The 275078-nt window shown below is 40.6% G+C and overlaps 6 protein-coding genes across 25 annotated transcripts; all 6 read right to left on the reverse strand.

Annotated features, from left to right (window-relative positions):
- Nucleotides 1-5287: 5287 nt before the first annotated feature.
- Nucleotides 5288-7373, reverse strand: fgfbp1a (fibroblast growth factor binding protein 1a). Its single transcript, XM_010897216.3, has 2 exons — nucleotides 7239-7373; nucleotides 5288-7061 (listed from the first exon to the last, which is right to left on the reverse strand). Exon 2 carries the CDS (start codon nucleotides 7053-7055, stop codon nucleotides 6384-6386), a length of 672 nt encoding a protein of 223 aa, XP_010895518.2. The 5' UTR covers nucleotides 7056-7061; nucleotides 7239-7373; the 3' UTR covers nucleotides 5288-6383.
- A 1303-nt stretch (nucleotides 7374-8676) lies between these two features.
- fgfbp2a (fibroblast growth factor binding protein 2a) lies at nucleotides 8677-10695 on the reverse strand. 2 transcript variants are annotated; one of them, XM_010897215.3, is made up of 2 exons: nucleotides 9727-10695; nucleotides 8677-9515 (listed from the first exon to the last, which is right to left on the reverse strand). In XM_010897215.3, the coding sequence occupies exon 1, from the start codon at nucleotides 10625-10627 to the stop codon at nucleotides 9734-9736; it is 894 nt and encodes a 297-aa protein (XP_010895517.2). In that variant the 5' UTR covers nucleotides 10628-10695; the 3' UTR covers nucleotides 8677-9515; nucleotides 9727-9733. The 2 variants fall into 2 exon arrangements, with proteins under 2 accessions (XP_010895517.2, XP_010895516.2); XM_010897214.3 differs by having other exon boundaries at nucleotides 8680-9521.
- A 978-nt stretch (nucleotides 10696-11673) lies between these two features.
- On the reverse strand, nucleotides 11674-114342 carry prom1a (prominin 1a). 12 transcript variants are annotated; one of them, XM_034291753.1, is made up of 31 exons: nucleotides 113744-114342; nucleotides 84028-84086; nucleotides 83398-83424; nucleotides 77283-77488; nucleotides 37059-37179; nucleotides 36556-36619; nucleotides 36210-36299; nucleotides 35939-35962; nucleotides 35165-35394; nucleotides 34491-34565; nucleotides 34335-34398; nucleotides 33405-33564; nucleotides 32533-32685; nucleotides 31717-31840; nucleotides 31521-31624; nucleotides 30910-30994; nucleotides 29777-29923; nucleotides 25265-25336; nucleotides 24088-24180; nucleotides 22267-22284; nucleotides 20569-20622; nucleotides 20359-20439; nucleotides 20208-20276; nucleotides 19634-19723; nucleotides 18273-18388; nucleotides 15899-15922; nucleotides 15362-15430; nucleotides 14266-14369; nucleotides 13968-14018; nucleotides 13640-13672; nucleotides 11674-13480 (listed from the first exon to the last, which is right to left on the reverse strand). In XM_034291753.1, the coding sequence occupies exons 1-28, from the start codon at nucleotides 113979-113981 to the stop codon at nucleotides 14300-14302; spliced, it is 2727 nt and encodes a 908-aa protein (XP_034147644.1). In that variant the 5' UTR covers nucleotides 113982-114342; the 3' UTR covers nucleotides 11674-13480; nucleotides 13640-13672; nucleotides 13968-14018; nucleotides 14266-14299. The 12 variants fall into 12 exon arrangements, with proteins under 12 accessions (XP_034147644.1, XP_034147646.1, XP_034147645.1 ...); XM_034291755.1 differs by lacking the exons at nucleotides 13968-14018; nucleotides 35939-35962; XM_034291754.1 differs by lacking the exons at nucleotides 13968-14018; nucleotides 22267-22284.
- Nucleotides 114343-120664: 6322 nt separating this feature from the next.
- tapt1a (transmembrane anterior posterior transformation 1a) lies at nucleotides 120665-146682 on the reverse strand. Of its 3 annotated transcripts, none has more exons than XM_020045226.2 (15): nucleotides 146414-146682; nucleotides 144857-144987; nucleotides 137942-138060; nucleotides 135207-135239; nucleotides 131612-131774; nucleotides 130973-131075; nucleotides 130467-130564; nucleotides 130103-130172; nucleotides 129423-129503; nucleotides 128671-128780; nucleotides 127913-127972; nucleotides 127729-127797; nucleotides 127418-127494; nucleotides 125748-125914; nucleotides 120665-123410 (listed from the first exon to the last, which is right to left on the reverse strand). In XM_020045226.2, the coding sequence occupies exons 1-15, from the start codon at nucleotides 146628-146630 to the stop codon at nucleotides 123109-123111; spliced, it is 1800 nt and encodes a 599-aa protein (XP_019900785.2). In that variant the 5' UTR covers nucleotides 146631-146682; the 3' UTR covers nucleotides 120665-123108. The 3 variants fall into 3 exon arrangements, with proteins under 3 accessions (XP_019900785.2, XP_019900784.2, XP_010895499.2); XM_020045225.2 differs by having other exon boundaries at nucleotides 130973-131108; nucleotides 146414-146680; XM_010897197.4 differs by lacking the exon at nucleotides 135207-135239 and having other exon boundaries at nucleotides 130973-131108; nucleotides 146414-146678.
- Nucleotides 146683-147435: 753 nt separating this feature from the next.
- ldb2a (LIM domain binding 2a) lies at nucleotides 147436-222740 on the reverse strand. Of its 5 annotated transcripts, none has more exons than XM_010897194.4 (9): nucleotides 222443-222740; nucleotides 198896-198998; nucleotides 175288-175460; nucleotides 168147-168269; nucleotides 166058-166141; nucleotides 162116-162239; nucleotides 159088-159141; nucleotides 156360-156493; nucleotides 147436-149545 (listed from the first exon to the last, which is right to left on the reverse strand). In XM_010897194.4, exons 1-9 carry the CDS (start codon nucleotides 222572-222574, stop codon nucleotides 149321-149323), a joined length of 1152 nt encoding a protein of 383 aa, XP_010895496.1. In that variant the 5' UTR covers nucleotides 222575-222740; the 3' UTR covers nucleotides 147436-149320. The 5 variants fall into 5 exon arrangements, with proteins under 5 accessions (XP_010895496.1, XP_019900788.1, XP_010895494.1 ...); XM_020045229.3 differs by having other exon boundaries at nucleotides 156360-156508; XM_010897192.4 differs by having other exon boundaries at nucleotides 156360-156505; nucleotides 222443-222739.
- Nucleotides 222741-248508: 25768 nt separating this feature from the next.
- Nucleotides 248509-259111, reverse strand: qdpra (quinoid dihydropteridine reductase a). Of its 2 annotated transcripts, none has more exons than XM_010897191.3 (7): nucleotides 258980-259111; nucleotides 258588-258680; nucleotides 257669-257765; nucleotides 257287-257427; nucleotides 253655-253763; nucleotides 252478-252561; nucleotides 248509-249311 (listed from the first exon to the last, which is right to left on the reverse strand). In XM_010897191.3, the coding sequence occupies exons 1-7, from the start codon at nucleotides 259061-259063 to the stop codon at nucleotides 249209-249211; spliced, it is 711 nt and encodes a 236-aa protein (XP_010895493.1). In that variant the 5' UTR covers nucleotides 259064-259111; the 3' UTR covers nucleotides 248509-249208. The 2 variants fall into 2 exon arrangements, with proteins under 2 accessions (XP_010895493.1, XP_019900762.1); XM_020045203.2 differs by lacking the exon at nucleotides 258980-259111 and adding an exon at nucleotides 258873-258935.
- Between the last annotated feature and the right edge of the window lie 15967 nt (nucleotides 259112-275078).

The following is a 275078-nucleotide window of genomic DNA, read 5'->3' on the forward strand; positions in this document are numbered from 1 at the left end:
AGCAACTGTTTGTAAGCTGAAAAACATCCTGGTAGTCATGAGCACAAGGGCCCCAGCCCTAAATCTCATGATTAACTAACCAAACCCCACTGGCTGGCGCACACACACACACACACACACACACACACACACACACACACACACACACACACACACACACACACACACACACCGTGTTCCAAATCTCCTGCTTAGGGTGTGTTATCTTTACATATGGGATTGATCGAGGCCTAGTTTTTCAGCCAATCAGTGGCCCTGTGGAATCAGGCCACATCGTTCCACACAAGAACAATACAACAGGCTCAGCCCATCCAACAGACCCAGCAGCAAGTAGACATGTCGTGGTTGGGCACGTGACATTAAGCAGGCTTCTTGGTAGTGTTCCCAAATTCCAAGGTGTGAAAAAAAGGAGGAAAAAATGTGTTTCTTAATCTCACTCTGGTGAATCGGGTGATGTGGGAGTGGCTCAATGTTTCAATGGTATTTCTGTGTGAAGGATAATCTATTTTAAAATATGAAATATAATACCCTGTGAACACATGCCAGATGTTATAACTATCATCTTAAAAATAGTGAGTAGTCGGTCATGGACACTTAGTTGATAGAAGAATGATGTTGCAAAATGGAAGCATACATCATGGAGAAAACAAGGTCACCATTTCTTTGTTGCCAGTTATGAAAAAATAAACCTGAAAAAATAACGGGATTCAATGTACAGTCGGAAAGTGAGCAAATCAAGTTTCAAAGTGAATCTCTAATCCTTGCTTAAGAAACTGCCAGGCAAGAGGTTATATCGATGATTAACATCCACAATGCACAGAATCAAAGTGCCGCGACGGCCAAGTCAGCAGACACGGCAAACGTTTGCCCGGCCAGGATTTAAAGAGATGGGTGGGTCAGGCGTAGTACCACTATGGCTACAAACATACTGTACTAAAGAAGTACTGGATGTATTTACAGCATATAATGTATGTAGCTTACGGCTCTGGTGGTTAAGCAGGCATGTGGCTCTTACTAGATCAAAGGCAAACGAGAAGGCACAAAGAGGCACTCATGTGTACATCTATAGATCCGAGGAGAGGCGAAAGGCATGTCTACTCATGTCAATGTTAAGTCATGGATGAAGGAATGTGTGTGCACCAGGTGGCTTTGGGACACTGAATGGAAGGTATGGCATGGGGGGGGGCCTCATCGTGCTTTCAAAATATTCCACACCTCAGAAAGAAAATATTCTCATTCCCTGGCTGCTGTAGAGTTGTGTTGCAACCTACAATCCAGAACTTCCTAAGATTGGATAATTTAAACATACATTCACACAACCCATTTAGTGATGAACTAGGCTAGGAATTGACTCCTGAGAGGGTAATGGTTTAGGACTGTCATGAATGTCATGTCAAATAACAAAGTAGTGTAGAGCAGTTGCGTTGCTAGGATCACAATACATTCAGGGCTAAGCCCCCCCCCCACCCCCTCCCCCCTTTATTGAACTTATCCAATAAAGGCCTTATCAGGAGTCGACTGCTGTCTTGATTGATTGACACATCATGAGGGTGGTAATACCATTTTCAACTGGATTGTAGTTTGATCCCAGGTTCTACATGTTTCCACTTCATTTTAGAGCCATATACTAAATCCTCCTGGATGTGGGTCGTTGGGCTTGATCCTTAAACATCAACAGAAACATTTTGGTGCAAATGTCAAATGGATAAAGGTCTTTTCACTTCTATCTGTATTCACAGTGAGGGTGTATCCTTCTAATGTCCTACACTGAGAGGGAGAGATGTGGTTAAACGACAGTGGGAATGTGCTTCCTGTGTTGTGTTAGGCTTCTAGTCCCTTCTTGCTAATGAAAGCATTGCAGCACAATGCAGTCCTGAGTTTAAAATCATTCACGTTTCCTCCTCAGCCTTTCATTGAATAACTGGCAGGTCAAACAAACAAGACCAGACAATGTTAAAAGGATTTGGGTGCATGGGTGTTATTTTACAACATACCTGTGATATATAAGTCATAATTTCTTTTTTAAAATAATATATATGTGTGTATATATATATATATATGTATCTATACAGCCCCGAAAAAAATTAAGAGACTTCAGCACCTTTTTCTTTTCCTTCTTTTCCTTTATTTAGCCAGAATCAAAGGCTTGGTGTCCCAAAAAGACCAAGAAGAATTGTTCGGGATACAAAGAAAAACCCACAGGTAACCTTAGGAGAAATACAGGCTGCTCTGGAAAAAGACGGTGTGGTTGTTTCAAGGAGCACAATACGATACTTGAACAAAAATGAGCTGCATGATTGAGTTGCCAGAAAGAAGCCTTCACTGCACCAATGCCACAAAAAAGCTTGGTTACAATATGCCCGACAGCACCTTGACACGCCTCACAGCTTCTGGCACACTGTAATTTGGAGTGACAAGACCAAAATAGAGTTTTATAGTCACAACCATAAGTGTGGAAAGAAAAAGGTGCTGAAGTCTCTTAATTTTTTTCCGGGGCTGTATATATGTATATAGAGTTCTTTGCCTTGAGGTGCCAAATGGTGGTCACACCAGATTCTGACTGGTTTTCAGACCCCCTGGACCTCCCCAATACAGTGAAAGTGCACATTTTAGAGTGGCCTTTTATTGTGGCCAGCCTAAGGCACACCTGTGCAATAATCATGCTGTCTAATCAGCATCTTGATCATGAACAATATCTGAGAGAAATAGGCCTTTTGTGTACATAGAGAAAGCCTTAGATCTCTGAGTTCAACTCGTAATAAATGGGAGCAAAAACAAAAGTGTTGCGTTTATACTTTTGTTCAGTGTATATTATATCTACCCATCTGAAAAGGAAACTACTGTATGTCTCATTGTAAAATGTTTTGGTTAATCGGTAACCTCAAGATGGTTTCAGAGAAACATTGATTTAAATGACTGTTAAAATGGATGAATCATATTGCAAATAGTGAAGTGATAAAGAAACAGGGGAATCTCATATAAGTAACTTAATTATCGTTTATTTTTCCATTAATTTCATCAGCTATTTGCCTTTTGTTTGAAATCTTGATGCACCCACCTCACATTTTTCAACAAACACTGATCCAACGGTTGACAGTTGGGGTTCAGAGTGGTGTTTATTTGAGTGACTTATTAAATGGAGTAAATAATATAAAGGTAAATACCAGATTATAAATAACTAAAACAACTAATAACTGAGTTGTGTCTTTCACTGGCCTGTAAGAACCGACCACTCTTACTTTTATTGTTGAAATCGTCTTGAGATTGTATAATATTACATTTTAAGCAATGATCACACAAACAAATGCAGATAACACATTCTAAACACATCATATTTTGTCATATGACCTTGTCCTAGAATTGATTAAATAGCCCCAATTTACTTCATTCCTAGAAATCCCTTTGAATCAAATGTAAACTTGTTAATAAAGTGTGATTAATTTTCACTAAACGCAGTATTGCCCAGTGCCAGAAGAAAATATTCAGTTCTGACAGTTCCTTCAGCATGTTGGATCCTGACTATACAATAAAATTAAAAAAGACTGCCAGAAGTGCAGCCTTATACCCTCTCGACTGGTCCATGTTGAGAATTTGTGTTCTTTCGATTGCTCCTTCAGGTGCTCTGCAGTTTGGTCTTGAACTGACTGATGTGTTGATGGATAGATAGAAGACCTGCTGGGTTCCTGTTTTTGAGTACACTTTTACAATGTTTTTGGAACAGTTCGGTTGGGTCAAACATGAGCAACGTGGAATGTTAGTAACGGTTGATGAGGCACTAAAACACTGTTCAGATATTCCTTAAGTACAGTTCAAGCTCGGGTTAACCTTGAAATTATAAACATAGTCTATACGACTATTAAGTGATTAACTGAATACCTAATAAATTGCTCTTGGTATGTACGGCCTAAGGCCGATGGACAAGATGACTTAGACAAGTTTCAACAGTTATGCATAGAGTTCATTTGAATCATTTAGCAGACACACATAACCAGTGCGATTTACAGTAATGAATGCAATAAATTTTCATATATGAAAAAAGACCAAGCTACAATAAGGTGTCAAACATTCTACAACAAAATAAAACATTTGGTGCAATTCAAGTGTCAGGTATCTACTTCATGGATGCACTAAAACTATTTCAGTGTGACTGATTACTTTAACTTCTAATAACCTTTCCTTCAAAGGGATGTATTGTCATGGAATCGTGTAAACTTGTTTTATTACAGTGGCAACAGAATCATAAACCTTTTAACAAGTCATTTCTACATGACATGACTTGAATAGTCCTTGTTGTTAAGTATACCATTCCCAGTAATCAGCCTTGGTGACAATTACCCATGTTGCAATGATGTGCCCTAAAGCACTGCAAGGAATACCATTATGACAAATCAAACAACTGAAGTGATATTATCTGTTTATTCTGACCTAATCTGAGAGACTAACTTGACAACTAATATTGATAGAATGTTCTATGCTTCTGTTCTCACTACTGTATCTGTAAAGTTCCAATGCTTTTGTCTGGTAATGTCTAAATATATTTGGTGGCATTTTTCTTTTGACATTATAGCAAAACCTTTGATCAAATGAACCCCAATTTCACATCGTCAATTTTACAGACTAAACCATTCTACACATAAAATACATAAAGTGAACTCTAAAAGTGTTTGCAGAATGACATTTTTGTAAATGTAAAAGCAATTGGACCATAGACATAAAATTTCAAGAGCTAATTATTTAATCAATAATGAAGATTGAGGTTAATTCCATTCAAGTTCTATACTTAGCTCAAATTATGATTGAAATTGAATTAATCAAGAAAATATTAATTTAAGAATTGCCTGTTAACAATACTTTAAGAGAAATCAGTCACATCATCCAACTGAAATCACCTTCAGTCTGAAAAGTCTCACCTTTACAAAATATTATTGGTTTAGATGACAAGAGGGATAAGAGTGAAAAACAATTCTAGCCTTTTGAAACAGAGAGCAGTACATTCCCTCCCCTCAATATGTACATGTCCTCATTATGGTTCGAATTGTGATTGGCGTTGATTAATCTAATAGATGAGGTCACTTTACAATTAACTGATATTACTTTTCAAGAGTTAATCTGGAGGAACTTGGCCATTTAAAGTAAATACCCAATGTTTTCAGTTTTCATTGAAAAATGAAACTGCTTTAATATGAGTGAACTCCATTTCTATCCAAACAATTGTAATTAACTAAGATGAAAGCACATTTTCCATGTAAGAATTGTGTGGGTTAGCAATAAGTTTGAGGTAGGGGTTTTGAAGTATTAATGTTCATATGAGTATAGGACAAATCAACAAGCTTATTTTCATGTGAGTGAACAGGGCATTTACTTTAATATCAAAGTCACACTGGTCAGTTTCACATCATTGTCTTTTATTTTAGTGTTCCATATAAAATGCCTAATATCTCTCATGAACTAGTGTTTAGAACTAGTGAATTGTGTATCCTGGGAGTCTCTAGATGTCTAAACCACTGCTTTCAGTGCACATATTCTGTTGCAGCATGGGTTCAAATCCAGCCCACTACTGTTATCTATATCTTATTGAATTGTCTCTATCTTGAATCTAATACATTCCTTAAAAAAGCTTATATTTAAATAAATCTTTGAAAGAGCCAATCATAAGTCAACAATCTGTGCCAAGGAATGCAGGATTGTTTTTTTCTCATAAAAAGCCCTCTTACTGACTTGGTATAGTAATTAAACAGTTTAATTACCCAACATTCTCAAACACAATCTTTGAACAAATTAATTTGAGCATGAACAGCAGGGTTAAGTGCGTGAGTGTGTATTATTGAGTGTACATAGGGTGGTATTGAATAATTCGCTCCCTAACAGGTACCTGTAAATTATAAAAATAGTATGCCTTATTAATTAAACAATTCTGATGAATAGGTACAAAGCTGTACATTATTTACAAGAATATAAGTCTCAGGGGTTCCCAAACTTCTCCAGCTCCAGTTTGTCACTACCTCACGATTTAACAAATGTGATGCTTTTAACAATGTTTACTTTTTAAATTAACTGTAGCTATGATAGTCTGTCAAACATAAAATAGATTTTAGAAATCCTGTTTTATAAATCAAGACACTTAGTTTGGGAAACACTGGCCTAACCCTATAGAAAGGCTAGAGCTGCAAATACTTGAAACGAGTTCAGCACACTAGATAGAACATAAAACATTTATTAATTAAGTACAGTGTATAGCTTTAAAACAAATACAACAAAATAGAAAAATATTTTAAAGGGAAAAGTAATAAAATAATATTAAAACTCCATCCATCGAAATACAAAAATCCCCCTCGAGAAGTACAAGGAAGGGGGAATACAAAAGTCACGTTATTTGTTTACTTTCAACATTCATCATTTTGTACCATAGAGAATAGGAAGGCACACACACTCGACCAGGAATCTGCACAATAATCTTCCGCCAGTTTCTTATTATGAACTGCGCAAGATTTGGCACGAGATGTTGTTTCTGAGGAAGAACGTGTCTGAACGGTAGTCCTTGGCAGTGGTATAACAATATCTTGGTTTTTTTTGTTCAATTTAAAATGTGCGTCTTGAGGAGCGTTTCTGCACATACCCGCTTTAATCAAAACGGTGGAATCCATGCATAATTTCTTCTGTTTTTTTAAAGAGCGTGAAATCTGTTTCCAATAGGCTTTGGCGTTGGATTCGTACCCAGGGCATGTGGCCGGTCTGGCCACATATTCGCAGTCGAAACTTTTTTCTCCTTTTTTGCAGTTTACGCCAAGCACAAAGGCATCAGCACCTGTTGCAACCCACGTGCACTGCGCCTTGTCTTTGGTGAATTTGCCCTTAAACACACCCTTTACATTTGGGCTGCTGTTTCTCTTATCTGTAGAAGGAACGGAGGGCTTTGGTTGTGATTCGTCCTTAGGTCCCACTTTTTCCTTCTTCTTCATTCCTCTCTTTTTGGGTCCTTGACAGTTTGCCACCATAAGCTGCTGAGATATGCAGGCAATAACTAGCAAGACGGCTAAGTTGGTAAGGTGCGTCATGTCCCCCTAAAATAAAACACAATGGCATAGATGTGTATCTTAGTACAGTTCCCTTATTCAAATAATTGGTACTTAAGAATGTGACAATACAGCAGCAGCATTGGCTGCATGCAGATGATGTGTGGAGGATAATAGCAGACAATAGGCTATTTAAAAAAATAACGGTTATTGTAGATGTCTCACCTGAGAATGATGATGGAAACGGTTCAATCCTGTTGTGGCACCTGTGGAACGCGCACGTGGAATTTATAGTGCACAGACACACCCACCACCCCCTTGCTTAACCGGCGCGCCCACTTGCATACATACAAAAACACACACACTCTCTCTCTCTCACACACACACACACACACACACACACACACACACACACACACACACACACACACACACACACACACACACACACACACACACACACACACACACACACGCTTGTGAGGATTATATCCGAAAGCGTAGTGTAACTCCTACCTTTAACCCTCAACGTCAAAAACCCTAACCCCAAGTCTAGCTCTCAAAAGCTCTCGTTTGTTTTTTGTAACCTTGGAATCGGACAAAAAACCTTATGGATGTTTCTTCTTAGTAGCCACCCTTTTGGCATTCTCTGAATGCCTCATGAAGTAATCACCCGGAATGATTTTCCAACAGTCTTGAAGGAGTTCCCACATAGGCTGAGCACTTGCTGGCTGCCTTTCTTTCAACTCCTTCCAAACCATCTCAATATATATATATATATATATAGAGATATTTTAGTAATATATAGTAAAATGTCAATAAATTACAGGATACAGTAATAAAAAATTGTAAAACAGTATAGATTGCAGACCACTCCATCGACAGTGTTAATAAAATAGGAAGCTGTAATTGCGTGTTAGAAAATTATAAGCTCTGGACATGTCTCGATCACATTTCAATAGGTTCAATAGGTCAATTCATATCATTGGTTTTATATGTAACACAAACAAACTGGATTTAATTTGTTATTAGATGTCACCGAAGCTAGAATGATACGGACGGTTAATTAAGCACATTCCTACCCCCCCAAAATATCTGCCCACGTTTCGCGGAGTAATTAACAAAACGTGACTTTGAAACACGTAGCCTAAGTAAAATTACAGAGTATTTTTTCCCGATTTCAGAGTTGTGTTATGTTTTTCTTAATCCATTTTGTGACTAAATTATGTATTGGTTTCAAATGATACTAGCTAGTATTGGGGTTCAGATGAGGAAAAGGTACAGTGGAGACAAGTGGGACAAAAGCAACACAAGGTTCTCTACTGACGTGTCACGTAACCTAGCAACGAAAGTGCCGTTCAGCTTCTCCTCCACCTCTATAGATACATATACATACAAATACTTATTGACACTTAAATGTAAATTTAACTTTTTGTCCATTTTCATTTTAGATGGGGTCTCCATTTGATTGGAAACACAACTGTTATCTTTGATTCTATTCATTTTTATAAACAGATATGGCAAACTCAAGCAAAAATTTTGCCACAACTAGCATAATCTTAAGCCATAAAAAATAAACCATGTTCAAACTTTCAATGTATTTATTATTTTTTTCCCTTTAGGTTATAGTACTGTAAATGAAACGCACCCATAAACTGCGATTAACACAGTGACGAAAGTCATTAATAATACATTGATCCAACAGTGCCACTTACTGGTGGGGAAACTTCACTGCACTTCTATAGCTGGAGTGTTTAAAATACAAAAAACTAGTCAACTTAATTATTTAACTATTGTCCGTTTGGACTTACTCTCTACTGGTATAAAAATAAATAAAGTGATTGGATGGAAACACTAAACCAAGGCAGTAAGAGAAACAGAAAACAAAAAAATTAAGAACAAACCTTTATTCAGCATGTCAACTTACATATGTTGAGGGTGACCTTTAGGTCCAGTGAACCAGTGGTGGAATGAAACAAAAACCTTTGTGTCTTTGCCCCAGTATATTCAATACCTGGTCTATGGTGAAAAAACGAATGAATAAACATAAATGCAAAAAAGGCAAAACCAATGGCATATCTTCCTTAGGTATCCATTAAAAGGTACCAAATATACACACTGCTTTCTGATACGTAAAAATGTAAAATACAAGCTAATAAAAATACAGAAACTGTCTCCAAGATCAAAACCATGTGAAAGACAACGCATCTAAATATGAACACGCTCAATTCACACATTCAGGTATGGATGCTTTTTAATTTTGATCCTTGGAATTATTATTTGACCAAATATTTGGGATTGGTATCGGTTTGATAGGAAATTCACAACTCAAACATAAGTCTTGGTCAAATGGCTAGCTGGATAGATGTTTAATTACTATTAATACATCCTGTGAAAAGGATGTTAGAACCCTCTCCTGCCATTTATCGACAAAGTCCTCTTCTGTACAACCATGCTGAGCACCTCTTTAGTTTGATTTTGGAAGCCATCTTTAAAAGGAATCTAAAACTGGGAAACAAAGCAACAGGTGAATATAATGAATAGGTTAACATTTCCTGTTTGGTAAAATAAACTTCAAACTGAACATTAGGCTATGTCTATTTTGTCAATTGTTTTTACAGAACTGAATTTCAGAGATATTCAACAGAAATGCTTTTCATACAATGTTATTGTTGTATTATACAATGAAGATATAACAACAGTTTCAACTCACCTTATTATTAGTTCTGAAACCAACTGATGACATAGGAACATATGCCTTGGAGTGACTGCCAACAGTACTCTTCGGCCATGTTTTTGGTATTGCTCTTCACAGTGGGCTTTATGGGTTTTGGAGTGGTTAGTTTTGGGATCAGAATCTTTTTGAGTACAGCTGGTTTGTTCAGTGCTGGCTTGACTGGTTTTGCTCCAGCTGGTTTTGTCTGCTCCGTTCTGGGTTGCACTGGCTTTGTCGGCGCTGGTCTTGCTTCTGGTTTCGCCGACTCTGGTTTTTCTGGCTCTGGTCTCACCTGTGCTGGTTTAGCATGTACGTGTTTTGCAGGTTTAGCCTCAGGCTTGGATGCTGCTGGCTTAGTCTGTTTGGCGATCGGTAACTTGGGGGTCTCTGGTTTAACCGGGGATCGCTCCTGGGCTTTGTCCGGCTTTTGGGGGGTTGCTGCTGGTGCTGCTTCTGGCGTGGAAGGAACTGAGAACACCATCTGGGTGTCTACTGGTGCTCTCCTGCACATCTGAGGCTTGAGTTCCTTAGGCGCCTGGCAGGCGTTCTGGTGTTTCCTCAGGTCCCACATGATCTGGATAAAATAGTGGCGAGGGTTGTTGTTGTAGGCTCGGCACATATGGGGCTTGCCCATATACTCGCACCAGTATGTTCTGTCGGCACCCTGGCACGATATCCTCAGCCTAGTGACATTTTCCAGGCCGCTGACACTCATGGTGCACAAGTCTTTTGCCTTGTTGCTGAACTGGATAGGGTCCCCCCATACACTCTTCCTGTTCTCTGCAGCGCCACCACCACCATTGCCTGCCCTCACATTGCTATTACTGTGCTCGCTCTGACTGTCTACTGTCCAGAGGCAGAAGATGAGGAAAAGCAGTGCTGTGGCCCAAGTCCACATGGTTATGCCAGATGCTTAAGTGTGAGGGAGGGAGTGAGAGAGAAACTGCAGAAGCTAAAGCTCCTTCCTTCTATTTATGGGCTCTGCACACAAAGAGGGCATTCAGGTAAAAAAAAAAACACACAAGAAAATGGCTAAAAAAGCCCTCCTTAAAATGGGAGGAGAGTAGTGACCTGCTCTGCAATATGACTATAATTTATGGTTGTTTGGGGACTGCCTATAAAAGCCAGGGCCAAATGTGAAACCAATTGAGAGGAAGATGAAGCAAATATTTTGAGAACAGTGAAGCCCTGATGCTTTCCTCAGTGTTACAGTCACCCACACACATTGGTTGTGTTTCATTGAGAAATACTGTAAGTCAAGCACACCTTTGAGCTATGGCTTGAGAACAATTCTCCAGATTTATATTAATTTTCAGAAGCTTGGGACACTGATACAAACATAAGATTTATGTAATTGTTCAATGAGCCACATTTCCTTTTTCAGTTTTAGGTAGATAGGTTTTTGTGTGAAGTACATTTCACCTAAACACCAAAATGTGTCTTAAAATTCTGCCCTGCAAGAACATGTTGAACTGTTCATGGGTCACAACGGTTTTCAAGGTATTTTGTTTTACAACCATACAGCAGAGCTTATTTTTTGTTCCAAACATAAACACCATGAAATTATGGCCATTGGAGAAACATAAGAAATCAGAGAATGTCCAAAGGAAAATGCACAGTGATTGCAGTATACCAGTGATTGCACTGTGGTTTTGGTTGCCAAATAACTGTGGAAACCACATCTCCTTGCCCATGGCAAATAATATTATACCATGTTAAAATACTGGGCACACTTCTAGTAATAAACTGCGACTGGTCCTCTGTCAAAGTCTAGATTACATAATTAGATATGTACCCAAGGACAGTGTCCAAAACAGTTGACACCTTGTTCTTGGAAAAAATTTCTGTAACCTGTTTAATATCAATTTGAGACGTTTTTTTCCCCGTGGCTGCTTGGTGATACACTGATGGCAATATTATAAAAAAAAAATTGTGTACAGGGTATAATTTAAATTGAAGGTTTAATTCACAATTTGTACAGTTTCAGATAATCATCACACAAGGACACTCATATCCAACGAGCACCACCCTTCATTTTACCCTGAAACAACCAATAAACTTTTCACCTAGTAACTTTTGAGATGGTGCATAAAAGGGTTAAGCCTTTAGAACTGTAAAATAGAATACGCATACTTTTGTCAAGGGAAGCAGTCTGCAGGCTGTAATTAATAGTTCTTGGGAAGTGAAGCTTCTGTTTGAGATTGAATGGGCAGGATGAGACACTATGTTAACCAGTAAACTCTGTCTGTTTTCATTTAAAAGCTTATTTTGGCTTCATGCCATATGATTGACAGTACATGGTAGCTGCAGTTCTAATATCTAATATCCCCTAAATTTTCAATGCAGACCTCAGGGAGCGCAGATGGGTAATATTATCGGGGTGGCATTTACAGTAGTGTACGCTTAAGTAGTTCAACATATTCCAGACCACTGTCATCTTTTACTTTAAGCAATAAATCTCTTATATACAAATAATTCTACAATACATTCACCCTTTTCATAGTTCCATAGGTACCAATAGCTACTGTGGGATAAAATGTATTTTTTTGTTATTTTTCAACTAAAGAGTAAGAGACCTGAGACCTACAGTAAAAATAGGATTTGGCTTCAAATAGCAGTTTTCCACATTAAGGTTTGACCACTACAATAGCCCCCCCCCCCCCCCCCTAATATCTTGGTTAACATACTTCGTTAGTATACTCAACATGATACTTTGCATTACTGTTAATAAACTAGTCAACTATGGAATGTTATAGTCGCCTGACATTTCTGTCCAATCTCATGTGATTTTCCACCTTTTACTTAGTGTCAGTATCAGTCTCTTTAGCTAATATTCCAATCCACGACACCCGTCAATGCCAAATTATGTATTTGCCATGGTGTACAAGGAATGTAATGTAAGCTAAAAAGACTGCACCTATGCTACGTGTTATGCACTAATATGAAATACAGAATTTCCTATCTTACAAAATGGCAGAAATGAGTCCTAATGCTATGGTAAAACAGGTCTAAAAGGCAACCATCAGTAGTTTGCCTTAACCCAGCATGGAACAGCCTCTGGCTTGTAATGTTGCAAACATACATAAGTCATGCTATATTGTCCTTACATTATTCAAGCATAAGCATACAGGCCTATGATCCAGGACCATTAAGTCACTTCCTAAATTAGGCTGTTTCACGTGATGCATCATACAACTCATCATACAACAAATCAGTTATTAAAATGTTATTACAACTCGACTATGAGCAGGAATGGCAACTTTCTTGCAGCAGCTCTACAATACCTTTCAAAGACCTTTTCAATCAATGTTTACAAAACACAAAGTAATGACAAAAGATTAAAGTACAAAGCCATCGAAACTGTTCTTGTGTCCTCAATTTGAACTCAGCCTGGGCTCCCATGTTGTAGCCAGGCTGATGTAAACACAGACACAACAGACAGCCGTGTGTGGTGAAGCGTGACAGTTGACCAGTGCCGGCTCAGATGTATGCCAGGTTCATAGTTCCACAGGGAAGATCAAAGGAAGGGTTGATGACAGCACCGTTAGTAGTGTCTGAAGGGGCTCCACAAGACAGTGGATATCCAGAACAGGCTGTGAAAGGGCTGAAGGATATGGACAGTAAATAGAGTTGTGGAAATAGAGAGGGCCAGGTGGACACATAAAAGACACCAGCTCTTTGTTACAGGCTTCTTCTGCAGGTAACAACTGTTTTTTGAGTCTTGTCCATGGGGTAAGAAATTGATGGGTTCCTGAAAATAGATTGAGAAACAAAATAAACAGAGCAATAAACATATGATACACTCATGTAAACTTGTATTGATGAATAGCCAGTATAGAAAATGTACCATATATGTGGTATTTCAAAGGTGAAAGTTATAATATAAAATGGAAAAATTGTGGAAACTTACATTCCAGTGTTGAAGTTCTAGTTTTCAATGGCACTGTAGAAGAGAAAACACTATCAAAAAAGATTGACATTAAAGTGTGCATATTCTATATTGCAGAAGTTTATTGCTTTTGCCATTGAGAGCCTCGAAGGGGAAAGCAATGAAATGTGAGTTTTGAAATGAGAGAAGCAAGACTAGTCTTAAATGTTACAAATCAATTGGTACAGCAAACACATTGCAGGACTGGTCTACAGCAAAGTGTACAGAGCAGTTACAAGTGATTAGACACAAATACCATCAAACCATTTACAGTATGGTTTATTAGTAATTCCAAAACAGCCATCCTCACCATGAAGACTTTTTGCAGTCAGTGAAGCAGACATGCTATTGCTAAAACAAGCTGTGAAGTAGGGCAAAAATGAGGGTTGCACCAGAAAACCAGAGAAGAAAAGATGAAAATGTGGTGGAGGATAGGATAAGAGAGAAGAGTTTGTGGTAGCTCTACAGGTTTTCAGCAAACAAACAGCAGGAGAACATGACATGAAGAGACAAAAATGGCATGAAGAGAAAACAAGGCAAGACAATGCTGAGAATGCTGAAGAGGAGAATGGAGAGACGTCATCCCAGTGGTCAATGGTTCTCAATACCTGTCTGAAGCCAGGCTGAATGTCAGGCCCTCTCTCACCAGTCGATATGCCTGGGGGGAGCTGAGGCCCTTGGGAACCTAGTCAGAGTGTCATAGGCAGGGATGCTAGTGGCATAGGAGTACAGAGAAGGGGACAACATCAATGCCAGGAAAAAGGAACATTCAGGCTCAACCATTTTGTTAGGCCCTGCCTTTCAGATCCTTCCCTTGATGGTATCAGCAGGGAAGCCATTTCCCCAGACACAGAGAGCAAAACCACTCCATCCCCATTTGCTGAAGACCAACAAATGGATGGAAAGATGTCATGATGAATGTATGTAACCCAGGTGCAGCATGTTCACTGAAATGAAGGAATAATAACCACTTGCCCATTTTCAAATAACTTTTAATAAAATAAAAAACATGGTGAATTGATAAAATTTTATAATATTGAATATTGAAATAACAAATGACTCGATGTCTAAGAAGGCTGGTTATTTTCCTTTTCCTGTTACTGTCATTCTGTGGTGATGCGCTCTGTGTCTGGACACTGTCACAGTTTAGAGTTGTCTGGTCCAAAGGCATGCCTGTCGCGCATTTAAATGAAAAACATGCTGTTAAGAGGTTGTTAAAAGTTAGTCACATGACCACGTCACATTACCACACGAAAGCTGACGCTTGACTCTCTTTTTGCCTCTCTTTGACCAAAATAGTCACGTGTACATTCACAGCAGTTTGCCCAATTCTTAACAAAAGCACACATGCATCAGTTGTATTTTACTTGATCAAGTTATTATTAACAGAGCATGCAGTGGGTTAGTAATGCTACAAAGATCAGGCAAAACCCACACCCATAAACCCAGAAGCTGTAAAAAGCAGTCTAGCTGGCTTGCTTGGAAACTCAGTGCTATAGCCGCCACTTGAGTTAACATGTACGACCTTAATTCGGTCATACTGCCCTGTTGTAATAAAAAGTTTAACCAATTGAAAAAGTATGTATTTGAGGTATAAAAAGACTCTGACTTTGCCTTGGACAACATGCGGCCGCTGTCTCCATCCCTCCCTTAACATGCCATGCAAATACATTCATTCCGTATTCAGCGTTATATTTAGTTTACCTTGACATTACAGGGTTTTGGATGCCGTGTAAACGCTCATTATGATAACCATTACTACCAATTTCCATACTGAAACAAAATATTGCATTAAAAAAAAATTGATAAAAAATATGATGTGTGACATGGCATATTAAACCGCAATAAACATAAATGGTTTTCTAAATAGGAAAACCTTGTAAAATGCTAGCTTTGATTCTACACGTAAACAAATTGATGTTTCTATACAGAAAGCAGTTTACACATAAACCACAGTATTTTATCTTATACCTTAATTTACAAAAACAGAGGTGGGCTTTTGCTTTTGTAAGAAAATTATGAGCCCTTAAAGATCAACAAGGGGCACTTTTTCAATATTGCACACAAAGTAAAGCCAAAAGATCCACTAAGAGATGCCTTTCAAAGCTATAAACGTAGGCTAAAACCAGCACCAAGAAACCAGCATGAAATTTATGTACACAATCCACAAAGAAGCACAGATGTATGATGATTTATACTGGAAGAAGAAGGGATAGGTAAAATGGGTAAAATGAATCTTACGTTTTCATGGGAATTGTCTCAATGCTACAAAGATAAATAAAACATTAACAATGTTAATGAAATGCTCAGGAAAAATGCTGCAAAATGTTTTGGGCACAATAGCACTGATCAGGTGACGTTGATGCACGCCGTTGATCAAGACACTTAGTGACTTGTCTATCGCATTCGTTCACTACTGTAAGTGAAAAGGGGAAGCAGAAGGACTGAAGGATGCATTAAACAATAGGCCCAGTATTCCCAAACTCCTAATACACATTTTTTCTTCTTAAAGTGCAAAGTGCTTGACAGAAAGAAATTAAATGAAAACTAAGGATGGAAGATGGAAATAGTCAGAATGGTTATCACAAAGTAAAGTGCCAAGTCCCAGAAACAGAGGAACTGCAAGAAAAGACAGAGAGAAAGATAATTAAGAAGAAAGAGTTAAGTTATGGTTGCTAGTTACTAAATATGCACAGCAATAGACAGAAGAGGAGAAAGTAAGGATGGGGTGGAAGGTAAGGCCCATAGACAGTACAGAAGCAATGCTTTAACTAACATTCTACTGAACTCGCCTGTGGTGGAGTAAGTTAATGTTGGGCTCATTAGCAGTTTTGTAATTGCGAAACTAATAATCTAATAAAACTCTGACCCAGCATCTTTACTGCATATAATAATAGTCTAATAAGGTGGTGTTAATCAAGTTGGTTTTCCAGGCAAAAGCCCGGAAAATTAATAATCTACAGTAGTAGTTTTCAAACCTCTCGAATGGGACCACCACACGTTTCACAATATTGTTGTAGCCCTGACCTAGTTTACCTGATTCACTTAGTCAAGTGCTTGAAAATAATTTAACCATTTCCTGGAACTAAACAAATATATGGAATAGATGTGGGTCCCCAAGAGAGATTTGCGAACCACTGATCCAATAAACCACCACTGTATGGTCTCTGGATGGGATCATGGTCCACTGGTTAGAAAACCCTGTAATAGGGATGATTCTACATCAAAAAATACTGGGTTGAGCTACAGTGGATATAAAAAGTCTACACACCCCTGTTAAAATGGCAGGTTTTTGTGATGTAAAAGAATGAGACAAAGATAAATCATTGCAGAACTTTTTCCACTTTTAATGTTACCTATAATGTGAACAATTCAATGGAAAACAAACAAATCTTCAAGGGGGAAAAATGAAAACTAAAAACCTTACAATAACCTGGTTTCATAAGTGTGCATACCCTTTCATAAGTGGGGATGTGGCTGTGTTCAGAATTAACCAATCACATTCAAACTCATGTTAAATAGAAGTCATTACACACCTGCCATTATTTAAAGTGACTCTTGTTAATTACAAATAAAGTTCAGCTGTTCTACAGCAACATTAAAGGAACTGCAGGAATTTCTGGCAAGTACTGGCTGTGTGCTACATGTGACAACAATCAGCCGTATTCTTCATATTGATGGGCGATGGGGTAGGATGGCAAGACGGAAGCCTTTTCTTACTAAGTCCCCCAAAAGCATGTGGGAAAATGTGTTATGGTCTGATGAAACCAAGGTTGAACTTTTTGGCCATAATTCCAAAAGGTATGTTTGGCACAAAAACAACACTGCACATCACACAAAGAACACCATACCCACAATGAAGCATGGTGGTGGCAGCATTATGCTTTGGGGCTGTTTTTCTTCAGCTGGAACTGGGGCCTTAGTTAGGGTGGAGGGAATTATGAACAGTTCCAAATACCAATCAATTTTGGCACAAAACCTTCAGGCGTCAGTTAGAAAGCTGAAGATGAAGTTCACCAGCATCACAACGACCCAAAGCACACATCCAAATCCACAAAAGCATGGCTTCACCAGAAGAAGATTAACGTTTTGGAATGGCCCAGCCAGAGCCCAGATCTGAATCCAATTGAACATCTGCATTACATGTTCTGACAGATTTGGAGCGCTTTTGCAAAGAAGAGTGGGCAAATATTGCCACTTCAAAATGTGCCATGCTAATAGACTCCTACCCCAAAAGAGTGCTGTAATATTGTTACGTTTCACAATAACAATATTGGTATTAGTTACAAAGTATTAGTTTAAGGGTGTGCACACTTGTGCAACCTGGTTATTTTGAGTTTTATATTTTTCAGTTTGTTTTTCAATTGAATTGTTCACTTTATAGGTCACATTAAAAGTGGAAAAAGTTCTGACATGATTTATCTTTGTCTCATTCTTTTACATCACAAAAACCTATAATTTTAACAGGAGTGTGTAGACTTTTTATATCCACTGTAGATATTCACAGGAGGCAACTCCCAAACTTTATCTATCCTTCACTTGAAAACAATGATCAAACAGTTCTTGTCAGCCAAACAGTTCATGACAACACTGTATTTAAAGTAGAGATACTTACTCATCGTAAACATCCTCTGTGTCCATTCTGCGGTAGAACTTAGCCAGTTTTACTGACAGAATGATGCTTGGGAGGAGGAATAGGGCACAGCACCCTAAGCCAAACCAGAATGTGTTCTGGGACAAGAGAAATTTTTAAGAATGTGGAGTCAGTGAACCTGAATTTCAGTCATGCTCAATTCTATATTCTATATCAATATTAAAGCTGATGTGGGTTTGCTTCAAGTTCTCTTTAAAGAATCCCCTACAATCAGTAGCTGGAAACCCTGCTGTGTAAATATACTTTGTGGTAGAAAAATAAAAGCAGTACAGAAGCACTAAAAGGAAGCATCCTGTGTTGCTACATTTGTGCTCTCCCTTCAGGACACCAGGAAAATTACCCCACTTGCTTTAACAAGTGCTTTGGCCTGTGCACTGTCCAGAAACATCCTGCTCCTAGTCAAAGTCAATTAGCTGGTGTTGGAACCTTTGGGAGGAACTAAGTGGTTGGGGGTTATTTGTTCCACTTCATTAGAGGAGGCCTATATGCTTCCTCCCATAAGAAACGTGTTGATAACAAGACCCGATGTTAGCCAGACAGGATTATTGAAGGCTTGCATTAATTTCCTTCTCGTTTCCTACCTCCCGCTTGTCTGTGTGCCTCTCTGATTTTCAACTTTTCGTCTCTGCAGCAGATGGGAAGGCGCCCCGCTGTGCTCCGCCTAGTCTAACTGGTACTCGCTCTGGTACTCAATCACGTGCAGAATTCCCAATGTCCACATGCGCATTCAAAGTCAGGAGTGGTTGAAGGGTGAGGTGTCTGCGTGTCTGATTGGAGGGGGTGATGGGAATGTGGACAGGGCCTCGTTTGTTGTCTGAAGGAGTTCTGTGGAGGGTCTCCCCCCACCCATTTCCTGTTCAAGCTCCTGAAACTACCAACACCCCACCACCCAAATCCGCTGAAGACACTTTACCTCAGACACACAACACACATAGACCCTGTACCTCGCCTCAGGCTTCACATATATCAAGCTAATAGCGGCTGCAAAATAATCTCCAGAAAGAACCCTGCCTTGTCATCCGGGCCTGGGGGGACCAGGGGGTTTCGAAGGTGAACACCGGGAAAGCTGTATGGACCTACACTAACAGAATCTAGCATGCGTGCCCACACACACCACCTCTTTTAACAGAGCGGGGTACCAAACTGCGTGAACATAATTGTGCTGGTAAAAATTACATGTGAACACTTTGTAATCCAAAGTTTCCAGAAACCAACTCCCAACCCCCTCAGATGCCTTTAAAGCTATGCCCTGCCTGTCTATCTGCCAACGGCCTAGCAGACGTTTCTGGCATAAGGAGCCCTTATACTGCAATTTTAGTTACCAAAGAGTCGACCAATACGCTGCAGGCTATTATCTCCACCGTGTCCACAATGTTGCTGAAGGGTTTGCAAGCTGCTACCTCCATCGCCAGCTGGGTAAAGAGCAAGTTACAGTTATATCATTGGTGAGCAATTATAAAAGGCTTTGTTGTTACTTAGGGTAAATTAATGATGTTAGGGTTAATTAAGAACAGCATAGCTTTATACGTGAACAATTAATGACTAACTTGTTTGCAAATAATTCATCAGACCTGTCACTTTTAGCACAATTCCATTCAGTGGCAAAAACCAGTCTGTTCAAATAGCAATTTACAAAATTATGCAATATTTCTATATTTGATTATGTTCTTATGCTTCTATGTCATGTTTTTTCTGTAATGGTTGGAAAACCAAGGTTCAAGTCTCACAAAAGATTCCAATGATTTCTATTTGTGACCTTTCTATATTTAGAAGTCTTAACATTCACAGAAAATGTATAGTTGATAAGCTTCATGTCAACTCTTTACCTGCTATGCCATAATTCACATAGCAGAGCTGTAACAGGCAGTAACAAGCTCGTAGGACACAGATACTTACAGAGGACCTGACCCACTCTATGTACTGCCTGAAGTAGCCAACAATGGTTTGCTTGTACTTTTGTGTTTCCTAATGGAGAGGGATAATATGTTAGCTAGTGAGTTTTATTTTTGCATTAAAATGTAAACAATGATTAGGAAGCCATATCAACCTGGTTGACGACTTGCGTTGCATTCTCAGAGATGAGGTACTGGGCTGCTTCGATGGTTGCCAGCACATCAGTGACTTTGTTCTGGACGGGACAGAAGAATGCTTAAGATATGAATGTTCAAAGGAACACGTACACAATCTATTTAGTGCTTATGGACTCATACTGAATGACGGATGTTGACTGAATACGTTCTGTAGGAGCTTTACTTACCGGCAGGTCTGAGGCTGTCCTCTCCAGTAATCTGATGCTCTGGTTCAGCGTACTCTTTGAAATGCACAAGTTAACAAACCAAAAGTCAGGAATTAAAAACAGGGGTTCGTTTATAAACCCTAAAACACATAACATTAACAGGGTAGACGAGAAAGTCACAATTGCCTCTGAGGCATAACAATATGTTTCTGCTCGAAGCACGCATTGAAGAAAAAAAAAGGAAGGCCTGGATTCCCACTGGGAATAACAAAAACAATGGATGTTTGGTGTGAATATGGTCTTGGACTTTTGTGATGCAAAATGCATCTCCACAAAATCACAATTACATCACAATAAAAATATTAAGACATTGCAATACATTGTAACACATTTTTCCAATTCTCAATGAATATGTCAAATGACTGATAGAATAAGTGAGAAACTCATGCTGGTCCTGGTATGTCTGCACATGGGCCCAACTGTTAAAGAACAATTGTAGGATTAACAATTACCCAGTCTACTGCTAAAGCCTGGTTTATTTTATTATGGCCTGTACCCAATCTTACACTAGGTATCTTTTGGTCATGTAAAGTAAATTTTATCCTAATCTAATAACTTTTTCAGGCATACAATACTGCTATAGTAGTTGACAGCGGCAACTGAAAAACTTTCAGACCATTAAAAATAATTGGCACATAAAACGTGGCTGTACCCTTTCAGGTAATTCTGCATAGAATGTTTTGAATTTCTTCCCTTGAAAGATTCATGTGCTACCTATTTTTTGTAATCTATTTGGTTATGAAAAGTGTAGCAAGATGCATTTTATTACAAACAGCATTATATTTCAAATATCTTGTTTAGTCAAGGTCTAACCAAACCTTAATGTGTAACGGTCCCAGCCGGACGGGACTGTTCTGCTTCGTGTTTTTTGTGTGTCCTTGGTTTGTCATGTCCTTGTTTGGTCTTTCCTGTTCTCATTTCAGTTAATCAGTTTATTTTCTTTCACCTGTGTTTAGCCCCCACCTGTTTCTGTTCTCCTTGTTAGTCTGTGTATTTAGTTTTCTCCCTGTCCTTGTTGCTGAACTAATGCAGCTTGAGATTGATTTACACTGACTTAACAAGAATTGACGTTCCCACTTCACACTCTGCATTACTTTACAGAATATGGAACAGTACAGTGGCTGTCCAGAGTCGGTTTTGTGCCGGCATTTGAAACGCGTGCCCATAACCAAAGTGCTTCCAAGGCACGATAGTTCATTTGCCTGAAAAGCAGTGCCGGCTTTTGCCTCTTGGGGGCCCTAAATTTGATTTGGGGCCACCTCTCTCCTAGCGTTCGGGGGCTCCCTAACTGACCAATTATGTCGCTTATGCCAAGAACCGGCCCCCCTGAAAAGGATATAATACCAATCTCATTAATAAGTCTACTTTCGTCTGAAACAGAATGTTAAAGGCAATGGTCAAGGCATGCCAGAGAACACCATTGGATTTGTGGTACAAGGAACATGTACAACTCATTGCTGTAGAAGGGAGCACCAATATCAACAATGATATGATCTTGATGTTATTTGATTACATGAGCATGCTAAGGCATATTATTATATACACACAAAACATGCTTATAAGAAATGCCCATATGTGCTTGAAATAATGGGTGAAGGGAGGACAACCCGTAACAGCACAGATACAAAAACATTTTGGAGACAGTAGTCTTATGCTTACCCTCGCTCTTACATATTTCTTGGCATCCATTAATTGAAGTAGAAACAGGGAAAGGGTTAAAGAGGAAATATAGAAAGAAACAGACAGACCTCTAAAATGAAAATTTCAGTACTAGGAATTACACTTTGAAGTAATTGGAATGTTTGTGTGGATATTGTGGTATTCTGTTTTGTGCAGGTAACTGTGATGTGTATATATTGGATTCTTTGACAATACACTTAGTTCTGAAAAGGAGCCAAACAAGAGAAATAAGTACAAGGATATGATTGACTGCACAATAACTGATACCCGGGGTGAATACAAATGTCAGATGTGCTGCGATTGGCCTGGTATTCCCAATACAAGGCAACCAGTGGAGTACACCAAAACGTATGATCCGATGTTATACTCACATACTCTGAAAAGTGCACAAATAATGAATCCGTATGACAGTGCATCCACCCGCATTTTGAACTATTTGAATTAGGGGGGTGACGCTACACGTATCCGTACCATTCGGTACAGGACGTTCGGTTCGGTACGCGTTGTGATACGAATGATTATGGTCAATAGTTTTAACCACACAGGTTACATTTTTGTGTGCGAAACTAACATTCTAAACTCAGAGAATCCCACCGGAAAGATGGATCTTGGAGACGTAACTTAGTAGCCAAGAACATGTAACGCAGCCTCGTAAATAAATATGGCCAACACAAACGACAAACCAGGGCTTGAGGACCATCACGTATCCTTCAGGTCTCCTGTGTGGGAAAATGACGGCTTTCCAGTTAAAGCTCCATTAGGTAAGATTTGTTCAGTAAAGAAAGTCAAGTTTTGTCCCCTATAAACATGTTGTGTAAGCTGATGAGGCCCTCTAATAGTTCTATAGCAACACAGACAGTTCAGTGCCAGTGGAATGTCAATTTATAATGTTTGGAGATTGCCGCTACTTTCTAGGCAATTTTCTTACAGCAATCCCATTACAGCTAATCGCCTTCTGGGAGGCTGTCTTTCCTCCTTGGTTTATTTTGTGAATGCGCATTTTACCTGGATGAGATATTTATGCAGGTATGCTGAAGTTCTACAATGGCAACTAGGGACCAGGTGACAAACTACCAATTCCTCCCTTGTCTACCACAGAATACGCTATGAAAACGGCAAAGAAGCGCAAGAAGACTTAGACTATCTCTCAATATCTAGCAACTAGGAACCCTAAGCTAACGTTATCAAGGCTAACAATAACATTGAACTCTGAGTTAGTGCTTTTTTTTGGAACAGGTAAATCTATTTTACATATTATTGGGAACTTCTTTCTCTATCTGGCGTTGGTGGGAACTGCTTTCTGACTGGTGAGTAATTTCAAAATCTTACCTAGTGCAGCTTTAACTACAGTGGCAATGAGCTTCTAACTTCATAATAAAAAGAAATGTTATGTTTGGCATGTCTTTTTCCACTGTACTGAAATCGTACCGAACCGTGACATAATTTGAATGTACTGTATCTGACCTATGTGTTTGAATCTAGTCTGATTCTTCTAGGTCAATAATACCCATGTTTCTCTGTTAAGCTTTAATGTTCCTTGTGCTGTAGAGTCAATACAAACATTGGAGTGAAAACTATCAAGTGATAAAAATGTCTGGCAATGACGTGTCAAATTCCTCACACATGTTGCGTTCTGAGAACACTGGAACGCACACGCATGAAAACAACAGACCCGGAAGCACGTATGTAAACACATAAACGCACCACCACACACACAGTAAAGCATGACTATGGGTAACTTTCTGTCAGTTATAGTTCTACATCTGAAAGGGAATGATTTAAGATATAGGTTAAAGTTACCATGGCTTGCTCCATAGGGATGACCTGCTGACTGTGAATCTGGCGAAGACTGTTGGCCTGGCCCTTTAGGGAGGTCTGAAGGGGCCCTTTAGGCTTTGGATACAAAAGTGTTATTCAGAGCAGACACATAGACACGCAAAGAAGTTGACATACACCAAATCACACATAGGCTCATGTACTTTCACAGGTTCAAATACACAAACTCTCACATGCATTTGCACAAATGTCATCTAGAAATCCCCTGTGGTAAACTAGTCCTACGTACAATACATGCATTTACAGCAAGTTTCATAAGTTAACTGTTAAAACAGTAATTGGGATTAGAAACTCACATCAGAAACATTCCAACTCTTATAGAGGAAAATCCTTCTATGGATTATATTGTGTGTGGTCACAATGCACTGCAAACTTCCCAACTGTGGGTTGCAGTAAAATACAAATATTTCGATTTGATTTAACTGTCTTGTACCCAAGAGGCCTTAGCACCACACTTGTTGAGCAGTCTTATGGGACCTAGAATGGAACAATTCTAGTGAGGGGGGGACCGAGCCCAGGTACTGGTTCAAAATGATATTGTCCAGTGACCGACACACCCAACTCAGTATAAGAGAATGTCTTAATCAAGTAACACAACTTAGAAATTAAGTATCAACCTATAGAATTATGAATAGAATCATGTCATAAACCTTAGGCTCTCTAAAAGCGAACCATTCTCAGCTTTCAGCTATACCAACAGTGCATTGGGCACCTGGACAGATGGGCAGTCAGTGGCACAGGCGTGAGAGCAGTATCTCCCCAGAGAAGATAACTTAAAATGGGCTTCACTGCCCGGAGCACATGGCAAGGGCTGGAATGCCCAGAGTCGGACCCATTACTTTTAGCCATGGGGAGCTTGTGTGAGAAACCAACCCCCAAAAAATAAATATAGAACAGTTTCTGTGTGTGTGTTTGCTGCACGTTTATGCAGATTGATAAAGACACGTGAAGCTTTCACAGATTTTGATCTGACCTCCGATTCCATTTGATACCTGTTTTGGATCATGGTGTAAGTTACGTCTAAATCTAATTTAGTACCTCGCAACTGGTACACAGAGGAAATACTATGCGGATGCCTGGAGCCATGCTTTTTTTTCAACAAACTATTTTTCTTAGAAGGAAAGCCATTTGTTCTTCTCACCATAAGGTCTGTCTGTGCCTCAAGCTCATTGGCGTAGGACAGTAAGTCCACCTGGGTCACTCCTTTGTTAACCTGGAAATTAACAGAAATAGGATTATGGATTATTGTACAATAATATTCATAATGTGCTATGACACTAATAGTGTACAAAAACAGTTGTTATAAGAACATAAGCATTATAATATCTATTCATCTTGTCATTGCAAAACAGCCATAGAGTACCTTTTTATTTTTTACATTTAATGCATTTAGCAGATACTCCTATCCGGAGCAACTTATGAGTGTAAACATTTTCGTACTTCCCCCTACATGGGAATCAAACCCACAACCCTGCCGTTCAAGCGACATGGACTATAAACTGAGCCAAAACTGACCCACTGATATACAGTTAGGTCCGGAAATAATTGGACACTGACAGAAGTTTTGTTATTTTGGCTGTTTACCAAAGTATATTCAAGTTACAGTTAAATAATGAATATGGGCTTAAAGTGCCGTCTTTCAGCTTTAATATGAGGGTATTCACCTCCAAATTGGAGGTTTAGGAATTACACCTCTTTAATATGTAGCACCCTCTTTTTCAAGGGATCAAAAGTAATTGGAGAATTGACTCAAAAACATTTTCATGGACAGATGTGGGCTATTCCTTTGTCATTTCTTGTGATTCCAGGTGTGGCATTCGCATTTGGAAGCTGTTGCTGTGAACCCACAACATGCGGTCAAAGGAGAAATGCAAGTGAAACAGGCCATCCTTAGGCTGCAAAACAAAATCCATCAGAGAGATAGCAGGAACCTTAAGAGTGGCCAAATCATCTGTTTGGTACATTCTGAGAAAAAAATAATGCACTGGTGAGCTTTGCAACACAAAAAGGCCTGGATGTCCACGTAAGACAGCAGTGGTGGATGACCGTACCCCTTCACAACATCCAGCCAAGTGAAGAACACTCTCCAGAAGGTAGGCATCATTATCCAAGTCTATCATAAAGAGAAGACTTCACGAGAGCAAATACAGAGGGTTTATCACAAGGTGCAAACTATTCATAAGCCTCAAGAACAGAAAGGCCAGAATAGACTTTGCCAAAAACATCTAAAAAAGCCAGCCCAGTTCTGGAACAGCATTCTTTGGACAGATGAAACTAAGATCAACCTGTACCAGAATGATGGGAAGAAAAAAGTATGGAGAAGGCTTGGAAAGGCTCATGATCTGAAGAATACCACATCATCTGTAAAACACAGTGGAGGCAGTGTGATGGCATGATTATGCATGGCTTCCAATGGCACTGGGTCACTAATGTTTATTGATGATGTGACAGAAAACAGAAGCAGCCGGATGAATTCTGAAGTGTATAGGGATATATTGTCTGCTCAGATTCAGCCAAATTCAGCGTAGTTGATTGGACGAAATTTCACTTAAGGCAAAGAAGTGGAATATTCTGCAATGGCCGAGTCAATCACCTGATCTCAACCCAATCAAGCATGCAGACAAAACTTAAGGCAGAAAGACCCACAAACAAACAACAACTGAAGACAGCTGCAGTAAAGGCCTGGCAAAGCACCACAAAGGAGGAAACCCAGCGTTTGGTGAGGTCCATGCATTCCAGACTTCAAGCAGTCATTGCCTGCAAAGGTTTCTTGACAAAGTATTACAATTTTTATTTTTATAGTGTTTATTTGTCCAATTACATTTGAGCCCCAGAAATAAGGGAACTGTGAATGAAAATGGCTGCACTAACTAAACATTTCATACAATATTTTTGTTCAACCCCTTGAATTAAAACTGAAAGTCTCCACTTCAATTTCATCTCAGTTGTTTTTATATTAGAGATATTAGGGTCTACATCCAATTGCGCTGTCCTTTTGTAAGATAAGCTATAAATGAGCCAAGGTCTGTCTGCTCTACCAAGTAAATGAAGCAATGAAAGACATTTTAAATGTGTACATCAGACCCCTTGACCATTTTGCTGACACCCTCAAGTTTCATCATAGTCTTTACATCTGTCTTATGTAGCCTTGGGAGATATTACCTTATCAAAATTTGGAATGTCATTCCCATCTTATATCGGAAGACTTCTATTAAGATAAAGGAGTCATGAAGAGACGAGAGGAGAACACTAGACTATTAAAGAGAAAATCAACCGCTAGACACTTTGGGGACTCCCTACATAATAATAAGTGATTGAAGGTATTTAAGACATAAGTCCAATATATTGGTAAATAGAGTTGCAGTGAAATGTCCCTTTTAGATAAAGGAGATGAACAGCGGAAGAGGAGGCCACTTTAAATGACAGACTTGAATGCTAAGAGACCAGGGGAGGCGAGCCTCTGTAGATTGTTAATGCCAGCCCTATACATTACATCCTCCAGATTGTTAATGCCAGCCCTATACATTACATCTTCCAGATTGTTAATGCCAGCCCTATACATTACATCCTCCAGATTGTTAATGCCAGCCCTATACATTACATCCTCCAGATTGTTAATGCCAGCCCTATACATTACATCTTCCAGATTGTTAATGCCAGCCCTATACATTACATCCTCCAGATTGTTAATGCCAGCCCTATACATTACATCCTCCAGATTGTTAATGCCAGCCCTATACATTACCTCCTCCAGATTGTTAATGCCAGCCCTATACATTACCTCCTCCAGATTGTTAATGCCAGCCCTATACATTACATCCTCCAGATTGTTAATGCCAGCCCTATACATTACATCCTCCAGATTGTTAATGCCAGCCCTATACATTACCTCCTCCAGATTGTTAATGCCAGCCCTATACATTACCTCCTCCAGATTGTTAATGCCAGCCCTATACATTACCTCCTCCAGATTGTTAATGCCAGCCCTATACATTACCTCCTCCAGATTGTTAATGCCAGCCCTATACATTACCTCCTCCAGATTGTTAATGCCAGCCCTATACATTACCTCCTCCAGATTGTTAATGCCAGCCCTATACATTACATCCTCCAGATTGTTAATGCCAGCCCTATACATTACATCCTCCAGATTGTTAATGCCAGCCCTATACATTACATCCTCCAGATTGTTAATGCCAGCCCTATACATTACATCCTCCAGATTGTTAATGCCAGCCCTATACATTACATCCTCCAGATTGTTAATGCCAGCCCTATACATTACATCCTCCAGATTGTTAATGCCAGCCCTATACATTACATCCTCCAGATTGTTAATGCCAGCCCTATACATTACATCCTCCAGATTGTTAATGCCAGCCCTATACATTACATCCTCCAGATTGTTAATGCCAGCCCTATACATTACATCATCCAGATTGTTAATGCCAGCCCTATACATTACATCCTCCAGATTGTTAATGCCAGCCCTATACATTACATCCTCCAGATTGTTAATACCAGCCCTATACATTACATCCTCCAGATTGTTAATGCCAGCCCTATACATTACATCCTCCAGATTGTTAATGCCAGCCCTATACATTACATCCTCCAGATTGTTAATGCCAGCCCTATACATTACATCCTCCAGATTGTTAATACCAGCCCTATACATTACATCCTCCAGATTGTTAATGCCAGCCCTATACATTACATCATCCAGATTGTTAATGCCAGCCCTATACATTACATCATCCAGATTGTTAATACCAGCCCTATACATTACATCCTCCAGATTGTTAATGCCAGCCCTATACATTACATCCTCCAGATTGTTAATGCCAGCCCTATACATTACATCATCCAGATTGTTAATGCCAGCCCTATACATTACATCCTCCAGATTGTTAATGCCAGCCCTATACATTACATCCTCCAGATTGTTAATGCCAGCCCTATACATTACATCCTCCAGATTGTTAATGCCAGCCCTATACATTACATCCTCCAGATTGTTAATGCCAGCCCTATACATTACATCCTCCAGATTGTTAATGCCAGCCCTATACATTACATCCTCCAGATTGTTAATGCCAGCCCTATACATTACATCCTCCAGATTGTTAATGCCAGCCCTATACATTACATCCTCCAGATTGTTAATGCCAGCCCTATACATTACATCATCCAGATTGTTAATGCCAGCCCTATACATTACATCCTCCAGATTGTTAATGCCAGCCCTATACATTACATCCTCCAGATTGTTAATACCAGCCCTATACATTACATCCTCCAGATTGTTAATGCCAGCCCTATACATTACATCCTCCAGATTGTTAATGCCAGCCCTATACATTACATCCTCCAGATTGTTAATGCCAGCCCTATACATTACATCCTCCAGATTGTTAATACCAGCCCTATACATTACATCCTCCAGATTGTTAATGCCAGCCCTATACATTACATCATCCAGATTGTTAATGCCAGCCCTATACATTACATCATCCAGATTGTTAATACCAGCCCTATACATTACATCCTCCAGATTGTTAATGCCAGCCCTATACATTACATCCTCCAGATTGTTAATGCCAGCCCTATACATTACATCATCCAGATTGTTAATGCCAGCCCTATACATTACCTCCTCCAGGTAGGCCGCGTAGTTGATCTCAGCGACGCCTGTCTCAGAGAAGTCCATGAGGTTCTGCTTCCCATCGGGCTCAAGCAGGACAATACCTCTCAGGTCAATGTTCACATTTTCAAACATCTTTCCCACCTCTTTGGTGTGCTGGAAAGCCAAGCGGGACAACAGGCAGATAACTTAAACTGACAAAGATAAGCAAAAGCTATGAATTTTATTGTTACTATTGTCTTATAAAGCCCTTTTGCCAATTTCACATTGTTAAAAAACCCTTACCAATTCCTCATTTTACTGGAAACAGATGGTTACATTTCATACATTATGTATGTATTATTAATCTGTTTCTTCCCTTAAGTGAAATGTTAAAGACTGTGGAACTGTTTGGTAACAGCAATCGTCACAGCATATAGTTCTTGTAACAGCAACATGTTTTGTTTCCAACGCTATTCCAAAAGCCTTAGCTATAGCAGTACTCATACGTCGTTGAGGTTTGGTACAGTGAGTCAAGACCACAGAAATGGAATTGGATTGTCAAGAATTTTGAAGTTCAACTTAGAACAAAATGTTGATAAAAACCAACATGGTCATTTCCATGGTTTATTTCCATGGTCATTCATTGTTATGTATTTTTCGTCCACGTCCATTGTGGGGTGATGTGGTGATAGAGAGGTGCCACAGACCAAGGGAAGGACTTTCTTACCCTTGAAACTTTACATTGAAGACCCTTCTAATTCACAGAGGGTCTTCCTTCTCCTAGGCAACCCCATTTAATGATAAAAAGTATACATTAGGACTAAATGCTTTCTTTGCATACACATAACGGGTAAATAACTTAAAAAAATATTTTTTAAAAAAGAGCCACATTGAAAAAAAAGAGCCACATTGAAAAATAAGCTGTATTTAAATTGACCAATATTGTATGAGTACAATAATACCTAATGACTCCTTGTGGTAGGTTGGGAGTCTACGGGCTCAATCATGGGTGTTGGTCATAAACATCTTAACTGCTTGAAATCAATTTATATTTGCATTTGACCATGGTGCGATTCAGCAATGTGCTTTACATCGTCTGCAGCCATCCACTTATCCTGCAATGAGTGAGTGCACACTGCACAATGCAAGTGACTACTGACCAGGCTGGAGTTTAGGAAGGCTGATACATTAAGGAGTTTGTCCAGGCGCATCGCTGAGTAGATACCTTGGTTGTCTTTGCAATTACTGAGAGAGGATATGAGTGAGAAAAGAGAAAGTGTGACAGAAAAACATTTCAATTAATGCCCATTCATCCATGTTCATCGGAAACTCTCTCTACTTCCCCCTAGTGAGGAGATTTGGAAGTTGACGTACTGTTATTCCATGAGTCACTGATAGATAGTGTACCCAAAGCAACAATTAATGTCAACATGACTTATTTTTCCCATTCAGGTTTGTCTTTTGTAGAGATACGTCGGGGGGAAATGAATCATTATGTCTGTTCAAAGACTATCTCATAGCTCACTGATTAGAAAGGAATAGCAGAAGGTCTTACAGAGGGAACTATCCAGTCTGCTCTAATTTAGACATGATGAAATTTGGTGCAATCTTTGGGCGAAAATATTACAAAGCATTATTGCATGATATCCCTCACCCTTTAAATGTTTTACTATAAGCAATTTAAAAAAGAACAGGTGATGGTAAGAATACTGACACATACATCATCCGGTGTTATCAGATATGAATCACTACCAAGTAGAGCCAGCATCACCTGTAAAAACTCTCCACTGTCAGATCCAGGTCTGAGTCGTTATACAGGTACCCCGGGATGAAGTTCCTCCAATCAGGGTTCACCAGGTGAGGAGTATCTAAAACCTGGGACACAACCCAACAATAAGACCATCTAATAGTTGCAGATTATTATTATGAACCAGACCAACATTGACTGTCATTTCAGCATAACCTGCCTTGAATAGCTGCTTAGTGTGAAAAGGCTCGCAGACCAGCTTCTCCATGTTGCCCCCAACAAGGAACATGGCAGTCACCACTCCCATCAGTATCCAGGAGAATAGGAAGCTGAATCCCACACCACTGTGGAGAGGACAACAACGTTCCAGTAATTTTCCACACGCACAAAACATTTTTGATGAAACGACATGATCGTTACACAGGTCCACCTCATGCTGAGGATAACAGAAGGCCTCTACTGTACAGTAAAATGGGCAGTTTGGTCCCACAACCAAATGTCACAGATGTCCCAAGTGTTGAGGGAGCGTGTCATTGTGATACTGACTGTAGGGATGTCCACCAGAGGTGTTGTCAGAGAAGTCAATGCGCATTTCTTTACCACAAGCCGCCTCCAAATTTGTTTTAGAGAACTTGACAGTGCGTCCCACCGAATCATGACCGCATATCACATGTAACCACGCCAGCTCAGGACATCCACGTGCAGATCTACACAAGCGCGATCACCTGAGAGCACCCATCGGGACAGCTGATGAAACCGTCCTCACCGAGGTCTTGACATGACCGCACTTTGCCGTTGTAACCTAACTCAGCGGGCGAACGCTCACGTTGGTTTGCCACAGGCACTCTGGAGAAGTGTGCTTATCATCGATAAATCCCAGTTTCGACTCTACCATAACTCAGTAAAATCGGTAACTCTGTAAAATCCCAGAAACTGCTGTCAAGTCGCATTCATATTTTGGTATACCACAGATGGATAAGGAGATAGTCAGAGAGCAGCAGACTGATACACAGTGTACAGACTGGCTGTTACTCACGCCATGAGCAGAGTGCCCCCTGTATTGGAGACGCAGCCACGCGTGGTGGGGGAGGCATGCTTGTCGTATCCCAGGTTGCCACACAGTATGGCCAGGAAGTTGAAGGCCAGGATGAGGACCACCATGCTGCACAGGCCGATACAGCTCACCCACCTGTGGGGGAACCCTGGAGTCAGAACCAGTAACAACTGACCACTACATTTGGAAAAAACCCGGATGGAGAATACACCCTACTAAGCCTACAGATTAATGTGTCCTGGCTCCATCAAAAGTGCTGTAATATTAAATGTGTCTGGTTGAACATGGAAGTATTGGGGATTATGTGTCTGATCCTGTTCGGTTTATACCTACTGACTGATTACATGCAGTTAAAATCTTTGCTTTTGTTTACAAAAGTCATATTTAAACATTTAAAAAATCACCTTGAAATATAGAGTGAAAATGTGCTGCCTAGTGTGTTGACACACAAGAGTTACTACTTGGTAGAAGCAGATTTTGGAGCCATTATAGATGTGAGTCATTTAGAATAATATTCTACCAACTTTGCACACCTCTAAGGGCCTCTAAGTGTTGAATGTTGGGATCTTAATAAATGTCCCTAACCCAACCTTGTGACTGGAAATCCCAGATTTTTAAGCAGAATTTAGTCAAAAAGGAGACCCTTCATGAAAACTCAGCACCTCTTGGACAGCCACTAGTCAAGGGTGCAAATGACCACAGTCCCGGGATTGCATTAACAAAAGACTGAAGCAGGTTGTCCTTCTATTTTTGTATGTGGACTCTGCTCCCTTCTCTTCAGAGGAATTACACATTCAAAGGGATCAGCAACCTCGTTTGCACTCCTTTTGGGATACCCAGTCCCCCAACAGTACCTGTAGAAGTCCATTTCGTCGATCTCAGGGTACAAGTCCTCTATCTTGGACTGTGTGTGACTGATGAAGTTGGTGAAGTTGGTCAGAGAGCTGTGCACGGGGAAGACCTTGGTGAAGCTGCTGATGTTGGTGCCGATGGTGTCCAACATGCTCCGGGCTCCTGGGAGACAGAGCGTATTGGTGAAGAGGGAATACATTGACTTTTTGGGTACAACATTTGTACCGAGCCCACATAATATTTTAAGGTTAGGGTCCAAAGAGGGTGAAACATCCTGAAAGTCATGTCCGGCTACAGAATGTTCCCACACACTCTGGGGAGTGCGCTGCTGCATGGTGAGGGAAGTCAGATTCAGCTTCAAATGAAGTAATGTATGTATTAGTTGGACTTATACACAGTAATATTAGAAAGACAGTTTTTGTCTTTCTATTTGGTCAAGCTGAGGTGTTTTTAAGTATAGTGTTTTCCAGCTCTTAAGATAAAACCCAGGCTAATTTCATTGTTTAATAAGCACCATGTACAGTATATCACAGAAGTGAGTACACCCCTCACATGTTTGTAAATATTTGGGTTTATCTTTTCATGTGACAACACTGAAGAAATGACACTTTGCTACACTGTAAAGTAGTGAGTGTACATCGTGTATAACAGTGTAAATTAGAAACCCTAACCCTTCCAATAATTGTAAAGTTATTAACTGAAATCAATTGATTACGTTGATTACATCTTCTTATCTTCTTTATAATAGCTAAAAGTATCCTAGAAGATATTTTAAATAGTGTTTAAAGAGATTCTGTTCTCAGCATTCTAACTGTCTAATTAATGAGACCCATAAAAAATAAATTAAGAATCAATGGGTGGAAATCCTTAACTGGAATATTGTCCATCTTCTAAAACAGATTTAGGAGTTATCTTAATGAAATCCCACTTACCGTCGATTACATTCCTCATCTGATCATTTACCATTCCTGGAGTGTCATTGAAGGAGGCATAGCCCTGTTTTGGAGAATGACAGAAAACCACGTTTGCATCTTTTATTTTTATCTCACAGTTATAATCCAAAGATGTTGCTACTTTTCTAGACTCACCCTTTGGACGATATTGCGGAGGTCTGTTTTGAGAACTTGGTTTACACTTTCCAGCTGATTGTAAACGTTGGGTAACTGCAACACATGACACGCACTTAGAAAATATTTTATCTCAAGCAGTGCAGTTCACAAGATAAATAAAAAAAAAAAACATTGTTAAAAGACCAAATGGGAGCAAATGGCTGCAAGGAGAACCGTAAAAAAAAGAATAAAGAAGGAAATATATGCAGAAAAATAGATTAATATAAGCATACAGCTCCAGAAGGAATTAAGAGACCACTGCACCTTTTTCTTTCCTTTCCAAAAAAGTTGAAAGGAAGGTTTTGAGTGAGGAACAGAAGAGTTCAAATTAAGAGACCACTGCAAATTGAACACTTCTGCTCCTCACTCAAAACCTTCCCTTTCGACTTTTTTGGAAAGGAAAGAAAAATGTGCAGTGGGGTCTTTTAGTTTTTTCCGGAACTGTATATCCTCATGTTAAAAAAAAGGAAAAGGAAACGATGCAATCATTTACATTGATGGAAGTTATGGGCTGTCTACAAAACTTTCCCCCAAAAAAAATTATTAAAAGAGGAAAACAAAAACAAATGGGACAGCGTCGCGAAATACAAAACAATATCAAACAATTGCAGTACAACTGTTATTATCGTCTGCACAAGAGCGTGCCAGCATACCCGGGTAAAGTTGCCGCTGACATGGAGCTGCGCCAGTGAGCTGCGAATGGAACGGCACAGCTGAGCACTGGTGGCGTCCGACTCCTCGTCACTGCAGCCAGGGTCATTGAGCGATCGGTTTAGGCCGGAGCGCACCAGGCTCAGGTTAAAGTGGAGCTTTCCTGTTGCCTCCTGAAGAACCTCCAAGGAGACACTTGCGTTCTCCAGGGCCTCCTTGGTCTCCCGCATGGCTGGGGTTTGGGGAATGAGGCAGGACAGACAGCATGGGTAAACACTCAGCTTATGGACACGCTTTCACACACACACACACACACAAAAACCAAAACACACAGACGTGCACATTAGTACTCACACACAAAAAAAAGAATAGTATTCAGACAGGGGATGGTGAACAACAATAGTTGCAGGTTCAGTCCGTGGCTGGAACAAGGTCAAAGGTCGGGAAGAGAGGCCATATGCTTAATTCATCCGTAATGACTCATAATTAAGATGGCAGAGGGGGGTAGGTTTGGACAGTTCCAAATGGAGGAGGGAAGAAGTAAGTACACACACAGGGATGTCGAGCGACTTAGACTTGTCCCAGATCTGTTTGCGCCGTGTCGTCATCGCCAACGGTCACAGCTATGCAAACGGAAAAAACAGATCTCGGACCAGGTTAAAATTGGCTTAGAGGCCAGGAGAAACACAAGGGTACCAACCACAAAAGTAACACCAGGGTAAGATCTCAAGTTCACAAGGTCAGGGGGTCATCGGTCAGGGTTCATAAACTGTTACCTTTAATGGCCCTCTGCACTTTGACTTTACGACAACAAGTGAAAAGGAAAAGAAAAGGATTGCTACTTAAGCTATTAACGTTCTACTATGCCTTGTTATGGGCTAATTAACAAGATCTTTCTAGAAGAACTACAATGCAACTGTTCTATGCTTTTAGCTGTTTTTAAAGATCCTCATGACTTGCATCAAATTTTTATCACAGTGTTAGAGAGTAATAGCAATACCAGTATCAACTCGAAAAAGGAAATTACATCACAAGGACAGGCCATACCTCCGGCCATATTGAGTGCCCCATCCAGTGCAGGACGCACCTCTTTGCCCAACTCGTGGTGAATCTTTCCTCCCAGCAAAGGACCCACATCTGAGAATGGAGAAGCAAGTAGCATATCCCGGTTAGGGTCATTCATCTAATTCAGTAAGCTCAGCTTTCAATTCTTCTCATAGAAAAGCAATAGAGAAGAATGGGAATGTTTGGTAACTTTCTGAATTAACTAAACTGAAATGCAGCCAAAATGTTTTTGTACAGTCTCCACATGTTAACTTGATATGTAAATAGAGTCAGTTATCTTCAACACATAACAGATTGACATGTATGGGGCTTCAGGCGCTGAACTTACTATCTAGGTCAGAAATTACTTTATTCTTGGCAGTGGCGTATTGGACTATTAGGTAATCAATTTGCTGTGAAAAGAAGAGCAGAATATAGTTACCAAAGTTGTCAGAAATTATTTGCCTGGGCAACAATATAGTATTGAAATTATTTAGTTCTACATTCCAGCAGTTTGGATTTGAAACAATACAAGGAGAGGGTTAAAGTGCAGACTTGTTTGAGGATATACTTTTAATGATAAAGGATTAGAAAAGCATTTAGAAGCATTTAGAAACTACACCATGTTTTGCACATAATCCCCCAATTTTAGCATGCCTAAAAATACTGAATCAAACAGGTGGAATGCAGAGGCAAAAATAAAAACACAGGAAAAAGTGTCACAATCCCAAAACTTTTGGGGTTCACAGTATATGAATGCACCCCAGCCATTTAATCCACAACATTTAATAATGTACAGGCATGTCTACCTACAGTAACAATGTCAATGGGGCTACAGTGAGAAGGCCCTACCATTGGTGTTTCATTTGAAAATGTATGCAGGTCCCTTAGGTTGCTACTGATCAATCTCCTCACGCTTTTGAACTGAGAGCTCAGGTTCTGGTTAGCCGCATATGAACACAGTACACCAGCCCTGCGGACAGAAAACACAAGCACAGAGTCTTAAAAGAGACAGGGCACCCAATAAACCAAGAGTTCTGCAAAAACAAAATGAGGCGTGGGGTGTTTCAGCTGCCGGTGCTCATGTGCAGTATGGGTTTGAATCGGGAACACAAGCTACAGCAGTGGAGTAAAAGCCTGTGTTTTAACACACTGTCTCTAGGAATAAAGCATCCACATGTCTGATAATATAGTCACTTTACCCAAAACCAAGAGGTGCAAAATGTATTGGTCCCCCTAAGGATTCGTTTACAATCAGTCTACAGTAACATTCTTTTTTTGTAAGTACAAACCCGATTCCAAAAAAGTTGGGACACTGTACAATTGTGAAGAAAAACAGAATGCAATGATGTGGAAGTTTCAAATTTCAATATTTTATTCAGAATACAACATAGATGAAATGTTTAAACTGAGAAAATGTATCACTTTAAGGGGAAAATAAGATTATTTTAAATTTCATGTCATCAACACATCTCAAAAAGGTTGGGACAAGGGCATGTGGCATTCCCTCTTCTTTTTATAACAGACTGCAAACGTCTGGGGACTGAGGAGACAAGTTGTTCAGGTTTATGAATAGGAATATTGTCCCATTCTTGTCTAATACAGGCTTCAAGTTGCTCAACTGTCTTAGGTCTTCTTTGTCGCACCTTCCTACTTATGATGCGCCAAATGTTTTCTATGGGTGAAAGATCTGGACTGCAGGCTGGCCATTTCAGTACCCGGATCCTTCTTCTATGCAGCCATGACATTGTAATTGATGCAGTATGTGGTCTGGCATTGTCATGTTGAAAAATGCAAGGTCTTCCCTGAAAGAGACGACGTCTGGATGGGAGCATATGTTGTTCTAGAACTTGGATATAACTGTCAGCATTGATGGTGCCTTTCCAGATGTGTAGGCTGCCCATGCCACACGCACTCATGCAACCCCATACCATCAGAGATGCATGCTTCTGAACTGAGCGCTGATAACAACTTGGGTTGTCCTCTTTAGTCCGGATGACATGGCATCCCAGTTTTCCAAAATTAACTTCAATTTTGATTTGTCTGACCACAGAACACTTTTCCACTTTTAAAATGATCCTTGGCCCAGAGAAAACGCCTGCGCTTCTGGATCCTGTTTAGATACGGCAAGTTTTTAGCCGGCAATGGCGAATGGCACGGTGGATTGTGTTCACCAACAATGTTTTCTGGAAGTATTCCTGAGCCCATGTTGTGATTACCATTACAGTATCATTCCTGTATGTGATGCAGTGCCGTCTGAGGGCCCGAAGATCACAGGCATCCAGTATGGTTTTCCGGCCTTGACCCTTACGCACAGAGAATGTTCCAGATTCTCTGAATCTTTGGATGATATTATGCACTGTGGATGATGATAACTTCAAACTCTTTGCAATTTTTTCGGATATTGCTCCAAAATGTTTTGCCGCAGCATTGTGGGAATATGTGATCCTCTGCCCATCTTGACTTCTGAGAGACACGGCCACTCTGAGAGGCTCTTTTTATACCCAATCATGTTGCCAATTGACATAATAAGTTGCAAATTGGTCCTCCAGCTGTTCCTAACCTGTACATTTAACTTTTCCGGCCTCTTATTGCTACCTGTCCCAACTTTTCTGGAATGTGTAGCTCTCATGAAATCAAAAATGAGCCAATATTTGGCATGACATTACAAAATGTCTCACTTTCAACATTCAATTGTGATTTAAAAATAATTTTATGAAATTTGTAAAATATTCCATTCCTTTTTTACTCACAATTTGTACAGTGTCCCAACGTTTTTGGAATTGGGTTTGTAAATGTCAGTCTCCATGAAGTGTACTGTAGAATTTCCTGGATTACTGTTGTATTGTTATTATTATTAGATTAATCAGACATTCATCCAGGAAATGTTGAGCCAAAAGGGAACCAATCAAAAGAGACAGAAGGTCTTTTGTGGACAAAGACTTAACCAATCAACCATCTCAACCTACATGTTGTTGTATTTGACTTCAATGTATTGTCTGTGTCATTAGGCTGTAATGTAATTTTAATTTTTTTTTAAATGCGTAATCTGCATGGTCATTGACTTTGTTATAAATACAGCTCAGTAATACCAAAGTACAATATTTTTTTTGCATATGTGACAAAGACTACATGGCGTTCTTTCATGTGCAAATGAATCAATGACATATAATTGCCAGCAGGTGGCAATAAAAGTCCATAGAGTATAACTGTCATATTTCAACAGAAAAAGGGTAAAGAATCCATTGACAACACATACAATTATTTGAGATTTTCGGCCTTACACATCTAATTATGTGACATGAATCATGAACCCCATAGTCTGTAGCCATTCAGGTTTTTCAAATATTGAAAAAATACTTACAAAGACATTACTGAACATTGTGTATAACTTACGCAAAATAAAAGTGTCACTTTCGTACTTCAAACAGCTTTTAAGGTGGCTCTGCTTCTAGTGTTAATTAGCTCCATAAAACATCAAGGGGAACTCTGTCCATATATTAAGCCTTTATATCAATGACTCATTCAATCCCTCCTGATTACCAAGCCCAGTTTCTAAAACAGTCTGAGTTGCTAGGTTCTACTGTGCAGAACCCAGGAACCCAAACTGGGGACCCAAACCGGGCAATGTATTTGATGTATACCAGAGCTAGCACACCTGAATCAACTTGTCAACAAATCATCAAGCCCTAAGATGCTTGAATCAAGTGAGTTACAAAAGTGCTAAAAGAGACATGTGTGGGGTCTCCAAAAGATGTTTGAGAACCAATACTATAGTAAGATGCCTTATAAGGGAAGGGTTCGAAAAAAGATGATGAAAGTACAGTATCTATGCTGGTTGTGGTACTATGTACTTTTTGACCATGTTGTATATTCTGAATGGACCTAAAGTGCAATGTAGTACGTGGAGAAGAGAATAGTCTGCCATCTGGCAGGCTTAGTCAAATTATGGTATGCAGAAAGGATTGTGCCATCATCTATAGAAAAATGAAACGTTTAGTTGACCTCACAGGGTCACTAAAAATATAAGCCCTAACACTTAGTCCAAAAAGGAGAGTGTTTCCCACATAGTCACAGCTGTGCCTATGCTCTATCTTTCGGGCTGCCGCTTTTCATTCTGAAAACTGGTACTGGAGTTGTGTGTGTGTGTGTGCAGGATTGGTTTGGGACTGCTTTGGGTGCTTAGGGTGTAAGCGCAATGAAATGATAAATCACGTGCACGCCATTGGTTCCGTTCTGATGTGGGATTTATATGAACTCTCTGGACTGAGAAGGTGAAATGGAGACAGTAACATCATGACAATGTCTAATACGTAGGCCGTTTTATGTAGTAGGCATGGAGGCTGTAACATCATGACAATGTCTAATACGTAGGCCGTTTTAAGTAGTAGGCATGGAGGCTGTAACATCATGACAATGTCTAATACGTAGGTCGTTTTTAGTAGTAGGCATGGAGACTGTAACATCATGACAATGTCTAATACGTAGGCCGTTTTAAGTAGTAGGCATGGAGACTGTAACATCATGACAATGACTAATACGTAGGCCGTTTTAAGTAGTAGGCATGGAGGCTGTAACATCATGACAATGACTAATACGTAGGCCGTATTAAGTAGTAGGCATGGAGGCTGTAACATCATGACAATGTCTAATACGTAGGCCATTTTAAGTAGTAGGCATGGAGGCTGTAACATCATGACAATGTCTAATACGTAGGCCGTTTTATGTAGTAGGCATGGAGGCTGTAACATCATGACAATGACTAATACGTAGGCCGTTTTAAGTAGTAGGCATGGAGGCTGTAACATCATGACAATGTCTAATACGTAGGTCGTTTTTAGTAGTAGGCATGGAGGCTGTAACATCATGACAATGTCTAATACGTAGGCCGTTTTAAGTAGTAGGCATGGAGACTGTAACATCATGACAATGACTAATACGTAGGCCGTTTTAAGTAGTAGGCATGGAGGCTGTAACATCATGACAATGTCTAATACGTAGGCCGTTTTAAGTAGTAGGCATGGAGACTGTAACATCATGACAATGACTAATACGTAGGCCGTTTTAAGTAGTAGGCATGGAGGCTGTAACATCATGACAATGTCTAATACGTAGGCCGTATTAAGTAGTAGGCATGGAGGCTGTAACATCATGACAATGTCTAATACGTAGGCCGTTTTAAGTAGTAGGCATGGAGGCTGTAACATCATGACAATGACTAATACGTAGGTCGTTTTAAGTAGTAGGCATGGAGGCTGTAACATCATGACAATATCTAATACGTAGGTCGTTTTTAGTAGTAGGCATGGAGGCTGTAACATCATGACAATGTCTAATACGTAGGCCGTTTTAAGTAGTAGGCATGGAGGCTGTAACATCATGACAATGTCTAATACGTAGGCCGTTTTTAGTTGTAGGCATGGAGACTGTAACATCATGACAATGTCTAATACGTAGGCTGTTTTATGTAGTAGGCATGGAGGCTGTAACATCATGACAATGTCTAATACGTAGGCCGTTTTAAGTAGTAGGCATGGAGGCTGTAACATCATGACAATGTCTAATACGTAGGCCGTTTTATGTAGTAGGCATGGAGACAGTAACATAATGACAATGTCTAATACGTAGGCCGTTTTATGTAGTAGGCATGGAGGCTGTAACATCGAGACAATGTCTAATACGTAGGCCGTTTTAAGTAGTAGGCATGGAGGCTGTAACATCATGACAATGACTAATACGTAGGCCGTTTTAAGTAGTAGGCATGGAGGCTGTAACATCATGACAATGTCTAATACGTAGGTCGTTTTTAGTAGTAGGCATGTAGGCTGTAACATCATGACAATGTCTAATACGTAGGCCGTTTTAAGTAGTAGGCATGGAGGCTGTAACATCATGACAATGTCTAATACGTAGGTCGTTTTTAGTAGTAGGCATGGAGGCTGTAACATCATGACAATGACTAATACGTAGGCCGTTTTAAGTAGTAGGCATGGAGACTGTAACATCATGACAATGACTAATACGTAGGCCGTTTTAAGTAGTAGGCATGGAGGCTGTAACATCATGACAATGTCTAATACGTAGGCCGTTTTAAGTAGTAGGCATGGAGGCTGTAACATCATGACAATGTCTAATACGTAGGCCGTTTTAAGTAGTAGGCATGGAGACTGTAACATCATGACAATGACTAATACGTAGGCCGTTTTAAGTAGTAGGCATGGAGGCTGTAACATCATGACAATGACTAATACGTAGGTCGTTTTAAGTAGTAGGCATGGAGGCTGTAACATCATGACAATATCTAATACGTAGGTCGTTTTAGTAGTAGGCATGGAGGCTGTAACATCATGACAATGTCTAATACGTAGGCCGTTTTAAGTAGTAGGCATGGAGGCTGTAACATCATGACAATGTCTAATACGTAGGCCGTTTTTAGTTGTAGGCATGGAGACTGTAACATCATGACAATGTCTAATACGTAGGCCGTTTTATGTAGTAGGCATGGAGGCTGTAACATCATGACAATGTCTAATACGTAGGCCGTTTTAAGTAGTAGGCATGGAGGCTGTAACATCATGACAATGTCTAATACGTAGGCCGTTTTATGTAAGTAGGCATGGAGACAGTAACATAATGACAATGTCTAATACGTATGCCGTTTTATGTAGTAGGCATGGAGGCTGTAACATCGAGACAATGTCTAATACGTAGGCCGTTTTAAGTAGTAGGCATGGAGGCTGTAACATCATGACAATGACTAATACGTAGGCCGTTTTAAGTAGTAGGCATGGAGGCTGTAACATCATGACAATGTCTAATACGTAGGTCGTTTTTAGTAGTAGGCATGGAGGCTGTAACATCATGACAATGTCTAATACGTAGGCCGTTTTAAGTAGTAGGCATGGAGACTGTAACATCATGACAATGACTAATACGTAGGCCGTTTTAAGTAGTAGGCATGGAGGCTGTAACATCATGACAATGTCTAATACGTAGGCCGTTTTAAGTAGTAAGGCATGGAGACTGTAACATCATGACAATGACTAATACGTAGGCCGTTTTAAGTAGTAGGCATGGAGGCTGTAACATCATGACAATGTCTAATACGTAGGCCGTTTTAAGTAGTAGGCATGGAGGCTGTAACATCATGACAATGTCTAATACGTAGGCCGTTTTAAGTAGTAGGCATGGAGGCTGTAACATCATGACAATGTCTAATACGTAGGCCGTTTTAAGTAGTAGGCATGGAGACTGTAACATCATGACAATGACTAATACGTAGGCCGTTTTGAGTAGTAGGCATGGAGGCTGTAACATCATGACAATGACTAATACGTAGGCCGTTTTAAGTAGTAGGCATGGAGACAGTAACATCATGACAATGTCTAATACGTAGGTCGTTTTTAGTAGTAGGCATGGAGGCTGTAACATCATGACAATGTCTAATACGTAGGCCGTATTAAGCAGTAGGCATGGAGGCTGTAACATCATGACAATGTCTAATACGTAGGCCGTTTTAAGTAGTAGGCATGGAGGCTGTAACATCATGACAATGACTAATACGTAGGTCGTTTTAAGTAGTAGGCATGGAGGCTGTAACATCATGACAATATCTAATACGTAGGTCGTTTTTAGTAGTAGGCATGGAGGCTGTAACATCATGACAATGTCTAATACGTAGGCCGTTTTAAGTAGTAGGCATGGAGGCTGTAACATCATGACAATGTCTAATACGTAGGGCCGTTTTTAGTTGTAGGCATGGAGACTGTAACATCATGACAATGTCTAATACGTAGGCCGTTTTAATGTAGTAGGCATGGAGGCTGTAACATCATGACAATGTCTATACGTAGGCGTTCTTAAGTAGTAGGCATGGAGGCTGTAACATCATGACAATGTCTAATACGTAGGCCGTTTTATGTAGTAGGCATGGAGACAGTAACATAATGACAATGTCTAATACGTAGGCCGTTTTATGTAGTAGGCATGGAGCTGTAACATCGAGACAATGTCTAATACGTAGGCCGTTTTAAGTAGTAGGCATGGAGGCTGTAACACATCATGACAATGACTAATACGTAGGCCGTTTTAAGTAGTGGGCATGGAGGCTGTAACATCATGACAATGTCTAATACGTAGGTCGTTTTTTAGTAGTAGGCATGGAGCTGTAACATCATGACAATGTCTAATACGTATGCCCGTTTTAAGTAGTAGGCATGGAGGCTGTAACATCATGACAATGACTAATACGTAGGCCGTTTTAAGTAGTAGGCATGGAGGCTGTAACATCATGACAATGTCTAATACGTAGGCCGTTTTAAGTAGTAGGCATGGAGACTGTAACATCATGACAATGACTAATACGTAGGCCGTTTTAAGTAGTAGGCATGGAGGCTGTAACATCATGACAATGTCTAATACGTAGGCCGTATTAAGTAGTAGGCATGGAGGCTGTAACATCATGACAATGTCTAATACGTAGGCCGTTTAAGTAGTAGGCATGGAGGCTGTAACATCATGACAATGACTAATACGTAGGTCGTTTTAAGTAGTAGGCATGGAGGCTGTAACATCATGACAATATCTAATACGTAGGTCGTTTTTAGTAGTAGGCATGGAGGCTGTAATATCATGACAATGTCTAATACGTAGGCCGTTTTAAGTAGTAGGCATGGAGGCTGTAACATCATGACAATGTCTAATACGTAGGCCGTTTTAAGTTGTAGGCATGGAGACTGTAACATCATGACAATGTCTAATACGTAGGCTGTTTTATGTAGTAGGCATGGAGGCTGTAACATCATGACAATGTCTAATACGTAGGCCGTTTTAAGTAGTAGGCATGGAGGCTGTAACATCATGACAATGTCTAATGCGTAGGCCGTTTTAAGTAGTAGGCATGGAGACTGTAACATCATGACAATGACTAATACGTAGGCCGTTTTAAGTAGTAGGCATGGAGGCTGTAACATCATGACAATGACTAATACGTAGGCCGTATTAAGTAGTAGGCATGGAGACAGTAACATCATGACAATGTCTAATACGTAGGCCATTTTTAGTTGTAGGCATGGAGGCTGTAACATCATGACAATGTCTAATACTTAGGCCGTTTTAAGTAGTAGGCATGGAGGCTGTAACATCATGACAATGTCTAATAAGTAGGCCGTATTAAGTAGTAGGCATGGAGGCTGTAACATCATGACAATGTCTAATACGTAGGGCCGTTTTAAGTAGTAGGCATGGAGGCTGTAACATCATGACAATGTCTAATACGTAGGCCGTTTTATGTAGTAGGCATGGAGACAGTAACATAATGACAATGTCTAATACGTAGGGCCGTTTTATGTAGTGAGGCATGGAGGCTGTAACATCGAGACAATGTCTAATACGTAGGCCGTTTTAAGTAGTAGGCATGGAGGCTGTAACATCATGACAATGACTAATACGTAGGCGTTTAAGTAGTAGGCATGGAGGCTGTAACATCATGACAATGTCTAATACGTAGGCCGTTTTTAGTAGTAGGCATGGAGGCTGTAACATCATGACAATGTCTAATACGTAGGCCGTTTTAAAGTAGTAGGCATGGAGGCTGTAACATCATGACAATGTCTAATACGTAGGCCGTTTTTAGTAGTAGGCATGGAGGCTGTAACATCATGACAATGACTAATACGTAGGCCGTTTTAAGTAGTAGGCATGGAGACTGTAACATCATGACAATGACTAATACGTAGGCCGTTTTAAGTAGTAGGCATGGAGGCTGTAACATCATGACAATGTCTAATACCGTAGGCCGTTTTATAGTAGTAGGCATGGAGGCCTGTAACATCATGACAATGTCTAATAGTAGGCCGTTTTTAAGTAGTAGGCATGGAGGCTGTAACATCATGACAATGATCTAATAGTAGGTCGTATTTTAGTAGTAGCATGGAGGACTGTAACATCATGACAATGGCTAATACGCTAGGCCGTTTTATAAGTAGTAGGCATGGAGGCTGTAACATCATGACAATGTCTAATACGTAGCGTCGTTTTCAGTAGTAGGCATGGAGGCTGTAACATCATGACAATGTCTAATACGTAAGGCCGTTCTTAAGTAGTAGCATGGAGACTGTAACATCATGACAATGACTAATACGTAGGCCCGTTTTAATAGTAGTAGGCATGGAGGCTGTAACATCATGACAATGACTAATACGTAGGCCGTTTTTAAGTAGTAGGCATGGAGGCTGTAACATCATGACAATATCTAATACGTAGGCCGTTTTAGTAGTAGGCATGGAGGCTGTAACATCATGACAATGTAATACGTAGGCCGTTTTAAGTAGTAGGCATGGAGGCTGTAACATCATGACAATGTCTAATACGTAGGCCGTTTTAGTAGTAGGCATGGAGGACTGTAACATCATGACAATGTCTAATACGTAGGCCGTTTTATGTAGTAGGCATGGAGGCTGTAACATCATGACAATGTCTAATACGTAGGCCGTTTTATGTAGTAGGCATGGAGGCTGTAACATCATGACAATGTCTAATACGTAGGCCGTTTTAGTAGTAGGCATGGAGGCTGTAACATCAGACAATGTCTAATACGTAGGCCGTTTTAGTAGTAGGCATGGAGGCTGTAACATCATGACAATGTCTAATACGTAGGCCGTTTTAAGTAGTAGGCATGGAGGCTGTAACATCATGACAATGTCTAATACGTAGGCCGTTTTAGTAGTAGGCATGGAGGCTGTAACATCATGACAATGTCTAATACGTAGGCCGTTTTAAGTAGTAGGCATGGAGGCTGTAACATCATGACAATGTCTAATACGTAGGCCGTTTTAGTAGTAGGCATGGAGGCTGTAACATCATGACAATGTCTAATACGTAGGCCGTTTTAAGTAGTAGGCATGGAGCTGTAACATCATGACAATGACTAATACGTAGGCCGTTTTAAGTAGTAGGCATGGAGGCTGTAACATCATGACAATGTCTAATACGTAGGCCGTTTTAAGTAGTAGGCATGGAGGCTGTAACATCATGACAATGTCTAATACGTAGGCCGTTTTAAGTAGTAGGCATGGAGGCTGTAACATCATGACAATGTCTAATACGTAGGCCGTTTTAAGTAGTAGGCATGGAGACTGTAACATCATGACAATGACTAATACGTAGGCCGTTTTAAGTAGTAGGCATGGAGGCTGTAACATCATGACAATGACTAATACGTAGGCCGTTTTAAGTAGTAGGCATGGAGGACTGTAACATCATGACAATGTCTAATACGTAGGCCGTTTTAAGTAGTAGGCATGGAGGCTGTAACATCATGACAATGTCTAATACGTAGGCCGTTTTAGTTGTAGGATGGACTGTAACATCATGACAATGTCTAATACGTAGGCCGTTTTGTAGTAGGCATGGAGCTGTAACATCATGACAATGTCTAATACGTAGGCCGTTTTAAGTAGTAGGCATGGAGGCTGTAACATCATGACAATGTCTAATACGTAGGCCGTTTTGTAGTAGGCATGGAGGCTGTAACATCATGACAATGTCTAATACGTAGGCCGTTTTATGTAGTAGGCATGGAGGCTGTAACATCGAGACAATGTCTAATACGTAGGCCGTTTTAAGTAGTAGGCATGGAGGCTGTAACATCATGACAATGTCTAATACGTAGGCCGTTTTAAGTAGTAGGCATGGAGGCTGTAACATCATGACAATGTCTAATACGTAGGCCGTTTTAAGTAGTAGGCATGGAGGCTGTAACATCATGACAATGTCTAATACGTAGGCCGTTTTAAGTAGTAGGCATGGAGACTGTAACATCATGACAATGTCTAATACGTAGGCCGTTTTAAGTAGTAGGCATGGAGGCTGTAACATCATGACAATGTCTAATACGTAGGCCGTTTTAAGTAGTAGGCATGGAGGCTGTAACATCATGACAATGACTAATACGTAGGCCGTTTTAAGTAGTAGGCATGGAGGCTGTAACATCATGACAATGTCTAATACGTAGGCCGTTTAAGTAGTAGGCATGGAGGCTGTAACATCATGACAATGTCTAATACGTAGGCCGTTTTAAGTAGTAGGCATGGAGGCTGTAACATCATGACAATATCTAATACGTAGGCCGTTTTAGTAGTAGGCATGGAGGCTGTAACATCATGACAATGTCTAATACGTAGGCCGTTTTAAGTAGTAGGCATGGAGGCTGTAACATCATGACAATGTCTAATACGTAGGCCGTTTTAGTTAGTAGGCATGGAGGCTGTAACATCATGACAATGTCTAATACGTAGGCCGTTTTAAGTAGTAGGCATGGAGGCTGTAACATCATGACAATGTCTAATACGTAGGCCGTTTTAAGTAGTAGGCATGGAGGCTGTAACATCATGACAATGACTAATACGTAGGCGTTTTAAGTAGTAGGCATGGAGGCTGTAACATCATGACAATGTCTAATACGTAGGCCGTTTTAGTAGTAGGCATGGAGGCTGTAACATCATGACAATGTCTAATACGTAGGCGTTTTATGTAGTAGGCATGGAGGCTGTAACATCATGACAATGTCTAATACGTAGGCCGTTTTAAGTAGTAGGCATGGAGGCTGTAACATCATGACAATGTCTAATACGTAGGCCGTTTTAAGTAGTAGGCATGGAGGCTGTAACATCATGACAATGACTAATACGTAGGCCGTTTTAAGTAGTAGGCATGGAGGCTGTAACATCATGACAATGACTAATACGTAGGCCGTTTAGTAGTAGGCATGGAGGCTGTAACATCATGACAATGTCTAATACGTAGGCCTTTTTAGTAGTAGGCATGGAGGCTGTAACATCATGACAATGTCTAATACGTAGGCCGTTTTAAGTAGTAGGCATGGAGGCTGTAACATCATGACAATGTCTAATACGTAGGCCGTTTAAGTAGTAGGCATGGAGGCTGTAACATCATGACAATGTCTAATACGTAGGCCGTTTTAAGTAGTAGGCATGGAGGCTGTAACATCATGACAATGTCTAATACGTAGGCCGTTTTAAGTAGTAGGCATGGAGGCTGTAACATCATGACAATGTCTAATACGTAGGCCGTTTTAGTAGTAGGCATGGAGCTGTAACATCATGACAATGTCTAATACGTAGGCCGTTTTAAGTAGTAGGCATGGAGGCTGTAACATCATGACAATGACTAATACGTAGGCCGTTTTAAGTAGTTCGGCATCGGAGGCTGTAACAATCATGACAATGTCTAATACGTAGGTCCGTTTTTAGTAGTAGGCATGTAGGCTGTAACATCATGACAAATGTACTAATACGCTAGGCCGTTTTTAAGTAGTAGGCCATGGAGGCTGCTAACATCACTGACAATGTCTAATACGTCTAGGTCAGTTTTTAGTATGTAGGCATGGAGGCTGTAACATCATGACAATGACTAAATACGTAGGCCGTTTTAAGTAGTAGGCATGGAGACTGTAACATCATGACAATGACTAATACGTAGGCCGTTTTAAGTAGTAGGCATGGAAGGCTGTAACATCATGACAATGTCTAATACGTAGGCCCGTTTTTAAGTAGTTAGGCATGGAGGCTGTAACATCATGACAATGTCCTAATACGTAGGCCGTTTTTAAGTAGTAGGCATGGAGACTGTAACATCATGACAATGACTAATACGTAGGCCGTTTTGAGTAGTAGGCATGGAGGCTGTAACATCATGCCAATGACTAATACGTAGGCCGTTTTAAGTAGTAGGCATGGAGGCTGTAACATCATGACAATGTCTAATACGTAGGTCGTTTTAAGTAGTAGGCATGGAGGCTGTAACATCATGACAATGTCTAATACGTAGGCCGTTAAGTAGTAGGCATGGAGGCTGTAACATCATGACAATGTCTAATACGTAGGCCGTTTTAGTAGTAGGCATGGAGGCTGTAACATCATGACAATGACTAATACGTAGGCCGTTTTAAGTAGTAGGCATGGAGGCTGTAACATCATGACAATATCTAATACGTAGGCCGTTTTAAGTAGTAGGCATGGAGGCTGTAACATCATGACAATGTCTAATACGTAGGCCGTTTTAAGTAGTAGGCATGGAGGCTGTAACATCATGACAATGTCTAATACGTAGGCCGTTTTAGTTGTAGGCATGGAGCTGTAACATCATGACAATGTCTAATACGTAGGCCGTTTTAGTAGTAGGCATGGAGGCTGTAACATCATGACAATGTCTAATACGTAGGCCGTTTTAAGTAGTAGGCATGGAGCTGTAACATCATGACAATGTCTAATACGTAGGCCGTTTTAGTAGTAGGCATGGAGCTGTAACATCATGACAATGACTAATACGTAGGCCGTTTTAAGTAGTAGGCATGGAGGCTGTAACATCATGACAATGACTATACGTAGGCCGTTTTAAGTAGTAGGCATGGAGGCTGTAACATCATGACAATGTCTAATACGTAGGTCGTTTTTAGTAGTAGGCATGGAGGCTGTAACATCATGACAATGTCTAATACGTAGGCCGTTTAAGTAGTGCATGGAGGCTGTAACATCATGACAATGTCTAATACGTAGGCCGTTTTAAGTAGTAGGCATGGAGGCTGTAACATCATGACAATCTAATACGTAGGCCGTTTTAAGTAGTAGGCATGGAGCTGTAACATCATGACAATGACTAATACGTAGGCCGTTTTAGTAGTAGGCATGGAGGCTGTAACATCATGACAATGTCTAATACGTAGGCCGTTTTAAGTAGTAGGCATGGAGGCTGTAACATCATGACAATGTCTAATACGTAGGCCGTTTTAAGTAGTAGGCATGGAGGCTGTAACATCATGACAATGTCTAATACGTAGGCCGTTTTAAGTAGTAGGCATGGAGCTGTAACATCATGACAATGACTAATACGTAGGCCGTTTTGAGTAGTAGGCATGGAGGCTGTAACATCATGACAATGACTAATACGTAGGCCGTTTTAAGTAGTAGGCATGGAGACAGTAACATCATGACAATGTCTAATACGTAGGCCGTTTTAAGTAGTAGGCATGGAGGCTGTAACATCATGACAATGTCTAATACGTAGGCCGTTTTTAGTTGTAGGCATGGAGACTGTAACATCATGACAATGTCTAATACGTAGGCCGTTTTAGTAGTAGGCATGGAGGCTGTAACATCATGACAATGTCTAATACGTAGGCCGTTTTAAGTAGTAGGCATGGAGGCTGTAACATCATGACAATGTCTAATACGTAGGCCGTTTTATGTAGTAGGCATGGAGACAGTAACATAATGACAATGTCTAATACGTAGGCCGTTTTATGTAGTAGGCATGGAGGCTGTAACATCGAGACAATGTCTAATACGTAGGCCGTTTTAAGTAGTAGGCATGGAGGCTGTAACATCATGACAATGACTAATACGTAGGCCGTTTTAAGTAGTAGGCATGGAGGCTGTAACATCATGACAATGTCTAATACGTAGGCCGTTTTTAGTAGTAGGCATGGAGGCTGTAACATCATGACAATGTCTAATACGTAGGCCGTTTTAAGTAGTAGGCATGGAGACTGTAACATCATGACAATGACTAATACGTAGGCCGTTTTAAGTAGTAGGCATGGAGGCTGTAACATCATGACAATGTCTAATACGTAGGCCGTTTTAAGTAGTAGGCATGGAGACTGTAACATCATGACAATGACTAATACGTAGGCCGTTTTAAGTAGTAGGCATGGAGGCTGTAACATCATGACAATGACTAATACGTAGGCCGTTTAAGTAGTAGGCATGGAGGCTGTAACATCATGACAATGTCTAATACGTAGGCCGTTTTAAGTAGTAGGCATGGAGGCTGTAACATCATGACAATATCTAATACGTAGGTCGTTTTAGTAGTAGGCATGGAGGCTGTAACATCATGACAATGTCTAATACGTAGGCCGTTTTAAGTAGTAGGCATGGAGGCTGTAACATCATGACAATGTCTAATACGTAGGCCGTTTTAAGTTGTAGGCATGGAGACTGTAACATCATGACAATGTCTAATACGTAGGCCGTTTAAGTAGTAGGCATGGAGACTGTAACATCATGACAATGACTAATACGTAGGCCTTTTAGTAGTAGGCATGGAGGCTGTAACATCATGACAATGACTAATACGTAGGCCGTTTTAAGTAGTAGGCATGGAGGCTGTAACATCATGACAATGTCTAATACGTAGGTCGTTTTAGTAGTAGGCATGGAGGCTGTAACATCATGACAATGTCTAATACGTAGGCCGTTTTAAGTAGTAGGCATGGAGACTGTAACATCATGACAATGACTAATACGTAGGCCGTTTTGAGTAGTAGCATGGAGGCTGTAACATCATGACAATGACTAATACGTAGGCCGTTTTAAGTAGTAGGCATGGAGACAGTAACATCATGACAATGTCTAATACGTAGGCCGTTTTAAGTAGTAGGCATGGAGGCATGTAACATCAATGACAATGTCTAATACCGTAGGCCCGTTTTTAGTTGTAGGCATGGAGACTGTAACATCATGACAATGTCTAATACGTAGGCCGTTTTAATGTAGTAGGCATGGAGGCTGTAACATCATGACAATGTCTAATACGTAGGTCCGTTTTAAGTAGTAGGGCATGGAGGCTGTAACATCATGACAATGTCTAATACGTAGGCCGTTTATGTAGTAGGCATGGAGACAGTAAACATAATGACAATGTCTAATACGTAGGCCGTTTTATGTAGTAGGCATGGAGGCTGTAACATCGAGACAATGTCTAATACGTATGGCCGTTTAAGTAGTAGGCATGGAGGCTGTAAACATCATGACAATGACTAATACGTAGGCCGTTTTAAGTAGTAGGCATGGAGGCTGTAACATCATGACAATGACTAATACGTAGGCCGTTTTTAGTAGTAGGCATGGAGGCTGTAACATCATGACAATGTCTAATACGTAGGCCGTTTTAAGTAGTAGGCATGGAGACTGTAACATCATGACAATGACTAATACGTAGGCCGTTTTAAGTAGTAGGCATGGAGGCTGTAACATCATGACAATGTCTAATACGTAGGCCGTTTTAAGGTAGTAGGCATGGAGACTGTACATCATGACAATGACTAATACGTAGTGCCGTTTTAAGTAGTAGGCATGGAGGCTGTAAGATCATGACAATGTCTAATACGTAGGCCGTATTAAGTAGTAGGCATGGAGGCTGTAACATCATGACAATGTCTAATACGTAGGCCGTTTTAAGTAGTAGGCATGGAGGCTGTAACATCATGACAATATCTAATACGTAGGTCGTTTTAGTAGTAGGCATGGAGGCTGTAACATCATGACAATGTCTAATACGTAGGCCGTTTTAAGTAGTAGGCATGGAGGCTGTAACATCATGACAATGTCTAATACGTAGGCCGTTTTAGTTGTAGGCATGGACTGTAACATCATGACAATGTCTAATACGTAGGCCGTTTTAAGTAGTAGGCATGGAGACTGTAACATCATGACAATGACTAATACGTAGGCCGTTTTAAGTAGTAGGCATGGAGGCTGTAACATCATGACAATGTCTAATACGTAGGTCGTTTTAGTAGTAGGCATGGAGACTGTAACATCATGACAATGACTAATACGTAGGCCGTATTAAGTAGTAGGCATGGAGACAGTAACATCATGACAATGTCTAATACGTAGGCCATTTTTAGTTGTAGGCATGGAGGCTGTAACATCATGACAATGTCTAATAAGTAGGCCGTTTTAAGTAGTAGGCATGGAGGCTGTAACATCATGACAATGTTCTAATACGTAGGCCGTATTAAGTAGTAGGCATGGAGGCTGTAACATCATGACAATGTCTAATACGTAGGCCGTTTTAAGTAGTAGGCATGGAGGCTGTAACATCATGACAATGTCTAATACGTAGGCCGTTTTATGTAGTAGGCATGGAGACAGTAACATAATGACAATGTCTAATACGTAGGCCGTTTTATGTAGTAGGCATGGAGGCTGTAACATCGAGACAATGTCTAATACGTAGGCCGTTTTAAGTAGTAGGCATGGAGGCTGTAACATCATGACAATGACTAATACGTAGGCCGTTTTAAGTAGTAGGCATGGAGGCTGTAACATCATGACAATGTCTAATACGTAGGTCGTTTTTTAGTAGTAGGCATGTAGGCTGTAACATCATGACAATGTCTAATACGTAGGCCGTTTTAAGTAGTAGGCATGGAGGCTGTAACATCATGACAATGTCTAATACGTAGGTCGTTTTTTGGAAGTAGGCATGGAGGCTGTAACATCATGACAATGACTAATACGTAGGCCGTTTTAAGTAGTAGGCATGGAGACTGTAACATCATGACAATGACTAATACGTAGGCCGTTTTAAGTAGTAGGCATGGAGGCTGTAACATCATGACAATGTCTAATACGTAGGCCGTTTTAAGTAGTAGGCATGGAGGCTTGTAACATCATGACAATGTCTAATACGTAGGCCGTTTTAAGTAGTAGGCATGGAGACTGTAACATCATGACAATGACTAATACGTAGGCCGTTTTGAGTAGTAGGCATGGAGGCTGTAACATCATGACAATGACTAATACGTAGGCCGTTTTAAGTAGTAGGCATGGAGACAGTAACATCATGACAATGTCTAATACGTAGGTCGTTTTTAGTAGTAGGCATGGAGGCTGTAACATCATGACAATGTCTAATACGTAGGCCGTTTTAAGTAGTAGGCATGGAGGCTGTAACATCATGACAATGTCTAATACGTAGGCCGTTTTAAGTAGTAGGCATGGAGGCTGTAACATCATGACAATGACTAATACGTAGGTCGTTTTAAGTAGTAGGCATGGAGGCTGTAACATCATGACAATATCTAATACGTAGGTCGTTTTTAGTAGTAGGCATGGAGGCTGTAACATCATGACAATGTCTAATACGTAGGCCGTTTTAAGTAGTAGGCATGGAGGCTGTAACATCATGACAATGTCTAATACGTAGGCCGTTTTTAGTTGTAGGCATGGAGACTGTAACATCATGACAATGTCTAATACGTAGGCCGTTTTATGTAGTAGGCATGGAGGCTGTAACATCATGACAATGTCTAATACGTAGGCCGTTTTAAGTAGTAGGCATGGAGGCTGTAACATCATGACAATGTCTAATACGTAGGCCGTTTTATGTAGTAGGCATGGAGACAGTAACATAATGACAATGTCTAATACGTAGGCCGTTTTATGTAGTAGGCATGGAGGCTGTAACATCGAGACAATGTCTAATACGTAGGCCGTTTTAAGTAGTAGGCATGGAGGCTGTAACATCATGACAATGACTAATACGTAGGCCGTTTTAAGTAGTAGGCATGGAGGCTGTAACATCATGACAATGTCTAATACGTAGGTCGTTTTTAGTAGTAGGCATGGAGGCTGTAACATCATGACAATGTCTAATACGTAGGCCGTTTTAAGTAGTAGGCATGGAGACTGTAACATCATGACAATGACTAATACGTAGGCCGTTTTAAGTAGTAGGCATGGAGGCTGTAACATCATGACAATGTCTAATACGTAGGCCGTTTTAAGTAGTAGGCATGGAGACTGTAACATCATGACAATGACTAATACGTAGGCCGTTTTAAGTAGTAGGCATGGAGGCTGTAACATCATGACAATGTCTAATACGTAGGCCGTTTTAAGTAGTAGGCATGGAGGCTGTAACATCATGACAATGTCTAATACTTAGGCCGTTTTAAGTAGTAGGCATGGAGGCTGTAACATCATGACAATGTCTAATACGTAGGCCGTTTTAAGTAGTAGGCATGGAGACTGTAACATCATGACAATGACTAATACGTAGGCCGTTTTGAGTAGTAGGTATGGAGGCTGTAACATCATGACAATGACTAATACGTAGGCCGTTTTAAGTAGTAGGCATGGAGGACAGTAACATCATGACAATGTCTAATACGTAGGTCGTTTTTAGTAGTAGGCATGGAGGCTGTAACATCATGACAATGTCTAATACGTAGGCCGTATTAGTAGTAGGCATGGAGGCTGTAACATCATGACAATGTCTAATACGTAGGCCGTTTTAAGTAGTAGGCATGGAGGCTGTAACATCATGACAATGACTAATACGTAGGTCGTTTTAAGTAGTAGGCATGGAGGCTGTAACATCATGACAATATCTAATACGTAGGTCGTTTTTAGTAGTAGGCATGGAGGCTGTAACATCATGACAATGTCTAATACGTAGGCCGTTTTAAGTAGTAGGCATGGAGGCTGTAACATCATGACAATGTCTAATACGTAGGCCGTTTTTAAGTTGTAGGCATGGAGACTGTAACATCATGACAATGTCTAATACGTAGGCCGTTTTATGTAGTAGGCATGGAGGCTGTAACATCATGACAATGTCTAATACGTAGGCCGTTTTAAGTAGTAGGCATGGAGGCTGTAACATCATGACAATGTCTAATACGTAGGGCCGTTTTATGTAGTAGGCATGGAGACAGTAACATAATGACAATGTCTAATACGTAGGCCGTTTTATGTAGTAGGCATGGAGGCTGTAACATCGAGACAATGTCTAATACGTAGGCCGTTTTAAGTAGTAGGCATGGAGGCTGTAACATCATGACAATGACTAATACGTAGGCCGTTTTAAGTAGTAGGCATGGAGGCTGTAACATCATGACAATGTCTAATACGTAGGTCGTTTTTAGTAGTAGGCATGGAGGCTGTAACATCATGACAATGTCTAATACGTAGGCCGTTTTAAGTAGTAGGCATGGAGACTGTAACATCATGACAATGACTAATACGTAGGCCGTTTTAAGTAGTAGGCATGGAGGCTGTAACATCATGACAATGTCTAATACGTAGGCCGTTTAAGTAGTAGGCATGGAGACTGTAACATCATGACAATGACTAATACGTAGGCCGTTTTAAGTAGTAGGCATGGAGGCTGTAACATCATGACAATGTCTAATACGTAGGCCGTATTAAGTAGTAGCATGGAGGCTGTAACATCATGACAATGTCTAATACGTAGGCCGTTTTAAAGTAGTAGGCATGGAGGCTGTAACATCATGACAATGACTAATACGTAGGTCGTTTTAAGTAGTAGGCATGGAGGCTGTAACATCATGACAATATCTAATACGTAGGTCGTTTTTAGTAGTAGGCATGGAGGCTGTAACATCATGACAATGTCTAATACGTAGGCCGTTTTAAGTAGTAGGCATGGAGGCTGTAACATCATGACAATGTCTAATACGTAGGCCGTTTTTAGTTGTAGGCATGGAGACTGTAACATCATGACAATGTCTAATACGTAGGCTGTTTTTATGTAGTAGGCATGGAGGCTGTAACATCATGACAATGTCTAATACGTAGGCCGTTTTAAGTAGTAGGCATGGAGGCTGTAACATCATGACAATGTCTAATACGTAGGCCGTTTTATGTAGTAGGCATGGAGACAGTAACATAATGACAATGTCTAATACGTAGGCCGTTTTATGTAGTAGGCATGGAGGCTGTAACATCGAGACAATGTCTAATACGTAGGCCGTTTTAAGTAGTAGGCATGGAGGCTGTAACATCATGACAATGACTAATACGTAGGCCGTTTTAAGTAGTAGGCATGGAGGCTGTAACATCATGACAATGTCTAATACGTAGGTCGTTTTTAGTAGTAGGCATGTAGGCTGTAACATCATGACAATGTCTAATACGTAGGCCGTTTTAAGTAGTAGGCATGGAGGCTGTAACATCATGACAATGTCTAATACGTAGGTCGTTTTTAGTAGTAGGCATGGAGGCTGTAACATCATGACAATGACTAATACGTAGGCCGTTTTAAGTAGTAGGCATGGAGACTGTAACATCATGACAATGACTAATACGTAGGCCGTTTTAAGTAGTAGGCATGGAGGCTGTAACATCATGACAATGTCTAATACGTAGGCCGTTTTAAGTAGTAGGCATGGAGGCTGTAACATCATGACAATGTCTAATACGTAGGCCGTTTTAAGTAGTAGGCATGGAGACTGTAACATCATGACAATGACTAATACGTAGGCCGTTTTGAGTAGTAGGCATGGAGGCTGTAACATCATGACAATGACTAATACGTAGGCCGTATTAAGTAGTAGGCATGGAGACAGTAACATCATGACAATGTCTAATACGTAGGCCGTTTTAAGTAGTAGGCATGGAGACTGTAACATCATGACAATGACTAATACGTAGGCCGTTTTAAGTAGTAGGCATGGAGGCTGTAACATCATGACAATGACTAATACGTAGGCCGTATTAAGTAGTAGGCATGGAGACAGTAACATCATGACAATGTCTAATACGTAGGCCATTTTTAGTTGTAGGCATGGAGGCTGTAACATCATGACAATGTCTAATACGTAGGCCGTTTTAAGTAGTAGGCATGGAGGCTGTAACATCATGACAATGTCTAATACGTAGGCCGTATTAAGTAGTAGGCATGGAGGCTGTAACATCATGACAATGTCTAATACGTAGGCCGTTTTTAGTTGTAGGCATGGAGGCTGTAACATCATGACAATGTCTAATACGTAGGCCGTTTTAAGTAGTAGCCATGGAGGCTGTAACATCATGACAATGTCTAATACGTAGGTCGTTTTTAGTAGTAGGCATGGAGACAGTAACATCATGACAATGTCTAATACGTAGGCCGTTTTAAGTAGTAGGCATGGAGGCATGTGGATTAAGTGAGTATCAAAATGGCTAACAGATGACAAAGGCCTTTTGTTCAACTCCCTCTCCCTATCTCGCTTGTTCTCCCCCTCATTATGTTCTCTCTCTTTTCTGTCTCTCCCATTCATTCTTCCATTGTGACTCACTCTCTCTCTACCTCTGTCTCTCTCAGTCTCTGTCAGGGTTGTACAGCAAGGTCAGCAAAATCCCTACCGATCAACAAAGGGCCTTTGAAGATTGGATGCAAGTGAATTTCCAACTCCCGTTCTGTGAGTTTAGAAGAGAATGGACACTGATCGAGTGACTAGATTCTGTTCTGAAACAGTAGCTCTCACCGGGGCAGAGACCGGCTGCAGACTGCAGAGTGGGCTACCCCATTAAACCAGTCAACCAAACAAATGATCGGGTTCAGATCCAAGAAAAACAATGAGGACGTTAGCTATGAATTAGCTAGTCCTGTAAACTCGGTAGTTGTAACCACGCATTAACAGATTTGGCGTCTACTAAAGAAAGAGAGTCAATGTGTTGTGACTCGTGAAACAAGTTATGGTAACTGTGAAGACTGTCTATCTCAAAGTATTAGCCTATAGGAGATAATATAGGTCGATACTCTGGGCAGTGTTACACGGTCTAGTGGCTCAATGGCTTTGCTTGGGCTAACAATGGCCTGTATTCAGACTGTGTTGTGCTAGGACAGGACAGTGCTTTCCCAGTCCTCTTCTTTCTTTCTTTCTTTCTTTCTTTCTTTCTCTCTCTCTCTTTCTCTTTCACATACACCCACAAAATATACACAGATAATTGTTTCAACTGTCATTTTACCATTAATCTATTACTTTTGAGAATATTACTTTAGAATTAATCAAATTATAGTCGTCATGACCCGTAAATAATTGACTTGATTAAATGCATTATTTTGTGATATGTTAGCATTACAAAATGACTTTTTCACTGAACCTGGCCAGACAAGAACAACCTATTGAGCCTGCCTGTGTCATAAAGGACCTCATCCTGGTTCAAAATACCAACCAGCGAGTAGCCAGCATTAGACCTCTACCTCGAAAGTAGCTGTTTGATGGAGTATAAGTGTGTGTGAGAGTTAAAATACAGGAAGCAGCATTGTCATTTTCCTCACAGGGGTGATTACTTAATGAAACCCATTATTAAATATTGTTCCGTTACAGTTTTTCACAGCACATTAATATAATCATGGATAGACATATAACATTGTTTTGACAATGTTCACAATACTAGTTCCTGGGCCTCAGAAATCATGTTTGGTCTACCATCATCAACTGGTGCCTCTCACTTTTACAAATAGAACTAAAGGTGATTTAGAAACATTACATTGAATATAAATACAAGGTATACTATTTAACTGTACGGCCCTGCTTGGGCTGGTGCATACTGTTCAGAGTTTAGAAAACAGGTTAATCAGCACAATAGACAGATATGTTTACAGGAAGTTACCTATTTTAATTTCTGTAAGTGGGAATATTTGATGCTACAGTGAAATGGCTCAGGTTTGGATGTACCCTTAACCCAAATGGCTCAGCTTTGGATGTACCCTTAACCCAAATGGCTCAGCTTTGGATGTACCCTTAACCCAAATGGCTCATCTTTGGATGTACCCTTAACCCAAATGGCTCAGCTTTGGATGTACCCTTAACCCAGTATCATGTGCAAGAACAGTGTCACGAATGTCATTAGAGATATTTGTTCCTACTCTCCCTCGGCCACCTCACATTCTCCTCTACCTCTCCCTCTGATGTTGTCATCCATTGCCATCATTGTTGAAGGTGAACTTAACCCTGGCAGTTTTTATTCTTGCTTATTGACTAATTACACTTTTTAGTTGTTAACACATTTGACAATTTGTTGAGATTGTTAGAACTGCAATTTAAGTTTTAAGTTTGGTTATTGGATGGCAGTGTTTTCTACATGACAAAATGGTGACAATTGTGCGTTACAAAGGGAGTAGTGTGTAGGGTTAGCATATTAGGGTGAAAAAAAGGTGAATAGTGCTTAAGGGTTGGGGTAAATGATATTCCTCAAGAAACTTTGCAGAGTGGTTTAGGGTATATTGTTCATCTAACCAGATTTAATGTGTTAGCGATCGTTAAAAACTGTAACACATGACGCACAACTTGGTAGACTTGTCATAAGCAACCCATCATCACCTGATAATGTCCCGGTATCATTGGTGGAAAGAAGCTTATCAGAGGACACAGGGTTGCCTGAGCATTGACTCAGTCATTGGGTTATTATCCCCGCTTTAACAAGGCTCATTTTGTACTGACACACATTAACAGCTGCTACCTCGATCATGCGTATCTTCTCTATCGTTTAGCGTCAGACAGGACATGAGCAAAGGTGACTCGTCAAAATTTTTTTTTTTGTGAAATTGAAATGAAATAACGGGGTCAGTTCCTAAAAATATACTAGATTGTACTGTGTTTTTAAGGTCAGGACGCTGTGCGCATATTATGGTTGGGAACTGTGTGTCAAGTGAAGACATTACACAGGCACTGCCCCTTTATGAGTGCACTGAATCACGTGAACAATTGTTAAGCATTATAACCTCGATACATACCGGCATGTAGCTACTGTTGGGATAGATGGGTTCATTATATGGTGTACTAACATTAACGTGCTGTGCAGTAACATTCAGTGTTCTGACAAGATACAGTACGGTGCATGCTTTTGGGTTGAAATGTCTCTTTTCATAAGGGAGAACGGTTAGCCCTCTGAGAAAACACACACAGTCACACACGCACACATACACACACCTTAGGGTACAAGGTTTGAACTCTCCAGTGAGTGGTGCTTCCAAGATACCACTGGACAATAATGGCACCAGTCAAGCGAAGAGCTGATGTCACTGTGCGTGATCTATTGGCCTTCCAATGAAATAAATGCATTATTAACAAGTGTCAACTAACAGTGAAATTCCTTACGGAGAAACGCTCATTGAAGTAAAATAAAAATAAAATAAAAAATTATGACCAAAGGAATATGTACAAAGTGACACGGGACAAGGAATAAATGCAAAATTGTATAAATAAAAAAATGTGTCTATTTTCTGGGCATACAGGTATAGTAACCGGTCAGCGTGCAGGGATAAGGCTCATTCAGTTTATGGATGCTCCAATCTACTACAAAACTACCAAGCCTATATTCTGAGCAGCGAGGGGAACCACCCCTTCCCACCTTTAATCTATACTCCAACACTGCACCCGTACCTGAGGTCTTCATTCTCTAGGCGGACTCCCCCCTACGTGTGGACAGCCCCCTCTCAGCCCCGTCACAACTCATCTCTGTCCTGGCACCCCCCAAGGGAGGTTGGGGGTTGACCTAATGTCAGTAAAACCCCCACCCATCTTCAGAAAAATGAAATATACTGTAGTCAGGTGTATCTCATAGGTAATAAACATTGGCTGCTTCTAATGTGATAAGTGTGTGTGTGCCGTATGTTTTTTGTCGAAGTAAGAGGACTGGGCACCCCTCAGTCTCCACTCTAGGTTTCTTCCTAGGCCACGACCCTACTGTGAGGAGTTTTTCCTAGTCACTGTGCATCTTGCTGCTTGCTCTCTGGAGCAAGGCTGGGTATCTGTATAAAAACTGTGATTACGTCTGAAAAAGGGCTTTATATAATACATTTGATAGATTTTTAGGGCTCTGCTGTGACACTACTTGGTACTTAGGTCGACTATGACCGCTGTTTATCATCATGCTCATTAGAACGTCACTCTGCCTGATTGTCTTGAGCCATGTAGAGCTGTTGTAGGTCTCTGGGATGAGGGCGTAGCATGGGGAAAGCGGAAACTCCTCAGGCCGAATACAAACCGCCCGCAATGAGGAGAGTGTTCACCATTTTGATTTACCAGGGTTAATCTCGGTCACAGGAAATAAAGGCAGACACGTTAAAAAGAAATGTAAGGATCGGGATGAAAACATCCAAAACAGGCCAGCAGCACGTAAGTTGTCTGCTAACTGTCGCAGTGTCATCTTACCAGCCAGAGCCACACACAAAGGTGTTATGTGCATTCACTTGTTTGAGAATGTGCATTGGGGCTGCGATGTATGTATTTCATCATTTATGTGCATAACCTATTCAGCTTTGCATAGTCCTGGCACTGTTTGTTTGTGTGTGTGTGTGCATGGATGTTTCACATGTGGGTCTGTGCAACCGTATTTGTGGATAACATTCTGATGCTATTGCATTCACCAGTCTCAACGACTTGAGCGTTCGCAGCGGCCACAAAAACAGCTGAACGGAATCACTGTTAATACACACCAAAGTCAACTCTTTTCATGTGGCAGAAGCTGAGCAGCTATCTGACCCCGAAGATAACAAGTAACAAAAATGAATGAAAGATATCTTCATCTACCACAGAAAATGGTGCTATTTCATGAACAACAAAAGCCACCTTACAAAAAGACAGCTACTTCAAGAGCTACTGTGGAAGTCTTGGTTGCAGAACACAGAGAGCAAATACAAAAAGGAAGGTTTTGAGTGAGGAACAGAAGCTTTCAATTTGCAGTGGTCTCTTAATTTTAAACCTTTTGTTCCTCACTCAAAACCTTCCTTTTCAACTTTTTTGGAAAGGAAAGAAAAAGGTGCAGTGGTCTCTTAATTTTTTTCAGAACTTTCAAATTGAGAAAGTTGAAAATGTTTAACAGATAATGTTGGTACTGTAATCATGATCATACTATCAGTATCCTTAGTCTCCTGTGAAGACCTCTCTGGAGCAAATCTGTTTGGGTACTGTATCATGTTAAAGCAGATGTTTGTATCTCCAAGTTAAAGTACGGTGGTGCCACTTTCATATTGGTCCCCCATGACAACAAGGCCTGACAGTGGGAGTTTAGTGCCTTGGCAACAGCTTTGGGGGAGCTCTGTTGCCGTGGTGCGGTATAGTAGAATCTCCCTGTTGGCTTTGAGAGGTGCCAGTGGAGGGTTATAATCATCTGACAAGAATGTAGGGAGAGTTAGCGTTTGTCAGAGTGTACCAGATACATGCACAGCTGCTTTATCTCTTGTGGGAACCAACAGAATCTGTCAAGACTGAATCGGGAGGGTAGGATAAGACCAGCAGTAGTTCCCATGTTTGGGCTTTTTCTCAGACAAATCCCAATTTAGCAGCTAGCATCTTTGGAATGTTGGACATAGATGGACATTCGGCCAATAACTTGCAACAGCAATGCAAACAAAATGCCTTTAGAACACCAAACTAGTGGCAACTGAACTGCCATCAACAACAAAAATTGGAAGAATTTGCTCATAAACCTCATACATTTTGAGTATTGAAATCCATAGTTTTCAGATGTTCTGACACCACTTAACCAGGAACTGGAAGAAAAGTAAAAACAAGCAAGGCCTTCCCTGAAAAATACATTATCTGGTTGGCAGCATTTTTTTGCTCCAAACCTGAATATATTATTCAGCATTTATGAGCCCTTCAGAGATGTGCAAGTCACCCATGCCATGTGCACGAATGCACCTCCATACCATCACTGATCTTGGCTTTTGAACTGTGCACTGAACAAGCCACATGGTCCCTCTCCTCTTTTGCCCAGGAGGACACGGCATCCTTGATTCCCACAAATAATTTCAAATTTTGATTTGTCTGACCACAGGATAGTTTTCCACTTTGCAGCAGTCCATCTTAAATGAACTCAGGCCCAGAGAAGGCGACAGTGTTTCTGGATCTTGTTTAGAAATAGTTCTTCTTTGCATGGTAGAATTTTAACTTGCATTTGAGGATACAGCAACATACTGTTTTCATAGACCACGGTTTTCGGAAGTGCTTCCACAGAATGTTTTTAATGCAGTGCTGCCTGAGGGCCCTAAAGTCACAGCCATCCAATATTGGTTTTCGGCCTTGTCCCTTCCATACAGAGATTTCTCCAGATTCTCTGAATATTTTAATGATATTATGCACCGTAACCTCAGTTGCAATTTTACATTGACAAACTTTATTTTAAAATTGTTGCACTATTTGCTTGCTCAGTGTTTCAGAGTGGTGAACCCCTTGCAATCTTTACTTCTGAAAGACTCATCCTCTATGAGATGCTTTTTTTATACCCTATCATGTTACAGATTTGTTTCCAATTGAGCTAATTAGTTGTGAGATGTTCCTCCAGGTTTATTTCTTTGTATTATACAACTTTTCCATTGGTGAACCCCTCCCCATCCAAAATTAAAAATGACCAACAATCAGCTAAAAGCACAGCGAAGTGATAAAGGAAGTGCAAGGAAACTAAAACCAGACCTCAAATGAGTATTCCCAATAATTTTCTATGTCTTCAGTTGTACAAAACAATATCTATTTTGACAACATAAAGCAGTTACATAGTAAGTTTTATAAAAATAAATCAATAAATTACTTACATTCATGTTTGATGTTTTCTGAGTCCAAGAGCACATTTATTTTGTGGCTTTGCATGTACATTTCTTATGAAATGCATTTAACGTACCAATGTACTGCAACTGTAGTTGGTGGTTCAATTCCCTCATAGGCATCAGGCTATAAAATCTTTTTTTTTTTAACCATTTGACCGTATAAAAGACATCTTTTTGTGTTTTTACATGCGCTGAAATCCCCCAAAACTGTTTTCACAACACTTAAAAACATACACCAACTTTGGGTGTTTCAGAGTACCTCTTTTCTGCTTACAAAAGGGGTAAAATTCATTAAAACATCCCCTAACACCAGATCTTAGCTTATGTGTATTACTTCATAGATTCATTACACAATCAGGGTATTTTGAGTTTTTCTAGAACTATATGGATCTATGTTTTTGTATGTGCTTATGTGAACAGGTAAAAAAAACTAAGAACAACAAAATGCTTAGATACAGTGTCTTTGCAAAGTATTCAGCCCTCTTCACTTTCTCTAAATTATGAAATTAGATTTATTGAAAATGAATATCAGAAACTTCAAAGGGACCACTCATAATTTGGCTAATATCATCACTATGGTGTATCATGGTGGTGGGAGCATCATGTTATGGGGATGCTTCACAGAGGCATGAACAGGGATACTAGTAAGTATTGTGGAGCAAATACAGATAGGTCCTTTAAGTAAAACAGATCTACTACAGTCAAAATTATGATATGTTATGTAATTTATACTATGTGTGTATGCTGTAAATAGGTACAAATGATAGAGCCAAATATAAACCATAACTATTTCCTAAAATCCTGGAACTGGACTGATTCCTTTGAGAAAGTTATTATTATAAGTATCGTTTTAGATTACATCTTCATAACATCCTTTATATCTGTAGTATTACATTGTTATTGTTACAGCTCAACCTACTGTTATTAGTGCGACACACTCATGTCTCACACATTGCCATAGGCAATGAACGAAAGCACAAGCCCACATATATGCGTGCGCGCACACACATACACAAATGAAAACTTTCACACATTTACGCACTCACACAGCAGGGATTCTTATGCGCATTGCTATTTTTAGCTGATTCATTAGAATTGCAATGATTATTCAATTCCATTTAATGTAAAGGAAATATAATATGTGCATATACTGTATATAGGTCAAAACAATATTCCTTAAAAATCCTACAACTGAACTGATTCAAAGACTCTACTAAAAATAGAAATGTGCATGATGAATCCCTGCTGTGTGAGTGTGCGTAAATGTGTGAAAGTTTTCGTTTGTGTATGTGTGTGCGCGCACGCATATATGTGGGCTTGTGCTTTCGTTCATACGTGCTAGCGCGTACATGCACTTGTGTGTCTGCAGTTTAAAACTATGCATGTGTGTGTGCATGTGTGTACTTGCAAGCAGTCATCTGTTTGCTCAAGTCACCCTGGGGTGTGACATGTGCACCCGGAGAAAGCATTGCAGTGATGAAAAGTTGTTTCCACACATTAATTGGGCCACTTCGTTAATTATTCATCATCAGTACACACATCTAGCACCCCGTACAAAGTACATTTTCGGGATAAATACTAAAATGCTTACACCATTTTCTGTATCTTATGTCAATGTTTCTAGAAAGGGATATCAATAAAATACGTTAGTCAACAACGTCGGAAAATACTAAAGTTAGCACTTTTGGACAATTTCATTTGTTCAGTAGTTCAGGCAGGAAACATCACCTATTAGTTCAACAATTTTTTGGAGAATTCGTGTAGAGCAATGTACATGCAATGTCTTTTGTGGCATTAGGTTCTGCTCCTGTGGGATAACTCATTGACATCACATGATCGTTTATACGATACTACCAATGACATCATCATAATATTATTAATAACAATTCCCATAGGCAATGAGCACGGTACATAGTACCGATCCCCCCCCACAAAGGAACATAGCACCATTTAGGTGGAGGCAGGGCTGGTGGGTGGATTTGACCTGCATGCTAGGACGACCTAGCATATCAGACTGAGTGGGTAACCTGACGTTTAAAAAGACAGGCAGTGTACACTCACCTAAAGGATCATTAGGAACACCCGTTCAATTTCTCATTAATGCAATTATCTAATCAACCAATCACATGGCAGTTGCTTCAATGCATTTAGGGGTGTGGTCCTGGTCAAGACAATCTCCTGAACTCCAAACTGAATGTCAGAATGGGAAAGAAAGGTGATTTAAGCAATGGTGTGAAGAGGGAAAAACATCCAGTATGCGGCAATCCTGTGGGCAAAAATGCCTTTTTGATGCTAGAGGTCAGAGGAGAATGGGCCGACTGATTCAAGCTGATAGAAGAGCAACTTTGCCTGAAATAACCCCTCGTTACAACCGAGGTATGCAGCAAAGCATTTGTGAAGCCACAACACGCACAACCTTGAGGCGGATGGGCTACAACAGCAGAAGACCCCACTGGGACCCCACTCATCTCCACTACAAATAGGAAAAAGAGGCTACAATTTGCACAAGCTCACCAAAATTGGACAGTTGAAGACTGGAGGAATGTTGCCTGGTCTGATGAGTCTCGATTTCTGTTGAGACATTCAGATGGTAGAGTCAGAATTTGGCGTAAACAAAATGAGAACATGGATCCATGTTACCACTGTGCAGGCTGCTGGTGGTGGTGTAATGGTGTAGGGGATGTTTTCTTGGCACACTTTAGGCCCCTTAGTGCCAATTGGGCATCGTTTAAATGCCACGGCCTACCTGAGCATTGTTTCTGACCATGTCCATCCCTTTATGACCACTATGTACAAATTGGTTTCTTGAACATGACAATGAGTTCACTGTACTGAAATGGCCCCACAGTCACCAGATCTCAACCCAATAGAGCATCTTTGGGATGTGGTGGAACGGGAGCTTCATGCCCTGGATGTGCATCCCACAAATCTCCATCAACTGCAAGATGCTATCCTATCAATATGGGCCAACATTTCTAAAGAATGCTTTCAGCACCTTGTTGAATCAATGCCACGTAGAATTAAGGCAGTTCTGAAGGCGAAAGGGGGTCAAACACAGTATTAGTATGGTGTTCCTAATAATCCTTTAGGTGAGTGTATAAATCAAACAATGTTATAGGATAGATCTGACGGATTACATCATGGGGCCATTTGAAGACAAGCACTATGTATGCTCAGAAAACAGCAAAACTATGCATATTTTTAGGGCAAAACAAATGTTTCCAGAAAGAGTATGAGGCCTAGCATGTTTTATATTAGTATTTCTACTACAATTCCTGCATTAGTAAGTAGTCTTGGTCCATTGGTTCATCATTGTCAATGATGATTGGGTTTGTGTGTATTTGATATTAGTAATTTATTAATGTAAAATTTAATTGTAGTTTGTTTTTAAACAGGTAAGTATGACTTAGAACACGTTCTCATTTTCAGCAACCATCTAGGAGCAATTCGGTTTTTTCACCTTGACAACTCAGGGATTCAATTCAGAAACCTTTTGACTGGTCTGATGCTTTAACCACTAAGATAAAATTGTATTGATATATATTTTATTTAACCTTGAGACCCAGAGTGTCTTTTACAAGGGAGCCAAGAAGGCGGCAACAGTCAAAACGTAATCCAGGTAAAAGACATACAATAAAACATCATACTGTAACAACATGATGCAGCCTAAAGAAAGCATTTACACTCCTTTAAAGTTTTCAATTAATTTAATGGTACTAATATATTCATATGTATCACAAATTGTAGGCTATTCCATGTCTCTGGAGCACAATAGCGGAATCCAGTCTGTAGCTAGTGCTGTAAATATCCTGAGGATTTTAAGTGGCAAACATCTAGAGGATTGTGTATGGTAACTGCTTGTGTTGAAAGAGATTAGTCTTGATAGGTAAAGAGGGAGTTTACCCAAAAGGGCTTTGTAGATGAACACATATTTTTTACTTCCTACGCATATCTAGCAAGGTCCAACCAACCATTTGGTATATGGTGGGTGAGTGACTTGGTATTTGTAACGAAGCGTAAGGATGCATGATAAACAAAGTCCAGTCTCTGCAAAATAGAAGAGGCTGCATGTATATACAGAAAGTCCACATAATAAATTACAGAAAGAAAAGTGGCTTGAACAAGCTTCCTTCTAACCCTAAGTGGAAAACAAGCCTTATTATGGACATACAAACCCAATTTCTTCCCAAGGTTGTCTATGTGAAGTTTTAAGGAAAGTTTGTCATCCAACCATATACTTGTAGGATGATACTTTTTCAATGGATAAGCATTCAGATCAGGCATTTCTTCTGTTTTGTTTTTTATATTCAAGAACATTTTGAGACCACAAAGAGAAGCCTGTAATGACTTTAAAGCAGTCTGGAGCTCCTTAATAGCCTTATCCAGGGAAGGAGCAGATTCATATACAGTGGGGAGAACAATTATTTGATACACTGCCGATTTTGCAGGTTTTCCTACTTACAAAGCATGTAGAAGTCTGTAATTTTTATCATAGGTGCACGTCAACTGTGAGAGACGGAATCTAAAACAAAAATCCAGAAAATCACATTGTATAATTATTTTAAAATTAATTTGCATTTTATTGCATAACATAAGTATTTGATCACCTACCAACACGTAAGAACTCTGGCTCTCACAGACCTGTTAGTTTATCTTTAAGAAGCCCTCCTGTTCTCCACTCATTACCTATATTAACTGCACCTATCCACACACTCAATCAAACAGACTCCAACCTCTTCACAGTGGCCAAGACCTGAGAGCTGTGTAAGGACATCAGGGATGAAATTGTAGACCTGCACAAGGCTGGGATGGGCAGCAGGACAATAGGCAAGCAGCTTGGTGAGAAGGCAACAACTGTTGGCACAATTATTAGAAAATGGAAGAAGTTTAAGATGATGGTCAATCTCCCTTGGTCTGGAGCTCCATGCAAGATCTCACCTTGTGTGGCAGCAATGATCATAAGGAAGGTGAGGGATCAGCCCAGAAATACACGGCAGGACCTGGTCAATGACCTGAAGAGAGCTGGGACCACAGTCTCAAAGAAAACCATTAGTAATACACTACGCCGTCATGGATTAAAATCCTGCAGCGCACGCAATGTCCCCCTGCTCAAGCCAGCGCATGTCCAGGCCCGTCTGAAGTTTGCCAATGACCATCTGGATGATCCAGAGGAGGAATGGGAGAAGGTCATGTGGTCTGATGAGACAAAAATAGAGCTTTTTGTTTTAATTTCCACTCGCCGTGTTTGGAGGAAGAAGTACAACCCCAAGAACACCATCCCAACCGTGAAGCATGGAGGTGGAAATATCATTCTTTGGGGATGCTTTTCTGCAAATGGGACCGGACGACTACACTGTATTGAGGGGAGGATGGATGGGGCCATGTATCGCGAGATCTTGGCCAACAACCTCCTTCCCTCAGTAAGAGCATTGAAGATGGGTCGTGGCTGTGTCTTCCAGCATGACAATGACCCGAAACATACAGCCAGGGCAACTAAGGAGTGGCCCCATAAGTAGCATCTCAAGGTCCTGGAGTGGCCTAGCCAGTCTCCAGACATGAAAGTCTGTATTGCACATTGACAGCCCCGAAACCTGAAAGATCTGGAGAAGGTCTGTATGGAGGAGTGGGCCAAAATCCCTGCTGCAGTGTGTGCAAACCTGGTCAAGAACTACAGGAAACGTATGATCTCTGTATTTGCAAACAAAGGTTTCTGTACCAAATATTAAGTTATGCTTTTCTGATGTATCAAATACTTATGTCATGCAATAAAATGCTAATTAATTACTTACAAATCATACAATGTGATTTTCTGGATTTTTGTTTTAGATTCCATCACTCACAGTTGAAGAGTACCTATGATAAAAATTACAGACTCCTACATGCTTTGTAATTGGGAAAACCTGCAAAATCAGCAGTGTATCAAATACTTGTTCTCCCCACTGTATAACTGCATCCTCTGCATATAGATGGAGCTTTACTGCTTGCCACCCATTTCCCACTTCATTCATAAAAACTAAGAATACAACAGGGGCTAAAATAGAACCCTGGGGCACATCTTAAATTATATCAAGAAAACTAGACTTATGATGGTTAGCATATACACACTGTGTCAGATGAGTAGTTGTTAAAAAACTGTTTACTGCCTCTTTCACTAAAAACAATGTTATATAGTCTAACTAGCAACTATTCATGATCATCTGAATCAAATGCCTTTGATAAATCAACACACATGGCAGCCCAATGGTTTTTCCATCATTCAGAGAAGAAATGCAGTCATCCGACATGCTTGCTGTTGTTTGTCCCATACTAGCCCATGAGTAGTCATGTGGTATGACTTCCAATTACACAACAGGAGTCATTAGTCATGTGGCATGACTTCCAATTACATAACAGGAGTCATTAGTCATGTGGCAGCGGGGAGAGTTACTGGAAATGACATGATTCAAACATTTACGCTGCGATTAAGAATGTATGGTGAAGGCTTGACTGTGCTGCTCTATTTCAAGCGTGTTCCAAATATGAAATAGATGAGAGAGTGCATCGAGGGCAAGCCGTCTTATTCTCTTCATCCTCTAGCATCCTTCCCCCGACACTGGTCAGTGCACCTCTCCATCTCTTCAGATCGGTTTTACACTCGGGTTTACACTCATTCGTAGAGCTCATTGTCCTTTCAAATCTGTTATATCTTTTTTGGAATAAATATCTACAGTTGCCTCAGCAGCACCCACAGGTCATAACCAAGGAGAAAATGAAAAGCTAGGCCACTCCAGGACCTTAACGTGCTTCTTGAGCCCCTCCTTTGTTGCCTTGGCCGTATGTTTTGGGTCATTGTCATGCTGGAATACCCATCCATGACCCATTTTCAATGCCCTGGCTGAGGGAAGGAGGTTCTCACCCAAGATTTGATGGTACATGAATCTAATTGATTGATTGCTTCTGTGGACAGTCTTTTATACAGGTAAAAAGCTGAGATTAGGAGCACTCCATTTAAAAGACACCTGGGAGCAAGAAATCCTTCTGAGTGAGAGGGGATCAAATACTTATTTCACTCATTAAAATGCAAATCAATTTATAAGATTTTTGACATGTGTTTTTCTGGATTTTATTGTTGTTATTCTGTCTCTCACTGTTCAAATAAACTTACCATTAAAATTATAGACTGATAATTTCTTTGTCAGTGGGCAAACGTACAAAATCAGCAGCGGATAAAAAAAATTAAAACCTCACTGTAGCTAAAGCTTTCAAAATATGGTGGTTTGTCAACAGAGGCTCTTCCTCTTCAGTAAAATTATTTAAACAATGTAGCATGTGGCCCAGGGATGTCAACTGTAAAGGCTGCAGCAGTGAATGCAAATGTACTGCTGCAGCAAGGGTTTGAATTGACTCTTTCAGCAAAAAGAATCGGTGTCTTTCAACACTTTCCTGTCCCATAAAGTATAAGCATATGCTGCAATGCCTAAAAAAATCTTGAAAATAATGAAATATAATCTAACTCTCACTCTGGATAGCAGTGTTTGTGAAATTACTAAATGTAAAAATAAAAACAATAACACTTAATATACGTATACTTTGCCATGAAAACATACTGTAACATACTGAAGTGGACTGTTTTAGAATAAAGGTCTACAGTTGCCTCAGCAGCACCCACAGGTCAAAACCAAGGTGAAAATGAAATAAGCTTGGTTTCCATTTTACTCTAGGACATACACAGGGTTGTGGTTAGTGGCCCTCCTGCCAAAAAGCAATATACTATCAGCAAGTTATCACCTAGTTCCTGATTGAGCAGTATGATATTAGGGCAGTTATGTGTTGTCCTGCTTTCTATACTTTTCTCCAGCAGTTCTTAATAACAATTGATAGAGCCCCTGGTTTAGCTCTAAACTGTCTGAGCTAGTCCACTGTTAACAGTTCGGCAAATAGCTTTTGCCTCCAAAAGCCCCCCTAAAAGAAATCTCTTCAGCATGAAAGCAAAAAATCTGCAATACAAAAGCAAGATTTTATAAATATGTATTTTACAGCCAGAGATTCTTTTGACACAAAATACTGAAATATAAATTAATCATCTCTGCTACATTTAGGGGGTGACAAGGTTGACCCTGACTGTTAGATGAATATATCAATCCTATCAAGTTGCCTGGTCAACAGATAACCCACCATCTGGACTTCACAGTGTTTTATCTGCAATGCACCATCACAATACGTTTTTTTTTTACTATTTTGGAAAACACAATTACATTCAGTATGAATATATCAGCATTGCTATTGGTCTTTATCGGTTCTCAATTACGTTGAGTGTAAACTTATGACAAGTGCTGTTAAGCCAAACGTACGTCTCCGGAATTACTTTATATAGAACTACTTTTTAAACCACAATTACATTCAGAATGACCATAAATTGGTGCAGAAATGTTCGCTATAAACATATGCCAGTGCTATTGCTTCTTAAGGACTAGCTATTACATTGCCACTTAACATTTGGCTATTATGTTGTTAACGCAATCAATTCAAAATTGAAAAGGCCTTGTTACGAATAACATTTACAGGTAACAGTTAAGGTTAACTTGGGCTTAACCTCCTGAGACCCTGTATCCACATATGAGGACACTATGCTTCAGGCTTCCTGCACCATGTTCTTCATTCTGCTGTGCTGGTGCATGTAACATGCATTACTTATTGGTCTTTGAATACCTCTCTGGTACTGACAAATGCAGTAGACACTATGATGTACAGTACATAACACTTTGACTGCATATGTCATTAGCAGTTGTGCCCTTATTTGCTGACACGTTCAGGCATTGAAATGCACACACACTTAGTGCACACACACATACTCACACTGCAAATTAGTACATGTTCTGTTTTGATGAAAACAGTTGAAATGAACAGTTTTCTACTTTGTTACATATTGGTGACTTTATTGTGTTATGTAGTCAAATAAACCCAATGTCATCCTATTTTATTTTTTAAAAGTATTTCCTGTTCAAAGACAATGCTTAGATATTATACTCATCAGGTCCTACTGATCCCAAATGGCTAAGAGAAATAAAAAATGCATACATTATCAAACCTCCCTCTTAGGGAGGTTAAGGTTAGGCATCTGATTAAAAGGCAGCTGTGGAAACGCCCGCCCGCCAACCAACCGAAACCACAACACCCTAGCAAACATCCACAATATAATATATATGTTCATAACTGCCCCTAGCGGACGGTTATTTAATCAACCAACCGAAACCACAACACCCTAGCAAACATCCACAATATTATATATAACGGTTATTTAATCAACTGTTATTTCATCCAATTTAACCATCATTTTAATAACAGTCAAATAAAAAAAAGGACCAACAGAAGAAATAAGATGTGCATATCTTCCAAATCTCCCACACCAGTGGCGGCTGCTGGTCTTTCAAAGAGGAGAAGCAAATTTTCGGCCTATATTATAACCCTCTGGTGGTCTTCATTTGTAGTGACACTCAGGGTCTTTGGGGTTTTTTGGACCCCAGACAATAACATTTAATTTTGTAACAGAACAATTGTATTTTTTACAAATATATTTTTACTCTGTTTATTAATGGCTTCGCTAAAATCAGGTCGACAATATTAGCACTGTCTGCCATCGTGCACAGTCTGCCACCCGCGTAAGACGCTAGCCTAGCCTACTACTGTATATGAATGAATGAATGAACAAACTATCTAAAAAATAAAAATTAACTTTGTAAAACTGAAACAAGGATTGTGGTGTAGCCTATAATTGTGTGAAATGTATGATGCAAATCGGCTAGCAATTTCGCCAAACAAATATCAAGAAATATTGCAGCAGTTTGTCTTTCGAATACACTTGAGAAATCTGCGATGGGACTGAGCGCCAAATAGCTTCAGTGACTTCTTATAGTACAGACCGCTGTCAGTCAAAAGGAGATGCAGTTTGACAGACCATCAGATCCTCCAATCATCATGCGGAAGCCCGGAGTGGGGGCCAGCCCACTCCTCATTCACCCCCAGAGCGCTAAGCGTCCGTGGGCGGGACATAATCGCAGCATTTATCCAATCACTGTCTACTTTCGGAGCACTGAAAACTTCTAACCAGCCCCATTGATGTCAATGGAAGCTCGGCTTCAACAGGGAAATGCACTGTGACGCTGCGTGATTGTATGAGAAGAAAATCGAGTCAGCCGACATGATTCTGAACAAACTAGTTTTAGAGATGAACGTGTTTTAACACATTTTTTGTTAATAAAATGTTTACACAATAGTACATATTTGAGCATAATTTTTTTGGACATTATAGGGGACTTTAAGACTTCCCTTGCAGTCTTAAAGAAATCCCCACTGTCCCACACCTGCTGTAGAGTTTATGACGAGTCAAGCCTTTCGTTGCAAACTGGACCTTACAAAACTGAGAGGGCAGACCTTTAGTGGTCTACTTTCCCACACTTCAAGTCACCAGCCTTCACTGCCATCTTTGTTAGAGTATTATCCCTCATTCTCCTGTCTGACTGTGTAGCTGCATGCTGTGGAGTTGCCCAGCAACAACCAGAGTGTTGACTGCAGAACTACATTAGCATTGTCAGAAACGTTACAAAAGAAGGTAGAACATCGCTGATTCGCCGTTGGCCGAATTGGTTGCAAGGGGCTGTAAACGATATGTTTAATGAAAACTGCTGCACCAACCAACAATCCCAAATTACTTGGGTCAACCGGTGCTGTTGCAACAGGGGAAGAATTCAAGGCCAAAACCCAGAAATATGCATCCACAGTCAATTGGCAGTTATTGGGAATAACGTAATAGTTTACCCCACCTTAGTCTCCACTCCAAATACTGAATCAAATCAGAATGCTCCTTGGAAATTCCACGCCCCGTCTTCGCTGTAACACATCTCATCCATTCTCCCTAGCTGTCAGCGTTTGCACTCTTTGAGGTATAGACTGCGTGTGTGTGTGTGTGTGTGGGGGGGGGGGGTGCATACAGTGTGTTTATATATGTGTGTGCATTCCCCAACACGTGCATGCATGGCTCCTCTATGAGTAATGCACTACCTGCCCCTCGGCCCGGGAGGCCGTCTCAACCCTGTGACAAATGAAAATGCTTCATTAGTATCAGTGTGGCGTCTTCACCCGGTGGCTGGGGAGGTTCAGGAAGAGCTCAGTGGGGTTTCTCTGGGATTCCACTCTGGAATTTATAATAATGCTGCCCTCTCCCTCTCCCTCTTTCTCTCTCTCTCCCTCTCTCCAAAAAAGCTATAAAGTCAAGAACATGAAAAAGAGAACTGAAGCCTGGTGAAACCTCCCTCCTCAATGGCAGTGCCAGGGGCTATTTCTGTCCCCTACATAATAACGTGCTGAAAAAATATGCCCTTGTGCATAGTGTTTGATTGTATAAATGTATAACTAAGTGCTGTCTGGGAATCGTTACGCCTTTCATCAGGCTGTCCTTGTAAATGAGAACTGGTTCTTAATTGATTTACTGGGTAAATAAAACAATGTTAGTAAAAAATATGAGAGTGAGAAGAGCAAAAATGTCGTCAAAAGCCCTTGTATGTAAAGTAGGCCTATGTCAAATGCTAAGCTCTACCTCGCTTAAGATATAAATCACCATTCTAAATGTAGTAGTTGGCCTTTCCAGTAAGACAGCCAGGGGCTCTCTTGATGTATGCTGTGATTAATGGCTGCTTTTATTGTGTTAAATCGAGGAAAGACCAGACAAACTCTAAACATCATATTTTCCCAGCGTTCTTCCCGCATTATAATCCAGACGAGAAACACAAGCCCTCTGAAAACAAGACCAGGGGGGACGGGGGGGGGGCGGGGGGGGGGGGGGCACAGAACCGAACTAATCCTCCCCCGGGCCGGCACAACGTCGGGGGGAACGGCTTCAAGGAGCCGCCAGCGGCGACGACACAATGCAGCATTTACATGCGGACTCACGTGATGATGAGCGAGGTGGTGAACAGCAACGTGGTGAGCAGGCCCCGTTGGCAGTCGGCATTCTTCCGCTGCCGCTGGTGCATCTCACCGCCGCAGTTGTTGCAACAACGGCACAGACAGAAGAAGAGGCCGACCGCGGGCATCAGGACAGCAAAAAGCAGGCCCAGCACGGCGCACACCACGAACCCGATCTCATAGTAGATGGCCTGGAGGGACGGGGGAGATTGGGGAGATGAGGGGAGAGAGAGCGGGAGTGAGGAGAAAGGTGGAAGTAGAGCGGGAGGAGTTGACAGCCCTTGGCAGACGTTGGCAACTCTTAACCTACACGGCGAGCTGAAGATCTTGGCCGTGTTTTACGGTGTGGAGATGCTGTCCTCAATGTCGGTGCCAAAGGTGTGACAAACCAGTGAGCACAGCACAGTGATGCCTACTGAATCAGTGTGATTTGGACACTGTTCAAATGATGGCATGGTTAATACCATAAACAACGTGCACTCACAGGAAACCTACCATATTGAAGGAAAAACAATATTTTATTTCAATATTCTTTTTTAAACATGAACACAAAGTTATGTAACAAATCATAAGATGATTTGATGATTTTGATATGTGCAATTAGTCAAAGGAATATGGGACTAATTTTAGTGAAGTGCCAAGCAAAAATTAGCCTAATGCTACTTCAGAAATGGAAACAACTTCACTTAGTGGTGGTAGTGGTGGTGGTATCTAGGAGAGATGGGTTAGCGGTTCTGCCGACAGAATTGAGCACTTTAGAAAACCTCAGAATTGAGCACTTTGGGACATCCTTGAGAGCTCTTACTGGGCTAAACTTCACTCTTTGGTTTGTGCCACCTGTGCTATTAGGTGGTCCTCTCCTTAAAACCTTTTTTATACATTTTATGTTACAAGATAAAATTGGTTGTCACAGAACTGGCCCCTTAATGATGATTGTCTAAGCATGTTATGTAACAATATAAAACACTCCAAATCAACACAATATTGTTCAGATTTTTTTTTTATATTTAGTATTCACATTTAAACCATGCTGTTTACTTTCACTCAAGTAGTATGTAGAAATAGGTAAACTAACCTTTTAAAAGCATACAAACATGTTGGTTATGATGAACACAGTCTCTCTCATGTAATGCTACTTCTCAGCTAATCTCCTCCTAGGATGTTACCTGTCACAACGAAGTTCAATGGGCTGCTTCGTTATGAAAGGATCAAAAGAGGCCTCTATCAAAACATCTGAATTTCACTGGCTCTTCTAAGGCAGCCCCTACTGGTTCACTCTAATCTTAATCTTCTTAATAACTCCATGAACCTCCTGCTCAGAAGACCTGCTGCTTTGCCATTTATCACTCAGGCTCAAATCTATTCTGAACTTGCTCAGCCCACCTCCTTTCCTCTTCTGCTCATTTCAAAAACTTTAGGCAAAAGTTCCTAAATCTCCGGCTGTTCGGTTAATCCAACTTCCAAAGCTACTATTGGCTAAGTAAGGCTCCCTGGGTGAGAGTCTTACAAAAAGCCCCCGTGCCCTGGTATCTGTTTCTCTGCACTATCAGATACTTTTATTAGAATGAACAAACCATCCATGTCTGACCAGTTCTTCGACAGCTTGGCCATTTAATCGACTCATGCATGGCTTTGTTTGTCTTTGTTGAGGCTTCTGCATGGCCACTACAGTCACAATTAGATAGACGTTTCCGTCAAACACTTCCTGCATCTGTTTGAACAGGGTGGCAACTAGCCAATGGCAAGGGCACTTGGTGTGCTTTTATGCTATGTGATCAGATTCATTCTCAAGGTGAATATTCTAATGGGGCGGCTTGCTACTGTCTTGCTACTGGCATACGTTCAACAAAGAAAGAAAATACACACAGCCGTTCGGTGCATAACAAGGAGAGGAAAAAGAGACTTCCATACTTCTCCTGATAAAGTGCTTTAAATGTGAAATGGGTGTATCACAGGATGATTTTAGTAGCAGTTGACGGTCATCACTGACCAGTTCTTAGTTACCATCACATATATAATTCCTTGATGCAGTTTGAAGACTGCTCTTAACATAGTGGTGTGACATATGATGATACCAAGCCTTTCCTTTAATTGAAAACACCTGGTAAATTGTTTCCAGCAAGGAATGTGATATATTGTATGAGGGCCATTATGAACTGTGACTACTGAATATATCACAGTGGTGGTTGAGGTTAGGGCTGTGCCAAGTACTCGGACAAAACCATTCTGTACAGATATGGATAATATTCCAAATATGACTATTATACAACTATTTTTTATTATTACCTTCTATTGGAAAAATAATATCTTCTGTTGCAATACACAACTCTGTCTTTATAAAAACTGGCTAGCTGGGTTGTCAAGAAACGGTAGGATGATTGGATTAGACCAAGCACGAGGGGCTCCAGTAAATTGAAAAGGTCAAAGCATATCCCCAATCTCTCACCAAACAAGTTGTGTAAATCAGACTTCCTAGTTGGCTAGGCTTTGTTCTAGCTGTTGATATTTTTGTATTTTTAGTCAACTATGTTGAGACCATACTATTGTTTTTCCTCCGTCATTGCAGCATTTTTGTTACCTACTTTGTCAGTCATAATTCTTTTGTCTAGTCGTTATATAGTGAGCTGAGCGCATGCTTCTTAGCCTGTGTTATTTACTGTATTCCCACCCGGGCTTATAATGGAACCATCAGTAGGAAACAATATGACAAATGTTCATAGTTAATTTCGAGCATGAGTGTCTGGAAACAAGTTAAGTTAAAGCACAGTAATGCTCACTTGATTTATAGGTTTTAAGTACATATAAAGCGCACATCCAGGTTTTCAGATTACAAAGAAATAAATGTACAAGTACAAAAAGGGATCAAATTAATGTTATAAGCGATATAAGCATGACAAGATAGACACATCCCTTATGTTGATGGTGTCGCGGGAGAGAGTATCTAGGGTATTAATTTGAGTTCTTGCCACATCAGCAGAACTAGGGCTGGAATGTGGCTCAGCGGGGCAATAGGATAGGATTTTGTATGATTGGTAACAGCGTCTCCTCTGAACAAAAGTGTTGTAGTGGGAAGACTTTTAAAAGGACATTATTAACATTTAAACATGCTGACACAATCTAAAACATAATTTCTATCTCCACAAATTAAATAACATAGGCTGTTGATAAAGGTTTGTACAAATCATTTGAATATTTTAAGCCGTATATGCAACTACTAAAATGTTAAAATAATATGCATGATCCACATTATCAGGTATGCTATTACTAAAAGGCGCAGTTGTGCTCAAAGGTTTGCATACCCTTGGAGAATTTGTAAAAAAGTACCATTTGTAAAGAAAACATGAGTGAGCAGGCAAAACACATCTTTTATTTCTTATGGGATTCACATTCAACTGTAGGTCATAACAGAATGGCACAATCATGAAACAAAACATGGCCCCTATTCAAAAGTCTGCATACCCTTAGTCCTTAATACTATGTATTGCCCCCTTTAGCATCAATGACAGCATCTATGAGTATGCAAATGCCTCCAGGTCATGCAAAGTCTTTGGTCGTCTTGCATGAACCGCACGTTTGAGATCTCCCCAGAGTGGCTCGATGATATTAAGGTCAGGAGACTGTGATGGCCACTCCAGAACCTTCACCTTTTTCTGCTGTAACCACTGGAGGGTCAACTTGGCTTTGTGCTTAGGGTCATTGTTGTGCTGGAAAGTCCAAGTGTGTCCCTACACAGCTTTCATGCAGAATAATTGTCTGTCAGTATTTTCTGATAACATGCTACATTCATCTTGCCATCAACTTTCACAAGTGCCTTTAGAGCTCACACAACCCCAAAACAACAGCAAGCCACCACCATGCTTCTCAGTGGGGATGGTATTCTGTTCACTATACGCCTTGTTGACCCCTCTCCAAATATAGCGCTTATGGTTGTGACCATAAAGGTCAATTTTGGTCTCCTCACTCCAAATGACAGTGTGCCAGAAGCTGTGAGGTGTGTCAAGGTGTTGTCGGGCATATTGTAACCAGCCTTTTTTGTGGCACTGGTGCAGTAAAGGCTTCTTTCTGGCAACTCGACAATGCAGCTCATTTTTGTTTAAGTATCGTCGTATTGTGCTCCTTGAAACAACCACACTGTCTTTTTCCAGAGCAGCCTGTATTTCCCACAGGTAAGGTTACCTGTGGGTTTTTCTTTGTATCCCGAACAATTCTTCTGGCAGTTTTGGCTGAAATCTTCCTTGGTCTACCTGACCGTGGCTTGGTATCAAGAGATCCCAGAATTTTCCACTTCTTGATAAGTGATTGAACAGTACTGACTGGCATTTGCAAGGTTTTGGATATCTTTTTATATCCTTTTCCATCTTCATAAAGTTCCATTACCTTGTTACGCAGGTCTTTTGATAGTACTTTTCTACTCACCATGGCTCAGTATCTAACCTGCTCAGTGCATCCACGTGAGAGCTAACAAACTCACTGACTATTTATACACAGACACTAATTGCAATTTAAAATGCCACAGGTGTGGGGAATTCACCTTTAATTGCCATTTTCACCTGTGTGTGTCACCTTGTGTGTCTGTAACAAGGCCAAACATTCAAGGGTATGTAAACTTTCTATCAGGGCTATTTGGGAGATTTCTGTTATCATTATGATTTAAAAATGAGCAACAAACAACTATGTGATAATAGATGGATTCATATGATCACCATTCTTAAATAAAATAATCCTTATATTTTTGCATGATCAGTCATATTTTCAGAATTTCACAATTTCTGCTAGGGTATGCAAAACCTATGAGAACAACTGTATCAGCAATTACTCTAATAGGCTAATCATTAGCTAGATCCTAAATGTAATATTGTAACTAGTAACATATTGATTACTTTTATCTCCCCAGAAATGTTTCATAAACAGAGAAAATAATGTAGGTCTATCAGGTAGGGTAACTTGGGGTAAAGTGTCCCCTGGGCTATTTCTTAAAGAAACCACTTCATGTTACAGATTTCCCCTCAAAACGTTCCCTGCTTTACATTACTATCAAAACATAACCTCTGTCTCATCTACATTATTTAAGTTACTCCCCCCAAAACATGTAGAGTAGGTGTGGTGTTTGATCCCAAGTTACCCTATAGTTGATCTGTGTTAGCGCGAGCCCCATTCTCCCCAACAAAGTCACAACGAATTGTGGAGCAGAAGTGTTTCCCATGCTGCTGCTAAAAACTCTGGTTAAATATATTGCAGTTCCTGATTCAAATCGGAAAAAATATAACTCCAGAATCCCTCTATTTTTCAACCAATGCCATGAACTGCTTTCCTCGATTTGCAATATTAATTGTTGCCCATTGTGTTCCAGAATATATGTTTTCTCAATCTGGATGTGTGAACTTAAATGAGGGGAATAATTCTCTCCCAGACTTGTACATTTAAAGACAACCATTGCAGCATCTTCAAAGTGCACCTATGCTGATGTTTTCCATGTATCATATAGCTGAACTGATTCTGTGCCATATTTACTGTAAATTAGTTAAACGAATGCAGTGGAATCACTGACTGGTATGATAATATCACATAGAACCTACAGCACAGTACAGGAGCCCATATAAACCCAATTATTATATCCTGAGTGCTATACAGTAATTTGAATGGATTTCCAATTATGCCCACTTAACATAAGTGACCTGGTTTCCAAAAGCCCAACCCCAACGGGAAAAATGTGTCAAGCAATATTATCATTTTCTTTTTGATATCTTGGTCTCTTGTTGGGAGATGTCAAATAACCACATAACAAACAGATAAAGATGACAGATTCCCTCATGACAGAATCATCCTGAGAAAGACTACATATATTCAGTCAGATAACCCGATTCAATCAGCTGAGGTATTTTTGTAGTTGCTGTATCTTTTCCCATGATGTACATCGGGATGTTGTCATCGCAACGTATAACATCATTGCCAACCAGTTTTTACCTGCTGGGTCAGTTCATTAGATGTGATGGCAGGGTGAGCTGAAGGAGTGCTAGATGGGAAATGGGTAAATGTGGAAGGACTAAAACCATACAAGTTGATGGTTGCTAAATGAGGCTAGGTAGTGTGCAGACTTTACCTTGAGTGTCAGCACAATGTTCTCTGGCTGAGGGTTGCCAAGTCAGATGAAGAAGGCATGCAGAAGACAAAGGCAACGCAGAGTCAAAAAAGGACAAAGCCATACAAACAAAATATGTGGATGGAGCAAAAAAATATAAACTTAAAATGTACATGCATATTCAGACAGTTTTGCACAAGGCATAGTCTTAAATGCTTATTATTGCACATTCATCGTCGTTTCAACATTTTGAAGTGCTATTGACTGGAGGCTTCAAAACAGTTTGATCCTGATAAATGAATAAATCAAGTGCTGTCTGCAAACTATCAAATCATTTTCTTCTGAAGATTCAGGAGAAGCCGAGATCTTCAAAGAAAGAATGTCGTTAATTAAAGTTTGTTATTCAACAAAAAACCAACAGATTTTTCCTTCTGTTTGCTTTCATACACAGTGCCAGAAGCAGTTAATTTTTTTTCTGTGTAAGCACGTTGGCTTCCAATAGTAATTAACATATTGCTTAGAATGGAAGGGAAGCAGCTAGTTTTGCAACATTTCAAATACTCTTCATTTTTCTATCATTACAATATGAAAAGTGAAATCCTAAAATCTATGGACAAGCTTAGACAAACATAAAAGCATACACACACTTACCTTCTGATACTCTGACTGAATGGCCCCGAATTTATCTTTAGCGACTTCAACAACTAGATCTGAAATGACATGGAGGAAACAGAGAGTGAGGCCTCTGTGCTGCAGTACACAGAGGAAAAGCGTTCTGAATCATTTTCAAATACACTATATCCAAAGAAAGATATTTACACATGTGTAGGAAGAGAAGAAAAAAAAAATCGATGCTTAAAAATCTTTTTATCAATAACTTGCAGCAAGATTTCTTTGTCCTAGACATTTCTTTCCCCAGGATAATACCTATTCTATTTTAGTGTAAAAATCCAAAAGTGTTTAATCATGAAGGCAGATGACCTTAAAGTTAAAAACACAAACATATTGATTGAATTTTTAACACTTTTTTTCAGTGAATGTAGGTGATTTTGCCATGTCCCAATGTGTTATTCTGTTAATCAGCTTCTAAGATAAATGTCAGGCATAAAATAATAAAATGTACATATGTTCCTTTATAATTTTGTAGAGCTAGTTAAAATCACACTAGTCAAAAAGTATTTCCCCAGTAATTTTACATTTATTATTATATTTATTATATTTGAAACATTGTGTGTACCTGAAGCATGTTCAACACTGTTACTTTGTGGTTCTCTTTTAATTAAAAAGCAGCTACCCACAGTGACATCATATTTTGGTGGTATACAAATGTTTTTGGTGGGCGCAAAGCTAAGAAGCTACTATATCTTGGTTCAATCAATTTTTCAATGATTCATGATGTTAGTTTGATGTTAGTCTGCATGTCTCACTCATATTTCATAAATATAGGCTATATTACAGAAAATGTATGACGTTGTATAATCCTAAAATATATTTTTGTACATTTTAGTAATTTAGCTGAAGATCTTATCCAGAGCTACTTAATGTAGTGGGGCTTCAACAACCTTTTTTGCCGGACCGCGTAAGCGGAGCCAGCTAAGAAGAGCGAATATCTCTTACTGACTGACTGAGTCACGACCCCTTGGACTTGTGAACTATAGGTCCAGAGTTCGAATCTCCTCGCAGGCAAAGCGAAGTGCGCATTGTGAATTATTCCATTTGACGATAATTTTGCTGGCTGAAACTGTATACGGTTATATTGCAACAGTTTCTGGCATTGAAAGGTTCATATTTAGTCTCGCTAGCAATTGCTAAATTATTATGATTATTCCTTGGAAGTTAGTAGATACTAGTAACCCTATTACTCGCTAATAAGCTGTTAAACCGACCAGTGGCAAAAGCAATACAGTTCATAGATGCTATTGTAAACTTAATAAGAAACGTTGGATGGAGTCTAGCGACTGCTGAAACGTGTAATGCAGTGGCATAGTGGTTAAAGACTGTGCCTCTCATGTGGAAGACCTAAGTTTGAATCTATTGTGAGCATCGACATTTCTTAATTATTTCTGGTAGATTCCACGATTCTCTCGTCTTCACTTGATGAAAAAGTTAGTTATCGCCGTCTTTATTGACAGTTATTGTATAAACGTCATTCACCAATGAAAGAAAAAAGTATGTTGTTTTTTGCCATGAAAGAAAAATAGAAGTTGTTATGCCATGAAATGAAATAGCTTTGGCAGACTTGCTTGCAATTGCTCAATTCTTATGACTATTCCAGTAAGTTAGTAGATACCGGAAAAGCTTATTACGGGCTAATAAGCTGTTAAAAAGTCCAGTGGCAAACGCAATACATAGCCGCTATTTGCGGTGGAGGTAAACTTAGTAAGAAATGTTAGTCAGTTTTACTGTATCAATGTCATTCATGAATGGCCAATTAACTATTAAAACGGCCAGTGGGAAAAGAGGATTTGTTCAGGATAGAGACAAGACTGACATCTAGCAAATGTACAGTTCCATGGTGTAGTGGTTAACGACACAGCTTTCCACACAGGCGACACAGGCGACCCAGGTTTGAATCTCGAGGTGGCAACATTTTCTATTGCGGGCCTGCTGAACTAGGTTTGCCTGGTTTCTTGTTTCTAGTCATAAGTGCTAAGCAAACCTAATGACTAAAAACCCAATTTCAATCTAAGCCTTTTCATCAGATTCTCCAACCATACAAACTTTAAAGGATAGCTTTTCATGCAAACACATACTGTATATAGGTATATGTACGATTACATTTTTGCAATGGATAAGCAATCAGTCAATGCTAGCTTTCTCAGGTTGAGTGCAAGCTCTTGGCCTTGTATGAACAATCTGTCTACTTTTATTCAGATTTAAGTGCCTGACTTGGACCAATACGTTTTTCTGACAGTCACATATGACCTTTGCCTGAGCATATAAGAAACCTTTTGAATATTTGTAGTATATTTCAAGAATAACGAGGTCCAAATCCCACCTCGTAGTAGAAATGACACAAATAAAATAATAAATAAATAAGGATTAAGCCATACAGTAGAAAATAATCGTGTTCTGCAATATTTCATTCTGTGTGCAATAAATCGACCCACTAATCTAGAAACAGGCCACTGAACAGTATTGGTGGATTCCAATCTAAAGAAATAGGCCTATTGAATCAAAACAGAAAGTCCCCAAAGATCCCTTCAGTTCAATGTAAGGACAACACAACCCGTCATATTATTTTATCACAAGTCAAACTGACGTGAGGCAAAGGCAAACGTGAAAGGGTCAAGCACCAAGATTCCCTCAGCCGTCAAATTACTTAGACTCACCACTGAAGACAACAACCAAAAAAAGTCCAACCCTCCAAATGCCCTTTTTAGGTGGCATGTTTGGGGAATGAGCTGTATGAAAGAAGACGTGTGGCACCCTTTCCACAGCTTCTTCAGCAGCAGCAAAGGTGTTAATTTCCCACAAATTATGATGACAGCACAGAGCAATGCTTCTTTTAGATGTGTTGAAGTAGCCTGGAATGAACTGCAGAAAGGTGGATGAGGAGGTTTCTCTTGCTGCAATGCAGTTTAGATTTTTATAAAAACAAGTTAAGAAGAAGGGAATCATGGACAGAAATATTTTTTGCCAAGATGGGCCATTTATTATTCAAAAGATGGGATGTTTTAAGAGGTAGCTTCAGGCTTCTCTTTCACACAATTATTATTGCTTTAATGAAGATCAGCACAGCTAACTAACATGCTCTAATAAAAAACAACTTCATTATTATTATCTCTGAATTAAATTGTCATGAAATGAGGATCTGTTCACAAATGGAAGATTGGCTCAAACATTATGGTCCTTACCAGAATATATATTATTGTTACACATTGACAACTGCAAAAAATATTTTCAAAGAAGGAATGTGGTTTCGTTTTTCTGGAATCAATCACTGTCAATATCCGCCGAGGGAAATCCATGAACTGGGATAGAGGGTTCACACACCAGAAAAAATCACTTAATACCTACCAGTGTATCACATTAGCCCCCTGTAGCATAATCCCTCATACCTACAACCACAGCACTGCCATGATAAGAAAGGACTTCACCCACTTGTGTGCAATTGCTCCAATTAAGGACAATCCAGCAGGGCAAACAGCAGCAGGTTTAAAGAAACCCTTCGACATACCCCAGAACCTGGCACACTGCCATATAACCGGAGCTGAGGTCAGCATTCATAATGACAAGGTGTTAAAACATTTCAACTCTGTAAAGACAATGCTCCTGATTGGACACAAACTGTCCTAATCGCTCATAACACCAGACCATAGAAATGTACGCTCCCTATGGTAGATATGGATTGACTGACTAAAGGGTTATTATTCCTTGCTTCAACGAAACTGTGTGCAAAAAAATCTGTTATTTTTAACCTGATTGGCCTTCAGGCTGGTCAATCATCCGATAACATTCAATTAATCAGGACGCTTGGACGCACATCAAGTCTCTGCCTCGCACCCACATGTGAGAGGTCCCTTCTCTTTTGTATTGTATTAGTGATGTTCACATTATCAGACGCATGCTAGGATTTTTATGAGTTTCTTCATGTGCAAGTTAAAGTAAGCTACATTGCTGTTTTTGCAGGTTTTCCCACTTACAAAGCATGTAGAAGACTGTAGTTTTTATCATAGGTACTCTTCAACTGTGAGTGACGTAATCTAAAACAAAAATCCAGAAAATCACATGGTAAGATTTTTAAGTAATTCATTTGCATTTTATTGCATGACCTAAGTATTTGATACATCAGAAAAGCATAACTTAATATTTGGTACAGAAACCTTTGTTTGCAATTACAGAGATCATACGTTTCCTGTAGTTCTTGACCAGGTTTGCACACACTGCAGCAGGGAATTTGGCCAACTCCACACAGACCTTCACCAGATCCTTCAGGTTTCGGGGCTGTCACTGGGCAATACGGACTTTCAGCTCCCTCCAAAGATTTTTTATTGGGTTCAGGTCTGGATACTGGCTAGGCCACTCCAGGACCTTGGGATGCTTCTTACGGAGCCACTCCTTAGTTGCCCAGGCTGTGTGTTTCGGGTCGTTGTCATGCTGGAAGACCCAGCAACCACCCATCTTCAATGCTCTTACTGAGGGAAGGAGGTTGTTGGCCAAGATCTCGCGATACATGGCCCCATCCATCCTCCCCTCAATACAGTGCAGTCGTCCTGTCCCCTTTGCAGAAAAGCATCCCAGAAGAATGATGTTTCCACCTCCATGCTTCACGGTTGGGATGGTGTTCTTGGGGTTGTACTTCTTCCTCCAAACACGGCGAGTGGAGTTTAGACCAAAAAGCTCTATTTTGGTCTCATCAGACCACATTACCTTCTCCCATTCCTTCTCTGGATCATCCAGATATTTGCGAACTTCAGACAGGCCTGGACATGCGCTGGCTTGAGCAGGGGGACATTGCGTGCGCTGCAGGATTTTAATCCATGACGGCGTAGTGTGTTACTAATGGTTTTCTTTGAGACTGTGGTCCCAGCTCTCTTCAGGTCATTGACCAGGTATTGCCGTGTAGTTCTGGGCTGATCCCTCACCTTCCTCATGATCATTGATGTCCCACGAGGTGAGATCTTGCATGGAGCCCCAGACCGAGGGAGATTGACCATCATCTTGAACTTCTTCCATTTTCTAATAATTGAGCCAACAGTTGTTGCCTTCTCACCAAGCTTCTTGCCTATTGTCCTGTAGCCCATCCCAGCCTTGTGCAGGTCTACAATTTTGTCCCTGATGTCCCTACACAGCTCTCTGGTCTTGGCTATTGTGGAGAGGTTGGAGTCTGTGTGATTGAGTGTGTGGACAGGTGTCTTTTATACAGGTAATGAGGTCAAACAGGTGCAGTTAATAGGTAATGAGTGGAGAACAGGAGGGCTTCTTAAAGAAAAACTTACAGGTCTGTGAGAGCTGGAATTCTTACTGGTTGGTAGGTGATCAAATACTTATGTCATGCAATAAAATGCAAATTAATTATTAAAAAATCATACAATGTCATTTTCAGGATTTCTGTTTCACATTCCATCTCTCACAGTTGAAGTGTACCTATGATAAAAATGACAGACCTCTACATGCTTTGTAAATAGGAAAACCTGCAAAATCGGCAGTGTATCAAATACTTGTTCTCCTCACTGTACATGATTGTAGATGGCCCAGTGCGCTCACGTTGCACACTTCATTTAGCTGACTTCCTCTCCGGTGAGCTGTGAGAGAGGGCTGTAAATTGTGACGGAGACAGTCAGTGGAGCGCTAGACCCACCAATACTCTCCAAGTCTATCAGGCAGCTCGACTTAAGAGAGGATTCCTGGCCTGAGTAATCGTCTCCTTACCGGAACTGTTTGAATTTCATAACTAGAGATTTTCCATCACGTTTAAGTGCACATTTTACATAGACTTATGGGCCAATGGTTGAGAAATTCAAAAACACAAACACCTAGGGCAGCCTGACATGGGAGAAGAAAACAATTCCCTCACCACAGGGAGACCACCTGACCTTGTCTTCCCTCGTCTCGGGAGCCCTGATGAACCTGCCCATGAGTGTCCTACCATCTCAGCCACGAGAGCTAGCACTGCCAGAAGTGGTGAGAGTCAGTGACCCCAGCACCGGTCGGTGAGCAGCCAAAGACTATTACGTCCGGGGTGCTTCACGACACAGTCGAGGCAGGAAAGCCACCCACAGAGGACACCGGCAGTCCTCACCTCCCGGCTGAGGTAGACAGACGCCATTCAGTCCACTGTGGTCCTACAGCCATGCACAAACATGGCACAGCGGGAGCGGTGACTCTGGAGTGGTTCTCAAGTCACCCGAGGGGAAAACATCAACGAACAAAGCAGAGAAAGTGACCATTATCATCGGGTTTTCCCAGTTAATTCAAATTAGCATGTATATGCCCATGTCGGGAGCCATGCTGCTTGCTGATTATGGGATTAGCCAAAGGAGTGATCTCAAACTAATTGGAAGAAACATGCCTGCCAAATGTATGGCCTATTTACACTACGAGAGAAAATTAGTTTTACTTCACAAAACCATTTACATTAAGTTTACCCTGATGTGATGCCAAATAAACTGAAAGTGGGTTGTTGCTTGGAATTGTGGGGTATGTGCTTGATGCAACTTGACCACCCTTATTAGTTTTAACTATACATATTTTCATAAACCACATTTGGTAGGGTGTATAAAAAATATGAATCTACACAAAATTACGGTAGGCTAACTGCCATTTTCTTCCCCAACCTGAATCTCCCTTGGTAATTAGGCCAAGTAAAATGTAGCCCATTTGTTCTCATGGTTCCAAGTTGAGTAAAGAGCATTTTGGGAGCCAAATGAGAAGTATTTCTTCACCGAGAAGAGTCTGCTTCACTTTGTTCACATAAGCCACAGAAATTCATACGGTCATCTTATGGTAGAAGTAACAGGCGCCACTACCACTCAGTCTATTCTTGTGAGAGCAATTTCTTCAAGCTGCTTGTGAGAGCAATTTCTTCAAGTTCATTCTACAAAAATGTAGTTTCTCCAGTATTATCAATACTTTGTGATAATACCGGCTGAAAATGTATAGTATACACAAACAGTGCTGTTCAGCATCTCAGACACAATTAGCCATCTGTCTGTATGTTCCCCATTCACTTCCTGTTTTTTATTTTGGCACAGCAAACAGACAGGCATGGCAGACAGTCTCTTATCACCCACTTTTAATGAGAACATTGTGTAATGTTCAGCTTTGTACCCAGTTCTGAGTACGGATTTTATTTCAGAATGTCAATTATTGTGTATGAAACTAAAACAATAGGTGTTTTTTAGTTAGTCAAAGATTGTGGGTGGGTGCAGAGAGAAGAGAGACTTCACACAAACTGCAACTGGTGGTGTTTACATTGATAGTAACATAGCCTCAAACTGTCCTCTCAGAAGTGATAGGTCTAGCATGACCTCCCAATGAAACCCCAAAACCACTAGTAACCCCAAAAAGTCTAGTAAACATAAAATATTTCAATTCACAAAAACTACACAAGTATTGCAACTGTTAGAAAAGCTCACTACATTATGTCTAATATCCCAAAGCAATGTACTTTTATTTAAGTATACAGTGATTTGGCTTAATGAGATTACATTTCATTCATCCAATAAAAACCAGCAGGAGAGTTATAGTTGAAATACAGGATATTTTCAGGGTTTCAAAAGTACAGATTCAAGGGCATAAAACATTACTTGAGAAATATAACTGTCATATTAAAAATAACTGGCATGCAAAATAGACCACTGAGTTTTACAGCACAATCTGTACAGTAAAATCTCCCTGTTGTGGGTTTTTCAGAAAGCTAGCCTACTGACCTACAATGCTGATGAGCATGATGAGCTGAAATCGCAGCCTAAGCCACTGAATGAAGCCTGAAATGCAATGTCATAGTAATAATATCTGGATGAAACATCACCAGAAGAGGAAGAGATCAGGAGTGTTTTGAGGCCAAAGGTCAATGGTGATGCCAGCACTTCACAAAACTAGACAAGACTCGGCGTCCTATCCTGTCAGCAAATTGTACTTTGGCGTTCCAAAGCTAGCTGACCTGGTTTAAAAAGTGTGTGTGAATTACCATAACTGGTGGATGTAAACAGTCCCTTAGGCTCAGTGGAAAACAAAATAATAGTATATTTCACTGTATGACACAACAGGAAGTATTGTAGGGAAAGTACAGTAACACTATGGTAGCGTTTCCCCAGCAACTACTCTTGAAGTACCACCTGCAATGTGAACTCAATGGCTGCACATAGGCAGCCCAATTCTGATCTTAAGGCTGGAATTGACTTTGGTCGTATGGCATAATGAACCATTTCTCATGCGCATATGAACGCTTGGGCATGTATACTCCTAATATCTCAAGTCAAAAAAAAGGGGGAAAGGGGGAAAGAGTGGTAATACTACCCTGGGGAATTAGAGGGTGGCAAGTATCTGTAATGAATCCCACAATCTCCGGCCAAAATGTGGAACTAATGACAAAAAACCAAAACCAGGATCTGGGAAAGGATGAGTAGCCAGTACACAGACAGACACCGTGAACTTCAGCTATTTTAGTTTGATATTGAATCCATCCCATGAATTTGCTGCCACGTGTTGGTCTTCACAAAGAAGACTATCAGCATTGTATAGATGCCGGTAGCGCCGGACTTGTTCAGCAACCTGGAGATCCAACATTCTTCCCAGAAAAAAAAAACAGAGGACAAAGATTTTGTCATCAATCCAATAGACCAGTCATAGACAAGGGGAGGTTTGCAAACTACTGACAAAGACAAAAGAAAGCTAAATAATGTGCACGACCTACTGAAAACCACCAAACTGACGCACAGCCCCCTGGAAAAGACCCCCAGGGCACAACCAGGACACAAATCATGGAGGTGCATGTGGCATAAAGTGGGGGTATACATTGGCTTGTATCCTCAATAATTGGTATCTTGACCAATCAAATCAGCCGTTTTCACATTTGATCTTTTCCAGAACTGGTCTGACTGGTCACAAGACTAACAAAAACTAGATGAGCGAATGAAAAGAGCAAAAGTGAGATTAAAAAAAGTGTTGTTGTGCACGGGACCCAAGCCCAAGCTAGGCCCAGTGTATAAAGGTGCCTAATCCTGCTCCATCAATGGCTGTGAAGCCCTCGTTTGCCTCCGATTAGAGTTCCCACCCACACTACCTTTCTCCATCCCTGTAACTCTATATCTGTGCTAGCATGGAGGAGCTGGCTAACATCTCAGCACCTCTGAGTCTGAGTGAGAGAGTGGCGGATTTTACTGCAGCAGCATTAATGAGGCTTACTGTAGAATTCTCTATTTCAGCCATTGAGTGGGGTGGAAGAAAGAGCAAAACCTGGCTTGATAAATATTTCAAACCGTAGGGGTGTTAAGGTAACAACAATGTTAAGGTAGGTGGCACGTGTCAAATTGACATCCACATGTATGCCAGGACCCAGGGCTTCCCAGCAGAACATTGCCCAGAACATCACACTGCCTCCACCGGCTTGTCATCTTCCCACAGTTCATCCTGATGCCATCACATCCCCAGGTAAACCGCGCACACGTACATGGGTAGACAGGAAATGTAGACAGGACTCATCGGACAAGTCAACCTTCTTCCACTGCTCCAAGGTTCAGTTCCGATTCTTGCGTGCCCATAGTAGGCGCTTTGGACTGTGATACAGGGGTCATCATGGACAATCTGACTGGTCTGCAGCTACGCAGTCCCATATGCAGCAGGGTGCGATGTGTGTGACACATTCCTCCCCTAACCATCATTCACATTTTTTGCGACTTGTGCCACAGTACCCTTCTGTCGGTTCGGACTAGACAGGATAGAATTCACGCATCAATGAGCCTTGGGCTCCCAAAACCCTGTCGCCGGTTTGTGGTTTGTCCCTCCTCAGACCACTGTCGGCAGTTACTCACCATTGCTGACTGGGAGCACCCCACAAGCCTTGCAGTTTTAGATGCTCTGACGCAGTCCTCTGGCCATAACTGATTGTTTGCTTACCCACTACTCTACACAGACCTTGACATGTGCCCTTGTTATGAGATAATCAACGTTATTCACTTCACCTGTGAGTGGTCATTACGTTTTGGCTCATCAGTGTACAGCAGTGATTCTGTTGCGTTCATAGTTCCCCGACATGGCAAAATCTTTCCCGCCACGTCAATATTTTTTTTCATCAAAACGTTTTGTTAGATAACGTACACATAATGTGTCAGTGTACAAAACTGTTCTAACAGGTATTTAGCATGTTGAGCTATGTTCTGCATGCATTTGGGCAACGCAGATCGCACATAGCAGTCACCACCAACGGTCTATGCAGACGAGCTGAATGAGGAGCACAAATGTTTTGACGGCGTTCTAAACAGTTCTCAATCTCCCCACGCGAAACAAAGTCTTTCAGATCAGGCCAGTCACCAGAGGAATGCACTTTACAGGTACCAGTCGTTTGTTTGCGTGGCTGCATTAATTAGATAACTACTCTGTTAAAACACAAATTATTCTCACGTCGTCTCGATGTAACTATCAATATTGCTACCACAGTTGTATCCCCGGTTATTTTGAGATGTATTGAGAAACACAGACGTTAGGTAAAGCAAGCTTGGGTAGCTAACACTATCAGTACTATTTAACGTATCGGTTTTCAATGTTATTTTTCTTCAGATGAGTGAATAGTTTAAACCAGATATGGGCAAACTACGGCCCTCGGGCCATATATGGCCCGTTGGGCTTTTTAATCCGGCCCGCCGAACTTGTCCAAGTTATATTATTAAATTACATTTTATTATAATTAAACCTCCTTCATTTTACCTTTCCCTGTAATGCAGTGTTTCCCCAACAGATGGCACACTCCAAAGACATTGACCTTTGTTTGAGTGTGATGTGTTACTCTCTACTTTACTTTTTCGCTTGCAGTTTGAGCCCTTCAGTAAAAATGAGCAGACTGAAGAAAAGAAAAGTAGACAGTGAGTGCCGAGTGTTTAATAAAGAGTGGACAAAAAATAATAATTCTGCTGAAGTCCGATCAATGGCTGTATGTTTGATATGCCAAGAAACTGTAGCGGTTTTTAAAGAATACAACATCAGCCGTCATTTTGCCACAAAACATGCTAACTACGCTTGCAAACAGTCTACACAAGAACGGGTGGCTACGGCTCAGAGATTGATGGCTAATTAACAGACTCAGCAAAACATTTTTCACAGACAAACTGCGATTCAAGAGTCAAGTACCAAGACAAGTCTTTTGCTGCCATTCAAATTAGCAAAGGCTAGTAAGCCTTTCTCCGAAGGCGAATTTTAAAAAGAATGCATGGTTGAGACAGCAGGTCTCTTGTGTCCGGAGAGCAAAGGCACGTTTGAAAAAATCTGTTTATCATGCAGAACTGTGACTCGCCGTGTGGAACTGATTGATGAAGATATAGCCAGCAAATTAAACAAAAGGCAGATTCCTTTAAGTTTTTTTCACTAGTACTGGATAAAAGTAACGACATAAAAGACACTGCTCAGCTCCTAATTTTTATCTGAGGGATTAACGACAGTTGACCATGGAGTCCCTGAAAGGATAAACGCGGGAAGAGGACTTGTCTAACTAAGTGTCTGCTGTCATCGAAAGAATTAAGCTACCTTGGAATAAACTTGCCAATGTCACCACGGATGGATCGCCAAATTTAACTGGGAAAAACGTTGGGCTACTAAAAAGAGTCCAGGAAAAAGTAAAAGAGGAAAAACATGATCAGGATGTTATTTTCCTTCACTGCATCATTCATCAGGAAGCTCTGTGTAAGTCTATTTTGCAGCTAAATCATGTCGTGAATCCTGTCGTAAAACTTGTTAACTTTATATGAGCAAGGGGACTTCAGCATTGTCAGTTTATTGCGTTCCTGGAAGAAACCGATGCATATCACCAGGACTTACTTTACCACTCTCGTGTCCTTTGGTTAAGTTTGGGCAAAGTGTTTCAACCAAGCGTGCCGCACAAGCCCTGAAAAGTGAAGCCAAAACGTCTCGATCGCCGCCTGGTGAGTGGTCCCAGTATAGGTCATAAACCCCGCCCTCCCCATGTTATTCAATGGGACACGAGACCAACTAAACAATTAAATTACTCTTCAAATATTTTTTTTCCGAAGCTGGTTTCTGTCATTTACTGTAGTTTGTATCGCGGTAATGTAAATTCAAGAGTTTGTTTTTAAAATAAGTTGGTTTTTAGTTAGTTATTTAATGCTCTAAAAACGGTGGTGTGACGTCGTGATTCACAGCTGTGATTGACAGCTATCTGAGCCGAGGAGCCACTGAATCTTCGGAGGACTGAGGAGATTGGAACTTTACATTTAATCTCTAAATTTCTATAATTGATATAATTTCACACGGACATAATGGGTTGTTCTGCAGTACATTGTGCTAAACGATCTGGCATTTCCAATCGATCTTTGAATTTTTTTCGGTAAGTTAAATTTATAAGCTATTTAATTAGTAAATAAATGTAATGGGCTAGCTAACGTTAGCTAAAAGACAACAAGCCTCGTTAATAGCCATGTTAATAGCTAGCAGGTGATCGTTAGCTAGAAGTTACCAATTATTTTTGTATTAGGCCTATTCTAAATTAAGGTTAAACATGATGTAAGTTAGGCTATAACATATCGTCTAGGTTTAACAAGCAAAGGTTGTACTGTACTTGGACTTGCGATTGATTACGGTATGCGCATTCTGCGAGGGAGAGTGAGGGCGGGGCACAGGGGTGGGGCCGTTGATTTCGCTACAGGGGAAAGATCAGTTTGTGCATGACATATACACAAATGTTAGAGCCTTCAAATCCAAGCTGACTCTTTTCTCCAGACAAATTTCAAACAAATCTTTCGCTCATTTCCCCACACTAGCCATGCAGAAAGAGGCAATCCGAAACGCGAAGAAATACAGAAAATCTCTGGACGACCTGCACAGAGAATTCTGCCGTCGGTTCTCTGATTTTGAAAAAATTGAAAAGTCACTTCAGCTGGTGTCCTGTCCCCTGTCACAAGACCCTGAAACAGCACCACAGGAGCTGCAGTTGGAACTAATCGATCTTCAGTCTGACTCCGTCTTAAAGGAGAAGTTCAACTCTCTTAAACTGAACGACTTTTATGCTTCACTTAACGAAGCCCCATTTCCTAACCTCCGGAGGATGGCACAGAAGATGCTTATGTTGTTTGGCTCAACCTATGTATGTGAACAGACATTCAGCGTCATGAACATCAACAAAGCCCGTCACAGATCCAAGTTAACTAACCAACACCTCGGATCTATCCTGAGAATTGCCACAACAAAACTTAATCCAGACTTTGATGCACTTGTTAAAAAAGATCAACAAAACTGTTCCCACTGAAACTGAATGGGAGTTTATCTATTGTGTTATTAAATTAATACATTTGGGAAAAAAAATTACAATGAACCCTGCACATTGATGTTTTGGTGCCTGTTAAAGGCCAAATCTTTTCATGTAATGGTTTTTACATTTAATAATTTATATTAGTTCACACAAACACACCATCTTTCTATTCTGGCCCGGCCCCTCTGTCAAATTTTAGAAACCATTGTGGCCCGCAAGTCAAAAAGTTTGCCCACCCCTGGTTTAAACCGTTCAAACAAAAGAGAAAAGGGGAGCAGGGACAAGAGTGTCAGGCAACCTTTCTTTAAAGTTGAATGAAATTATGTATTTACTTGAACCTGAATAACTTTATTAATTAGGAGAAAATTATTATTACCATCTCTTAAAGGTTATACTCTGCTTTTTTTTATAAAAAGTGTATGCATTACTTTAGTAGGCAAGGAAGAGACAAGATAGTCTTGATAATGAGGGACAGAATGGTACAGAAATTAGAGCGCCAACAGGGGACATGAAAGAGGAGAGAGTAGACCAGAGTGGAACAGAGGATAGGAGACAGCAGAGAGGAGGGGAAAGAAAAGATGGAGATAATGGAAGAGGAAGTGAGGAAGGAAAATAGAAGGGAATAGGAAATGAGGAGAGGGGAAAGGAAAGAGAGAGAGGAAACACTGGTGTACAGTTTGTGTTTTATCAACAACTCTCTGTCATGCACCGTCGTAGTTTACTGGAATGCCAAAATGCTACTAAAATGGAGATGTAAATGAAGTTGGGGGATTCTGCAAATTTGGTTAATCAATAGCTTACCAGCACTCGCCACTGCAGCTGTTCCTTCTCGAGTTCGGCTTACAAAACATAAGTAGGAAAAGCTCCAGCAAGTATTATCATTTCAATTATGTGCGCAAAGGCTCCCATTTAAACAGAATAGCCTTCTCAGTTCAGTTTTATTCAACAGCCATTGAACACAGCTTAGCAAACTTTATTTTCAAAATGTTTTCAAACCTATTATTTCAGGTTCATATGCAAACTGTAAAGACCCACTCATTTTGTATGATACGGTTAAAAATGTGTGTACCACTACAGCCCTATTGAACTGCAGTAGCCACTTTAAATGCATAGCAGATAATTACCTACAGTTAAAATTGACTTAAATGTTCCTCCTACCGCAGTCTACAAGGACCTGAATATCATCAGACCAGCCTTATTATCAAATCCACTATTCCCCAATGAACATCGACACTCCCTACGGTCAAGCATCGCAAAACCGGTTCATAAAACAAGGACCTGGCTCAAATACTGGAGGACTGTGCCTTTTCTTCTTGAATTGCAGGCAGTAAGTATTACTTTTCAACTGGCTGAACCTTCCCCCTAGACTTCAGTCACAATATGTTTACATATTTGTTATTTACAGTATGATTTATAGTATACACTGTTTATATATTCAGATTATTATAAATTGAAAAGGTCCATTGAAAAATGTCATACGATATACATATTGGTTAAACAAAGTCCCTGTTCTGCTTTGGATGTTCATTGGTTCACTGTGAGGATTCTGGAACATGCAACCCTGTTCCCCAAAAAGTTGGGACACTGCATAAAATGTAAATAAAAACAGAATTCAATGATATGCAAATCCTTTAAACCCTATATTCAATAGAAAATAGTTCAAAGAATAGAAACACATCAAATCTTAAAATAGACTATTATTTCTTGAAAAATATATGCCCACTTTGAATATGATGCCAGCAACACGCTAAAAAACTAAACCTGGTGGAATATCAAACAACTAATTATGTCAATTGGCAACAGGTCAGTAACATGACTGGGTATTCAAAGATAGAGGATGGGTCTGTCAGAAATGAGCTACGGGAGGGGTTCACCATTCTGTGAAAGACTGTGTGGGCAAATACTACAACAATTTGAATAACATTTCTCAGCATAAAAATGAAAAGAGTTTGGGGATCTCATCATCTAGGGCAGTGGTTCCCAACCAGGAGTACTAGGACCCCTGGGGGTACTTGCAGGGGGTACTTGAAAACACTCATGACACCATAGACTTACTAGTGAAATTAACATGAGGGGGTAATTCAGGGGTACTGAAAGCAGTGCAAAAACATTTTGGGGGTACAGTAACTGAAAAAGGTTGGGAGACACTGATCTAGGGTACATAATATAATTACAGATCTCTGTATGCAAGGGACAAGGCCGAAAACCAATATTGGAGGCCCTTAGGCGGCACAACATTAAAAACAGACATGATTCAGTAATGGATATCACTCGATGGGCTAAGGAACACTTCTGAATACCATTGTCTGTGAGCACAGGATGTCGCTGTATCCACAAATGCAAGTTAAAACTCTACCATGCAAAGATGAAACCAGATAAACAAGATCCAAAAACGCTGCTCCCTTCTCTGGGCCCAAGCACATTTAGGACAGACTGAGGCAAAGAGGAAAACTATCCTGTGGTCTGATGAATTAAAATGTGAAATTATTTTTGGCAATCATGGATGATGTGTCCTCCAGACTAAAGAGGGGAAGGACCATCCGGCTTCTTATCAGCGCACAGTTCAAAAGCCAGCATCCATGATGGTATGGGGGTGCATTAGTGCACATGGCATAGGTGACATAAAAAAGATTTTGGAGCAACATATGCTACCATCCCCTTTTCAGGGAAGGCGTTGCTAATTTCAGCAAGACAATGCCAAACATTCTGCATGTACTACATGGCTCCACAGTAAAAGTCTGGGTGCTAAACTGGCTTGTCTGCTGTCCAGACCTGTCACCAACTGAAAGCATTTGGCGCATTAGGAAACGAGAAATACGACAAAGGAGACCCCGAACTGTAGAGCAGCTGAAATCTATTGCTATTGGTCCACTCAGTTCCCAAACACTTAAAGAGTATTGTTAAAAGAGGGGCTGTAACACAGTGGTAAACATGCCCCTGTCCCAACTTCTATGAAATGTATTGCTGGCATCAAATTCAAAATGGGCATGTATGTATAAAATTGTTCTGACAATGGGAGTGTACTCTGTGGGCTATACTCTGCCCTCTTTCAGGGTGGTTGTGGTTTATTGGTGTCCCTTTTGGTCTGGTTGACCCTGCCTGGGGTTACCTACAGTGTCTCTGGACCCCCTGTCTGTATGGTTTCACATTCCGCTGGGAGGACTGTCCTCGAGGCCAAACCTGTGAGAGGACACCTAGTTATTATGGCACCCTCAGGATGGGAAAATAGTGTCTCCAGATCTGCCCATCCCACCGTCTCAAGCCCTAGTTATTATGCTGCAATAGTTTGTTTTTCGAGGGGACTAGAAGAGACTAGGGAGCTTTTCCTAGCCACTGTGCATTTTGTACATTTCTATGAATGTCGATCAACCATATATCATCATTAGAAGACAGACGGCCCGGCGTCCTGTTAGGAACGAGATGGAACAGGCCATCAAATGAATGCAAGCCATCAAATGAATACAGAATATATCCTAACTGGGAAGCAAATATAACTGGTGTAATGATTTATCTTGGAGTTCACCTGATTAAGGACACAATGTTCATAAAGACTCCTGTGGTAGATTGTCTAAAATAAAATCATGTTGAAATGTTCAACACTCCACAAGTGTTGTAAACATACTGGCAAGGTGGCAAAAATGAATATGAAACATATTCTGAAGCCTTTTGAAGTATAAAAAACATGCATGATTCCTATTCAAGTATTAGTGTAGCATGACACAATTTACATGATGAAAATGTAAGACCCAGGTCTTGGCCACCAAAGTGAAGCGACAATCTGAAATCGGCTATTCTGCAGCTGCTCAACGGTTGTAGACATGAGCATTCAAATTCTTCAGTCACGCTGCTTGAGCCAAATCAGAATCACAGCATCGCTGTGGAGGTGGAAATACTACAAAAATATTTACAGTTTCACTTCTTCAGTGTCTTAGAGAAGCATGCACTGGGAAAGCGTGTACGTCTGAGTGGGTGTGTACGTGTTTGTGAAAGAGAGGGAGGGAAATGGAGGAGAGAAAGAGGGGTGAGGAGAGAAGGGGGGGGCTATCTGAGAGACAGAGAGCACTTGAATGAGAGAGAAACAGACAAGAGTCAAGGCAAGGCCAGTGCAATCATTTTCCCTTCACTTGTGAGCCAGTATTCACCCATGCAGACACTGTGACTGATGAGACCTTGGGTTGTAAATAAAAAAAACACGAAAAAAACAGATTCAACAGACTAAAAACTTTCTAGCAGAGCCACACTGACAAAATCCTAATATTATCCAAACTTAAACCGTCTCGCCATCTAGGGGGAAATCCACATAACAGGCTTACTGGCGGAAATTGTATAAAAACTGCATATGAGATAGATTTCCAGAGCACTCTTTAATTCTTATGACCCTCCCATGCTTGTTAAGCAAAGTAGAACGCAACGTGATGTTCTGGTGAAACGCTATCTGCGGACAAGCAGAACCCGTATGCAGGGAAAGCATAACCTGACATGTTCAATGGGTAACATCCTTTGAGGGGAAAATCGCTAAATGGGATTGCGGATTAACATTTTAGTTGGTATAAGTCCGGTGTAGTGTTGTCACTTCACCTTCCTATGAGTAAACGGAGATGTGTTACTGAGAAATCCAGGTAAAGTCTGACAAATGTATTATTGACACAGCAAAATATTTTTTAACTAACTGTTAAAAATAGAATAAAATGTAGCTAGGTAGTTGTTAAGGCTAAAGTCATAAACACACCGTTTCTGTAATTTCCCTTGTTGATGCCAGAGGTCTGAAATGGCATATAATCTAATTCGAATTTTTTAAATGATCCTTAACATTGTATCCATTTTGCAGATATTTAAAAGTTTTCCAGACACCTAGCATTTTATAAAAATATGTCAGATGTGTCTTTTACAGAAGCCTTGAATTGTAAGGTGAATCTTTTTTTTCAGCAAAAAACAAGTAATTTTATTTCAAGATAGGCCTAAAAAAATTCTCTAATTTATTGATATGAAAAGCATCTCATGCATCTGTCTTTAGTTTCAGAAAGTGGAGAAAGTATTCCTTTCATTTTTATAATGTGTTTTGTTGATGTAGGCAGTATGTTGAAACGAAAAAAAACACTAATTCAAGTATTAGTTTTGCATACGGAAAGTATCAGCTACAGAATATCCTGGAGAGTTATCAGCTGTAGAGAACATTGTCGAGATTCGCTAACAGCAAAGGCCGCTTCGTGAGGCCAAGTCAAAGTAGCCTATCCATTTAATAATTCAAGGTTCCATTTGTTAATGTGTTCCTCTGTTTTTGTTTTTTTCTTCTGTTGTAGGAATACAAAGCACATTTAATTTGCTATTTTATTTTCTACATAAAAAGTTTGATTGATTCAGGGCTTCTGAAGTCTTTGTACGGAAAAACAAAAAAGCAACCAAGTCTGTTTTTAGTCAGGAATATGATTTTTTTTACCTCCTAAGACCTGAGCTTTGATAATGTATGCATTTTTTATTTCTCTTAGCAATTTGGGATTAGTAGGACCTAATAAGTATAATATCTAAGCATTGCATAGACAACTGTCCTCTAATAAGGACAATAGGTTTAAATTAAGCAGAATGAAGAACATGGTGCAGGAAGCCAAAAACATAGTGTCCTCTTATGCAGACACAGGGTCTCAGGAGGCTAAGGGGCACTACGCACAATTCTAATGTTTACAAAACTGAATTAAAACACCAACGGACATCTCTTTTATCGACTAATACCAGAACAGTATTAGCTATACTTCGGTGGTTTAGCATTGGGGATAGTACTGCATGTATCTAAAGCAACTATGAGACAGTCAATGCAAACTGATAAACAGACCAGCAAGAAAGTTTAAATGGGCAAAATCTCAGGCACTCACAACAATTTAGTTGAAAATAAATATGTAAAACATTTCCCTAAGATGTCTTCTGGTCATTTCTGTTTGTATTTATGCTAGTAGTACAGTAAAAATGTTACATACTGTATGGCCATTTGTGTGTTTGGCCCTATGCTGTTGCAGTAAGGCATCAGGAGTTACTGTTTGAAGCAGCTGGCAAACAGAGGTCTTAGCAGCTGAGGCACTTGGCTGCATCTGTAGAACTACAGTTTGACCAACAAAATCTCAACAAACACTGTCTCCAGTTACAATGTCCCCACTAACCCTGTCTCCACTGACACTGTCTCCACTGACACTGTCTCCAGGAACAATGTCCCCACTAACCCTGTCTCCACTGACACTGTCTCCAGTAACCCTGTCCCCACTGACACTGTCTCCAGTAACCCTGTCCCCACTGACACTGACTCCAGTAACACTGTCTCCAGTAACCCTGTCCCCACTGACACTGTCTCCAGGAACAATGTCCCCACTAACCCTGTCTCCACTGACACTGTCTCCACTGACACTGTCTCCAGGAACAATGTCTCCACTAACCCTGTCTCCACTGACACTGTCTCCACTGACACTGTCTCCAGGAACAATGTCTCCACTAACCCTGTCCCCACTAACCCTGTCTCCACTGACAATGTCTCCAGTAACAATGTCTCCACTGACACTGTCCCCACTGACACTGTCTCCAGTAACCCTGTCCCCACTGACACTGTCTCCAGTAACACTGTCTCCAGTAACCCTGTCCCCACTGACACTGACTCCAGGAACACTGACTCCACAAACACTGTCCCCAGTAACACTGTCCCCACTAACCATGTCCCCACTAACCATGTCTCCACTAACCATGTCTCCACTAACACTGTCCCCACTAACACTGTCCCCACTAACACTGTCCCCACTTATACTGTCTCCACTAACACATCTAACTAATCTAATTACTAATATTATCTATTATTGAGGCATCGAAATACACACACATATGCATAGACCAGGTTTGTCAAGGTTAATGGATCCTGGGATATTCACTCTGAACGTGTCAAATTGACCTCTCTGTAATATTGGGAGGCTCCCACCAAATCTACTCCCCTGTGCACAAATATACAAGCATACTGTCATATCAGAACAGTAACAGTCTGAACAGTCACAGGCAGAACAGTTGCAGTCTGAACAGTAACAGTCAGAGCAGTTGCAGTCTGAACAGAAACAGTCCAAACAGTAGAAGTAAAAATAAAAGTAGAAATGTCTACACTGGGTAACTGGGCACAAACTACACAACTAGGGAAGAAGAAAAGTATGAAGACCCTGTAAAGCAGGGTCTTAAGCCACCTAACTGGTGCCTTCAGGTAGTCCAGAAAGGTATTTCACAGGTGGGGAAGTGTCAAACTCAGCGACTGATACCTCAAAGCGTGGAGCTTTGTCCTAGGGGATTAGAGAAGTAGGCTATCGCTTGTCCTGACGTAGGGTTTGTGGAGGAGATGTAGTTCTTTGCAGTCAGAAAAGCAGCAGTGTACAGTTGAACATCAGAAAAGACTCACAAAGATAGGAAACATGGACAAGTTCTGAAAAAAACATGAACACACAAACAGGTTGACACAAACAGGTTGACACAAACAGGCAGACAGATCAACAGGCAGTTACAGATACAGTAAGCGCTGCAGGAAAACAGGTACTTGTAGAAGAGCTGCCTTTGTAAGGATGAATGTAGAGGACTTAAAGGACAAGTAATGAAAAAGGCAAGGCCCATTCTGTGTTCACCATGCAGATGTATACACATCGCTCTCTACAGCTCTCTCTTCCCCCTCTCACTCATTCCTTCTCTGTCTGCTTCTTCCCCCTCCATTGGTCCTCCTTCCCCGGGCTTGCCTTGAAAACAAAGCTGGGTCTTTTGCATTCCTTCCATGAGGGTCACATTTCTTCCTCGTCGCTCATCAAGAGGACTGTGTTGTTGGGACTTGGGTGATTCATTAAGGCAATGTGTTTCTTCACGTTTTCTACACACTATTGATTTCAGCGCATCCACCTGAGGCAGGAATGAATTTTTTTTCTCTATTTACATTCTTAGTGAGAATAATTATTTGTGAGAAGTTAAATGGCCAAAGTTGAATGGAGCTTGATACTGTCTTCAACGTACCTGTGTCTCAAGTTTGTAACCGACATGACCCTGACCAGCTTCTACCCCAAAAGCCATTATAGTGTTAAACATGCACAGAGCTTCCAGAAGCTACGGATCCCTTGGTTCAGGCCTTAACCTTTGTCAGTGCTCTACTGGACCAAAAAAGGACACTGAAAGTCTGATAGGCAATTACAGCCTTATATAAACACACTCAAGAACTGTGGTTAGCCCAACTGCTAATTGGCTCACAAAAAGGATATTAGAGTTGTCTCTGTCAATGACGCTTTGACAGCGGCTGCTAGCTTTGACAGCGGCTGCTAGCTACTGTAAGCTGATGTTAATCTGGGATTGTGTCTACTGCACCCCTGATGTGCACAGCCAGTCATCAGCCACCTACAGTATTGTGACACTGACTCAGACCAACCTAGCCATTTAAACTATTAACCTATTGATTAGAGAAGGCAAACTAAATTTACCCAGCTCTCCCAATGACAACAGTGCTGTGACATCAAGCTGTTTTTTACTATTCGGATCATACATTTAAGTCATTTAGCAGACTCTTTCATGTGGAGCGACTCACATTAGGGACTAGTGTGGGTATATATCTTCGTACTTTCTCATTACGGCTCCCTGTGGGAATCGAACCCAACACCCTGGATCCATGTACACCCAGAACGGAGGCACTCGTCAGTCTACCTCCTTATTTTAGTTGTACCACAAGGGGTCCCGTCAGTAGGCTAACCTTGGTTAGGATAGTTACAGTAGGATGTGCCCCCTTTACATATCAAAAACAGCATGATGACTTTGTACGCCATTTGTGGCAATGCCCTTCTCTGACTGCAAAGAACTACATCTCCACCACAAACCCTACGTCAGGACAAGCGGTAGCCTACTTCTCTAATCCCCTAGGACAAAGCTCCACGCTTTGAGGTGTCAGTCGCTGAGTTTGCCACTTCATCCTTTTCTTCTTCCCTAGTTGTGTAGTTTGTGCCCAGTTACCCAGTGTAGATATTTCCTTTCTCGAAAGACAACTAACATCAACAAATCCCAGTCATCAAGAGCACAATTACATGCTCTTAAAATCGAACTCGAAGGCCATTGTCTTTGAAACTTTGTACGGCTAAAAGCTTCCTCTAATTCAGAACGAGCAGCGCTGTAACTGATCTCACACTGGGTGGGTTGTCTGACTAGTAATATTTGGCATGAGCAGGTTGACCCTTACTGTGGCACATCTGCAAATACAACTCACCACATCCCCCAGTGCCAGCCCCCCGCAGGCACGGCTGCGCCTACCAACCAAGCAGAACTAAAGGATGCATGACTTGCCATCCATTTACCAGGACAGCAGCTTGCCAGCCCTGACCCATATATGACGTGCCCGAGTGAGACACGGCCCCAACGACAGCCTCTTCGTGACGTGGCAGGTCGCTCCTTCCCTCCCACATGCTAGCTCTGTTACCCCCTCCCCGTCTTTCACCGCATCGCTGGATCTTTCTGTTTCTATTCAATATCCCGACGTGAAGGGGTGCTTTGTTTTACAGCCTGTCTGGCTTGTTGACTTTCGGGTTCCCATTTTAATTTTGATTCTTTCTGTCTTTCCATCACATTCCCTCTCCTAGCTCTTTGGCAGTTTGAAGCAATGGCGGTGGCATTATAGCATTACCTGAAAGCCTCTAAAGTCTCAGGGCATCTTAATTCCATATCTCTTATCGTCTGTGCCCTTCTAGCTTTACTAATATGCCATTCCAACACAGGATTCAATTCACGTGAAACAACGGTCGCCTGTTGGTACTGAATTTCAAGGAATACCTTTTTGTGTCCTTTTACTTGCTTAATTTTAGATGGTTGCTGACTGTGAAAGAAATCTATGGGCCAAGTGAAACTGTAGTCAATGGTTACATTTCCTTTAAACAGTCATTACAAACTTTAGCCACCAGCAGCAAAAAACCTAAGTACTGTGACCGTTTTTATCAAACTGATCAGAAATTGCCTGGTTTAATCTTACTTGGTGGAAATCTTTTTCACTAGCAGCTTAGGGTTCTAATTGCTTTTTAAAGATAAATGAATGATAGATTACAGTTTCCCTTGAGACTACAGACTGCTTTCAATTTGTGCCGTCCCAATGGAAGAGCATCCTCTCACAAACAGATTTGCTGGCACACGGAATGGTCATTTGCTTCAGGAAAAAAAAGTCTTATATAACATATTCTGGGGGCAATTAGGAGTCTTTCAGCACTCTGCACTCTCAGAGTTCAGGTCTTTGTCTTGCAGCTCGGGTAAAATCCCATCCAGCGCTGTGTGAAAGAAAGTAGCTCCACTAAAAATAAGCATTTCATTCAGTACTAGCGATTTGGCTGCCTTCCCCTCTGGATATTCAAGTACCTGCAGGGGTTCCATATTAAATTCTTTAATACGGCACTGATGTGAAACACTACGCAAAGCTCTTTCTCTGAGGGGTTTAAATGCAAATGCAACAGTCACAAAGCATGAGCCCATACGACAGACTTAATCTCAGATTCTCCAACACTGGCTTAAAATCGTGGATGAATAAATGTGTGGGCCTGCTTAGTTATAAACTGCATGGCAAAAGACGTGTTTTGCCTTCAAAAGATTTTGTGTTTTAGGCGTATTTCTGAAAGAGAGGCAGAATCCTCCTCTACTTTAACCTGATATCTTTAAAAGTGTTATTAGCTTTGAAAGGAAGGGGCTATAGAATCAAATAAAGGCAATGCAGATAATATTGTAGCTTATGCATTTTAGATGTTGGCAGATTGTGCACACAGCATAATAGCTCTATTTACTAATACCACATTTCGCAGCTACAAGAGGTAACTAACAAAACCCTGGCTCTATGTACCATGCATTACTTTTACCAGTTTCACGTGCCTGGAGCCACCTCATTTTAAAATAGTGTTACCCCACAAGCCGCTGTGTTAAGGGAAACAACATCCTGGCCAGCAGGCCTAATTGTTACTGGTTTGCCTTAAACATCTACTGCACTCTGTCAGATAAGGCAGTATCCCCATGGACACAAATCACACCATATCATTACGTTAATGGATAGGAATTACATCATATCATTATATTAATTGGCACGAAGTCTTGTTCTTTTGACATTTAATACTCTATCCTAAATTATCAAAACACTTTTCACAAATTTTGGTAGATGAGAGGCATCATTAGCAGTTGTTAAAGCACCTTTGGCAGCCCTATGGGAATAACGCTACTAGCTTGGCACAGCTGAATTTAGGGTATCTCTCATTCTCCAGTGAAGAACCAGTCAAGCCCAGTCGGGTTGTATGGGGAAAGTCGCTGCACAGCTATCTTCAGGTCTTCCCACAAATGTTTGATCAGGTTCAAGTCTAGGCTCCGGCTGGGCCACTCAAAGACATTCACAGACGTGTCCTGAAGCCACTTCTGTGTTGTTTTGACTGCTTAGGGTCAATAATCTGTTGGAAGGTGAAACTTTGCCCCAGACTGAGGCCTTGAGCCCTCTGTAGCTGGCTTTCATCCAGTATCTGTCTGTACTTTGCTACGTGCATCTTTCCCTCAATCCTGACTAGTGTAACAGTCCCTGCCGCTGAAAACCATCCCCACATCTCAAGGATACAGGATGCACCTGAGCTCAATTTCAAGTGTCAAAGCAAAGGGTCTGAATACTTATATAAATGTGATATTCATGTTTTACAATTTTTGTTTCAAGCCCACAACACTCTCTCTGCTTTTCTGTCAGAACATATCAAAGTAAACTGAAATGTCATGTCATTATCATTATAAAACAAATAGCCCTTAGTCACACCTGTTCCCATACAACAGAACAACAATACCTAATATAGTTAAGGGAGTCCAATTGAAAAACTAATAACTCATAATGATAGGCTCTAAATGACAGAATAATGGAGATCTATTTGGGCTCACTCAGGCATCACATAATGTGCAGTTTGCACTTTGAGCCCATTGTAGTCCATCATCATATCCACCTCACATTCTTTGCCATTCTTTTTTAAGACGCCGGCTCACACTTCAGAAGTCCTAACAGTACCAAGCACGGCAGAAGTCGCGCAGAAGCATACGAAAAAATGAGTCAGTACGGTGAATGAGAACACGGGCCGATTTACAACAGAGTGGCCCTTTGCCGCGGGCGTTCAGCTGGCATTATGTTAGGCAAGCGCAACCGTGCCCACGGCTGTCTTGGAGCATTACCGTGCTACGAGCGCCACAGTCATCTCTGTGACATGAGCGTGTGGGACAGGCCCGGAAGCAGACAGAGGACCGACGGGACCGTACAACTGATACAGTAACAGTAAGGCTGATATATATGCCCACATGGATTGAGACACTATTCAAGCGATAGGGTGTCTTCAATGCAACCCGCTGCCAAGGAACATTACCTCGACGGGAAGAGCGAAAGGATTGAAGTGGACTGGATGTCACGCTTATTTCGCAATGCTCCTCTGTTGCCTCCCAACACGTGCCACAGTAGGAACGCAAACCTATGGTATTCGAAGGGTGTTGCGACTTCCGACCCACAATGCAACGCAACCAGGAAAGGGGGCGTGCCGTTTCCAGTCGAAAAACAAATAGTGACAAGCAAAGATGCATCCCCCCAACCATTACGGATGAGTTATGTGCTCACATTTGCGGTTCGCTGGAAATCATTTTTGTCCTAAGCAGTGTACTGGGAGTGCTCCTACACTTTTCATGAGCAACGTTGAGCCGGAACATTCAGACAGACACGATGTCCTAAGAGGACCGTGAGGACCAATGGGAGGGGACCGATCTGAGGAAAAATTATCACAGATGATGCCTGTTGCCATGTGCATAAAGCCGATCAATCCCGCCCCTCTGAATGCCTCGTCATCCAGCAGCTGGCATTCTAATTCACAGAAATAAACGGACAAAAAAAAACTGAAGCTCAGAGACATTTTAAATACAGCACTTTAATAATGCACAGAAGAAACATGACTACCTGTAGTGCATTATGTGTGACTGTTCACCTTTAAGCTGTGATGGAAGTGGGTTAGGCCCAACTATCACCTTCACATGTACAATATTGTTAAAAAGGAAGTGCCTACTACTGTTTCAACACATTGTCCGTCCTTGTTAAATAACAGGCTCCACTTACCAAGTGTGACGTATTTCAACGGCCAGGGTCTGCACTTTCTCCTTTTATAGAACCAACCGAAAATCCAGCACGCGTGTCCATTAAAACAATGAATTCTACTGCGCTGGACACACTTCACACCGGGATTAAATGCACCTCCAGTGCAGTGGGATATCTAGTTAGCTAAACCCACTAAAACGCTGCAGTTGCCTTCTAACTCGGTCTCAATTTACCCTTCATGTCGCGCGGGTACATGCAGACCTACAGTATGTGGGACAAAATTAGGGAAAGCTGATTGCTTTGGCCACGATGTCTGCCCGCTGTGCGTTTCCCTGGCAACTCTTCTTTAGCCTTAACTAATGCCTGGTTCTCACCGAGTCGCTCTGTCCGCTAAGTCAATATTACACATGTCATAGCTACTTCAGGCAGAGGGGATTTCAAACAGACGTGGCGAATTGAGACGTTAATGAGAAAACCTTCTATTTCTCACAGTGCACTTTCCAAAAGAGATTCGCCTGGCTGCACCATAATCCCCCTAGCCTAGCCTCACAGCGACATACTTAAAATGACAGCAAGAACTGCATAAGAAGACGTCGTTGACATTTTGCCTCAACTGTGTGTGGTGTATAAATAATGACTGCATACTTAGGCTGATGGTTTGAAATGTTACAATTGGAATTATTTGGCAGACAATCTTGTGTAGATTAACTTAGAGAAGCATATAGGGATGTTGCTCATGGGCACAACTACATATTTGTCCTACTTTTCAGTTCTGGGATTCTAACGAGTGATCTTTTGCTTACTGATGCGATGCTAGAATGTGGGTAATATGAGCGAGCCATTTATTGTGGGTAATATGAGCGAGCCATTTATTGAGCTGGCCTTCTATTTCCGTGTGAATATGTGTGGGTGGTGTGAATGTGGACCGCCACTTGTGTCAGATAACACTATGGTTGCGCAGGTGGGAGAGATGGACATGTTGACAACTGTTGCTAGATTGCTAGTAACAGCTCTTACAGGTTGTCTGGCAGTGGAGAAACACTGCCTTTAACTGAATGCTTAAACATCTTGCAGCTCGGCTGCATGACGTACTACAGAAATCGTAATAACATAATGCATTTTGCAGAATTAAAGGAGAATCTAGGCTTTTTCACAACCATGTGTCTATTATTGATGTAAATTACACGTTACAAAGGGGTGTTACAGATGTTTTTTGAAAATGTCACTTGTTTTAGAGAAGCTTAGTCCATCCAGCAAATTACTTCCTTATCCTTCTTGTTTGATGTGGGTCTTGAAAAAAGTTATCATCGTAATTTCATTGCAATTCCACATTCCAAATGTAGTTGCTCACTATGAGCAAACTATTTTTGACCAGGAGTGGAATTGATTCCAATTACAAAAAAATCTAATTCCAAACAGGCAATTTCAGAGATCTGACATTCCTACCAGAAGATCATGAATATTATGATTTCACCTCCTCCTTTTCCCAGTTCTGAGTTGTTTTGAATTCAGCAATAATCTAAGGTGCTGGGAAGTAAGAATCCTCCCTAACCAACCTGGATACAATAAATGCATCCTCCACAGCTTATTTACTTGTAGTTCTGTTGCCTCCCATCTGAACTAATTAGTTGGCCTCTAAGGGTTTCAAATGGGATATTTTTGGAATTAACAGCCGCGGTGAACCACACAGAAATACATCTAATGGGAAAAGGTGTACAATGCAGCAATTAAAGCCTCAGGGGTTTGTGGTATATGGCCAAGACACCATGATTATGAACAGTACATATGTATGATGTTGTGCAGAGTACCTGTATACTGCCCATAGCTGCAGTATATTGGCAATTTACCTCGAACTGCTGGGGTTCATTGTAATAACATTATTATTGCTATTACACACCAGTTATCAATGCTGTTAGAACAGTGAAATAGATGTGTTGTCATACCCTTGATCTTTACATGCCAAAGCTTTTACCCGATCAGCGACCAGGGCTACAACCACTGGGTTTATAATAGATTTTAGAAATCATATGTGATCCACCCAATTCACTTGCTCTGAGAACTACAGATTGGTATGTTTTTTTAAAAGCTGAATGTTTAATGGCAGTCACAACAGTGATATTGGTGTAGCATTTGTGGAGTCCCAAAGTGTTTCAGCCAGTTTCCTCTAATCAAAATATGAGCCTGACAGATCATTTGATTATCATGCTAAATCTCCATGTGTGCATTTTATTGTCCCAATTAAGTGGCAGAAATGTAACCATACAGCTGAGGCTGTCCAACTTCCCAGAATTAATCTGAAATATTCAAGTATCCACCCTACATGAATATGAATATGTATATAATTCATGATCATTTATTTAATTTCAGGTGTTCATATTTAAATTCAAGAAACATTTTAATAACCTGTTCACTAGAATTGCTACAGCATGTTCTTACATTTTAAAACCCCATTACCTCTAATGTGTTTTTAACTTTAATAATAGATGTATAGCACAACCTAAAAATCGATAGTATTTAACGAGGAAATGTAATCATCCATTGTGCACGTGAGTTAGGGGCATATTCTGTATCAACTAGTCCCATTGGAAACAGTGGAAACTAAAAGCACAGCAACATATGGCATTCAAGATTATAGGATTACCTAATTAAATCGGTGACACGGGGAGCCACTCCTAATCTCCAAATTTACCAATTGATTATAAACACAGACATAGTATAGTCCAGTGACCACCTAATATTCACTTCAACCGCACGTTATTTGAGTAGGCCTATACGGAATTAAGTTTGGCATTCTGGCATACAATTGGAATATGGCCGAATTTCTAAAACAATTGAACACCCCGGCATATTCTGGTTGGGTTTCTGGTGCATTCAGTCCCCAGGCTATGACTATTTAGTGGCCAGTGACTACATGATGAACACAAGTCAGCAAGGGGTCGGTTTAATTGTAATTAAGTTCACAGTCTTGTAGGCTTACACCATAGGCAAAATAAAGTAGACTAAATGTGGACAGATAGGCCGCAGTGTGTATGGATTACCAACGTACAAATACAAAACAGTTCAACGCTGGATCAGCATGTTTTGCATAAAATCATTTATACTATCCAAATATTAGGTCTATAGGTGTTTCGTTGGCACAATCTGAAAAACATTCTGCATGCGTGTGTCCAAGAAATCAAAAGGGAGGCTATCTTTCCAAACCTTTCATATTACAGTGGTGGTGACCATTAACCAGATCGAAGTGATTCACTTGGTGCGGCACTAAGTTAAAGGTAGTTACCGCGTATTTACATGACATTTTATGGGACAGCTCAGCGGGCGTCAGAACATTGTACTAACTATGGCTTGCTTACCTTCAGGGAACGGATTGGGCTGCACGACGTGTAGAAAAGCGTGCACCATGTGGAATAATATCCCTATCATTCCAGGCTCGTAATATGGAACGGTTTCGTAAACTCCTTGAGGCACATTGCCAAAATCCAACTTTCCCGAAGGTGAACGATTTTGGTGCTCCGGCTCCGTTGTTTGCTGCTGGAGTTCACCGGACGACAATAGTCCCCAAAATAAGACAAGGAGACCGGTTTTCCACATCTTGTCAAGACACTATAAGCACACTGTAAGGGGTTAAAAATATCCACGGGAGAGACAGGCTACTGGGAGGTGATACAAAAATATCGCTAGGTCCGTGTCTTTAAAAGGTGGAAGTACAATTAGGGAAAGGAGGAGTAGTGGACGGCAGGTTTTAAGTCCTACTGTCCGGGGAAGTATTCGTGATCATCATCATTCCCTCGGTGAGTCGTTCCTCATATGAACGCAAACAAGGGGTTTCTTTTCTTCGTTCTTCGAACTGCTCGGTTCCTCCGAGATGAGACCGACTGACAAGTTGTCTCGAGCATCAGCGCGAGAGAGGCGCGGGAAAGGTTGGCTGGTTGTGCGCATTCGCTCTACTGGCTGTGGGAGCCGGGGGAAGCAGTTGGTCCAATGGGAAGCGCTCCTCCTGTCGGGGGAAGGAGGATACACTGGAAGATTATTGAAAAGATGGAACCTTTACTTAGGCCTATTTGGCGTTGATTTCTAGTTTACTGCATACTGCTGTCGCGCTAACTAGGGATTGAACCTTGTTTTCCTTATATCTTTAGCCGGCAACAATGTATATAATCCATCTGACAATTTATTCTACCAATAATTGTATATCATAGGTCTACTATGCCTACTATACTATACTACATCGAACGTATTCTGACACGTTTTTTGAGAAAGTTGTTTTGGACTGTATTCTACCAATGGACCAATGTCCTAACCTATACAATAGGTGTCCAATTTCAGACCTCCGACACACACACACACACACACACACACACACACACACACACACACACACACAGGTGTTCAATGACCTACCAGACCCTGCCCCCTACCCCCCAAGGGTAGACACAAGATACTTTGGGTCCACAGCCCACAGACCCAGAAGCTCTGTGAGTGGTGGAGCAGGGCCCAGGTAGAGTCACACCCAGCACAGCCATCCACAATGCGGTCCTTGTTGATGTCCCAGTCCATGGCAGGGCAGGGCCCCTCTTGCCAGCCCCCGGGTGGGTAGGGCTTTGATCACAGCCACAGAACACCATACTTCAGTGCATTCACAACACTCATTAGATCCGCACTATGAGAGGCAAACCAGATCAGGTGAATGGAAAAACCCTTTGAATAGAGATGTTTGTTCTGTTTGAAATGTGGCCACGAACTAGTCAAATTCAAGGGGTCAGTGCTGGTTTTTTGATTCATTGTTTTGTGATGAAGCTCATGTGGACATTTCAACAGGGCTGTTCTTTTTCTTTGCTGCATATTCTACTAGATACATTTCAGATTGCAAAAATGATTATTTAAAAAAAAAATTGGTTATATATAGTAGCTGGCATCAATGTTGTTTTATGGAATTCCAGCCAGAAAACTCCCACTGGTCCGCTGGAGAGTAAATTCAGCCTTTGGCAGCTGTATACTCATCATTTTATGTTGCTGGGACATAGTTCTATATTTATTCTTCGCCACGCAAGTAGGCTGATGGATGCTGCAGATTTAGCCTGTGTTCAACACAAATGTTAACAGTTCATACAGTCAAAAAGGATAAAGAAGAAATCCCCAAATAGACAGAATAAGCTCTGAGAAAACATGGTCTTTAGTACAAAAAGCCCTGCTAAACCAGTGGCCTTCAGGGCTATTACAATACAAAAGGTCAACTAGTAGAAGGCTGTGTCTTGTGACATCAAAGACACGTTGTCAGGACAAATCAATCCTTATGTCTGGCAGGGCAACAAAGCTGAGGCAATGTGCTTTGTTTACCTGATGAGCCATTTTATGTGGCTAATGGAATTTGATTAAATACCTTAAAGATCACCCTAACTTCATCAGGGACTAAAACTGACAGGCATCGGCAATCACTGGGTGCAAATTTGGTATGATACCATTCATGGCCTTAACTCAGTAGACCTCATTACTGTAGCACTTGCACCTTCAAACTGGACAACTACATTTGCCTGCCCTTGATGAAGAGAGCCACTGGTATGTATCCCCTTCATTGTTGGACCTGCTCCAGACAGAGAACATTGGCCGACTCAGCCTTCTAGGTAAGACGCTTAGTTCTCTAAGACCTGCTTGGGTGGGGTGGGATACTCTACCGGTCTATCATCATACCCTTCCTCTTTGAGAGGTAAGGTCATTACTGGGTCAGGGTAACTCACAGTGTACTTTTTAGCTGTAAACAACATGCAATTCATATGATTTCATCAATAGGATTTTTACTTTAAGGCCAGGGTAGATAAGTAACATAGGATTGTGTGTGAAAGGGTGGTCTGGAGGAGCGGTGGGGTCAGAGAGTCTCAACTGGATCACCCGATCAGACAAATCCCCCAAACAGTTGGACCACAAGTACAAAATCACTTTTATTCATCATCATCATCCCAAAAAAGGGCCATTTCAAATCACGGTGACGTTTTATGAACCAAAGACATGAGATAGGCGGAATAGTATTCCATCATGGCTTGCATACAAACACTACAAAAAGAGCTTCTTGTGAGGGTTCAGTGGAAGTTTCATGCATAAAATACTATAAAACAAGACATCTGGGAGAAAATAGAACTCTTCCTTATTACAATGGAGATTAATGGAGATTAACATTCAAAACTAAACTAAAGTAATTTGAAAAAGTAAGTACACCCCATGGAAAGTTAAGTTCCAAACTCATTCACTTATAAAGGTAACAGAATACAACAAATCTCACAATTTTCTTTATTTATGCAATTAAAATTAACAGAAATGAAATTTCCTCTTGTAGAAAAATGTAGTACACCCTTAACATCACATATGGCTAAAATTAGAATTAGGTGCATCAAAATATTTGAAAAACATTAGAGAGTAACTACAAATGGACCAAATTCCAGCCATGAGCTGACTGATGCTCATAGAAGTCTCTGAGAACCCTGGGGTAACACCAGGGGACCCACAGGCCTCCCTTGTCAAAAGTGCATTGTCAAAGTGCATTAGTCAACCATCTGAAAGAGACTTCACAAACTTGGCCTCCATGGGAGGTCATAAAAGAAGTCACTCAGAAAAGTATATCAACACACAACTGACAGTTGCCAGACAACACCTGGGTATAGACCAAAACTACTGGAACTATTTTCTCTGGAGAGTCAAAGGTGGAGATGCTTGGCCGCAATGCCAGACACTATGTTTGCAAACGTAAAACATTGCATTTGAAGGAAAGAACCAGGTACCAATTGTAATGTATGGAGGCGTGGAATTAATGTTTTGGCCAACTTGCAATCATTTGGTCAGCTATTAATTTTATATTGTACCAGAGAATTCATGAGTAGAATGTGAGGCCACTGTCAATGTTTTTTTTTTTAAAGCTAAACCAACAGGACAGTGATACAAAACACAAGCAAAGCTACAACAGAATGTCTCAAAAAGCAACCCATGTATGCAAGGAAGCCCTTGGCCATGACCCAATTGAACCAGTAGTGTAAAGAAGAAAGGGAAAAATTCCTCCCAGTTGAGGTAAGAGATTGATAGTCAGTCACAGGAAATGGCTATTTGAAGTTATTTCAGCCACAGGAGGGCAACACTATTGAAGTTAGGGGAGTACTTATTTACTCTGCACTATGAAATTGCATGTCTGTTGATTTTTGATGAGTAAATGGCTGCAAATTACAATCCTTCAGGGTTATATCTTAAATTAGGTTACCTTTATCTGTAAATAGTGTCACAGTGAAGACTACATATCCATACGTCAAAATATTTTAGAAGACAACCAGAGGCTTTACACTTTTTTTCACTATATATGTGAAAAACAAAATCATATTAATGACACAGTATGTTACATAACACAACCCGATTTCCAAAAAAGTTGAGACGCTGTGTAAAATGTGAAGACAAACAGAATGCAGTGATGTGCAAAGAATTTAAACCCTATATTCAATAGAAAATTGTTCAAAGAAAAGATATCAAATGTTCAAACTGTGAAATGTTATTGTTTCTTGAAAAATATATACCCACAGTTATACCAACACGTTTCAAAAAAGCTGGGACAGGGGCAAAGAAAGACAGGAAAAATAGTGTAATGCTAAATAAAAACCTGGCAGAACATCTCACAACTAATTAGGTAAATTGGCAACAGGTCAGTAACATGACTGGGTATAAAAAGAGCATCCCGGAGAGGATGAGGCTTTCAGAAGTAAAGATAAGGAGGTGTTCACCACTACGTGAATGACTGCGCAGGCAAATAATGCAAAAATTTAAGAATAACATTTCTCAATGTAAAACTGCTTTGGGGAAGACTTTAGGGATCATCCATGGTACATAACATTAATAACATGCAAGGGACAAGGTCGAAAACCAATATTGAACTGACGTGATCTTAGGGCCCTCAGACAGCACTGCATTTAAAAAAAGAAATTATATAGAGGAAATCACTGCATGGGCTCAGAAACACTTCCGAAAACCACTGTCTGTGAACACAGCACGTCGCTGCGTCCACAAATGTTAAAACCCCACCATGCAAAGAAGAAACCCTATATAAACAAGATCCAGAAACGCTGCAGCCTTTCTTTGGGCCCAGCTTTTTTAAGATGAACTGAGACGAAGTGGAAATCAAAATGTGAAATTATTTTTGGGAATTATGAACACTGCATCCTCCAGGCAAAAGAGGAGATGGACGATCCGGCTTGTTATGAGCACACAGTTCAAAAGCCAGCATCCGTGATGGTATGGGGTTGCATTAGCAAACATGGCATGGGTGACTTGCAAACCTGTGCGACAGGAGTATGCTATATATACAGGTTTTGGAGCAACATGCTGCCATCCATCCATCCATCCATCTTCTACCGCTTATCCGGGGCCGGGTCGCGGGGGCAGCAGTCTAAGCAGGGATGCCCAGACTTCCCTCTCCCCAGACACTTCCTCTAGCTCTTCCGGGGGGACACCGAGGCGTTCCCAGGCCAGCCGGGAGACATAGTCCCTCCAGCGTGTCCTAGGTCTTCCCCGGGGTCTCCTCCCGGTGGGATGGGACCGGAACACCTTCCCAGGAAGGCGTTCCGGAGGCATCCGAAAAAGATGCCCAAGCCACCTCAGCTGACCCCTCTCGATGTGGAGGAGCAACGGCTCTACTCTGAGCTCCTCCCGGGTGACCGAGCTTCTCACCCTATCTCTAAGGGATCGCCCAGCCACCCTGCGGAGAAAACTCATTTCGGCCGCCTGTATCCGGGATCTTGTCCTTTCGGTCATGACCCAAAGCTCATGACCATAGGTGAGAGTAGGAACGTAGATTGACTGGTAAATCGAGAGCTTCGCCTTGCGGCTCAGCTCTTTCTTCACCACGACAGACCGATACATCGACTGCATTACTGCAGAAGCTGCACCGATCCGTCTGTCAATCTCCCGTTCCATCCTTCCCTCACTCGTGAACAAGACCCCTAGATACTTAAACTCCTCCACTTGAGGCAGGCACTCTCCACCAACCTGAAGTGGGCAAGCCACCCTTTTCCGACTGAGGACCATGGCCTCGGATTTGGAGGTACTGATTTTCATCCCCACCGCTTCACACTCGGCTGCAAACCGTCCCAGTGCATGCTGAAGGTCCTGGTTAGAAGGGGCCAACACGACAACATCATCTGCAAAGAGCAGAGACGAAATCGTGTGGTCCCCAAACCTGACACCCTCCGGCCCCTGGCTGCGCCTAGAAATTCTGTCCATAAAAATTACAAACAGAACCGGTGACAAAGGGCAGCCCTGCCGGAGTCCAACATGCACTGGGAACAAGTCTGACTTACTGCCGGCAATGCGGACCAAGCTCCTGCTTCGGTTGTATAGGGACCTGACAGCCCTTAGCAAAGGACCCAGGACCCCATATTCCCCAAGCACCCTCCACAAGATGCCGCGAGGGACACAGTCGAATGCCTTCTCCAAATCCACAAAACACATGTGGATTGGTTGGGCAAACTCCCATGAACCCTCCAACACCCCGTAGAGGGTATAGAGCTGGTCCAGTGTTCCACGGCCCGGACGAAAACCACACTGTTCCTCCTGAATCCGAGGTTCTACTATCGGCCGTATTCTCCTCTCCAGAACCCTGGCATAGACTTTCCCGGGGAGGCTGAGAAGTGTGATCCCCCTATAGTTGGAACACACCCTCCGGTCCCCCTTCTTAAAAAGAGGGACCACCACCCCGGTCTGCCATCCCAGAGGCACTGTCCCCGACCGCCACGCGATGTTGCACAGGCGTGTCAACCAAGACAGCCCCACAACATCCAGAGACTTGAGGTACTGCCATCCAGACAATTTTTTTTCTCAGGGAAGGCCTTGCTTATTTCAGCAACAACATTCTGCACGTATTATAGCATGGCTCCATAGTAAAAGAGCCTATGTGCTAAACTGGCCTCTCTGCAGTTCAGACCTGTCACTCATTGAAAACATTTGGCGCATTATGAAACAAATATTGTTAAAAGAGGTGATGCAACACAGTGGTTAATATGCCCCTGTCTGGTTAAAAACTTTTTGAAACATGTTGCTGTCATCAAACTCAAAATGGGCATAGTATTTTTCCTAACAACAACAATACAATTTTTCAGTTTCAACATTTGATATGTTGTCTTTGTAATATTTTCAATTAGATATATGGATAAAATATTTGGGAAACATGGTTGTATTTGTTTTCTTCATAAAACAAGAACAAATATCATACATATATGATAAACTTGATAGAACAAAATTACATACGGAAGTTCATTAATTATAATTTATTCAACTCCAATACCCATTCAAAACCTCCCGAAAGATACATTGGGTCGTGCCCCACTAGTTGAAGACCACTGGTTTTACAATACACCAAAGACCTGTACCCGTGGAAACACAGCTATGCCATTATCATCAAACAGTAAGTCTGTAACAGGGTTAGAGTCTATTTGGTTTTAAATTGGGGCCATTAGGGTTGTGTACGAATTTGAAAAGTTGATGCCAGCCCGTTTCCTTAGTGCAGTAAGAACCCAGTCTTTCCATGGAAAACAGAATAGTATAGCTGCTTGTGCTCACGCTAATCATATACTTAATAATTGTGGAATAACGACGTGTAATGTAAAGCTCCTGCCTAAAGACAACATAGCAAGACGGTTGACGTTCCATTTCCTGTAGGATAATTCTACTCTATGGTTCCGTGGTTCATATTTCCAAACACAGACTAGATTGAAGAACAACAGCTGCAACATTATGGCAAGATGTTGAAGTATCGCAAAAACGTCCTATTATTTACACATTTTTAATTTCCCACTTACTACACAGTAATGTGTTAAAAACAAATGAAAATCAAGCCTTTAATATAGATTTTGGTCTCTGGTGGTCCATAGCCAAAGTAATACACGCCTGTTTACTCGTAAAGAACTGTAACATCAAAGGTAAAACAAAGCAAAGAACTTCATTTAAGGCATGGTACAACCCGAATTTAAAAGCATGGGCAAACATATACGCACTGTTTGGATTATACTGCTTCCGAAATGCTGGCGAAGTAAACGTAAACAAGTGCACGAATGTCCAAGATTTTTTTTTTTTTTTACAAATCCTGTTCGTTGTATTTAAGACAAAATGGGTAGATTCGTGTAAACATTCATGACAAAAATCCACCGAACATTTGCCACCAAGGAATAGCGCAAACTATGGATTCTTGCCTTCATAAAATGCTATCACGAACTTCTACGAAGTCAAAAGGGATTGCAAATTAAATACGGTAACAGTTACTATATATTGCAAACAATCTCTGTTGGACTAAATCCAGACTGCACACACGTTGTCGTTTCCAATGGTAGATTAGTGAAAGTGTAGTGTAGCTGACTTGAAACGAGCATGGCCCTTAACACCAGCGTTGTGGGTTTGATACCCGTGGGTATCATGGAAATGTTTGCACTCCACTATTGCAAGTCACTCTAACAGCGTCTGCTAAACAGCTTAAATGTAATTGCAAATTAAGCCGAGTTGGCAGAACCTAAGAAAATAAGCTAGGCAGAGCCCAGCTCAATCTAGCGAAATCCCACTGGACAATATTGGCGTGTTATAGCTTCATTACCACTGTTCTCCTATGTGTTCTACATTTGTTTAAAAACTTTGGCAAATAATTAAGTGTAAATTAGCTTAATTCCACTCTGCTCGTGACATAACCTACGTTTTGGAAGAGATAACTGTACTGAGATCAGATGTTCAATTAATGATAAAATGTCAATGCAGTTCCCTCTTGCTGGATAGGCTTCTAATAACAGGCCACTGGACTTCTCCCACAGGGGAGTGGAATGACAACCTGATGTTTCAGATGTATATTTCTGTGAGATACCTGGCTCCCTGCTCAACAGTGACATGACCTCAGTCAGATGGCAGTCAACTGGGCCACCACAAGGAGTCACTACAGTGAGGTTAGACAAGGATTACCCTGCCAGCTCCTTCCTCCCCTAACCCAGACTGTGGAATAGCAACTGTTTGACACCCAGTGGTACTCCTGGTCACAGCCAACTGAGACATGAGATGGAGCTTAACCAGGGTGTAATGGCGCACCTTTGCAATGCAGTTTAAGAGTTAGCGCAACTCCGGAGGTTAAAGAAAGTTGTTAAAAAAGTGTCAACGTGAAGATGGTCTTTAAAGTCAATGGAGCTTGTATCAAACGTGATATTTTATACTAGTAAATTCTAAGAAAATCTAGTAAAACTGTTTAATTAGTAAAGTTTATCGTTTTCAGTAATTTTTATTTAATAAATAGCATAACATTGACAGATCACTTTGTTCTTCTTTTGCTGGATGAGTATCTGAAAAAAGGCTGCCATTTGTCATGTTCCACATTTGTGTGCGAGCGCCCACACACACACGCACACGCACACACACACGCTCGCTCACTTCTTGTACAGACAGGCACACGGCTGGGTTGCCATGGAAACAACTATTTCTGCGGTACTCTGAAGTTCTCGCTGTCGAGTCTCAAACCCCAGGGCCAGAAACACAGCAGGTCGAATTCCATTAAAAAGCCTGTCGCAGAGTTTGCATTAACTTACTGTAGGTCAATAACTTACTGTATGTCTAACATAATAAATATACTCTGCTTCCGCTGGCTTTGGCTTAGAGAGCCGGAGTGCTGAGACGCGTCTGGCTAACCGCCTATCCTGAGTGACTATCGCTGTTGGGCGTGGTCAGCGGGTCAATCGATCCGGTTTCCGCATATCGTGAATCGATCGACGTCCAGCAAGTCTTTTTTAGTGTTCCTGTGTTTCAGCTCGGTGCCTTCGATCCCGTCACCCTCTTTCTGCTCCGGGGTGTCAGGGGGCAACGGGGCGTGGTTGTCCTGGTCTGGCTCCGGGCTGGTAGAACCAGGGACTGGGGAGGAAGGGTCGGGTGGAGGTGCTGCAGTCTCAGCCTGGGGGGCAGGGGCGGGGGTAGGCTGGCTGGTGATGGAGGAGGTGCCGGAAGGAGTAGGAGAGGAATGCTGGGACCACAGATCACCTGATGAAACAAAGAATCGTTTATTTAAACACCTATCTGAACAACCAGCAGCATATCAGCAAACGGTTTACAACTGTATAAAGTCAGACGTTCGTCCTGGATGCTGACGCGCATCACGAGCATATACAAATCTGCGTCAGTTTGCGAGGGCACGGCAAGTATATTCTGTGGACCGCGTTAAATAAATAAAAAATAAAGGCAACGAGGCCAAGATTAGAAAACCCACAGAGGTCTTTATCGGTTCTTTCCAGAAGTACCCATATGCTTTCGGTGGAAGATTCTATGACACCTAGCCTGGGGGAACTTGTCACTCATTGTCATTCTTCAGGGGCAGAGACCTGTACATATGGTACACAACACATGGGTGTTAGAAAAGAACGAGAGCTCAGACTAACCCATTTCTTCAGGGAGGTATTAATTAGGCATGAAGAACTGAACGGACCAAAACAGGTGACAAATACTTGACCTTGTTGAGTAAGACAGATGCTTGTTTTCAGACATAAATTTGCCCTAATGACCAGAGTCCAGAAAGATAGACATGTTTAGCAAAGTAGGCTATAGGTGGAGAGAGTCTAATTAGTCAGCAGCACAGACCTTCAGGCTTCAGTGACTTTCTCATTCACATTTTTATAGTTTGGGAGCTTTAAAGGGACATTTCTCTGGTGCTCCATTTTGCCTACACATGTAGAGGGATATACGGGATGGAACCGTACCGGGTACGTTGTAGAACTGGTCAGTACGGCCCTTACATTTCAATATGCACACGTGAACCGGGGAATTACGATATGCGGGTAATTTTCTTATAATTTCCCTGCAGACTACACACACGTTGTAGATTCAGATCCACAGAACGAGACGTGTAGCTTGTGAACAGGTATGGCAGGCAACTGCTTGGGGCCCCAGGCTGTTAGGGGGCTCCTGAGGGCTGTCAAACTACTCCACTGCAACATCTAAAAATTTGCCAATAGCAGTCACCGCAACCCCCTCTCCCTTAAACAACCAATGGACGATTTGCAATGACATCTCAGTAGGAAACCTCCCTACAGGCGCCCCATGAAGAGACACAACTTGCCAATGGCAAACGCTAGCGAGACAGAGAGAAGGAAATTTGAAGAGGCACTGCCGCCTTTCAAATCCTGTGTGGGAACATTTTGGATTCAGTGTTCAATATGACGACGAGGGTAAGAAGACCATAAACAAAGTACAGTCTGCAAGCATCGCTTTGCCACTGTTGGCTATTCGAGTGGAAACACTTCTAACATGATGAAGTCATTCTTATTGAAAGTTTACCGTTACCGTAACCCACAAACGATACGTACCACACCGTGGGCCCACTGTACCGTTGCATCCCTAATGATAATGAATATGGTTACAAGACACATCCAAATTGTGATTTCCTAAAATAATAAGAGCATTTCTGCATTTCACTGGTGGAAACAGGCCATCTACATTTCTTGCAGTCTTTAGAAAGACAGAAAACATGTAAATCTGGCTATCCCGCAATGTCTTGGCAGGTAGGATCAATGTTCAGATCAAAGACCCTGTTCAACAAAGACAACCGTATCCACCCACCAGTCGTGCTTGAGCATTCGTCAAAACACAAAGGCCACAATTGATACAAATAATGAATCCATTTTTTATTTTTTTATTTTTTTATGAGACACCAGGCTCAATCAATCAACTATGCGTCCTGGGACATAATTTCCAAAACACCTTTAATTAATCCTAAATATGTTGGGAGATAACACCCCAAATAGTGTCTAGCGGTGAATTTTCCCTTTAACATTTCATATGATACTGACTGAGAAATGTGAAGAGACGCGGTGACGCTGGCTAATGCTCGGGGCTTAGCTCCGTGGGATCTGGAGGGGAAAAAACAGCGGCTCACAAGCCCGTACACCACTGACAATTACTGTCACACAGATCGAACAGCCATCTGCGTTTTGAATTTCAGCAGTTTAGATGTGGATTACGGTGAGGTGTGTGTGTGTGTGTGTGTGTGTAGCTGCAGGATACAGTTACCCAAGTGGGAATACCCATCTCCTTGCTTGTGACTGAAACTGGCAAGCTGGAATTGCTAAGAACAATGACTAATTGAATGGAACCAAGTCTCCTATTGAGCCTGGGTAGACTACAGACGAAGTGATCAGCCGGGTTGAAATCACGCTCTACTGCATGCCAGAAGATTGTGTTCGACCACAGAGCAAAAGCCTAGAACTTGGCCATAGCTTAAGGAACTAACTCAAGTCCTTATTGGAAATGAGAAGCCGCTCCCTCGCTGGTAAAACAAAGGGTAAATAGGAGAGAAATGCTGGGGTATCGTCCCTAAATGTGTACCTGAAGGGGCAGCACATCTGGATGTCTTCTTGGTTTTACTGGGAGTCTTCCCAGGGCCGGGTGTGGGGGGCTTCTCAAACAGCTTGTCCTCCATGTTGGCTTGCTTCACGTACACACAGGATGTCCCCAGCAGCACGATACTGTTCAGCACCTTAAGGGTCACCAGTCTACATAGAAAAAAAGAATTCCTGTGTAACTGATATCTGTGGTGATGATATCCACATGACCGGCCCTGAGTAAGAAGCCTTTTGAATGTGAATTTTTTTAGTTAAAACACCCCAAAATCCTGTCACACAAAGCAAGCTTTAAAATGCTAAATCCACAGACAAAAAGCTACTCATTAATCAAAGGCTTCAAGGCTTACTAAGCTCCTAGATAGGTTTTATTTTTAGGCCTCACTACATTGGACTTTTGTTACATTATTCACACAGGAGGAAACATATTGGAAGGCCGTAAGAAGGGGTTGATATGGATTCAGGTCTCCAGCGTGGAGTGGGGCTGAATGTGACTGGCCGAGGAGGCTTACCACAAGGCTTCTGCGTATCTGAAGATCAATGATGCGCTTGGAACCCAATCGAGAGAGACAGCCACATCTAGGTCTGTGGGCCAAATGCCCTCAGAGGGATTGAGCTGGACTCGTGCGAGCGGTGCTCTCCGTGAAGAAGCCGAGGTCGGCCGGGGATGCGGCTATTTTTAAATGGTCGAGAGTGGGCACTGGGGATGAGACGATGAGTTCTGCCTCAAGCCAACTGTTCCACGGTTTATGCCCATAGGGTCGAACAAGGGAAAATATCAAAAAGGAAAAGACCAAGCTGGGTCAAAGCCAAAGGACTAACGCAAACACTCATGTTAACCCCTGCCAATGGAATGGGAAGCCTTTCGGAGGTGCTCCATTTAAATACGCATATAACAATGTTACGCCAACGAATTATGCTGTAATGCATGACTGACAAAGAAAGTTTTTCTTTGGGCCAGTGAAAAGGGGAGGCATGGACACTGGGCGGACAGTTTTTATTAGGTACATCCACGTAGCACCTTTTCCTCCAGAACAGGATTCTTTGGGTCGTGGATTCGACAAGGCGTTGGGTCCGTTCCACTGGGGTGTCGGCTGAAGCTGACACGTGGGCATCAGGCCGTAGCAGTTTATTGCACAGTGATCTGTTAACGTTGCTGACAGCCCGTTCTACTGCATCTAAAAGATGCGCTGTTGTGTTGAGGTCTGCAGACTGAGCAGGTCACTCTAGTGAACTGAACCGGCATTCATTGGACAGGAAAAGGTTTTTTGGCCACTTCTTAATTGTCCAGTGGTGGTTGTCACTGCATCATCCCATCTGTGTAGTCCAGTTACACCACTTTATTCCGGCACCATTACAAGCCAGATTGTGGCCCACCTATGGGCTTGCATGATTCTTGCCAATTTTCCATTTGTTTCTGTTGTTTCTGAGATACTGGATGAAGCCGGTCTGGCAACAACGACCATACCATGTTCAGTGTTGCCCAGATCACATATATCGTGCCAATTCTAATGTAACTGAATGCCTCCATGTCGGTCTGTGTGATTTACGGACCAAGCCATTTTTGTGAACGAGGCATGGTTCCTAATAAACTGGCCACTGAGTGTAAAAGTGAATCAGACGCGATAAGGAATGCCGACTTGATTTCAGACTTACCCCAAGTAGAAAAGAAAGACGCAGGAATAGGAGAGGGCCCCCTCAACCTTCACTGAGCTCATCACCACTCGGATTAGCTGTCCAATTCAAAAGAGGGAAAAACAACACCGACATCTTCAGCTGAAACATTTCTATTCTAGTAGAAACAGTTACTTTAGTAAGTCAAGTCTATGCAACAGCATGCCATGTAATTATAAATTCAACCAAACTGGCGTGCAACAAATTTACAGAAAACAAACTTTAGCCGACATGTGTCAATAAAACGCTGCTCAGCCGTGTGCCATGGGAGTTTTCCCGAAGGATCATCTTACCAGGACTGCAAGAGGAAGAGGAATGAAGCCCATTCTTCTGGCGACGGAATCGCTGTAGTCAGTGCATGCCTGCCAATTAACAAAACCAAACCGATGACACCAGTGAACAAAGCCCATTGATTAAAACGGTAGGGGTAACAGATCTGAAGGCTTAATCAATATGGTCAGGAGACACACCACATACGTTTTTCTGCCGACTGCTGACAAGATCGAAGGCCAGGCTTGCTCTGTATTCACTGTACACCTGTGGTTGACAAAACCAGCCATGTCTTAATCACAGAGACAAACATAACACATACTGTTAATTATTATAAGTGATTGCTATGGTTTTGTAGTCTGATTAACTATTGGGCTTTGAGAAACATTTATAACACTAGACCCCAACTGAATAGGAAGGACATATTCAAGTTTAAAGACTGTGTTGGCAGGCTGAGCTAAAGCTTACAGTAGGTAGATTTCTCAGGGAGGGTTACTGGTAAAGCGAGCACAGATCACAAAGCCCATGAGAGAGGGGTAAAGAAATAATTTGATTAATTTGTTGAAGAGCCAAATGCTGTAAAGCCATCAGACTGCTCTTTGTGTAATAATCTTTTTCTGACTTACATTATTTTGTAAATGCATCACATATCTTGTAAGCATTTGTATCTGTTCAGTGTGAATAGGTTTGTTTGGATCTATCTTCTCCAACCTGTCACAACAGATATTCCTGCTGGAAAAAATGTCTTCATTTAAATTCACTGAACCGCCTTTAGTACACCATTCCACCCTATGACCAACTCCTCCTCACAGAGTCAACAACTCTGACTGCATTCATTGAAATAGATGAGAAGATCGACCTCCATATACGCTGTTCCCTGGCTGCTATGAACTGCACGAATGACTTTCAGCTGACTGAACGCCTGCTCATCTAATCATTTATCATCGTTGTGTTATCGTTCGTACATTGGCCGTGATCTCGTTGAACTTGGTGATGAAGGCGTGTTTGATGACATCCACTGCGACCTCAGAGGTGATCACCATCAAGACGTCGGGCAGCAACACCCAGAGGTGATCTGGAAACACAGGGACAAGACCACTGAAGTGGAGCTAAGTCTCTCGGTGGAGAAGTGCACAGGTAAACTCCAAACCTACAGTACAGATTAATATAATTTACCTCAAAAAACACCTGGCATTTCTTACTAAATTTACTTTCTTACTAAAATGTAAAAATGTTCATGTCGTTCGTTAAATGACATTCTTGGCCGAGAATCAATACATCGTGCCACAGGATTATCGTATTCACCCGGCAGAAGAGACAGTAAACTCTTCTTTACCTGCCTATCCGTGCATTGCAACCAGACCCGACCCAAATGATTTTGGGTGAGGTCCGGGTCACAGGATGAGGCCCGGGCCGTGACATTATCACCACAACGTCGGATGACGCCCTTGAATCCGTTTGGGCAGGCAGTGCCTGATGATGGGGAACGACGGGGCTAACCGACTATTAAGGGAGCTGTCAGGTAGTGCAACATCCCCTCCCCCGAACACCCCCATGCCTCACCCGCCGTGAGAAGCAGAGGCTTTTAAAGGGCATTGTGAGTCGTGGTGATTGATAGCGGAAAAACTGGCATCTCCTGAATTGTTTCTTCCAACAAGATGCCGTGCACGCCTCCGCTTCTGTCAAGGTTCTGCAATGAAAGCTGTAAAATGGCTACCTGGGTTCCATGAGAACTGCTCCATGTTCCTGAGGCAGACGATGAGCAGGAGTACGTAGTTGGTGAAGCGTTCCTTGATATCTAGGACGCAAACAGCATTTCCGACATCTTATAACTCAGGCACATGTAACAACATACCAACAAGCACAATTCGTAACAACAAATATAGTCTGATTTACATTTTCCCACATTCTGTCAAATACATTGTATATCATATTCATTGGAGAACCTGTGTGGTTTAGGATCATGTGTAGTGAGTTAAACAGCCCGGGTCTTCAAAGACCCGAGCAAATTGCAAGGGGGAGAGGGTTACAAAATGATGGAAGCTTATTTTTGGTTGCTTTCATTTGCGCAACAAATGTAAGCAACAAAGACGAAAACATGCAGCCAGCAGGCACAAAGAGGCCGAGTTCAGGATGCAGTAAATCCATAGCGCGTCTCTTTAGTGTTATCAAAGCTGAATAAACAGGTCTGAATGTCGCTTCGAAAGGATGAGTGAGAGCGAGAGGAGTGAGAGAGAAGGATTAAGCCATCAGTTGCCACCGGGTTTTTATCCTAAAGCACAGAAAGACTCTCGGAGCAATTTCTCAGAGCCAAACACCGCAGCGCAGTGGAAAAGAGACTGTTCCTAAGTACATTCTAATGTACAGTATAAACGCGTGGGCTTTACGGTAACTCACCACTGTTGGACATCTGAAAGAGGTTGTTCTTTTCAAACTTCTTGAACACACTGCCTTTGATCTCCACAAACTGTACAAGCAGGGAAGACAGACAACTTTTAAAACGAAAATGAACATTCAAGCATTTGTTACCTTTTATTGGAAAACCAAACTGGGAAGGATGCGGAGGGAAGCTTTTTGGGGGCGAAAGACCATATGGTCAGATTGAAACCAAGTCTGTGCCGGAGGATGTTCGCCTGGCCACCCTGGGCCACGTGTCCTCACAGTTTCAGGGTGGCATGTTTGTGTGTCCAAGTGTGTTTGGCAGAGAGTGCGCGCGTGTGTGTGTGTGTGTGTGTGTGTGTGCATGTGCGTTTACGCTCACGTTGTTGGACATCATGATTGTGAGCAGGGACTTGTTGTGGGAGTTGAAGGCCACGTTGAGTGTGGACGCCTGGACCATGATGAGAATGGCATGCAGGACTGAGAGAGGGGCTCAGGGAAAACACGGAACACAGTGACAACATCTGCTGCATTAAATCATGCGCTCAACTACTGATTCAACTATCCTAGTAGGGACCACAAAACCCTGCAAGGGGAGGAAATCAAGGAACAATTGAGGAACATTGTGAGCTTAGGGGTTCATTTCAGGGTACTCGTCACAATTGTATTCACAAATAGAATTATGTTTAGGAGTTTCGTTAAAAGAAAAAAAAAAAATGTGAATAACAAGCATAGTAAAACAAAGAATGCGCATATAATTGAAAGAGGACGAAGTTGGTAGGTCAATGTCAGTAGAAATTGGTAGGTCAATGTCAGTAGAAGTTGGTAGGTCATGTTCTACAATGCAGTACTTCCTGTGTGCCTTTCTTAACTGTTCGTGAAGGATACAGACATACAAGACTGCCATGATGAAATGGGGGATGACCCCTAAGCTGTCCCGCTTCCTCTCTTTGGGCTCAGTGGCCGTCCAGTAAAGAGCGTCCAGGATGTCCTGGCCAAATGAGGAGAACAGCCTGTCAGCAACCTGGGCAGGGGGGGAAAGTAGTCCAGTCAAGGGTGGGTTAATGACGGGACTTTGAACCTTTGATTGACACAAAATGGATGACGGACTACAATGAGAACTGTCATTACTAGCAAGGCGGACATGATGACAAGAACGGTTTATGTTTCTGAAGAGACTGGGTGTGGAGAGGCCCTAATCAAACACTTCAACCAAGGTATAGGAGATATATATAGAAATAACAGTATTGATATAACAATGACGGTTAGAACAATGATGGTTAGAATAACGTGCTCCACACTTTATTCGTGTTAACATTTTAAACCGAAATGACCAGTTAAAATGCCGGAGCTACCAAATGTCTGAAAAACAACCATTCAAAACAACAACTTTTCCACATTTCTCTAACGTAGGCGACTTATCGCAATAAATGATATCAGCTAAAAAATAAGAAGAACTAAAGCCTACGATAAGCGGTCGGTGTGAGTTTGTTTCCAGTTTATCTTCCCAGCTCTGTGTGGTCGTACCTCCAGCATGTTGTAGATGATATAGAGCTTGATAACCGACTGTGCCCGGATCAGGTGATACATCATGCTGTAGTCGACGTAGTGCATCATGGAGTAACAGAGCACCATGATCAGCCCCTTCAAGATGTCACACACCTGGGCCGGCTGCAGGAGACGCGAGCCACTGACAGAAAACACACACACAAGTTTGTACAGCTACTCTCATGGGGACCAGAAAATAGAAATTGCATGCTCCCTTAAAGTGACATATAAAGTAACATTTATGCCTAAACTTTACCTAGATGTAATGCCTAACCTTAACCAACAATGCCTTTTGACCCTAAACTGGAAAAGTTTGACCCTAAACTGGAAAATTTACTTTTGCCTCACGGGGACCGGCAAAAGGTCCCAATGAGTCAATACATTTTTTTCTGGTTTTCTATACTCATCAGGACATTTGGTCCCCATGAGTTTAGTAAGACCTAACACGCACGCACGCACGCACGCACACACACACGCACACGCACGTTTTGTACTACTCAGTGCAAGCTGGCAAACGGCTTGCAGTAACAAACGGTAACACTGTAGTGTGACATGACACAATGCATTGTGGGTTCTGGGTTGAATGTTAGCTTGGTGTTAGGCTATGAGGTTCGTCTCACAGGTGGGGGTTGTCAAGGCACCAGAGGAGTGACAGCAGTTATCAGTGACCGTCACGACATGGCTGATGTTTAGGAGCGGCATTAACATATTTTACAAGGGACTCGTGAAATTGAGTGGATCAAGGTCAGAGTGAACATTCAACATACAAATAAATGGGAAATGAGATGTAGAAATTGGCTAACCAAATCTGTTAAACACATGCACCATATATTATCTGTATAGCCGACCTGTTCATGTATTGTGGCCGTACTTAGTATGATTATTGAAAGTTAAGTGCTGGCAGCATGTTAGAGCACTGCTATTCATAAGGCCCAATTCTCTGTAAGGGAATCCAAAGAAGATTGATCTACTGCACTGTACATCTAAGTAAATTGATCTACTGTACTGTACATCTAAGCAGACTGATCTACTGTACAGTACATGTAAGTAGACTGATTTACATTACACATAAAAAAATTATAATAATAGAAAAAAACAACTAATCACTGTCGAGTGTCACACCTCTCTAATCACTACTCTAGGCAGGTATCACTCCTCAAATAAAGACCGCAGACAATGGATTTCGGGATAACACTTTGAAAGTGTTTGACTCCCACAGCAGTCTGTCCTGACTGAAAGGAGCTGACTACGCAATCCTCAGAAATCCACTCTGCAATAGAATAAAAAAGGCTCAGCTTCCTGAGCAAAAGAAAAAAGTGACACAAAAAAAGTCACATTCTTCAAAACATGTTAATAACTTTGGGGAACTTGTTAAAGTAACGGCTTAATAATAAGATGTCAATGTTAGATTTTTTTCTTATCTCAGTACTTGCTGCACACTTTGGTTAGATGAAATACATGATTATATATTCTAATTCGCACTTCTGAACACAAGCTCCTCTCTCTCACCTCCCACTGTCTTAGCCACCCTCCACAAATAATCTCCCAACAGACAGACTGAGATAATGAAACGCTGTGTGCCTTCCCTACCGGAGACAAAACAAAGGTGCAAAACATCTCGATATCTCTGTCTGTCTGTCGGGAAATTATTTTGGGAGGGCGGCAAAAAAAGTGGTGAGAGAGGAGCTTGAGTACAGAACTGCAAATTCAAATTCTTAATTCAATATTTTATGTACTTTGCTGAACAGTACCCAGTGAGAACTGAAATAAAAAGGACAACCCAACAACACGGCTGTTTATTATCATGAAGGTAATAGCAATATGGACTCAGGGGTCATAACAAGGTCACTGTTGATTGCTCATTAATATCTGGGAGGGATCAGTGCTTCACTTTCATTTATTCAAACAAAAGATCCACGAGAACCTCAAGGGGAAGGATCAAAATACAGCACAGGCAATTTTATGCAAATTCATACAGGGGCTAAAACAAGAATTAAGCATGGCGCTATACAGCCACCTGCTGGACAGAGTCAGACACAGCACTTTGGCACATTCTACAGGACACCTTCTGAGGCGTGACCAATACCATGACACTGCTTAGAGTCAAATGACATTATGGGAAAGGGTACCCTCTGCCCAGCCAATGTCTGCCAGGCCCTGGGCCGCCCGGACCCCTGGGGCAAGGTCAGTCTGATAGCCACGGGGCTCTGCCCAGCTCAAGCTGAGGACAGGTGTGTAGGTAAATGTCAGTCATGCTTCGCTGCCATGCAGAGACACAAAAGGGCAGGCAGTATCAACAAACGGATCCCACAAATGCTACAGCCGTCAGCGCCGTGTTAGAGGAATAGAATTAAAAAAAAAGACAAAGTACCAGACTGTGTTATTAGCATGCCGAAGGTGGTTCGTTCCAGGTGAACCTTTTTTGGGGCATCACAGATTTAAAGGATGCCATGTGCTGACACATTATCATTTATGGCAAAGTTCAAAATACATTAACAAAACAACATACATTCGGCCTACTTGGGCTTCCCAAAACTGACAGGGCAATATTCAAGCAACCCTCAAGAAGTTTCTCACTCTAAAAAATAAATAAAAGAAGACTCCGCATCAAATCAATGCAAAACATATTCTCATTCTGTATAGTTGGAAAGGTTCATTATATTTTTGATGTTTTCAAGCAAACTGCAAGGTCATTTGAGGTGGCAAATTATATAATCCTTCAATACATTTTTCCTCTATAAAACAAATCAAACCAGTAGTCAGTCACAGTGACTGATGGCGGCTTCTGTGTTCATGTGGGGATTAAGAGAGCGAGGGTACCGTAATTAGAATTAAAGAGAACAAAGGCCATCTGAGGAGGCGGTATCTTTGACAAAGCATCTACAGTGTATAGCTCGCTCACACACGCTGCCACGGCCTCTGCAAACTACAGACCTCCATTCTCAAGTTAGCTAAGGATTTCCCTGTAGTTAGGGCTACTTACTTAACATTCTGGAGAGAGAATATACATTTTGTGGTGTCCAATTAGGACCTTGGCTTATTGCAATAACTTCCAATGGGCTCAGGAAAGTTGAAGATTGGAAGATGCTTTCTTCGAGACATTCCTCCTGCCAAGCCGTGAACACTGCTTGATTAGACAAAGTTCGTGAATCAGCTCTTTTGACTATCGACCGCAGCGAACTCGCCCAGCCTCATGGAGTTGCAAGAACTCCATGAGCCACAAGCCCTGGGTGGATACAAAGCCAATATGCACGGACCACTGGAGCTTTCAGGTCACAAACATTTAGAAAACATTAAAGGATTGAATCCAGGGTGTACGAGAAACCTTGTCCACTATGTATATCCGCCCTTCAACCATACAGTTTAGCGTGTACTGCCCTGGCTAGCAAAGCCATGTTTGTCAACACGTTCACCGGTCCGAAATGGCCGCCCCTCAGCAGCTTTAGCATGGAGCATGCTAAGCATGGATCAACTTTAGCAGCACAAAGCTTTAAATATCAGGACAAACAAGATGGAGAAAATATAAACACATAAAATAAATGATGAAGCTGTGGCAGGCGGGAATCTAGCGTACCTGCTCCGATTGCAGTAGGGGCATACGTTTGCCCTGCAGGGAAAGAAGGCAAGGGAAGAGTGACCTTTGTAGAGACTAGTTACAAGCAATCGGAATGAGTGAAACAGTTTCTATAACAACGAATAAACCGATGTATCGATCACTGGAAGGGCAGTCCCAACTACCCATCGCCTCCCTATAGGTATTTGGACAGCAAAACTAATGTATGTATTTATTATCACTGTACTCCAGCATTTCAGATAGAATGTTCCATATGATGTGTAAATAATGTCACCTTTTATTTGAAGGGTATTTACCTGCCTGTTTCGCAGTTTAGAAATAAATGCAACTTGTGTATTTAGTATCGCCACTGGAAGATGTTATAAGCACTTATGGACAAATTAACTTCTATGTAAGAAAAATCTTGGAAAAGTGTAGTATTTTGTCCAATGTTCCTTTTGTTCCAACACTATATCAAGCTTGTTGGTCTACAAAATGTGTTGAAATACATTTGCGGGTTAATATGTTAAAATATTTTTGCCCACTCTGTATTCAGCTGCAACAACTACATCAAATCCAAAATGTTGTAGTGCATTAGAGGCAATCAAGCCACAGAAACAACATACACTTGTTTTAACGCTGATGTCCACACACCCCCAATTTCATATCCGCCTTTTTTCTTCTATAGGCTGACTGATAGTATTCAAAGATCATCTTAAAAAACACACTTTATATCTGGCTTAAGTAAATATTTGTTTTGCCATCCAGCCGCCTTCCCCATAAAAGGGGTTTGTCTTTTGATTTGTCCATCACCTCCCCCCTTTACCCATCACTTTTTGTTAATTAAATGCCCACCAGGACCCTGAACACACCCTCTGAGTGAGTTCCCTGTCTCTCCCCGTAACAATTTGTAAATTTAATTTCCAACGGTAAAACAGATACAGTATGTAAGACAATATATGTTATACAAAAAGTGACACTGTACAGTTGCCTCATATGAAACATCTGATCTCAAATCCAAACTGGTGAAATTTAAAGCCAAAAAGAATATGTTAGCTTCACTTTCCAAAATCAGGTTTTCCTTCAAATCTTATTTATCAGGGATTGATTATGTGAACATTTGAATTATATACAGGAAAATCTAGGTGATCCCGTTTGATTATCCCTTTTAATTTAAATACAAAAAGACATCCATACATATATTTGCCCACTCTAGAAGTCTTTAGAAGGGGAGTTTATGGGACATCATTTGAGAGTATAGTGCTAAAGGTTTTTCCACACCATACTTTAATAAAAGCCTTCATCACTGGAAAAGAAAAAAAAAAGGTTGAGATCGATATCATCCAAAGGCTTATAGTTATTATAGTTTGAGTCATTTATTGTTATTACAGATTATTGTTCAACATTTTAAATAATGAAAGACTTTAAAGGGAATAGCTACAGTTTTAAAATGGCAGGGATATCATAAACCCTCCATAGGAAACCTATTGAAATCATATAAATATAGATTATACAAATACACGACTAACTACATTTTATTCCAGGCATTTCTTTCAGCTTTATTGGACAGAAGAGTCAGGGGAGATATGAGAACTCCAGCTGTAAAAGCAGTGGGCCTGACTCCAACCCATTCCGCTGCAGTAAACCTGAACCAAATGAAGCAGCCTAGCCAATTTGAGAAATCATGCATCTCTTACAATGATGAAGTTTGATCTCATGGTTTGGTAACTACACAAGATAGGTACATTTTGAACTCGAAATGTAAGTGAATTCAAATGGATTAGCCCATACTAAACTGTAGCCTACATTTTACCCTTTAACCAGTCTTGTGGTAAAATTCAATTCCACAAACATAATGCAAAGAATCATGTATGCCTGGGGTCAGCAACCGCATGCAGTTAATTAACTTTCCTTAAGGCTGAGTTCATGTTTAACATTTTATTCTGCAATGTCACTTCATTCAACGGTCATACAAGTAAGAAAGCACATTGGTGCATTACAAAACTTATCGCAACTTGATTTAGATGGAAAGGGACATTATTTTGCCTCATAGACCGTCTGTGTCAGTGAAGTTAAGAGAAGCTGAGGGATGGTGAGAGAAGGGCTCTCCGGAAAAAGTCATACTCTACACTCAACTCTTACCTTACGAGGTCTAGGTTTCTATTCAGTCTCATCATTAATGGCACCCACCTGGTGTCCCAGGTCTACATAGGTCCCTGATTATAGGGTCGCAATGAAAAAATGGAGTGGAACTGGCTTCAGTGTCCAGAGTTGAATTTAAGGTCTCTAGAAGCATATTTACTTGCTGTCCTCTCTGCAGCTTCATCGGACAGACAGTGCACTACTCAATGAACCTGGACATTAGTTCTCATGTTCATTTGATTCTGTGGTACTCTGTAGTACTGAATTTCAAATGCCACAGTCTTTCTGCATGAAAAGGTCTCAATTTTTTCCATTCTTTCGATCTATACTTTTTATTATATCTTTCAGTCATAATGACAGCCAACTCCTAGTCTTCGCTGTAGACGGATATGGTAGTTCACGGGTTATTTCTGACCAAGACATGCAGTGTTTCCTGGTCAGTGTGTGTTGTTCAACACGGCACAAGTCTTGGAAAGTTTTTTGGAACGTTTCCAGACAGAAATACATCAGGTGCAACAGACGTAATTCGGTATTTCTGTTTAATTCACAGTATTTCTATCTGCGGCGCTCGGCGCGTCGTAGCCGGCGGAACGCGACCCGGAACGTGGGCTCACCTGAGGCCGCAGCAAGGCAGTGTTAGCAAGCGCAGCAGGGCTAACAGGACCCGCAAGGGCAGCAGCGTGAAGACGTAGAGGAAGGCATCCAGACACAGGAAGAGCCCGAAGACCATCAACTGTGGGGTGGAACACAACATAAACAGGTCAAACCCAGCTGCTCCGTCTTACCAGCAAGTAGAACCACAGTGTGAGTGTGCGTGTGTGTGTGTGTGTGTGAGAGTGTGTGTGTGTGTGTGTGTGAGTGAGTGTGTGTGTGTGTGTGTGTGTGTGAGAGTGTGTGTGTGTGAGAGTGTGTGAGAGAGAGTAATAAATAATGCGTAGGTTTACACAGCGATTATGTGAGTGCGTCTCCTTTGAAATACCCACAGGCGAGCCGCAGAATAGAATTGTTTCACATTAAATAAAAGCATGTTTCACATTAAATTCGAAGAGTTTGGGGCAACAGAGTTTTAAAGGCAAACACTATAAAAACTACAGTCCACACTCACACACAAAACCAGAACATTAACAATAAATTACAGCATTGAAAAATACAGCATTGGACAATAGAAAGCTATTTTCCATGTATAGTACATGGACAGGCCAGACTGGCTGACAGGATGATCTAGAGCAGTGAGCACCAACATTATCTGAGCGGGGACGCTGGTAAACAGGGCTTTGTTGTAAAAACGGAAGTTGTCATAAAATGAAAGCTTTCAAAAGAAACTATTAAAAACAGTTAGGTAGCAAGAAGACAGGCCCAACATACCATAACTGTATTTAAGCAATGCCTGAATTGTCCTGCCAATGTCCTCAGACCGTTTCAAATGTAGTTTCAAATAATTATATATATATATATATATATATATATATATATATATATATATATATATATATATATATATATATATATATATATATATATATATATAATAACCCTGGTAATAAATCACTGGTTATAGTACTTGTGAGGCTCAGCTAAGTGAGTGTACAATTCCATAATTGCCATTTTTATTTTACAGGACTGATGCCGGTTTCTGATGATCAGCCTCAACTAACTAGAGAAAGCAGACAATGAACCTCCACTCAACTTTCCCTCCCTAATGCCCTCCAATCATTGAGACTGACCAAAAGGGATACTTTTCAGACTACAGGCAAAACCCAACTTGCACCTCATTATCTATTATCATAGTTACCTTCTTTGACATTAAAAACATATAAGCCTTTAACAATGACAAGGCACGCCTATTGATACACATTGCTACCCATTAAGCTTCAGTGGATTTTAAGTATGGTTCCAACCATGTATTGAGTAATGAAATTGACAATTATTTCTGATCAATTGTGCTTCGATTAAAAGTGTAATTATATAATTTATACGCAACAACAGTGGTTTGTTATATTAATTGGCAGCCTTTCCATCTTATCATAGTTTTTAGAAGTACCATCTCAAAATATCAACTTTGCACTGTGTGACAATCTAATGTATGACACTGGCTAGCGCTATATAGGCTGTACATTTGATTTGCTCCCAGGGCCGGCCAATTGGGCAGAGACTGTAGCTTCAGAAACATACAATGGGATTAATTAGCACATCTGTAACAGCCATATATGACAAAAAACATGTATTGCAAGGATTTATTGTTGCTTACCAATCAATTATTATTCAAATTTGCACCATCGTGGTAAGCAGTTTGGCGATTGTGCTTAACAAATTTCCAGTGGACTGATGAAAATAACCAGGATATCTTTCTGCCAGGTAGGCATAGGCTAACTTGCAGTTTAAATCAAATTGAGAAGGCTTTTAGAAAACAGCCTTTCCATCTCTATCAGAAGACAGTTATCATTATCCTCATTGCAGCTGCACAAAGTGAAAAAATACTCACCCTCTGGAAACAGAATCCCAGACCAGGCATGACTGCGTCACTTCAAAACTTTGCAGGAAAATTAAAAACACTTATTTGAAAATGAAAAGACCCATATGAACCCTTGTTTATATCTCATAACTAACTTACAAGTAAAAATTTTCCAAGCATGAATCAAGTCTACATCTAAGTAAACTGAGAACACATGTACATTTACAGCAATTCATGTTAATGGTCTTGCTCAGGGACAACTTCTGAGCTAGGATATCAAGCAGCTTTATTTTACTGGTCAGATGCTCTACTAAGAACCTAAATGTAACTGCTTTGGATATAACCTAATGAGTATGTTGTTTCAGGGTATGAGACTGCAAAACTGAAATATACAAGACAAATTAGCAAAATATTTGTTTTTTGCCGGAGAGGTTTTCATTTTCTACAAAACAAGATCATTAAGCTCATTGATTATCTAAATAAATACAAATTAAACCATTAAAGCCTGAAAGACAAAAACAAAAAATGTACTCCACCATGTAACCAGCAATCACATTCCAGCCCCTACAATCATTACCCATTCTCTGACTATTCCTTATCATGAGTAATGCCTGGGAAAGATGCCTAAGATGCAGAATCAATAACAAGATATATATTAGCCCAGAGCTCAGCTACAAAGACTAATACTAGGGTCAGAGAGCACAGGTCCTGCCCTACCACCTTTTCTTAATGCCAGCATACACAATAAAATGTAGATGATTTTTTCCCCCTATCCCAGAAAGATATGTTGTTCTTTCCAATTACACACAAGGCCAACCCAAATTTAATACAACGCCTCCGCATTGGAAATCTGCAAGGGAGGGCTGCCATGATGAGTGCCCGAGGAGCTGCTAATTTTCACCGGAGATTTGATCCAGCAACCTTGCACTTACTGATCAGGTGATTTCAGATCCAGCAACCTTGCACTTACTGATCAGGTGATTTCAGATCCAGCAACCTTGCACTTACTGATCAGGTGATTTCATCGCTAGACCACATGCGGGTGGCAAGCAAGCTACAGTGGATATAAGAAGTCTACACATCCCTGGTAAAATGCCAGGTTTTTGTGATGTAAAAGAATGAGAAAGATAAATCATGTCAGAACTTTTTCCACTTTTAATGTGTCCTATAATTTGAAGAATTAAATTGAAATTCTAACTCATGTTAAACAGTAGTCATTACACACCTGCCATCATTTAAAGTGACTGATTAATCACAAATAAAGTTCAGCTGTTCTATTTTCCTGACATTTTCTTAGTTGCATCTCAGAGCAAAAGCCATGGTTCACAGAGAGCATCAGAGGGAGTTTTTCCTAGCCACTGAAATCCAACACTACTGTTGTTTGCTCCTTGGGGTTTAAGGCCGGATGTCTCTGTAAAGCACTTTGTGACAACTGCTGTTGTAAAAAGGGCTTTATAAATACACGATTGATTGATTGATTGTTGAAAGATATCAGTCAGGAGAAGGGTACAAAATAATTTTGAATGCATTAGACATACCATGGAACACAGTGAAAACAGTCATGATCAAGTGGAGAAAATATGGCACAACAGAAACAGCACCAAGATCTGGACATCCCTCCAAAATGTATGAAAAGACGAGATGAAAACTGGTCAGGGAGGCATCCAAGAGGCCTACAGCAACATAAAAGGAACTGCAGGAATATCTGGAAAGTACTGGCTGTGTGCTGCATGTGACAACAATTTCCCGTATTCTTCATATGAATGGGCTATGGAGTAGGGTGGCAAGACAGAAGCCTTTTCTTACAAAGAAAAACATCCAAGCCTGGTTGAAGTTTGCAAAAACAAACAAGTCCCCCAAAAGCATGCAGGAAAATGTGTTATGGTCTGATGAAACCAAGGTTGAACTTTTTAGCCATAATTCCAAAATATGTGTTTGGTGCAAAAACAACACAGCACATCACCCAAAGAACACCATACACACAGTGAAGCATGGTGGTGGCAGCATCATGCTTTGGGGCTGTTTTTCTTCAGCTGGAACAGTTCCAAACACCAGGCAATTTTGGCACAAAACCTTCAGGCGTCCATTAGAAAGCTGACAGCGACCCAAAGCACACATCTAAATCCACAAAAGCATGACTTCACCAGAAGAAGATAAAAGTTTTGGAATGGGCCAGTCAGAGCCCACACCTGAATCCAATTCAACATCTGTGGGGTGATCTGAAGAAGGCTGTGCACAGGAGATATCCTCATGACACATTTGGAGCGCTTTTGCAAAGAAGTGTGGGCAAATATTGCCATGTCAAGATGTGCCATGCTAATAGACTCCTACCCAAAAAGACTGAGTACTGTAATAAAACCAATGGGTGCTTCAACAAAGTATTAGTTTAAGGGTGTGCACACTTATGCAACCAGGTTATTGTGAGTTTTTTAATTTTTCCCACTCAAAGCTTTCAGTTTGTTTTTCAATTGAATTGTTCATGTTATAGGTCACATTAAAGGTGAAAAAGTTCTGACATGATTTATCTTTGTCTGATTCTTTTACATCACAAGAACCTGGCATTTTAACAGGGGTGTGTATACTTTTTATATCCACAGTTAAGAAACCTAACGAGAGATTAACAAACGACAGGGTAAAAGTCAACGGATAACCATCCGCCACACATAGGGGAAGTGGGGGTTTGGCTGATGTGTGTTTGTGTTTTATAACCATCAATTATCTGTGTGTAATGTGTCAACATCACAAATCAGAACCGGTTTTGCTCACTCTTTTTGCATTTCTTCACTTGTGAAATAGGCAAAACACTAACAGATAAAATGCAATCATTAAGTCAAATGATTAGTGTTTTCACAAAAGGAGATCTTCAAACAGCCTACATGTTGAATTTTAATAGTCCTCGAAAAGATGTAAATCAATGGTCAAAGAGTATGCGACACATGTATAAACATGTGTCGCATAATGTGCGCTATGCCTTCATAAGCAAAATGTCTAAAAGAACAAAGCCCACACATACCTTTTCAAATAGCAAGTACCACCTAAGACCAGTCACCTCATGTTGAGGGGGAAGGGATGCAATTAGACGCATGCCAGATCCAGTGTGTTCTGCGTTAGCCTAACGAACATCCATAGGGATGAGGGAGTTGCAACACTTCCTGTTTCTCACCAGGAAGTGAGTGATGGGGGTTGGGTTTGTTTAAAGAGAGTTACAAGTCAAGTCTTTCATTGGTATGTCCCTGACTGCTTTCTCTCGACTTCTCGCAATTGCAGGTAGTAGCTCACTTTGAGGCAGAGCCTCTACATCTACAAGGTCACAATGACCTATCTGTTTACACATTCTTAAGTACCCAAGAGTTTTGAATGCAATGGTTGAGCCAATGAGGGCAAGACTGGTGTACGTATGTAGCCAAATCTGTCTCAAGGTGGTGGTCTGGGGTCTCACTCACACCCATGGAAAAAAATCCTAAACAGCTCTAAAAAAACTGAGCAAATGCATGCAATTTAAATTCAAGCATGCACTGCATTGTTTTTGTTTGAGGGATTAGATAGACTATTCCTGATATCAGACTCTAACACAGATTTATTACTCCCATTTTGCAGATTTACATTTAACTCATTAGCTGCTACAGAACACTGGAACTCAGTCCACCTATAGTGCCAGAGGCCAGCATTCTAAATGTTCAGAATTGCACATGTTCAAACTTTCATAAGTTCCTTATTTTTGTCATTTAAATACAAAATTATATTACAAATAAGGCCCACAGAGGGTACTAAAGGCCTTCCAATATTGTTCTTGCCCTCATATGGCCTAATACGTGAACAAATACTAAACCAACATTACCTATTAGTATAGATTCAAAACTATGAAACATTATACATGGTTTTATTTGTATAGATTATGATGATTGAAAAATACAAACACTTAGATATTTTCAGAGACTTGGAAAATACAAACACACAATAATCTTGAGATATTTGCAGTTTTTGACTAGGACAAATATAATAAAACTACGATTGTAAAAATGGCTAAATGTCATTTCAAGACATATACTAAAAATAGTGTGTGTTTTTATCTTTTTAACAGTTCGGTATATTAGCACACTTTTATGTCAAGGTAACCTAGTCCAGACAAGGGGATAAAACATCAGAGAGAATAGATGGCCAGCGAGCATCAACGCCTTCATAGGGCGTAATTACAAACCCAATCTAGATCTCTGCATAACTCTGGTATAATAATGTTACACACTGACAGAAAATAATAACACTTAATGTGGATAGTTTCACCAGCAATGTCAATATTGTATTGGGCTGATTACTGAAATAGCCTAAATTACAGATTTTATAAATGCAGCAAAACAAAAGTTTGTTCTTTATGAATGGTTCAAATATAGAAAATGTTTCAGGTGGCCAAGTTTAGTCAAAAACAAATGTGGGTCACACCGCTAGACAGCTAGCTGTCTAAGAAAGTATACTCTGTTTGAAAGATGATTGTAGGCTAGTTATTCATCAAGCCGTATTTGACTTACAAATAGTGGAACTGTCACTTGAACTCTGTTTACATTGTTTTACTGAAATTTGTTCCAATACCACCATCTGGTGGTTACTGACAGTGTGCATTAGGCCTGCACTTGTCATGGAAGTATACTGAAACACATTGAGTTAAAACACACACAATAGCAATGACACCAAAAATATACTATTCTCTATATTTTTATGACAACTGCATCAAAGCTATTGTGAACCATAATACATATCGGAAGGCTAACTTCAATTCACTGCTCATTCTATTTCCCTTGGGATGTTTTTTCGAGGGTTATCCGCCTGGATTACTGATAAAAAAAAAGTACATGGAAATAGAATGAATAGAATAGGAATCACCATTCAAATGAAATATTTTTCCATTCCAGTCAATTTATACCTACAAGTGTAATCTTATCTGATAGGCAAAATTCAGGAGAATACCTTCAGAAAAACTGGCCCCAGAACATTATCAAGGGCAACGCTAAACAAACACTTCTGAACTAACCTGTGTAGTTATCCGTACGTGCGAGCGTGCGTGCAAGGGCTCTACAGTACCTACCTTTTCTAGTTCTCTGGGAATGCGCATGCATGTGTACACTCGCTCCCTGCGCTCGGTGTACTTTGCTTCGTTGTGCTCCAGGAAGTAGCCCCGGGTCAACTCGGCGCACATGAACCGTGCCAGAGACGGATCTGGAAGAACATAATGACAACACTTACAGTGGCTTGTTGCCACAGGGCTATTGTGCCTCTTCCACAGTTCCTGTTCAGACTATTATCAACACAAAGGCCAACATGAATGTTAGTGTGGCAACTGTGGTAAGCGCTGATGCAACAAAATATGGCATAATGTGAAAAGGCACAGCAAAGGAAGATTCTCTTTTGAAGAGGAAAGACACAAAAATCATACTGTCGCCCTATCGGTATTCAGACTGGCACCTGAGACTGCCACTTTACCACTAACATGTATTGAATTAGACCTTCCTATGAGGATATCTTGTCTTAAATTTGGTCAACTGTGAGAATTCAGATGAAGTAAAAAAAAAAAAAAATAACAGGTTACAATCCTTCTTTTAGAGTTAAAGATGATGGTTAATATGACTGTTGACAGTCAAGGGCATAGTGGCAGGGTGGACAGGACGGATATTTCCCCACAACGTTAGAAGCCGATAAACTGGTCTTCCCAATGATAAGAACACAGCGGAAAATACAAAATCCCTCCTACGCCCCCAATGACAGTTAAGCATAATTACCAGGAAGCAGTTAGCGGACTTGCTAATGGACAGACATGTTTTCCCTTAGTAGCTCAGATTTTCGAAATAGCAATTATTTTCTCTGGTGCTCTAAACGCTAAACCTCCTGTCGCCCCTTAAAATGGTGTAAGTAGGTGCATAATTAGCTACAATTCCAGTGATTTACTACTAGCCTAGTGTAGTAGCAACTAGAATATACTGTGGTTTTACTTGATTAAAACTCAAGTAAAAAAAAAAGCCACACAAGAGTCAAGATTGTTTGCTGGTGTCAAACAAACTACCCTCCTGAGTTTACACAAAATGACCCCACAAGGTCTTGAAATCATTTCCAGTTGGTTGGAAACAAAGACAACTTGTCAAACAATGTATTGAACAAAAACGGTTTTGTGCCTGCCTACAGAGCGAGGCCTGATTAGTGACATGTAAAATAATTACAATGATTTAAACAATTGCTAGCAAGCTAACGAGAAGCCAAATAAAAGTTATAATGACTAGATACTTTTTAACAAGTATGATACTAGTTGCTAGTTGATTGACGGTTTGATGAGAGTTTGCCTTCGCTAAAACCCATGCAACTAATACCTACAGTAGTGGCCTACGTTTTGTAGTACTACTAGCCTACATGTTTTGGTTGGTTGAGCATGCATTCGTTTGACAGTAAAACAATAACAAAACATAAACGTTTTTGTGCCGGTAGCGGTGACTTGCGTTTTAAAATTATTTTCATGCAATTTAAACAATTAGTTGTATATACACTAGTAACAGTATTTAGAACATTATTTCCAACTAGAACGATAATGGTACTATACTGTAACTAGCTACTGTACTGTTTTGACCGGGTGCGACTGAGAGCCTGGGTAACCCACCTGAGTTCTCACGTTCACGTTGCTCCCGTCTGATTGCATTTATATCGTAAAAGCCCAATGTTTCTGGCAGGTCTGTGGTTCTACTGATTTTTCCCGATCTTGATGTGTCATCCCATGATCGTTTCCCTTTCTTTTTGTCCTCATTTTCAGTTTCTTCTTGATCTGACGGCCCAGTCCCCAACAAGTCCGCCATCTTCACTATTCCTAATAGAAACATTCACTGACCTACTAACGCAACGTCATCACAATCTCTCGTTGTGGTTGGTGCTTGAAGATAACATAAACAAACGTGACCTAAAACATGACCGAAATCGACCCAAACCGATTATTTACAAGAAATGTACCGCAGATAGGTAGCCTACACATGGTTCTTGATTTGTACTTGTGGAATCGATTACTTTTGAAATTCCCAAATAGGTTCATGATGTTGTCATATCCTCTTTTTTCTTGGCAAAATAAGTGATATTTTCCAATCAAATTCTATTAATCTCAACCCAACATGTAATCAATGTGAATAATAATATTTTAAATAATAACGTTGGATAATTGGAAGTGACTGTGAAAACAAAACTCAATAATCTATTTGGATAATCAGATGTCCTTTCAAAACCGCACGATGGCGACAAAGATCCATCCAAAAATTTCACCCTAGATATTCCGCTGAAAGCCACATCCCTGTCTCTATTGCCTGGCGCCTTAAATGACTAATTGCTGTCTAAAAATTATATTATCAAACAAATTGATCTATTCATCTCAAATGCGGAATTCAAAAAGTTGACCCTCTGACGCAAAACAATTTCTTAAATTGCTTAATGATGCAAAACGATGGATAAACAACATAAAAAAGCTTAAAACTAGCATAACGTCTTTGAAGTTGTCATATTGGGAAAACATAAGCACACTTCACAGTTCAGTGGTAATAACAGCCGGTCAACTTAGTAACTCATTAAGAGAAATGAAACAAGCTTGATGAAGGCATAGCGCACATTCATTCATTCAGCTGTATGCAGAAACCCAATCGGACCAATCTGTAAGCACGGTTTATTGGCACACATAATGGCAAAGCATACATACCAGACATCAGATGACACAAAACAGCTCTGCGATATAATGTACAAATTGTGCAGAGTTCTAATAATACCAGTCTCAAAACGTGTTAGCTTCCTCACAAATAAATACACAACAGATTCAATCTGATAATGATGACATCCACGGTTGTCTTCTTGCCATTTTGAAACAAAATGAGTGGAATTCAGAATGGAATAGTCCATTAAAAACAACACAAAATCAGGATTTCAAACAGCCTTTCTGTAGGGTCTTGAGAATGCTGGTTTTTGCAGGAGATGAGGGTAATAAAACAATGTTCTTTAATTATCTCTCCAAGGAGTCAACGTTTTTATGTAAGTTAATGCAGTTTTAAATATTTGTAAAACATTAGTGTTTATTAATTGACTGGATGTAACCATGTCAAAATAATAAATGAGCTACTTGTAGCAGCAGAAATCAATTAGACAAACCAGAATCCAAATGGCCCTATAGAAGTTTGATGCTTGCAAATAAAATATATAGTCTAAACAGCTGCCATTTACAAAATGGTTTCAAAATGGTGGCTAAACTCTATTTACAGAGCTACAAACCTTGTAACAGTGTTCCCAAACTGATTAACCTAGAAAAAATGGCAGACCAACATGTCTCAAAAAGATACATATATCAAACTAAAATGAAAAGTCATGCAGGAAAAATATTTAGTGTCAGTTTGGGAGTAGGTCATTAAAGGGAAAGAACTAAGCCAAATTCCAAACAAAAAAAATCAACATTAATGCATTGGTGTCAGCAAAGTTCACGTACTGATTGGCAAAGTACAAATGTGATTGCAAAGTATTTTTGGGGAGAAGCAAAAATAACACCAATAGACTACAAACACAACCGAACGGGTTTGCATCAAATAACAATCGGCGACGACTGCAGTAATTCTGGAAAGCAATCCTGGAACACGACTCTCCCCACTTGAAGCTGTCCGCAGTGGTGAAACAGAGTCACTTTCCTTTCAATTGGAAATCGGAAAAAGACAACAACAACGTAAACAAACCAACAGCCAAATTAATTTCCAATAAAAATGCAAATGCTCAAGACCACAACGCCTTTGCCGTCGCAGATGCAGCTAGGTGGCTCTGGATGGTCTGAGTAAAAACCTTGCCGGTTAGATCTCATTGAGGCTGATGCTCTAAAAAGAGCAGTTTTTCTTTATGTTTTATTTTGGACTTCCCCTGTTAACTGTCCCAGAGGGTTAGTGACCTGTAGATTGAAGGTCAAAAGGGCCACATCCACAGAATCCCACCACTGTACTGTTAAAGCTCAAAGACTGAGGTTTCTGTAATGGAGAGTTCAGGTGGAAACACTGGCTTTGTATCATTCCCAGAGCAATCCCAACTTCCCTAACACTGGGAATTTCCAACAACAGCCGAAAAGGCGGGATTGTAGGAAAAATTGAAAAATGACAAACCAGAATTGTTTGATGTCATCACTGCAATGCATTAAGGTGAAAAAAAGTAGTCTTTATCATATGGATATTGCTGTGCAATGTCATTACGTTTGCTGGCTCTGTCGCTGTCCTGGATGTTACAATGAAGTCAGAGAAGAATGTTCTGTTATTTGGTGGATGACTGACCTTATTGAGTGACAGGGACATCGTCAGCCATAATGTGGAAAAAATTGCCAACAGGGTTCAATTCAGTACAATGTGAGGTTTTACAGGGCGCCGCCCTAGTGGGCCAAATAGGGATAGTTTTTGATTCGATTTTTCCATCTGTGTTGTATTGTGAGGATTACCAATGTCTCATTACAATGTCAAAAACAGTGACATTTAACGATTTTGACTGCCGTCTGTGGAAACGGTCTCTTTCTGTTTCACTGTGAGGACTGTGGCCCTGTGCTCTCGGCCTTGCTGTCCTGGTTGTTGGGTGGCTTGCTGCCCCACGGGCTGTTAAGTGCCGGCGACCCGTTGAAGTCGTCCTCGTCGTCCAATCCATTGGTAGCGTCATACTGAGTGTTCTCCAGGCGCGTGATCAGACGCTCGTCTTCATCCCCGAATTCCCCACCCATTAAGGTGGGCTCGCCGACCACCATCACATCCTGGAAGACAATGGTCAAACATTAGATCCTGTTAAATGTCTGCCACTTTCAACAACATATTGTTGAAAATGTGAGAAAGGTATACAATTCTAAGAGACATTTAGTAAAATATGAGAGTATCTTATCCAATACAGTGTACACAAAACTAATTTGGAGAGTGAAATATATATATATCCAGCTTTGGAAAAAATAAAGAGACCACTCCTAATATTTCTAAAATCAGCATCTCTACATGTATGGCAGCCATTCCATTCCAGTGTCTGTTAAATTCCAACACAGGCACACCTCATTTTACTTAATGAGGTACTGATTAGATGATTACCTGAACCAAATCTAATTTAATGAGGAAAAGTATAAAGACCACTGCTGTGTTCATCATTATCCTCTTGCAATAGGACCAGCTGAATGGCAAAAACAGTGCAAGTAGTACCTCAAAGGTAATTTGAATAAAAAATAACTATTCAGCATGACAAATGAGTTGAAAAGAAAAGCTTTACTGGCAGAGGGATACCATGAGCGTCAGGTTGCTTCCATCCTGAAAATTTCAAAGACGGCGGTTCATAAGAACAAGGTCAAGGAACAGGCATTGGGGACAACAAAGCTACAGACTGGCAGAGGGTAAAACGATTATCCACTGACCGAGATGTCTGTCAACTAATTTGAATGTCACTCAACTGTAGGATGTATCAAGTGACCTACAGAAAGAATGGCAAACAGCAGCTGGGGTGAAGTGCACGGCAATGACAGTTCAAAACAGGCTCCTAGGGGCAGGGCTGAAGTAATGCAAAGATAGAAAAAAAAACCTTCATCAATGAGAAGCAAAGAAGAGCCAGGCTGAAGTTTGCAAAAGACCATAAGGATTGGACTGTAGAGGACTAAGGTCATCTTCTCTGACGAGTCAAATTTTCAGCTTTGCCCAACACCTGGTCTTCTAATGGTTAGATGGAGACCTGGAGAGGCCTACAAGCCATAGTGTCTCACACCCACTGTGAGATTTGGTGGAGGATTGGTGATGATCTAGGTTTTGTCTTTGAAGGACGCATGAATCAAGCCAAGTACAAGGTTATCCTGGAAGAACATCTGCTTTGTTCTGCTCTGACAACGTCCCCCAACCCTGAGAATTGTTTTTTTCCAGCAGGACAATGCTCCATGCCACACAGCCAGGTCAATCAATGTGTGGACGGAGGACAACCAGATCAAGACCCTGTCATGGCCAGCCCAATCTCCAGACCTGAACCCCATTGAAAACCTCTGGAATTGAAACAAGGGGAAGCCATCAAACAAATCCGAGCTACTTAAATTTTTGTGCCAGGAGTGGCATAAAGTCACCCAACAGCAATTTGACAGACTGGTGGAGAGCATACCAAGATGCAGGATTATTCCACCAAATATTGATTTCTGAACTCTTCCTAAGTTAAAACATTAGTATTTTGTTGCTGAAAAATGTATATGAATTTGTTTTCTTTGCATTATTTGAGGTCTGAAAACAATGAATCTTTTTGGGTTATTTTGACCAGTTGTTGTTTTCTACAAATAAATACTCTAAATGACAATATTTTTTATTGGAATTTGGGAGTTCTGTTGTCAGTAGTTTATAGAATAAAACAAAAATTTTAATTTTACTCAAACACATACCAATGAATAGTAAAACCAGAGAAACTGATAATGTGTCACTGGTCTCAACTTTTTCCAGAGCTGTATATATATACACTTTCTTGGCCCTGTAATTGAAAAATAATTAACCCATAACGGCACAAGTTCAGATGGTACGGTAATGGCACACCATTCAGTTATAACTACTGGACAATATAGTGTAAGGAACTGTTTGTCAATACATTGCAATGCAGATTTTAAAGGCATTTTCCCATACGTTTGTGGAGATCATATTCACAGTAAACGCTGCAGAAGTCAGCTAAATTGGGAATCAATTAAAAATGTCAAACACCCAATAACACAAATCTAATGTGGATTGGATTAAATCCAGAATCAAATCAAAACAGATATACTGTATACTGTAGAATAATATGGACAAAGTAGTGATGCTAGAACTAATGCTAGAACGCATAAGCTGACCATCACAGTTGGGGAAAGTGAGTCCTAATTTTTTTTGATGTCATCTTTATTTCACTAGGTAAGCCAATTGAGAACCAATTCCCAATTGGATTGACCAAATGGCCAAAGACATGACAGTGCAACTAAAAATAATCTATAGGCAATTGTGTAAAAAAACAGAATTCAGATCAATAAATTACACCATGTGCGGTAATATATATAGCGGTTTGGACACACCTACTCATTCAAGGGTATTTCATTATTTTTACTAAATTAGTCATTGTAGAATAATACTACATATAATAATACTAATAATACTAATAAGACATCAAAACGATGAAAAATCACATAGGGAATCATGTAGTATTTAATCAAATCAAAATACACAGCTCTTACTCAAGTATGTAAAAAATTAAATAAAAATCGTACTCTTTACTCCGTTACATTTCATCTACTCTTTCGTAACAATTGTCTTCAGTCGTTTGTCGATATAATTTTTTTTCGTTTCGTGATTTGATTTGAGTTTGGGTGTTGCCTCCCGCTCTTTTAAATCTGCCTCGGAGTGCAAGCACAGACGTAGCTAATTAAATGACAGACACCGACATGGAAAGTTGTCAATTGGAGGACGTTGACGAGGGAAAATCCAATCACTGGCCACAGTTGCACTCCATGTTTCGATTTAAATTTTAAATAGGCAACACAGTCATCATGAAATGCTGTCTTTTTATTCCCAAAGACGCAACCATCTATGCTTTCAAAAACTCATCATAGCTCCGCAAGCACATAGAGGTAAGGTTATAGCGAACCGGCTCGCGCTACTTAGCCAACTAAATCCTATTATTATAGCTATATTTTTTGGGGGATCAAACTTTTTTGTCATTGAACAAGTACAAGAACAGTATAACGACATGTAATATATCCTAATGATAATGTAATATTCTAGCTAACTTACCCAGTCTAGCTAGCTAGATTTTAGTTGGAAGGAATTGCTGCTAACCAGGTGGCTTAGTTGCAATGCAGTCATTCATCCCAAGACCTGACTTACTAACAACTAATATTGGATTGACAAGATGTACTGAGCATTACCACACAAGATTAATGTATTTTTTTAACAGTAGCATGTATTATAGCCTTAATTGGCAAGAATCTTATTTGCAACACAGATTAATAAAAGGAATACAGTATTATTTACTTTTGCAATTGATTTAGTTTTTCCTATTCTGCATTGCTATGGGCTCTGGAAAACAAATGCCTATTCAAACATTAAAAATGCTGTTTGTGTTTGTACTTAAGTCATTTTTCCTTGTTGTTACTATGGCTTTATACTGTCTTGAACAAAATATTTAACTAGTACTCAAGTACTTTTTTGACCAAGTACTCTTTTACTCTTAATTGAGTCGTTTTTTCAGGTGGTACATCAACATTTACTTGAGTACATTTTAGGACGAATAACAGTGCTTTTACTTGAGTACAGATTTTCAGTACTCTACCCACCCCTGCTGATCACGCTATAACAGCTATGTCCATCTATCTGATTCGACTTGGGGGTGCTTTGTTTCACCCAAGGGATATATCCCAGAGCATAACCCTAAGCTATGTTATTACTGCGCTTCAATGCAACCTCCTGCCACTTCCGCAATAGCGTCTGGCGCGCCGGGAGGTTAAGGGCCGTGTGTGCTGCAAGTGTGTTCAGCAAAACCCTGGGAAGCTGGTAAATATATATGTACAAGATTGACCCCTCTCAAAGCACTCTTAGCAAACTGCCTCCCACTGACGAAGTGGTCTATCCTCCCCTTCCCAGCCTCGTGCCGACCAATCCATAATAATCATGTAGGACGTAGGCCTATTTCAATGAGATGACCCCTTGGGGTGAGGTCACAGAAGCAAAACAGGGTTTGTTCATCATTGTTAACTCAATTGGGGTGTTTCAGTTTCTCCTATTCGACACGGGTACCAGTCTTAAAATGGGTAAGATCCTATCTAGGAGATGCGGTTCAATAATTGAAGCCACGTGAGATGACTGATTACTGGTAGTGTTATGTGATCAGACTACGGTAGGACGGTGTTGATTGTTCTAAAAGAATTACATGTGTTTCTCACCTCTCCTGGTCTGCTAAAACCTCTCTTTACTCAACAGCCCACAACCTCCCACAGAATCTCGGGAGGAAGCCGCACAGCTAAATGGAGCACACGCTTCGCTGGCCATGTGTGTCGACGCTGCCCGGCATCGGAGCTGCGGCTACCGTCCTCCGATTCACAGAAGCGTGCACAAGTGTTTGTGCATGAACGCGCATTCAGCCACACAAACATTTCCACAGACCTCTGCTGCTTGAGAGGCCCGCTTACACAGAAAATAGAGCGCTCCAGCTCTCTGCTCCGTCACGCACACTCATGTGGACAAACACGCACGCACGCAGCGGCTCATGCAAGCATGCACAAATTAGAGGATTCGTAGTTGTTTATCCAAGAAACGACACCGGCATCTCCTCGACGGCGTCTCTCAAACCCCCCCTAGCGACCGCCTCTACACCCCACTATGCCTTAATCGCGCTAATTAATTTAGATGAGCTTTTTGACTAAATGACAATATCCACACTATTTGTCAATTTGCATAGCTAATTAAGTCATTAGTTCCAAACCTGCTGATTGCCAACAAGCCTTGAATTCACCATCTGTTCCTGTAAGGGTGGCTGTCAACCTACCTCTGGCCAATTTGGGCCATACCCACCACACACCAATGAAAACAGCTGGTGGCTAGACGGGGGAGTGTTAATTGTGATGTAATTAATAACATTTTGTCTACTCATCTCATTAGCTTCAGTGTTAGCTAGCCAGTTTGGGCTGAATGGAGCAGTAGGCGGCGAGGACAGCTAAGAATGTCTATTCTGTTATTGAACATCCTTTTTGAGAGGTTAGACCACCTTATCGCATTGCTCAACTTCTGGGTTTGCAAAACAGAACATGCATGACGGGTGTAGGCCAAATTGTGTCTCCCTGTGCCAATCGAAAGGCTGGGTCGACCACTCCGTATAGTCCATTAAGATCCACAAATACAGAAAGTCGAGGGAAAGGCTCAAGATTATTTTCCGGGCTTGCAGAGGGTTGCAGATCGAAACATAATGTAACTGAACATAAAAGAGCCAAAAACAAACTTCCCCTTTCTAATATACAGTCAGTGTTGCTAGAACAGCTTGAATTCATGTGGTGTACAAATCTACAAGTTGTCTGGAAGTGTCTAGGAGAATCCCAAAAATGAGGTGTTTGATGTTGATAGTATTTTGTTTTTATACATTACCCAAAGCTGATTCTTTGTAAATTCCACATCTGTGTGGAAGCAGCTGATTTAAATATTATTTTCCCCCCAAAATGTAATGTTTCCCTTCATTTGGGTACAATATCATATCAGCCTAGTGACCAATAGAGGTCACTGTTGAACAACACAACAACCTCCGACAGCCAACCCCTCCCTTCAATTTGCCCTCATTCACCCCCTCCCTCCTGTTCCTCGCCGGGGTCCACTCCTTATTGTCATTGGGCTCACGTAGAGCTTGTGCTCAACCAACGAACGAACAACTTCTCAGACAAAGCTAGTAGGCGTGCAACATATGTAACCAGCATGTTAGCCCCGCTGCTCTTAAAGACGCGTGTCACCATTGCCCATAGGAAGTATGTGTTTTTAAAAAAAGCAGGGAGGAGGGAGATGGGGGAGGGGTGTATACAGATATACTGAGTGATAATGAGAGATGGCACAGAGCCAAACAGCCCTGCACCGAGAAAACTGTGTGTGTGTGTCTGAGTGAGTGATTAAGAGAGAGAAAAGAGAGAAGCATGGAAAGACTGAGAGAGCTAGATTTGAATAGGGTGTGTGTCCATATGAGTGTGAGAGAGAGAATAGATACAGGGATGGAGAGAGAGAAGGAGAGAGTTGGTGTGTGTGTGTGTGTTAGAGATCGGGAAGAGATAGGGAGAAATGGGGGAGCGAGAGTTAGAGAGGGAGTGTGTCCACATAAGTATGAAAGGAGAGACAGACAGGGAGTGGAGAGACAGAGAGGAAAGAGGAGCGAGGTAAAGGAGAAAGGGAGAGACAGAGGCAACAGGGAGAGTGGAAGAAAGACAGAGGGAGAGAGAGGTAGAGAAAAGATACACATAGACAAAGAGAGAAGGAGAGAGAGAGGAGAGATGCCTTGTGGATTAAAAACCATGACCTGTAAGACAACGTGAGGAACAACCCAAATCAGAGTGTTCCCATTTCCCCACTGTACCTCCCTCACTCCCCTTTCCCAAAACCATTCAGAGCCAGAGTACAGCACCAAGCATTTTGTATGGCTCCTAACACCCTATATATATAAACGGCACAAACCCAAAGAGTGATAGAGACTGGGAACTTTAGCCTGTGCAAATAACCCAAACGGCAATAGCACTTTATCCCCCCAGGGGCGATGCGAAGCGTGAGGTGTAATGCACAGCCGTCTCAGTAGGTGTTTAACTTAAAAAACGATGTCAAGTCACCCTGTTGTATTTGGACATTGAGGAATCAGAGATTGTGTGCGCGTTTTAGACTGGAGTCTTGGAGCGCCTGGTAAAGTAAGCTCAACCTAAAGCGGGGCGGGGGTTGAAGCAATACTTCAGGAACCTTCTAGAAAGAAATCTATTGATTCCATGGCTTCCTGCCCATGCGTCTGTATTTGGTGTGTGTGTGAGGGTCGTTTGCAGTGTGAAAGAGTGTAAGAGAGGGTCCAAACCCGGCAAAGCTGATGCTTACAGGTACCTGACTGGAGAGGCTGAAGTTGGACGCTGGGCTTCTCTTCTTACTGTTGGCGTTGCCCACGCTGCTGTTCGCGCTGCTGGCGGAGTTCTTCCTTTTCCTCCTCTTCGTCGCCTGTCTCGTCGGCTCAGCTTTGGCGCGACCAGCAAAGGAAACAAGAGCCATGGCAAAGAACATAATGCATACGCCATGGTGGGGAAAACACAACATAGTGTGTGTACACAATGCTACAGTGGGGAGAACAAGTATTTGATACACTGCCGATTTTGCAGGTTTTCCTACTTACAAAGCATGTAGAGGTTTGTAATTTTTAATCATAGGTACACTTCAACTGTGAGAGACGGAATCTAAAACAAAAATCCAGAAAATCACATTGTATGATCTTTAAATAATTAATTGGCATTTTAATGCATGACAAGTATTTGATCACCTACCAATCAGTAAGAATTCCGGCTCTCACAGACCTGTTAGTTTTTCTTAAAGAAGCCCTCCTGTTCTCCACTCATTACCTGTATTAACTGCACCTGTTTGAATTCGTTACCTGTATAAAAGACACCTGTCCACACACTCAATCAAACAGACTCCAACCTCTCCACAATGGCCAAGACCAGAGAGCTGTGTAAGGACATCAGGGATAAAATTGTAGACCTGCACAAGGCTGGGATGGGCTACAGGACAATAGGAAAGCAGCTTGGTGAGAAGGCAACAACTGTTGGCGCAATTCTTAGAAAATGGAAGAAGTTCAAGATGACGGTCAATCTCCCTCGGTCTGGGGCTCCATGCAAGATTTCACCTCGTGGGGCATCAATGATCATGAGGAAGGTGAGGGATCAGCCCAGAACTACATGGCAGGACCTGGTCAATGACCTGAAGAGAGCTGGGACCACAGTCTCAAAGAAAACCATTAGTAATACACTATGCCGTCATGGATTAAAATCCTGCAGCGCACGCAAGGTCCCCCTGCTCAAGCCAGCACATGTCCAGGCCTGTCTGAAGTTTGACAATGACCATCTGGATGATCCAGAGGAGGAATGGGAGAAGGTCATGTGGTCTGATGAGACAAAAATAGAGCTTTTTAGTTTAAACTCCACTCGCCGTGTTTGGAGGAAGAAGTACAACCCCAAGAACACCATCCCAACCGTGAAGCATGGAGGTGGAAATATCATTCTTTGGGGATGCTTTTCTGCAAATGGGACCGGACGACTACACTGTATTGAGGGGAGGATGGATGGGGCCATGTATCGCGAGATCTTGGTCAACAACCTCCTTCCCTCAGTAAGAGCATTGAAGATGGGTTATGGCTGGGTCTTCCAGCATGACAACGACCCGAAACACACAGCAAGGGCAACTAAGGAGTGGCTTCGTAAGAAGCATCTCAAGGTCCTGGAGTGGCCTAGCCAGTCTCCAGACCTGAACCCAATAGAAAATCTTTGGAGGGAGCTGAAAGTCCATATTGCCCAGTGACAGCTCCAAAACCTGAAGGATCTGGAGAAGGTCTATATGGAGGAGTAGGCCAAAATCCCTGCTGCAGTGTGTGCAAACCTGGTCAAGAACTACAGGAAGATATGATCTCTGTATTTGCAAACAAAGGTTTCTGTACCAAATATTAAGTTCAGATTTTCTGATGTATCAAATACTTATGTCATGCAATAAAATGCAAATTAATTACTTAAAAATCATACAATGTGATTTTCTGGATTCTTGCTTTTAGATTCCGTCACTCACAGTTGAAGAGTACCTATGATAAAAATTACAGACTTCTACATGCTTTGTAAGTGGGAAAACCTGCAAAAACAGCAATGTATCAAATACTTGTTCTCCCCACTGTACGTGCGTTGACCTAAGGTGGTCCGTCTAAACAGCTGCCTTTAGTGCAGACGTACTGCTTTGTTAACAAAAAAAGTGAAACCAAAAGGAATTAACGTCTCCTGAGAAATTGAACTAGTAAGAAAGAGGATCTGTTTTAATGAATGCACAACAACAGAGCCTGCTGCTTGACCTATTGACCTTTAATGTTGAACAGTTTTCAATAGCCACTCCATATTAAAAGATCTCTGCTGTGATAGCTCACACCCGATTTTTATCTTGCTGTCTATATTGTTAGTTGTCCAAGCTTCTGTATTTATGTATTAATCTTTCTGTAAACTGTCTTTGTGATTCACATCTGTTTGTTTGCTTCATCATATGAAGTGGTTATTGATGCCCAGTGTGGTGTCTCATGCTTTGTTCAAGACATTTGGAAACTTAGTTCTTGGAAATCTCAGAAACCCCAAAAAATGGGTTCCAAAGGGAATCTTTGGCTGTTTCTTTAGAACCTTTTCATAGGTTACAGGGAGAACCCAATTTGTTTCCAGGGAGAATCTTGTGATAACAATGGAACCCTTTAGGGCATTCTAAATTAGAAACTGAAACATCCTTCAAAACCGCTAACCTGAAGATCACTGACATCGCAAAGTTAACTCATTTTTATCTCAAGTTCACAGTTGTCTTGATAGCAGTATTAACTAACACACAGGGTCCAACAGTTTTGCATTTTATAGTAATATAGTATGAAATGTGTGACATGCATTTATACGAGTTGTGGGTTTTCGTTTTTTAGTGTTTCAGACTGGTGTTCAGCATTCACAATGACAATGCATTTCATGCCATTGCATTCCATTCAGAGATGGAATACCTTAGACTTTCTCAGTCTCTACTTAAAACCATAGGGTGGCAGAAAAGGTACCTTTTTTGTGATTTGTGGGGAATATTTCCGTTTTGAAGTTCTGTGGGTGTCCAGCTGAAAAAGAAAGCCCAAATTAGTTTTGTTTCATTGAAGTGTTTAATTATTTTATGTAATTAAATGTCAGAGAGAGAAAGAGAGATACCATAAATTAAAAGAAAGAGAACAGAAGCGAGAAAGTTATACATGCCCTGCAACATACACACAGAGATATAGAAAAATATTATTATTGGAGACGACCTATGATTATGAAATGTTATTCATTATTATAAATGTGACATTTAATAAATTAATTAAATATATAATTAAATAACATCCTTGATCATGGTTCATCTGAATTCAAGTAATACAATAGGTTAAGTAGATATCTTAGCAAGACTTAAATGAACAACATATTGTTTCTTTAATAAATAATTGATGAATGCGTTTATTTAGCCATGTTCACAGGGCTTGTAAAAAAATGTTATTCCTCTGAATCTCATTTGGGCATTAAACAAATTTCTGTGATCTTCAAAAAGATGAATTCAGCTTCAGAGCTACAGTGTGTTTAGAAATCCTTTTACCAATCACACCAAGGGAGATGCTTTAGTATTCAACTAAGGCAACCAACGACATATAGCACTTCTGACAAGATAACTGAGGATCCTACCAAAAAAAATCAACTGCAAACTCTGCCCCCAGATCCAAGGGGAGTTCCCTATGACTACTGAAGTTTAATGTTATAGTAATTGTGAGAAATCAACACTGTTATAAGCATATCACCAATTCCCCTGTAATACTTGACATGATGTCCATTTACAGAAACAACCTTTTTTGGCATCACAAACATTGATATTGAACAAATGACGCACAAAGACTCACGGCCATTTCCACCAAAATGACTTATCAGCACTTAAATGCATCCATGCTTCCTTCCTTGCTGAAACAACCATTTTCCAGGTCCGAGAAGAATTGGAGGAAAGATAAAGAACGTGACTAACAAGGAAACCACATACAGTAGACTGGCTTGTTTGGTTCGATTTCGTTTCAAAATATAGACAGACAGAAGAGTTGTAGTAAGACAAGATAGATTCACGACCAGCAAAACTGTTCTCAGATCAGTGCCAAATGGGAAAAGCTACTATCCTAATAACTTAAGTATATACCCAATACAGTGTTCATCTGCAAACCAATAGTGTATCAGGAAATGTGTAATCACCAGTGACAGTGCTACCGGAGCGCATGAGCATCATTATGCTTACAATATAGTGCACATTTTGTTAAAACAAATAAATGTTGTTTTTTCCAATATAATGACTAAAACATTGTATTGATAAAGGAACCAATTATAAAAGCATATTATAAAGAAAGAAAAAATAAACTTCATATTATGCATTTCAAGGATTAGCTTAATGGTCACTTTTTCCCCCCTCATGTGGCCGAAATTCAAGGGCATGCCCACCGAGGTAATTATTTCAAAATGTTAATTATTTTCAATTTTAAGTCTCAATCAGTCAACCAGCCAATGATCTCCAAAGACACTTTCCACCCATGTATCTTGTGGACCCAATTACTATCACAATTTGAAACGTTGTGGGACAGTTGAGCTTACTGTATTCATAACTGCACTGACTCAGGGCTGAACAAGGCAGTTCTTCCCAGTGGCGTAGCGTGTCCCTACCCAGCCCCACCCACACCCCTGGACAAAAATGTACGATTCGGTATATACACAGGTGAAGCTGATCCAGGCGTAGAATAACCTCACAGCCGACTTCTGACTAACATAACTACATCAAACAACACCACATAAAATAACAATGTGAAGAAATATGATCATAGAGGCCGAGCCCCACCCACCACGGGTATATTCAATGATTGGTCTGTCGTTTGGACATTACAACAGATTGGCTCAGTTTGGACAACAGTATGACATATATATATTATTATTCACTAATGCCCACAATAACCAATTTTTTAAAGGAGTTATGACCTTTTTGTTCTATAAAAAAAAAGAAGATATTGCTGAATGTGTGGAGCTAGGCAGATGTAGAATGTGTAGGGTGCATCTGTGTACCTTAAAATTACAGTATATTCAAAAGGCAACATCTGTGTATAAATTACGTCTTAAAAATAAATAATTACAGCACCTCATCGTGAGTCACGAAAAAGGGAAATGCCAATACAACACTGGTTAAACACAAACGATTCTGGATCCAAAAGCTGCTATCTGTTCTCACGCAGCAGATACATATTACATCTTAAATATTCTTGCTGATCCCGGACACTACAACATATGCTGTTGTCAAAGGTTTATCCCCTTGTGCACAATTAGACTTCGACAGTTCGTGCCTTTTTTTCCATGTGTCTAAAAGATTCTACGCTCATTGACAGCGAAAATGTCCAAAGTGAGAATTCAAACCTCAGGGGAACTATTAGCAAGGGAGTTGGATCTTGTAGTTTGATTACACCAGGCGCCCTTAATTAAACTTCAAAAGCCTCGCACATTGCATAGGTGGGAGTCAAAGGGTTTCTACTGGTGTTGCATTGAAAAATGTCTCGTCATGCTCCAGCGAACATAGCAGGGATTTTCAGGCCTTGAATATGTCCGAAACTCATGCTAATTTCTAATCGGGCTTCAAAATTCCACAGCTAGTAGAGGACAACTATTTTTCAAGAACCACACATCAAACAAAAAGTGTAGAGTTACACTCTATTAGACTGAACATTCCTAATGAATTCTGATAGATTTTCTAAGAATCAATTTTATACATTAAGACATATGCTTCAAATATAGAAATAAAATAATGGACCTTGTCTGTGTTCTGTCTTCCAACATGGCCTTATTAGAATTAGTCAACATAGCCACATTTTCATTAGGTCATCAGCTCACATAGTAGATACTGTATGTCACTATAATGACATTTTAATGCTTGCCCCATAGGGCTCTGGACAAACACTGTGAACTGTATAGGGAATAAGGTGTCATTTGGAAGCCAGCCCACTGACAGCTGTTTAGAACTGGGTTTGGTCACCGAGGCTGTGTAAACATTACCTGGCGGGGCGACCATTCTCTGCCACTTCTGGAACAGGCATGTCTTCAGACAGTCCCTGGGACTGAGGTTGTATGTCTTGTGCCTGGACATGAGCTCCTGCATTGGCTCCAGGATGACACACAGCTGTGGGTGATGGAGACCACACGTGCGTAGACAAACACACACACACACAAGCACAGACAAAAATGCTAATGTTAAATATGGTATAATGTTCACATGCACATTCAGTGTAAATTGAATCAGCAGTTTGGTTTAAGTGATTTTACAACTACATACAGTAAGTACTTTGCCTGATGCTATTTATTTTGGTATGATAGTGTAGATGTGTTTTCTAGCTACCAAGCCAATGAGGTACAAATCTGGTCAGCAAGTCTGTCTAGAAAGAGCATTGCATTGTGCATTTTGTAATAGATTTCTTTCAGCAAATTTTGCATGTCGCCTGCTACCTGTTTTCAGACTTGATTTACACTTTTTTCCTGCTATGTTTTTTATTTGTTAGAGTTTTAGTGTGGGAGGCAAGCAAGCATTTCTATTGTTTTTCTGGGGTAAGGATAAGCGTTAGAAAATACAGTGGATTCCTTTTTATCCTGCCCATATTTACACCCATCCAATGCTAAAACAAGCACTTTTCACAAATACCCGAGATAAAGACAGATGAAAAAACATCAAATTAAGTCATGGCACATTTGACCTGTTATGTTTAAGAATATTCAAGAACTTCTGAACTGAAAAAACAGTTCTGGATGACAGCCAAATGTAACACTGTTTAAAATCAGAGCTTAGATTAGAGGGATTTATTGTTAATATTAGGCCCATTATAACATTTTTATCTTCAAATAGGGCAATAAAAATAGCTTCTACAACAGACTGTGTATGTGTGTTCAACCAAATAAGATTTTCTGGTTTATCCTCAAGAAGACTGTAATCCAGAGAGGTGGTTGTTCTAATTCTCTAGCCTGAGGACATTTGTCCACAGATGGATAATGTGTTTTCCACGAACGCCTGGGAGGGGGAGTGGGGGGTGGCAAGGGTAGAAACCAGATCCTGTGCCACCAGGCATAGCTTTGAATACGCAGCCATCCTTGCCTGCCAGAACTGGAGACGTGACATGCAGTTCTAACCTGATTCTTAATGCTCTGCCAGGTTGGACCACTGGCTGAACAGTGGCACCAGACACAATCTCTGACGTGATGAAGCGATATTTCAGAAGCACTGTGGTCGAGGTGCTCGCTAGATTCGTCACAAAGGCGTCCTCCTGAGGTCCTGTCGCTTCAAAGACTTGTTAAATGCTTGCTGATTTTGCTGGAGAACAGTGATTCTGCTAATCTCCTCACTGTATCCATCTATGCGTCAGAGACGCACTTGGGTCCAACAAGCAACCTGCTGGAGGCCTTGGATTAAATTTGCTTCCACAAAATTCTGCATGCATGCAAAGCTTTCATCCAGTGACTTCAGGAAGACCTGTTGCCTCTGCTTTGCAACAGTAGCTGACTGCAAGTGTACCTCAAGTTGGAGAAGGCACAGCAGTACCTCAGACAGCTGTCACTTGGAAGGTCGGTCGGTGTGGATTGTGAACTGCAGAAGCGACACCAGTTCCTCTAGCTTGGTGCAGTTACCGTTTAGCAAGGTGTCCATAGATTCTGAGAAATGTAATTCAGGTGATGTTTTGTCTCAAGAAATCGCTTTTTCATGGTTGAGGTTATATTCCAGCATGTGGTGCAATCTCAGTCGATGGCCATGGTGCAATGTCGGACCTTTGCCACACTTTTGCCTCAATAGCACTCCAAACTTTTAAACAATGTGATATTGTGCCTGAAATAACGTAATGAAGGTAGATTTTTTGTTAAGAAATTTGAGGCATATCAAGCAATTTGGGCCTCATGGGAAATCATTGTCAAAATTGCGATGCCCACATACAGAAATATTGAAACATTCTTTCAAATAACTTCAAAGCGACTGCCTGTGTACAGCAAAGAAACCGCTGACCTTTTATATAATGAAGACACCTGGCGGTAACTCTAAACTGCTTAAGACAGCTAACAAGGTGCCCTGAATATCTGTTTACTCGGGAAAACAGTGATGGACTATGGAGTCATCATACACATTTATGCTTTACCCATAAAAGCAGTGAAATGTCTCTATTTCTGCACAGTTACCAATGAATCCGAGTTCTGATCAGTGGGCGCTGACCAGAACTGAGACCAATGGGTCAGTGGGTGCGGACCAGAACTGGGACCAACGGGTCAGTGGGCACTGACCAGAACTGGGACCAACGGGTCAGTGGGTGCTGACCAGAACTGACCAGAACTGAGACCAACGGGTCAGTGGGTGCTGACCAGAACTGAGACCAATGGGTCAGTGCCCATCAACACCAACCACACTATTTCTACAGTGCTGTTTAATAATCCCATTGGACAGCAGGCAAAGTGAACATGTATGAAACCCACTAAGCCCATGTACTTTCTCTGATACTGTCCTCTTGACATGAGTCTATCCCCTAGCTCAGGGAACAATCCCTGGATTTGAGCCTGAAAACCAGTGCTATTTTCAGGTTGAATGGTAGGAAGCCTGCCGTTCGGCTCTAATACATGGAAAGGCTTAAATACGCAGACTGAAAAAAAAGGCAGTTTTGACCCTTGGCCAGGAAACCGTCAGTCTCTTTGGGAAGAACTGATAAACGGTGGGAAACGCACAAGCGCCTTTCAAAAGACAATACAGATTTCCTTTTCCATTTCTGTGAGGAAAGGGCGTATTTGATTTGAACAGTGACACTCGGAGATAGCGAGAGAGGAATCGTTATGGCTCACTATGACGTGAGGAAGATGATGTGTCTACTCAAAGTAAAGTATGATATTGACCCCGCGGCGACCTCCAACAGTCAGCCAATTCCTCATTTGCCTCAAAGCTAAGTAGGATTTGTTGTTGAAAAATCGCAGGGGGTATTTCTGATTCGGATAAATGAGGTAAGTTGTGGAGGAGGGTGTCATTTAAAAAGATGAACCAACCCAAAAACAATAGCCGGTTAGTACTACACAAACAGACAACGGAGACATTTCCTATAGGTAATAGATATGTTGCCAATAACTGGAAGCAAGACAGTCTGCGTAATTCGATTTTTCAACAACCCAAAGAAATGAGGTGGTTGAAAAAATCTAGTCTAACCCCACTTCCACACTCCATTTCATAGTCTTCATAATAAACAGTGGCTCTTCCCTGTCTCTCCGCACAGCATTTCACAATTACGTGTCTCAACAGGGAGCGTTCATTAATGTTATGCTAATTTTCACAATCCAATTAATTCGCTCCCTCTCCCTTTTCTCACTCGCTTTTTCCCTCTTGTTCTCCCATTTGGAAGTCGGAGCTGTCACTCAGTCTTGGAATGAAAAGCACAAACAAAAGACGTCTGAAATACTGACTAATGTATTCCGGTGCAGGCTTCTGAGACTTTAACTAAGTATATGTTATAAATACACTGAGGATTGGACCAGAAAAGAAAACAAGAAGATCCATATAGGGGGAAGATGACTGATGTATTTATGTATGGTTCAGATTATAAAAAAAAAACATATTGTGATAGCTGTCAGTGTAGTCCGTAAATGTAATTATATTCTATATTCCATTCTGACATTCTCTAAATATCCTCTTTTATATGGAGGGCATGGAGGATATTTGTGGAGGGTATGGTCCCTGTATCAAGGTGATTGATAGATTGAGGGGTGTTGGGTGGTGTGGACGTGTGTGTCTGTGTGTGTGCATGTCTTTGTTTGTGTACCTTATGCAAGTCTGAAAGGAAGAAAGCAAGCGAGCGAGAAAGAAAGACTAAACAGAGCCACACCGACTCAGACCGAGAACAACAGAGAGACCGACACAGACGGAGAGGAGCGAGAGAAAGACGGCGATTGAATTAAAGTGTGTGTCAGAGAGACGGAGAGAGCTCTTACCCTGAGGTAGTTTAGGGTGAAGTTGGTGAGCCCCATGCGGGTGATGTTTTTGGAGAGCTGCTCTAACACCTGGGGGTCTTGTGCCTGAGGGACGGGGGAGGGAAGGGGACAGAGGGTAAGTCATACCATCGAGAAGGAGGGAAAACGTACAGAGTGCATTCCTATCGGCCGCTGACAGGGACATTTTCCGTGACACTTCTGAGTTTGTCCGTGCGGCAGCCATTGTTACTGAAGTAAACCCTGAACCCAAAAGCTGTTAGAACAGAACTGGTCCAAATACTTTGCATTAGGCGTCATTATTATGTGTACGAGCCCGATTACTCATCATTACATGTGGTTTGGTGAAGGTTATTCTACGAACGCTGCAGTTATTAATAGGACTTATTTAAAGGGATTTTCAGCTAAAATGCCATTTATCCTCCCAATCCGCTTTGCTCTTATATATCATAGTCTAGTCTCCGGTCAGAAAACGCTGTGTATTGACAAAGCAAAGATAGCCCGGACTGAGAAGCCTGGCGCATACTTCCTTTTCAGAAGCTTATGAAAAATGCATAGTTTCATCTTCACTGGCATCTTGGTCTGGAGACTTTCAGGAAAGAAAATATCACATCATTCTTTATTGTACACAGAGAGAGGGAGAACGTTGCTTAGCTTTTGCACAATATTGGATGAACTATGTCGATTTTAAACCAAGTGGTGTTGAGAAATTAGCATGTTTCCATGTGGATAACAATAAAACAGAAAAATCCAAACATGGGTTTCTGTTATTGTGTGATTTGAAATTGTTAAATGCATATCAATGTCAAGTAACCACCTCATTACTGTTTCATATTGTGAGAACCTATGACTCAAAAAGGTGTCAAACACTTTCTCAACCGTCGTTATTGTCTGCACAACTACATGGACTACCCATTCAAAAACAGAATAGCCTAACCTTGAAATACCCACAACACAAATGTTTTCCATTCCAAAAGCTGTGCTTTTACAAGCCATGAATGCTAGTGTAAAAAAAAAACTAACAGACTGTTGAGAATTTTATAACAATGTCTGCTATAGTTGCTTGTGTGTTAGTTTCTGTGTGGATGTGTGTTTGAGAGCACACATTCACGTGTGCATTTGGGGTTATATCTGCCTGTCAGTCTAAATTCAGTTTAAATTCAACGTTCCCACTTCCAGCCACGAATCTCTCTAGCCTTTTCATTAGCCGAGGCTATGATCAAAAGAACGAACTCACTTTAACACATCACTCGCATGCCTGTGAAATATCCGGCCAGGGCCCACAATACCCTGCTCTCCTGGAATTAGCAGGAATACCCACAGGGGCCAATTTAATGGTGTGTGAATTTCAAATAAAGATTTGGCAAAAAGAAGGAGGTTGGCTGTACGATGGACAACTAGGCTACTTTTTAAACACACCTATAGGCCCGGAGGGCTGGCCACCAAAAACTGAGTGGAGAATATAGGCTGTCTCTTTCAGTCATTGTTGCAGGCTTTCAGGTACACTATGAGATTATGTTATTATTGGTTATGGGCATATGGGAAGTGTATTTGATTCATAGGCCTATTCGTTCATGATGCTTTAGCGCACGAATATGATGCCGCACAAACACTAGTAAGTGCAACAAACATTTCAAATTATGTTAACATATAGAATTATGACAGCGCAGGAGGCACACTTTTCACTGCCTCTCCCTCTGTGCGACTTTTAAGTTTGTTACACTTACTAGAATTAAGCAGTTTCTTCATTTGACCTTGTTTTTTATTTTTTTGCTCAGTCAAAGGCCCTCTTTCATCCAAGCCTTCCTTTGATGTCTGCAAATAAATTGATTCATGAAATCCCCCCAAATTGGGACACTTTCCAAACTGCTTTCTATAGCTTTTAAATTCATACCCTTATGAATAACGGCTAAGTGTCGCGTTGAAGCCGGGGCGCTTGAAAGCCGAGGGAAGGGAACTGTGATTATTCGACACAACTGAATCGGAAACAGCCGGGTGGTCACATGTTGATGATGTCAGCCTGTGGGATGGAGGGACCGAATCTGTGTCCACCACGCAAAGCTGGCACAAACGATGATGTCACCCTACTCACGTGCATGGCCAGGATGCTGCGGGGGATGAGTTCTCTATACTGGCGGATGGTGAAGTGCCAGGTCTTGATCCTCATTAGGTCGTCGAAGGCAAATTCAAGAATCAGCCGGCCCTCTGTGCATACCTGTCCAAAAACAAAGATGAGCAAAGTGTTAATAAGGCGATCATAACACGTCACTGAAGCCAGGCATGAGACCAACGTTGCAGTATAATTCATGAACAGGTAGGCCTAGTCAGCTCCCTTCAATATTTTTCCCCCCCAAAATAGAAGTCGCTAAGTACATAATGGGCTACGGTTTACATCACCTAAGACATAATTTCCCAGGTTGAAATATTTCATTAATGATTAGTTATTTATGTCTCACTGGCACACGACGTCTGTGTATTTGGGTAATCACCACAGGGATCGCCTTTCAAGAGCCAGAAATAATTTTCAGAGAAAACTCAGCAGGAAGTCCTTCAGGTTGGAATTTGTTCAAGTTGTTTAGAATTGGGTGACTATTGTGAAGGGGCCTTTATTTACTCTCCCTTCATTTACCAGGTCTGTTCTTGTTCCTCTTATTTTATTCCTTGCACACACTCTGGAAGATGATGTTGAGAGGAGCATGTTTACGGCAGGGACAAAAGAACTTTGGGTCAGAGAGTGGCCAATTAAGAGTCAGAGAGAAAGAGAAAATGTGCGTGAGACCCCCCCCCCCAAAAAAAATACACATTGGCCCCCTTTTGCTGGATTCAGTGTTGTCGGGGTCCTCGCTGTTACCAATGTTTTGTTGCCGTGGCAACCAGACGGAGGGAGAGAGTGAGCGGCAAAAAAAAATAAAAATCAGCTGATTAGTTGGCATGGCAACCGAAAAGATGTAATCCCGGCAGACACACTCTAATCAATGCCCCCAGCACAGATGGTCTCTAGAGGATCAACAAGAAAGAGGCTGGCGGGCGTACAGGCCTCATCACGTGGTTTCATTCTGCAATGCTGGAAGAAGAAAAAAAGAGGAGAAGGACAAGAAAAAAAGGGAAAATGTTTTCCTCTGCTGGCTCCTACCGTTGACTATATCATTTAACCTGCTCTGGTGGTACACTCCAAGCTACTTAAAAATGGGAGGACGCTTCTTTAGTGTAATCCTGAGCTGTTCTGGCCATTTAGATTAAGTCGGACGTCTGAACCACTTTTTTCCCCGATAGTTCTCGAGTTAACAGTTAGTCGTTGGTGGACGCTGTTTAGTCTGGTAATGTGGTGTTCTTTGGATAGATTAGTGCAGATTAGACAGAAGCAATGTTTCGAAATAATCCTGAATGTTTGGACAATGGAAAGAGCTTTAATTCTAGTTTGATTAGGGTTCCAGCTGTTTCACAGATTAGTAAACCCTGGCCTCACAATACAATCCCGACCACAGAAGTATGTGAATACGACATTTATCTACAAAATGTGTTATACTGTTTAAATGGAATAGGTTTTAAAACATCATATTAACTATTGGGAAAACATTCTGTTGAGGAAACCATTAAAACGGGCTGTGGAGTGGCAGCGGATCTGACGTTTTGGGGATCTTTAGGCCAATGGACATAAATCAGGTTTTCTTAATGCTTCTGCAAATATGAGTGGATATGTATCTTTTATATGTGCAGACAACAGGCTACAGATGAATAGTACCAGTTACAATAAGTAAAATCAAAACGGAATTAGTGTCACAGGATCAAAAAGGTAAGGATTACAGTATTCCCACGTAACAGAACCAGATTATTGCATAGTATATTGTTACTGTATTTAGAAATCTGGGCAAAAATCCCCCCCAAAAAATCCAAAAGTAATATAAAAGAAATTGACATAATGAATGAAAAATACTTACATTTTCATTATAATATTAATAATACTTACGGTTTGAAATACATCAGAAAGGTTTGGGAACTTCAGAAATAAATCAAGGAAGGTCAGACAATATTTGTTCTTTTGTGTAGGAAAGAATATACTCATTGAATATGTCTTTAACCCCCCAGACTGATTTATTGCCTTTTATTTATTTTATATTTTATTTATCCTTTCTTACCCACTGTTCCTCTCTTATTTCTTCATCAGTTTTGTCGTATACCTAGCCCTGTCTCATATCAACAACTCTCAATGAATTTAGGAGAGCTGAAGATTGCAATCCTTCCTCCCCTGCCTCCACGCCAAGCCATTCAGGTTATTTCCACACTGCTCTTCGAACCCAGAAATGACATGTTGCTCAAATGACAACCTCAGTTACCTGCGCAGGCTCCCTAAATCCCTTCTGACAATCACTCCCTGGGAAATGCTAATTTGCACAGCCTATGAGGCTTTCCATGAAAACAGCCTAGTCAAGGCTCAAACCCAGACTGTGGGGGTCAGCTTGTTACGTTGAAAGAGTTCCACCATGGAGGCTGTGCCTATTCCCTCTCTGTTTTAATGGGGTCAATATATTGTAGGGTACAACATTCATGTTAGAAACATGTTTGTATACCGCTATTTGTTACAGCTTCAGTTAGTGGCTTCTGGATGTTAGTAACATAGTACGTACGACAAATGCACATATTTTTCCCAGTTTTTCTCACAACCCAATTTTCACAACAGGTGACCCCACTTAGGTTTGTGACATCTAGATTGGGAAATGTTACTCTACATGCACATTCCTGTGACAATTATGAATGAGGTGTTTATGCAGAATAACTATGCATATGCAATAACTATGCAGAATTGCAAGTTGAGTAATTATCATTCACAATTATATTTGATTTCATTTGTTGTTTTGTTTTAAAGTGACACCATACTTTATTATTATATTTGGTTCAATGACATTAATATTTTTTCAGCTTTGATAAAACTTTTTGAAACAAGCACCATTGATCACAGTAGCCTGTTCTCTACTAGTAGAGCATAGACTGAGTTCGGCAAATGCATATGAAGCACCGGAAAGCTGCAGATTATTTAGTAAGATGGACTAAACAGCCTGAAAAAGATGGATCTACAGCTAATGGCTATAAAATGTATTAAGTAGGTTAAAAAGGCTGTAAGCAAAAAGAGGTCATGTAAATTGACAGAAATATTGTATAAAATAAACAACCTACATTTAACGTTTGACAAACAATTTGACAAACAATTGACAACTAAACCTCCACAGTTGAGATTATTTATCGGTTGTCCTAAGCAATAAGGCATGAGGGTTTGTGGTCTCTGGCCAATATGCAGCAATGAAGAGCTATTCTTAGCCATGTCACATCCAGAGTTCCTGGATACAGCCCTTAACTGAGGTATGTTGGCAATATACCACAAATGCAATTATAACAGTATAAAATTGTGATGTATACAGCCAATTAAAAAGTGTGTGTTTCGATTCCTGAATGCTGATTGGCTGAAAGCCATGATATATGAAAGCAATGAGGTATGAGAGGGTGTGGTATATAGCCAATATACCACGACTAAAAGCTGTTCTTAAGCACAATGCATTGCGGAGTAACCATGGTAAATTGGCAATATGAGATGCGTAACTGCTCTTATAAACCGGATACCAAGGCAAATAAGTGATGTAAAGTCATACCAGCAGTATACAGACTCATGACTAACAGCCAATCAGCATCCAGGATTTAAACCACCTGGTCTATAATAGATGATATACCACAGGTATGACATGACATCCTTTTTTACCGCTCTTACTGTTTTGGTAACCAGTTTATAACAGCAACAAGGCACCTCAGTAAGCGCCGTCTCCAGGCACTCCACAAGGTGTTGTGCCTAAGAACAGCTCTTAGACACGGCATATGGGACATATACCACACACCTCATGCCTTATTGCATAAATATACCACAACTTTCAGCCAATCAATATTCTAGATTCAGTTAAAATATTTTCTATGCTGTCACCTTGAAGAACAATCTCTACTCTTACAATGCCACACTTCACAAAAAAAATCACACTTCACACGCCTGTATGAAAAGTAGAAGTAGCTGAATAAAAACACAGTCCATGAAAAAGTACTGCCCCCACAGAGAATCACCATTGATTTAAGATGCCTGTAATAAATCTTCAGAACATTTGTTTTGGTCAAGGAATCTCAACCACAAATTCTAGAACCAGAGAGTTACACAGCATCACCACTTCCTTGTGAGACAGCATTCTTTTCTTTATGTAGCCCCTTTGCAGGCCTACAGCCTTATTCATAATGGATTAGGTTTAAATATCAGCATGATTGAAAGGTGTACATTATTGAATGTGAGTGGAACAAAGCATTAACACTTACATTATAATACATAATCATATACATGCATTATCTATAAGGCCTTAATGACATTAAAAACACATTATTACACTGTTATTATGTCGCAATTCATCAGCATAATCAATTCATCACCATTATCAATTAAAAACAAATTGCCTTCAGCCAAAACAGTTAAATAAACAAATGAGAAATCAACTGAAAGAGATAATATCACTGGCTGAGAAACTAGCCTGATTCTTTTTCTACAATCCCTCTGGGTAGGGAAGGTCCACTCAGCTACAGTAACAAGTGCATTGGCCCCAATGCTAAAATGCTACATCCACAGAATCCCAACCTCATTCTTCTGTCCCTGCATGTAGTGAAGGCCCGCTGGGCTACAGTAACAAGGTCCTTGGCCACAATGCTACAATGCTACATCCATATAACCCTCCCCCCATTCTTTTCCCCCCACAGGTAGTAATGTCCCACTGGGCTACAGTAACGAGGTCCTTGGCCCCAGTGCTACATTCAAAGAGCCCAGGTATAGTGGAACCTGCTGGGTATTGAATGGAGCTTCTGGGATAACATAGAGGTACAACAGGGGGTACCTTCGTCCAAAAACCAATACTCCCGCCACACCTAAATACCCACACAAGCACAGACACTTATTACCAAACACACGCCAACACACACGCCTGCACACACACAGACACACAAACACACATGCACGCACACGCAGACACACACACACACACACACACACACACACACACAGGTTTTACACATCCAGATTACTCCCAGCGGGTTCACTGGGCCTTTTCCCTACAGGATAAAGAAGCAGCCTGGAATGATTTCTCCAGGGATGAGAATTGGAGGGGGTGGAGGGGTGGAGGGAGGGGGAAGACGGAACGAGGCAGAGAGCTGATTGAGATTCAGTGCTCCAGTGCCAGAAGCCTGGATGGGAGCTCCCGGAACGTGCTCTGTTAGTGGAATTTATTTTAATGAATTCATTTTACCCTTCCCGATTTTGTTAAAGTTTAAATGGGGCGGTTGAGAAAATGTTTTGTTTACCCTGTTTGTGTGTGAACTGTTTTACTGCACTTCAGCTGTTTCTGTTTTATGATTACGTTTTCAACTGAATTTGGTTGTATGCACACTATAACCATGGTGATTAGGATTAGGATATCACTGGATTTTGGGTAATAGATATTGTGCAGGTATCTGGTGTGAGCTGCAAAATCAAGGTGTGTAGAAAAAGTCCCTCTAGCTAGCCTCACTAAGATGAGACCCGGTTTAAAAAAAGACAGTTAGAAAAAATTATTCTAACAAAATTGGCCATCGGAATCAAACATTGCTTGATTCTCCACACTAAAAATACTTTTATCTCTTCAGCTTTGAGTAGAGTCCCAAAAACCTGAAGAAATATGGCATGGGTACAGAATATGCATGAAGGTTACAGAATATGTATGTAAAATGTCCCTAATGTCACCAATCCGGTCCGCTCCAGATCCTCCCTTCCTGCGCTCTGCCTAACCTGTGTACTAAACACAGGTGTACTAACAACCGGTGTACTAACCACCGGTGTACTAACCGCAGCTGTACTAACCGCAGGTGAACTAACCACCGGTGTACTAACCACTGGTGTACTAACCGCCAGTGTACTAACCGCAGGTGTACTAAACGCAGGTGTACTAACCACCGGTGTACTAACCACCGGTGTACTAACCGCAGCTGTACTAACCGCAGGTGAACTAACCACTGGTGTACTAACCACTGGTGTACTAACCGCCGGTGTACTAACCGCAGGTGTACTAAACGCAGGTGTACTAACCACCGGTGTACTAACCACCGGTGTACTAACCGCAGGTGAACTAAACGCAGGTGTACTAACCACTGGTGTACTAACCACTGGTGTACTAACCGCAGGTGAACTAAACGCAGGTGTACTAACCACTGGTGTACTAACCACTGGTGTACTAACCACCGGTGTACTAACCGCAGGTGTACTAACCGCAGGTGTACTAAACGCAGGTGTACTAACCACCGGTGTACTAACCACCGGTGTACTAACCGCAGGTGAACTAACCACCGGTGTACTAACCGCCGGTCGGCACCACCAGCAGTCGTTCTGAATGCACCCCACTCCTGCACACCTGTTCCCTGTTACCAATCACCAAGGACACTTTTAAGTTGCTCCCTTGTTTGTACCCACTGTGGATTGTTGTTTGTGCTTCGTTATAGGTAGGCTTTTGCCTACCTGTTATTGATAAAATGATATCCGTTGATTGCTTTTTGTCTTCTCCTTTTTGTTCGGTTGTCCTCACTTCCCCTCGTTACAATGTCAGATTGGTTAGATGGCTTGAAATACATTCATACCTTCTCAATAAACTCTAGATTTTGTCTCATACAGTTTGAGATACATAGACTCAGCCAGCTCTAACCATTTTGGGTCCCTGAGAAAACGTGGGGCCCCCTCTCCCCAAATAGGAGGGGGCTCCCTAGCGACCGCTTATGTCACTTATTCCTGGAGCCGGCCCTGCATAAACTACACTAGTCCAAAGCTAAGCTCCAGAGCATATTCCCTGACAAGTCTCCCATATATGTCGAGCTTCCGAGGGTACACAGCTACACAGGTTTGCCTTAGGCCGTAGCCTACGCAGATAGTTACAAACTGTTCTTTACATGGAACTTTTCTAAATGACACCGAACGTTTGCATTTTCATTCCAGTGTCTTGGTCCCCAGAAGTAAATAAAATACATTAGAAAGGTATCAAAAGACCAAGCTGATCTTTGACGTATAACCACCTAATTTGTAAAATCCCCAGAAAAAAAAATGTGGCTTCCTGTTATGGGTGCTGTACACATGGCGAGTTATTGCCTCATAAATGATGAACGATTTTAATTCAGGTTTCTGTCCGGAGGTCAGAGTTTACCTTTGTAAACATTGGTTTCCCATGCTGCGTGACCATGGTGCACTGATCACAGTCCACGGTAATGCAGGAGTTGTGGAAGGACTCCTTGGAGTGTTTGAGGACGTAGTACAGGTCAGTGACACCACCCTCGAACACTGTGCTGAAGTAGCGCGGGATAAGCGTTCGTCCAATAGCTGCAAAACAGAGATAAAGGTGGGGTTGTATTAATAATTGAAATATGGAAATATAAAGTGAAGGTTGTCTGTGGGAAAAAGAAGGAAACATAGGATGGAAACTCTAGTTCAATAATCAAGGAAAGGTATTGGCTAGCCATGGTAATGTGTGGGTAGCTGTAAGCACTAGAAAAGACCAATAAAGGAAAGTGGTACACCATTTATGCTATCTGGTTTAAGCCATTGCTAAACTGTTTGCCTATTTGTGAAGCATCCACACAGTATAAGATAAACCATTTGATTTGAGCAAAATACAGGTTCCTTCAGTTGTTTGCCTATTTAGTAGAACTTGGATAATCAGGTCAGAAAGGAAGGCTGTGAAAGGTTACTAGAGAACGCTAAACGAACTCTAAGAGGAGGAACGGCGTGAATTTATGTTTGACAAAAACAAGAGAGAGAGAGAGAGAGAGCGAGAGAGAGAGAGAGAGAGAGAGCTATGAAAAAAGAAAAAGTATGTCAGTGTCTTTTGGCCTGGGGCTTTCTTGTTATATCTTCTTTTTTATTCTCTTCTCTGTAGGCTAGATTTCTGTTAAAAGGTATACAATAGATGATTTAAAAGGATTCTGCTTTTTGGATACACTGTGACATTATGCAAAACAGAAAAGATATCTCTATCACATTATAATTTTATGTCAGTGTGGTGAATTCGTAACCAGGGAAGAAGAAATACATACAAGAACACAGCACACTGTAATAGAGGGAATAATCAGACTGATTATATGCGTTTTGAAAGAGCAGAAAACAAAAAGGCTGAAATATGAAACACAATTGTAGGACAGCCTAAAAAAATGAATAATCATAGTTTTTGTTTGTGTTTTTGTTCCAGAGCAGCCATATTGGAAGACAAAAAGACCTACAAACAGAAAATACATAGAATAAAAGGAGCTTGTTTTTTTTTATCAAAAGAAGCACCACCTGTTGAAAATCCGTTATTCTCACTTTGCCTCTGTGAAACAAGCTTGTGGTACTCTACATTTCCCTCATGTCGAATATTCATCATTATAGCATTGCCGGCAAAATGGGCCGCTACGTTATCCAGCATGGCTCCTGATTCCGAGAAGAAATAATCCATCTTACAGTCAACACTCTGTTTGGTGGAATTATGTTCCACTGTTCCACCGAGGGAACAAAGCCAGAGAAATAAAACGTCATTTAGAACCCCCCACCCCCCCAAAGACAGTAGTGGCTGAGACATACAGTATGACTGTGCAGGGAGGGAGCATTGGAGAGAGTGAATGAGAGAGAGAGAGAGAGAGAGAGAGAGAGAGAGGGCGAGAGAGCTAGAAAAGGGAAGTACCCGTGACTGGTGTGTTCTTTCAAATTCGATAAAGTCGGGCATGACTAAATAAACACATAAAATGTTTGGCAGTGTGTGAGCAATTGGCTAGAGGATGGATGGGGGGAGGGTGAGTAGGGGCTGGAGGGAGGGAGGGAAGAGCTGCAGGCCCCAGCCGTTGTGTGTATAAATGACGCGCTCCCCCTTGGTTGAAAAACAAAGTGAGCACTAGGAGGGGAGAGGACTGCTAATGCGCTGAGAGAGGGAACGAGAGATGGAGACAGATGGAGAGTGAAAGACAGGGACAGACAGAGAGAGAGAGACTAAAAGAAGTAGAATAGAGGGAGATATAGATGGAGAGGGGGGGGGAAGAGATGGAGAGAAAGCGTCAGAGAGAGAAGAAGAGAAAGAGGTAGAAAGAGGGGAACAGAAGACAAATAAATAACAAAATAGGCAAAGATAATCAAAGGAGAAAACAGTAGAATGAAAGAAAAAAAAATGACCAAAGAGATGGAGAAGTCAGAGAAAGAGAGAGGAGAGAGAAAGACATGAGATAGGAGAGGGAAAAAAGATACACAGACATGCTTCTCGCACACCTGATCAAGCCAGTGACTTCAGTGCTGTAGAGGCTTTGCATGAGAAGCTTCGACCAAAACATATCCAGCAAAATAACCCAGGTGCAAATACACCCAAGACATGCTGATAGAGAGCTTGTAATAGCAGGCCTGGTTAATAATGTGCAATTTCAAGCTCCATAGTCCAGTTTTCCCCTACGTCATTTTGAGGAGGGGTGCGAAGAGATATCTTAATAGTTCACCCGAATGCCACAAAATTTCACATTGGTTTCCTTACCCATTGGTTTCCTTATGCTGGTGCATAATGAAACAATTTGAGCCATTAAAACTTGAATATTTCATTTGTAGTGAGCCTAAATAAACATCCCAGGTTTCCCATCAAAATGTCCATGCACTTATATGTGTAAAATCAGTTCATGTTAGGGGAGAGAGTGAAACAGAGAAAGTGGATAGAAAGACAGATGAAGAGAAAAGATGAGTAAGAGGGAAAGAAAGACAGGGATAGAGAAAAGGAGAAAAAATAATCCCTGTCATGTGTATTTGTGTAATTTTGGTAGTACTGTCCCTTTAAGGCAATGGCATTACGATGTTGGGGTATAGTGGGTTGGGAGTGACAACAGAGTTAGGCTGTGTGTTTGTGTTTATATTTCTTTTTGTTACTATTAAAAAGTAATGGGTCTGGGACATGGTGAGTCTCTTACAAGCCCCAAGGTTATTCAGATGATTCCCACTTACAATTAACAGCACTACATAGTACTGTAATGGAAACCTCCAGCTCGCAAACAAACTCTCATTTCTGTTGAACATGTCTATTCTTTCCCAGGCTGTTTATCTCTCTTTCTCACACTCTCTCTGTCTCTCTCTTCCTCTCTCTCGCTTTCCTCCCTGTCTCCTTCGCTTTCTCTCTTTGGCGCTCTCCTTCTCATTCTCTCTCATTCTCGTTTCCCTCGCTCTTCCTCAACACCACGGTGATTGGCCCGTTTTCACACTCAAGAGACGGGATTAGGCGTCTCTTGTTTGGGCAAACACGACGAGCAACATATGCCTCTCAAGGAATGTGTACCCAAACACGCAATTTACAAATAATTAACGCCGTGTTAATTAGCCACATTAATTCATGCCACTTTGTGGGATTGTTTCCCTCGCGAGTCCTCAGGACCGCTGCCAGAAGCCCGAGCCAAAATGACGTGCGAGAAACAGTTTCCGAGCTTCTAGCGAAAGAGGGGCGTCTGGAAGAAGGGGGCCGCCGGGCTGCCTTTGCACTACATCTAGTGAGCACATGCTTGCATGTAGACTGCGCCTGTGTCTCTATGTTTGTGTGTGGCAGGAGGAGGGGGTTGTGTGGGTGTGTATGTTTGTGTGGTGGGGGATGGGTTTAGGGTATATGTTTGTGGTAGGTGGTTAAGGTGATGTGTGTGTGTGTGTGTGTGTGTGTGTGTGTGTGTGGAAACTCGTAGGAGGGAAGTGGGTTGGTGGAAAGGAGAAAGACAAAAAATAGAACAATGCATTAAGGCATGTCCTTGAAGCATGTCATGTGACCACACAGAGGCACACCCACATTTGTATCAATTAAATCTCTTGGTTGAATAAAGGATAGATAGCTCATCCTAGGTTTCTCTACTTTCACTAACTGAAACATGCATCAAGCTCGTCATTTTAATAGCTTTAAAATAGGCATATTCTTCTTTTCTCTCCCAGTAACTTTTCCCCAGGACCTTAGTGCAAAAGAGAAAGTACTGCATTATGCCTACCGCCAAACTTCCTGCAAAATATAGGATCATAAAAGTAAGGGGGGAACGATGTATTCAGTTAGATATTTTCCATAATGACGTACTGTTAGATTTCTTTTGGTCTTAGATTTTTGTTATGGTTTGGGGTTTTATTACAATTACTGAATGAGAAAACTTGTAAAAAAACACTATATTTTTAAGTGTAATTCCCCTTTAATAGAGCATCTGGCCCTTTAATTTCACATTTAGCGGCATATGCATGTGCTGTCTAGGTACATTCTGTAGCAGACTGCTACTGCCATTTTATAAAAAATAAAAATAACCGTTACAAATGATATACACTGCTTAATCATGACAAGTTCTGTCAAGTAATTCTACATTTGGTGAGAGTTTATGTGGTGTGCAGGATTACATAAAATAAACCACATAAATTGCCACTCCTTTGGGACCAAAATGACTATCCATCATTTACAATTGCAAACATTTACACACATTAACCGAAAAGTGTTAATCCATGGGGGCTGATGCCTCTATCATGGGGTTCAGCATGTTTGCTGTTGCCTTATATCAATTGGATCTCCTGGTTAAATAAAGGGTTATCAGAAAATGAACATTAAAAGTCCACCATTTACCAACAACTACTCATTGAGTACAGGTGGCAACAGCTGAATCTGATAGGTAAAACTTCCTAGAACTATTATTGATCCATTCAACATATTTCTGAAGTTGACACAGTCTGCCAAAGTATCGAAAAAAAATCACCTGTTGCTACATTTTTGGTAATTTTTTGAAAACACTAGCTAAACAAGGCAAAAAGGACAGAGAAATTGGGACGGTTGAGGTGGGATTGTTCCCTTCTCTCAAGGGATGAGTATGTGCTTAGACCACCAGATTGCAGTACCTGCAATTAGTTCGCCTTTGACATTTAAAGGGGAAGTACGAAAATGTTTACACGTTGACATTTTACGCTGTCTCCAATTTTAGTTCATTGTCTTTGTATACAGTATATTTTGTTTTGTTCCTGGTAAATTTGTAGTCAATAACTAAAATTTTGCCATTAAATAAAATGCACCAATGGCCATGTGAAATAGCTGAGCAATATAGTATTTTAAAATTCAGATTTGTACCCAGTTAACAGTTACTGTATATCAAATATCATAAACCTGACTGGACATCACTTTAGTTTCAGGATGTTCAGCAGTGATCATGTCATTACTGTGAACCGCAGCAGCATGGACAGAAAGAGGATGATTAGACAGAAAATGCATAGGAGCAGAATCCCACAGAATCAGGGCAAATTAAAAAGGGAAAAAGGCGAGAAAGTAGAGAGATACTCAGTGGGCGATTATGCAGCAAATGCAGCTTTCCGCACTGCAGACAGGGACGCATGGAAATGAGAGTAAGGCAGAAATGGGAGACAACTCTATAGAGTATCACAAGCATGTTTTATTAGCTGCCAGGACTGCATATTTAACTAAAAGGCCTTTGTGCAAGTTGAAGTTGATGTTAAGGATAGAAATCTAACATTAAGGCAACATTTTCCAAATGTTCGCCATGGAATCAATGGTCCTCATGTTATGAAAGTTCAAAGTAACAGCATATCGACAACGGCACTAAAACAAGATATTGAATCCCAGATACAGTGGAAAAAAATGATTGATGTATTGATCGTTTTGGAAAGTGTGATTAATGACTGATGAGATCGGTGCTAGCCAACTTAACAAAACAAACTGGTCATACTATTGACCCGACTTTTTAGACTGTATCTCCAGGAGCAATAGTCCTTAAGATAACATAACATTTTACATTTTAATCATGTAGCAGAGACTTATCCAGAGTGTACAGTTTGTTCATTCCTAAGAGATGGCTACGTTTGACAATCACACAACTCAGTAGAAGTAAGTACATTTTACTCAGTGTAGTAGCTGCTGTATAACTGACAATGCTAATCGGCTGATAGCTGTTTGTTATTCATGATCATCTGGAAACAAAGTCTGTTCAGTATGAGTACATTTGATATTTCTTTCAGTGTCCTATGCCAATCTAGCAACAATGTCTGACAGAAAATAATGCTTCTGTTTCCCTGCATTTATGACACGAATCCCATTCAGGTCCTGGTACTGATAGCAGGGACGTCACTAGAAAATAATGGATGGGGGGGCTAAGCCTCGTTTTGGGGGTCTGGGCATACTCCCCAAAACATCTTTTCATCATATATTTTTTAAGTAACAATGGATGTAAAATCTATCAAAATAAGGTTATTTTTGGTTAAAAGTATACCTGTCTCATAGTTTGTGTTAGACACTGATCTAATATGACTAATTTCAAAAACAGATTCAGTCATTAGCCCTTTCAACTCGGAATAAAGACAATAAAAAATGTATCATAATTTAAAAAAATATACATGATTCAATGTTGAGTCAAAACCACACCAGTTGTTGTGAGATATCGCATGGGCTAACGAGACCTAAGGACCTACCTACCAAATTTAGTTACGAGAGCCAGGTGAAAATAATGTTGAGTCCCGTGACTTTGAAAAGTTAACATAACCAATTCCTTGTTATAGCGCCACAATCTGGCCAAACAACATACTTTTGTAAACACCACAATTCTATGGCAAGATGTATCACTCACCCAAAACTCAGGCTAGTAATGTGTGAGATATTGGGTGTGACGTACAGGTACGTATATGTACGGAAGGAAAAAGTCAACAGTCCCCTTCAGATTAAGGTAGACAACAAAGCGCAGATTGCTGTCAGGACAGGTAAAGGAAACCAATGTGACATTTTGTTAATTAGGTGAGCAATCACTCTGACAGTGGAATTTGTATAGGCCACAATAACCTGTCACCATTGGGACAACGGTTAAGGTCCGTCGAGAGAAAGGGACCATATCTCATAACAGCTGACTTTAATCAAGATAATCAAACTGAACGTATCATTTTTATGAGTGTATATTTTATAGGCCTACAGCTCTTTTTACAGTAGTCCCAATGAGATTTACAGTAACTAGACCACTGTACAGGAAGAAAAACCTGTAGTAACATGGGACCCGAAGCAAAATTGTATAAGTTTGAAGTACACGTAAAGATATTATGAAGGCTGGTATAAATATGCCAGTATTCACATTAAAACAACAGTATGAAAAGTAATAGTGCCTTGTTAGTAGCTGAAATCATGTCGATATAGATGGAATTTAGTTCAGGAAGAGGAACCAAAAAACTTCATGCAAGCAGCCGTGCACACACACATAAGAATGTGCACATTTTCACCAGTAGACACACGCATACATGCACACACTCACACACATACATGCACACACTCACACACATACACTGCTAGAATGTGGGAATCACTGCCCAGAACATGAAATATTAATAAGTCATACAACTTTAATTCAATCTCTGTGCTCTCCTTCTTTCTCAACTCTCTGTGTTCTTTCTCTCTCCCTCTCACTTCTCTCCCTTTTTCTCTATTCCTCACTTCTTTCTCATTCTATTTCCCTCTCTTTCCTCTCTCCCCCTCCATCTTACTCTCTCTACCCCTTCTCCTTGATCTCTTTCTCCTTTTTTCCCATTTTCGTCTCTCGTGAATTGTACCACTCTCGGTCTGCTTCTTTGTGTGGCAAACACTTCTCCTAAACCCACTCAGATAGTGGCAATTAGCAAATTCATTAAGATCCTAACACAATTGTCAAAACACATTAGCGAAGGAGCATCATTAAAATGTTTGGCACATTTTAGAGAGCAGTAACAAAATTGAAGCGCCAACTGTAAACATTTTTAAACTTGCTTTCAGCATTCAGCTATTGTGGTTTGCTATTTTCAATCACTCAAACTGTGTATTTTTTTGTATTTCGACACAGACAAAAAAATGGCTAGAGTGAATCTACCAAGGCCAAAGCATGAAAGAAATATGTGATGTTGTTAAAAATGTCTGTTATCTATTGGAGGTCAAATAAAAAGGTAGATTTTCATAATATGTTTTCATAATACAACACAAAGTGAATAAATGTAGAGTAATTTCCTAAATCTTAGCTTATTCCAAAAAGGAGTCCTAAAATTACCCAGACAATATTATTTGCACCTAATAGAAGTAATTTGAATTATAATTTGATCTCAAGGTGATTCTATTTTACTTTCATGTGAACCTGTGGGGAGTTGCAGGTGTCTGCAATATGAAAATCGCTCATTCAACCACTTTGAATAGAGCAAATGACACATCCCCTTGTTTTGTGTCACTTTATGTACTTTCATAAGCATTGAGAAAAGAAAGAAAACCAGAGAATTGTAAGACACAAGATTGTAGCTAAGCAGAGACAATCTCATGGGTATAAGACTATCTCTGGAGAGCTTGTCTTGTTGTTACTGTATGTAATGCTACCAAGACGTTTAGGGCCCATTCCACTGTAGTCAACCTCCCTGGATGGGGCCGAAAGTGACCACTTGACAGAAGATTGTAGCCACTGATTGTTCAAATGGTTGAGAAAGCACCTCCACCAACTGTCACACATATTCAAGCTGACTTTCAGACACAGGGTACGACAATATCAACTCACACCATCCGTTGACACTCTGTGAAAGGGGGTTGAATCTGAAACCAGTAATTGGGAGGCACCCTTGAAATCTGTGAGAACAGGAGTTGTTTGCACTAGAAGAGTGGGCCAAACTGTTAGCCCAGAGGTGCAGGAAGCTCATCCATGGGTATAAGAATTGATTCCAGTTATTTTTGGCAAATGCTGTACCACCAAAGAGTCTCTCTAAGTGGACAATAATTTTGTCAATGCCAAATCAAAAAAGGTTCTGTAATATTAGTTGTGAAATGTCGACATATTTATAGAGAAAATTGTGATTTATCTGAAGAAAGTGAAAGTGTGGTGGAATACGTCTGCCAAAGCAGTTGATAGGGGTATGTTCACTCACTGCCAGTGAAAAGGTGCCAATACTTTTGGCCCCAACTATAGGACAAATCCAAGCAAACAGGTGCTGTTCAAACGATCACAAACACATATATATACATATACTTTTTTTTTTTTAAACATTTTGGAAAGATATTGTGTTGTGTGATTTTGTTTCTTAAAAACCCATAAGTTATCACATAATGTTATTATCAACATAAGAGATCATATTTTTGTAATCTTCTTGAAAATGAAATCAATAACCAACGCAGTTATCAATGGTAAAATAAGAAATGTTTCAAATCTTTAAATTATATGCAATGTCTTCATATTTGACTACCACTTTTGCTTAATAACAGTGTGGACATTCCTCCAGTGCTGTAAACCAACCTAAGGATTTCATTATCTAAAATCTTTTTTGATTGATGCAAAAAGAAACTCAACATGATATTGATGAAAGATTCATTTCCACAGTCATGGAAGACCTCTCTCCTGCCTCCCTTCCTAAGCATCTGGATTCTGCTTTTGATTAAATACAACCCTTAGTGTTGGAAAGAGCAATTATTTTACTTCCTCGGCTATGAACAGACAGAGAGAGAGAGAGAGAGAGCGAGAGCGAGAAGGAGTTAGAAAGACAGAGAAAGCAAGCCTTTGCGAGACACAGAGAGAGCGAGAAACCGAGAGAGAAACAGTCAGAGAAAGAGAGAAAGGGATAGACAGAGAGACTGAGAGAGAAAGAGAGAGAGGGAAAGAGAGGGAGAAGCATCTCCAGTCACCCTCATCCAACCCTCCGCCACGCCTGAATGCCGCAGGGAGGTGGGGGTGAGAAGAGGAGGAGGTGGAGGAGGGACTGGAGAAAGAGACGGAGGGAGAAGGGGGAGGGATATATCCCCTGGAGGCCAGTCCTCTTCCCCTCTATCCATAATTCAGGAGGGGCTGCTCCAGGCTGGTCCTCTCTGTCTCTGCCCCCACCAGACCCAGAACAGGGCCCCTTGGGGCGGCTGGAGCACGCACCGACAGCCCCTTGGGCTACAACCACCAGCTCCACTACCACCACCACTGCTGCCTGAGTCCTAAAACTAGCCCTTATTCTGGAACCAACACTCGTGGTTTAGAAACCGAGGTTCTGAGAAAAAGTTGCTTTCAAATATACTGACTGGGTGTTTGTGGTGAGTGAACGCATGCAGGGCTTTTAATGAGAAAAACGTTTAATTGACCCGCTGAATTGATGAGAAACGGAACTGGATTTGCTGAATGACGCACATAATGTCCAACGCTCACAGAGTTCATTTAAGATATTATCGGGTATACTTTTCATCACAGCTATAAGTTCAGTTCGCCATCACATTCATGTTTCTCCTCCCTGATGCGACTCAAACTCTCTCCACGGAGATTCGGTTCGTCGCCCTGGTGAATTAACGCCACAAACGCACGCACGCAAACACACCAACCACACACAACGCGGGCACACGCACTTCTACACACAAACATCATCTTGTCATCCAGCTGGGTTTGTTTAAACAACTCGACTTCCCCGTGTGGCTGTCCCCTCGGTGGTGCCTTCAGGAGAGCAGGAATTCACCCCAGGCAGGTGATTGAAAGCCCAGCGGCCAACCGTCCGGGCCGGAGTGCTATCAGAGCATGTTTCAGATCCTGTCTGGATTATCGGAGGCCACGCCGGGAGCACAGAGCGCCGGTCATTACCATTGATTTGGCCTCGCCAGGAGTCACAGACAGACAAGGGGAGGGGTTCAGGCCCCGTCAAAGAGAGTGCGTGCACTTCTGTGCGATCAGCTTGGGTATCTCCGCGTGTTTTCATGTGTGTGTGTGTGTGTGTGTGTGTGTGTGTGAGTACGATGAAAAAGCACCAAATAAACATTTAATACCATAAGTGAGGCCGGTCAGACCTTTCATGGGCAGTGAGCAGGCAGAAGAGCCTAATGCGGCATGGATTCACCATTCTTAGTATTGGCTGCCTCGACCTGCATGTATTATCTATAGGTATAGACTTCTGTGTGAGAGTGAGTGTGTGCGTGTGTGTGTGTTGTATGTTCCCTCCTATCTAATCCAGGTGGAGTTCTCCCACTCTCCCGTGTGTAGATGAGAATGTGTTTTATTATTGATAGTATTGAATCCTCACTCGGAGCGCGAGGCTTGTTGACTGTTCGGGAATGTACTAAGTTTAAAAGTGCATGTTCCTCTTCATTTTTTCATGAACTTGTCTTTTCACTAGCAAACCTGATTTCACAACTTTCGTTCCTGGGCAAGAAAACAAACACAAGGGGCATGACAACGCACCCTTCGTAAACAAGAAATGTATGTATTTTCTTTTAACATAGGTCAAATTGTGTGTTTCGGATGTCGAGGGCTATTTGATGTCACCCATATACTGGTGACAGTTCAGAGTATATGAAGACATTGTCACATGGACACACAGTTATAATCATATTGCTGACCTAATAGGACTCGCCAGCCAAAACAAATCCAATATTTACAGAATATGCAACATTCTCAATCGTTGACTCTTGCCGTCATTGTGACATTCACTTCTCAAAACAGAGCAAGTAAACACGCGTGAAGGAACCCACGCACTGACACCCACGCACGCATAACTCTCCTGCCACAGATGTGACCAAGCCAAGAGAGAGGAAGATCTAAAACCGGCAAACACAATTGCTTTGCAGAGGCAGTGCAAACGACCAGGAGAGGGGAGGGGCCTGCCATTGTTTCCCAGCCGGGAAGGGAAGCGGGGTTTGTTGGGTCTGGTTTTTGTACGGGGCACAGAATGTGGTGAGAAAGCCGGAAGATCGGAGACTTGCCCATCCTATATGACAGCTGTTGCCCTCGATATAGTTCTCCCTCTTTTCCTGTTGCCCTCCGTCCAATTGTTCCCACCCTGATCTGATCGAAGCGACCTGGCCAAAAACCTCAGGATCCCCCCCCGCCGAGCTGAACAAACTGACCCGAACCCACAGCCTCAGGTCCAGTGCGGTGCAGAACCGTCGCCCGATGTTTTTTTTCCGCCCCGAAAAGAAATACGTTTACCACCACGAATGAGCGGTGCACATTATGTCGACCTAAACCGCAGGTCTAGAATCAGTCCACCCATTCCAGACACTAACCATGTCACGGATACAAATGACCCCGAGTCAGTCTGCGTGTTTAACATGCGTTCTCCGTTAGACCCCAGCGCAAACCCAGCTGTATGATCCACTGTCATACTCCCACGACTCTGCACTCCCGTTTTATTCAAATGAATTCATATGTTTCATTGGCATGACTGTTGGTGGAGGAATACTGCTGCCAAAGCGGTTGATAGGGGTATGTTCACTCACTGCCTCCTTCTCTTGCTTTTTCTCTCTCTATCTCCTGCAACACTCTCCTTCTCTTACTCCTACTACAAGTCTTCATCCAAAGGATTCATTTCACTCTCTCACGCACAGACAGACAGGCACAAGCACACAGATGCGCGCGCACACACACGCACACACAAACACACGCACACACACACACACACGCACACACACAAACACACACACACACGCACACACACGCACACACACACAAACACACACACACACACACGCACACACACAAACACGCACACACACACGCACACACAAACACGCACACACACACACACAAACACACACACACAAAAACACACACACACACACACGCCGGTTCTTTTTGTGCCTCCATCATTTTCTAGCTCTCTCCCTCCCTCGCTCTGCCGGTGTGTCAGGTCCATCGTCGCCGTGGTTCCCAGGCCCGCGCGGCTGTCAATCACACAGACCAAGCATCTCCGTGCTGCAGCTGAGCCAAGGCCACATCAGCCCACCTGTCAATCACCCTCTGCTCAGCGTCCCCCCTCCCCCGACGGCCCAAACACCCCCCCAATGCCAGGGTCGACACCCTCTCGCTCCATCACAGTTCCACCGGACCCCTGTTTTTTCCTCGACCCCTCTATATCAACATCACTCCCCCCCGCCAACACACCTATTTAATAATACCATCTCTCCTCCATTGGTGTGGCACACCCCCCCCTTCACTCTCTCACTCTTTTATTCAATACACTTAGGAGAGAGTCCGCAGACTTTAGACCTACCAGACCAGTGCAGTTCATTCTGCCTTTATCTCTATTTTTCTGATATAAATGCGTCTGTTATGCCACAGCTAACGTTTGTTACGACATTATAAATGCCTGCTATGATCACATTATGGTGCATTATAAGAGTTAAATGCAGTCTACGTCTCAGCGTCTGATAGCGCTTGTGTTGTTATAGTGATTAATAATAAGGGCATTATTAAGCACTATAACAGTTATATTGAGTTTATTTCAGTTGGCTGATGTGGTATGATTGAATATATAGAAAAAGAGCAGTAAAGACAGACCATATACTTGCTCATAAATCCTTTAACACAATTCCGGCTTACTGTGAGATTTAACAGCAAATTTTGTTTTAAGTGACGATTGCTATAAGATTGCATCATAATGTTTTGGAACTTTCATCACATTTGTTATATATTGCAGGAGTGTAAATTGGGAGATTTTAGGTCATCGGGAAGGGAGCAACAAATCAGAAAGTAGAATAGAAATATAAACACTAAATGGAAACAAAGGGAAAAAACTAAATTAGATTATTAGGTGCATTCTGATATCAACACATACCTACGATCGTATTTAACCAAGCCACCTTGAAACTGCATATTGACATGTGATTTGATGATTCCTATACATAAACCATATTATAACTAGTTATTCGCTCATAATAAATGTCACAATTGCCAACTGTCACAATTCAAACAATATATGCAAACAACAGCAAAAGGAGAATAAACCACTCCAGTAGGCAGGTATGGAACTATATTATTTCATGATGGAAGCTGGAATGAGAACGAGAGAGGCAAAGGAGAGGACAGAGGAAAAAAACAAATTGTGGGGGGATGGGCTTAGAGAGAAATACAGAGAGAGAGAGGGCGAGAAAGAGGAAGAGAGAACATTTTTAGAGACTGGAGCTCGCAACCCAGCAGAGAGAGCGAGAAAGAAAGCAAAAGGGCAAGATAGAAGGTACGAGAGAGAGAGAGAGACATATGCATCTCAATAACATTTCCATCTCCTAAAAACCTCTGCCATAATGAAAGAATACATATTGCTGAAAGAAAATTGTGGTATAAGACCACACTACGCCCTTATTTTTAGCAATATACTTTAGTCTCTAGGTTCAGTCCTACGTTCAACAGAAGGCCAAATAACTTTCATATGAGGGCAATGCAAACAATTTGTCCCTTCAACCTTCCCTTTCTTTTCAAGAAATCTAATTCAAAACAAATATTTGTGCTTGAAACAAATTCAACCAATTGTCCTAGTCTCACACTAAAGAGAAACTTCCAAACATTTACTGTATGTTTGTACAGCTTTCATGGGAATATAGGCTTACAGTCTGCTCACTCATCCAACTCATACTGATTACAGTTATTACCAGGGTGGCAAGCTCAAGAACTTAAGTCTTCTAAGACAGTGCTTGAGGCTAAGATTGCCCAAATTTTGAAGTAAGTTGCCTGAGAACGCAAACTGAAACCTTCTGCTTGCCACGTATTTCAGTCTGCGACTGATACTGTTGTCGCTTTGGTGACGCCAGAATGCAAGGTGTCATCAGTGTTTGAAAAAGATCTTCAAGCAGTCAGTATGTAAACATTTTAAAAGCAGTAATGACAAATCTTAAAAACCAACTTTGTCACAAACCACTGGTTTCCGGGACCAATCAGTAGGGTGATCTAGAAATTGGACTTGGAGGCGCACATTACATAGAAAAACTGGCATGGGGCATTTGGCCTGGAGGAAGGTGTTTGTGCAGCAGCCATTGAAGCAAGTGCCAGTAGAATACAATTCAGGTGATGATGGGTTTGTAGTCCAACATTTAAATGGTAGACAGCCATCAACCCTGGGAGCCACTGGTTGATCTACATATCAATTACACCTTACTTACACTACTATAAAGCATCTATTATGCATTAGAAAGGCTTTTGACAGTTGTATAAAGGCCGGCCGTCTTGCCGGAATGTTGGTTGAGCCAGTGTGGCAAGAAAACCAGTGTGCTGCAGTGAGTCCAAGTATCAATGCCTTTTTTTATGTAAGACACACCATACGTCTAAATGCACTGGTTTGGGATATACCACTTCTCAATAGTGCCGATCTATTGAACACAGCACCATGTTGGAGGTGGACTACAAAAGCTACTCTGACGTTATTACCCACAAGCTTCCCAACATTTCTCTCTTTGACTGACAGCTACTTTCCAATGCATTTCACATCATGCACGTTTATAGTTCATGAGACAGCATTCCCTGTATTCAAGTGACTGTAGCTTTCTCCCCCCTAGTGTTTCTCAAGCACATTTTCCTGTGTGTGTGTGTGTGTGTGTGTGTGCGTGTCTGCTGCATGGGTGTTTGTGCGATCGTATGCGTAAGTCTGAACACCTGAAATGAGAATACGTCTGGCGGTGAGTCATCGTTGCCGTGGCGTTAAGCTGCCCGCTCCCGAGGGAAGCAGGTTACCGTCTCAACACTGAGGGGATTTGGTGGTTTTACATTTGAAAGGAAAAGGGCAGCACACATACATTTAAGCACACACACGCACACACACAGAGACACACAATTTTTTCGGCCTCAATCTCTGGGTTTATTCATATATACTGTAAATGTATTGTCCACACTATCCAGACACCCCAACATATTTCAAACAATTTCAAACGTATTTCAAATAAGCACTTCAAATGTATCTCTTAATGTTTCTTAAGAGAATAAACATTAGAAATGATATGTGAAATGTCGTTTTAGAATACTTCCCATGTGACATTGAGTGGTTCATGAACAGTTGGTGTGCAAAAACGGGTACAGTAATTTGGACATTTCAGATGTGAAGAAAAATGCTGTTCGGAAACCCCTTTGCCTGAGATGTTTCCCACATGAATATGCATGGTTTCAAAACACATGACATCAATAAATAATTAAGATACAGATAATGTAAAGCATCATATTTTCCACATATACATTTAATGTTGATAAATCACCTTGGATTCAAACTCAAAACCTCTTGGATCAGCATATTCTGATCTTTCTGCTATGCCACCACATCAGTGCGAGCCCTTACGAAAAAAAACACATGATGTCACCAGTTGAAAATCACATGATTTCCAGTGATATTTCACAAGTGAGAATGTGGCAGTGTAACAGAATGTCTAACATTTTACATGTGAAAACCAGAGGATTTTTATGAATTCACCTGTGACTTTTCACAAGTGAAAACGTGATTTTGGAAAAGAAAGTATACCTTTAGCACACATACACATTGACATTTGTAGGTGAATGCATAGTTTAAGTTTGTTCACACCATAATTATTTTACTCCTGGTCCGTTAAGACCTGTGTTTTTACCAACCATTAGGACTTTACTTGATGGTCCCAGATGTTTCCAAACCATCTCAATAATAATATACATAATAATATAATATAATAATAACATGATATGGATGTTTTATAGATGTATGCTGTTCATCATAAAATACAGCAATACTGGGATATAATAATAATAATACATGAGATATGAGGTGCATCACACTTTGGGCTGAACCAAAAGGTCTCAGAACTAACATTTCCCCAATCCCAAATCTACTTTAGTAGTCCGTTTTCACGACTATTCTTTCACTCATTTAATTTACTGTCTGTAGTATCGTTATCTAAATCTGGTGGGACATATTACCCTAATCAATGTTACTCATGAATCTCTTAATATCTTGGATATCATATTCTTTCATAATTGTATTTTGAAGAAAGCAGACAAAAAGCTGAGATATATCCGTAAAACCTGTAGGACTTTTTTAGGTGTGCTGGGAGATTTTATAAAGCGTTGGGCCATGACAATGTATAAAAACATCTGTCTTTACTGCCCATCGTAATTCATTGTGGTTGGGGTTCAAAGCCAAGTCCGCATTTTGGTTTAACCTTGAGTGCAATTGGTGACTCCTCAATACCTTTTTCGGGTATAGTGACGTCAAAATCTTTCTATTATTCAAAATAGTTTATTTGTTAAAAAGGTTTGAAATATCCAATGAATTTCGTTCCACTTCATAATTGTGTCCCACTTGTTGTTGTTTCTTCACAAAAAATTCCAGTTTTATATCTTTATGTTTGAGGCCTGAAATGTGGCAAAAGGTCGAAAAGTTCAAGGGGGCCGAATACTTTCGCAAGGCACTGTAGCAATATTGCTCTGCCGGTGTGAATCATAGCCCTTGCAATGTAAGTGTTGGCAGTGTGCTGGCAGGCACCCGTTAGCATATATGCAGGTGTGGTCTAAACTATATTGGGAACATACTTGTGAACATTACAAAAAGTTTTAAGTATGAGTTTACACTGAAGCATCAAGGTTGATAATGTTAGCCCTATGCTAACATCACCAAATGGCAGTGATTATTTTCAGATTCAAATTCACACATTTCATCAAAGAGAAAAAAAATAATCTACATGAACCAATGGAACCGATTTATGTACAGATACACTCGGCCAGCAGAGGTACACATTTAAACATTGAATGTTTACATGTAGCACTCTGCTGGGCAAGTTGACCTTTTGTAAGAAATACTGTTGTTTTGTTGAGACAAAGACTTTGCAGTTTAAGAGGCTGATGATAATGTTTTTTAAAGGGAATAATCATTGCCATCTGTTGATGTTAGCATAGGGCTTACACAGGTTATCTGATGAGAGAAGCTAAAATAGCATTCTGTCACCTGAATTTTCACTGGCTGATACTTAAACATACAACTTTTGTTATGTTCACATATACAGTGTCTTCAGAAAATATTAAGACCTCTTACCTTTCTCCACAATCTACAAACAATACTCCATAACGACAAAGCAAAAACTCATTTTTTAATCTGTGCCAACTTACTGAAAATAAAAAACTGAAATCTCATGTGCATAACTCTTCAGACCCTTTGCCATAAAACTGCAAATTGAGTTCAGATGGATCCTGTGTCCTTTGATCATTGTTGAGATGTCTCTAGAACTTGACTGGAGTCCATCTGTGGCAAATTCAATTGATTGGACATGATTTAGAAAGCCACACACTTGTCTACCTAAGGTCCCACACTTCACAGAGCACATCAGAGCAATAACCAATTCCAAGGAACTTTCCATAGACCTCTGAGATAGAATTGTGTCATGAATAGGTCTGTGCATATGACATCCCATCTGAAGGACTCTGAGGTTGTGAGGAACAATATTTTCTTGTCTGATGAGACCCAAATTGAACAATTAAAAGCTCTAAATCTGGTGAAAAAACAAAGTACCAGTCATCACCTGGCTAACACCATTCCTAGGGTGAAGCATGGTGGTGGGAGCATCATGCTGTGTGAATACTTCGCATCATGCTGTGGTGATATGACCTGAAGCACACAGTCAAGACCACTCTGGAGTCACTTCCGGACAAGTATATGAATGTCTCAGCATCACAATTCATTGGCGCTCCTCATCCAATTTAATAGCACTTGAGAGGATCTGCAAGGATTTGCCCAAATCAAGGTGTGAAAAGGTAGAGGCATACCCAAGAAGCTGTGGTGGCTGCCAAAGGTGCTTCTACACAGTTTGGAATAAAGTGCCTGAATACTATTGTACTTGAGATATTTAAGCAATATGTATAGGAAGTGAAGGGATCTGAATACTATTATTGTGGCAACTGTCACTGAAATAGTGTATTGGTTCAGTTGGTTTTATAGCTATGACTTTGAAGAAATAGCTCCAATGATTCTGTGAGCTTTACATATTTTTTTATTATTTTTTAGTAACAAGGCAACCTTTTGCAACATTGCCCACATTGAGACTCATGAGAACAGTTGGTATGCTAAACTCCTGTAAGAACAGGTGTCAGTCAAGAGCTGTGCTGTTCAGATATTACTGCACAATTTTCGGCAGCTAAATGGCAACTGGTTCAACGACAGGTCATTTTAAATTATCAGCCACTTAATGCCTTCAAGTTACTAGTGGTTTATCATCAACTGCACTGTCATTTAATGTAGCTAATCTGTCTTATCCAACACATTTGTGTCAGAACAGTAACTAATATCAACATAATGTGAATGAAATAGTATTCTGTTTCAGTAAAATACTGTATGCATTTGTCAGCCTCTAACACAGATGCACCGGAATTTTTTTTTTTTATGATATATATTCAGGCATTTGTGCTATAGTCATAGAAACAGAGGGGAAAGATAGAGAAGACAGTTTTTGCTTAAAGAGCTACAGGCTTTATTTGGATCTGTGCTGTAGCAGTGTATGTGTCCAGGAGGCTTCCGACCCCTGGATCACCACAGACCACCTGGAAAAGCATTGGAATGCAATAACTGGGAGGATCTAAAAAACACTGACATTTGCTGATAGGTTGCTGCTGCTACATCAACAGTCCACTGCCAATCAGAATGCAATGTTGGATGCCGTCAAAAATAAGAGACCTTGAAGTTGAGTGGCATTTGTTGCTAGTAGTTCAAAGCAGCCTATAGGTTACTGGCGAATACACGTTTTACCGTAGATATGTTAATGAGCAAAACCAGTGCATTAATATCTAAGACACAATTGATTCCCTTTCAATTGAATGGGCTCTTAGAAAATGTTTACTGATTTTTAACCTAACTGTCCAAATTGGACAGGCGTAGTGGGCTGTTACATCAGGCAGCCTGAGAGCAATTAAGGCTCACTGTCTTGCTCACATTTCCACCTTGTAATTCAGGGGCCATATTTAAAAAAAAAAATATCTTACCACTAGGAGGACTCCTAAACAGCACTAAAGGTTCCTAGATAAGAGTTTCCTCTTTAAACCTATTCACAAAGCTGCTAAGAACTAATCATAGCAATACTGTAGACGAATGTGTCATGTTGCCGGATTGATATATATATATTAAAATGAATATGTCACTGATTAAACATGAAACCAAGTATGACATACTGACTAGTCAAGATATCTTCAGCTAAATGTGCTAAAACGCTTTGTGAAATACTCTAAGGCCAAACGTGAGGGTATAAAGTTAGGACTGACATGCCCATTTTTTTTTGAAGAGTTACTCCTAAAACAGCAAGTAAGCAGCTACCTTTAGCCTTAAGATGTTTTGTGAATATGGCCTCAGGGACGTAATCAAGCATCCTTTTGGTTACTGATTGAACTGATATGGTATTTGTTATCCTATTGCTCATGGCTATCAAAGATCGGTGATGATTATTACTTCAATTCTTGGGTTAGGAAATGCCTAGATACTAAACTGCACCATGTGAGTTCATAGTTCATGTTCTGTACAAGAGCAATTCACAACTGACATTTTGGTAAATCACAGAACAATGACGTAACCATCCAATTAGAATGTGTTCATTTATAAACCACAAAACGAACAGGAACCAGGTGGAACAGCAGAAACAGTGACGTAAACATACAAGAGGTAGCAAGTTCAAATCCCCTATATTTTAGTTGTCCTTTAGCACTGCTATTTTTAAACAGAAGTTAACTTGGTGATGATAATTGGACAATTATCTGGGCCACTTTTAGCAAATTGCAGAAAAGTTTTCATGCCAAAAAGACTGTGGCTATACAGTTTCTCTTTATGTTCACAGACCTGGTGGTGTTTCATGACATGTAGCAGAACATTTGTTGTTGCCAGAAACAAAGGTTATACAGGTTATAGGCTCAAATCACTGTAATTTTACCATATGTACGCAATTAAAAGCTATTTAACCAAAGTGAAACTACATATAGTCAATCACCCTTAGTTTTATAGCTAGAACATCAGATATATAGCAAACAAGAAGGCTTCCTTCCAAGTAAGCACACAGCTTTGTAGCCCCTTATCATTAACTTTGCTACATTATGTTGATTTCACATGATGTTTTCACATGTTGTTTTCATTCATTGTATTCATATACTTTTTGTTGTCAAGTTGTTGCAACATAATGTTTTCACGTTGTTTTACGCGCTGTCATATGTTGTTGTGAAGAAAACGTGATAATGATGATGATGACCATAATTCGTTTTTTGGCAAGGATACGTACAATCAGTAAGGAACAGCCAGGCCCTTCTACACCTAGGGATTTATATAAACATATAGTTTTCTACACAGTATGTAATAATTTTTGTATTAATTAATTATAATTAATGATTAAATACCAAAGAGAATATCATTTTCAATCAGTTTTTTTGGGTGGGGGAAGACTACATTTAGCTTTCAGGACTGGGTCTCCTTAAAACACAGCATTTCACCCGAGATCAATGTGCAATGATCCATGTACCATGGGTGTTCTTGAAATCAGCACAGTGATATTTGGTAGCTCAGACTGGTCTCAGGGGACATAAGAAACTTATTTGATGTAAATCTATGATAGCCAAATTCATGAAATACATTTAATTATGTATATAAGTTTGAATACAATCAGAGGCAATATTGAATTTGTTTTTATAGATTCGTAATATGTATTTCATTTTAGTGGTGTTTGTAAAATTTGTTGGTTTTGGCTGAATCGTAATACGTGAAACGTTTTAATAGAATTCGTAACATATGAAAAATTTTTGCAAATTTGTTACATATTTTGTGGTTTGTTAATGCATTTTAAATGTTATGTATTCCCCAGAGACCACATTGGAGCTTGATAGCACCAACAAGAAAATAGCTGTTGTACATTGACATTTCACAAATAACAAAAACCATGTAGATTTAATTGTGAAATAATAAAAAAATATATTTCATTTAAATTAGTGACTGAAATCTTGGTGTGTTGTCTCACGCTAGCAGATGCTTTCCAGCTGAATAACTCAACTCTGTTCTCTTAAGTCGTGGATACCTACAGCACTGACAGCTTGACATCATGATGTTAAGAACCAACAACCACACCAAGTACAATTTTTTTTTTGATTTACAAATCAGTGAATACTGCAATTAATTTACATAATGCGAACACTATCAATCTAATGATATCAGAATAGTTGATAGAGTCAACTTCTGTTAATCTTACAGGAATAAGGAATTTGGCAAGCTGGAGCATAGCTGATAACACTACACTGGTAAATAAAAAATGCATACTTAGTAAAAGTGTACACACAATACATACATTATTTGAATCTTACATATTCTAAAGACAAATACCTTTCTATGTTAGAAATAACAGACATGTTAACTTTCATTTCCCCTCTGCTGAAAATGATTCATTGCTTGCTCAATTCATTAAAAAACAAAAAAAGTACAAGTTTAGTTCAGCCAGCCTGCAGGTAGAAGAGACAGTGGTGAACCAGGGAGGGGGCTTGAAGAGCAGCTATTTATGGTCCAAGGCTGTCTTTGTTGTGAGAAGTGGTCAAGACTTGGGTCCTGTGGGTGATGTTGTACGTGATATCAGCTTGTGTGAATGGGCCTGTCCTTCATGCTACAACACGTTGGTAACATTGAGCCATAACTTTCCAGTTATTTCTGAAATATGATTATATTTCATAGCTACAACAAGATGGTCAATATGGAACTGCAATATCATTAAATGGTTGGATGTTTTTTATAAAGGCAAAAAGGTAATTACATAACGTCAGCATCATCATCCTAGGAAGTTGCACACAGGAGTAACAAAAAAAAGGGATTCCAATCAAAGATATTATGCACACATGTCCATGTCTTTAACTGCTACTGAAAAACTGAAAGTTACTACGGAGAATATCAGAATTATTGAAGACATGCACGGAACGTAACTCTATTTCATAGCTAGAATGAGTGGCTGATCATAAAAAAAAAAGCGTAACAGTGATGTTGCCACGTTACATATCATTTGAAATAAAATCTCAAAATAACAGTATTTGCAAGCTATATTAGATCTGGCTTTGTTTACTGGTATAGGTGGTTAAAGACAGGAAGTGGTAGATGCTGCGGCTCATTCATTTTCAGTGGAGCCTTGGCAGTCGGAATTCTGCCTAGGCAGGGAGCATCAGAAACACCCTCCCAGAGTTTTATGCTTTCCTTCTAGCCACGTCCAAAGTACTGAAGGCTTCCTGAAGGCTTCCTGCAGTGACATGTGTACAACACTGCTGTCCCGGCATCATTACACACAGATGAATCGCTGGGACATGCATTATGAATGATAGTGTAATCCCAATGTGTAAAACATTATGTACCGATAGTTGATATTCAAGTGCTTATTGGTCAATAGGCTTATGGAATGTGTTAAATAGTGTTATTTAAGATGTTTTGTTTTGACACGTGAAGACCCATAAGGCGTTACATAGCCTGCTATAATAGGTTTTAGATCTGCATTTCAAAGACCTGTAAAAAGGACTGTGTTCGTGGAGAATGTTCTGCTTCCGCGGACAGTTCAGCTGTGTTTTCCATTTGGCTTGTTGCTTGATTTGCATTATGTAGCTACTGATGCTGGTAGCCTGCTTGTTCTCAGCTGATCTTTATTGTCTCTTGCCAGATATGATACCCAGTCTACTGGGTGGCAGACTGCATCTCTAAATGCTATGCTATTTAACAGTGTGTAGTCAGTCAGTCAGTCAGTCAGAGACATTGGCTCTTTATGGACGGCTCCGCTTACGCAGTCTGTCAAAAACACTTCTGTAATGATTTGCTTTAACATTTGCTTTTGAAGAACGTAATCTTAGAAGAAGCACTCAAAATTTCAAAAGCATGTTGTGGGCTATGCTGAAATATAGAATGGTGATGAAGGAAACAATTTCAACCGCTTTACGCAAGCTCCTTTCAAATTCCGTGTGCTCATACTCTGGCTCAGGTCTGTTTGACTGATGTCATTAATGTGTATATGTGTTCTTCTAAAAAAGGCATTACAGCAGGGTATAGGCTGTGCGATACAAAACAAAGGACCAACAGGTGGATTGTGGGAAGTGTAGTCTTACTGTATCTCTTTGGTCCATCTTCCAGGCAGAAGGAGAGTGTCAATGTGGCATCCTCTTCGAAGAACTCTGTTGCAAAAGCATCCCACCACAGACTATCGCTTTCCTAGAGAGAGAGAGACACGATTGATTACATTCCCTTTCAACATTGACTTGATGATCACTTTATAGATGATCCCCATTACAAGGGAAATGCAGCATAACTTGTTACTGCACTCCTTTGTTTTGGATAAGACTTATTGCTCCAGGTAAGGTGAAAGTTCATATCAAAAAGACATAAAAAGGACCCCATGCCATGTCATTGTCATGCATTAACCCAGTACCCGAGTGTTCCAGTACATTTGGGAATAATAAAACCCCTATGCATAAACATGAACATCGTGGCACCCTTTCACCTGAACCCCTGGGAAACACGACACCGTCATTTACCAGATAATGGACCGGGCCGTGGACGACCCCCATGTGACACGTGAAGTTGATTTCACCAGACATGTTATGACAGATCGAGAGGCTTTGGTTTGCCGCGCCGTCGAGGGATCCCCAGACCCTCCCACGTGTTTACAATTAGCCGTGTCAACATCGTGTAGCGTCAAGTGCAATGAGTGCTGACCCCAAGGACCTCAGAGGAGGTCTCAATGTGCTACATATCTGCAGGTCTGAAGGTGTGTGTTTGTGTGTGTGTGTGTGGGTTTGTGTGAGACATGAGGACGGGGGAGGCAGCTAGATGGAGAGAGGGCGTGAGGGATAGGAGTAGACCTCCTGCAGTTAATTTAGGAGGCAAATCAATACATGATTATGATCTGGGAAGAGAGCATCCACCGGTCAAGTAGCATCGACATCCCCGGGTTAGAAAATGGTGATAAGCCTAATGTTAGGCTTGTGATGCTGGGATCAATTGCAGATTGAGGCGAACAGCACTTCAGGTTAATCCAAAATGTAAACGGCGTATCAGAGGTGTTAAGCGCGGCGTAACAGACACATGCTCTGTGCTAATCCTCTCGCAGACGTCGTCGTTTTGGAGATCGACGCAAACCCACAGCAGTAGACACAAGAATCGGGTTGGGCCGTTCGGCCTTGTCTACTCTGTTCGTCCAGGTGACTAATAACACCTCTCATTTGGAGAAGGATTTATTTTTTATTTCACCCCCCCCCCCCACCCCTGCTGCATTCTGTCACAAGTCAACATCTCACGGACTCATTTGCCGGGCCTGGGGGTGACTATTGACTCAACAAGAGCCCCCCCCCCCCCCCCCCCCCCCCCACGCGCGTGTGACTGGGTACGTTGGTGGCACCGGCGGGAGAAACTGAACCTTTCTGGGGCGTCGGGGGTTTTTGCTCGGTGGGGTTTTCACTCGGTGGGGTTCCGGCGGCGCGTAATCGACCACAATGGTTACACATGTGATTTGCCAGGCCTCCACCAAAAAGCCATTGGATAAGCTGCCAGAGGAAGGTTTGGAGGTGGGAGGGGTTTATGTGCATGTGCGTCTGTAAGTGCATGAGAGAGAGATTGAATTAGTAAGTGTTTATCTGCATTGCCGTCTATATCTTTGTGTCGTGTGTGTGCGTGTGTGTGCATAGATGTGTGTGTGTGAGCGTGTGTGTGCATGGATGTGTGTGTGTGTGTTGGACAGATTATGATTAGTCACACTCAGCAGGCTGAATGACCTCAGCAGATCCTTGTCCTGTGTGGGGCCTCCTTAGAGTGACAGTCGGGTCAAGGGGTGAACATGGTACTCTCTCCCCACTCCTCTGTTTCTCACTCTCTCTTATTCTCATTCACTGTCTCTCCTCTCGCTGCCTCTCTTTCTCTCTCTCTACCAAATCCCACTCCATTAAATAACACTTTCAGTTTGGTCGGCTGTTGTAACTACCTTCAATGCCATTCGACAATGTTTATGGTTCTCCTGTTGGAAAGAGCTAAACATTGTATCACATTTTATATACACATGGCCGATGGTCAATATTTTATGAGTAGTAAAAATGAGTTAGTAAAAAATAATGTTTTAATCTAATGTGTAAGTTATAGGCATCGTTAGAGTATGGCTACATAGCATTAAAGAACAGGTGATCTGATAATTGTCATATGTCCTACTTGATTTATTTGTCCTATTTCATTTACAGTTAACTTGTGGAATCAATGTTGGAAACATCCTTTCATTATCCATCTACTTAAAATCCTGTTACTATAAAGAATGGTGTTTTATGTTGGAAAGTCAGTTTTGACTCAATGTGTTCCATTCAGGAGGTCCATTGACATTTTGCTCTGGCATTCAACAACACAAACAGGTCCTCTGTTTCGAGAAAGAGCAGAGTTGAGAATGAGACACAGAACAGTTATCTATCCCCGATTCACATGGCAGAGGCTTACATCACAGTAAGTATGTAGATAACAGTGTTTCCCCTATTTAGATTTTCTAGGTCAGACGCAAAGGATTCCAAAGCAACACATGTGCCTTCTCGTAGCAAAATGGTTCACACATGGAAGCTGTTTTCCACAAGATTTTCAAATGCAATCCTCGTGTGCATTGTGTAAAATATGTAAAAATAAACGTATCCTGTACCTATACTGTGTTATTCTGCAGACTGTGACCCATGCTTGGCTAGGAACATTATTCAGACAGGTCAGCTGCCTGCTTGCGAATAAATACAAATAAAGTCCCGAACCAAATCCACTTCAAACCTTCAACACTTGGAAAATCTTGTCACACTGCCCTGCCTCTATTTATCATCTCAACTATCCCAGACAACAGCTGTCCACACCAGATCGCATTACTTCCTTTTTCCATCTCCCCCAACATGCATGGGTGGGCCACACGCTTGTGTCATGCTTTCTTCTACGCTTGCGGACTACCTGACTACCTAGCTAGATGACGAGCCGGCGGCGTGCTGCTAGCCGTTGTCAAACACAACCTGTCAGTCCCACGCCACAGAGACCCCGGGCTAACTAACACAGCAGGTTATCCTGGCCGACGCCTGGAAGGAAGCTCTATTGATTTGCCCAGATCTAGTGGGATTTATCAATGTGTTGATGCGGTGGGGTGTGGTGGTGGGGGGGGGCTGTGTTGGTGTGCCGTGGGTGGCCGGTGCGTGCGCGCATGTGTGTGTATGTAGGTGGGTGGGTGTGCACATGTGTTTGCGCGTGTGGCGTAGCACAGCGGGGCCAAGCAGCATGGATTTATGGGATATCTTAAGGATTAGTAGGACTCCATAGTGAGGATTGTCAGTAAATAACAATAGCACAGGGCTTGTACTCATACGCGCTTCTGAATGCACAGCGCCATACTCTACTGTACATATGCAATCACATACACACCGTGAACCCACGCAGACGCACACACGTACACACACAAAAACACACACACACCCTTACTGTGTTTCCCCGGCCTCCATCTCCAGGTTTATTCATACATACTTCTTGCTCTTGGCAAACACTCCACAAAGTGAACCACAATGTCAATACATTTCAATCCGACTGACACAATAATATTCCCAGCATGCTTTAGTTCTAGGGTATTTTCTCTTTTTTCCTCGGGCCTATTGTAGCGGCCTCCTGGAGAGTGGGCGTGTCTGGGTCCTGACCTTAGTGAATTAACAACATCTGCAATCCCATTTGAATAGTGAATGGATTCGACCCTGCCTGTTTGACTATGAGAATTATACTGTAGGAGACCCTGGGGTGACAAAGCCTAATCGCTTAAGTGTCTGAAAGACATGGCAGTGATGCATAAAAAGATATTCAAGGTAGTGTACAGATGTGTACACTAGGTGTGAAGAGGTTCTTCCTTTCATTATCTGGAGTATATAAAGCACGGTTCACTGCAATGCATGATTCAAGTACATGGAAATCAGCATCCAAGTTAGTGATGCTAATCTATTTTTATAAATTGAGTTACTGTGCTGCGCAGGTCAATGCATGAAACTGGTACTGTTTGAATCCCTGTGACCTTTTTAAGTATATTTTCAAATACTGGGTCACCACTTTAAAAAGCGTTTTCTTTTACAGAAATGTCCCCAGTAAGGAAGTGCAATAACATTGACATGAATTTAATATTTAATATCCAAATATATCTTCATTTTATTCAACACTAAGCATTTTTTCCATTGTTACACTGAACTGGTACATAGTATATGTTTTTATTATTAATTATTCCAATTGGACTCTTAATATCTCACCCTGCACAGCCAGAAGATAACTGGTCACCCCTCTGAGCATGGGTCCTCTCTAGGTTTCTTCCTACATTTTGGGAGTTTTTCGTAGCCACTGAAATTCAACACTACTGTTGTTTGCTCCTTGGGGTTTAAAGCCAGGTGTTCTGTAAAAGCACTTTGTGACAACTGCTGTTGTAAAAAGGGCTTTATAAATACATTTGATTGATTTAACATAACCAGTGGTATAAACTTGACCTGTATGTATTTATACTGAAATATTCAGGTGGACATGTGGTTCATCTTAGTATTAGGAATCAGCCAAAGGTGTAGACCTGTTCCCTCACAGTGTTGAAACGTAGCCACTGGTATAAACCTGGTCTGTATGTGTTTGGGCTGAGATATGCAGGTGTAAATATGGTTCAAATTAGTATTAGGACTCAGCCAAAGGTGTAGACCTGTTCTCTCACAGTGTTGAAACGTAGCCACTGGTATAAACCTGGTCTGTATGTGTTTGGGCTGAGATATGCAGGTGTAAATATGGTTCAAATTAGTATTAGGACTCAGCCAAAGGTGTAGACCTGTTCTCTCACAGTGTTGAAACGTAGCCACTGGTATAAACCTGGTCTGTATGTGTTTGGGCTGAGATATGCAGGTGTAAATATGGTTCAAATTAGTATTAGGACTCAGCCAAAGGTGTAGACCTGTTCTCTCACAGTGTTGAAACATAGCCACTGGTATAAACCTGGTCTGTATGTGTTTGGGCTGAGATATGCAGGTGTAAATATGGTTCAAATTAGTATTAGGACTCAGCCAAAGGTGTAGACCTGTTCCCTCACAGTGTTGAAACATAGCCACTGGTATAAACCTGGTCTGTATGTGTTTGGGCTGAGATATGCAGGTGTAAATATGGTTCAAATTAGTATTAGGACTCAGCCAAAGGTGTAGACCTGTTCCCTCATAGTGTTGAAACGTACCCACTGGTATAAACCTGGTCTGTATGTGTTTGGGCTGAGATATGCAGGTGTAAATATGGTTCAAATTAGCATTGGAAGTCAGTCAAGTCAGTCCTTTCCCAGTGTCGATATAACTTGAGAATTGCCTCTTTGTTTTTCACAAGCCAACTTTTTAGCTTTGTTTCCCAAACAAGCATGAATAAGAAAATGCTTATTGTTAGATTGTGTTGCAATATTGATAGAATCAACAGAAAAGTATTGCTGCCCTTGGATCAGCTTTCTCCATTTTATTCTTACATTCAAATTGATAATAATTTGTGGTCTCTGCGTGGTACACTATGCTAAGCCGTGTGTATTTTGCAATACAACTACATCATTGTGGCAAAGGGTTCACATCCTGGTTGCAGCATTCGGACGATGCCTGGGGGTCTTGACTATTATTTGTCAAGGCAACAATATTGAATAACCAACCCCCAAACCCGGGCGGTGTTGACCGGCTCTGCGGAACCCCTTGGCTAATCCACAAGCAGGATTTGAACCCTGGTCTCTGGTCAGCTAACTGCAAGGCAGTGACTTTACTGTGGCACCATATACGGGCCTTGTATCATGTAAAGAAATTGTTTTGGAAGTCTTCATAAACATTATTATTATTTTCCCCAACAATTCTGGTCTTCAAATTAGGAGGATATGATTGCTGCTACTACACAGAATTTAGGAAGCAGGCGCACGAAAGGGGCCTCTGATTGGGGAGAGAAAGAGTCTTCCTTGACTCTACTGCCTGAGAGTTAGAGAACAATCCGTTCTCCAGTTCTGTAGCCTACTAAAAACAACATCATATTGCCAAGGTTATCTTTAAATTGTTAAAATTGAGTCTGACACTGGAGGAATGTGCAACATTTCCTCACGTTGCTACAGAAACGTTCCCACCTACAAGTTCCACGAGTTGGCCAAATTAAAACGGCAGACGCTTTCAATGGCAATGTCCATGCCCTTACAGACGCCACAACGGGGACATATATAAGGATGCATCCTTTAACGTTCTCTATTACAACACCAATGAACACACAGCGGGTTGATTCATCAAAGGGACTTTTATGAATATTGCTATTGTGGTATCATTGGTATAGTGATGAATTAATCCACTCATTAACTGAAATCAATGTGCATTGTTTTCCATCATCGAAGAGGAGCCGAGTGCTTATGGCAATACATTTCACTCTGGCTTCAGTGTCCTATTTATTTCCTTTTGTGGGAACAATTACAAATGTGTTTTTTGGACATTAACAGCTACAGCACCCATGTCACATCCTAGAACACGGCACCTTAAACCCAGCGAGGAACCCCCTAACTCCAACCTGTACAGCGTTACATGGAATTCATTTCAAAAAGTTCAGCCTAAACGGAAATGCCCTAAAGTAATCATTTGTCTTGTGATGACCCATTAATTACCCATGTAATTACAGATGTAAAATACTGGGTTTCGGTAAATGTACTTAACGAATACAGGGAACATGTAATGCTGCAAAGTTCTAGAAGGTTCTGCTAAGGCTAGGAAAATCTTGGAAAATCAACAAGATGCAACCACCATTGCTAAATTGGCTCTTAATGATTTTTTACCCAGTGTAGGGGTGCGTCCCTTTGAGCCAGAGCAGATTGATCCTGTCTCCTAATAGGCCAGAAATTCTGAGCTTGCACTCCCTATGCAAATAACGTCGCATGTTTTACACACTTCATCCTGGCTTCTCACAGACAGTGCAAGGTGAATGAAGAGACCAAGCTGATTCTGGGAGCAGGAAGGAAATCATGCTGAGGCGTTCTTAGAGCACACTACACAAAGAAATATTGGTCGGACCTGTTCAGAACCATCGCAAGGTCACCTTGTCTGGGTACTTTATGTTTATGTGGTTTTGAATTAAATTCTGAACCTCAAATGGCTGCCTGCGGCAGGCAGACTTAAGGTTAGAGCTTTGCGCCAGAAACTGAAAGGTTGCTTGTTCTCCAAGCTCAAATCAGTTGATGTGCCCTTGTGAAACGCACTTCATCCATATAGCTTATTATTAAGCAACCATGGTCTGCTCAAATATGTCCAAATAGTTTTGCTAACACTTTATACGAAGCACCTTATAGCATTGAGACGCAGTCATAAGCTTATCATGACATATATTAAGAGTTCAGTCGTAATAACCTATCATAATGTTATTATAAAACTGTCAAGACACACATATCTTGTTTTATTGTGAGCTATTGTTATATAAATGTTATTACTGCTACAAAAACCCAACATAACCAACAAGATCTAACACACAAGGCAAACCGTTCATTATACCATAATTTTAAGTAGTATGTTTATCCAGGAATTGCCATTGTAATTGGGCACACAGTGCTGTCAGTCCTGTACCTAATCCAATACTCTGTTGCTGTGACAAGGACAAGACTTCTACACAGATTATCTTTGACATAATTACAATTTACCCCTGTGTAATTATTACATATATTATACAAGCTACTATATTTGTGTAAATGTCTTACACAAAATTGCTTTTGTCTTGTTAAATAAAACTTGACACCTGCTTATTAGTCATGGTAAATCATGTTAGTGTTGATTTATGGTTGTGCTGTATTAAGTCTTTAGGTGTAACTTACAACTTGTTCTTCTTGGAAAATAATTTATACACTCAAAGAAAAGGTCAGGGAGCATTATGAATATCTTGTGTCACTTTACATGGAATAGCTTAATACACTTCATAATAATAATCAGAATTAGAATAATATCCAGACATATTAAAAAAGAAAGCAAGTACCCTGGGAAGTAGTCTTTTTTATTATTATTTTTTAACTGTAATGCATTTTCCTTGTGCTGAAAAGGTTAGCGAGGCCCTAGCTTCACCATCAACAAAACAGGAACAGAATTGAGTTAATCCTAAAACAGTGACTTTGGAAAGTCTATCCATATTGCTGTGGTAACACATCATGCCATAATCAAAAGATACACAAGAGGCACTCAGAAGAAAGATTATAGATGTCCATGAGTCTGGAAGGGTTTGTAAAGCCATTTCCAAGCAATAGCATGCACATAATTCTGTCCAATGGATCATCTACAAATGGAGAACATTTAAGACCACTGGCAATCAGCTATGGACAGGTGGTCCCACCAAATTCAAGCCAAGAGCAGACCCAAAGATGCTCATAGAATAATAAAACCATAAGGTAACTTGAAGGGCTCTACTGGCCTCTCTTGCCACAACCGGTGTTGAATGGCATGAGTTAACTGTCTGAAAGAGACCACACAAATTTGGTCCACATGGCAAGGACGAAACCTCTGCTCTGAAAAAGAACAATGTCATGATCAAAACTAGTGAAGCAATGGGCCCTGGACAGATGAGTTGGAGATGGAGTTGTTTGGTCATATATCCAGAGGCCATGTTTGGTGAAAACCAAACACTGCCTTTGAACAGAAGAACCTCACATCAACAGTAAAGCATGGACACAGTGGACTTATGGTTTGGGTGGCTTTGTTGATTCAGGGTCTGGCCAATGTGCCATCATTGAGTCAACCATGAACTCCATATTGTACAACAGAATTCATAAAGAGAATGTGAGGCCATCTGTCAAAAAGCTGAAGGTGAACCGAACAATGATCTTGCAACAGGACAATGATCCAGTGATGAATAAATCATTGCAAATAGAATCTTTCAGCATAATATATATTAGGTTGCCCTAAACCATCAATAATGTTGAAGGGAAGACTGCACATCCATATTTCCAAATATGTAATGGGGAGTACTTTCTTTTTCATATGACAGTAAGTCTAAGTCATCAATCCCAATGAGTTTGTCTTATAATTCTCCTGAAATCCCACCCTTTCTTTTATCCAATGAATTATCAACAAAGAACTTCACTAGATACACCTCAGCCATCAGTGTGTGCTCAATTTGAATATATATCAATATGATAAGAATATGGCAATTCCAAGATAATATTTATAATTGTTGTCATTGCAACTAACAGGGTTAAATGTCTTGCTATACAACAGAACAAGAGGTTTTTCATGTTGCTCAGGGATTCGATCAAGCAGCCTTTTGATTACTGGTAAGATGCTCTAACTGAAAAGGTATCTGGATATCTGAGTAAACACATTTACAAGTATGGTGGTATGGTATAATAAAACAATTCCTCATGTGTTTGGATTTTGACACTTGATTATGACATGTTTATGAAATGGTCATAACCATTCGTTAAATTATATTGTGTATAACAATATACCGTATATGCTTATATACAAGTTTACATATGTTGTGAAAGTGTTATGTCAATATTGAGCTATGTCAGCTGTTTTTAGTTGTGATAATGCTATGTTTTATATTAAGTGTTACCTGATAAGCAACATTACCATGTATCTTTGAATGTCTGATTTGTGATAGATTTGTTATTGTAAAATGTACAGTATTCATACTGTCACAATACCTACAGTAGTAGGCATGTTATGCTTAATTTACATAAAAGTTACTGGTTTTTAACAAAGGCAACTGGCTTTCAGTGACTGAAGCAAATAAACTCAGCCAGTTGATTGAAGTATGACTTTCGTTGGGTGAATCTGAAAAAAATTACATTTGATTTGGATTTTGTGTACCATTAGCAAATAAAATGATCTTAATCTTAACCTAATCATTAAATTCAGTAAGTAAGAGAGAATAAGAAAAATATGATTTTCTTAAAGGAATCAATTAGGGACAGCCATGTTTGGCAATACTTTTTCAGGAGTACCCACCAATCCCAACCATTATCATGAAGTACAGAAATTGATAAATCTAAGGGAAAAAATAGGAACATGAAGTGAATGGAATAGTGTCCTGTGTCTTATCTGTTATCTATGCAACACGGTACCCGGGAAGGAACTGTGGGATAGTGGCAGGAAAAAGGTGGGACCATTGTCCAAGCTTCCTGCTAGCTGGACCAATAGCTCATTGTTTGGGCAAAACATTTTGTAAGCCATTATCTGGGAACATCCTCTAACACTATCTGATACTACCTAAATTTAAGAATCTCAAAAATGAGTTGAAACACTATATGAAATAATAGTAGATGGGCTAAGTTAAGCTTGCCCTGCATGGACATTCAGCTGTTGAAAGGATAATTACCCCAGCTCTTTTGAAAAAAAGTGGAAGGCCTGAATTATTTTTTTTCCCTCTGATATTAATCGACATGAGTTATCAACACAAGAAGTGACAATACTGTACCTTTCATTAGTTAATCGTTTCATGCATGGTTTGGTTAACAGAGTGTATGTTTACATAAAACAGCCTTGAATGTTTTATTCTCAAGGTGTAAATCAGTTGAACTAATGTAATCGGGCATTTCTTTTATATTTTTCAAGACATAATAGGTATATTCAAAAATGTATTTACCAACCACTGTCTGCCCCTGTAAAGGAGCAATAGAATAATCACAAAATGGTAAATAGCCTAAGTATTAGAAATATTAGAAATAGTATTGGAACCCAGGTCTGACCAATTGTTAGAAAGAAAGCACTTAATTCATCAATAATTAAATGACTGTCACAACTGCCAGTGGTTTTTGACCATTTGTATGTACTTTGGTGATTCCCTTGGAATGGCTGAGGTTGTAGGAATCTACTGTATGAGAAAAGATAGAATATGATTTTCCCATGGGGGGAGGGCAGTAACAAGTATTCTTTAAGGGCATATGCAGTCAAAATTCAAATTAATCTGTTTACTTGATTACTGATCCACATTATGAGCTTGAAATACCATTCAGAAATTATGAAGATCAGGAAAATGAGCATTTAGTGTAAGAGGTGATTGAAAAAACTACAAATCTGGAATGTTAAGCCTCCTCAGATGGGATGGACATTTTGAACAACTTTGTGATGTCATATAGTTTATCTCATCGTTATAATTACACTCTAGGTATCAATACAAATATCAAGATCTTCACATTTATTTCTCTGACAGGCTAAAGTAAAGCTCAGGTAGATAAATGAACAAATATATGTTGGTGGTTTTTATGAAACTAGTGATTTATTAGACACATTGAAAATGTAATTACGAACACTGCAGGGGGGCTTTAAGCAATAGACTGAAAAAACAACGCTCAGTTTCTCACCCCAATCCCTTACAACTTCATTTATATCTCAGCAGCATTAGCAAAATGGTAATAACCCCAACTTGTCCTTTGATTGTCTGGCAGCAGTGGATTTGTGCTTTATTGCTTATACAGTAGCCAGTCCGATCAGATCTACACAAATGCCTGGGGGTTGGCAACAGGGGTGCTAGAGGCTAATTTTGGACCAGGCCACCTGATTATGGGGGTTAGTCAATGAGCAAATTATTAGATTTCACAAAATCAAAAACAATCTGCCACCGTGGTGCTAAGGTTCCAGCATACTGGCAAAGCCCAGATGGAGCTGATGACTTCCCATAACTGCTTTTTTCAAAGTGAACCCATTAGATATTGCCGGCCGATATTAATCTAGCTCCCTCCATCATAGTGCTCTTGTTTTCCACTCTCTTTCATTCTCTCTCTCTCTCTCTCTCTCTCTCTTTCTTTCCTGTAGTTCCTCGCTTGCAGCATTATGCTAAATCCCTCACTCTCCCGCTGAATATTAACGACTTCTATGCTAATGTGCTTACAGCGGCTAAGGTCGAGCAGGCCCCTCCTTCGAATGGAAATCCAACTCCTCATTTGCATATCCGCTTAAGTGTCAGATTCCCCTACAACCCCTAAATCACGGCAGATGTGTGTGTGTACGTGTGTGTGTGTTTGAGTGTGTGTGTGGAGAAGCTTTCTCCAGAGACCAGAGGGGTTTCAAACAGAGGCCAGTGGCCTCTGAGCGACGGTCCATAATCAATGCGGTGGAACAACTGTATACGGTCACATAAAAATCAAAGGCTGTTTTAATTGGTAGGTCAGGAGTGGATGGCTGTGTAAATGATAGGTAACAGGACAATAGCAAACTGTATGTCCTGAAGACATGTCAAGCAATGGGGCTTGGTATACATTAGCTATTCATCTCTAGCCGTTTATATCATAGTGGTTCCCTACAGTAGCTGAGCTCCAGTTGTTGGTTCAGAGGTGATCCTGAACAGTGAAGTCCAACACTGACTTTCTTCCTGGTATTTTTTTTCTTTTTTTACAGAGTAACATTGCTGATGAAGTTGACATTTTTTAGGCGCACCCCAAACAGTTATGGCTGTGTCTATGTGTTTTGTCAAATATTGAACGGACTTAAAAAACATTTCTCACAGAAATAGATTTTTGATCTGTTTCTGTACTGTAACTCTCACCTGTACAGGTGTGCTGATAAGAGTTCATGCCTTTGGCCCTACATGGCTTACTAGGCACTTTTGGATCTTCAATCTGCCTGTACTGACCTGCAAAAAGCCACAGCCAAACTCGAATTGGCACTTAACTGCTTAATCACATGACAAATCTTTTACTTCAACAGTCATATTATTAGTAATTTCTTTGTTAATGTCAATAACAACAAAGCAGTCCCTCCACGTTTGGTTTGGTAAAAAGCTGAGGGATGGGCTCGACCCTCCAAAATAACAAAAAGTATAGCCTAACAATATTTTCAGGCTATACCGCTTGTTTTACATTTTGCATTGTATATAAAACACCTGAATTAATCAATAATATATAAATGCTTAAGTGAAATAGCAGAAAGATCATCCAGTGTATATTCAGATTCTAGACTAGTGACATCGGCTGTATGAATACAGTTACAGTACTTCTGTTCATCATACTGCATTTATTACGGGTGATAGGTTCAGCGCACACATCACAGCACTCTCTATAAAAAACAAGTCTGGCTGTGTTTATTTTTATGATTCTATGATTGACACTGTGATTTTGTGTTTGTTTAGCTGGTATATTACGTGAGTATGTACAGTATGTACTTTAATAGTTTATCTTAACTAAGATGTATTGTAATTTAACTTTGCTAAATGTTCCTTAGCTGTCCATGTGGGGGAACCCTTTTATTGTTTGCAAACTCTTTTGGGTTCCAGGAATAACTAGTTTGGGTTCTCAAAAAGATAATATGTGGAACCAAAAGATTAAACCAAAAACCAGGGTTCTACCTGGGACCCAAAAAAGAGGTTCCCCCACAAGGACCGCCAAAAAAAACATGAAAAGCTGTAAAATGCAGAGCGCATGTTGTTGCTGTAAATGATAATGTATTCTGAGTCAACACACCTTGTAAAATAAGGAATGGATGATAGAAAAGCGTAATACAAATGTACACTAATGTACAACCCTGCTCCCAAAAATGTTGGGACGCTGTGTAAAATGGAAATAAAAACAGAATGCAAAGATGTGCAAATCATGTAAACTCTATATTCAGTAGAACATTGTTCAAAGACAACGTATCAAACATTGAAACAAAAATAAATTCCTTAAAAAAAGATATGCCCAATTCTAATTTGATGCCAGCAACATGTTTAATAAAGCTGGGACAGGGGCAACAGACTGGGAATGTTGTGAAATGCTATAAAGAACACTGGTGGAATATCTCACAACTAATTAGATTAATTGGCAACAGGTCAGTAACATAGTTGGGTATAAAAATAGAGGTTGAGTATTTCAGAAGTAAAGATGGGGAGGGATTCACCACTCTGTGAAAGACTCATAATCTACGGCACATTATATAATTAAAAGACTCTGAGAATATGGAAAAATCTCTACGCAAGGGACAAGGCCGAAAACCAATATCAGACGGCACTGCATTACAGACACGATTCTGTAGTGGAAATCACTGCATGGGAAGGAACACTTCTGTAAACCATCGTCCGTGAACACAGTATGCAGTATGTTAATGCATCCACAAATGCATGTTAAAACTCCACTATGCAAAGAAGAAACCATGTATAAACAAGATCCAGAAACGTTGTCATTTTCACTGGACCCGAACTGATTTAAAATGTACTGAGGAAAAACTGTCTGGTGGTCTGACAAATAAAAATGTGAAATAGTTTTTAGAAATCACGGATGCAGCATCCTCCAGGCTAAAAATACTGGGACCTGTCTTATCAGTGCACAGTTAACAAGCCAGCGTCCGTGATGGTATGGGGGTGCATAGCACCATGTGACATTGGGTGACTGCACATGTACCAACATTAATGCTGAACAATATATACAGGTTTTGGAACAACACACGCAGCCAACCCGCAGCCAACCAGATAAAGCCTTTTTCAGGGAAGGCCTTGCTTATTTCAGCAAGACAATGCCAAACCACATTCTGCACGTATTACAACAGCATGAGTCCGGGTGCTAAACTGGCCTGTCTGCAGTCCAGCCCTGTTACCCATTGAAAATATTTGATGCATTATGAAACAGAAATGTCATTATAAATTATAAAAATGCCCCTCTCCCAATCTTTTTGAAATGTGTTGCTGGTATCAAAATCTAAATAGGCAAATATTTTTCAAAAAACTATACATTTTCTCTGGTTCAACATTTTATATTTTGTCTTTGAACTATTTTCTATTAAACATAGGGATTAAATGAATTGCACATCATTGCATTCTGTTTTTATTTACATTTTATGCAGCATCCCCACTTTTTTGGAAACAGGGTTGTTTATTTATATATACCGATCAGTCATGGCATTATATCCACTGACAGGTGGAGTGAATAACACTGATCATCTTGTTATTATGGCACCTGTCAGTGGGTTGGATATATTAGGCAGCAAGTGAATATTCTGTCCTCAAAGTTGATGAGTTAAAAGCAGGAAAAATGGGCAAGCTAATCTGAGTGAGTTTGACAAGGGCCAAATTGTGATGGCTAGATGAATGGGCCAGAGCATCTCCAAAACCTCAGCCCTTGTGGGGTGTTCCCGTTCTGCAGTGGTCAGTACCTATCAAAAGGAACGAAAAGGCTCATTGATGCACGTGGAGAGCGATGGCTGGCCCGTGTGGTCCGATCCAACAGACAAGCTACTGTAGCTCAAATTGCTGAAAAAAGTGAATGCTGATGCTGATAGAAAGGTGTCAGAACACACAGTGCATCACAGTTTTTTGCAAAGGGGGCTGCATAGACACAGACCAGTTAGGGTGTTCATGCTGACCCCTGTCCACTGCCAAAAGTGCCTACAATGGGCATGTGAGCACCAGAACTGGACCACGGAGCAATGGAAGAATGTGGCCTGATCTAATGAATCACATTTCCTTTTACATCACGTGGATGTCCAGGTGCGTGTACGTCACTTACCTGGAGAACACATGGCACCAGGATGCACTATGGGAAGGAGGCAAGCCGGCGGAGGGAGTGTGATGCTTTGGGCAATGTTCTGCTGGGAAACCTTGGGTCCTGCCATTCATGTGGATGTTACTTTGACACGTACCAAATACCTAAGCATTGTTGCAGACCATGTGCACCCTTTCATGGCAACGGTATTCTCTGATGACACTGGCCTCTTTCAGCAGGATAATGCACCCTGCCACACAGCGAAAAAGGTTCAGGAATGGTTTGAGGAACCCAACAACGAGTTAAAGGTGTTGTCTTGGCCTCCAAATTCCCCAGATCTCAATCCAATCTAACATATGTGGGATGTGCTGGACAAACACATCCGATCCATGGAGGCCCCACCTCGCAATCTGCTGCCAACGTCTTGGTGCCAGATACCACAGCACACCTTCAAAGGTCTAGTGGAGTCCCTTTTGCCTCGATGGGTCTGAGCAAAAGTGGGACCAAAACAATATTAGGCAGGTGGTCATAATGTTATGGCTGATCGGTTGTAAATATATATATATATTTACACCGATCAGGTCACTCACTGTTTCACGTTTCATAATGGCTTTCTTTAAGGGCTTTATTAATTTGTACGTTTTGAACACAGTGGTGTTAGGAAACTCCTGGTTTACAGACTACATCAGGCCTGCAATCACATTATGTTGGCTTGCAGTGATGTGAAATTCCCATTGGAATTCTGGCAGGGTTAGTATATCCAATGAATAATCCACCACAACCTGCAACCACCAGGGTATGGAAAACTGTACGTGGAGACTCATCTGAACTGGAACATCCATCTCCATAATGGGTGCTATCAATCCTTTTTCCAGATTATATTTATTATTTATCATGTGTATGGTACAATGAATATGCAAACAACCAAATGCAAAACACAAATCTACAAAGAACACATTTCTGAAAATCATGTAGGAAAATATTATGTTACTATGTAGAACCAAAATAATATTAATAATAAAACAAATCTTTCTTGCTTTTCAAAAAATCATCCAATATGCTTTTCTTCCTAAACAGTGATTCTTAAGATGATAAAGTTTTTATGTAGAACTCTTTAAAAAAGCACAGAAATGGTTTTCGTTAGACCCCTATCCTGTCAGCACTGAATGCTTGGGAATGTTCACTTTACCTTGAAAGATGTATCAGATCACCATGTTTAACAAAGGTGATGCGAAAGAATGGAAGATGTTCATCCTACAAAACACAATATTTTTCATAAAAACAGAACTACTGCACATCAAAACAGCTTCATAACCTAAAACAGATGCTCCTCAGTTTTAAAGACGTTAGGATTCAGCATTGCTGCCGAGATACAAAGTAATGCTGTACTGTAATGCTGTTCTCCAGCCCAAACCATTCTCATCAGTTGGGCAGGACATGGATATTAGTGACTCATATTAGTTGTTTGCTTGCCAATAACAACTTGATGTAAGAACTCAGTTGAATCATAGCACCTATTCTCACTGTCTGTTTTGCTACAGTGTCTCAGGTTGAGATAAAAAATATACGGACAAATATACAGACCTTTAAACTAATGTAAATGTACTGCTTCGTCATGGATTCTTATCTCTTCTTTAACAGGTAGTTGATAAAAAGATTCAAATACATTGCAGGCTGCATTTTCTTATACAAGCCAATAATCCTAGTATAGAACAGAGATAGGATTTAACAACCATACATGGAGTGATGGGACTGACAGAAGGACACAACACATCAAATTGCCTAATCCTTAATGATGTTTGTTGACGCTTGTTTTGTAAAATGATCAACTAGGACATCATCAGCTATACAAGAAATGTTTCCACAACAACTGGCAGGCTGTGACGTCTGATTAAATATTTAAGGACAAGCCTAAACACATATACCGGGTCGCTTCCCAAACGCTTCCTATTCCCTTTAGAGTGCACAACTCTTGACCAGAACCCCATGGGCTCCCGTCAAAAGTAGGGCACCAAGAAGAGAACAAGCTGTCATTTGTGGCAGACAAAGTACAACACAGCTATTCAGACATATTCTTTTAATTTTTGTTTCTGATTAAACATCCTGTTTTGCGAAGGAAATACATAGGATGAAATGACACTGTCAGTCAATACCTTATTGACTGATAACACGTTCATAACATATGGCATACTGATATTTCAGTGATACTGAATTGTACACAGTCTTCTTTGCTGGTGGTTCCCAGATATTTACTCAGAATAATGTGGCAATAGGGGGTGCTTTCTAAATAGTACCAAATGGTACTACTGCCACAGTAACAGTATGCAAACAGAGTTACCAGTAATGCGTCGTGATTTATCTAGCTCAATGATAGCACCAATAGAACTTTATAGAGCTTTGGGACCAATTCAAGTAAGGCACCAGTTGTATAATCAAAGGAATCACTGTTTGTTGATGTGGAATTATGGAGGAATCCTCCAAAAGGTGGGTCACCAAACACCAAGAAGACAGTGCTACTTTCCAATTAGCATCGTGCTTGCTATACCACATAGTGGACCAGGACATGTAGACGTCTGGTCAAAAATAATGCACTATATAGGGAAAGGGGTTCCATTTGGGATGCATACTGTCTGCCAAAGAAAGCATAAGCTTCGTTAATTTTTTGGGACATTGGAACTAATGGGAACCGCTCCCATTGGTTCTTGAGCAATGTCGTATATTAATGGCTCATTAAGCTCTGGTCAACTATTGAACCCCATCAAAACCCAAAATATAAAGTTGTTTCTCTCTGAAGCAAATTAATGCTGCATATCCTCAAAACATAGTTACAATGGTCATTATTTTGGATGGACAATCCTATATTAAAACTAGAATAATGGATGACCTGTCCTTGCATCCAAAGATACTTCTTTGAATTTCAGTGTGATTTCAATTATCCAGCCCTATCTGCAAGCTTTTTATAAAAATAGCGGTAAGGAGAAATCATAAAAATTGTTTGAACTGCAGATTTCTGCTTTAAGGTAACTTTCCCTTACAACCGGATGTTGCTTACCCAACATGTCAACAGAAATGTTTATTTTGATAACCTTATAATTACTGTAAGTACTGTATTATTTGCATTAGTTTCCATTTTGTCAGTAAGCCTAAATCTGGATAAGAAGCCAACAGGGAAAAGGTCAGTGTTGAGTACATATACAGTGTATACAAACATAAATACACACACCCAAATTATACAGAACGCTGTTTCACAAAAATTTGGGAGGCTGTGTAAAATGAAAAAAGAATTTAAAAAAAGAATGCTAGCAGCACATTTCAAAAAAGCTAGGACAGGGGCAACTAAAGACTGGAAATATTGTGAAATGCTTTAAAGAACCCTGGTTGATCTGTTGAACATTTGGATGGTACAATATTTCATATGTGTTTTTATATGGTTTTGATGTCTTCATGTTTTCTTTATTATTCTAAAAGGTGGAAAATAGTAATACTAAAGACCATTGAATGAGTAGGTGTATCCAAACCTTTGTTGCAATCCTATATCAAGCAAGTAATTTTTTTTTATGAACTTTTAAAACTACAGCAATGTGTCTCCTCAGCTCCCAGATGCTTACAGAGTATTGTTAAAAGAAGAGGTGATGCAACACGGTGGTAAACATGCCCCTGTCCCAACCTTTTTTAAACGTGTTTCTGGCATCAAATTCAAAATGGGCATGCTTTTTTCCAAAAACAATAAACATTTTCAGTTTAAACATTAAGATATCTTGTCTTTGTGCCCTTTTCAATTAAATAGAAGGATACATGATTTTCAAATTATTGCATTCTTCATTTATTTGCATTTTATGCAGCGTCACAACTTTTTTGAAAAACTGGCTTGTACGGTATCAGTCAAAATTTGGACACACCTATTTATTCAGTCAGACCGCCCATTGTTAAATAGCGTAGCGGTTAGAGAAGTAGTCTGTCATGCAGTGGACTCAGGTTTGATCCTTGCCTCTGACAAAACAAGGCAGTCATTAGGATTTGTTTAAGATAGACTAAAATGTAGTAGGCTACAAACTTCAGTAGCTACAATATAGTAAGACTAAATTATAGTGTGACTATTTCTAGTGTATTTTCGAAGGACGCATAAACAGTTTTATTTAAGCTTACTATAACAGAGCTACTGAAGGTTGTAGCTCTGGTTGTAGACCCAAAAAGCATGCACGGATGCATCCTTTGAAAATCCACCAGCAATGTCACCATTAACAGGTTTATTTTAGGCTTACTATAACACAGCTACAGAAGGTTGTGTTTTGACTGGGATGAGAGTCAAACAGGGGACCCATCAGTTGTAGGTTTGCGTCTCTTACCACTACGCTATTTAACAAGGGGTAGTCGGTCTAGCAGGTAGGCTGGCTGACTGATTGTGGTGAAAGGAAACTTAATAAGAAACAAGTCAGTTTAACAGAATGTTTAATGGTTTATAACTAAATATAAAAACTTGGCGTGATATTAATGTGTGACAAAATGAAAAAAAATTGAGGCGCAATTTTATGACGAAGTAGTATGTCCCAATCAGTCCCTACAGTAATCACTTTTTAATTTAACGAGTTTAACGTAGTATCAACCCTGTTAAACCTGTTGTTGGTTTGGATGTTAGCTAATGTAGGGAACTAATTTTGAGAACCATGGAGTTTCGACTAATTGGATGCAGAACAGCCTACACACGTATAGCTTTGTGCCGTAGTGGTTAAAGACACAGCCTGTCACCCAGAAGACCCCGCTTCGAATCCAGCGAGAGCAACAACATTCATTCCTTCTAAAGACGGGCTGTCTGAACAGGCTTGCTTGATTCCTTTTCTTGTTTTACTATTTTCCACATTGCATAAAAATAGTGAAAAATCACAGTCTAGCACGTGGAGGTCTGTGTGACCCTCCAAGGATATGCCTCCCCAGACCATCACTGTCCCACCGCCTAACCGGTTGTGCTGGATGATGTTGTATCGCCTCCATGCTCTTGAGACTGTACTGGGAGACACAGCAAAACGTCTTGCGACGGCACGTATGGATGTGCCACCCTGGAGGAGTCGGGCTACCTGTGCAACCTGAATGGGCAGCAGGTACCGCCTCATGCTACCAGAAATGACAAGGACACTAGTAAAATGCAAACCTAGAGAAGAATCAGTCAGGAAGGATAAGAGAGCAATAGTCTGTGGCCAACACCTGCAAAACCATTCCCTTTTGGGGGTTGTCTTGCTGTTGCCTCTCCAGTGCACCTGTTGTCACTCTCATTTGCACCAGAATAGGTGACACTGATTTACAATCACTTTATGCTTCCTAACTGGACAGATTGTTATCCCTGAAATTGACTTGGTGTTATACTGTGATGATTACATGTTTTTCTGAGCAGTGTATTTTGTATACATCTGGCACTACATTGAACAATATGCTAACCATAATTCAACATAACTTTGGTGACATAGAGCACACCTTCCGTGATCCCCATCTGCTCCTCAACCCGAGTAAAACCAAATGCATGCTTTTAATTTGGAATATGCCTGTACCTACCCACCTGATATATACATCCACTTATTGGGCAGATCCAAGTTTGAGTATTTCGACACTTACATGTATCTAAGTATCTGGTTTGACGGCTACCTCTATCCAGACCCCCATGAACCACCTCCAATCTAAAATTACATCCAAAACGTGTTTCTTGTTTCACAACAATGCCTCATTCACTCATGCTGCTAAACATGCAATCGTAAAAAATTGCTATCTTACCAATCCTAGATTTGGGTGTTGTCGTGTAAAGGATTGTCGGCACCAGTCTCCTACAAAAGTTAGATGTAGCATATAATAATGCCATCTGTTTTGTCACAAGTGCCCAATATAACACTCACCGTTGTGACCTTTACTCACTAGTTGTATGGTCGTCACTGCATGATGACAGCCAGACCCATTGGTACCAGCACATCTATTTGATCTTACTTTGCAAATCCCGGCCCTATCTCATCTTAATTGTCACTTTCTCATTACCCACTTGAAATATATGATCTAGCAAGTACATTTCACTGACCAGCCCTAAAGTCAATACCTCCTTTGGCTAACTTTCCTTCCAGTTCTCTGAAGCCAAAGACTGGAACGAATTGCAGAAGTCTCTACAAATTGACACTTTCATTTCCCCCCACGCATTTAAGAACAACTGTCTGAACTGCTATTTGATACTTGCACCTGCTAAGCACTTTACCTCATCCGCAAGCACACATGTGTACATAAGCCCACAATGTGATTTTCTGATGTTTGTGCTAAATCTTTTTATTCTGTAAAATTAAAGCCTTATTTCCACCAATTGTGTATAGTTTTTCATTTTGATTCTTTCTGTTTGTATTATGTGTAACAATGTGTTATTTGTTTTGAACTGTCATGCTTCTCTTGGCCAAGTCACCATTGCAAATTAGAATGAATTCTTAATTGTCTTACTTGGTTATATAAAAATTAAATCTCATAACTCGTTAACAGAATGCAAAGAGTGTGCAAAGCTGTCATCAGGCAAAGGGTGGCTGCTTTGAAGAATCTAAAATATGAAATGAATTTTGATCTGTTTAACATTCTTTGGTTGGCACATCATTTCATATGTGTGATTTCAGGATTTTGATGTCTTCGTTATTATTCTAAAAGGTGGAAAATAGTAATACTAAGGAAATACCTTTGAATGTGTAGGTGTGTCCAAACTTTTGACTGGTCCTGTAAACTTTTGACTGGTCCTGTAAACTTTTGACTGGTAATGGGTGGCTCTGGGAAACAAACCCACAACCCTGGCAATGCTCAACCATGTAATACCAACTGAACTATTAAATCATTCTTGGGAAATAACTATTGCTATGGCAATGTATACAATGTTAACAACAATGTTACAATGTAAAAATAATGAAAAGTCGATTTGTTACCTTGGCTTATATAATTAAAAAAGGGCATTCAATAAGTAATAAAGAGATCAAATCCACCAAAAACATTTTTAACAACCTTAATGTTCCTACCTACACTAAAGGTGAGGGTTGAGTCAAAATGCAAAATTCACAAAAATATTGTGTTCCTGCTATTTTCATGTTAATGCATGCAGAATAGTTCAAAACCAGATTTTCCCCACTAAATCCATCATAAAAATAAATGGAATGACTGAAAACACAATGTTATTTAGGCTGGAACGATGGCTATGAAAGCAGTAATATATTGGTGATGTGTTGGTTATTTTTCTCGGAGTTCGTATCTAAGGTAAAGGACTGGAAGTCCACGGGGGTATGGACAACTCCTATTGAATAATTCATGAGTGTTGTGCCATTGCATCTCTACAACATTGCATTAGTCTTCTTAAAGTTGCAACACCCCTATACGAATGGAATGTCTGCAAATGCAAAATCACTCTAAATCATTACCATTGAATTACCACTAAATTCAATTAATTAATTGAGTAATAAGAACATAAACAGTAACTTTGCTTTAAATTGTACAACTGCACATTACAATTGAATCGCAAACACACTACATATTGTGACAGATATTGGTTATGTCTGCAAGAATGGTCAAAGGTAATTACGTAGTTATTGAGAAACAAGTAACTTATTCGTAAATGAAAGACCATTCTTCCATGGTAATACTGTGATTGGACATTCCCTTTGTACCGATTTTTAAACTAATTAATAAAAATAATAAAAATCGATGGATTTGTGTCAGTCTATCATGTTAAATATTTTGGGCTGCAATTTACCTACCTAAGATTAAAAAATAACCAACTTTAACTTTTGTTATTACAAATGATTTATTCGCTTTTGTGTTCTAGCAAGTTGTTTCAAACAAAGTATCAATCTTCCAATATCAATGAAACATGAAACCAACACTCACTGAACTGAACACATTTCCTTGCTGTATAATATTGTACATAATATGCACTCCAAACTAATCATATTGGGGGGGATGGGGGGTGTTTTGAATATAAAATGATCTGGCCTTTAATAAACATGTCATTTAGGATGACAAACAACTCCACCAAACACAGACTATGATGACATACTTGGCAGGTTGGGCACATGTGCAACATGAGCAAACCTCGATTTCCAAAAACACTTTCCTGGTTAAATCACTGAGCAGAACCGAAAAGCCCGAGAACTTGTTCAGCAACGTCTTCGACCACAACAATCATCCCACGCCTTAGAATAACGGGACAATCCCGTTCTTGGACTCTGTACCGTTACATAGCACTCACCTCTGTACGAGATTGTAGTCGTTTGTTCATCTCGTAGATCCGATACTCGGGTTGGACCATGTAGGGCGAGTGTCTTCTGTAGAAAGGTCCGAATGGAGAAGAATAAAACGGGTCGTGTGGAGGGTTCGACATGTTGAGTTCTTGCCGCGGTTACAAGCTGCACAGGGCAATTTCAACATCCACGCAACGCACATGGAGTGCGATGCTCTAGAAGACGCCGTGGAACCAGCCGCTGTGCAAGGCTGAGAGCTTCTCTGCACGTTGGGCTGACTAGTTCGCTGCTATAGCGGGAAGGTGAGGTGGGGGAGGAGGGGGGACGGGGAGGAAGAGAGGGGGACTGAAAAGTCAGGGTAGAAGGGAGGGGGAACGCGTGTTCATTGGACGGGTTTGAGGGCTGCATGGCATGGTTCCAGTTTTAAGGGGTCGTTTCCTGCTCTATCCTTGTTTTGGATTCAGTTCTGTTCTGTTTTGAGGACTTTTCTTTACCAACATTTCAAGACCTATATGTCATATCTTATTTAAACCAGTCAATAATTGAAAACTGACATATAAAACGAATCCGCTTATTACTAGCAATATAATCTTGAGTTAGTAAACCTTAACTGCAAATACGTATCTTGATTTCTTGGGCAAATATCATAACTGTATAACCAACAATCGATTTAACATGTGCAAAACCTAGCAACACGAACACATCACAATCTGAACATGCGAACTACTGCAACAAAATAAGTATACTTTTGTATACTTTTGTCACAACTGTCATATTTATATATGCAACAATGTTTTATTGACTATCTTGCTATGAAATCAATGATATTCAGCCTGTACATCATTTCTGCCAGCCCATAAGAATAACTTGGTCCTCTATATCTGAAGGTCCTTTTGTGACTTAACCAACATGCCACTTTGGTAAAATAACAATACTGTTGATTGTTTCTCGGCAAGACTACAAACATTTCTGTGTTGACTATATATATATATTCACATATTCTCCCATTCACTTGCATGGTTTCTTAGAAGCCTCCCTCCTCTCTGGTTCCCAAAGATGCATTGAAATGACAGATATTTTACTTCAACTGACTCCAGCTATAGCAGCATGATACCAAATACAGAGAGAAAAGCAGACAGGCAGGCTGAAATAAAGACATGCTGACAGACCAACCATCATTCAACATCACAACTGAATACTACAAGAATTGGCAGATATGGATTAATTAATTAATTAATTGTATTTATTAAGGCAGACATGCTAATCCAAGACGGCTGTCTGAGTTGGTGCAGTCTGAATCCATCCAGATAAAAGTTGTAATCCAAATGCCTCTGGCATTGAGTTGGGTAATTAAAAAAAGTTGGAAAAATCTATTAATACACCCTTAATTAAAAGCTACATTTTTAATATCTCAAGACCTTTTCAATTGACATTTCTAACAGGATTTGGTATCGCCTGAAGCGCTTTCCATTGATGTGTGGTTGCAGTATAACTGAACTGAGCGACTAACAGATTCCAGCATTTACCCTGCAAACAAAAATGTCACGAGAAACTTACAGGGTCATGTCAGGGTTCCCTGGACATCCATTGGACGTCCTCTGTTGGCTTGAAAGTATAAGATGACGATAACTGGTGGGGGGCTGTGGGGGACATCTACATGTTCAAAACCTCTTCTAACTGGGAATGGTGGAGAAGACAAAGAATACGGAGGAAGAGGTGCCTTAGTTGGAAAATGCCAAGGTGAGAGAGACAAAACACTTCAGGATGAAAATCGAAATGGGTCAGGGCACATATAGATAGACACTCTTCTTTACTGGGTCCCCTTCTTGGTGTTACTATGGTAACATACCCTACTGCACAAAGTATGGAAAAAGCAGCCTCACCACAGGTTTTCACCTGAACACACAAATGCTGTTCTGTTCCTGTTGTCGTTTTGGCTGAACACTATACTGACTACTTCCACACAGGAGAGAAACGATGATACATTTCCGATGTTGCATATTTGGCAACAGACAAGTTTGTTTGCAGAGAAAATTGCTTCTGGGTTGATATATCAGACTTATGGTAACCTGGGGGAAGATGCCCCCCCAGATCAGTTTTGTAATTGCTGACACAAAAAAGTATGTGGAGGTGGTTGAACAATAAAGGAAAATCAATGGCCAAAAACATTTACAGGTGTGTGTATTAGGAAATGTACAGGTCTGTGTATTAGGAAATGTGCAGGTGTGTGTATTAGGAAATGTACAGGTGTGTGTATTAGGAAATGTACAGGTCTGTGTATTAGGAAATGTACAGGTGTGTGTATTAGGAAATGTACAGGCGTGTGTTTTAGGAAATGTACAGGCGTGTGTATTAGGAAATGTACAGGTGTGTGTACTAGGAAATGTGCAGGTGTGCGTTTTAGGAAATGTACAGGTGTGTGTATTAGGAAATGTGCAGGTGTGCGTATTAGGAAATGTACAGGTGTTTGTTTTAGGAAATGTACAGGTGTGTGTTTTAGGAAATGTGCAGGTGTGCGTATTAGGAAATGTACAGGTGTGTGTATTAGGAAATGTACAGGTGTGCGTATTAGGAAATGTGCAGGTGTGCGTATTAGGAAATGTACAGGTGTGTGTATTAGGAAATGTGCAGGTGTGCGTATTAGGAAATGTACAGGTGTTTGTATTAGGACATGTACAGGTCTGTGTATTAGGAAATGTACAGGTGTGTGTATTAGGAAATGTGCAGGTGTGTGTATTAGGAAATGTACAGGTGTTTGTTTTAGGAAATGTACAGGTGTGTGTATTAGGAAATGTGCAGGTGTGCGTATTAGGAAATGTACAGGTGTTTGTTTTAGGAAAAGTACAGGTATGTGTATTAGGAAATGTACAGGTGTGTGTAATGTACAGGTGTGTGTATTAGGAAATGTACAGGTGTGTGTAATGTACAGGTGTGTGTAATGTACAGGTGTGTGTATTAGGAAATGTACAGGTGTGTGTAATGTACAGGTATGTGTATTAGGAAATGTACAGGTGTGTGTAATGTACAGGTGTGTGTAATGTACAGGTGTGTAATGTACAGGTGTGTATAATGTACAGGTGTGTGTAATGTACAGGTATGTGTATTAGGAAATGTACAGGTGTGTGTAATGTACAGGTGTGTAATGTACAGGTGTGTGTAATGTACAGGTGTGTAATGTACAGGTGTGTATAATGTACAGGTGTGTGTAATGTACAGGTGTGTGTAATGTACAGGTATGTGTATTAGGAAATGTACAGGTGTGTGTAATGTACAGGTGTGTGTAATGTACAGGTGTGTAATGTACAGGTGTATAATGTACAGGTGTGTGTAATGTACAGGTATGTGTATTAGGAAATGTACAGGTGTGTGTAATGTACAGGTGTGTAATGTACAGGTGTGTGTAATGTACAGGTGTGTAATGTACAGGTGTGTATAATGTACAGGTGTGTGTAATGTACAGGTGTGTATAATGTACAGGTGTGTATAATGTACAGGTGTGTAATGTACAGGTGTGTGTAATGTACAGGTGTGTGTAATGTACAGGTGTGTAATGTACAGGTGTGTATAATGTACAGGTGTGTGTAATGTACAGGTGTGTGTAATGTACAGGTGTGTATAATGTACAGGTGTGTGTAATGTACAGGTGTGTATAATGTACAGATGTGTGTAATGTACAGGTGTGTGTAATGTACAGGTGTGTGTAATGTACAGGTGTGTATAATGTACAGGTGTGTGTAATGTACAAGTGTGTATAATGTACAGGTGTGTGTAATGTACAGGTGTGTGTAATGTACAGGTGTGTGTAATGTACAGGTGTGTAATGTACAGGTGTGTGTAATGTACAGGTGTGTAATGTACAGGTGTGTAATGTACAGGTGTGTGTAATGTACAGGTGTGTAATGTACAGGTGTGTGTAATGTACAGGTGTGTAATGTACAGGTGTGTGTAATGTACAGGTGTGTAATGTACAGGTGTGTAATGTACAGGTGTGTAATGTACAGGTGTGTGTAATGTACAGGTGTGTAATGTACAGGTGTGTGTAATGTACAGGTGTGTAATGTACAGGTGTGTGTAATGTACAGGTGTGTGTAATGTACAGGTGTGTAATGTACAGGTGTGTGTAATGTACAGGTGTGTAATGTACAGGTGTGTATATTAGGAAATGGCATTGTGCTCAGCCAGCCAGGGTGGTTGCACCCATGTTCTTTCCAGTGGAAGATTATACCCTAGGGTTTTATGTGTTCATTTTACGTGTTATGTCACCTGCACATGAATTACATTTTGTCTTTTACTTTTTCCTTACATTTTCCTCCATTATATACAGTTAAACAAAACTTAACATAATTTGAACAAGTCATGATTTTAAATTCCAGAAGTCTTGAGACATAATGACCAAATGGTTTTAATAACTTGGTAATATTGTAGAGTATTAGAAGTTTTGCACCCTGGGCTGGCCAACATCATTTCTGGTGGATATTTTTGTACACAGACCAAAAAATGTGCAACTTTTGTCTTGAGCTCGACTGGTGGCTTGTCAAATTTGGAAGGATCATTTAAGGTTCTTCATAAACCCAGTCTATGCCTGCCAACCACCTTCCTTTATTGAACACGTTCAAGTCAAACAATACATGATTGGAAATAGGATTTTAGTAAACTTAAAATAAATACAATTTATTTCAAATATATAATATAGTGTACTAAAATATTATTCTCAATCATGTGTTCTAAGGATACTAAAGTATGAATTTAGTGGGTCCATTTTAACACACTAAAGCATACATACTTCACTTTTATTTAACCAGTTAATTTGATTAAAATCTATTCCTTTTTACAGCAATGACCTATGGGTTGGGGGTGTTGGGATGTGGTGCAGTCAGGGTTAACTGTATTGCTCAACGGAATAGCTCTCACTTTGGAGTTTGGGGGATTAGAACCAGGGACATTTTGGGAACTTGTCAGATGCCCTAAGCACTAGGCCACCTTGCCTCCCTGAAATGTATATTAATATCATTTTAAAACTATTTTAATGATATTCTGTGCACTAAAGTACTTAAATGGTTTCAAAATAATACACTTAAGTATACTTCTTTCTTTGGCTTAGGAAACTCAGCTAGCTAATGTTTAAATGACAGCTGGAAACAAATTATGAACCATAAAGCAACCCCACTGGGAGAGGGGCATTTTGTACCCAACATACAGTAGGCCTACCAACAAGCACATTTGATCAAGTTATAGCAAAATCAATTCGATAGATATTTTTTGTTTCAAGTGGCAGAAAGATATTTATATTTTTTTAAGAATTATGTAGAGGGATATTATACATTACGTTATATTTCCAGGGTTGATATCTGAGTTGATTAACTCAGGGTGTAAAATAATCGCAGTGTTGGTGTTGACAAGCAGAAATTTTGTTTTAGAGTCCAGTGAAACCACACCCATCATGTTTCCCAGTATGCTCAACTGCTGGTTATGTTTTTGCATTCATTTAGATAAATTATGCCACACAAAGATTAATATTTTTTGCCCAAAATTTGAATCATTTTTACAGTGGTGCTGCTAAGCTTTTACATTCACCTTTGTAAAATATTAATGAAGGATGCGAATACTTCTTGAGTTGACAGTACTTGTTTATAATCAACAAAGTCAGTTGTATTAGCAAACCCCTGGGTTACAGGCCACATTAGGCCTGAAAGTAACATTACACTGGTCTTATGCTGGTTTATACACTTAGTTCTAAATGAGATGCCTAATGTGCTACAAGTTCCACCTCTCCCTTCAACTTATTGGTTTTCATAAGCAGTCTAACCCACATGGATCATTTAGATAATTTAAAAACGGTTTCCCCTTTCATCTGGGGATAAATTCAGGATCTAGTTTTCAGTTAATAGAATACAATTAAACAACAAAACCCAGTGTATATCTTCTGGTCAAATTGGCTAACAATGGTAAACTATCTGAATGTCTGTGTCTGTTTCATGCATGTTTTGACCTGTGCCTGAATTAATGTAATGAGCGCATCGGCTGGGAACAGAACAAAACATTTTGTGTGCGATTGCTCATAGAAAATCATGCACGCGGCCGCTTTAGTCACTGCGTTTGCATAAAACTACCATTGAAGGTAGGTCTAATGATTTATGTAACATTTCATCTTAGTCCACTTCTCATCAAAACGATAACCTAAGATGATTCCGGTGAAAATCACAAGCATTTATTAAACACAAAGAATTCAACAACCGTGTCTCTGTCACTAACAAATACAGTCATGGATAGTAACAATTCACTCAAAAAATAAAAAGGCACTCTGGGGAATATGCAAATTAGGCTTTACACTATACAGTATGTCAATATATTTCACTCCACCGTAGAATGAAATACAAATTAGTTCATTCCAAAATGCCTGTTAGTTCACTCCAGTATATCCTAAATTGCTTAGTGTTTCATTCCAGTTTATTTTAGATATTCTGCAGCCACTGTTCATTTTCTACCCTTTTAAGGTAACAGAACCACTGTTTAAATGTTAACATCATAACACACCTGAAAGTGTGGAATTGTCTCTGTCGAGCATAGATACATGTGCACCGCAAAATAACTCAAATTAATATTACAGCTGTTTTGCAACACAGGCATCATGTAAAGTCACGTTTGTTTTGCATTTCATAAGGGGTTGTTTCGTAACCCTTGTGATGGAAAAGGTGTGGGTAATCATAGTCCTGGTGTGCTGAAGTCACCTCTAGCTTTGGACTGAACTGACTTGGAAAACCAGGAGAATTTACTCAGGCAATGAATGAACTGAACAATTAGCTCAGATTGTCAGTTTAGGTGTGCAGTTGGAGGTAAAATGCTGCAGTGCTTGCAGCACTCCAGCCACTTGTTGCCTATGAAGTACATTGATGAAATTAGTTAACTGAAACAGAAATGAACATGGAAATTCAAAATGTTACAATTTATTATAATGGTAACATTTGGGTGAAAGATGGTGGTCCTTCATCAAACATTCATGAAAGTCCAAATTTTAGGAAGAGCTAGAACAGATGAATGATGTTTGGAGAGAAAGAATATTGATGAAATGTTTGTGATCTACCTTCCTCGGCATTAGGGACCAGGGATAGTTTCTGGATCAGTTGTTGTTGAAAGCCAGGAGAGAGGGTGAGGAAAGGACTTGGGAACTGGAAGGAGAGCATGAAGACAAGTTGATGGTTGTCTCCATTCCGAGCCCACAAATGTTTTCCAAGTATGGATATGGCGGAATATCATTACCATCCTAATAGCTTGCAGCCTCATTTGCATTTTGCCGTGAGTGATTCCTTCAGCCACCCCCCCCCCCCCCCACACACACACACACACCACCACCCCCCTCCCTCTTGCTGCTGGATGGAATAATATAGAAAAAGCATTTAGAAGCACCATATTTGATTTCAGACTTTGAGTTAAACAGATTCTAATTGAAAAGCAATTTTCAATTATTCTTTTTCCCTATTCTTGTGACATGCTAACATGTCGAGCAATTACGGCAGGACACACAAAACTACAAACTAATATTTGCTCATCCTAATGGAAATTCTACAAATAGATTAATTCAGCCTGTTATTCCTTTTATCAAATATAAGGTTAATGCTAAAGTGTCTGTAGAATGGTCAAATAAAGTTTGCTACTTAGCGTAGGGGGCTCAATACACTCAAGGACCACTTGACTGTAGAACTTTTGTACAACATGCAGTTAGAAAATGACATTTAAATTAACTATATGTACCATTCTAGGGATCTTTTGGAAATGCAAGAAACATTAAGCAGTCATCCACATTTTGGTCCCCAGTACACAAAGACTGACTAACTGTTTGACTGACTGATTGACAAACTGGCTGATTAACTGTCTGACTAAATCATGGTGACTGGTCAGATTTTAATTGAATTCATCACCAAACATATACCTGACTGGTAATCATCAAATATAGTATTTAAGGTACTATTAAGGTAAAAGACGTAGATCCACTAGATGGGTCCATAAACTTTAGTATTTGGCCATGATGTGGAGTTAGCTATAACAGCGTTTTCCCCCCTCCATTTAGTTATTTTCTAAAGAGTGAATTGGATCTCCCCACGGTTCATCTAGGAAATAGTTCATATTTCCAACCAGCTCTTACACACATATACCAGACATAAATCCCCCACAACCCACCATCTCCACCAACACCCTTGATCACACATACACATACACACCCGCATGCGCGCGCACAAGCACACCACCAGACCCCCCCCCCCCACCACACACAAACCCATAACTCCCTGCTCACCCAACCCCAGCCCCAATCACTATCGCCCCCTCCTCTCGCTGTTCTCTCCTCTACCCCCAACCCTCTCTGTTCTCTCTCGCTCTCTCTCCCTCCTCCTACCTCCCTGCCCTCCCCCCCTCAGGTCAGTTAATAAGCGAGCCTGTGCCTGGCTGTCTGGAGGACATGCAGAGCAATGTCTCCTGGGAATTGGCTCATGCAGAATGCTGCTCCACTGAGAGAATGGAATTTTACCCTCACTAGACTCCCAGTCGCACCGCTCAGCAGGAAACCTGAGACACACTCATGCACACTCTCAGATGCGCGCACGCGCCCCCGCAACGCACTCTCTTTCTTTGCCTCGCCTCGGTTTTCCTCCCACATTTGTATTTAAGTAGATACCCTTGTTTTTCCCGGACTGGAGTAAGCAATATCTCAAACACCCATTATATCCCCTCAAAATCATTAAGCTTTGTCATTAAACTTCATCATTAATGAAGACCCCCTGCATCCTTGGGGGCCGGCGATGGCATGGCAAACTGCATCCATTCCAGATTTGCTAATCGAAAGGCTCCCAGAGACAAAAGCTACCACAGCTTATACCGTTCTGGCAGTCCATGTGCAAAGAAGCAAGGTTACATCTACAACAGTGCTTTTCTACATGCGTGCATCAAGTTTAAGCATTGGGAAAGTCACTTTACTCCTTAAACCCACAGCGCCACCTATTGGTGTCTTGTGTTACAGTGAAAGACAATGCAAAAGGACAGTAGCGGGAGAGGAGTGACCACTTTGGGCCCAGGTGAAAGCGTTGATCACTCACCACACTGATGCATGCAGGGAGGCGAACTCACAAACACACACACTTACATGCACCGAAACACGCAAGCATGCATGTACAGACATTGATTTCTGTTTTAAAATGTGCTGCAAATTATAAACTATTTAGTTCTGATAATCTTTTGGGTTTTGGGTTTCATGTGTTGCATGCAATGTAATGGAAAACTGTAAATTATTTTGTTATTTTAGGTACTGTCAAGCTTAACCTTTGTTTTATTGCAAAATGTTTTGTTTTATTGCAACATTATCATGCATCGTGAGGAAATTACTGTATTTTGATTGGTTCAACCACCTGAGAATACAGAATTTTAATGTATAAAAGCCTTTGACCAGTCATGTGTAATTGGTATTGTTGTTTCTGTCGTATGTCTTCTGTGTAAATACATAACTTGTATTAAGAGGCGATGTTTGTTCCACCGGAAAAATCTGTTCCTCTGCACTCCTACGCTAAACCTACGCTAAAGAAAGTTTTGAATGAGGAACAGAAGCGTTCAATTTGCAGTGGTCTCTTAATTTGAACCCTTCTGTTCCTCACTCAAAACCTTCCATTTTGACGTTTTTGGAAAGAAATGAAAAAGGTGCACTGGTCTCTTAATTTTTTCCAGAGCTGTATATGGTTAAAGTCTCCTGTCAACTTAAGTATATAGCAGACAGACTGGAGAGGCAGGTCTTAAACCTTGAAATGTTGGGCACTTTGCCATGTCTTATTGGTCCATTTTGCACTTTGGAAAAGCCCAGTGCAGACAAAACTTTAATTTGCCAATTTCTTCCAGAATAGTTTCACACATTGATGGGCTTACAATACCACAAATTACGACTATGGTCTTTTGGAGAAATTTGAATTAAGAAATTCCTGGAATTTCTGCTTGGTCAGGTGCGATGGAACTTTTGATTTTGTGATGTCACAAAGGGGATCTGATTGAGATATACCAATGACTGTTCATCTGGGTCAGGGAATGGGTACTAGACCTTCCTATCAGTCAATCAGGTTGTGTATGTAAATATCTTCTTCTTTTGTTTGTTTTACTAATGGCAACATGATCAGACAGAGCATTTTAAAGACCTAATGAGGCTTAGGGAAATATATGATAAATTAAGTTTTTATTTAAATAAACACACAGTAATTTATTATACATAAAGTGATGATTTAAAAATAACATTACACAGGCGGCATGGGGGTTTAAGGCTTCTTGAAATACAAGTTATATAAAACACCAAGTACTCATTAATGCAGTAATGCTGAAACCCTTTACCAACAGTAACAGCCAACACAAATCTTATGTAATTCCAGTAGAATACCTCAATTTGATTCATTAAGTAGTATTTACTATGTTTCAGTTTTACCATTTCTTGATATCACATCCATACTGTATTAAATCAGAAGTACAGTAATATGATAAACAGAATTTACTGAAAGCTACTATTGTAATCCCTTTTTGGTATGTGTCAAATTGGCCCCAAATCCCTTTTTAAGCTATGTTTAGCAGGCTGTTACACCTGTCTTGAGATGAACCCCCCCCCCCATTAGTATTGTAATCACATATTATATTTTACAGTATTGTATTGTAATCATGTACTGTATTTTTGTATTGTATTGTGATCAGGTATTGTATTCTACAGCATTGTTTGCTATGGAAATGACAAGTATTAGCAGTACTTTATTGGCCAATGCTTTTTTGTAAAGCATCAAACAGACCTCTGTATATAAATGCAATGGTTAAATACAGTACATACATTATTTGATAAGGTAAAAAAAGTTTTAAAAAAAACACTTGATTGAGTTAGATGAAAAATTCACTATTAGTTTGTGTTGTCAAAATGTGCTTAGAGTTTTGAAACAACTTCCTTTTTGATGACCTGTTTTGGATTTTTGGATTAAAAGCTTAGAATATTGACCACATAATAAAGAAAACTCTATGTAGATCCCCCATTAGCTGGCGCCATGGCTATGGCCTCTTTTCCTAGAGTCTGTTTGGGCTTTTTCAACTAATACGCAGTGGTTCAAATAGAAATGATGGACAAGCTGTTCCACCGCCGTTTCAGCTTCGATATCAATTGACTGGCAGCATCTCAATCCACAGTAGACAACTGCATGGTGCTATAGCCTGCAGTGAGCTCCTCACGGAGCGCTGGGGTATATGGGATAAGACGATGGAGCTGACAGCCATGCCGAGAGGCCAGGGAACAGCCATAGCCCCGTGCGCAGATTATTCCTGCAGTTCCAATGGGATTACCACATAGGCAGATTGTAAACTTGTGTCGGCGACTGATTGAATTGTGAACAGACAAGACCACGTCCTCTAGCGCGGCTGGGCCGTGGTTGTCGTGCAGTACGCTGAACAAGTTGGGTTCTCCTGAACACCGAACGTGGAATCTCTGTGTTTTAGGTTGTTTAACGATGTTCATGGCGGATAACGCTGTTTTTGTTAGTATTGTCCGTAGCTGCACAAGGAAAGCGGTTATTATTCAAGGCTTTCAGTGAATCGAATTCTAAAGGATAATTGTCCTTGTATTCTGCTCTGAGCATGAAAAAGGTCTCTGTCTAATGAGACCTCGATGCACGCAAATGTTACACAATGGTGGAAAGAATGCTATTTTCCAAAAGGCATTAGAAATACAAAAAAAATGTAATAGAATATGCTACCAATACTTTGCTGTATTCACTGTATGGAGGGCATTATTTCAGTTAAAACTACCACAGGCAGCCCTGTGCTAGAAGCTTCTATCCTTTCCCTCCTGTAGTGAAACAAGCAGAGGCTCCATACGATTCTCCTCTGGATTTAAGCTTTTTTTTTTTCTGAAATTCCTCTTTGGATTTGCGAGCAGCGCAGGCGTAGTTTACGCTCGTCGCCCCCACACAACCCCCCCTCCCTCTCCACCCCTCCCCCCTCCCTATTTTCCTTCTCTTCTCTCCTCTTCCCTGCCCTCCCCTTCTCCTCCTTCTTCTGGTCCCCTCCTCCCCCGCCCCCGTCTTATCCGCATCCCCCCTGCCCGCGCGCGCGCGCGCCCTGTCCACCCCCTCCTCCTCTCCCAACCTACTCTGCAGATGTTTTGGATATTACAGAGGGGGAAAGGTGCCGTTACCAACAACCAAGCCCCCCCCCCCTGTGTGTCTCTGAGGCCCACTTGTGGTGGAGTGGGCACAGGCCTTGGCACAATATTGGCCTGACACTGCAGCAACTTGGGCCCACGTCCCATAAACCAAGCACACAGAGAGCCCACGTGGGGTGGGGGCACCATTCACTTTAAACAGGCGGGCGGAGCTCGCAGGTGATACGGGGCCTCTGCTGGAACTGTGTTGTCTACGAATTCAGATTCACGTTCAGCTCCAAATTGTAGCAAATTCAGGGTTACTCTGGCTGGGATTTGAACACAGATTTGTGCGAGTGTGCCTGTCTGAGCACCTAAGCCATCACACCAAGTCTCAATCCTCTTGAAGACGTTGCTAGGTGATGTGCTAAGGCGGTTACAATAGGCTGCTCTATTTATTTCATTGACCTTTATTTGACAAGCTAAGTTGATTGAAAACACATTCTCATCACAACCACCTTGGGATGAACAGAGGAGATTCTGTAGGTGTTGAATTATGAGGTAGGTGATGAACAGCCCATTTTAAAGTTGGTGACTAACTCTACCTGGGTTTATATGTAGTCAATATTTCATATTGGAGGGATGCCTTTTAGAATACAGGGAGGTATTGAGATGCGAATATTTAATCAGACATGCTCGACATGAGACCAAACTTCACGTTAGAAAAAAACAACTATATTTGCTGTCATTCGACATCCCCTAAGGATGGCAACAATTCTCTGTAGATTTGGACAGAAACGCATGCTAGCATGCTCGCTATACAACAGTACAGTACATATTCCTTTTCGTCATTTATCCAGAGTGACTTATGGTATGTTCAACTTAAGGTAGCTAGGTGGGACAACCACACATTACAGCAATATTAAGTACACTTGTTAATAAAGTTGTCAGCTAAGTACTTGCCAGTGCTCAACTCTTTGACACTTGGACTCTTTGACACCAGTCCGAAGACCATCAGTAGAGGTATGGGGACCAAGTTGTCGTGCCTGTTGCGCTCAAACTTGCCCCCCCCCAATTTAATCCTTTTGTATGATAAAACACAACGCGTGGTAAGAATTAATTGTAGGATATTGAAGCTGACCTTTAAACCAGGCACATGACAGCTCTGACAACGTTCACAGGGTCTTTGAGGTGCCAGTGGTAATCTGAATCATACTGAACCAACCAGTTTGCTGCTGCCGAGGCTGATTCCTAACAGTACCCAGGTGCGACATGGGAATGGATAGATGCTTGAATAGGAGCCAACAGCTTCCAGAAATCCACATCGAAATCAATGCATGGACCGAGGCACTGGACAAATTGCTCTCCAGCCAGAGCTTGATTCTCAATGGATTCCATCATGTATGGATGTGAAGCTGGGGTTATTTTGTGTGAGTTCCGCAAAGCACCCAATTCCCTATGTAGGGCACTATTTTTGACCATGTCTCTGGTCTAAAGTAGTGCACTGTAAATGGAATAGAGTGCTGTTCAGGACACAGGCTTGTTCTCTAGCCTCTCTGGGCTGATTTCCATTCTCCTTTGACCAGCTTTTCTCCAAAACTCAGATGTGTGAAAGTGCAACAAACTTGGGAGTTTCTTTTCGCTTTCCTAGTTTCGTAACGAGCTGCTGTATCAGCCCGAATGTGCCTCTTTATAAAAAGACCTCCCACAGAATATGAATACCAGCAAAAATGCAAATGTGCTAAACAAAAAATTGATTATTCTGCATATGCTCGGGAAACAAAAGGCTTCGGAAAATGGAGAGAGAAAAAAAAAATAAGTGAAACGATGTTCCCCTCTTGCCGAAAAAAGGGCGATAGAGAGAGAGAGAGAGAAAGGGAGGGAAAAAAAAGAGACAAGATTCCCGGGCCCTGGATTTTCGCAATGGCATCCTGTGTTCCTCTTGGATGTGTCGTTGCCATGGCAACTGTAACTTGGTGACCTCGTTATTTCTGCCTAATCCAGCGCTGAAATTATGGTTGCTCCACCCTTTTGCCTGGCTGGCCTGATAACATAATCATTGCAAATGAGGAAGGGGAGGAGGAAAAAAAAAATATAAAAATGCAGCAAAACATTTGGCCCAGCAGTGACTGAGCTATATACCATGTCATAATAACACTCAATCACATCATTTAGGAAACAACACAATAGTTACTCTATTAGTACACATTGTTTGGTACTAATGGTGGTATGTTGTACTGTGTGATGAATGGGTTTTGCTCATTGTCGATGTGTAAACAAATCGTAAGCAAATCAAAAACCATAACCAATTTAAAGTAATATACATTATGAATCTAGTTTGATGATGACTAAGCTAAACATGCAATTTGTTTATAATGAATTGTGCCTAAAGCGGTATGATTCAAAGTTGGCAAGTTTGCCGTAGAGCTCTAACTTGTCATTTTACATAATGATGACACACACACATATACACACATAAACACACACACACACATATATACACACACACACTACACACACTTAAATTATTGATCCGGACGTTTTGATTAGATTCAGTGATCGAACAGGGTACTAGGAGCATTTTAAAAAATTGATGGTCTTTTGAAATAAACATGGAAACTAATATAAAATCTTCAGTGAAGCCTTTTCAATAATTCAGCCAATTTACATATTATTATTGACAGATCTCATTATTCCTGACTGAGACACACTTACATATTCAAAACGATCATTAGTTGGTTATTTTGTTGCATAAATTAACATGAATAATGAAGAGAAGGGGCCCTTTAAAGTCCTGATTTGAAGAAATGCTTTAGTTTTAGGACATGGGGGCACATCTTTAAAAATGATGCGCCCTTAAGTACAAAGAGCTTTTAAAGCAACGATAAGACGATTAAAAAAAATCTCAGCTTGACTGTGACGTAGAAAAGCAAATAGTTTAGTAGTTCAGTATTTCATCCTGTTTTACATGTGTTGCACTATACATTCCTTGTAAAAAACACATTTAACCATCTGTATCCAGAAATGACCAGCATTAAAATGAAACAATTATCCCATTCCATTCCATGACATGCACCCACTTTCTACAACCATACATGGGATCTGTGTGATTTGATGGAGAGCAAAATAAAAACATATGCTAAGGTGTATGCTTGTGTATGTGGGTGCGCATTAGTGTATGTGTGCTATTGGGTATATGTATATCCATGTTTGTGTGTGTTCATGTTTGTGTTCATCTAACAGGGGTCTGTTACAGAAAAGTTGGGCTTCTAATCTAAGGAATATAACCTCTTAGGCGGCAAACAAAGTATTTTTAACCTAAACAAAATCAATCAATCCACCCATAGCCAAGCACTTGAATGGTCCATGCACACACAAACACTCCCATAAGGCTTATGTTGAGTCTGATACTGTAGCAACTAGCCAATCTGAATCTGGTCACAGCAGCACCCCCCCCCCCAACGCTAACCCCCACACACACACCCCTAACCCTAACCCCCCCCCCCCCCCACACACACACACACATGACCTGGATTCCGTTGGCTCGCAGTGAAATCAGTCACATCACTTTTAGCGGGTGTGCAAGACTAGCAGTGTCACAAATCCCCCCCCACCATTCTTTATATGCTGCATTAGTGTTAAACAGAGGCAGCCCTGGACCAAAGTATAGTAGAAAATGGCTGCATCATCTTGCTATTTTGGTACAATAACATTGTGGTTGAAAGGACTTGAAAACGAAACTAGTAAATTTGGTGGGCTTTAGCTTGTTGAAAAGTATTTAGGGTTTTGAAATACTTGCAAATAAGTTTATAGAGGCACAGACCAAGCCAGACATTGACAATTACCTAATTGTTACTTTCATTTTGGGATGGAGTCAGCTAAATGTCAAGCCATTAGCAGAATGTTCCTGACCTTTGTTTGAATTTGTACATTTACGAGACACTAATACTTATGGTATTGCGTTCATACATTTTCGATTTTGACCCCCTTGGGTTTTGAACCCATATCCTGGGCATTGTAAGCAAAATGTTCAACCAACTGAGCTAAAGGGACCGCCCAGTGACTGGTTATATTTCGAAAGTAGTATGACTGGCTGGGGATTCATGGCTTGAATAGGATAGACTGAATTTGGGAAGCTGGGTTTGGTGAAGCTTGAACAATTACTGTTGGTGTTATTTTATGCTACTTAATTTTTGTAAATGTATTTATTATCATAGATAAATTACAATTAAAATAGCTTTCATTATAAATGTCTGCAAAATAATTTTATGTAATGTGACCACTGGAAAAATAGCTACTGCATAAAAATCTACAAAGATTTGATTGAATTCTGACCTGTTTCACAGTGATTGTACAACAGTTGTTATATTGCTGTTTGTATTATTGATGGTCAAACAGGACTGTAAGGGGAGACACCCAATGCAATTCTTCAGATGTTTCCATTTTCAAAAGCATTAAGGAACCATCAGATGTGAGATGAGTGGATGAACAGGCCCAGGTTACTGGGCATTTCCACAGCAATATAGTTTCCCACTATTGTTCTTGTATTTTCTTGATTTTTAAGTATTTGGGAAATACTTTAACTGTCTGACCCAAGGAAATAGGCTAATGGGGGATCCATTTAAAAAAAAAAATCTGATTATTTATTATTTCTTGTCAATTTATTTTCCTCTGATGACTGTGCATCTACCTTTATAAATATTTCCCTAATTACAACTCGGCACACTATTAACTGATTGTCAGGTGACAGTGCCCTTTAGCACTCGTCCTTTCCTGCCCTCACCAACCACCGGCTGAGCCCGTTATAACAGCCCCTCGACCCCACCTCCCGCTCACCTCCACCATATTAATAACACCTTGTATTGCCTCTAATGTTTTGCATCCTCTTCCCCTGGCTGGTTAACAGACCTGTCAGCGGGCAGAGATCAAATACAGGTTTTTCTGGTCTGTTTTTCCTTTTTTTGCTGGGGGGGCATAGGAATAAGATTATCACCTTGGGCGTAGTCTCACCAATTGGCACTGAGCCAAGGGCTGTCCCCATTTAGCTGGTCCAGGAAGGGTGCGGAGACTTAATACTCTTAATTGTCCAAACTGTGTCTAAACGTTTGTGAAACAATTGAACAACTGCATTAGGAGAACTCAGAGGACAGATTACAGTCCAATTTCTAATAACAGTTCAATATGGGATGTGATTCAGTGCTTTTTGATTGCAGAAGTATCAGAAAATGTGCTCTCTAGCAATATCTTCTGGTATAATGCGATACATTTCCTCTGAGATTTATGTCTTAATTGTTTGATTCCTAATTAAATAAATAAATAAAACTGACCCAAGATTAAAACTCACATGTCATCCCTGCTTTCGATTCTATCCCTAACACTGTGTCGTATTTCTACACAATCTACAGCATGTTGACAGGCTCTTTTGTCGTAAATGAAAGCATATGACCTTCCATTCGACTGAAATATTATATTTGTTATATATGAAAGGGACAAATGCTAGCCATGTTTAGACTGTGTATGCCCATAATAGGTACTTCAACGTCAAAACAATGCATATTAGTTTGGGGATTTTTTCCAATGGCTATAGTGTACTATACAGTCTATAGATGCCTCCAAAGGTTAAGATTAAAGGCTGAATGCAACACTGTTACTGCAGGTTATTGGCAGTATTCTCCTAGCAAAGAAATCACAACTAGCCAAATGGATAAAATAAAAGCAAAATTGTGAAATCAGACGTGTATCGGCTTGGTTTGTTGGGTTAAGCTCTACGAAATCTTTCGACGTGAGTGTAATCTGAAACAGGAAGTATTCAAGATATTCAAAAGATTTGCCAGTTCCCGCCGGTTCGTGCCCTGTGCCACTGTCGATTGACCAGACGTCTAGTTGATTATGCGTAGATGAATATTAATTATGTTGGCTAATTGAAAACCTTGGTGTGGTTCAAACCATCAAAGGTAAAACCATCCAATGAAAAGGATGCTTGTCGCGTCATGACCCACAAATGGATATTACACCCACTGCATTCCGTCCATTTCAGCTAAGATGCCGCTAATACAGTACGCTGTCGGATCAGTGTCTCCAGGCAGGCAGATGTGAATACTACACCCCACCGTCCTACACGTCACGTGTGCGCAGGGGTTTCAGGTAGCGATGGGCCCTCCTCCCATGCAGGCCATTTTACCCCATAACCGGCTAACCACTACCATCTGGGCTCACGTTTCATTCATGTCCTGCCCGCCGCCCTCTTTCTCAGGTCTAAATGGCTTCCACATGGAGCCCTGCCATCTCAGACAAAACCACCCCTTCCCCCTACCCCCCATAACAACAACAACCAAAGGATGCGGGGGAAATGAGAGCGGGACTGGGAGGGGTCGGTTTAATCAGGAAATTCATCTCCAGGGGTTTGTTTCAGGCCTCGGCTGGACAGGCCTGAGACGGTGAATCACTTCGGGCTACAGCCCGTCTGCATTGGAGGGGACCCCAAAGATCATTTACCCAGGGTTCCATTCTATTCTATGTCTCTGATACAAACAAAATAATATGTACAATTGTAAATCACAGTTTATTACAGTTTTTTTGTACATAAAAAAGTATATAGATAAAAGACAAAAGAAATATCGACACACCTAGACAGGCCCACAGACACAAAGAACTCAGGACGCTGTGAGGGACACAGACACCTGTGAAGGAGTACAGCCATCAACAGGAACCCTTCGTACAGAAACAAGTATTAGGGCTGTTATAAAGGGGTCTTGGGTTACATCAGGTGCTTCCGGAGGGCTTTCCAGAGATGGGGATGATCAAGCTGAAAGCCTCATCCCTACGGATGGAGCCTGATCCAGGGGATGTGGAGGAGCAGGCCATCTCTTGCCCTGAGAGTGTGGTCAGGGCAACGGAGGGAGATTTCAAGGGTCACAGCAGTGAAACACATTGGAAAAGATGTGGGTGGATTGATTTCCTGCCTGTTGGGCCTTGTCCAGGGACTCCCCCCGGGTAGGGCCACAGTGTCGCCGGACCCCCCCGTCTCAGTTCCAAGGTCTTACGCTGCTATACCATTGTGCTGGGGGATTGGGTCAGTTCTCCTTCCCCACTAAGTTCTCCTTCTCCACTATAAATCATTGTTCCCAGTCACCTCCCGTTTTAAACTTTAGGAGGACATGAGGTCCTGGTCCATACCTGCGGAGTACCTAGTTTGGGGGGCCCGTTGCTGTCCCTGTCCTTGTCCATTTGGTCATACTTCTGACCTAGTCTAAATTTAAATGGACTCTGGATTCAGCCCACATGCATTTATTAATTATTCCAATGGGACTCTTAATATCTCACCTGGCACAGCCAGAAGAGGACTGGTCACCCCTCTGAGCCTGGGTCCTCTCTAGGTTTCTTTCAACACTACTGTTGTTTGCTACTTGGGGTTTAAGGCCGGGTGTTTCTGTAAAAGTACTTTGTGACATAATCAAATACATTTGATTGATTGATTGATTGAAAAGACACCTGGGAGTATTGTGTAATGAGAAATGTCTGATGAGGATGGGTAGAAGTGTATTCAATGAAGAAGAGTGTCTGGCCACACCAAGTCTCCAACAGGCCCTTGGTGGTGTTAATCAGGGGTCCGGCATAACATTTGCTTCTCTAAAGTTCTGGAACACCAGGTATGGGCCATCCATCCCACCCTCAGCTCACCTGGAGAGGTGTGAAACTCTGATTGAACTGGAATGTAACTAAACGCATGATATTGTAGACATTTATCTGTAGTGTTTGGATTTCCCTTGTTCCCCCTGAAGTGGTGACTATTCTGATGCTTTATTGTACTGTACAGGTTATGGATCAAACTTCACAAGAACACTGTACGACTGACAACAACATGCAGCAAAAGCCAATTCATTCTGTAATTTTGCATTGGTTAAGTGGGACAGTTCTGTTGTGTTTATTGTGTTAGCCAAGGTAAAACATTGCTAATCATTATTTGGGGGAGTATTTTAGATATGTCTGCTGTTAGGATAAATAACCATACTTCAAACAATGATTTGAGTTTGTTCTAGTTAAAGAGACCTCCCACCACATTGTGTTGTAGTACTATTTAGGAGTTTGTTTTTGTTAAAACACCTCCCAACACGTTGTGTTGTAGTACTATTTAGGAGTTGTTTTTGTTAAGGAGACCTCCCAGCACGTTGTGTTGTAGTACTATTTAGGAGTTTGTTCTAGTTAAAGAGACCTCCCACCACATTGTGTTGTAGTACTATTTAGGAGTTTGTTTTTGTTAAGGAGACCTCCCAACACGTTGTGTTGTAGTACTATTTAGGAGTTTGTTTTTGTTAAGGAGACCTCCCAACACGTTGTGTTGTAGTACTATTTAGGAGTTTGTTTTTGTTAAGGAGACCTCCCAACACGTTGTGTTGTAGTACTATTTAGGAGTTTGTTTTTGTTAAGGAGACCTCCCAACACGTTGTGTTGTAGTACTATTTAGGAGTTTGTTTTTGTTAAGGAGACCTCCCAACACGTTGTGTTGTAGTACTATTTAGGAGTTTGTTTTTGTTAAGGAGACCTCCCAACACGTTGTGTTGTAGTACTATTTAGGAGTTTGTTCTAGTTAAAGAGACCTCCCACCACGTTGTGTTGTAGTACTATTTAGGAGTTTGTTTTTGTTAAGGAGACCTCCCAACACGTTGTGTTGTAGTACTATTTAGGAGTTTGTTTTTGTTAAGGAGACCTCCCAACACGTTGTGTTGTAGTACTATTTAGGAGTTTGTTTTTGTTAAGGAGACCTCCCAGCACGTTGAGCCGTTAAACGAGTTAGTGGATTGTTAGTGGATGCTACTAGATTTTTTGTCCTTGTTTACCATTAAATCATACATGACATTTGTTTGAATAGGAAATAAAGCAAAATGAATAGGAAAACCTTGTCATTGACAAGGTTAGAAATAATGATTTTTAACTGAAATTATAATTGTGTCCTTCAAACTTTGCATTTGTCAAAGAATCCTCCATTCACAGCAATTACAGCCTTTCAGACCTTTGGCATTCTAGTTAATTTGTTGAGGTAATCTGAAGAGATTTTACCCCATACTTCCTAAAGCACATCCCACAAGTTGGATTGGCTTGATAGGCACTTCTTACATACCATACGGTCAAACAGCTCAACAGGGTTGAGATCCGGTGACTGTGCTGGCAACTCCATTATAGACAGAATACCAGCTGACTGCTTCTTCCTTAAATAGTTCTTGCATAGTTTGGAGCTGTGCATTGGGTCATTGTGCTGTTGTTGGAGGAAATTGGCTCCAATCAAGCGCTGTCCACAGGGTATGGCATTGCGTTCCAAAATGGAGTTCCAAAAAGATCACCTTTCCCCTATACAATTGGATTCATGTAGATGCTATTCTCCAAACAACGGTACTGAAATCGATGTACATAGTAATGGGGAACCTCACTTCATCCACCACTAATGTGTAGCGCCCACCCGGGTGACGCACAGTGACCAATTAAGGCCCAAACCCTCTCCGCACACGGCTATGCGTCGGAAAGGTCGCACCGTAGGGACCAAACAAAAACCCTGAAGTTTTATTTGGCAAATGCACATTCCCCGTTCCCACGTAGACAAATGGGCGAACATCAATTTAAACCGTTTCACTCTGACGGATGGACTTTTATAGCCCTTCCACTCTAAATAAATAAAACAAACAATAACCCATATATATTACTCTTGTTCCGTCAACCCGCAGTTAATATATCGTCCTATTGCCTTAGCGGCTATGCATGTGAATGCAAATAGAACCTAGGCCAATTATTAGGCCTTTGGTTTAAACTCTGCTATTTCTCATAGCGAGCTCGAGGAGCTGTGGTTGTAAGGCTTAAGCCCCGGTGATGACAAACACTCTGTAATAAATCACCAGGCTTGGAATTAATAGAAGAGAACAAAGGTGGCGTTCGCTTGCGCTGATATATACTTATGCAGGGTGGCGGGGCAATTCATCTAGATGTGTTGCGTGAGGGCCCCGGGCACAGTCAACACGTCCCAGCCGCATACATTAGCTTATGATGTTGTAGAGTGATTGCCCATGGGAGTACACAGTCATTGTTTATCACAGAGAGCATTTCACTTGATCAAAGATACCTCCTTGTGATAATCCATGTTGTTCTCATTGTCAAGGAGCTATCTTGACAGAATGCTATCTAGTCGTCGTTCCTGCGTATTGTACGGGAGGCCTATGGGGATCTGCTGTTTCGTCTCGTCGTAGTGTTACAATGAAGGTTTGTAAAGATGGCGGCCCCCGTGTCCTTTTTGTGCTGTATTTGCTTTACATTCTGTCACGGCAGTACGTTACATGTTGTGTACATCGTTTCTATTAATTAATCATTTGTAATTAATTAGGAAGGATATTCAGAACTTTCTCCAGCAACCTGACCTGGTCAATTCCTATTCAATTAAAAGGCCAATCAAAAACAACTCATACATTTACGCCCAGGTCTCATTGAAGCGCCCCTTTTTTCTCTACATGCTGGCGGGATTGTGATGAAGCGCGTGTCAATGATGTGTCTTGCCTAGAGGTCCTGCATTTACCAAATGTCACTGATTGGCCAGATGGTGGCACTAAAACAAACCAATGGCAAATCGGTGGACGTGTGAACCAAAACTGGATGATCGCCTGGTCTGATGAATCAAAGAGACGGTAGAGTCAGAAATGGTTGGGAACCACGTGAATCCACCCTGCTTGTGTCAACGGTAAAGCCTTGCGGTGGTGTAATTGTGTAGTGGTGTATCGTACCTATGCTTTCTTTCTGACCATGTGTATCCCTTCATAGCCACAGTACGCATGCTTTAAAATGGAGACTTCCAGCAGGACAATGTGCCAGTTCACTGATCACGCATCATCCAGCTGGTTCCACGAACATGACGGTGACTACTCCAGCATCCTGCACAGTCCCCAGATCTCAATCTAATAGGGCACATTTGGGATGAGGTGCAACTGGACAGCGGGATGATTGTGTGGCCGGAAAAATCGGCAGAGTCTGCTTGATTCTATGGCGTCAACATGGAGAAACGTCCCTAAGGTGAATCCACGCCACAAAGAAATAGAGCTGGGACATGCAAGGGACCACATAATGGGATATTAGAACGGTAGTCATACTTGTCGATAGGACATCTACTGCGATTCTCACAATTCTTGCAATTCTGTATTTTATAACACCATGCTTATCCGTTCAATGGTACTTCCGAAGACAATATTCTGCCAAAATCCTATACTATAATAAAACCATGTCAATCATTTACTCCAAACGGTCCATGTTGTATTACTGGTATTTTCTATGTGAAAAATGAACGCGACAGGATTACATGTTGGGATTATCCAGCCCAAACAACACATTCCTTTCATATGCATAGTAAAATAAGACAAATATATGACAAAATATATGTTTTTGCATTTCGTAGTTACACAACTCAGACTACAACACACCCCAAACAGGCTCTGGCTGGCCACTATTTTATCTTAGTGGCAAACACAATAAGACAAAGCCGCTCTGGTTGTCATACTGCCTCACATGGTTGCTAAGCAAATGTTACTCCCAATGCACTGCGCGTCCCATTGACAACCTACGGATAACAACACCACTGTTTGTGATTACAATTCCAATGAGTTTTCCCGTTTCCCGAAAAGCATCTGAAAGCAGGGAGAGAATGAAAATGTGAAAACTGCTAGGAAGTATTTCATCTAAACTAAATATATACTTTGTCTTAACGATATAGACAAAGGGATGTGTTATAAATAAGTATGTTCGCTCATAACATCTACTGGCTGATTTGACAATGTGGAGCGGATAGATAAAACACGCGTACTAACAAAAAAGGATTTTGGGATTTGTGAACCGATTTCAACATTGTCAAAAATAATACTGCGATAGATCACTGTATACATTCTCCCACCATCCCTCCAAAAAACTGTTTTGGACTGTGTGGTGTAAGGTACTAGATGAGCGTACCTAATAAAGTGGCCACTGAGAGTATTGTCACTTATTAAGAGATTGTTAATTCTGTTTGAGCCTAAAACAAACACTACAATAACAAATCCATTGCAGATCAGCCTTTGAAAGACTAGGCTGACTATCGTCCAGATTTGTCCAGTTCTGGGTTTGTGGTGACTCCTTGTGGTTGCACGCCTGGTTACCCCTTGTATTCTCCATAGATGAGTCCATAACAGACAGACTTCAATATTCAACGTTTGCCCCAGGATAAACCTAAGTGCAAGACTACACCAATGCTTTGAGGAATATGTACCGTCATTTCACTGTCACCTGTTTTCAGGGTGCTGGACAGGTAGCCCGATTAGATGAATGGATACAAACACCAGAAAGGAATAGCAGTGGTTTTCACTATGTGCACACCACAGCAGTACACAGTGGAAAACCAGGGCAGCCCCCCATGCTCAGCGCACCTTGAACATCAGACGGAATACGAACAAAAAACTGTCCACCTGACTATTTCTGTATACTTTCTAACAGCCAATTATAATAAACATTTTGTGTGTGAAAATAACAGAGTTAACCCACATTTTAACTCAGTGCCAGGAGTGGAGAAAAATTATTTGCATGTTTAGCTTTTCGTGGCTAGGGACCATCAAGTAAAAGTGCTATTGTTGTCTGCTTCTTTAAAATAAATGACAATAAAACAATACAAGGCCTAATACATCATAAAATAATGTATTACAACCTAACGGAAATCGTATCAGAAAAATATTCGATCGTTTTCCCTGCTTTTAAAAAATATTTCTCCTCTTCATAGAGTTATTGCAGTTTCTCACTGGCTCTTTAACGCCTTTGCCCCAGAGAAGCAGAGATGAAAAAGAAAACTTTACAGATGTCAACAACCTACATGTAAACGACAGGTAGAAGGATTTAGTACATTATTTTGTTGAGCAAGGATTTTCTTAGTCTTTCACAGTGTCTGTAGCAATTGGTGATATGGCAATAAAGTGATTTGGCCAGTCAACTTGGATTGTTCTGTTTTAATAGAAGCCTAAAATGCGATAACAAACCTTTCAATGTGTGATGGTCATTGTAAAAATGTTCAACATAGTTTTTGGATTAATGAAATTGTTTGTGAATTCATATTTAATTATGTGCTTATTTCCGTACATGTGCTTATCTCAGCAGTGCTCTCCCAGGCAAGGAAAATATATTTGAGCCGTAAAATATGCTCCTTCAAGCGAGCCTCGCTTTGCAGATAAAGCCTTCGTTTGCGGTGTAGCATGTCTTATTGATTACCATGAATTGTTCAACTGTATCTCACATTTTGGAAAACGTTGTGATGCTGTGACAACATTGGACTAGTTTTACCATAACCCTGACTTACTTTTATTGTACCAACAGAGGTTTATACCACTAGACAAACGTTAAATTCAAACCTACCACTGGGAGATCATGTTGCTAGTTGAATAGACCACATCAAACCAGACTGCAGTTTTACTCATGGCAATTATGTTGTTCTCCTTATTGTATCTTATTATGCTCAATCTTTATGATACTGACTGAAGTTCATTTACAAACAATTAATCTAGGCCCGGCATTTATTTGATTCAAGCATGTATATGCTGAAATGTGTGCCGATCCGTGACTTTTAATCGGGCCAGTCAGCTATTTGAGACTAGCCGCTTAATTGAAGTTTTATGGTAGTCTAATTTTAATTGTTCTCACTAATTGGTTCAGAGAGGAGGGACATGTTCACTGTTCCCTTGTTCAACTTATGGTCATTGTAATGTATGTGTTGACGTTTCTACATAGTCCTGTGTCAATTTATTTTGTTACCAACATAATATACATATTTCTGTAGGACAGCATTTTATAATTTGATTGGCAAGATGAGAGATGTTATCTCAGAGCACCACCTGCTGGTGAAAGCTATACTGTATAATAGGAAATGATCATAAACAAGACTTCACAAGACAAGCCAGATAAATGTTACTAGTTGACAGGTATTTCTTTATTGATAGGTAAATAAGTCCAGATATGTGTTTAATATAAACTGTTTAATAAGGATGTTGTAGTATTTTGACTGTTTCTAACACATTACGAAACTATTAATTGGTTACTTTGGATTTTATTCCAATTGAGAAAGGTCACAAAAATAAAAACAATTTGTAATGAGATACGGATAATAGTACTTAGAGAGCACATTGTTACCAAAAATGCACATGCACATCATTGATAACTCGACACAATAATACAAAACATATAGTAAGGCCACTCAATTGAAATGCATTGTACGTTCGACAGTATGACAGCGGCTTACTTCATCTTTGGATGCCATCAATTATGTTGTAAAAGAGGGCCTAAGTTACAGAGCTAAAAAGTAGTAAATGTACATACGATTTATGTTTCCTCTGCAATTGTTTGATTCAACCACTAGATGGTGGAATTGGACTACGAGGGAAAGCATCCCTGCTCACCTTTCAACTACTTCAGTCATTCTGATTCCACTCCTCTTTCCCTACCTCTCCCATTCCCCTCCCTCCTCTTCCTCCATCTCTGTCTACCCATAAATCTTTCTGCTTCATCCTGGCTTGATAAACCATACCTCAGTTCTCCTTCTCCTTCTGACTCACTTCGACCCTCCCTGCTACTGCTTTTCTCCCCCTCTACACCTCTCTCTCCTTTAATGCATTGGCAGGGCCTGGGTCTCGCCTCCCGAGGTGGTGAGCTGTATCAGACTGCCAGAAGCAGGACGATCCTCACCGGTGGCCCAACGGAAGAAAGTTCTAGAAGATGGAAAAATAAGTCTATGAGACGGCTGGATGTTGGTACTTTGGGTACTAGCAGTCCAAGGGACCAATCTTTGGCCAGTAACCACATCATAACCCCCCCCCGCCCTGATATTGTTTCTTGTGTGTGTGATCAACAGCCAATGTGTACTTTTTCAATTGGAGTTATGATAACGGGTCAAAAGATGGGTAAGACTGATTGTTCAATCTGAAGCAGTCAAACGTCAAGGAGGATCATCAGGCAATAGCTGCATAAGATCTTCTGCATAGAAAAATCACAGATGATTTTATTTTCAACACAGTTTGATTTATTGGATAGTCCTGTCCGCTTTCTTCCAATGAGTCAAAGTGTTCCAGAGTATTATCTTTCCGGAATGGAGTCCATATATTTTGCAGAAACATCAAAGTTTATCTTGTTTTTACTTTTATCTATGCAGGGAAAACCAACAAAGCTCCAGCCAGATATACTGTAGGTGAGATTGGAAACTCAGTTGGGATAGTATTAACATCAGTTGGTTACGTTTCATTGGTTGTCAATGGGCTGTGCTGTGTATTTTAAGCTCTTGTTCAAAGAGACAATGGAATTCAGTTAGGCTCTACCTCAAATACCGAAACAGTTTCAGAAATCTGAACAAGAAAATTCAAATAAATATTTCCAGAGATCAGAGATATTTAATTTATAACACTGCATATTTTTTATTAAATGAAGTTTGGACATCACCTACATTGTAGGTGCATTTTCTTGACTCGTATACTGACTGGCTGTGAGGGATTTTTCTAAATTGTCTTAGCAACTGAAACATGTTACATGTCTGTATTTTGTGTATGTATTATTGCCGTAATATTAATTGTTGTAATATACTGTAGGGCTCAACTGTAAAAACAGAACCTAGGTCTCAGTTTGATTCCCCTGTATATAGGTAAAATGAAAGAAAAAAACTGCATAAAAAGCATGTTAACCACCGATATTTTTACAGGCAAAACATATTAGTAAATTCCACCAATCACTGACTAATGAGATGCAGTGATGACTATTACACGTTATCGGTGAAAGCGAATAGCGCTGTAGTAGACTGCTCCTCCTGAAACAAATGATCTCCTTGTGCATCATGCCGCAAATTCAGGTGACATATTTTACAAGCGTTTTGTTTGACATAGAGCGTAGAGCAATGTATCTTCATCCAGCTTCCCAAAAAACAGTCCAGCAGAATTAGATCACATTTGTAAGGAGTCATGGCAACCATGCAAAACTATAGCCAAAATTGGCTAACATGCATAGCCTGGGTGATAAGCGACCATTACCCATTACCTTTAGTTCTTTGAACTATATAAAACATTTTTTGCTTTTCTCAAAACATTTTACATTGCTGACTAACAACGTGCAGTAAAGTTACTAAGTGTAAACTAGTTAAAGTTAGTACTATTACTAGATACACGAGCAGGTAACGTTAGCTTGCATTAGCTACAAATGTAGATAATATACAATTACAAAATACATTGGCTGGATGGAAATGGGTTTGCTATAGCACAGCTCTGGAAAAAAGGCTACATAACGTGCCACGTTCTGCACGGCACGAGGGTTCAATGCTGTTGATAACGTCTATGGAAATGTATTTTTACAGTCGAAACTGTTTGTGTGTGAGTGTGACCTCGAAGTGTTATGAATATTAATGATAAAGTGCACGCCCATGGTATAGGCTAAACTCTCTAAAGAGGCGATAAAATGAACATCTATCAGCATTTTCATATAGTTATTGGCCATTATTCCAGTTCATATCTTGATGGGTGATTAACATGATACTTAACTAACACATCTGAACAAATCCAAGATTTGATGTCCAGTTTAGAGGCACTTTAAGGGAAAGATATTATCCATATATAAATGTCAGCTTCTTAACTGGTTTATCCGTATGTTTCTTGTAATAGCCTTCCCAATCCAAACGCCCAGATATTAATAGAAAGGAATGTGATTGATGAGAGTTTTTTTTGCTTACAATGTGTAAACATTTTGAATCTACAAGGGGCGTTTGTAGGGGAACAAAGTCAGTGGCAGTTCTCACATAGCTTGGTCAACATTAGGATCAATGGCCTACATAACCATATCGTCTGCACACAGTTGTTACAGTTCCCAATATTGGACCCCTATGGTACACATTTCGTAATGTCGGGGGAACTTGACATAGCACCGTCTGAAAGCACACACACAAGTGAAAGACTTCTACAGTGCAGTGGACATGGTTGTCTTGTATAGGAGTACACTTTTTGAGAGCTGGTTGGGATTTGGAATTCTAGAATAAAGCAGTGAGACATAAAATGCCTAAATACTGATGCCTATGAGTGTGGAATTATACATAGAATGTATAGGACATCGCTGAAGTGTGATTTTAATTATCTTGTAAACCATTGACGTATTTTAACAGCAACCACTTCATGAGACAGACTATTCAAGGGCTAAAGTCAAATTTCCTTCTCCAATCCACCAAATTCACATTTGAGAAGTAGAAAAGTGTATTTCAAATGTTAATTGAATTTCCGTTTCCACTGCTTCTATTTATGCTTCCAAATTCTCATCTGTTCCCACTGTTAATCTGCAGGGGTTAATGTTGTCCAACCCTTCTGGGATTATGAAACTGGATCAAATCCAATCTAATCTGTAACATGATGCAGAGCAGAGACAGGGGACTTTCTAAACTGGCACAAAAACACAAACTTTTGGGTGTCCATAGAAAACAACAGACAAAAAAGTCTGACATAAACAAAAGCATGTCAAATAAATAGGCACGTCTATCCATTAATTTGTGTAAAACTGTGCAAGCTCAAAGAACACGTGGTGCCTTAAGGAATTCCACTTCTGAGTTGTTGACTTTAAAACTTGTGAACTGTTCTATCACAGTTGTATTCATGAATTTAATATTTTTATAATGTTCATTATCAGTGTACTCTTTAAGCCATAATGTGATGGCTGGCCTTTTCACTTACGTGTATGCACTCACTTAAATAAAAAAATAATACAATCTGATTTGAAACAGGAATAAAAAAGAACCTTGTATATTCTAAACCTTTGCATTAATGCATCTAACAAAAATATTATATTACACAGAAACAAAGCTCAAGATGAACTAAATATCAGTAAATAATCCACCCTCCACAACATCCCACTTACTCTGAAATGTACTCCAGCGGTGTCCAGGAACCAAAGTCTGCGTCAGGCATGAACCTCCGGTTCATTGGAGTATCCAAGGTTACCCTGTGTAATCAAGTCACATGATAACGTTCTGGCAGTAGTAAGACCTGACTGCCAGAGGCCTAAAGCTCTGGCCCCAAACCAATTTTAACGGTCCTGTGTAAGCCTCTTGTCTGAAGATTAAAACACAACAGCAGAGCTAAAGCTTACATCACTGTTGACTTATTTACCAGCCAGCAAGCATCCAACAACCTCTTTGATGAAGGCATTTAAATACTTCTGTTGAGAATGATCTTTTCTGAAGATGGCATAGCCCAATTTGCCCAGTTTATCAAAAACAAGAAAAGAGTCCTATAGCAACAGGAAATGTTAAACGGATTATAATTGGATAATACGTAAAAAATGTGGGGGGTTGACAGATATTTTGTTAGGGCAAAGGGTGTATGCAATGTTAACATGGATTTTTACAAATGTTAGAAGCCTATTTAAACATTGAATAAATACCCTCAAGTTTCCAATTCCTACAACCACTGGATTGTAAAATTAAGAAATGTTTCCATCTACATTCTTGCATAGTTGACACATGATGTTACATGTTATATCTGTTGTATTAGTTTGGGTGTTTGAGTTTGTGCAGTTCTACAGCTTTTCGAAGAGGCACATTTGCTGTGAATTAAGGAACCCTTCTGCTATATGCATTGTTAGCACAGGACAAACTGCAAGTCATGGTGTAATGCTAACCATATGTGACAGCTAGTTGTAGCCTGGGAGGCGGCCTCATTCCAACTTCATGTTAGTGGAATGTACCAAACAGAGCTCTGAACATACTGACCAATAATCATGGATACATGCTTCTCATGGTGACATTGCACATTTTTTTTACATGCAGTGGTTAATCAATTACACAGTAAAAACTGAAAGCTACCTATTCGTGAGTACAAAAAGGAGTGAGGGAGGTTTCATTAAGAGAATTCAAATTCACCTGAAAATGTTATATGATGAACTAAAACTGTCAATCTATTCCTCCTAAAATGACACTCAACTTCCAATGACTATTTCCATTGAGTGCTGTTTTTTCCTATTCCCATTCATAATGAATAAGTCAAACTGTAATAATGACAAACAGAATCTTTGGCAGGAAACAGGATTGACTCACGGTAGTATGGCCACTGCCACTGCTCCAGGAGGCATACCACTGTCTTCCCCCGCCAAACTCTGGCACAGCTGATGGACTGCCGCCTTGGCCATGCCATAGCCCACCATGCCTGAGAGGAAAGCAGATGGACACGTGAAGAGAATGTGGGGGATAAAGGACAGATAGTGAAACGTGGGGACTGGTTTAGTTACTTGTGGTTAATTGTGGACATCTGCGCGGTATCTCAGTTCCTGCTACTAGGTTGAGCGGTTGTCCATTCATCTTAACCAATCTTAAGATGAATGGACTAAGTATAAGTTCCTCTGGAGTCTGGATTTGTCTGACAAATGTTTAGAATGTAAAAATAGCATAATACATTCCAGTCAATTTTACCAATTTTACCAACGGACATGAAAATATTCACAGTAAATTTAAAAAAGTAGATTTGAACAAGGAGGCCCCCCAACCCTGGGGCTCCACCGGATGCCCCCTGTGATCAACCTCCCCAAGCACACAAAAAATATCCCAATCGTAGGAGTCCTTCAAACATGACCACACTGCAAATATGGAGAAAGTTCCTCCTACCATCACATTCGCTGCAGTGTTTCGATGGTATTGTATGTACTGTATGAGCACAAAATCAAGTTATACCATGCCGACACAGGCGGTACAAGACTTTGGGAAGGCGGTCACCTTTGAGTTTTGAATGCTGGAAAAACCCTGTATTTTAGTCACAAAGCAGTAGCTGATATTCCAGAGGAATTTACCGTTATGAGTGCATTTGTTTTTTATTTAGGTCCCCCATGGAAATCAAACCCACAACCCTGGTGTTGCAAAGCACCATGCTCTTCCAATGGAGTTGCACATGGATGGATGCACAAGCCCTAGATAGGAGTGTCTGCTAAATTACTGAAATGTTTCACGTGAAACTATGATATTGGTGATGCACATTCACTAAACACATAATTTAGTGCCCATACATGATGGACAAACGTGTTGGGTGCTTTGGGCTCAGTTCAAGAGAAGCCTGCTTGCTCCAGAGATATTCTTTTTTACTTCCCATTAATGTTTCTGTTTATAGCATCTGGAAGCAATAGGCAGAGTTTTCTACCAAAACACTTAATTCAAGAATGTAATATGTTCTCCACACGCTCAACGAATGGAAGACACATGCCACAGCTACCTTTGAGGAACTGACCAATAAGAGAAAGAGGTGGAGTTAGATCAACATTGTCGTTTTCCCCCGGCACAATACTTATAAACTGAAGAACCACGACATATTTCTCCATAGAAAAGTGGCTTTGAGTGGGGATAGACAATCAGTGCCCCAAATTGTCAGCGTAAAAATATTTTATTGAAAATAACTTCATTAATTTCCCCAGATATTTAAAAAGAATATGTAAGGCGACGTCTCCCTGCACTGGAAAATGCTACAGTAGACCTTGTAAGTTTATTGGGTGCATTAAACTTCGTTCAGGATCGTTGAAGCAGACATGCCGACTATATGACACAGTGCAATCTGTCATCCGACCCAACACAGATTCTAGTAAGTGACTGGAAGACCTGGGCACTGAATTACCTTTGACCGACTGTAAGGATAGCTTTGAGTACATCTGTATTAGTTTTACTGACTACTGGCATTGCCTGATGACAATTTAAGGCCTTGCCATAACAATAGTACAAGAGTACTCCAAGAGAGCAGTTCATGGGTACCTCTCCCCTGTGAGACAAACACTATGGAGTGGCACACTACTTTATTTTATTCTTTGTCCTATTTTGCGTCCCTACTGGTCTGGAATTTTTAAGATCTTGTCTTTGGTTTGGTTCACCGTAACCTGCTGTTGGTTGTTTTGAGAGGGTTGGAAGAACTACCAGGTTTTGCCAGATAATGTGAAACATCTAAGAAAGAGGTTGAATGTAAGGCTTTTAGCTTCTCTTCCCTTTTTTACTGTGTCCATTCTGTTTGAATGTAATGGTCAGTATTTTCTACTCCAGAATGTCAATGTCATTCTGTTTGGGTTGAATACTTTTTTGTGTTCCATTGTTCTCCATGTTATAGAAGCACCTGCATCTTTGGATTTTTTTTTACCTGTTATCTATTATTTCACAATGAAACACATTTGAAACAGAATGAATTTCCCTAAAGAGGCTTCCGAATGTGTCCTGAATCACTCACACATAAAAACATAAGCTATGTGAGGGTCCAATCTGACATGACGGTATGTCTGGAATTTAGCTTACTGTTCGTCTGCATCTTAGTCTGGCTTAGCAAGACTAGCTGTCCTGACACCACTGGTCACCAAACTGCTCAAAGGCAGTATATTGACTATTAAGAACTTAGTAAAGCTGGTATAGAATGTCTTTAGATCTGACAAACTATCAGCTAGTAAATCACTAAGTACTAATATGAAGCTAAGATATCAGGTTTTGTTTTTTTTGTCAGTAGAAACAAAGCGTTTGCATGTCAAATAAGTGCATTTGGGGTACCTTTGTACCAGTTTATATGAAAGGCTTTAAGGATGCATTTTGAAAACTCACACACAAAAAGGCAGCTTTAAGCATTGTCAGACATGAACTTGAACTATAATTTAGAAAGTCGGTACATCTTGTGGGTTAAATCATAGACCAAGTAAATACAGCGTTACTTTCATCAATATCAAAACCTTATAGGTATTTATATGTTAACAAATCATGTAATTGACATACCACTGTCAAAAGTTGTAATTTTAAACTAAATCCCCAGGGGAAATCTCTTGATTGTCTGGTGTAGCCCTTGATGCCACATTAAGCTACAGTTCAATAGGGGAGCAGTGCTACATGCTCTAACCATGTCCACATGCTGAGGGAGCAAAATTCTGTTGACTCATTCTCCTCCCTGTTCTGGCAGCCAATGAGAGCGGTGGCTTTGTAGCGACTGCTGATTAGGGATTTTAAGTGTCCTGGTATTAGAATTTGTATTGTTCTCTGGGTATTCACATGGTAAAACCCCACAGGGATTGGTACAGGGGCTTTGGTCTTATAGGGACTGGCGTGGGGGCTTGGATCTAATTGAAACCAGTTAAATGCATAAAGAGTATGGTCTAAAATACCAGACAGTATGGTCTAAAAAATTTAAAAGATAATTTCCCTCCCCATAATAGTATGAAATCATGAAAATGTCATTACAAATTGTATATTAAATGTATATCTTAACATCACTGTGGGATGAAAAAAAAGCATAATTTACAAAACACAAACATATTTTTTTATACATATCCTGCCTTATTTTCCTAGTAACAGTACAGTATCATTTCTAAACTTCAAGTGCTATCGTAAAGGTTTTCTATTGCATGTTCAGGGGACTTTTAATGGAGTTTACAAACTACCCTGCCATTAATAAATATAATGAACTACATGAATAAAAAATGGCAACAAAAAGTTATGCTCTTTTCATTGGACAGCGACAACATGAAACACTTTGCCCCATTTTTGTTCCCATGCCTCAGGCTTATTTGTATTTCATTGCAACCCATGGGTTCTGTTTTAAAAGTGATGAAATGAGCTGCTGTTTGTTTTGGCTGCCCAAATCGTGACGACAATTGATATTGGCAAACGTCCTTTAAAAATTTTAAGTCTGAATTAAAAGATGCTCAGAACATAGACTGACCACTTACCACTAGTGCCAGACAGTGATGCTTTGGCTCCAGCCAGGGTGAGGAGCCCCCCTTGCTTTAGGTGCAAAGCAGCCAGGTGACTAGAGATGGTCGAAGTCCAAACACTCTGCTTCCACATCATGTCACAGTTTTTGTACAGGTCTAAAACGACATAAAATACAAGGAGACACGTTGCAATAACAAACCAACCCTTGAATGATATTCTACACTGTAGAATGAAACAGAAAAAACAATCTCCCCTATTGAATGCCTAATGTGAATTTCGCCTAAGGGGAAATTGCTTGTAAAGGGGGGTTGATATTTTCAATGGTGATATAGACTCAATGCGGCTGTGTTCAAAATTAACTGATGATATCTCAGGAAAATTCTGTTGAGCTTTAACCTTTGGAGCTGCAATTTCCACCCGCCCATCCGCCTGCCACGCACAAGATGGCTTCAACTTTCTGGTCCCCTAGCAACTGGGCCACATCTGCTGTCACCTGCAAGAACAGATAACAGGCGATTGGAAAGGGCAACAGACTGATTACTTTGCTTATAAAAGATGCCATTTGAAAACATATTTCATCATTTAGAATGCCATCAGTTCTTGGGTTTACTATTTACTTCAAATCTAGCCGCCTCAATAATGAATAAATCAATTCAGCACAGATATTGACAAGTTTTTAGCCATTGAATGAAAATGTAAGTTGATGTGTAATTATCCAGCGTATTGAAAACGGCAAGTCATTGTTTTCCCTTGACAGCAAAGCATTCAATAATCCATAAATGTGAGCATCATATTCTTTGTGATTTTCTCATTGAGCTTCGTCGCTAACACAGATATCAATTCTACATAGCCTCAATCTAAAAACATTAGAGTTACTTGGTAACAGTGCTGGATAAATATTGGACAAAACACGCTGGGTTATTTCGGCCCTCCCAATTGGGTTTCCAACACCTGCTGTGTACTTGGAATTACCAAAATGTTTTGATTTATCCATCAATTGTAATCCATAGGTTATCAAGAGGTTGGATTTATTAGGGGTACGACTTTGAGTTATTTTTGGGAGTAGTTTGTACTATGCGAATGAAACATAATCCTTAAATGTTCAAACATAACATATTTAATCTATTTTTAATAACATTATTATTTACAATTCCTAACAAGGTAGTAATTACCCCAACACCGGGATTTTCAAACGCTGTTGAGAAACTTTCCATTATTCAAATGGAAAGTCTATAATGGCTTCCCTTGACAGAAGAGCATTCAATAATTAATATCTGTCAACATAACCGAGCAGGTGAAAGCGTGATATTCCTACCTGTCCAGCTTGCTCGGTAAATGACTCGGACAACTTAACCAGCACATTCACGTTCGCCTCCTCATTGGCAACGATATCGATGCTTGCTACCCACTGTTGGTGAAGAAAAACAAATAAAGAAACATTAGCATTTAATGAAAAATAAAATGTTATCGAACTATGGTGAAACGTTGACTATTCCACATACAGGTCAGAGTAATTTAGAATTGATTGTTTTCTAATATATCTCGGCAGTCAAAGGAAATATGAAAATTTAGGTTTAGCCTAATTTCCCTGATTGCTTACCATAGCATCTGCAGAAGTGGTAACGATCTGGCGCAAGCGCACAATCATTCGTTTATTCTGTGATATATCCCTTTATTATGAAAAACAATATTTGATATATCACTCACCCATCCTTTAGATTTAAAGTGCTGAACAATTTTGCTACCCAGTGCGCCTCTTCCTCCGTAAACGAGTACCCTATTGGCAGCCATGCGTCCTGTTACTACGCTTCAAGCAATGATGACTATTTCACAAAACGCAACAGCTACGTTGAGAGAGAGGAAGAGCGAGAGAGACTGAGAGACGTAAACCCACCCACGCCATTTGAAAGAGACACATTCATCATAAGAAACGGACCTTTGGTTCAATGGTGTTATTTATTTCCAACTTTCCATTTTTTTTATTTCATTGATTAACACCCAAACAAAACAAGTTGTCAATTCGTCCTGAAAAACCTTTTCAGGACGCTTTCCAATAAATCCATATTGCGTCAGTCAAACGTGGATTTACAGTATGTAATGGCGGAAAAAAATTTACATAGATTTTAGTCAGTGTTACCAATTTCATTTACATCTTTCAGATATAGTGGTGCTTTGAAAAGAGTGGCCACTGACCTGCTACCAACTGTTTTATTAAACCTTGACTCGAGTTTTAAAACACAATAATGTGATGTTAAGGACTATCTCGAAATGTGTTATAAAACCACTCAGTCATATTAAACAAGAATAGAATTCTTGAATCATGAAGAAAATATGCAAGGCAAACCCCAACTGCATAAATGCGTAATAACAATGAATATCTAAGATATTTCTAAATACAGAAATCGCTTGTAATTGTTGGACTAAGGGTCAAGTTTGTACTAGTGCAGCATCTGGTTACATTGCTCTCTCCTACAAATCGATAAACCTTTTTGAAATAACGATTATGTAGACGACGAACAAAGATTCTGTCATTGTTAATGTGGCAAATTATTTTGTAGTTGGAAATTGATGATTTTTCATGGAAAATCTATATAGGCATACACAGGCCCATTATCAGCAACCATCAGTCCTGTGTTTTAATGGCATGTTGTGTTTGCTAATCCAAGTTTAACATTTTAAAAGGCAAATTGATCATTAGAAAACATTGCAGCAATTATGTTAGCACAGCTGAGAATTGGCCAACTAGTTGAGCATCTAGAGAACCAGCAATTGTGATTTCAATTACAGACTCAAAAGGGCCAAAAACAAAGGCCCGGTGCACAGCTGAGCAAGAGGACAAATACATGAGTGTCTACTTTGAGAAACAGAAGGCTCACAGGTCCTCAACTGGCAGCTTCATTAAACAGTCCTGCAAAACACCACTCTCAACATCAACAGGGAACAGGCCTTCTAAGCAGAGTTGCAAAGTTACGACCATATCTCAGACTGGCCAATAAAAATAAAAGATTAAGATATCCACCTCACAGGTGTTGCATATCAAAATGCTGATTAGACATCATGATTATTGCACAGGTGTGCCTTAGGCTGGCCACAATAAAAGGCCACTTTAAAATATGGGTGGGTCCGAAAACCAGTCAGTATCTGGTGTGACCACCATTTGCCTCACGCAGTGCAACACATCTTCATATATAGAGTTGATCAGGTTGTTGATTGTGGCCTGTGGACTGTTGGTCCACTCCTCTTCAATGGCTGTGCGAAGTTGCTGGATATTGGCAGGACCTGGAACACGCTGTCGTATACACCGATCCAGAGCATCCCAAACATGCTCAATGGGTGACATGTCCGGTGAGTATGCTGGCCATGCAAGAACTGGGATGTTTTCAGCTTCCAGGAATTGTGTACAGATCCTTGCAACATGGGGCCGGGCATTATTATGCTGCAACATGAGTTGATGGTCGTGGGTGAAGGGCACAACAATGGGCTCTCGTCACGGTATCTCTGTGCATTATGAATGCCATCAATAAAATGCACCTGTGTTTGTTGTCCACAACACACGCCTGCCCATACCATAACCACGCCGCCACCATGGGTCACACGATCCACAACGTTGACATCAGCAAACCACTCACCCACACAACGCCATACACACTGTCTGCCATCTGCCCTGTATAGTGAAAACCGGGATTCATCCATGAAGAGAACACTTCTCCAAAGTGCCAGACAACATCGAATGTGAGCATTTGCCCACTCATGTCTGTTACGACGATGAACTGCAGTCAGGTCAAGACCCTGATGAGGACCACAAGCATGCAGATGAGCTTCCCTGAGACGGTTTCTGACAGTTTGTGCAGAAATTCTTGGTTATGCAAACCGATTGTTGCAGCAGCTGTGCTGGTGGCTGGTCTCAGACGATCTTGGAGGTGAAGATGCTGGATGTGGAGGTCCTTGACTGGTGTGGTTACACGTGGTCTGTGGTTGTGAGGCCGGTTGGATGTACTGCCAAATTTTCTGAAACGCCTTTGGAAATGGCTTATGTTAGAGAAATGAACATTCAACAGCTCTGGTGGACATTCCTTCAGTCAGCATGCCAACTGCAAGCTCCCTCAAAACTTGCAAAATCTGTGGAATTGTGCTGTGTGATGGAACTGCACATTTTAGAGTGGCCTTTTTTTTGTTGCCAGCCTAAGGCACACCTGTGCAATAATCATGCTATCTAATCAGCATCTTGATATGCCACACCTTTGAGGCGGATGGATTATCTTGGCAAAGGAGAAGTGGTAACTAACACAGATTTAGACAGATTTGTGAACAATATTTGAGAGAAATTGGCCTTTTGTACATAAAGTCATGATAAAGTGTTGCGTTTATAATTTCTTTCAGTGTATTTGGATCTTTTGAATTTTGGAAGAGGAAGGGAGATTATGCCCAGACTTGCTGTTAGATTTTAAAGAGAGAGGGTGGAGTTCTTTGTTCTGTTCTCATTTATTAACTGATATGGTCCCAGAACTTAGAGCATCTGACAAATTACGTAAACATTTATTTTACGTAATTTACCGTTCCTGAAAGTTTAAATATCTGTTAATCACGATCCATTAGACCTCATGGTACAACAAGCTGCTAAATACTTATAAAGAATTTAAAAATATATTTAAGCAACATTGTATAGAAGAATTTTGATGTCAACAAATTAGGAAGTAATCACAATCCTAAAAGAAACAGATTGTTCTGCATGGGCTCTTATCATCAACCAATATAAGACCATAAATCATTAGCAACAATTAGCATTTTACCATTTGATCATATGAAAGCAACATTTCGTTTTTTAAGGCATTCTTTTACATCCACTGATAACCTCCAAAGTGTTAGGACAACACTCATAAAAACCAATATTCATAGTGAAGAGCAACGTTGGATGTTTTGGTTTACTGTTTTACATTTCTGTTTTACAGTGTGTTACATCACTTACATCTTATATGTGACCTGATTGAAACCGAAAAATCAAGTGGCAACTATTCACATAATTAAGTTGTGAAAAAATGTATAAACAGCACAGAAAGTGATGAGACAAAGCCCATTCTGGAGAGAGAAAAGTTTTATGCCACACATTTGGAGAATGGGATTACTGGCATAGATCAGCTGTTATAGACAGTGACCCTGGAGTGGTAGGGTTTAAATGCCTTGCTCAAGGACTGATTTTTGGATACGAGCTAGCAACCATTTTTATTTGATTTCCAGCCAACACTCTACATTTAGATTACCTACCTCCCTGATGTTCAAAAATGTATTGAAAGATTTGTATAATTAAAAATAATGTATTCTCAATATTCTTGCTCATATATTGCAACATGAATACGTTTATTGGGTATTTATGAAAAGTATTTACATGAAGCTGTTATTGAAATAAATACACAACTGTTTTTCGAGGGCACCAACAACCTTCATATGATGCCAGTTTTTGCTTTGCACCATCTACATTATTGTATGGACACCTAAAGCAACTTGTGAGGATGCCATCTTTGTATTTTTACGATTTGAAACAAATTGTGAATGATCCACTTATGTTTTACATAATATATCATGATCATCACGGATGAACGTGATTCATCAGAACAGGCCACCTTCTTCCATTGCTCCATGGTCCAGTTTTGATGCTCACATGCCCACTGTAGGCACTCTCGACAGTGGACAGGGGTCAGCATGGGCACCCTGACTGGTCTGCGGCTACGCAGCCCCATACACAACAAACTCTGATTGACTGTGTGTTCTGACACCTTTCTATCAGTACCAGTATTAACTTTTTTAGCTACAGTAGCTTGTCTGTTGGACTGGACCACATGGGCCAGCCTTCGGTCCCCACGTGATTCAATGAGCCTTGGCCGCCCATGACCCTGTCGCCAGTCACAGCTTTTCCTTCCTTGGACTACTTTTGATAGGTATTGACCACTGCAGACCGGGGACACCCCACAAGGACTGCAGTTTTGGAGATGCCCTGATCCAATTGTCTAGCCATCACAATTTGGCCCTTGTCAAAGTGGCTCAGATCCTTACACTTGCCCATTTTTTCTGCTTCTAACACATCAATTTGAGGACAGAATGTTCACTCGCTACCTAATATATCCCACCCACTGACAGGTGCCATGATAACAAGATTATCAGTGTTATTCACTTCACCTGTCAGTGTTCATAATGTTATGGCTGATCGGTGTATATATTTATATAGATTATCAGTGTTATTCACTTCACCTGTCAGTGTGGTCATAATGTTATGGCTGATCGGTGTATATATTTATATAGATTATCAGTGTTATTCACTTCACCTGTCAGTGTGGTCATAATGTTATGGCTGATCGGTGTATTATGACAATTCAACTGAATCCCACAATGACACATCATCAATCAAAGATCTCTAAACAGTTCAGAGCGGACACTTCTTACTGTCTCACCTTTAGGTGCATGACCTGCTGGCCAGTCCCGTTCACCCTCTCAGCCCTTCTTTGACTCCAAAGCAATCATTTATTTTATTATTTGGATCATTAGCTTTTTCTGGAGTTGCAGCTAAATCAAACTGGGATCCATAGAAAACACAAAAAATAGCTTATACCACAATACTGATGCATTAAAAGACAGAACCACACATTTTTAAACAAATAAACTAAAAACAATGTTCACAGTCGTCTGTGCCATTACATGTTTTTTTTGTGCTTTAACACATGCAAATGCAACCCCAACTGTACCCACAGAGACACATATACAGCTACACATACATATTTACTTAGCTATCTAACTGCAGACACCAAAATTGCCTTTAAAATAACTACTTTTACTAATCCTTACTCAACACCTTAACCAAACCCTGAATAACATAACATTTATGTCTAGATTTAACCGTGCCCTAAGGTCTAACACTAACTGTTAGGGTTACCCTCTTACTCAAACCACAATTGGTTTTGCCCTAATATGAACACCTAAACAAATAAGTGTCCTTTTTCAAAAAGGGGACAGGAAAAACCCCCAATGTGTTGTCTTCTCCAGTATTAATCATAGTTTGTAGACATTTTGACATTTATGTTATATAGAAGTCAGAAACACCAACAAACAAACGCACACAGTATTTGGAATCAGCTGCAATGGCAACACCAGCCTGCAATGTTATGACACCAGCCTAGCCTGTGTGGGAGTACTTCCAAGTACAGCCTGTCGAATCTGTCACGGCAACACAGCTAATCCAAATGTCATCAAAGAATTTTCATGTGCTAGGCTTCCTGTTGCAGTCAAACACATCCGACTAAATTTATCAGTGCACACTAATGGTTTGTGGTATGGCCTGTGCTGTCATTTTCACATCGATGAACTCCACATTTAAATCCACACCGGAAAATGAGACAGCAACATTCAAAACCTTTGCGCACAGACGATATTTTAACTCATGCGGCTCTGACTGGATAATGTCGGTCTTTACGACGTTACATGTGGTGAGACACATTCCCGTCGGTAGTTTTCGTGATTGGTGCTGTTATTAAACTGCATGTTTTCAAACAGCATGTAATTTTGTATCCATAGGAGAAAGTACAAGCTAATGCGATGAAGGTAAACCAACTGAAGTTAGTTATTTATAGTAATTCCTCGTCTAGACTTTAATATCAAAAGTGCTTCCCCATGTTCACATCCGTGCCCTCGAAACCTTGTCTATTTCATCAAGCTCAGTCTGCCTTCTCCACCCCAACGTTGCTAACTTAACTGTATATTTCAGCATCAGCCTACTATTACGTTAACTAAAGCACAAACAGACCTTTACTCAGCTAACACTCATCTATGTTAAATAGCCTTTGTGGTTATCAATAGGTCTAAGCCTCAACAGAAGTAGTAACTGTAATACATTCATTAAATAAATGGTTAATAAATATAATCTAGTTTTATACAGCTCCGGAAAAAATTAAGAGACCACTGCACCTTTTTCTTTCTTTTCCAAAAAAGTCCAAAAGGAAGGTTTTGAGTGAGGAACAGAAGGGCTAAAATTAAGAGACAACTGCTAATTGAATGCCTCTGTTCCTCACTCCAAACTTTCCTTTTCAACTTTTTTGGATAGAAAAAGGTGCAGTGGTCTTTAAATTTTTTCCGGAGCTGTATTTTGAATGCCCCACGACTTCTTCTGTTTAACCACTAGATGTCATCAAAAGTCTTTAAAAAATAATACATTTATTCAGAGCATTAGCAATGTGATGCCTCAGGGAAATCTATTTGATGATCAACAGGCATATCAGGCAAGTTAGGAGGAGATCAAAATGACTCATGGATTAAAAGACAAAATCAAATAACTTGTTCAGTACCTATTCCAATTTTATTGCTTTTGTCTTATGTTAGCTTAAGTCGATTATGTTAGATTCCTATTAAAATGTTATTACCTTTTCCATTTGGATAGCTTTTGTCTTATGTTGGCGTAAGACGTTGATGCTTGAATCACATTTCAAATATTATTACCCTTGCCAATTTGATAGCTTACGTCTTATGGAGGCGTAATACATTTATGCTGGCATCCTTTTTATAAGGATACGGCCACACCAGTTTAATATAGATTACTTACAAGTACAAATGCGTCAAGCTAGTTAGGCCTTCCGCCCAGTGGCCCTCGGGGAACTGACCTTTCATATTGTGAGGTAGGCCGTCACGTGGATGTGCAGTGAGGAGGGAGACAAAGCAGGCAGACGAAAACCACCACAATAAATGAAAACATGAACAGGGGAATAAAGAGGAATTAGGTGGTAAAACGATGGCGACTGTAGAGATAGGCTGTTTTGGCGACTATAATACAACAAACAGGATGTTAAAAAGGGTACCCACTGACCTGAATTAAATAATAAACAATCCTTGACTTCAAATGGAGTATGTTAACCGCGTGGCAACAGAAAAATTAACGCTTAAATGCCCTTTTACCACATTTCATCATTCCGTAATACAAATGGATCCAGGCAAGCAAGGAGACAGTGTAAACACCGCGTTCAGGCGATTTGTCTGCAAATGCACATAATGCATCCACACACCACTGTGAGAGAAGCATGCCTTAATTTACCCCCCCCCCCCCCCCCCCACACACACACACAGGTGGAAGTCATGAGTCAGGAAGGACACAAACGTCCTGTTCTCAGACGTTGCCAACTTCAGTCCATTCATACCTCCCCTGGATAGGTCATTTTCGAGTGTCAGCTATAAACCACAACGTGACTGTGTTAAATCTGACATTCTGTGCTTTAACCCCATGGTCACGGAATCATTCCCAGTCCAAACTGCTAGGATGCGAAGCCAAAAATACTAAAATGCTGTCACTGTCCTAATACTTCTGGAGTTCGCTGTGCACTTTGCACTCAATTTACACTGAGATATTGTTTCTGAATCATGTCGAAGCCACATAGGCTGTTTTCAAAAGGAGAGCTGCATTTTCCATTTAGCTTAAGTGGATATGAACTGATATCAAACCGAGAAATTCAACTTGAAGGCCAATGGAGGAAGAGATGTGGGGGCAAAGATAGGCCTACTATCAAAGATAATATCAAACACTATAGATATCAAGAGATGAGACTGTGGGATAAAAGTGGCTTGCCTGGAGTTAGGACAATGATAGGAGTGGAAAAGCAATAAGGCAGGATGAGACTGTAGGCTACCTGCCTGTGAGAGAGGGGTTCAAGGTAAAGTGCAATGTGATCAAAGATGGAAAGGGGAGAGAAGGAATCAAAAACATTCCCAGGGGTGCTTGGAGCAGAAATGGTGGGAATAATGAAAGAAACAACAAAGCAACAGTCAAAGTCTTGCCCCCTCACCACAAAAGATGCAGTTGTTGTAGAGGAAATTGGGCAACAGGAATGGAAAGCTGCAAACAATTGTTTAGATACTGTATAGTTACCACTTAATCAGGTGGTGTGCGGCTGGTTTGAGTGAGAAAAAGACAAACTTGATATTTTGAAATCAAACTAAATCTGGGTAGATATGAAAATAGAACTACATTTGTACATTTCCATAGTAAGTTCACTTATAGTCACTTATACGATGGATAGGAATTCAGGGAGCGATGAATGGTGGACTATTTCTTTTGCAAATCTATAGTGAAGAAATCGAACCCATTTTCAGTCTGGCCCTACGAACCTCACTGAAGATCTAATGGGACTCCCTGGGCTAAATGAAAGATCACTGTAGAATAACCACAATCATTTAGGTGATACCTGATTGTCAAGGACAACTGCATCAACAATACGCTACATGAGATTCTTTAATACACAGAATGTTCAATGCTGAAAGTATTCAACAAATGATTCAAGATCAAAAGTTTTTTTTTTTTACTTTGTGCCATGAAATTGAAATGTTTCAGTTCCGAAACCAATTTGACAGCTGCCTGCTTTTGACTTTATCTGTATCAGATTGTATTCTAGAATCAACGAATAAGTCAAAGAAAGTAGCGGCCTTTGATGTTTTGTGCCTGTGGACAGAAGCCTGTTTTAAGCATTTCAGTTCCAGTAATAAGTTCCAGCTACTTTTGGTTATGTCTCCATGAGCAAGGTAATGCCTTGTTACTTCTCTGGCAGTTTCACAGAACATAGGCTAAGTCCCCAGGTACTTGTGTGGTAACATCTCTTGAGACCATCTGGAGGAAAGATGAGACCCGTTTTGATACTGGGAAGTTACTGCACTGTTCTAATTTGGGCCCAGAGTTTTAAATGGTCAGATAGCTAGCAAAATATTACAAGAAGCTGCCATGTGGAGAATGCGAAATATCTTATTTTTATTCTTGATGCCATATTTTCTGACTTATTTCTCATCTATGATATAAATCAAAAAATGGAATTGAGAAACATCAAGTGCTTATTGTGCAAATGAATGTTTTCAAACATTTGGAGATAAAGTACAGTTGACATTTTGTCAATAATCCTTGGATTCCAAGCCAAGTCTGTTTTGCCCTAAGGTTGTACACGCATCAGTGCTGTTGCTAAACAACAAAGTTGTTAATATCACAAGTAAGCAATAAACTACAGGTGTCCAGAAGATTAATAAAAACATATTAATTATAAGATCAGTTATAAGATCCAATTAAATTATTTGGATCTTTTCATTTTAATGAGCAGAGCCTATACTCATATTCTCCATGCATCCGATAGCACAGTTAATTGTACATTATATGTTTATTTGGCCAATGCAAGGCAAGGCAGACATTGCTGTCCCCCAAACCCAAGCAATGCTGGCCGAAAGCATTTCTCTACGTGAGACTCATGGGCCAATGTTTGAGCTTTGATTTGATCCCATGTCTTGCAGCCAACCGCAATGTAGTGACTTTATCACTGCGTTATTTAGGATGCGTAACTGTATAATCTCTAACCAATCGAAATAAGTCAAACATTTTCAAATGATGCATAAGGTCATAACCATATTGTGCCATTGAGAATGTGAACAAGAGAACAAGTCTATGGTCACGCTACTTTCTAACTGGTATATTTTCATGCTTCTCTTTTCTGATTGGTCTGTGTGCATGCTGCTGTTTTTGAATTGATCTGTATATGTCTGCTCTTTTCTAAATGTCTGCTCTTTTGTAATTGACTAACTTAGCTGTCGGTCCATTAAAAACAAATTTGTATTTTTTGTCTTTGAACAGGAACTGAAAGGTTCTGTTATAGGTAAGCATCAAATCCACTGTCTGCCAACGTACAGAACAAATTAAGCAAACATCGGAAGTCACAGATAAGCGTATGTCTCAGTCAGTTGCCTTAGCCAGCACGTGTGTTTGGTCTGATCTAACCCTTCAGTTTCAGGGACCGGTCAGACAGAACTTATCGGTTTCTGGAAGCAATCAAAGGTGTTTGATCATATTTGCCATTTAGAAATGGTCTTGGAAGGACTCATTTCCAGACCCTTTGTGGAGAAGAAACTAATGTCTGTAGCCAGGCAACGAGTTTATGTAATTGTATGGTGTAGAATGTAAACGAAATGTGCTCCATTATCAGTCTCATTGAGCCCAACATACATGATATTTGGTGGATGTATGAATCCCTGATCTAATTCTCTGAGAAAGTCACCCCCAAAATAATAAACACTTTAAAGATACTGACGTCAAAATGAAATAAGTCTTGGTAATTTTAAACTCCGTCACAAATTACCATGTTGTCGTTTTTATCTTAATTAAACATAATTCCACCTACAGCGATGCAATGTCCTAGGAAAAAAAACAGAATAACTCCCACCAGCAAGACAAAACTAGTTACCATTAGAACAACAACAAATGTTTTGTGTGTGTGTGTGTTGCGTAGGATGTACATGCGGGTTGGTGTGTGGGCACTTTGTGTGTCTCTGTGTGGGTGTGTCTCTCTGTTGAAAATGACAAGGGTAATTAACTGGCTCTCACCTCTTTGTAAGTGGGTGTCCAAATCCTGTTGCATTTCAACCGTCAGCCTGATAACAAAATTGGTTTGATTAAGTTTGCGTATGCTTTTCCTAATATCACTCCGGCCCACATGTCCGCCCTCTTTTGTGCACTACATTCTAATTGGATAATTTCTCCTTCCATTTGACTGTTTAACTAGAGACCAGGGTTGCTAGATCTTCCTAACTGACTCAACTAACAAAAAAGATTCTGTTTGCTCTCTCAGACTCTCATTGCTTAGGCTCGGTGGAAGGATATCCAAGCTCCCAGAGGAGATGAGTGGGATCTGCTTGGATCATACTACCCTGAGATTTACCTCCTGTTTACTGCTGGTGAGTAATGATTTCTCTTTCAGCTGTTTCCAGTGACGAAAAGTGAAATCAAGGCAAAGTGTTTCAAACATTTAGTAGTCAGTGTCTTGGCTTTCAAGACGCGGTAATGCAAATCGCTTGCCAAGTCAGCAACTAGTCCTTGTTTTGGTGATGTCCGATTTGTGGAGAGAAGATAGGGTCCATATTCATAAAGAGCCTCAGACCCTTAGCGGTTCTAAATAATCTCCTTTATCTTTATCAAAACGGCAAAAGTGTTGATGTTGCTGATGCTTTGCCAAGACTTTGTGTGATTCTTGTAAATGGAATGCATTATAAATGGAATTCAGAGTGCCCTTCTGTTGGCAATGGACTGCTCGTCTTGCAAAGCATCACTGTGACCTATGAAAGCTTATTAAAACCGCTGTGATCGACTCTTCATTGGCTAAATGCATTAAGAAAGACTCACTAACATGGTGACATGGTGCTTCCGTAAGACTCAGTACAAGATCTTATGACTCCCTCTAACAGCCAATAACAGTGATCTCAACAAATGTATCAGACAAAATTACTCATAACCTTTTACAAAGGCCTCACCTTCAGAGCACTGTTGAGCCAAGAGGTTACTGTGGAAATCGACCCATATAACTCTTCCTTTTTATACAAGACTCTCAGAACAACAACTGCCTTTCCAGTCCAAGTGCGGGGTTAGGGACCCAATGATTCAGCCTGTCACAGTAGTAGTTGCCAAGGTGGACAATGGAATTGCATCAGCAAGCCCTGTTGAACACTCTAATTGATAACATGTAGAGGACTAAATATGGACTAAATATTAGCCTGTATGGAGGATTGCTGGAGGCAAAAATAAGCAAACAAATGTGAGTATTTATGGGTTTAAAGGACATAACCGGGACCTTGACGCTTCAACAGCAGTTATCTGATCCTGCAGGTGGCGGCCAAGACGTTGTTTCTTTGGAAAGAGTAACGTTGGTCGCAAAATCGCACCCGTGGGTACTTGTCCTTGTGCCATGAATAGGGGCCATTTCTGAAGTAGTGTTTTGTTCATTTCATCCCTACTGTATACTGACTCCCCTCCTCCCTCGATTATTACAAAGATATGTACATATCATTAGAGGTTTTCTCCCCTTTCATGGAGAAAATATACATTGTAGGTTGATATTTTAGAAAAGACAAATACTTACTAAGAGCGGCCCTGTTGGCATGGATGCTCTGATGCTGTGGGGGGCAAGTCTCCCTCTGGGCACTGTAGTGTGAGAGCTGAACCGCCTGAGGTCCTGTATTTTAATCATTGCCTACCCGAATACACTCAGAAGAGTTTTCCATTCCCTTTCTTTCTGTTTTCTTTGTTTCCTCATTCCCCAACCCAAATCCCTCTGTACCCCTAACCCTAACCTGGCTTCAATTCAATTAAAGGTTCCATTTTTGTGAATGTTTTGAATGAAAGACCCAGAGGATGAACAGCAAAGAAAAATAAATTGCATCCCGTTTTGCTCATATTTACCAACACAAAGTCTACTTACCTATTTTAAATTAAATAACGTTTGTTTTAATTAAAATCAACTTGAGGAACACAGAAAGAGAACTGAATCACTTTTCAAGAGAATGAGGGAGAGAAAATTACATGAAGCCCAGAGCAGTTCCAACCAGTCCAAAAGTTTATTACTGTTGTGTAGGAGGGAACTAGCGTGTCAGAGGCAAAAACAAATTCACTTTATGGAGGCATCTTATGCTGTTGTTTGTGACAATGAATACTGAATAGAAAGAAAATAACTGGAATGTGTTCATGAATTGCTCTCTTTTATTAGATATCATGCGTCAGAATTATGAGCAGACACTACTAAGTAGAATCAAGAAATTATTTGGCATTTGGCAAGATATTCTAGTTTTAAAATGGTGTTGATGACAGCAATCAAGGAACCAGCGTTGACAAGAACAATCAAAGGATTGTTTTCAATGTTTTATAAAAGCAAAATGAAGTAATTGAACTCCCCATAAAAACAGCATCTGTCTCTACTTCTTATAAAAGAGATGCCAGTGTTTTGAGGTGATCATTTGTATTTGCAATTCTTCATCAGAGCTTTTGAATATAGCCTCGGCAACAAAACTGACAGCTACCAAGACAAGCTGTACTTCTTCGAACAGTTTCCCTTCGGGCAACTGAGAACCCTAGTTCACAGTTCTTACATGTGGACCCTGCAATAAAGTCTATGGAAAAAAGAAAGGTCCTTCAGCAAACCTTTGGTAATGTAATGAAAATTACTGCTGCCTGTGTTTTGTTTCTGAGGGGGTTTCAAAACACAATGCAGAACATCCAGTGCCTGACACAGATTACACCATCCAAAATAATAATCATAATCTCCAAATGACCATTTAGAGGAATGTGGAGAGGTGCTGCATGTGACATTCAAGAAGAAACCAAACATGTTTCAAAGACAATTTGGTTTTTGAGAAACGGTCTAGGATAGCCTCAGATCTCATATTTGGGAATATTTAAACATCCAGTAATGGTATCAAAGCCATTCTAAAGACCAATGCTTCATATGCCAATCTTTGGCTTAGGCTTCAAGCTGGTACAGAGGAAGTAGCTTTGTCATTGCAATCACCAGTGTATCTGGTGATCCTGTAAAGAATGATGTATACCTGCATGACAATAGTGGAGAAGAATACTTACCTGCCTGAAAAGACTCACAAGAAACGAGCCAACCAAACGAACCTTCGACATCCCTGTGAATTCTGCTCACGCTGTTGGGTCCTGCCAAAGGTGAGATCAAGAACCCATGACAAAAAGGTTGAGTTGTTCAAAAGTAAAGGTTCGTAGTTTTGATGTTTGACACATGACCAGAGACTGCGAAAGACAACTGACTTGTGATATATGTCAAAGAAATCATGTAAGTCTGCCTCTCATACTGATGGCTGATAAGGGTTTTCCCAGAGATGTGAAATCTAAAGGAGAAACATCAGCAGAAACAGTGAGCTGTGCTTTAGTTTCAACACAAGGCCAATATGGGGCCAGTAACAAACCTTTTGCTGTAGCCAGGTTGCATATACAGTACCGATCTTGCCTTTACAAATAAAATGTGCTGAAGGTAACACAATTACACAGACTGATGAGTTTTTGGATCGAGTAAGAGCCTAGCTTTTTCTAACAACAATGAGAGTGGGAGAAATCTTTGAGTGGTTTCTAAGTCACTAGACAAGAAGTGTGCAGTCTTGAGGACACCACATTCCTACTGATGGGATAACATGTCAGTCAGTCAACCTTCTGGCTTCCATTGTGGAGGTGGGTTGAAGCAACTGATACGCCGGGTGAAATCCATTCTGACCTCTGTCCTGAGACAGAAAACACTAGACGTAAGACAGCTTTCTGTGAGTTGGAGGCTATACTATATGATGGCCCAATCACATCTGAAGACCACAGCAACCTGGAGGCCCTCACACCACTTTCAGCGACATAAAGGTAAACCCATCATGTCACCTGGGCTATTTCAGAAAGACGACTTCTGAAATAGCCCTTCTGTTTCCATTTAAACAGACGACAATGGGAACAGAACCTGATGCATCAGAGCTTCAAACTTTGAAATGGAACTTTGCCACAAATGACTTTGTGCTTGTCATTGACAGTACAGCACCAACCATTTCCTGATTGAGGCCAGTCTGCAAATTCCCCAACCCCCCACCCCGCCCCTAAGGATCAGGTAGGGGAGAACTTCTTAAGAACAAGACAGGCATCTCAGAGTGACCAGTCAGCAAGCTTGTTGCAGGTGGCAACAAAGGAGAACAAATTTGGCTGACACTTCACAAAGACACCCACTTGATGGGTTCCTGCTGTGTCAGAACCTATATAAGACCTATATAATGAATGATTGTAATATACAATGTATTAAATATTCAATAACAATTCCAATGGAAATGTTCTTATTTTGCTACCACAACTAGGGCCCAAAATGCATGAGACATTTCTCAGGTTTTGTACACTATTAATTTAATACCCAAATCTCCCTTTACTTATCTGTTTAGCACATGACTGCCCGGCCCCCATGTGGGAATCAAACTCACAACACTAGATTTGGAAGTGTAACTGAGCTGCCTCCCTCACCCATGGATTTTGATTTGTCCAATTGATTATATATGGCTGTGAGGGAATTGTGAGTGGGTGGGTGGTGTTGTGCCTGCCTGGGAGCACAAACCATTTTCAAATGTACAGTATGGACGCATCACATGCTTTGGTTTGTGACAATGAATATTGAATAGAAGGAGAATAACTGGAATGTATTCTGTAATTCTCCTCTTTTATTGGATTGTTCTGGTTGGAATTATCCCCAGGTCAGTAGGAAGTGGTATCAATAACGTATTTGGTATTTGCCAGTATACCATGTGACAGTCTTTATTAGGCTGGTGTGCTTCCTCAACTCATTAGAGTAACATCACAAACACTCGCCATACAAGAGACACATAACCCTGTAATTCAGGCAATCTGTGAAATAATCAGGCTTGTTCGTGTCACATTAACATTTCCATATTTCCCTTGTTTTCCATGATACCGTACTTCTCATGCACGCAATACATTAATTGCCAAGGTGATAAATGGGTGCAATTTCAGAAATACCTGCAATTGGTCCTCGGATCACAGATGTACCATTGTACACATGAATGTGAAAAGAACGTTGTACGGCCAGTTCTACTTATTCCGACCCTAAATCTTTTTGTAATTACATTTGACAGCACGTTTAACAAATAAGGTTGGACGGCGTCTCGTGTGCATCATATTTGGTAATGTTAATGTGTCTGACACATTTTCGTTGACATTTTGATTATTTTTGCAGACTTAGGAGTTTTTTTTTTCTAATGTGATCATACATTCTGAGGCCTAAATTGAATTGTACTGAACTAATTTGTCTCAAGTCGACTAACCCTATGAATATATTAAAATATAATCGTTCGATATTTTTTTTCGAATTAAACAAATATTTTGAATCAATTGGAAGACTTATGGCCTAAAATAACAACAAGTTTACAAAAACACTTCGGACACAATGTTGGCCAGGTAATTTGTTACCAATTCGTTCATGGGTGACGCTTG

This window comes from Esox lucius, chromosome 4 (genome assembly GCF_011004845.1).
Source record: "Esox lucius isolate fEsoLuc1 chromosome 4, fEsoLuc1.pri, whole genome shotgun sequence".
Taxonomy (NCBI): Eukaryota; Metazoa; Chordata; class Actinopteri; order Esociformes; family Esocidae; genus Esox; species Esox lucius.

Excerpts from the sequence above, each read along its gene's own strand:
- fgfbp1a (XM_010897216.3), bottom strand. The coding sequence starts at position 7,055 with ATGACGCACCTTACCAACTTAGCCGTCTTGCTAGTTATTGCCTGCATA.
- fgfbp2a (XM_010897215.3), bottom strand. The coding sequence starts at position 10,627 with ATGTGGACTTGGGCCACAGCACTGCTTTTCCTCATCTTCTGCCTCTGG.
- prom1a (XM_034291753.1), bottom strand. The coding sequence starts at position 113,981 with ATGTGGAAAACCGGTCTCCTTGTCTTATTTTGGGGACTATTGTCGTCC. Across the intron at positions 34,399-34,490 it reads TCCGCAATATCGTCCAAAGG|GGCTATGCCTCCTTCAATGA; the intron begins GTGAGTCTAGAA and ends TCTCCAAAACAG. Across the intron at positions 15,431-15,898 it reads GAGACAATTCCCATGAAAAC|TATGGAAATTGGTAGTAATG; the intron begins GTAAGATTCATT and ends ATTTTGTTTCAG.
- tapt1a (XM_020045225.2), bottom strand. The coding sequence starts at position 146,630 with ATGTTTCTATTAGGAATAGTGAAGATGGCGGACTTGTTGGGGACTGGG. Across the intron at positions 130,565-130,972 it reads CATGGCAGTCTTGTATGTCT|TCCTGCATGCCATTCTCATC; the intron begins GTATCCTTCACG and ends CCCCTCTCTCAG. Across the intron at positions 127,973-128,670 it reads TCAACGAGATCACGGCCAAT|GTGTACAGTGAATACAGAGC; the intron begins GTACGAACGATA and ends TGTCAACCACAG.
- ldb2a (XM_020045229.3), bottom strand. The coding sequence starts at position 222,574 with ATGTCGAACCCTCCACACGACCCGTTTTATTCTTCTCCATTCGGACCT. Across the intron at positions 198,999-222,442 it reads GACTACAATCTCGTACAGAG|GAAAGCGATAGTCTGTGGTG; the intron begins GTGAGTGCTATG and ends CTCTCTCTCTAG. Across the intron at positions 159,142-162,115 it reads GAGAATGGTCGCCCCGCCAG|CTGGACACCCACAGAACTTC; the intron begins GTAATGTTTACA and ends TTTCTTTTTCAG.
- qdpra (XM_010897191.3), bottom strand. The coding sequence starts at position 259,063 with ATGGCTGCCAATAGGGTACTCGTTTACGGAGGAAGAGGCGCACTGGGT. Across the intron at positions 257,766-258,587 it reads TTACCGAGCAAGCTGGACAG|GTGACAGCAGATGTGGCCCA; the intron begins GTAGGAATATCA and ends CTGTTCTTGCAG. Across the intron at positions 249,312-252,477 it reads CCGCTGGAGTACATTTCAGA|AACTTTCTTCCGTTGGGCCA; the intron begins GTAAGTGGGATG and ends TCCATCTTCTAG.